The sequence below is a fragment of the Chaetodon trifascialis genome, chromosome 7 (assembly GCF_039877785.1).
Source record: "Chaetodon trifascialis isolate fChaTrf1 chromosome 7, fChaTrf1.hap1, whole genome shotgun sequence".
Taxonomy (NCBI): Eukaryota; Metazoa; Chordata; class Actinopteri; order Chaetodontiformes; family Chaetodontidae; genus Chaetodon; species Chaetodon trifascialis.
The window spans coordinates 20,110,350-20,380,000 of record NC_092062.1 but is presented as its reverse complement, the minus strand read 5'-3'; the positions used below and the strand labels follow the sequence as shown (position 1 = coordinate 20,380,000).

Genomic DNA, 269,651 nt, shown 5'->3' with positions numbered 1-269,651 from the left:
ATGGCCTATTTGAGAGTGAAATGTGACACTCCTCACGACTGTATTGTTGGTTGCAAACACATCACAAACTATGAAGAGTCTCATCTGCAAGTATAAAAGATCATTTTATCATCACAGGAATCAATATCAAACATAAAATTTGCATTTCTTGACATGTTTTGTTTATGCTTTTTATGGAGTTAAAGCAACACAAAGAACATCAGGTTATGTTTTATTTTCAAAACTAGGATGCAATGTTCTGAAAATAAATGTTCATCAGCTAAAATCTGTAAAATTAAAACTTATCTTCGATGTGTTTGCCCTCCATCAAATCCCTCTCACACTTTGACTGCCTGAGCACCATCAGTATGAACGTAAAACAGATCATAATATTGATGCAGAGGCCAGCACTAGACAAAACACGATACTCGTATCAGCAGACAACAGTGGGCGGTATATCAGGGAGATAATAGCAACAACAGTAAAATCTGACACTATGATTTATGGAGAATGACATAAAACAATGCAGTAAAGCATTTACAGAGCAGCACTGACAGAAAACAGAGAAGAAGAGAGATGAAGGGCAGATAGAGAGGAAGACAGGGAGGCAGAGAGGGAGATGGAAAGTTGATGAGATTTTAATGTGAAGGTCAACTTGTTATAACTGAGATCTCTATGGGGATATTAGTCCCATCATGATGCTGGAGGGGGGGAGGGAGGGAGCAGGGGTGGGCGGGGCTGAAGGGGGGAGGAGGAGGAGGAGGAAGAGAGAGAGTGAGGCTGCCTCAGAAGAAGAGGAGGAGGAGGAGGAGGACAGAGTGAAAGTGAGATGCCCGAGAGGTGGTTTTGCTGGTTCGACAACTACAGTACCTCAGTAAATAGAGGGGTCAGCATCTTCTTTCTGTGTGTGCGTGTGTGTGTGCGCACATGCTTGAGATTGCACTTTTGAGCGTGAGTATGTGTGAAAGCGAGCGAGAAGGAGTGAGCGTGACAGAGAGGCGTGTGGGGAGGACAAAGCGAGAGGCTGTGTGTGTTTGTTTCTCAGCAGCTTCACACAAAGTCAACAGAAAAACACTTCGCTGTTCTTGTTTCACGTTTTTTTTTTTTCCACTAAGTTTATTTCCATGTTCTTTTTCCAGCACATAAAAACACAAGTTAACTCAACTAACAGATACATAAACCACTTATTGTATTATCTATTATTGATTGTATCATCTATCGCATTGAAGTATTGTGTGTGGTGACATTTGACCTCCACTGAGCTGTAACCAGTTTAACTGCTCTGACCACTATCAAAGGGACACACACAAAGCAAATCTGTCCGACTTTGCTCCTGTGGATGAGAAATGGTTGTAATTGTCATAAAGAGAAAATCATAAAGATGCTTCAACGGGAATCCACCAGATTTCTGTGTGAAATGACCAGCTGTCTTGTGAGATAAGGGCACTGAAATGGGATTATTAAAGTGAATGTTTGCAGCCACCTGCTCTCCTCAGATAATGTTTAATGACAGCGCTGCTAATATTTTCCATGTATTGAACAGTCCCAGTGAGCCTCACTTTTAATTACACCTAATCAATGCTGTGGGTACGTCATTACACAGCAAAAAGCTTTATGGCATACGCCACAAAAATAATAAAGCACCTGTACAAGCTTCTTGTTTCAGCTGGAAGAACAGAAACATCATTAAGAGGCATATTTTCTAAGACTGCAGACACATATTTCAGTGCAGCTGCAGGACGTCATTAAGGAGCAAAGATGCTGTATGTTGCCACGTGGACAGGCCTAATTCCACCGTGTGCTCAAGAATATAAGAGAAAAGGAAAATAGAAAAATGCTGCAGCCCAAACAGTGGCAGTAATGTGAGGACTTCCTATCAGTGATAATACAGTCAGGCAGAGTGGTCATGGGGGGAGGAAGGGGGGAGCTGGGCACTGTAGCCTGCATTAACTGTCACATTAACTGTGCCCACTGCGTTGTTTCAGCATCTCAGTGGGTCATCTGAGGTCACTGGTGTGACGTTAAACGGAGAGGTTGGGCCGGGCCAGAGGAACCTGACCGAGCTCTCTCCACTCGCTCAGTCGAACACTCGCACACACAAACAGAGTGAGATGGACACTGAGAAAGACACGTTATAGTGCTTCTGAAGCTGAATTACTGTACCTTTTATAAACGCTCTGGAAAATACCTGCTAAGGAACATTTTCATCTGTGTGTTTGAGCTGCAAAATGATTAAAAGTGACTCGTTTTGCCTAGTGTGTGGCCTGTATAGCCGTGTGAGGAAAAACCTGACTTGAAAATGTTTTCTTCTCACAACACAAGACGATTCTAATCAAAGTAATGGAGAGAAGGTTTGAATAAACTGGTCGTAACGTTATACAGGTATATCTTCTTGGGTAGTCTAAGCTATAGAAAACTAGAGTGTCAAAGCAATTCATTCTAAAAACATTGCATGCAGAGAGATTCATTTATCAGGTTCATACTACAGCATTCTTATATCAAGTTATAGGATGTCCTACAAAAAACCCTAAGATGGACATCTACAGTAGAACACTGGCTTTGTTTGCACTGCTGCAACATATTCTGTGACTATCAAGATAAAATACATCAAAGAGAGTGCATGAATAGAAAGGTGTCTTGGCATTTTCATGTAAACGTTAGAATTTGGTTATGAGAGGCGTCTTTCATACTGCTAGCTCTCATGTTCAAATTCTGTTATAAAACTACTATTAAGGGGGTAAGAGGGTAGTTTGGAAACACTCGGAGGACTTGTTGGAGCAGGTCTGGGAGCCATTTTCAAACAGCGGTGAGAGGCGAGGGGGCAAAGTCTGGGTTTAGGAAGGAGAAGCCCTGGAAGTCTTCCTGGTTCATAGCTGCTAGTATATCCGGGTCAGAGGGGGTGAGCGCTGACGGAGCTGCTGTGAAGAACTTGTCGAAGTTTTCGCCTTTTTTCCCACCCTGAAGAAGAAGAAGAGGAGATTAAATGCGCATATCCTCAAACATTTGTGGCTAATACTGATTGTATACAGACCATCATTGTTCTGAAAAAAGACACAACCTAAGAAAAGACAGATTAGAAAAACACACCACCTCCGTACCTCTTTTTCTCACCCACACCCTCCTTTTCTCTCTACGGAGCTCTCTACCACACCTACTGTTGGAAGAAAGCTGCTCACGTCTCCTCTCCCGCTCCTGCATACGACAGCCGTTCTGCTGGATGATATGAATCTCATTTGGCTAATGGGCCTGGCCTCTAACCCCTGAGCATACTCAAGGCACACCTCACCATTAGCCAGTGGGGCCACAAACTAGCATGTGGAAGGCTAATGATGACATATATTTGCATATGGGAGGAGCAGCCAGGACCCCAAGGTCAGAGGGTCCCCGTCTATTATGACTGGACTGTCTGTTCCTGAGCGCTCAAAGCCCGTCTCTAGGAACCAGCGGGGGTGATAAAAGAGAGGGGAATGGAGGGAGAGGGAGGGAAGGACAGGGCCATTTGAACAGAGGGAAGGAAGAGGGGATGAAATGGCCAACACAATGTGGACAGCTGAGAGAGGAAGCATGCAGGGAAATGAGGGAGAGCGTGGGAGCTTGGGAGAGTGGAGACAGATGGAAGAAAGTGACAGCTTCAATTCCCTGAAAGTGTCCTCGGAGAGACAGAGAGAAAGAGAATGGAAGAGAGGGGGAGTAGAGAGGAGAGCGGCAAGGAAGAGAGAGAGATGAAAGAAAGGCCGACAGAAAGAAAACAAGTCTGTAGAGTCTGAAGTCCATCTGTTCAACTGACAGTTCTGGGCTTGAAGGGCGGCTGGATCTCCAGTCTCTCCAGACGGTCCCAGTCAATCCAGCGGAAGAACGGATGTTCCCTGATCTCTCTCTCTCCTTCCTCTCCCGCACCCAGACGCTTGGCCGGGTGCTTCGTCAGGAGCTGGGGCAAGAGTGAGGAAGAGGAGGGGAAAGGTAGAAAAAAGGAAAAGACAAATATTCTGGACACTGTTGAATGTTTTTCGGTTCATGTTCTGCTTTTGTTGCAGCTGTCAACAATGTGCATGGTAAGCTTTGCTGTAAGCAACATCATGTAATTACTTTTATTTTCCACAACTGACATATGCATCTATACCCAGTGTGTGTGAATTTTAAAGTTCAACATATTTGGAAAGAGGGCCCACACTTATTCTCTTTTTTGCTGAGAGTTAAATGAGAAGATCAACACGACTCTCATGCTTGAGCTATGGAGCTACAGCCAGCAGCCTGTTAGCTCAGCTTAGCATAAAGGTGCTAACGGGGAAACAGCTAGCCTAGCTCTGTCCAGTGATAACAAAAAACTTAATAAAGCTCACTAATCACCACGTTACATCTCGTTTGTTTATTCCTACAAAAACCAAGGTGTAAAAATGACTCTTTGTGGTTTTAAGGGGGTTTATGTGTACGCCATTACGCGTATTTCTTGGCAATAAGAAGTCAACTCAGTGCGCCTGGTCAAGAAGTAGTAGTTAAACAAATGAGATATAACTTTTTAATTAGTGAGCTTTAGAGGTGTCGGAAGGAGAATGAGGTTAGTTCCAGACAGAGCCTTGCTCGTTGTTTCCCCTGTTTCCAGTCTTTATGCTAAGCTAAGCCAATGGCTGCCGGCTCTAGCATCATATTCAACAGACAGATGTGCGAGTGGTATCAATATCCTCATACAAATTTCAGCAAGAAAGCAAATAAACGTATTTCCTAAAACGACAAACCATCTCTTTAACCCTAAAACTCAATGGTTTCCCTTCCAGGGACCAGCTTTTTGCCCTGAAATGGGACTTGAGTCCCTTGAGAGCAACAACAATGAATATGGATAGGCTTTGCTGTATTTCTGAATATTATTTAAATGTTTCAGAAATGTAATATGCTGTAATTTCCTTTAATTTTTCTGATTTACAATTATCTTAATTGTCTGTGTGGCAAATGTTACACGAGGCAGAGGAAAATGAAAGGTGGCTTACTCCCTTGCAGATAGCGACAGCTTCTCGAGAGAGACTTTTCGGGTATGAGACACACTGCTCCATGATGGACTGAAACAGCTCCTCCTCGTCAATACCATCAAATGGTGGCTGCAAGAGAAAGATAGAAGAGAGGAGAAGAAAAAAAGAGTAACCATGAGGCCCGTGAGCAAATTGAAAGCAAATGTATTGAAATTAAAGTTCCTTTGAAAGTCTTTTGAAGTGATTACAAAGACCAAGTACTGGAGGCTTAAGTGTCTGTGCGCATGGGAGTATTGTTAGGATTAAGCTGAGTGTTACCTGTCCTGCCAGCATTTCATACATCAGTACTCCATAAGACCACCAGTCCACGGCTTTATCGTAAGGCTGATATGCCACAATCTGAAAAGGATGGAGAGAAAAGGAGAGGAGATAAAGGAGAAGAATGGCAGTGCAGAGTGAAGAAGAAGAGAGAAGAAGAAGGGAGAGGGGGAGAAAGTGCAGTTGTGGCAGTTGGCCGCTCTCTCGGATGATGTGCGGCTATCAGAGACAGCCGGCATGAAAAGCAGAGGGAGGGACTAAACGGCAACGCATGGCATTAGGAAGGGTAAATGTATGAATGAGCTCAGAAATAATCAGCACATGACTTTGGACTTACGGGTTTGTTTGTCTCCCCAGAGTTAGTGTGTGTGTGTGTGTGTGTGTGTGTGTGTGTGTGTGTGTGTGTGTGTGTGTGTGTGTGTGTGTGTGTGTGTGTGTGTGTGTGTGTGTTTGTGTCGGGGGCACAAGGGAACAATTCCCAGCCCCTGGGGAAATATATTGTATCTCTACCAAAATGGCAGATGCGGGAGAATCAATGGGTGTTTACATAAGAGAGTCGATACCCAGGGGTTCCATGGCAAGGTTTACAATATCAAAGATGTGCACAACAGTCACATCTCCTCATTCTCTCCCCGTCTGCCTGCCGCACGTCCACGAACCGAACAAGCTGCACATCACCTTCACTCTTTCTCTGAATTTAATTTGTTTATGATGACTTCACACTGAAACGCTCACATACACATTTCAAACAATTTGTAAGGTAAACATTACACAGCATGCAGTTATATATTTATTTATAGATATTTTGCATTTCAAAAGGGAGTCAAAAAAAAAACCCACCTCAGCTCTTTTCGGGCTGAAATGCGCATCATCATCGATGAAATCCATTTGAGATTCTGCAGTTAGTTTGCACTAGTTTGTGTTACTCTCAGGGGAGTTAATCACCTTAAGTTACACTTGTCAATCACAACAGAAAGGCAAAACTGGTAGTACAAGGTTTCTGAAGGACAATCGCCATTCCTACGTTGCATAAGCACACACCAACGCTAATTGAATTATGTGAAGTTAATTATTCAAAAATGCTGACAAGGTCAGAGAGGACGGCGAAGATGAGAGCAGCTGCAGCGAAGCAACTGGCAGTCTCACAGCGCCGCAAAACAGGTCAAGCAAACGAAGAGGGGAAGACAGGGGTGAGATGAGGGGAAATGAGGGATCTGAGGAACAAATGAGGGAAGTTCAGGAGTTAGTCTGGACCATGAAGTGAGAGCAGGGGTCGGCGTACCTCAGGGGCGATGTAGTCAGGGGTGCCGCAGAAGGTGCGTGTCGTGTCGCCCGCGAACATGCCCTCCCTGCACATCCCGAAGTCAGCTATCTTTATGTGGCCCTCGCTGTCAAGCAGCACATTATCCAGCTTTAGATCCCTGAGAAAGGAGGAGATTGATCACACAGGTATGAATCATTTTGATAGATAACATCTTTACAACAGTCATTAGCTACAAAAGACATGATAAATCTGTGTCACGCCCGTGTGCTGCACTGCAGAGCAGCGACAACGCCAAACCAGGCCATGTTAGACGAGCAGCCCACTTCTCTACCTGTAGATGATGCCTTTGCTGTGGAGGAAGAAGAGGCCGGCCGCTATCTCTGCTGCGTAAAACCTGGAGGGAGAGAGGAGGCTCACTACTGGTTGCTTTATCTTTCAGAAAATTGGCCCAAGGTTTTCAGCGAGAAGTGAGGGAATGAAGCTCAAGAGGCTGATGAAAGGGAAGGTAACCAAACAGATGAAAGGCAGGAAGATGAAGAAAGAGAGCTGGAAATGAGCAACAGGATACGGATTAGTTTTAGATGATTGATCAAAGATTATTGATTAGATGAAGAGCCAGAGGGGAGGGAAAATGTAGATGAAAAGATGAGATTAGTGGGAGGAGAAAGATGGAGGAAAGAGAAGAGGGCCGGTGCTTGAGTTGATGACTTTTTATGAGTCACCAGGTGTAATGAACAAAGCTAAGAGATGAGTGTGTATGTAAAGGAACAGAGAATAAAAGAAAGGCAGGGAATGAGAGGCTGGAGATGAGATCTGAGATTAAAGGTAAAAGAAAGGAGCTTTCTGATGACGTACGCTGCGTGAGGCTCTTTGAACTTTCCAACTATCTGAATGTGAAACATCAGGTCTCCTCCGTTGACGTACTCCATCACATAATACAGACGGTCCTGCGGAAACAACACACAGAGACGCGCACACACATTTACACACTCTCCATACATAATCACCTCTTGTCCAAATTAAAAAGCAATCTGTTAAAACCTCTCCTCCAGGACCAAGGGCCTTGTTAAAGAGAGCAAGCTAATTATTTAATTTATTAATCAAAATTCTCAGCCGACCTGGACTGAAACAACTCCCGGGAGGAAAATGTAGCCAAAATGTCATGCGGGTTTATGGACAATTTAATGAAAGTTACGCGGTTCATTTAGGACGCAGAGCGCCGCCTACACACACCTCAGTCTGGAAGGCGCAGTAGAGTGATGTGAGGAAGTGAGGGCGAGAGGAAAGCGCCAGAACCCTCCTCTCCACCAGGGCGCTCTCCGTGTCCTCGTCCTGGAAGAGAACGTCTTTCTTCAACACCTTCACGGCGAACAGGCGCTCGCTGCCTCGCTCCTCTGCCAGCAGCACCTGTACAGACACAACAGAGAGAGGGGGGATCGTTACTGCAACAACAACAAAGTCCCGAGGAGCTGCTGCACGTCTGCATGAAGTCCACGTATAAACACAATGTTTATTTGCAGACAGCAGTACACCTACTGTCTGGCATGAAGAAAAAAAGATGACAAATACAGCTACTAAGAAAGCTTTTTGAAATTCTTTTTGAAAAATTCCTCACAATTAACAGAACAGCGCTCTCTTCTTTCCATTGCTTCAAGCTTCATTTCCAACTGTAGATAGAATTATACATGTACTGTAACGCTGCCAGTACTGAACATTTTTTAGGTCATTGTGTTATGAGTGACATGGTGCTCTAGTTGGGAGAAAACTAGTTCTTTTAATAACATGATGTGCTTTTGAGGCACATTTGCGATATTTTGCTGATTTTTGCGCATGAAATTGAAATACCACTGAAAACTGCATATAGCTGAAAGAAAGTTAAATAGTCCAGGAGAAAGAAAAGAAAAGTTACCACAATATATGGACAGATGCTGAGGAAAGTTCAGCACACTCCACATTTATGCCGACATGGTGAAATAACTGAAGCAATGTTTAATTAAAGCTGCTCTACGCCTGCAGATTTCAAGACACGTTAATGTCATAAATGAAAAAGCGAAGCGGCTCTCGTGTTTTTATCAGACATTAAAAACGCATTCAGCGGCTATTTTCGCACTCCTGTGAAATTGGCTGCTAGCGGCTTGCTCTAATGATGCAGTAATTTTCTACAATGAGAGCTGTGTGACCCAGGTTTTCACCGTGGTTCACGGGAAAGATATGGTCAAGAGCACAGGAAAGTGCTGACAACAACACTGTTTAAAAGCGTGTGGCCAAGCTGCAGCGCTGTGCTGTAATGGTCACTGACTGAGCTCATTTTACTTTCAAATAGTGGTGAATAGTAGAGAAAATCACACGGTTTCATTTTTCAGAAATCAATGTGACTACACAAAGCTGCTGTTTGTGAAGGAAGCTGTGTGTGTGTGTGTGTGTGTGTGTGTGTGTGTGTGTGTGTGTGTGTGTGTGTGTGCGTGTGTGTGTGTGTGTGTGTGTGTGCATTGATGAACTGCCAGTCACTGAGAGAAATCCTGCCGTCCTCTGTGATCATGTCTCCCGCTCTTCCCCTCGGTCTCAAACAAACTCATAAAAATGGGACTCATCACGCTTCAGAATATTACAGATCTTTCTAACGCAGTCACACACACAGTGGTTTTCCTGCTTTTCCGCCTCTTGTTATACACTTCCTCTCGGTCATTTTATCACTTTCTGTGGCACAATAATCCTTCCCTCTTTCTCTCCATCCTCGTCTGTCTCCTTCTCACTTCCCCTCACTCGGCAGCCCCGGGGTCTGTCTCTCCTTCCTTGGGTCGTGTTTTTTTTTTTTTTTTTTTCCTCACATCTTACGTAAGTCGAGTCTATTTCTCCCGTCCTCTGTAGACTCTCCTCTGACAGTTATGAAACAGCACAGGGGGATTTCAGAGGAGGAAGAAGGACTCAAAACTCTGTTCTCTTCATTATGCCTCATCTACTGGGGAATTAAACAGAAAATGGAGAGCAGAGGCTCCCTTGAAATGAACACCTCCAGGAGGATCGTCTGCCTGTGTTACGTAGGAAGCCAGCCAGCTGGAGCTCACGACTGCTGACAATACTCGAGAAGAAGCTAAGGGTTAAATGAGTCATTTGACAGTGGTGGGAGAGACAATGAGCATGTTAGTAAAAAAAGAGGATTTTTTTTTTACCCATTGAAATTCTCTCCTGCTCTGGCCAGGAGCTGCTGTATGAAATGCCACTTGAAGGTCAACTCCATCAGTAGAGGAGACAATTGAAAACCAGGAATAATCTTTGTTGTTTTAAGAATGAATGGCCTCTTTGATATCACTTACAGCTGTTGGATCAGAGGTGCTGATTGTGTGTAAAGAGGTGACATTTGGTCTCAGCAGCTGCTGTCTTTACCTTGCCAAAGCTGCCTTTGCCCAGCACCATGAGGAAGTTGAAGTCGTGGATGCCCACTTTGACTTTGGCAGGGCCAGGGGTGTGGATGGGAGGACAGGATGGCACAGGGGTCGGGGACAGGGCACCAGGGAACCCTTCAGACAGCGGGACAGGCATCGCTTGAGGCATGGAGGGTGTTGTGACGTCAGGCTGAGGCTCCTGGAGAACCGTAGTGGGAGGATTGAGAGATGAATGGCTGGATGCAGTCCAGCACACACACATACACACAAAACCTGAACACCAGATAAACCAAACTCCTTCCTACCCCTAGTTTTGTATTACAGTCAGGCAGAACAATCCTGCACTCTGGTGGAGAGAGAGTGTAACAGGGAAGGGAGGGGACTCTATGTAATTTATTATCTAATTATTTAGCTACAACACCAGGCATAAATCTTGTGTGCTTTTTCTCCTCAGATAGAATTGTAAGGCAAGAGACAGTTCAAGCTCCTGACCCAGTGTGAGCAGTGGCAGCTGTTGTTTATTAGGTGTAGGTAATTATAAGCTGATAAAGGCTGTGCCAAGGCCACAGGATAAATGGTCATTAGCATGGTAAAAAAACATAAAGGGCTCCACATGGGTGAAAACAGCTATAAATATCTCCACACTTGCTTTTTGTTCACCAGGAGGACCAGCTGATGGCTTTTTGTCCACGCTGGAGCAAATTTCCTACCTGCAGGTCCGGGTCTGGCACAGGGATGTTGTAGTACTCTCCCTCATCTTGAGCCAGCAGTTTGAACCAGCCGCTGATGGGACGCCTGAAGATCTCGCTCACACCGAATGACAGCGCTCCCATGAAGTCGTTCCTGGACGTGCGGTCCCAGTCCCACACCTCCACAGACAGCCGCCTGTCCCACTGGTGACCGCGCACTGAGCTGGAGAGACAAATACAAAAACTCCAAGTCACTGGGGAGAGTTAGCTCACTGTGTAAGCAACACGACAATGCACAGAGGCGCAGAGGGAAACTGTTGTTTTGCTTGTTTTTTTCAATTTCATGACATTTGCCAGGTTCCTGAGGCAATTTCCTAACAGCTCAGTTCTCCTCATTTTCAGAAATCATCAGAATAAATGCACACATAGAGGCAGTAAAAGGTGAGCGCTGCTGCATATATTCAAGGACCATCAACCTTATATTCTATTCTCTGTTCTCTGTCTTTCAGAGTCATTTTTATGGCTCTGCAATTTCTGGGATATTTTATTTTATCTAAAGCACATCTTGTCCCAGACACATTTAAATTTTTCAACCTTGGATTAAACTTCTTGAGGACTCACAAGGTGAAACTCTCATTCCAGACGGGATTGAGTGTTGAGCGGATGGTCTTGGTCTTCTGTTTGCTGTGGCTCTTGGGGTCTGGAATCAATTTCAGTTTAACGTAGGGGTCTGACAGGCCGTTTGGATCCATGGGCATCAGGTTACGGGCCTCCCGCACTGGAGGGAAAGGAGCATTATAGAAAGCACAAAGAGAGAAACACTTCATTACAAGGAAAATACGACTTCTTGTTTTAAAGCTACACTTCCTGTGATCCAGCACGTCCTCTCACCTGTGACAAAGACATCCTCTGACTCTCCTCTGATAGTCAGGTGGATCCTCCCTCTCTTCTCTGTGTGGTCTTGGCCACAGAGACTGGGAACACTGGTCTCACACCGTCGGTGGACGTTCATGTCGCAACCTCACAGCACAAAGATACGCATTCATAAGAATGAACAAACACGCGCTTAAATGCCAAAAAAGGAATAAGATCACGAAAGATTTTTAAAAAGTTTTTAAATAATTGCATGCCCAGGACCAAACCTAAACTTTAAAGGTCCAATGTGTAGGATTTAGTGCCATCTAGAGGTGCGGTTGCAGATTGCAACCAACTGAACACCGTTGACTCACCCTCCTCTACGCTGGCTCCTAAAAACCAGACTGTATAAAACATGGACCTACAGGTATCTGAGGAGCTGGTGTGAAACAGTAGCTCTGTTGCCATCTTGGCCGAGTCCGACTCCACCAAACTCCTGGCTAATCCAAAAATCCAACAATAGGTAAAGAGGTGAAGCGTGGGTGGAGCTGAGGTGGGCTGAATGATGGCTGGTTGCTGAAACCTAGCAGCTAGCAGCCCCTCATAGCGGCCATGCCCATAATTATGCATAATTACAAGCCTTGATGTAATTTAAATGAGGGAAATAGGCAAATTAGCTTTCCAGACTGTACATGTTTATTTTTGCTGTAAAGCTGTCAGCACCAGAGGTTGCTGCTTGCTAAAAATGTGAAAACAAAATGCTAAAGGCGCTGGTTAGGGCCAGTGTTAGGTTTGTCCATTCTGAGCTACTGTATAAACTTGGTGGTGCGACATGGCGGTCAACCTGGAAGAGGACCCATTTCCTGTCTCGATATAAAGGGCTCATTCTATTGTAACGAAAATAAGCAAGATAAGACGATTAATTCATCTGTTTTACCTGCGAGTAAACTATACGTCTCCAACCAGCAGCTGGTTAACTAAGCTTAGCATAAAGACTGGAAACAGGCTCAAACATGAATCCTGCCTCTGTCTGAAGGCAACAAAATTCACCTCTTAGGTTCACTAATTAGCACCTTCCATCTCATTTCCTCAGTGTGCACAAAAACTGAAGTGTACAAACAACAATTTGTGGCTTTAAGGGAGTTATGTACTGTACTGGACAATTTCTTAAGTATAACTAATTTTGTCAGGAACACGCAGCTTTTGTTCCCCAGCTGGGAGGCGAGTCCCATTAATGTGAAATGATTTTTATCCCCACAACATGACTAATGCAAGTGCAGAGATTCATCGCACTGTTGTACGCGGTGAGACTCACTGGAACATTTCATGCCCTGGTGTATGAGGCCGTACAGCAACGAGCCGCAGTGGTCGCAGAAGGTGGGACTGGAGTAAGTCTGGACCTTAAATGTGTGTCGACTCTTCAGGTCCTGAAATTCACAGACACAATCTGCGTTGACGACTAGCACACACACACACACACATGCACGCACACACAGTGACCATGGAATAAACTGTGAACGCACACACATTCACACACATTCATGCAGAGTATGATTAGTGGAGAGATGTTGAGTGGGGTATTCATGCACAAGCCAATTAGATTTCTCCACTGGGAGAAGACATATAAATGAGAGTGCATGCAGGCAAGGCTGTGTGTGAGTGTGTGTGTGTGTGTGTGTGTGTGTGTGTGTGTGTGTGTGTGTGTGTGTGTGTGTGTGTGTGTGTGTGTGTGTGTGTGTGTGTGTGTATACTGTGCAGAGAGGGATGAATCATTTTTATCTCTCCTCAGCTCATCAGACCCCAGCGCCACCACTCTCCACACGCCACCTCTCCCAAACTGTTTTCCCTCCCTCGTCCCTGTGAGTCCCGATTTTAAACCACCTCCTCTTTCTCTCCATGTGTGTTCCTTTCACGCTCTCATCCTTTTTCCACACACACAGATAGACACACACACACACACACACATACACGTTCCCCTTGACCTTATTTCTGAGGCAGTTTATTTGGTTGGCCCCAAAAAAAAAAGTGAGAAAAGACAAATCTCCCTGAAATCCTCAAAATGCCACAGAGAGGAAGACTGAGCAGTCTGTTGCTCTCTCCCCCCTCTAATTCTCCCTCTTATCAGTCCCTCCCACCCTCCACCTGTATCTCCCCCACTCTCTATCTCCAACTCAGCGCATCTCTGAGGCCTTGTAGGATGACATGACATGAGTGCAGACGTCACAGACGAGGATGTGAGGCGTTGTGATGCGAAGGATCTATGGATTGACGGATGAGTCATGCACACGTTACTGGCAATGAGCGGATGGCTAAATATGATGATGACGACGGGGGTAAACCGTGACAGAAATGGAAAACAAGAATGAAAGAGGGAGGTAAAAGTGAAAGCGCTGACACATCTGCTCACATCCGGTTTGGGGCCTGTCACAGAGCCAGGACAAGTGAAGGTCACAAACTCGTGACATCTTTTGTGGACCACAAAACTGCAAACTGGAGGAAACACAGAGAAAAACATCCTCAAAAATGGTTCGGTCACACTGACAAAATCATCTGAGAAGATTAAATACTGCAGAAAAAAGCAATAACACTGAGTTTATCTTTACCTTGACATTGGAATCCCTGTTTGCCGATGCCCCTGAGTAAAAACAGCACATGGATTAAGACACAAATACAATCTTCTCTACTCGTATTTAAGGTGAAATATTTTGCTTCTGAGACTGTTTCTCAGCCAGAAGAGCAAAGATAATGCTGCCAAGAGAGAGATAGGGCTGTTGCATTATTCCATCCTGAATTAAGACCAACAGACGTGGGGGCTCAAGTTGAGAACAAATTCTCACCACTGGCTGTGTTAGAGGCTGCCGACTTCAAAGTCATTATGTGTGAAGTTTGAAGTTTCCTTTCTAAGCTGCTGACCAGGTCAAGTAGAGCAGTGTCAATTATTGTCACACGCGCACACACACACACACACACACACACACACACACACACACACACACACACACACACACACACACACACACACACACACACACACACACACACACACACACACACACACACAATCACTATTCTCCTGTTTACAGAACTGCGGTGTTGGCTGGTTTCCAGCATCTCCTTAGAGCTTTAATTGAATAATTAAAGCCATTGATTGACTAAAGAGTCCACTCAGCGGCTTGCCTGCTGTGAATCAAGTTTTGATTAGGAGGTTTAGAAAGGCAAGAAGAACAAGACACCGCCGTAAGCTCCTCCACAATCACACTGGAGAGGCCCAGGGGTTCACAGGAAACTGACCATAATCACTGATCTAAAATCAGTTCACCATCTGGCTGAGTAATAATTAAAGATGGTGCTGCAGAGGGTAATCTGATCCTTGATCAGCATTCAACAGAAGTCTCTGTCTGGAGCACTGAATGCATGAGGCCAGTTCTGCTCTTGGACCAGCAGAGAGCATCAGAGAGCCAGGTTTGGATTTGGAGAGAATCGACAGTGTTGCTTGCTGGCCGGATATCTCAGGGAATTCACTGCATTTTAAATTTAATGATGCATGGAAACACCTTCGTAACACATGCTATTAAATAAAAAGGCACCATGATAAAAACATAAGCAAAGCTCTATAAAATGGACCATAGCACTCCAAAACATGAAAGTATTGATTCTATATTAAAGGCAGAGTGAGTAAGATCTGTCACTTGCAGTTTGTAAACCCAGCATTCAAAGCTGGCCCCTCCTCTCCGGCTCCTTGCTTCCTCTTGGATGGATGCTTACGATCTGGCACCTGGTCGCTACGTGTTTATGCCCTCACACCCCGCCCGCCCAAGGGTTTAGGCTGAGAAATGTCCCGGACCCTGCCAAATAATATCCTACGCATTCGGCCTTTAATGAAAATGAACATCAATGATGACTGAATTCCATCTAGCTGCCTCAGTTTCATGTCCTGGTGTTGCGAGTGCTGGCTCACGGTCACACTGTCACAGCTTTCTGGGACAGCTGAATAGAACAGAGCCATCTTCGGTGTTATTTGTAACACTTGTGCTTTTCCTACAATGACAAGCCAAAATGTCTGCTGTGAAAAGGCCCATCGGATCTGTCCTTGTGTCTGTTCGAGACATAGCATTGTACAGTTTTATTCAGGGATTTTAATCTTTAATGTATGACGCTGAAGATCAGCAGGTTTGTGACGAACGCACACGAGACTGAATTGAGACACCAGCGTCACTTAAGAGCTCGTTTCACTCCGCTGATAATTGAAGGAGCCACACAAGGTACAGCCCATTTCCTTTTAGAGCCTGACTTAATAAACAAGATATTTACATTTCAAAATTAGGACTATCTTTTCTTAGTCGTTAATTAATCTACTAATCCCCCAAGAGGCTTCAACACCCAGGTTGACATCCTGTGTGAAGGAAAGAGTTTTCACCCTGAGCTAAGTGCTGCTGCCGCTGCCAAGACAGCAGCCAGTTGGAGAAATGTCCTGAAAGCTACCCAGAGGCTGCTGGCACATGCACCGCCCTGCATCCGACATACACCCCCACCATATGTCCAAAGACACAACCACACAGCCACACAACCGCTTACACACACAACAGCTCACGCACACTGCCATGGCTTCGCTGGAAGGAGCATGCTCACCGCATGGTTGTCTGCGTGGAAGACATTTTTTACATGAGCTCCCGTGCGCCTGCGTGTCAGAGGCAGACATTAACAAAATGCACCGATACTTTGCTCCACCATCTCTTCTTCTTCTCTTGTTTTGTTTACACCGCAGTCACCTGTGAGTACTTTGTTCATAAAAAAAAAACATATCCCTGATCATCCCTCCTACGAAAACCATGTATCTCCAAAACATCAACTTCTCGTCAGCTAGAAAAACGGCGCCCACAATGATGCGTTTCTTGTTTTCCATTTTCGTCATGATTTGTCCCATCGTTACCAAGTGGAAGTAGAGTTCTCTAAACCCATAAAGGAACACAAAATCCTTCAGTTTATCCCAAAAATTCTAAATCCCCAGATTTGGAGATTCGTGGTTTTCACTGGACAGCGATGACTGTAAACTCCAGCAGTTTATAAAATACTTACTGAAGATCTAGAGCTCCCTGGGGCAACTACAACAATTAAATACGACTTACACGATGTGCATTCAAAATCTAACACTGCAAAACAGACAGCATTTTAGAATCAGTGCTGCTCCTTCCCGTATTTATTTGACTGCTTAGAGCGGAGAATCTGTAGTGCATTTGAATGCAGGACTTGCTAATACTTTCTGATGAAGCCTTTTTTAGGTGGTATTTGCACTAAGGCACACCACCGATTTTACGCATGAAGTTCTGTTTACTCATTACGAGGAGTACTACAAGTACTCAGCCTGTGAATAGTTCCATAATGTCTTTTGTGGCTCTGGAGGAGCCTCCAAAGTCTGAAAAATAACCCATCTGATGGCAGGGTGGCGGGACCTAATGAAAGTCCCTGCTGAGCTGCATCATGGGAATTGCAGGACACAGCAATTTTGGAGTTCAACACATACTACAGACTGAAAGTCAAACAATTTTGACCCTTCCTGTTTTAATCTGTCCCCTGTGAGCCCCCCAGCCGTATGGAAGTGACATACTAAATCGCTGGAGTTCCCCTTTAAGATCTGAATAATTCCTCCTACGCTGCTGCCTGTGTGTGTTTGTTGTGTGTTTGGTCTAACTCTGTGTGCAAGCATTCATACTGAAGAAAAAACGCTGCCCTAATTGTGTGTGTATCTGTTTATCTCTCTGTGTGTGTCTGCATGTGTGTGTGCACATGAAGTTCCTAAAGTAACTCCGGCATCGCGTAGGCTGCAGTGTGGAGGTGAGGTTATGTCATCGGATCAGGTCAGTGTGGTGGCTACACAGTGTAGGCTGTTTCTCCAGCAAGCAGATGGATCCGGTGGAAAAGAGAAAAAGTGCAAAGGAAGTCAGAGTCAGATGGAGTAGTGGGATGCCTGAGGAGGCGGCTTATGAACTGCCGGGTTGCTTTCTGTGTAAATGAGCAGCTGTGTGTGTGTGTGTGTGTGTTACCAGATGAAGTCGGTGCAGTGGCTGCAGAAGGTGGGCTGCTTGAAGAAGCGGGCTGTGAACTGATGGTCTTTCACCTCGACAATCCTCTTGTGTTTGAGCGCTCCCTTCCTCTGGAACACGGGCACCCTGGGTGGAGGGGAGAGGGGCGAGGGCAGAGGGGAGACACCGGGGGAGGTTGCTGATGTCGGGGAGGCCAGTGTCAATGGAGAGAGGGAGGGGGAAGGGGAGACCGGGGTGGACATGATGCCTGCAGGACACAGCAGGAATAGCAGAGAGGGAGGGAGAGGGGGAATGGAGTCAGTAACGACTCAGAGCGTATAGAGTTATACAGCCGAAAGACCTTGAACATAGGAGAGGTAGGACGCGAGGACATGGACGAGCAGGAGGGGGGAGTGATGGAAAGTGTAATGGGTCATGGTTGAGACAGGAGTTGTATTAATGGCGCATGGGATGTAGGGTGGGGAGCGGTGAAGGAGTGATGCGGTGGAGAGAAAGATCGAGAAAGGATGAATGGACCGGAAGTGCATGAAGAAGATGGAGGGAGCACAGGGAGAGCAGCAGGTACAAGAGTGAGAGAGAAAAGAGAGGGAGGGGGAGACGGGGAGGTTAATTCACACACGGAGACAGAACTCTCTTAAGAGACTCCAGACGCTAAACGATTGGTGCAACTCACTGTGTGTCCCACATACGGCCCGTCCATTCTACCTACATCTCCCTCTCTCTGTACCCCTTATATCTATCTTCTTGGCAGTGATGACTACCCCCCCCCCACCCCCACCCACCCCCTGGTCGTCATGTCAACTGTACCTCCTGTTGCCATGTCAACAACACCCCCACCACCTGCTCCAATATTAGAGCCTGTATCCTCTCTTGACTTCCTGCCTGCCCTTATTAGCAATTAGTCCCATTTCTGAAGTAAAGTTTGGACCAGAATAATATGTATATGTCTATAGGGAATGAGATGTGCTGGAAAAAGTGCAAAATGGCAAATATTAGCTGGAGAGATTGTGGTGCAAGAGTTGCGCGCTACTAAATGATAAATGAAACACCAACAGAGATTTAATGAATAAATAAATAAGCCCATAGCAAAACTCGATGTTTGAAAAAAAATGTGATGAAATGATGGTGTCTCAGCAAAGAAGCAGCAGCAAATCAATCAAGAAGGGCGAAAGAGGAGAATGGTGGGGAAAATGGCACAGTGCTAAAAAGAATTAGTAAAATAAGAAGAAAAATGGGATCTAAAAATGTGTGCAAGCGAGTGCGCCGGAGATAATACAGGCACAATACCTGAATTTGTGGAGATTTTGGAGGAAAGGCTCAACTTAAGGACAGCTTTCTTCTCTTCCTCTCCCCCGTCTCTTCGTTTGGCTCACTTCAAAAGAAAGGCTAAGGTGTCACACCTGTAGCTGGTCGCTTCAAAAAAAAAAAAAAAGAGAGAAAGACGAGAAGAAAAGGCAGAAAAAGCAAGAGAAGCAGTGCTGTGGCGGTGGTAGAAAAGAATCAGCCCCCCAAAAAAGAAAAAAAAAAAAAAAAAAACTATTACAACAAAGCGAGAAAGCAACAGACGTTTTGGAGATTCAAGCTTTCTAGGAACCAAAGATAGAAGAGTGAAGTGGTATGTATCCGTTAACCCAGAGGCAGGGTGAGGAGGAGGACGAGATAGAGAGGTGGTATTCTCTTTCCAAGATTGATTCTCTTTTTACTAAGAAGAGGACGAGAGATGGAGAGAGAGAGGAAGAGGTAGAGAGAGAGCGAGTGTGAGATAGAGAGAGAGAGAGAGAGAGAGAGAGAGAGAGAGAGAGAGAGAGAGAGAGAGAGAGAGAGAGAGAGAGAGAGGAGAAAGATTGAGGGGACTAGGCAGCGATTCATTTTGAAATCTGGGTTACTTCTCTCAGGAGAGGGTGAGGGAGGTAGAGGAAGGAGGACGGATGATACAGAAGCTGCCATTTTGCCACCACCAATACAGTATGGACAAGCAAGCGCCAACTGTCCCTCACTTCCTCTAACGCCAGACGGAGAGAGGAAAGGGAGAGGAGAGAGGAGGCGCAGGGTACCCAGTCTGGAAGAAAAGAGCAGAGAGCTTGAGACGTGGAGAGTTCAAGAAAAGGCTCGTTGAGCATTGCTAAAACTGGAGATGAACAGTTAAAAGTCACAGAGTTCTGCAGCAGATCCAGCTGACTGGAGGATCAACAGGCCTGTGAAATAAACAACTGTGTTAATCTTTTCTGCAACGGTGCAGTTAACAGTACGTTCACTGCTTTTGCAGTTTGCTCTGAGATCAGAGCAAGTGGTGGCATGATAACACTGTGCACTGAAACCAGGTCAGCTAAGCCTGATGGGAAGAGTAGTTTCCAAGAGAGAGGGGCTGTTTGTCCATTGATTGCCCATATACCATCAAGGGCACACACAAGTGCACATGCACACACATGCTCACACACTCTCTTTCTCTCTCTCTCTCTCTCTCTCACACACACACACACACACACACACACACACACACACACACACACACACACACACACACACACACACACACACACTTTTGTCACTTAGAAGGACACTATTGACTTACATTCATTCGTGGGACAAAAACCAAACCATAAAGGAATAGTTCGACATTTCTTGCACTTATTTGCTTTCTCGCCCAGAGTCAGATGAGAACATTGACACCACCCTCACGTCTGCAGCTGGTGTCTGGGGCTGGAGTCATCAGCTTAGCTTAGCACAAAGACTGCAAACGGAAGGAACCTGCTAGCCTGGCTCTGTCTGAAGGTGACAAAAAAAAACGCCAACATGCAGCTCTGAAGCTCACACATTAACACGTTATATTTTGTTTGTTTGGTCTGTTCGAAAATCAAAGTGTAAAAACAACAATTTGCTGTTTTTCAGGGGGGGTTATGTGCCAGAATATTTGGCCAGCCCTGGACCAGTTGCCAGGCAACCAGTAGAGACTTGGACTACCGTAACGTGTTAATTAGTGGACTTTTGGGGGAGCCAGTCGGCAGATTTTCTTACTTTACATTCGGACAGAGCCAGGCAAACAGGGGGAAGCAGCCCCTTGTTTGTAGTCTTTATGCTAAGCTTAGCTAGCCAGCTGCTGGCTGCAGCTTCATATTTACCACAGAGACCAGAGAATGAAGTTAACCTTCCCATCTATGTCTTGGCAAGAATGAAAATAACCGCATTTCCAAAAAATCTTAAACTATCACTTTCACCCCAAAACTCAACAGTTTCCCTTTTGGGGACCTGCTTTTTGACCCCAAATGGATGTTGAGTCCCCATCAAGTGACTGTGTGTCCTGCAATTTGAGTAATACAAGTACATGCACACACACACACACACACACACACACACACACACACACACACACACACACACACACACACACACACACACACACAGCCACCCACCCACAATTAATCACACTCCATGTGTGCACGTGGTGCATGGACAATCTTGGGAGAAGAGAGCAGCAGGCTGGAGCAGAGATGCAGGCAGGCAGGGGACGAAGGGGTGGATTGGAGTGGGACGGAGAGACTGAGAGAGGGAGCGAAGGGTTGAAGGTCTAATTAATGGAAATGTAGGTTATTAGTCTCCTGATGAGGACACTGGCAGAGAATTAATTAACAATTATAATTAGCAAGATTGTTAGAGAGCAAAATGGTGTCAGCCAGCAAGATAAGAGTGAGCTAGTGTGCACAAGCCTGAGTGTGTGTTAGACGCTGTCATTATTATGCATGTGTGTTTAAAAAAAAAAAAAAACAGCTGTGCGAACATGCCCTATCTGACAATGATATATGTCATTTCAGCATTAGTCATGCAGAACTAGCAGCTGATTGGAAATGATAGCGGGCTTTTCCTCCACACAAGCCACCACCAGACCTTTCTCTATAGAACTGCCATTACTGTCTTCATTTTCTGGCCCATAAGACACACACTCTTCATCGGTCTTATCTTGGATGAGTCATGTTCTTGTTCTATTGTCACAAATAAATGAGGAAGATGTCCTCGCATAGTGAGAGAGAGAGGGGTGGGGGGCAAATATCTGAGCTGTAGACCATGCACTCCTCCGTAATCAGGGCATTGAAAAACAAAGCACATAAAGGGCTCACAAAGCTTCCCCTTCCCCTCCATGCGGTGTGATGAGTAAGCACTTGTGGCTCTAAAGTGTCTGTATCAGTGTGCGTTTGCATGATTATCAGAGCATGCTTTACAGTGTTTGATCCCAGGCCATAAATGCCTGGTTGGTGTGCAGCCAGCCAATGATACAAGACGGCTGTAAAGACGTACACTGGATGCGTTTGTCATTCAGTCTGCGTGATTAAGAGCAGAGGGAAAGCGGCAGAAAACACAGAGAGAAGTGAAGATAACAGGAAATGCGTAGATAAAAACAGAAGAAAAGAAACACAAGATAGATCGGTGAAGAAGACACCCCCCCAAAAACCTCAATTTGTCTCTCCGTTACTAGCATCTTTACAATAATCACTACTATATGCCAGTTCTGGAAATTACTGCTGCCATTTCTGAACATGAGCCCCCCCCCCCCCCCCCCTTTTTCCTCTCTCAGTCCACAGATGGCTATCTTATTATTTCTGACCATGGCTTAATGAAACAGAAAATTCTTCTCCGATGGAATCTTTTTTGGGGGAGCAATCAGCACTTCACCAATTACACGCATCCATTATCGTCTAACGAGCGCTCACTTGCATCAAGCACCGGCTTCAACCTGGCTGGCTGGCTGGCTGGCTTTCTCCTCCAATGAAATTAAGGTAAATTGACTTGCCTAACTGTTGTTTGTGGAATCAGGGGAGAAGTGGTGTCTGAGGTAATCATATCTGCCTGTTAAATTCGTCTCTTCAGAACCAATTGGCTCTGTTTGCTTGTATTGGTTTTCTGTTGGGGTGCGCTTCTATTTGCTTTTTTTAATGAAGAGTGGTCCGCTGTGCTTTTGGAAGAGAGCAACAAACTGCCACGCCAGTCAGATGAGACATTTGGCAGGCGACTAGGGCCCATCAACATGGCCTACAAAGTCTCAGTGCTGAAGCAAATAAGCCTGCTCTCCATGTTTATTTTACCGCTGACCTGCCTCTCATTGCAATCATAAATGCTACTAAAATGGAAAACCAAGCAGACAAATGAGAGACAGCGTGAATTAAATCTAATCTATTGGGAAAAGTCATGGATTTTGGTCTGTGGAGGGACACCCAAACATCTAGGGGTGGTCTGAGGAAGGACATTAATTAATATTACATTGTTTTGTAAAGCCTTTCACTGGTTACGATGTCTTTATATCTCTTAACACAACACACCAGTCATGCCCCATGAATCAATAACCCATTGCATATTTTCCCATTTTCTTTAGTACCATTACCTTCTACAATGTTGTTCTGGTATATTGCTTGCCTCATGGTTTGAAACGGTATTTTTTTATGCACTGCACAGTGTGTGGAGGAAAGTCTGCTGTTTCCCTCTATAACCCAGCACAGGGAAAACTTTAAAATTACAGTTTTTGGGCACTTTCAAGCAGCAGAAAGGAGCCCAGAACACATCGCTGACACAGTCCCATGTTAGCGAACAGTTGCTTAATTACACATCCAACAGCAACAGAGGAACATTCATTTGGAGTCGTGCTTCAGTTCACCTGATGAATGTAAGTCTTATCGGATTTTGTCTCCACAAACTTCTTTGGCTCTTCAGCTGCTAAATGCTTCACTACGTTCTCCAGCTACTTGTTAATTGTGTCTGTTGTTTGGTGCCGTGCAGGTAGGACACTTAATACAGTTAGGTCTTTTTTACTGGAAACAGCTGGCTGCTGCAAACGAATCTCCACTTTAGAGCAGTGAGAATGAGTCAAAGCGTAAGTAAACCTACACTGATCTGAAAGACACTAAAAAGGCGACGTGGAAGTGATGGGATATGCAGAGTCAATAATTCTCTGTGGCTTCATCACCAAGAGTGGCCCTTTCACTTAAAAACATCGTCATGTGATCCATTATTAATATTAAAATATTGATTATAGCCGGTTTAAACAAGACATGAACCAGATCAATATTTCATGGCTTTGGGTATTTTTCTATTTAAATAACAGAATTTGGTGTTATTTATCCATTCGTTTTTTTTTCCTCTAGATAAATAAAATATTTGTGTTTTTCAGATCTTTTCCCCCACTGAGGTTGAGTTTCAGGCCTTAAGTGTAATTAGTTTGGGACCAAGCCAGCAGATCATCTATTAACATGAGGAAAACAGGCATGTGAGCAGAAACATATTACTATTCACAGTATGTGCAAAATACTAACAAGAACTCAAAGCCTCGGCTGTAGGCTGCAAAACCTTTCTTACTGCTGCAGGGAGGAAGAGAAGGTTGTGAACAAAATGTGCTCAAGGGGAAGGATGAAAGCGGGAGGGCAGGAGACTCAGGGTAAGAGGGGCGATTGGATAATGAGGCAAGGGGAGAACAAGGTAAAGTCTGACGATATCTTAATCTTCATCCCAGTTTTCTAGGATGAATTCCCTTTGGGTCGGTGACACACACACATACACACACACACGGAGGCACACAGAGAGACAAACAAGGATGTAGTGTGAATAATTATTGTGTCCTAGATGTGGTGCTAATGTTGCTTCAAACCTATTGGCTACAGCATACACCAAACCCCTGTTTCTGTTGATGTTACCGCTCTATCTTAAGCACTGTTTGCACCCAAAGCTATTCGTTCTTTCCACTTAAAGTTCTGACAATAGGTCGATAGAGACAGAGAAATCCTTAAGCGTCAAAATACCAAAATGACAAATAAATTACACAATAACAGGCACTACATTAGATCTGCACTGATAAGTCCATTAATTGTTTTATGTCAGTGAATTATGGACTTTTAAGAGATCCCCTGTGGCTCTGTGATATTATTCTCACTATTTTCTGACATTTATAGAACAAAAAATGAATAAAAATTAAGAGATAATGGCAATTATTGTTAGTAACACCCCTAGTTAACATCCTTTTTTGATCATTTAAAAAGCATTTGATGTCATTTCTCCTTTCCTGGCTGATAAGATATGGGCCAGTACAGCATGAGCATAACGGAGTACAACAGAAAATAGCTGCTTCAGTATGTAGAATAGCTTAAACAACCACAGAGATCCTGGTGAACCAAATTAAGGGGACACATTTGCATTAAAAATGGTATTTGCATTGTTGTGTAAATAAACCCCATGTTCATTATCATTACAACTGCTCAAATAGCCACAGATTGTCACAACTGCTGCTGCTTGGAATGATAAAAAGCACACAAACAGAGACACACATGCAACAGAAACAAAAGACACACGCTTGTGCACATATTCTCTGTCAGTCTCTCTCTCTCACACACACACACACACACACACACACACACACACACACACACACACACACACACACACACACACACACACACACACACACGAACACACAAACAGTGTGGTGAAAGCTGTGGGTCAGTTAGCTCGTTTGTCCCTGGCTGTGGCCCATTGTGGCTCATGTGAAAATGGAGGAAGCGAGAGATTGGCTGTGTATCTGAGGGAAAAAAGCATGAGATGAAAGGGTGCTCGGGTGTTTTTTCAACTTCAGAGATCAAGCTGATGAGTTGTAGAACCCTGCGGCATTGCACACATGATGAAAGAGAGACAGTGCTCTGCTTCCACATGTACTGTATGTGTGTGAGTGTAGTGTGTGTAGATGTTCATGGATACACATTTAGTCACTCAGGAGATATATAGATATTTCTTCAAACATTTGTAAGAAAGACAACAGTATCAGCAAAAGAGCAGTGAAAGAAACAATAGAGAAATTACAGTATCAATAAAAATGCAGCAGAAAGGGAAATCCACAGGGAGGACAGAATGATTTTAAGGATGGGATAACCAGAGATAGAGTAGAGCAGAGAATAAATGAAATGACAGAGTTAGTCAGAGGAAACAGAACTGAAAGAAAATCAAAACAGAAGGGGAACCTGTTATTGGTAGAACACTGAGAGAGATGGAGGGCGAGAGGTGGGGGAGCGTGAGGGCCACTGCACGGCATAGCGAGAGACGACGCTCCTGTCGCTGGAGAGAGAAGAATGAGAGAGAGAGAGAAAGAAAGAGAGAGAGACAAAGACAGAGCGAGAGTGAGAGAAAGTGTTAAGCCCTGCACCGCAGACATGCGTTACAAATCCCCAGGGACCCGGTGGCAGATCAGTACAGGATCAATCTGCTGCACCTCAGCAGGGACGCAGCACGCTCCTTCCATTCCCACACACCGCTCACGAGTGTGTGCGTCACTGTGCCCTATGTGTGTGAATGCCCGTGAACGTGTGTGACCGTGGAGTTGGAACAGAAGTGACTGAGGACTGGGAGGCGCTGCAGCAGGGAGGAGAAGGGAGATGGAGGGAAAATAATGGAGCAGGTGGGAGAAGGCAGGAGTTGATCAGATACAGCTGCGTTGGGTGCAGACATTTATCAACCGGCCAATCCAGATCATACATATTTTATTATTTCAAGATAAAAGCATAGTTGAGCAGAATTCACTCCGTATAATGTTTATTTAATCAAATAAAAATTGTGTCCCTGTATTTGGTATCCATAAAAACACACTACATCACCGCTGGCATCTAAGAGCACCCAGCCCTAAGATAAATGACAGAGCACAAAGCCAGTGATCGAATCCCACACGGGACATCAAGGATCAGTTTATCCCCTTCACTCGCCCATCATAGCCGTTTGAGAGAAAAGCATAACACTGACCTCAGATCAGTGTTTGGGGACACTATGATCCAACTGCCTGTAACTCAATCTTATTAGAGCGTTAAGTCATTACTGCATGTACACACAGAGGCCTCACAATGCAATTAGCCATTAGCCCATCACACTGACAAAGCATGGCTAATTAGCAGATCGCAGGCGCATAGGGAGCAGAACAAAACATATTTAATATCCCCATCAACACTCTTGCAGAATATCATGTGTCAGGTACTGTTTGGATGTTTTGCCATGCTTGGGTTGAGCAGCATTTTAAAGAAACAAATTTGGGAATAAATTTAAATCTAGAACCAGATAGGAGATTTTTCCACATAGGATGATGAAAGTTAAAACTATTTCAAATTCAGTATCGTAGATCTCTGTGTCTGCACCCTCTTTGACTCTAATGTATTCCTCATATAATGAATCTGGTTCATGAAGGCTAAAAAAACCCAAACACAACAAAGCAAAAAAACTGAATGCTATCAGTGCAAATATCATTCAACACAGGTCTATGGATGACGTCCCAGAAAGCTGCATCGGGGTCAGGTCTGTTTAAAATTCTGCTCTGATCAGCAAAAACACATGTGTTTGCTGTAGTAGAAACAGAGCTGGTCAGGCTCTGACTTGGCTGCTGTTGGCTGAGGTTGAGAGTTGAGGCCGAGTGTTAGGTGTGTTGCTCTCTTTGAGGGCCGAAAGAAGTGGATTATGTTAGGTCAGCTCAAGCCAGATCAAAGCAAAAAGTCTGACAAGAACCGAAAAACCTCTGAGAAATATATGCAAGCAAGCAAGCATGTGCACACGCACACACACACACAGACAAACATACACAAATAGGCACACACACTTTGGCAGAGGACTGCCTGTCAGAATGCCAAAGAAACTACTCTTTGAGCTCTCCATAAATTTACTTTGAAGGAGTTCTGACTGGGTAATAGCTTGTATGGAAAATACTGTCACAAGAGAAAATACACACTCAGACACACATACGCACAATGCACAAACACAATCTCAAAGCCCCTTATTTATAATCACATTCGTGTCAAAAGACTTGGAAGGAAACACAGCACCACTGGCATTAATTAAAGAGAATCATATTTTATGAAGCAATTCTCAGGAAGTAAGTGCAGCACTGACCCTCCAGCCCCACCCCAGACAGACAATGTCAAATAAACTAACACATTTAAATTAGGGCATAGACCAGACCAGTCTGGGCTAGGAGCAACATCACCCTACTAGCAACCCGCCTTAGCAACCCGTAAGTAGGCCTATGGTGCTGGCAAGGTTACTAGAGCAGAACTGCGCCTTGTACAATGCTGAGAAGACACACACACTGGTTTCTGTGGGTATATGTGCCCTGTCACTGCCGTAGGACGAGCTTTTCATGGTGCAACATGCAGACCCTAGACCTGGTGAGTACAACGTGTGGCACGCCTGTATTTCCTTGATATAATTCATGGCCGATTCAGCCGATGAAGACCCTGTTTGAATTCTGGAGCACCACACGTATTGCTTCCCAGGTAACGGGCCGGTAGAGAGACGGGATGAGCTTGAGGCTGCACCAGGATCTCTTATAAACTCAGGCACTAGACTAGCCTGGAGCACACTGCACTAGGCTGGACTGGGCTGTTCAATGCATACAATTTGACCAGACAGTAAATCTGATAAATCAAAGCAGATTAGGACAACAAGGTAAATCAAAAGAGGAGCAAGTCAGCAAAGTAAAGCAAATTGAACTCGACAACTCTAAACAGGAACTGATGGATCAGAACAGGCAGGACAGTGCAAAGCAGAGTGCAGGACTATACGGCAAACTCAAGTGACAGATGGCTCAAAAGAAGAAAAACAGTCACTGTGGATGTACTTAACTTCCTCTGGTAACCAAATCTCTAAACCAAATTTTTACACAAAAGATTTGCATTGTCAAGATATTAGAGTAGCCAGAGAGCGAGAGAAAGAGTGTGTGTGTGTGTGTGTGTGTGTGTGTGTGTGTGTGTGTGTGTGTGTGTGTGTGTGTGTGTGTGTGTGTGTGTGTGAGGGTTTGTGAAGCCACACATGTGCCTGTGTGGGATGATCAGACTACTTGAGGCAATGCTTTAGACTGCAGCTTAGTGAGGGCTAGAGGAAGATGAGGATCATTGGCTGAGTGATTTACGCATTGTGTGTTAAATATGCATGCACAGCAAAGTGTGTGTGTATGTGTTTTTCAGAAATAGCGGGAGAGGAAAAACAGAGGGAGAGCAAAGGAGAGCACTACAGAATCATGCTGTAGTGGATTTTTACACATGATTAGTGCGCATGCAAAAGGCGTACATGGCATGTAGCCTCGCAACGTAAAACAAACACACGTTCATTAGTAGAAACATATAGACACGCTACATTTACATGCACACTAATTTTCCACTATTATTCCGAATATGACAATATTCCACAGTTGATATGGGTCATTTAAACAGCATATTTAGCTTGGATATTCCAAATTAGGCCTTATTCCAAAAGTTCCATTTTCCGATTGAGACATGGGATTAAATGGCAATATTATTAGGGTTTTACGGGCATTCTTTGGACATGTATACAGTGCATTTGGAACACACGTCTCGGTTGGTTTTTAACCCACTTTGCGACACACAGCCTCTTTCCTTTTTACTGTCAGCTCTGCGCGTTGTAAATGAACCAACAAGCTGACAGTTTGCAAGGCTTTGGTAGAGATGCATGCACACAAGAGAAGCCCACATTTCTGGTCAGAAGGAGAAACACACCTACTTTTAAACAGTTGGAAAGACTCAGCAGGTTTTTGAAAATGCCCAAATATCAGACTGCCACCAGTGGAAAAGTTTGAAAAAAATCCTATTTGACGCAAAGAAGGAACATAAGGACAAGAGGACGTACATCATTACGTTAAACAGAGTATGCACGGCTGCGTGTAAACGGGAAAATTCATTTTCATTAACCACTTAATAGGAATATTGTCTTTTATGGAATAAGGGCAAAAACCTGAATAGTTTGTGCATGTAAACATAGTCACTGAAAAATACACTTCAGTCCTGACCGGTTTGAGGCTACCAATGATATGAAGCTTTTGGGATAACATGCAGGGCAGCGTAAACTGTTGATCTAAAGATCAGGTGATTGACACGATATCAACACTTTATCAAGGCCACTTGAGGCCAAACCAGTCCAGTCTAGATCAGCACAGACAGCAGACATGTCACCACCATGTTGCCCCTCAGCACTCTCCCAAAGTCAGCTTTTAAATATTTCACCTCCCACTGATTAAGGTCAGGACTGAGAGGACGCAGAGGGGAGCATAGCAGATCTTTGACCAGTGCTTTGGGGAAAGCGAAGGACATTATACTATATTACCCAGCAGGCACCAGGTGGTGGTGGTGCAGAGGACGCCATGGCAACGCCATGAAAATGCCATGGCAACACCATAGCAACTGTGGCCTCATTTGCTCGCTGGTGGTGTGGTACAGCCCAGACTTGCTACAGTGGCATGGTCGTCAGATACACACTTCAGTCACATCAGTAATAGTAACATTGTTCATTAATTATTTCATCAGTCAATTAATTGATCATCATCATCAACAATCAGTCAAAAGGAGCAAGAACACAGTATCTACTGGTCTCTGTTTTTTGCTAAGTGAGAGACAGACAGAGGAATGAGCTGATTGGAAAAGGAAGTGATCAAAGGAAAAAGCAAAGGTCGATGGATGGGTTAATTAACAAGGTGATGTGATCGCCATGTGACAGAACTTGGAAAGAGGAGAGGTGGAGAGCGTTCATAGCTCGTAATGAAAACCAGGAGAAAGAACTGCAGAGGAGAGCGGGAGAAAGAAAAAGAGACGGCAGACTGTGTGAGAGATGCGCAGAAGCAGCGAGCGTCAAAAAGTCATGTTAGGTAGTTCGAGAGGAGTGACAGACTGATAGCTATAGTAGATACAGATGAATAGAGAGTTTAGACTTTTACTTGTCTTTTTTGTCACAGGCACTAATGTCTTCACAGTCATATAGGAGGAATCGAAATTCAAAAATGATTTCAGTGTCTAGAATCGCTACAAAGCTAAAACATTTAAAACTATTTCATCTAACACTTCCTCCAAATATACCAAACTTAACTAATATATATATATACCTGTATGTATATATATGTATATATTTATTTGTACATATATATTTCTTTATAGATAAATGATAGAATTCAAATGATAATTGAATACAATAAAATATCTCAGTTAAATCACAGTATAACATGGTACATTCTCAAAAACATAGTATATTTTAATATATTCTTTTTTCTCAGCATAAAATAAAATAAATTAAACAAAATAAGCCAGAGGGTTTTTAAGAGTCAGTTCTGTTCATGCAGTCACAGACTTAAGTATTAGCGCCTCAATAGAAATCAATAATGCTCAATGACAGACCAGGTTTAAGCCCTGTTGATTGGTGGAAAATGACTGTGTTCTACTAAACAGGAAGCAGTCAAACTTGTCCTGTCAAACTGGCTTCCCTGGGTCCTAAGCATTTGCTACAATTGAACTACACAACCCTCCCATCACACATCTTTGAGATTTCATTCAGCTAAACATGCAATGACTCTGGGGATTTCCAAAGGATGGGGAAAGGCAAAAGCATTTCTCTAAAAACAAAGACAGATTGTTTTAAAAATTGCCCCGCACAGACCTAGAAAAAAAGCAATCCATGTGCAGATAGAAGGTACAGTCTGCTCTCATCGAAAGGCAAAGGAGTTAAAAGGGGAATTAAGAAGGTCGACTAACCCTTCGATCTGTGACGACATGCACAAACACAACACACAGTCCCTCATATCACTGATCAGCCCCCGCCCCTCCGTCTAGCCATTATCAAGAGCATCCAAAAAGCTACAAAGTCTAAAAGTAGGTGTTCTTTTGCTACATCATGTCAAAGCTACATTCAACTACAATACGAGAAAAGCTGGGCTGTGGCTGGTCTTAGTGTGAGAAATGAGGCGGATATGTTGGCCTTGTGAAAATGGAGTGTATGCATTGCAATGTTGGCAACATTGGCACAGTTTACACAGTAGATGGCTTTTGGCACAGCTCACAGAAGGTACAATGCTACCGTTCACGACTCTCTCTTGAACACATAGCATTTCGCATTCATATTGGTCAGCCAGAGCCAGGTGTTGTGGACTTGAACTCATTAATTACAATCACAATCTGACCAAATTAGATGAAACCAATCCCACCTATGAGAGAATCACTGAAGATGTGCAACATCTGACTCTGGCGGAAACAAATGATCTCATTTTAAACTAGAGGAAAAACAATTACAATGTCTCAGATGCAAACAGATGTGCCATTGCATCGCTGTCACATTGAAGGTGGGAATATTGCTCAAAGTCAAACAGTCATATGATAATCTCGATAACAGGAGTCATTACTGACTGCATTCAGTGAAGTCTCAGTTATTTTATATGCACCTCAAATTGGAACTCAGAGCATTCACAGTATATCGTTCTGTCTTATTTGCCAAAAGTACAAGATAACCTCCTCAGCACAAGTATCTGTGGTACTTCGTTATTTGAACCTTGGTTACAGTGAATTTTATTGTCCATAATAGCAACATGAGTTAACATCAAGTGAATAGTTTTCCACATGCCAGCAAAATGTTACCTGGAGATTGTGCAGTTACAACTGTGGCACGCATGTCCAAAATAATACAATGAAGAATTGTGCTTCATATAATCCATCATCTACAAACTCTGCCAAGGTACAGCATAGTAGTGAAATACAATAATATCCTAAGAGAGCTTTTACAATACACTGCACTTGGTTTCAATCCCCCTTACTTCCTCTGAATAAATCCTGACTAGCCACTTTCATAAAATTAATAAAGTTCATGGCTGCATGCCTCTTTCTCTGCATCATGTAGCTTCAATTATTAAACTCACCAGAAGCCTCTTGCACAATTGTCTCCAAAGCTTATTTGAATATTATGCAGCCATCTAGTGCCAATTACAGATATTGCACCAATCACCCCCTTGATCCACTTACATGATGGTGAATTATGCATTGTTCACATGTAGAAAGAAAAGATGGAGCTTTATCTATGAACACAAATTACTTGAAAACCAATCTTGCTTAAAAGCTCTTGAGTGGAAATTTGGCACTGCTATTGAATCATTCCCACTTCCAACACTAGCCACATCCAGCCTCCTCTTTATTAAAACACTAACACAGTGAGAGAAATATACTGATAGAATAAAAAAGAGGGTATGGGGAGAAAGTCTGAGTAAGAAAGAAAAAAAAGACAGACATAAAAGAAAATCTGCTACATGTCTTTTTTGTTCTTATTGTTATTTCTCTTTTCAAGTTCAGTTTGTTGTTCAAATACTTTGATACTCAACTGTGTTCGAGCTCTGGTTGGACCAGAGGTGACATGACAAGCTCCGACAGGGAGGAGGAGAAGTGGCTCCTGTTCAATCTGATTGGTTAAAAGTGTTTCTAGTAAAACATGACATCACGTAGATGGTCCTGGGGTAGAGCTAGATGGGTCTGATGGTGTCATGAGGTCACTGTGGGCAAATAAACAGCACTGTCCTCACTGTCCAGTGAAAGGTGATCAGGCAGACAGAGTGCATGACAGAGCTGACTGCATTGCTTTTCATATCAACCGATTTACAAAAGGGAAGAAGAGGGGACAGTCTCTCCAACACCAAGAAGCAGTCCACCAATTGAGCTCAAAAGCCAACGGTCAATGAGGACAGGGAGCCAGAGTCTTTTGACCAAACACTGGTCTTTTTTGGGAGAGGGTGGGTCTCTCCACATCCCAAAGAGGTGTGTTCACAAAGCCAGAGGGAGGGAGACGTTTTGAGCATATATCTGTGTGTGTGTTTGTGTGTGTCTGCTCGTGCATGTGTGTGTGTCTGTGTGTACAAATATGACATCATTACTCACAGGTTGGAGACTACTCTTATCCATAGTTGTGACTCGGGGAGGGGAGGACAACCGAAGATGACATCACAAAGCTCAATTCTGAGCGGAGAAGAAGTTCAGGAGCTGCAGTCCCCGGTGATGCAGTCTCGCCTTCACTCACGTCGTCATGGGAACCATCCAAACGGACGTAGCTCACCCTGGTGTGGCGTCTCACTGTCGCCCTCACTAGAACGCGTACAATGGAGCGGGAGGGGGTAGTGTTGCTCTCACACAGAGTAGTGTTGGCAGTAGAACTACTGTCCATATCAGTGCCTGCAGTGATGGTAGCTAATTGATTACCTATGGTCAACAAGGCAGCCATATCTCTGGTGTCATCCCTGGCTCCAGCTGCCATGGCACCGCGGTTCTCAATAGCAGTGGTGCTCGCTCCCACGTCTCCCTCTCTCCTCTCCCCCTGTCATACCTCACTCTCCAGGCTGGAGAAGTGGGCCGACCCTCGGCGTGAGCACAGACTCTTGGCTTTGAGTGGCAGGTGGGGGGAGTAAAACCTCCGTGGCTGTGGCACCGAGCGCAGTCTCTGATACTGGAGTTTGGCACTGGCCGAAGCCTGAGCCTGGCCCTGGCCGGCCATCCCGACCCCTGCTGGTGGTGAGACGGAGGATGAGGAGGGCGGAGGTGGGATGGGCATTGGGAGGGCGGTTGGAGACATGGACGGCTGCTGGGGTGGTGATGGTGAGGGCTGCGGTGGATGGTCTGTGGGCTGTGTGCTGAGGCTGAGGTTAGATTGGCTGCCTGATTTGGCCTGACTGGGATCTGGTTTGGGGGGCAGAGGCTTGGGGCGAGAACCCCCGCTGAAGCTGTGGCAGTGGGGGAGAAGCTCTTCCTGGCTATGGGAAAGCGCCGTGGCTCCTCTCTTTGAGTGGGAGGCATGCGAGCGGCTGTGGGGATGTGGGTAAGGATGGGGTTGGGGGTAAAGGCTGCAAGAACACATGGTGGCCCGTCCTGCTTCTTCCCCTCTGTCCCTAGCTCGCCCCTTGCTCTTCCCTCCTCCACTCTTCCATTTTTTGTCTCCCTTCACAGGGATCTTGTCCATAGACCAGTATCTCCTAGGAGGAGGGAAGGCTGCGGGTGGTGGAGGCCACTGTGTGCCAAGCCCTCCGCTCCCTCCTCCTGACCCCCAACCTACTCCTGGCCCTGAACCCCAGAAATCAGCACCGAACCATCCCTCTGCTCGAGTTCCTAGTAAGGAATCATCCCGACTGTTGATGCTGCCCCCTTTCTCTCTGGAGGGGTAGGTGCCAAAGAACCACCCTCCTCCACCTATGCCCCCTATTCCACTGCTGCTACCCCCTGCACCTCCTTCCCAATATCTTTCAAACCGTCCAAACTCCCCTGATGAGCCCTCATCTGAATAACTGTCCTCTGCCCTGACCCTGTCCCTCTCTGACTCGGACACTGCCCCCCTTCCTGCTCTCCTTCCTCTCTCCTCTACCCGTTCCCTCACTTCCTCTTCCTCATCGTCATCATCGTCGTCATCCTCAGAGTCCCACTCATGGAAGGATAGCCCTTCTCTTGTCTGTGCTTTCTCTTTTTCATAATGCATTAACAAAGGACGCCGCTCTCCAAGTCTACCACTGTCTTCTCTGTCCATCCCTCCACTTCTTCTCCGCTTGGAGGATGGAAGGAGCGGGTGCAGGGATGTTGGAGGAGTATTAGAATCGTCTCCTCTTCCATTCACCCAAAATTTGACTGATGCAGGGAGTTTGTTGAGGTTTGGGTAGCGCTTATTGGGGGTATGATGTCTGGAATGAGAGCGTGAGGATTTGGGACGCCTCTCCCTGTTCCTGTCCTCCTGTTCCCTATCATTGCCCTCATCTCCTCCTTCTCTCCTACCTCTCTCCCGGTCCCCTTCCCATGAATCCCGGCTCTTCTCCCCAAATGTGCTCCGATACTGGGCAGAGAAGGAAGAGTAGTCTTGTATTCCTCCTTCCCTCTCTCCTTCTGCCTCTCCTTCCCTGTCTGGCTCTACATCTCCCTCCTCTGGCTCAGATCGTCTTCCCCCAGTTGATTTCTTTCTTTTCTTTGTCTTAAGTGCCTTCTTCTTCTTCTTTTTCACCTTTCGCCGCTTCCTTTCTCTCTCTCTCTCTCTTTCCCTTTCTTCCCTCTTTTTCCTCTTTTTGTTCTTTTTCTTTTTCTTCTTCTCTTTCTCCTTCTCTTTTCTCCTCTTCTTTTCCCTTTTTTGCCTCTCAGCATCTCCACCTGCTCCACTCCTCTCTCGCTCACTCCAGCTTGCCCACCACTCTTGGAGCTGAGACAGTTGGCTTCCCCCTCTTTCCCTCTCTCGTTCCCTTTCTCTGTCACCCCAGGATGTGCGTGGTTTCCTGGGAGGTATGGGTGGAGGCAGGCGCCCGTGGCTGAGGGAACGAGGCCGGATGATTGAGCGTTCCCTCTCCCTCCCCCTGCCAAGGAGGAGGCTCGACTCTTCCGTCAGCTCCTCATCGTCATCATCATCCTCTCCATCTATTCCTCCAGTCCTGTCTCGTGTGCTCCTGGAGGAGCTGTAAGAGTAGGTGGGAGAGGTGGACCGAGAGGATGAGGCAGATGAAGACGTGGATGTAGATGAGGTGGTCGACGAAGAGGACGAGGACGTATAGTGCAAGGATGCTGAGGGAGAAGGAGGGGTGTAAGAGGGGCTGAGGGGTACTGGCACTGGAAGTGAGAGCGGGGGAGAGAGGGGGCGTGCCCTCCTCCCTCCACCCTCCCTCACTCCATCTCGTGCTCCTCCCCTCCGCCCCAGGGGCAGAATGTTCTCGTATAATGGCCCTCCAGGCTCTTTGGGCTTCTTGGGCCTGCGCTTCCTCCAGAAGGATGAGGGGAGAGGGGGAGAGGGGTGTGGCAGTGGGGGTGTAGGAGGCAGAGGGGCCTGACTCTTAGGAGGCAGTCTGGGAGTGCCCAGAGGTTTAACGGCCCCTTTCCCCTGACCTCCGCTGCCACCTCCCACCACCCTCTTCCCAACCCCGTGGTCCATGCCCTTCTCTGAGTAGAAGGCCACACTGGCTGGAGGGGGCTGGGGGTGGCCCCTGGGCATAGTCTTGGGGGTCTGGGACCCTGCCTGCTGCTCCATGCAGGGCCCCAGTCCCTCAGGGTCAATGGGACCATAGTATCTCTTATAACCATCAAGTCCCCCACCCCCTCCAGCAGTTGAAACCCAGTTTGGTGGGACTTTCTGAGCAAAGGGTCCCATGTCTGTGATGGCCCCCCTTACAGCCATTGGGTTAGTGGCTGTAGCAGATTTGGGCAGCCTCCAGCGATCCACCACAGCCAGTCTGCGGTCTGGCCGGGGCAGGAAGGTGGAGCAAGGGAGGGGTGCACCAGCAATGGGGGTGTTGGAGGGACCCAATGCTGTCCCAGAATGCACCACGGTGGGAGGAGAGCCCGGTAGAGGTGTTTTGTAGACGGGCTGCGGTTGCTGCTGTTGTGGTGGTTGCTGCTGTTGCGTCATGGCAATGGCTGGACTGGTCATAGACGTTGAGACAACATGTGGCTGGGATGGGACAGTAACCATTGCAGTATGATGATGAGTAGGCAAAGCTTTAGCTCCACCTGGTGCTGTTTCATCCTCAAAACTACAGCAGCTGTACATGCCCTAAGAAAAGAGAGCACAAGTCAGAAACATAGAGTCTGCATTTATTCACAAAGCGACATGAAATGGATATAAAATGAACAGCATTTAAATGTAATATAAAATGTAATACATGTAACATTATAGATGTGTACAAATGCAACAGACTGCAGATATAATGCTACACATGTACAAAAGACGTTGTATTATTGCATGTGCATGAGACACAGAGACAGAGAGCCAGAGAAAGGGGAGTGAATGAGAATGGAAATCATAAAACAGCAATCAAAATAAATCCTAGCTTCCAAAAGAAATGCAAGATTGCTGTTTTTCAGATAAACATCCATTCCTATTTATAGTGCAGTTGTGCATTGTTTGGCTAATGAAATTGCAAACACGCGTTAATGCATAAATTACAACCACAGCAGCGAAAAAGGACACATTATTATCAGTGTAGCTACAATAATCACATGCATATGGTGTGGGTTAGTTCTGTCAAGGTCACTGTCAAAGGAACAGGATATCCAGGGTGTGAGCGGAATTGAATTTCAATTAATCTCCCGAATTGACTGAGTGGAATTGAATTGACCCCAGACCTCACACTTTCTAACACTCAGTAACAGATAAGGGCATACACACAGGCAGGAGCACACATGCTTACTTTAGACATGTGTGCATATGGTTGCATGCACAGCATTTTGATTCCAATCATGTTATACTGTAGCATAGTTTTAGTGCGCTAAATTATGAGGGCGGTTAAAGAATTAGCAGTGGAAATGTGGATGAATATTTTTTGAGGCAATAAAATACATTCCAGAATTTCTGCAAAACTATACATTTAATGTGCCAGTGCTGAAAAGCACAACACGCACAGACAGACAGAAAGACTTACCCTGCTGATTGCCAGCAGAAAGTCCAATTTGCCAGAACTGGTGGCCATACAGTGGCGTAGCTTCCAGTAGACCAAGTGTTCCCAGGCAAATACCAGCAGACTGAGACCCATAGCTACCAGCAGCATGTAGAATACCCCGGCCATGTTGTCAATATCCAGTTTACTGCTCATCACCTCAATTTTGTCATTATGGCAGATACCGGACAGCCAGAGGCGCTCCAGCATCTCAATCTCATCTGGAAAGGGGACAGGTGGGGAGAAGGAAAAGGGAAGGGGATACGGTTAAAAGGAGGTAAAAGTAGAGGGGAGAAAAGAAAAAAAGAAAATGGAAGGATTATTTCTAGATAGATAGATAGATAGATAGATAGATAGATAGATAGATAGATAGATAGATAGATAGATAGATAGATAGATAGATAGATAGATAGATAGATAGATAGATAGATAGATAGATAGATAGAAGGCACGCACAGGGGGACAGCAAGGCTAATAATAAGCACTAAAGTTCAGGTCTAGAGTATTGCTTGCTGTTGGGCCATTATTGAAGGTGACTCGTCAAGGTCAAAGTTCAGTTATACAAAAAGCAGCACTGTGTCTGAAGTAACAAAGAGAACGGAGACTGAGACAGAGATAGAGAGAGTCCAAAACAATGAAGTAGCCTTGAGAGGTAAAATGGCACCGACAACCTAATCTCAACATTGTAACTGAGAGTAAATGAGAAGAGGAGGAGAAAGGGAGACCAGGAGCCACAGTGAGGAGGTCGGATAGGTTGAACAAGCATGGAAGAGAGGGAGAGAGGTAATGAGAGAGTTGGGAAGAAAATTTTACAAAGAGAGAGGAAGCGGCATTCTGTCTCTGTCCACGAACGCGTCAGGGGAAATGAGACAGACACAGAGACAGAGAGAGTTAGAGGGAGCTGGAACAAGGAATGAAGAGATGGAGGACGAGAGGCTGAGATTGTGTCATTATGACAAACAGCAGGAACACTCTTCAGTTGAAGAGGATGAGAGGAGAGGAAAAGAGGGAAAAACATGAAGAGAGAGAGAACCAATAGGAAGGGACAGAGACAGAGGAGAAGATCATAATCATTTAATTGTGCTGGAGGGATGGTTCGAATCTCCATCAAGGTGGTAAGCTCTGGAGGATTCAAGATTCTCATCTGTTAACCTACCACAAACCAGGCAAGACCACTTCACCCACTACCCTGCCTTTTCATTTCTGATCTCACTGGCCTAATGAGTCCAAGCTGCCCTGCCAAACCTGTGATTGGCTGCAGGGGTTGCTGGTGTAACCATAGTGATGGACAGCCAAAAGATGCAGCGTGTGATTCATGATGGAATTAAAGAGGTGAATTATCCAGCAGAACTCGTAATGAGGGCTTTCTGTTACACTAATAGCAACGACAGGGTGGGCAGCGCTGCAATAACCAGGTCTGAAGGTTGCATTTTACTGCATATTACAGTTTCTGAACTATCTCAACTCAAAAGACTACAGCAGGCTTTAAAAGCTGACAAGTCACGCATCCACTTGCAACACTACACTGCTCTGTGAAAACTCAAGCTGAAGCTTTTCATTTGTGCCATCATTAGCTGTGCTTGCATAGCTTAGATGAAGCCGACTCAGTCATCTGTGTGATCTGGCTAATGTGTCTCCTGTAGAACATCATTAACCAATCAGCCGTGGCCTCCAGCTACAGCAACAGATGGACACGGTGCTACTGCAACCCACTGGCAGACTCAGGTAACAACTCCCGGTCTCAGATTCACTCATCGCACATAGGTACATTCCAAGACACAAAGGTGAGTATAGCCCCACTGAAGAGGATTTAACGGTGTCATTGACCTTCAGTAGAAGCTGTGTGTCCAAACAGCTGCCTGATGTGAAAACAGCAAGTGTCTTAGTGAAGGGTACAGATAAACAGCTAGTCTCATGTCTGTCCTCTACTTCACAAGCCCCAGTCGAATCCTCTCTCTAAGCTCTAAGTCTCATCTCCTGGCTTTCCTGCCATTTGACTTCCAGTGATTCATCTTGTGCTGCTTCGTCTCCCTCCTTCACAATCTGACTCTTTCTCACTGCGCCTGTTTCTTCCCTCCCTTAGACCTTTGTGATGGCAGTTGTCTCTACCTCTCAGTCGCAGCCAGCTCAGGCCTGCCAAATCTGACAGGTGTGTCAAATCCACACTCCACCTCTGTCGTTCCTGGCAGGTCAGGTCAGGTAGAGCTGGCACACTGCAAACACGGAGCTGGCATGCACCACAAAGACATTATTTAATAAAGGAAACTGTATCTGTGTGTCTTTGTGTGTGTGTGTGTGTGTGTGTGTGTGTGTGTGTGTGTGTGTGTGTACGCGTGTTTGCATATGTCAGTTTGCAAGTGTCTGTGTGCATGTTATTGGATTTTGCAGTTGCCAGATGTGGCATGATGCCAGACATGTCCAGAGACGCTGAGCTCCACAGTTGTTGAGCAGTAAACCATGACCCGTGCAATCCTGTGCTTTTATCACAACATGACAAACCTCTCTGCATTCATTGTGAGATTTCTGAAAAGACACCCTGCCAGCCAAGAGCTCCAAATCCAGCTTCTCACATTTTTTTTAATATCTACTCACTGAATAATATATTCTTGGAATCAAAATCCTGATACTATGCGAAAAATAGAAGAGGACCTGATAAGAAGGAAAAAGGAAATCTTGCTACTCAGCAGTTTTTCCTTTATCGGGAAACAAGTTGTAGTGAAATCAGTGGACCATGTCTTCAAGCTGTGGTATGAATCACCAGAGGCAGCAACAAGGAGAACAATGGACTTTGGACAAAGCTATGGTGGACTTCTCTAGTGCCCCTCCATCGTCTAATGCAGTTGTAAAATGATATGACACAACACAGCAGGGGACAATAATGATATATTACTGTGACATGATTTAGCACAGCTGAAGGTGTGATGCCGAGTCCTTGAGCCGCAGGGCGATTGTTGCGATGCAGCCTTTGAGGGCACACTGAATGTGAGCCCCCCACTCCCTCCCACCACATCCAAACAAACTAATCCTCTTCCTTAGTAATCCACTCCAATAATGCCTGCCTACAACTAGAACCCTCAGCATTCAACACCACCCTGTAACTAGATCCATCCTGGGTACACCGCTGATGTTAAGGGCTTCTGGTACACAAAACAGGAGCAAGGACAAGGGCATATATCAAGTATTAAAAGAAACAACAGACATAGCATGTCAATGCTGTCTCTGTTATTCCTGCACACACGTACATCCTTTCCCAGGTCCAGCTATTCAGCTCCAGACGCCAGTCTTATTTAATAGATCTTGGCACCAAATTGCCATTATCAGTGTGTAAGCAGCTAAACTGTCTGCGTGCCAGAAACAGCTAAAGGGCTTTGTCCGCCACGCCATAAGCAAAGCTGATTTAAAACACGAGGAAAAGCCAAACAAGCAGTATTAGATTGAGACAATAAATGCGTGTGGCGGACTGTGTAAAATGACAATCAAGCATTAGTGTACTGACGACTACTGCTAAAAACAGATTCTCTCTGTCAAACAAGTAACCATCCTCCCATGGATTAATCTTAGACACAAGTGTGTGCAGCAGACAAACAGCATACTAATAATGTTCGTACAGCTATCTATTATTCAATTATCTGATCTGTTTTCTATACCTCTTTATGCTCCAGTGCACCCTTTCCACATCTCATATTCAGGGTATTTTCAGGTGTTTCTCTGTGGGCTTTTTTCTTCACACTTCCTCACTTTCTGTGTCAGTCTCAGCTAATCTGTAATGAGTGTAAATCTGTCACCGCACAAGTTGTGATGATCCTTTTTTACAACACTGACTCACACAAGTAAATCCTTTTTTCTTTTACCCACCCGAGCAGGAAAAAGGGAAAGAGAGTGAAAGAGATTGAGAGGAGTGAAAACAGCGGAGGGCCAGGTGCACTTTCACCAACAGAATCAAGTCATTTCTCCAGTTCTTGAAACGAACAATTGATATTCCTCTTGTTCCCACCTCCCCTTTTATTTCCCCTCTTCCCTTGTAGCCAACAAAAGGACCCAAAGACCTCTTTACTAGCACCATCAGCCCTCTCCTACACACCACTATTCCCTCTGTCACAATCAAAACACCTCACAGCCAACAGTCTCTTCACACCTTATATTCCCGCATCCGCTACTCAACATCCTCTCATTCATCTACCCCCTGTGTCCTCCATCCACCCCCCCACCCTCGTGTTTCTCTGTCGCTTGTTTCTCTGTCCTGTCATTTTACCCATAACCTTACCTTTGCCCCTCCATTGTCCTAATTATTTTCTTCTCTACCCTCCCCTCCCCGCAGTTCTTACCATCTCCCACCAGCTGCAGCAAGGCCAGGTCAAGAGGACGTTTCCAGCGTGAGTTTTTGTGCAGGGCGATACCGTAGCCTGTGGTGGCAAAAACCTTCCCCGAGCCTATGGTCATCACCTTGGAAAAGGACAATGTACACATATTGAAAAAATGACCAAGAAGCAAACATATATGTTGACTCTAGTGTGTGCCTGCACGAGTTAGTCCTCACCTTACAACCTTCGTCCTTCCTGGCCATATAGTTCAATACTGCAGCATCATAAATAAAAGCATCCAGTTTCCTGTAAAGGGATCAAGGGAGAATTCATTCATCATTAAATGGGAGAGAGGGAGCAGAGGGAAGGAGAGACTGGCTGAGGCAGGGGAGGGGAGGAGGTATAAAGGTGGATCTCTGCGACATACCTGAGAAGAGAGTTGGGGTGCAAAAATATACAGCAGACAGGCACGCAGAATGATAGAGAGGGCATGAAAAGTTAAATCGTAACAAGAAAAGGGAGGAAGGGTGGAATTGTAAAGCAGGCTTGGCGGAAAGAGTGAAAACACAAGGAGAATAAAATAAGGCAGAGATCAGGGAAAGATGTGTGAGTAAGAGGGAGCGGGAAGGTGGTGGAGGAGGCAGAGGGGAGGAGGAGGAAGGGGATTTATACGATGCGAAGAGCGCAGTGACAGGGAGAGAGAGAGGGGGGAAAGATTTACACACTTCAGGGGGAAAAGACATGGGATAGAGCCAGAGAGTGATGAGGATTATAAAGTTTAAATACAGACACACGGAGAAAGCACACTGGGAAGGAAGGAAAGAATGGACCAAAAAAGAGAAGGAGGAAAGAGACAAATGGAAAGATAAGAGGGCAGATGAGGAGTGACAGCAAGGGAAAGATCAGCACCAAGGATGAGAAAAAAGACAGCAGGAGAAAAGCAAAAGTTTCTCATTTTTGTGCACGTTTACACTGAGTTATAATTGTGGTGTCAAGGCAATGGGGAGGGAGAAACGATGACAGAGGCTTAGGATAAAGTAAACTGGGATTATCCAACACATGACGGGTGATAGAGATTCTACTAGAAAGTGAAGAGGGAAACGGTGCTTGCACTGTGTGGGTGGGTGAAGCGGTGAAGGTGGAGAGAGAGAGAGAGAGAGAGAGAGAGAGAGAGAGTAAAAGGTGAGAGAATCTGTGCAGGAAAGCAGGAAATGTGACAAAAGATGTGAAATGTTAGTCTGAGTTGAAAAGAATGTCAGTGCGTATGATGGACTGTGACTGCGAGGGTGAGAGTATCACAAAAATCACAAAAAAAAAGGCAGCAGGTATGATTCCATCCAAAACCAAAATAATATAACAACCATATATTTTTGGTGAACTTTCATTAGATTAGAGAGATTAGAGATTGTATTGTCAACTATTGTTTCCAAGGTAAACCCCTACTGTAGACCAGAAATCCCTCAAGTGCTAAGAGGAATGGCAATTTCAACATCTCCCACTCGATGACAACCGAACAACATTATCTTGCGGCTTGTGTGATACAATCGCTTCAAAATAGTCACAGAATGGGCTCTGTGGCGAGACTGTACTGCCAATCAATATGGAGATCTGATTGTAATGGGGCCAGTAGTCAGAGTTTTAGTTTCTTTTGACCATTTAGTGGCACCACATTTACTAGCAACTTATCTAAATGGCAGCAGATGGCGATTTTCTTGGAGACACATAGAACAGCAGCTAATTCCACTTTTTAATTATTTAAATCTAATCATACACACAAACCAATGTGATCATTTATTTGACAAATGTATTTTCATCACCACCTTCCATCGCCTTGTACAGTGACCTAGGAAGTGATTCGCTGTGGCTGTATGGTTGCTAAGATAGCAGATCTCGAATCCTTCAAAGGAGAGCAACTTTGTTATGTTAATTGGGTCTTTTGAAATATTTTCTTTTTAAATGTACGGATCTGTAATAAATAATTTGTCACATGTGTGTTGTTGTTGTACAGTGTCATGTAAGCCTATCCAGGCCAAAAAAATTTTGGTTGCAAGCAAACAACAATATAGTTTTATATTTGCCAGAGGAAAGTTTGAACAATTTGAACAACTTGCTTGATAAACGATAATCTGCAAAGCATGCTTGAATGGAATCACTGAAAAAATAAAGCAAGACAAGGAGGGAGACAAAGACCTAGCAGGATACATGTAAATGTGAACCAACTCATGTTGTAGCAGACAGACCCAGTCTTGAGGTTCAGAATGGCGTCCTCCACTCCTCTCTGGTTGTATTTTCCCATGTACTGGTGCATGTCTGGGTAGTTGGAGCGGATGTTTTTTTCTGTGCTCCCGTTGGGCACTGTGCCAAACTTCAGAGGTGGGTACTGCTCCTCGGGATGCTGAAACTAGCGGAGCAAAGGGAGGCGAGGGAGGGAGACGGAAGGGGCATGAGACACACCAGGCTGTGCACCAATCTGTCTGACCTATTTCTGTCCACTTCCCAGTCTAACTTACAACACTCCGTGCACAAATCAAATCTTTGAAAAGAGAGCAGCCTGTGGACTTAAAGTAGCATTTAGAACTGTCTTTTAAGTATTCAAGAACTGTGGTAATTGAGTTATGTTAAATGAGATTTTATTCATTTCTAAATTCCTGTGCTTTAATCAATTTAACATTCAAATGCACGGGATTTGGCTCACTGTAAGACTTTAATTCTCCTTCTGCTTTCCCTGCTTAATCAGTATTCAAGCAATAAGGTACCTTCTTGTCCGAGAGGCCTGACACTGTGTCAATGTACTCCTCCTGGATCATGAAGGCGGCCAGGTTAGCAGTGTAGGAAGCCAGAAAGATGACAGCAAAGAAGGCCCAGATCAGCACCATGATCTTGCTGGTGGTTCCTCTGGGGTTCTCCACCGGCACAGAGTTGTTGAAGACAATGGCCCACAAAAGCCATACAGACTTTCCTATCGTGAAAGTAGAGCCTCCAGCCTCTGGCAAAAATGATGACGAGGGCAAAAGAAGGAGAAAAAGAGTAGGACTTTAGAGTGTAATAAGTGGTTATGACATTGAACTTTTTTTTCTAGACAGCGGTCCAGCCAGTACACGGCACAAAGTGTATTCAGCAGCGTCTGACTGCAGATGAAGCAGACGATTCAAATTAAAGTTCCCTGAATGATCTGTAAAATGGGTTTACTATATATGAAAATACCTAGCAGGCTTTCTGACACTGAACCTCATAAGGCAGTGACTATACGTTTCAAGGATGGCAGCTTTCAGTTCAGCTGCTACGTGATCTTACAAATAATTAAACCACATGGTGCAAATCACCATTCAAAGGGCTCAAACATTCCTGCCTTTATACGACAGGAGTAAAGGAGGGAGGAAGGAGAGAGATGAGAGTGAATGAGAGGGATATATCTGAGGATGACAGAGAGGTAAAATTATGTAGAGCACAGCAATCATGCAGTAAAAGAGGCGAGTCGGGTTGGGTATTGGACCGAGGCATCAGGCATACTGAATATCACAGGGGTACAAACTATGCTGTTGAATAATAAATGGCTGCTTCAATATCGAGAATACTTGGATGCAGTTCAACATACTTTAGGTATAATTTCCTCTTCACTATACTCATAGTTAAGGATTCAGGGCAGCGCATTTTGAATATGACAGAATAGAAACCAAAAAGTTCATTATCACACTAGAAAATCATTTGGACTTTGGCCATTTTTAACCATATTCCATGAGTGTTTGTCCATTTGCTGCAACCGCGATGGACAGTACACAGACCCATCTATCAGGCTGGAAAAGACAGATAGCTTAGACCCATCACTCACTTTTGCCAGTCTGGAGACTGCGGTTGTAGCCCACAGGGCTGAAGAACTCAAAAATGAAGACGGTCACAGCCACCACGGTCAGGCACATGACGAACATCATCACCCACACCGCCGGACTGTAGGGCTCTTTGCAGGGAAACAAAAGACGATTTAAATAAACACATACAATAAGGGCCTATCAAACATCTTTGTAGTGCATTATTAAATCATTACTATTAGCAGTATAATTATTGTTATCAATAGAAGGGCAAGAAAGTTTTAAAAAGCTGGCATATTATGTACTATATACACAGATAGAGCCTTGTATGCAGTTAAAATAGAAACCTTCCGAGCATATTCTCCAGAAGTCCATAAACACTGTTTCCCTTTTTTACAATCATCTCAATGCAGTCTATAGGCCAATAACACTGCTCTCCCGCTGGAGCCTTGAGTTTGCTGACAGAGTGAAACTATAAGTTGGAAAGACACGAGCAGCTAAGAAGTAACGGCTAATCTAGATGTAAGGACCAGCAGCCAAAGAGGCTTTTTATGCAAACTCAACACTTTACAATTAGATTAGATTCTGTACATCAGCTAACCACCTCACATGAATAGAGTCTTTTACCTAAGAAAGCAGATGGAGATACAGTTCCGTTGCTACGAGAGACCATTACACTGATGCCCGTCTCCACAAAAGGGACAGAGAAATCCACGACCTCTGACCTCTCCTCATTGATAGTCAGCGAGCCAATGGCCATGTCCGCTCGCTTGTACACCACCTAAAGAGGACATGAATCAGCGGTGAGACAGAAATCTAATTAATAATTAATGCAGTGGTTGTAGATAGACAAAGCCAATCTTTTATGGTCCACAAACGCTGTTTCCAGGTGAGACAGTGACTTTCCTTCACCCTGACCCTTTGTATGTTCTCAAATGTGCTTGGCTGGGAAAGGCCAAAGATTCTGTCTGGTACAAATACTGAACACGTGTCTCCTGTGCATCTCTTTAGCATACAAAATGAGCTAAGGCCCGTCTCCTTCCTGCCACCACCTAGAAAAACCTGAAAACCGCTGTGTCTGCTGATTGTACAAGTGAAATGTTAATCTACATTAGACATGGCACATCCGCTCTTCAGAGCAAATCAGCAGAAAAATGAAGCGAAGCGGAAAGCAAAGTACCCTCCCCTCAACTCTGCCAAGTCTCTGGATTACCTGATCAAAGAATGGCAGGCTTTGGAACATCTGATCAAAAGACAGACATTAGTTTGAGAAAACAAAATTCGCTTGGCCTTTTGCATGTGAAAATAGATTCGACAGACAGCTCTGGCCTGGGCTCAAGTTATAAAATGATAGAGCACGGATGGAACAGCTTTGGAACCTGTGACAACTGGCGTTTGGCAAGTTGCATCTGGGACAAAGACAGAAACAGCGGGGTGCTTCAATGAAGCAGCAGCCCCCATATCGATCTAAGTAAGTGTGTGAGCATGTGTGCCTGCTCGTCTGTTTGTGTGTGTCTGTTTTTTGTTTTTGTTTTTTTTGCCAACATCTCTGTGTCTTTCTTGATGGGGGATCATGAACCTCAGTGAGTGTTGCCAAGAAAACATCAAGGACTAATCGCAGCTAGCCAGGGGGTGTCTGACAGTGCGCGTGGCTGTGCTCCTATGTGTTTTGTGTGTACAAGGATGTGTCTCTGCAGATAAACATACTGTAAGGAAGTGTTTGCAGGAGAGTGTGCTCACCGCATATCTTATCTATCATGCATGTCCATCTAATTTATGTAACTTAGCATTTTTTGCCCTCCAGTACAGTGTATTTGCTGCACATTTGTGTGCCTGCGTGTGTGTGAGAATGTCCGTGTGTGTGTGTGTGTGTGTGTGTGTGTGTGTAATAAATGGCAGCTGTCTGATTGCTCGCTGTAGTTAAGCGGCCATAACTCTCACAGCGATTAATGTACCACATAGCGTTTAACTGGTCACCCAGGATGCAGGAGCACAGGCTGAGGAATGCTACTGTGCGCCTTGTCAACTGAAAATGCAACACAAAATATGCGGGAACACAAATATAGACTCTGACACACACACACACACGCTTTTCATACATACACAAGTGACATGGGACCGACACTGAGAACACATTGCTCACAAAGGCAGACAGGCAGAACGACAGGCACTCACACGCACACGCACACACACACACACACACACACACACACACACACACACAAGCAAACAAAGACTTGCCTCTCCAATCATGCCGTTCCAAACCCCATCAATTTTCTTCCCATGTTTCCCATTGGTCACTAAGTAAAGGTCATAGGTGAAGCCGACAATCTTGGCTAATCTCTTGAGGATGTCGATGCAGAAGCCCTTGCAGCACTGCTTCATGGGGGCCACACCCTCATGGATGGCACTGTGAAAGAGTCACAGAGGAGAAATAAGAAGTAAAAAAAATCAATGTAAGGAAAGGAAAGGAAAGGGAAGGAAAGGAAATGGTCACAGAAGGAATACTGTGGCCAGTCCTTGGTGACAGGTTTGATCGACTAGTGTAGGATAGCTGCTGTCATCCCTTCAGAGGCTGATGAACCATAAAGCTCCACTGTGGTCATATCTGATTCCAGACCCCTGAGTCATTCCACTGATCCTCGGGAGAGCAGTCTGTTATTGATTATGGTCAGGAAGTGAAGAGACCACAGTTTTGATAGGTGATTGATGTCTCCTCAATTGGATAGCATCACAAGAGCTTTGAAACTCCATTCATAACAGAGCTACACTTCCTCTTTTTTCAACTGACTTTCATGTTTATCATTGTGGAAATTGTAGTTTTAGGTGAAACATTATTATATGGAATATACCAATAACATGAAATTCTACATAAAACATATCAATTTAAATGGGGGGGGGTCTTAAATCCAAAGTAATCAAACCTGGCATTAAGGGGTCGTCTGCAGGGCACTGAGTCACGGATGCAGGTCCCGGATGCAGGGTCTGCCAGCTCCACAATGACAAATGGCCTTTCCTCCAGTGTGACAACACGCAGGTGCTGGGCATCATCAGGTGGTTTGAGGAATGGCCCATAGCGGGACCAGGCTGGGTACCGAAGCCTCAGCACACCGTTCTCCCACCAGCCTACCTGGGGGAACAGACCAGAGAAACGTTGGAGAGAGGTGGAGCACACAATCCCACAAATTTCTACCGCAAGCAGAATTTCTTCGTTTTAATGGATGCCACCTTTGTTTAAAATGATTTAAAAAAACAAAAAAACAAAAAAACAGTTAACCTAAATAACCTCACAGAACAAAGCTATTGACAAGAAGACATAAGTCTACTCACACTTGCATTGTCTAAAGGTATTTCATCATTTCATTATTTGTATAAGGAGTAATACATGGAATAATCACATCTGCATGTTACAAGTTCCACTTCTGTCTGAAATTTAGCTGAGGCAGAAGTCCTTACACTGGCTTCCACTAAGCTATAGAATTGACTTTAAAGCACTGCTGCTTTACACTACATTATACATTACGATAATAACAATAATTAATTATTATTAATAATTAACACACGCCAGCATTTTTACAACATACAGAATTATCAAACACCCGACAACTTCTCATATCAACCAACTCCTGACCCATTCAAACCATCCTCCCATGTTAGCTAACTTACCTCATATTAGCCATATGCTGGCAAAATACCAAATAGCTAGCTAACGTTAGTCAACAGTTCAACAGCTAACAAAATTATTTACTTATTTGAGTTATGTGTGTTAAGGCCTTTAGTAGCACACCTCCTTTTGGACAAAGGACTGCGTGTGCCATGCACGTGCCGCGGCTTGCGCTGCTAATGTACAACTAAATGTCAAACCAGCGAAAGAAGAGAAAAATAGTAATTTACACATATAGGCTTAAATTGGAGTGTTTTGTATTATGGTAATCAATTTTCCTCCTAAAACTAAAGCTGTTGCAGGCAGGCTTAAATACTATATTGATCATATATTTTAGAATGACACAGGTATGGCATAAGGATATGACATCAGCCATAAAATCATTGTTTCCTGTTAAGGAGCCACTCTAAATTCAATTTAAATAAACAAATAATCAATTAAATAGAATAATAATTTACTTTGTCAGACAGACAGGGAGAACACAACAACATTAACACCTGTACAACATAATACATTTCGATATAATTGCCCTGCAATCATCATTGTATTAGACTGCTTCATTTTGTCCTTCCTCGCACATAAATCACAAAATACATTGTACAGTACTGTATCACAAACGCACATCTCCCCGACAGTCTCAATAAAAACTTAAAGGTTGTATTTACTGCAGGGCTATGGTAATGTTTAGTATTATGTTGTACAGGTATTATGCTAGTTATTGTGCCCACTCGCTCTTTTTCAGAACACCGGTCCCTGAATATTCATTATTATGTGGGTTGGGAGCAATTACCTGACACATTGGTGCATATGCAAAGGCTACACTGATTGATGGCTTTGCAGTGGTTAGCCAGATAAGTTTGTTTTTAGTGTCAAACCAGACATCAAACAAAATGATTATATTTTCCATATAATGGCTTTGAGTAGGACGAAAGCCAGAAACTCACAGGTTCATGCTTACACAAACAATGGGCTTTATTGGAGGAGCTATGGTGACAGAGGTGTTTCTGTGACAAGCAGAAATCCATATTTCTAACCTCTAGGCTGTTGAATATTCTGGAACCATAGTTACTGTTTGATTTGACTTGGTTTGATTGAATTATTTTTATCTGACAACCTCTGGTCAAAATGCATTTTCAGAAGCATTTACACAATGAAAAATCACATGTGCAGCAAGTGGACGGATGGCTACAGATGTCAATTCAGTATGACTTTTAAAATCTGTTCGCTGTGAGACCACATTGTTCTGTGTCCACTGCTGACCTGAAAATGTCTGTCAAGCATCCCTTTGGCTGTGTCATTGTTTCCCCCTTCTCTTTGCATTGTTCATATGTACTCTGGATGTGTCAAATGCTGGTGCCTGGAATATCCAGATTTATGAAAGTTAACAAGGCAGAGCCACACCCAAGAAGATTCAGTGCAGTATCTTTCTTGTTTGTGTGTGAACCTTCCTCTTGCAGCAACACTTGACACATGTTGGCATGATCACCTGATAAAAGTCTTGTCTAAGTGTCATGACAAGTGTAGCTGAGGTGTGCATTCATACTGTATGCTCATGCATACATAAATACATGAAGATATACAGTCAACATACACAGACATGTATATATATACATACACAGATGAGAATGTGAGTGCTTAAGCAGGCCAGTACAGTAAAGTTCGGCAGCTTTGTGCAGCCTGCATGCCTGTGTAATGCAAGTGCTGGCAGAGAGAAGAGGAGGAGGTGGCAACAATGACAGTATTTCGGCTGCACTTCGACCGCAGCTCCTCAACAGACATTCAATCAAAACACACTCAGGGAACACAGACAGGAAACAGACAGAGCTTACAGGAGAACACACTACTCTCTACCAGACAAACACCCAGAAAAACACACACACACACACACACACACACACACACACACACACACACGTCAGAAAAAGAACAACAAAGAAACACCACTTCAGACTTCTCAAATTGCTGAAATATTTTGTGGCAGAGAAAATATTCTGGTTTGGAGGAAAAGTTTGAGGACTGGGAACTACTTTAAACCAAAATGTTATCCTTTAGCAGCTGTGAGTGGCGTTAATAAATGTTCATTAAATACCAGTAATATCCTGGAACATCTTGGTCTGTGTGCTTGTCTGTAGCTGAAACAAGCCATGCTAATGCTGGACAACCTTCAGTACTAGTCTGCAGTGTTTCAGTAAGCTAAGCTCGGTGCTCCCGGGCTCTAGGTAATGGTGCAGTCATTGTAAAGAGAACATTAAATATTCAGGGAGAGCCAACAGCGTGGATGTGCATAATAGGCAGATACAGGCGTCTTATCCTCATTGTGGGATTGTGTGTGTGTATGCAATAGGGTTTATGCAAGAAGGGTGTAAGCATATGTGTGTAAGCATACAGTATGTGCCCTCATTTGTGTGCACACACATGTGGATGTCTGTGTGTAAGTTCTAAGCATGTGCGTGTGTATGTGGGCGGGTTTCGTACCCTGGGTTTGCACAGAGTCGAAGGACCAGCGCAGGAGCTTCTAATTGAAAGGGATTTGAGGGATATGGCAGGAGTCAGCATGTTACAACACGCTGAGACTGGACTCTGGTGGGCTGTTAAAACCAGCAGGAGGCTGAGAACCACCAATGTGTGTGTTTGTGCTTCTGTGTGTGGAGGCTTGTGTGGGTTCATCGGTATTTGTATTTGTGCGGTGTTTGTGATTATGTTCACTTGCAGAGTATATGTTCTGAGTGTGCTGTGTGTCTTTATGCATGTACAGTGCGGTGTTGAGGTGCCGGTGTGTGGTCGAGAAAATGAGCATCGCTCTCTCTTCTGACACTGACAAGGGTAAAATCCCGGCGTATTAAAGGGAAAACATCTCCAACAGGTGACAAGCCTTCGTATTAAGGATTTCTGAACAAACCACAGCTTTATAGAATATGCATGACATGCCAGGGGTACTGGTGCTTGGTAGACGAGCATGCAGTGTGTAGACAAGACACTCAAACACACAAAACAATGGGGAGTCTACAACCAGATGGTAATGACACCCAGAATTCAGCACTATTTAAATCTGCATTTCATTTTATATTTAAAGACCTGAAAACGCAGGCAGCAAGTAAGAACAAATCACCAACTATTGATCAGAGCAACATCAGAACATTGCTTTCAGCAAAATGGCGAAGCACGAAATGTATGAGTAGATGTGTACGACTGCAGGGCTGCAACAATTGATTATTTTCATTATCGATTCAAGGATAGGTTCACATTTTTTAAGTCTGTCTAAATGCAATTCTCTCAGACCCATTTGTACATTTAAAGACTAAAGAGATCCCTACTCTCCATACTGCCCTTGAAGTATCTCTTCTTAGCGCCACTCCAATGATGTAAAAGATGAGGGGCAAAATCCACAGCCCTCATTTTGTGTAGAGACGTCCTCCACAATTCAGGCAAAGCTATGTGAAGCTTCAACAGTCTGAGTTCGTTAAACTGAGTGGGAATGTTTGTGTCTTTTTGTTCAAAATTCCCTTTTGTGTTACTATCCCTCTGCTGCATCTCAGCAAGTTAACGCTGCTCAGGAAATTACAAAGGGGGAATTTTCTGCGAAAGAGACTGTTACTTCAAAGGATCACCCCTCTTAATTTGGATGACACCGACTGCTGAAGCCTCTGTTAGCTTGACCTTAACTTAAAAATGCATTTTTGCACAAAACTAGGGTTGTGGATTTTGTCCTCTGTCTCTTACTGTGAAATCACACTAGGAAGGAATTGCTTCACAAGTAAAAAGGAGAAGAGGGAAAATTACAGAAAGCAGCATTTCTGTAAAGATACGCACATCCGCATATTGTATTTAGGCAGACTTGAAAATATGTGACCCTATCCTTTAATTTTTTTTTAAACATCCATCACAGTTCCTCAGAGGCCATCGCAGACCAATGACCCAAAACCCAAAGACGTTCAATTTATAATGACATAAAGTCCAAAAACCTCACATTTTAGAAGCTGGAAACAGAGAATACTTTCATAGTTACCACACTTAATCAAAATTGTAATGATTGGATTTCTGTCACTTGACTGTTGTTTCAGCACACAGAAAGCCAGAAACTCAACAGGAAGATCACACAAAGCACTGTCAAATGGTCAGTTGTCAGCCAGCTGCCAGCCAACAGCCAGCTCCTCTGCCTGGGGCGCTGATAGCCAGAGTGAACTTTACATGAAAATGAACCCATGTGACCAAGCTATCCTCACAGTCACGTTTATGTTCTTATTTCAGATGTCAATGCAGCAAAGATCTGCTCCTCTAGCTCACATGAAGAGAATAGGACTCCAATGTGTTGCTCCAATCAGCACAAAACCTGGATTTCATGGCACTTTTGTCCTTGCAGTTGTTCTGAGAGGACAAAATTTCAGTTTCTCAAGAATCCCTTGATTGAAACAGTCTTTGGAGACAACAAAATAATATACAATCAAGTGTATCGTGTGGTTCAACAGAAAACATGCCATTTTCTCTTCTAGAGTGACACTCAGAGCACATGATTGGACATAAAGAACTGATGTCATGTCCTTACATCTTCCCATCCACGTCCAGGTGTCCAGGAAATTACATCCAGGAAGGGGTTGGCCAGGTAGCCATCACTATTGAAGGAATAGTCCCGACCACCAAGCGTGATGTTGCTGAAATACCTGCATGGCGATGGATAAAGACAAAGGAGGCAGACAGTAACTAAACGGCAAAAAACACATAATATTCATAAATTAACTAATGTTTTCTTGGAGGAGATGAGGAGAAAATAGAAATCATAAGGCTGCTTTTGATGCAACAGTAAGCCTGCCCTATTCTCTTCCTATTTGAAACTAAGTCACAGCACCTGTATGGTGACAGTGAGGGCTGTCTGTTAATCAAATCTACAGACAAATGATCAGACGCACAGAATTGTCAGGACCTTTGAAGTCAAACAACTGCTGCTTTCTGCATCGGCTGCAAGCTCTATAGTTTGTCTGATAATCACACAGGACAGCCGCTTTAATTGTCTCCTCGTGTCATCTTGCTGGCTTCAAAACACAAAACCTGAAAGCTTTTTCTCTTCACATGACAGAAAGCTTCATATGGAACAACAGCTTGTAGTTACAGACAGTGAACAGCAGGTAGCAGTGCAAAAAAAATGGAAATGAAAACATCTTCCCCCTCTGTTCATGGACATATAAAGAAGGAAGAATCCATTAATCATTTCCCCTTTAATTGCCACACTGTGCTGTGCTTCATTTACAAAAATTACTGCAAATAAACTCATTAATTACATGTTTGGCTCATTTACACACTGAACAAACTCGGAGTAGTCTCTCTATTCAATAATGTGTGTGTGGTGTGTGTATATGTGGATCAAGAATGACTGGCGTTAAAAATGAATCAAGATGATAACCAGAACCACTTGGGCTACCTGTTAGAGTGTGCCGCTGCCTGTTTGCACAGCCTACGAGGAATATATTAAAGCCGGCTTATTAATATACATGAGACATGGTCCGCTTGCTACAGATGCTGGGGTAATTTTGCCAACTCACAACTACACGCACCAACAACATCTATTTTGCATGGATGATAGCCAGCTCCAAATTCAGATATCCCCTCTGTGCCTGCTCTCTGACACTGAATCTACCAACTCCACCCATATACCTTCCAGCTCATTCTGCCACTGAACCAACTCATTTCATAGAATACATCTTATGCCTTTTCTTCTTTTTCTTTTCCTTTTTCACATATTTTGTCTGGAGCCTGCCAACTGCCTTGCACTTAGCCCAGACCTTACATTTCCCTCCTCACATTCTCCCTTTAGAGTGTTTCCTCTTTCCTCTCATCTCCCTCTCACCTCATCCTGCCCCGCAGTCTCTGGGTCTGATTGGCATCTGTCATGCAGTTGGTGACAAAGTTCGGCCCACCCGTGGTCCCGTAATCTTTGCGCGTTGCGACTGCCCCATGAGTCAGCACAGACACACCCCGAGCAATCCTCCGGCGAGGTTCGTCCCTCCAGCCCTGGGGCCGCACGGCAAACAGAGCCCGGGGCAGGCTCTCCATGCCCAAACCTGAGAGAGCTGGCCCCACAGCAAACCACATGTGCGAGGCTCCGGCCTGACCGGCGGCCCAGGCAGCTCGGAAGACCACCTCGGCCTCCTCCTGGGAGCAGTACAGCAAACGTACCTGGAGGACAGTAGGAAGGCAGGGAGGGAACAGGGACGAGGGGAGACACACACACACATACACGCTAGTGAGATAAGGAGGGGACAGGGGAGACGTGGAGAGAGACAGAGGGTGGGAGAGGTAAGGGGAGAAAGATAGAGCTGGAGCAGAGGTGCACCTGAACAGGAAGGGAGGAGGTTAGATAGAAAAGGCCATATCAAGAAAAAACATGGGTGCTGGGGGAGGTAAGAGGAGAGATAGCTGTAAGCTGATGTGATAAGGTTCATGGGAGTTGGGCGTACGTACGATTCTGAAGGAGAAGCAGACAAACCAGAAAGAGGGAAGACTGCATGACTAAATGTGATGTGTGCTAACCAGGAGGTGCAGGAGGCAATGGGGGTCAGCGCTTAATGAGCTTGGCCCTGATGAAACAAGTTACAGTTATGAATAATGAAAATGGGAATAAAACAAGGCGAAAATGAAACAACTGTAAGTGGTAGAGCAGAGGAATAGAGAGGAAGAGGCGGGGATGCTCAGGAAGGGGAGGGCGGTTAAAGACCAAACACACCTTAGGGAAAACCAGAGGGAAGAGGTTAAACTCTGACATGTGTTATTAAAAGCAGGGTGGAGAAAAGACCTGGAGATAACAGGAGATGGAGGGGGGCAAAACGAACGGATGGAGGGAAGGAATCAGATGTGGGAAAACAGAAAAGTCACTCCTTGGAGAACAGAAGGGGGGGGGGAGAAAAGCAAAGGATGACATGTTTTGGTGAAATCAGGGCCTGGAGAGATAAGAGATATTTTGCGAAAGACTGGGTGGGATGATGGAGTGAGGCTGGGGAGAAGGAGAGAAGAAAACATTAAAGAGAGAGAAATTCTACATCGAAAGACAGAGCAGTGACAAAGGATGGGCTCTCTGCTGCAAATGCTGAGGTAAGGAGGGGGAGGAGAGAGGGGAGGGGGGTTAGAAATTGACCAAAGAGGGTTTTAAGGGGTTAGAGGGGAAATGGAGAGAGAAGGAGGGGATCGACAAGAGGAAGCTAGAGCTGAGCTGAGCAGCAGGAGGGGGTGGGGGTTAAATGCTGACAAATACTACATAAAGAAAGAGTGAGAGCATTTAAAATTAAAGAAGTACATAAAAATAAGAGTGAAGACAAAAGACAAAGGGGAATCGAAGGACAAGAAAGAGAAAGACAACTGTTTCATGGAAGGGGGGTGGGGGAGTCAGGGAAACAGACTGAGAGCACATTTTGAGAATTGCGCCTTCATTGAATTTTGAACTGTAATGGCTTGGCAAAACAATCCTGCCTGTATGCCAATAAACCTCCAGTGAATTAGGCAGGGAATGAGAGTGACAGAGGGAGAGGAGGAAGGAGAGAGAAAGTGGGTGACAGACAGAGAGGGAGACTAAATTAAGGAGGGAAGGAAGAGAATCAGAGTTATAAACAGACACACACAATATCTAAAGACGGGAAATGGAGAAAGAGAGGAACATACAACAGAGAAAGAAAGAGAGCAGAAGAAATACTGACAAGGCAGAAGCTGAAAGAGGAATGGAACAAAAGACAGCCAGTGAGAGATCTGAGTAGAAATTGACCCAGAGACCTGCATCAGGCCATCTATAATGTAGACATAACCATATATGTGGCAAAGAGAGAGAGAAAGAAAGAAAGAGAGAGCATGTACTGCAAACATACACAGCATCACTAAGCAATCCAAAGCATTTATTAGCCCTGCAGTAGAGAAACGCTAAAAGAAGGGGGGCGTCGTTGTGGAAAAGCAAGAGGGTTAAAAAGCAAGCACTGCGTACATAGGCAACCCGCTGCAGGCAGTATGTTATATTAACAGTGACACTAGCAGAGTGGAGTCTAAGGAATCCAATACACATGCACGCCCTGCAGACACAAACACACACAGTCGCGCACACACGCAGAGCTGCAGTGACCATGCTGGGACATTAGCGATGACATTGAGACCCAGACTAAACCGAGCCAATGGAGAGCAGAGTCTGTGGCTGGAAAGACGTGCAGCGAGAGAGATGGACGAATGGACTGGAGGAATGAAAGATAGCCATACAGTGATGAACAGGAAAGCAGCAGAGGAGAGTGAGCTTGTCTCCAGGCAAAGAAATGCAGGAGGGGAGGCAGAGGGGGAAGGGGAGAGTGGAGTAAGAGCATGGAGATGAGTGGAAAACACTGAACAGGAGGATCATAGGGTCAAAGAAAGGGTTTGAGGGTAAAATAAATGGTAAAGGAAGTGTGGAGATAAAGAAGAGCAAGGGAAATGAGAATGGAAGTTTGAAAGAAGTGAGGAAAGGGAGGGAAGAATGAGCAAGGAAGTGAAGTAGGAGAGGTAGCAGGCATAGAGTATGAAGGAATGGAACACACCAGAGGTACAAGCCAAAACCACAAGTCATTCTGCTCATTAATGAGTCAATGTGAAGTTGAAATGTAGGGGGAGTGTTTATTATACTGTCAAAATACCAGAGAAAAGACTGATGCACTTACCAACTGTATGTACATGATTAGAGAGAAGGTGACTGGAATGACGTTAAAATAAAATTGAATAAAGATAGAGCGAAGGAACAGGAGAAATTAGGTTGGAATCATGAATTAGATAAGGTGATGTTCGGGTATAAAGTCTGTCATTACTACCTCAAATTGTGCAGCCAAACACTGTTCAAACCCACAGACTTTCATTTTTAATTCTAGGTGAGATCTCAGAGTGTCCAAAGACACCAACCAAGTCAAGCTACATTTTTTTAAATGTGCATGAAATCCATGACTATGTACCTCGGTGTAAACATAATTTACAGTGTCTTCAGTGAAGAGCTGACACAGCTGATACAGAATCTATACTACTGTACGCGTGACACCATCAGACAGTTTGAAACAAGATGTTTTTTCAGACTTGGTGAAAGGTGAAACAAGGGGAAAACTGTTACGACGTTAGCTTCTTTAGCACTTTGCACATAACTCTTCATATAGTGCCTCACGATTACCAGCCAGCAAATCAGACTGACTGGTGGTTTTTGTTGTACCGTTGAACTGTTTATGCCTTCACGTATGGGAAGAGAAGAACAGAGGGATAGAGGAGAGAGGGGGGAGAGAGATGTGGAGGGACAGAGGGAGAGACGAAGAAGGAAGGAAAAAGCTGGGAAGCCACCTGTCAGAAAGGGGGCCCCCAATGATACTCGCAGCACTTCCTCCCCTTTCCTCCCCCCTTTCCCCCCTCCCTCCCCCCTGTCTCACCTGCGCCTCGTTCTCCTTCAGCAGCCTGCGCGTGCGTGCCCCCCCAGGGTCGTCGGTCACGTTCAGGATCACCACACTCTTCTTCTCCCAGCCGATGAACGAGCCGTCCGTCAGGCCCTCCACCACAGACAGGAAGTCCTGGTAGCCATGGTGACGTGTGGACACCACAGAAAAGGCTGTCCAGTCATACTCCTCCAGCACCTCAAAGATGACCTCTAATTGGAGGGCAGTAGAGGAGCTGAACTGGAGAAAGATGGAACCTGATTCCTGATTTGGGGGAAGAGAGCAGCAGATGTGGTTTAAAATCTCACTGTAAAAATGGATCCTCTGTGGTTGTTCTGTGTCTAAAATGCAGCTACAATACAGTGAGCAAGTAACAGACAGCATTTCACTACAAAGAACTACAACTCTCTGGACTGCTCCATCTTTATGCACAACATCGAGGCATCGCGGGGCTTGAAGTTTTTATGGAGCAGCAGCGCTCGTGCAGCCGCAGGGCTAAAACAGCTAGGATTGTTGCACAAATTCTCCTATGACGTCCAGAAGGGAGTGTTTCTAAAAAGTCTGTTCAGGGGATGGGAGGGGATGAGGACTAGGCGAGGGTACATCTTCAAAGGAAGTTCATCAAAGTGCTACAATTTAATTCCTCAAGAGTAAATGGTTAAAACAGTTATTTGTAAGCACAAATGCAATGCTTTTTGTCCCCCCCCACCCCCCACCCCCCACCCCAGTTTGGTGGTAAAAGGAATGTGACACTAGTTTCTCTGGTGCGTACACACTCGCACGCAAATGTACAGTACGCACGCATACACTCTGTTATTCACTCATACACACACATGTCTGCTCATTGCCTCCCTCCCAGGAACATCAGAGGCAGAGCGACGGCCCCAGTTGGTGCCATTTACAGATCAAACACTGCAGAGTTTCTGCAGATCAGCGACCCTGACCTTCAACTTCCCCTCCGTCCCACCGGCACTTCCCTAAACCTATTCTTCGCAGAGAGGGTGCGCGACATTGTGACATTGTAAGCTGTTATAGCAATATAAGCAGCTCTCCCTTTATACTTCATTCATTGTGCTGTCAACCATACTGCTTCAGCATACGGCACGCACGTAACTAACATTGTTCCACTCGCCGGCCGTCACATTTGAAGCTATGCAATCACACGTCTGCCCTCTTGTGTTCCTCTGATTCTCTCCTCTCTGGCTCACACACACACAAACGCACACACAAACTGCAAACACTTCCTCTTCACTCTCCCACCCCAACCCCAACCTCCCTCCTCCTACCTGTGGCATCCTCCCCAGCCCCGCTCCCCCTCCTACAGCCACTATGGGCAGTCCTGTTTGTGCTGAGACAAACTCCAGCATGGGGGCCAAAGGACCCCAAGCCGTGCGAGGTGGCCTCTCCTCTTCATAAACCAGACCTTGCAAGGGCCGCGCCGCCAGCAGCTCACACAGCTGGGACAGCACTGTCTTAGGACTACTGTCATTCACCTGGGAAACGACAGAGAGGGATAAAGACAGAGGGACAAATAGAGTTGACCAACTAGGGCAGTGTGTCTTGACTTTGTGTTATTCATATGGAAAGTGTCTGTAGCACGCATGACATGTCTGGCTAACAATACAAGCTGTGGTCAAAGAGCAGAGCCAGACGCCCGCTCATTCAGCCGGGCCCACACAACGGCCGCAGTGTCCTGCCCATTCAGCTCAAATAATGGGAGTGAGTATGAATAATGGATGGTCATTGTTATTCCCTTCCTTCAAGTAAGGCTGAATGAGCAGTAGGTAGAAGAGACGATGTCCAACCTGTAGCCAGATGACGTTAGCAGAGCCCCACTGGGTGACCACGCTCTCCCCCAGGGAGCCGTATACCCGGCCGAAACCGGGGTAGAGCACCCTTCCCCCAGGCCCCGCCACCGCCGCCTCTGCCTGCACCGTAGCACCGGCGTGGATCACAGCGATGTTGAAGTTCATCATGGCCCCTGCATCACGCTCCCGCGGGCTGGGCCGGAGCAGGAGGTGGGGGGAGGCGTCCACCAGACCTGCCCACTCTGCCAGGACCAACAGGAGAGAGAGAGTAGGTATGGCGACCATGGCAACCTGCCGAGGGGGGGGCGGCAGATATATATCGCACTAAGAGAGGGTGCCTGAAAGAAAGAGAGACAGCAAGGAGTAGAAGAAGAAGGTGAAAAAGAAGAAGAAGCAAGAGAAGAAGAAATTAAGTTAGACTTGGGTGTTTTTTTTCTGTAATGTCCAGTACAGAGGACATCCAATCAAATCAGGAGAGAAAAGGGAGGAGAGGGGAAGAAAGAGGTGTAGACAGAGAGAGCGAGAGGGAGAAAGAGAGAGAGACAGAAACTGATCAGACATTGCATACAGGCAAGACAGGGTAATGAATTCTGAATCCAATCATGGGGTAATAAAAGTTAGCTTTGGCTGGAGAAAATACTGGACGAGGAGTCCGGAATGCAGAGGGGAAAAAAACAATAGAGGGAAGGAAAAGAAAGCAAGACAGAGAGGAGATGAAATGGGTGCTATTTAGGCTGCAGGCTGAGAAGGAACAATATGAGGAAAAATAGAAACTGGCCGTTAGGGGGGGAAGGAGGGTGAGAGGGAGAGAGAGTTAATAGAAGACAGACAAAGATGGGGGCGGAGGTGGTTATTGTGCGGCATGAATGATAACAACAATTAAGATCACTGTAAACACACTCGCCCTCACACGGCTGCATCCACGCACAGACACATGCATGCAGGCGTTTGAACACATACACACGCGCGCACGCCAGATAAATGCATGGCCACACTATGCCCGCAGAGAAGCTTAATGATAAAGAGATATGAGGGTTAATGCAGCACACACAAACATACACGCACACACTCGCGCAAACAACCGCACAGAAAGATAATGACTACCTGGGAGATAGCAGGGTTAATATGTGAGCGACACACACACACACACACACACACACACACACACACACACACACACACACACACACACACACACACACACACACACACACACACACACACACAGTGTGTGTACACACACACAAACACAGCACATCATTTTCAATTTACTTCTGGTGCCAACTGCCCTCCTCCCCCTTTCTCCATTTCCTTCTCACTTTCTCCCCGCTCCGTCTCGTGCTCTGTCTTTTCATATTCCCCATCTCTTCTCCCAATTTTCATGGCTTCAGGTACCAAACACAATTGCATTGATTAACAGGGACCGGCTGACACAGTATTCCCTCCTCAGTCACTCTCCCTTTCTGCGCCTGTGTTTCCCCCTTTTCCTCCTCTCTATGTTTTTCGCTCTGTCTTCATCCGACTCTCCTCTCTTTGTCACAGTCTGCCGATTCTTTGACCCTGATCAGTCTTTTGGATGGAAAAAGAAAGCGACAAAGAAAAGGAGAGAGAGTGGGTGGAGAAGAGAAAGTAACTGGAGGAAGGGGGCAAAGATGTGGAGGGGGGCTGTGAAATGAAATAGAATAGAAAGGTACTGTAAATATGACTTATGATGACTGATTGATTGAAGGAAGGAGGCCAGGTGGCAGAGTACAAGGGGAAAAGGAGAGGACGAAGTGGGATGGGATGGTGGGAGGTAGCATAAAATATGTGAGGAGAGGAGCAGGAAAAGAAATATTGATTACTGGGATGTGTATACGTGTTTGGCCTAAACAAATACACTGCCAAACCTCCTGTTTTGAGTGACAGGGCTGTGGGTATGTGTGTGTGTGTTGGGTGGGGGGGCTACAGAGAAAAAGCTAGGCAGAGAAAGGAGGAGAGAGCGGAGGAATGAGATGGAATGAGATGGCGAATGAGGGAGGTGGAGAGATACTGGTAAGAAAAAGAGATGGAGGTGTGGAGAGATAGGGAGAGACAGACCTGTTAGTAGGAGAGAGGGAACAGGAGAATGCAATAATGAAGGGGAGAGGGAGAAAAACTGGGCTTTGTTGTTTCTTGGTTGGCTTTCAAGGAGAGGAAGATGTGGCAGGAAAGAATGGGAAGGACGCAGAGACAGAGAAAATGAGAGAGCCAGAGACGAAGCAGCAGGAATACGGTGCATCATATGACTTGGTGGAGCTGTATTCTACGGTGCTGAGCTCGGAGCCATTAACTGTTAGGCCTGTCACTGTATTTCACTCTCATGAGGTGTTTACGTTGCACTCTCCAACCAGAGTGTGCCATTCCATCACAGTGTGAGGTGTGAACACAGTGTATTACTACATACAGTAGCTACTTTCCCAGCAGAGTGTACTCTGCCTGTTATCCAGCATCTGCAGCATCTCAGAGGCGCGCTACAGTAAAGCAAAGTACAAGTAATCATAATCAAATCCTCATCTAAATATATCTTACTATATAGTTCATTATGTGTTCCAATTCTGCAAACTGAATCATAAAAACCGTGCAGTGAGGGGGCTCACAGCGAACACACACACGCACACACGCACGCACACGCACACACACACACACACACACACACACACACACACACACACACACAGTGAAACATACGCACACATGCACAGGGAAGAGAAAAGAGAGTCAGAGAGAGAAAGAGACAGAGATTACTGTTTCATTTGATTTGCTACCGTAAATGAATCTTTTGTTAAAATGCAAATGTTCGCATTTTAGTATATTTTTTCCCCCTTCTACATTTAAAAACGATCCTCTCCCGTCGTCAGAGCCACTTCTAATTCAGCAGGGTGTATAATGCATGTATATTTGGAAAGGCACTGCCTACAACTCGGGGAATGGTTAAAATGGGATCAATTAGTCAAAAGGTGTATAAAAGTCTGTTTTCCCTGAACAGAATTCAAGGTAAGGAATCAGTTAGTCATTGAGATGTTTCTTAAATGTGAGTGCTGCATTAGGAGCATTGCCAGGATCTGACCGCTGCACGATAACTGTCATTTGGAAGATAATGACTTTATTTTGTTATTTGGTGTGTATCAGGACTGTGTTCATCACCAGTACGATAAATATTGTAATATATTCTTTTCTTGAATGTGACTGCACCAACTACAAAGGAAAAATGATTCAAAGCCTTTCAGATTTTATAAGAGTGCTGTCTTTGATGATTCTTTTAGACTCTGAAACTTTGAATTCGCCATGGTGCATGCACCTTCAATCATCATTTGCTGTCTTAACCATTATATCAGCACTTACTCTAAAGTATTTGTATTGTACATTGTTGATCTCTCAATTTGACAATCACCGTAATAAGCAGCTTACTGTATCTACAGTATAATTATTATTTTTTCGCTGAGCCTGTTTAGTTTGTCTTTTTAAACAAAGAAAGTGGCATTTACAGCACCTCAGAAGCTGGCGTACATGCCAGCGACTGTTAGAAGCAAACTAAAAACACCTTCAGGAATATTTACAGAGTGCTTAAGAGCGGGAATATTCTCAGGCTGACAGAGACAGCTAATCAAGAAGATGAGAGAGAAAACATTCAGGCAGGCAAGCCACTCTCTTCTTTTTCCTCCAAAATTGCCAGTACTCCACAATCAAAACACAGCATACAGTATCTCTGCCTAAACATTTCATTTACACTGCGCCGTGTGCTCACTGCCATTCCAAATGATTTCCTTCAGGAACTGATGCCGACTGTATGAACAGCTTTTCCCGCAACTTCCTCACTGAATTGCAAAATATCAAAACAGGTTAGCGGTTTTGTGCCGCTGAAGGCAAATCACTGTATATCCCTCTATAGAGGATTAAAGTGAAGCCTATACTATTCCCACAAACATCAAAGAGAGAAAAAAAACTTGTATAGCCTCGAAACACAAAATGAAAAATTGATTCTTGGTGTCAGTGTGATGGTAGGAAAACAATCACAATGTTTTCAGGTATCAGATCCCCTCCTTCCCCTTAACTGTACATGCTGCAGCTGCGGCGAGCGCCCGCGGTGACTCTGGAGGAGTTAGTCGCGCGAGAGGAAGGAGCAGCTCGGGGTAGAAGTCGGCTCCTGGCATCCACGCCTCTCTGAGCCCCTCTCCCACTGAACTCCAATGGAGGCAGCGTGCCAGACCTTGTGCTGCATCGGATCTGCTGGGGAAATGTGAATGGGGAAGGAGTCTGTGGAGTCTGGAGTGTGGAGTTGTGGAAGTGCAGTGTTCAGCGTTGTGTTTTGCCCACATTGGGCCCTGCTGCTTCATCCCAGTGTGTCATGCAGAGTAATGGACCTGCTCCCTGCCGCCTATGGCACAGGCTGCACTGAATCAGCCCAGGCAGTTTTCCACAGCCAACACAAAACATCTGAAATATATGCAGGCTAATATATAATCTACTGTACGCCATTAAAAGAAATTGCAGAGTCTCTGTGAGCTGCTGTAAGAAACCCCCCCCCGAACGTGAAGACTCAATTTTTTTTTCCAATGGTCCACATTTAAGACCGCAGTGTGCTCGAGAACACTGCGTATGTAGCCTCTATAATTTCCTTGGGTCCATAGCTGTATTATAGTAAAAGATAAGATAAAGTGGCAGCACAGTGTGGCGCCCACAGCGTGCATATATGTGAGTGTATCAATGGCTGTGTGTGTGTGTGTGTGTGCGTGTGTGTGTCGTGCGGGGTAATGTGGCAGTGTGGGGGAGCGGAGGAATGAAGAGAAGAGTGCAGCTGGAGCTCAATGCTCCTCGTGTTAATTGGCCCATACTTCAATCACAGCCACTGGAGTGTGTCCTCTCTGACGGAACATATCCTCTCTTTCTCCCTCTCCCAATCTCTCTCTCCCTCTCTCTGTCCTGCTGCACTTGTTCACCCACTCATCCACTCGCTCACACACTCTCACTTGACACACACACACACACACGGACATGAGCACGCTCGCAGACACACTCCCTCACTCAGTCTGTCTCACTCGCTCAGTCACTTGATTTGGTCACTTGTTCATTCGTTCTTTCATTCATTCACTCATTCAGTCGCTCTGTCCTCACTTTCACCAACTCCTCTTTCCTCTCTCGCTCTCCCTCTCCTCCCACATCTCGCCGCCTGTTCTCCCTCAGCCCTCCCCCATTCTTTCCTTCCACATGTCTTTGTCCTGTACTCCTTTCACTCTCTACTTCCTGCCCTTCCTCACTTCCTCTCTCTCTCTCTCTATCTCTCTCTTTCTCTCTCTTTGATCCCCGTCGAGCAGAAGAGCCACCAGGCAGGCGAGCGGCTCTTGTTCCCATTGTGCAAAGTGTGCAGAGTGATCGGCGAGTAGCGCAGCGTGCAGCAGCAGGGCGTACAGTACTGTGTGTTTTTACTGCATGGCTGTAAACATCAGTAGTAAAGCCTGCTGCTGCTGCTGCTGCTGCCGCCGCTGCCTCCCTCGGACTTGATAGCTGTGGCTATCATAAGCCATTGTGGTGACAAAGTCGGAGCCATCTATCAAACTCTCGCAACGCCCAGCTCCTTGCCGGGAAATGCAACACACAATGTTTTTAAATTACATATGCAACAAGGTGATAACCAACCATATCAGAGCTGGTCACTGTCAGTGTGATGCCATTATTTATGTGGAAGAGTTACAGTGGACGGGCTAGCTGATGTGGAATACGGAAAATGAATTGCGGCTAACAAATTTAAGACAAGAAGACGCACACAGACGGGGGCAACTTTCCAAAAGTGTGGGGGTTTTTTTGTCCAAGGAGATGATTAAAATTTCTGTTGCACTCTTCTTTCTCTTATTCTGTTAACAAATAAGAAGGTGTAAAATGAAAGATGCTGTGTTGTACCTCGAGGCCTTTACATTCTCTAACATATCTGCCTGCAAATGCAAGAAAAAAAAAAGTATTATCTTCTATAAACTGTACTGTTACAGGGGGAGAGGAAGTGAAATCTCCACCGGCTCTGCACGACACTCATTTAGAGCTGGTAGTCTCCATTTGTCCTTTCTGTATTTTGTAACCTTTTACAAGAGCAACACGAAACAGTCACCTTGACATCTCACTTTGATGTTTCTTCACAGCAGAAAATGCATTCCTTTTCTGACATTTCCATGTGGTCGTACGAAACGTGCCTCACTCCAAGGTTCAGAGTATCTTGCCTTCAATTCAGACGTTTTTTTCATGGGTTTGGATTAAACACTTGTGCCAAGAGACAGTGTCAATTAATTGGACTTCACTTCCGTACATTCAGGGGATAAATTTCATTACTTGAATGGGAGGACACTCCTTGTTTCTCTTCCCTCTATGGATTGATGGAAATGAGATGAAGCTGACCCTGGACCCTGCCACAGTGTAGCACTGACAATTCTCTGACCTCATTTTTTAACAGAAAAGAAAATGTCTCGGTCCTACTACCCACTGTGGTTTCTGGCACACCAGACACGAAAAGCGGTGACTGGAAATCACATCCACTACAGCTGATTATTACTGAAATATCTGACATTACCACATCTCATCTCTCTAACTCATAGCATTCAGCTCTGAGTATATAATTACCAAAGTGGAGAATGTGTTTAATTTTGCTTTAATATAACCTTGCACATGTCTAGTAATTGCTGGTAAGGCTCGGATGTGAACTCCTGTAACCCCGAGAGAAAGATCAGCTGATAAAAATAAAGGTCCTGTCGGTTGTTTCACTTCACTTTGTAACATAGCCTGGGCATCTTGAATTATTCACTCTGTGTGTGTGTGTGTGTGTGTGTGTGTGTGTGTGTGTGTGTGTGTGTGTGTGTGTGTGTGTGTGTGTGCATTATCTTTCAACCTCCTGTCATTCATTTAATCCTCAGGACATTGCATGCTCTCCCTCACACACACACACACACACACGATATTTTTATGGAGTTTTACAGACGGCACACACAACACCAATTTGTGTATGAATGATGCACAGAAACATTTCCATGCTGTCTCTATTTTATCTTCTCTCTCCTTCGCGCACACATACGCCTGCGCACGTACGCCTCCATTCAGAGAACATCAGCTACAAATGCTTTACTGCCCTCATGAGCGTTCAGACATAAATATCAGTAAGGTCACATGCCTTCATGTGGAAAGGCCAGTGTCTGGGGATCTTGTCTCAGGAATTCACATATCAGAATTCAATAAGCTTAACTGGCATATACTAACTCAACTTCAATGAATAAAAATGGTTTTGTGAGGAGACTACGTCGTTTGTATGCACACTGCCAATGCTTGTTTAATATAAGTGCGTACTTTGAGGTTGGCCAAGGAGCAAGAATATTTCATTTCGCTACCTGTACACCTGACATCTAATACAGCAAGGAGCAGAGGTCTGCAGCGCAGCTTCCTGGCCAGCCACCTCTGCTCCCAGGTTGACTATAATGCCACATAATTTACTGGGTTTAATGTACACTGAAATTGTTTTCTGTAGTTTCTTTTTTTCGCCAAATCCTCTGTCAAGATGTCCGCACAGCGCACGACCTGGGGGATTATCTTATTATGTTTGTTTTAAAAGGAATAATTTCTCACTGCTCAACCTTTTACAGGCATCCACAAACTCTGAGGGCTTTTGGGGAAAATAGCTTTAATATCACAGTGCTATCAATGCAGCGCAATCATCTCAGAATAAACAAGCATTCATGCTGTGCATTTACATAATGTACTGTACATTCATGAATGAAATGCTTGGCTGATTGTTGTTTTAAAAAAAAAAACAGCATTCAGATTGAAATCAGGAACAAATTGGATGAAACATTTTCAGCAGATGTGATGAGAGCCTGGGAATATTCAGAATTTAGTAGAATCATGCTAAGGCACAGAAAAAAACTACATTTTTCTCTCTTGTTCTTTCTTTCTTTCTTTTTTTTTTTTTTTAAATAACATTCAATGGATTATTTTCTCATTCCAATCTGGAGCCAGTCGTTGCAAAGCCACAGTGTTGCTCCACTCTGCTTGCACCAGCGCTTCCATTAATTCCCTCATTGATTGGCCAGACACTGGGATCACCTAGCCAGATCTAAATCAGTCACTAATTAAAAGAGCAAGATGAAAAGCAGCCGACACTGCAGCCCTTCAGGACCTGTAAGGTGAAACATTCTGTAACAGCTACAAACTCGGAAGCTGCTCGAGACTCTCAGCCGAAAAAAAGCGCCGAGCTCTGCATAGTAATGATTCATAATATTATTCTGAGGATAAACAGATTAAACTGGTGTGGGAAACCTTAACTGATAACTATCGCGCCTTTGGACAAGGTCAGATGCACACACACAATCACACAAGTAGATGTGCGTGTACACTTTATATGTATGGATGAATGTGTACTGATACTCTGTCACAGTACACATACGCACCCAATTATTGAACACAATTCTGAATAAGAGAGAAAGGGTAAGTTAGTCTCAGGTGCCACAAGCTGCTGAGGTCGAGATGGATTCAGTCTGCTTCAAATCTTATGCTGCAATGTCACAAAGTTGAGTACAGGTTTGAGCTGCGTTCACAGCACATCTGGCTCTGCCCCCGCTCATGACCAAAGGTGTTAGAAACACTTCTGTCAGCCTATCCTATAAACGTCTGTGGATCAGTTTGGCTCAGGAAATGCACTCCCATGCAGACAGATGCCCAACAGGGAAGAGGAATTTCAAGATTGAAACCGGTGAAAGGTTTTTTTTTAATAGCGTCTCCGATGATTCTCAAGAGTAAAAGGTGGTGAGAGGTTAGTGAGGCGAATGTCAGAACCCCACGGTGTTGTCTCCACACAGACACCTCTAATGCTGCGTTGTTTTTTCACCGCAACAAATATAAGATATCTGTCTTCTCCTGTTTTTTTTTTTTTCCAATTCTTGACACATGAAGCACCAGTATCTCATCAAAGAGGTGTTCAGTAGTCTGAGATGGCCACAGTTCTTTATGATGGTTTCACATCATATCGTACAGAACGTAATTACGAGCAGCCGGGAGGGAAAAACAGTTCATGTCATGAGATATCAGAAATTTCTGACAGCTGTGACTTTATACTACACAAAAAAGAACAACACAAGCGTAAAAAAAAAAAAAAAAAGTGGCAAAATGGCTGCGAGGCCACCATCACTGGCAGTTATATCTAAATAAAATTGTACGTTAACACTAATACAATCTGTTTGCTTGCCTCTAGTTTACCTGCAAATGAACCGCTTAATATATGTAGCCCAACACAGCTAATTTAGACTTGATTTTATTTATCTGTTGTGACTGACCATCTTGGAATAATGTGTGAATGCTTCCGAGTTGGAAAAACGAGAGGTTTTGCCATTTCACACTCTGCCAATATGGCATAAATGCAGCTTTAGTCAACAACGCCAAGTCTCCAAAATCTCACAAAAAAGTGCATCTTCACAAAGTGGCACTACCTCCAGACAAATGTGTGATAGGATGTGTAATCAGCAGTCTTAATATTTGGGTGCAGATGACACACAGTATACAGTGCCAGCAATTGATCTCCTTGCTCTTTCCCGTCAGTGCTCAGTGCAAAACGTGTGAATGAGAGTCTGCATTTCCCAAAGCTGAAGCCTTTACTGGAGAATATGCCACAGCTAACACTGAACAGATTACATAAAAATCAAGTTGATGAGCCCGATCAGCACCAGGCCAAGGTTGGGGTCATTTACTGGCTCATTGGAAAAAATTAGATTGAAATTGGTATGACATAATTGAAAATAGAGCATTCACTCCTAATCACCTTTCAGGAGATAGACTAAAGAAGGCTCCGACGTGAGAAAATGTCCAGTTTGGATAATGAAACCGCACAACCTGAATTGAGAACAAATTAATCCTGACCCTGAGTCACAACACCTGCATTCCAAGCGCGTCGTACCTTTCCCTCTTTTCAGTGTCAAAAACCAGGAGAGGCTCTGCAAGACTGTCTCGGATCACAAGGCCAGTTTTAGAAGCTAGAGCTATTTACATGCAGAGATGAAGCACATTAAAACAAGCCCAGGAACATCAAACTATTTTCATCAGAGGCTTTCTTCCATCTCTGCGCTGACGTTCCCTGTTCCTTCCTTGTCTTCCCCTCCTTGTTGTACTGTAGATAACACGCTGTGCAAATTCCATTCAGGTGCAAACGCACACATTTGCATTTGTAACAGCTGTATAGACGGCACCTGTTTATGAAGGAATTCCACATTCAAACTTGAAAGAAAAACGGAGCAAAGCTATTTTTATAAGAAGTGATAAGGCAATGAAACAGGTTCAACTTTGCACCTGGTGGTGGTACCTAGTAAATCCAGCACAGTCACTCCAGCACAAAGCCTGCTATGAATGCCAGCTGCTGGGTTCTCTGAGAGGAGAATGACAAAGGGTTTTAACAGAGCTGGCCCGACATGCAGCGCAGGGAAGTCTCACAGATCAGGAGGCATGACACAGCAGCCCAGGGTGACACGCAACATGGGCTGCAGACACAGGCTAACATAGTTTTTATAAATGCCCCATTTCCTCTTTTTTAATAACCACTTATGCTGTCATTTCCTGCCCCATCCATCATCATGAAGGACCGCACCACACCGCTGCAAAACGCTGCGTGCCGCAAAACATTCCTGCACATCACTTCATCCTGTTTCATTATTTCTCTTCATCCTCCTCTCCTCTGCTTTGTCTTTGTATTTGTGTGTGCGCTCAAATGTATATATACAGTACAGCGTCTGTAAGTGTGTGTGGATCCCATGGGCAAGGTCCCAGGGTCCTCTCTCATCCAAAGCTGTGGCTGGTGTGTGTGTGCGTGTTTGTGTGCAATCTGCTACTCATTGTGTGTGTATTTTTGGGTATGCTCTCGGTGCGTGTGTCTGACTGCATACCCATGGGTATCTGCCTGAACGTACTTTTCGAGAGTGTGTGTGACTGTGTATTGCATGCAGCCATGTGAAGCTGTGTGCCTGCAAGCTGCCTCCAGACTTGTATTCCCAAAACAAGCCGCAGGGCTTTGGCTCAGGTTTGTGTGTGCGTGCGTGTGTGCGCACCTGTTTGATAGCGACTATGTTGAAGAAGTGCACGCTAAATTCTCCCTCACTGCTGTGCGCGTTCATACCTGTCTGTGCGGTTTTGTTTATGAATGTTTCTGTCTGCCAGCCTGTCCATCTGTCTGCCTGTTCCCATCCCCACCTGTTTGTTAAACGACTTCCTGTCATTCCAGCGACAGTGTGTGTTTGAGTGTCTTTGCAAGTCCTCGTCCAGAGTTGGGCTGTAACTGTAACTGGGCTGGGGGCGGCACCTCAGGGCTGCCAAACCAAAGCAGCTGCCACCTTAGCGAAAAGCAACTCCCAGACATGGAATTCAGATGGTGGCTCGGGGATTTCTAAGTTTCTACAGCATAAGGATTTTGTTTTGATTACTAATCAAAAATTAATAATTGATTAATTATTGTCATACTGTGCTTCATGAAAAACTGCATTTTCATCAAACACAAAGCAGCACTTCTGCCTCCCCCAGCAGCTGGTTACTACTGTGGTTCAGTATGTGAACGCAGCTCTTCTCTCTCTCTGAGACACACGCCGCTTTCTGAAAACTTGCAGTGAACCGAGCTGCACACATGATGCCCCGTTTCCCATCATGTGACTGTCTCATTTTTGTCTTTTCTGCAGCTTGTCATAATCAGATGCATCATAATGTCACTACTACATCTAATTAGCGGCAGGTACTTTGAGTTGTCACTGATAGCTTGGCAGCTATGACAGCAGAGATGCACTGTACCTTCACTAATGTTGTCAGGAAAGGTTTTGGTTTTTTTTGCTAAGTTTGAACAGCAGATACTGTTAAATGTATTAAAACTATTTAATACAAATACTGCATCACCAAGTTCAATATTATTTCCTTAATTTTGTATGATTTCGACTTGAAATTTAAATACTTTCAATAAATGAAGGAGTTTTACAGAGTCTTCTCTGCTAACTATGTATGTAGGGCTGCAACATAATATTTTATTTATTGATGAATCTGCAGGCAGTTGTTAAGTCAATGAATGTCAAATCTAATCAAAACATGCCATCACAGCTCCTCAGAGTCCAAGGCAATGTCTTCGAATGTCTTGTTTTGTCTGAGTAACAGTCCAAAAACTGAAGATATTCAGCTTCTGATTAATAAAACAGAGAAAATCAGAAAATCCTCACACTGGACAAGCCGGAGCCAAGAAATATTTGGCCTGAAAAGATTAATCGAACCAAAAAATTGTTGCTAATTATCCTTCTGGCAATCGACCAATCAGCTGATCCACTAATAGATCCCAGACGCTTCCTAAATGTCTGATTCACTTGTCAAAGCAATCGAACGATGCCGACTTTATCGCTGAAGCAAACTTTACCCTTCTGAATGTTTACACTTTTAGAGAACTGAATTATTTCTTCAACATTTAAAACAGGCTGAATATACTGTCAGCTGTCTGACAGTTATTTGAAATTATCTTTTCAGCTGCGATGTGAGAAACAGCATTTTACCAGCTGAAAAAAGTTTGGTTTTAAGGCATCGCTGAACTGCAGTTTTTTTTTTACTTTTATTGATGTTTACTGTCATGTAATGTTTAAAGGTGCGTCACTGAAAAACAGTCAGTTCATGCATTAAATGAGACAATGGTGTACAATTCAGACTTACAGTAGACACGATTATTTCATTTTAGGAAAGAATAAATCTCACAAATTGGGTCCCCTGCTGATTTCAATGAGGCATTCTTTCCTGAAATGATGTGGACTTATTTAACAAGCCCCTGTCAGACATGTTGGAGCAAATATCGATTTGTACTAAATCAGTTTAATTTTTTCAAGAATTTTATATAACGTAATGCTACATTCAGATAACTGATCAAAACATCCCATCTGCAGACATCTGCCATGATGTATCCAGTTCTTGGCTCACTGCACCAGGCCAAAGTGAATATGCAACACGTTCATCAATACAACCTGGAGGAGAGTCCAGAGAAGAACATCGGGAGAGGGGAGTACTGTAATCGCTCCAAAACACCAGCCTGTGATCTTGTTAAAGACTAATTGATGTTCTATGTTAACGAGCTTTACCTTGATTAGTGGTATTAAAAAGAACACTGGGTGCGACGTGTGGAGAGAGAGTGGGAGTGGGGTTCGGGTGGGTGGCAGGATTGAGGAAACTATCCACTAATGTTGCATCAAACAACTGATGAAAGGGGAGGCGGGAGAAAGAGAGGGAAGAGAAGACTGTGCAGAGGAAGTCACAGGTTGCAGGGGTGAGAGAGGAGACGGAAGGGATTGAGGCAAGAAGAAACAGGGGGATTGGCAGAAGAAGAGAGAGACATGCGGGGGGGGGGCGTTGAGCTAAGCTTGAAGGTTTTCTGTGCAAAAGTCGATGAATCAATGAGGTGAAATTGATGAAGAGCAAGGGGTTGGAGAAAACAAGCACACAAATGTTGACTCTACTCCTCTCATCTCTTCTTCTGCGCCGTCCAACCATGTCCCCCTCTGATATTCAATTCCAACCACCCGTCTCTTCACTCTCCCCTTCGTTCTGCAGCCTTTCCAATCTCTCACCCCGGCTCTCCCCTCCTGCCTTCTCTCCACCTCCTCCTCCTCACACCTTCTCTCATCTCTCGCTCCCTCCACACCTTCTGTCTCTCTCATCACCTCTCCCCCTCCCTCACCCTCCCCTCCCGTCTACCCCTACTCACAGCTGGTACAGTACAGATCTCTCTGGGCAACTGTACGACGGATCGGCAGAGAAGGGGGCTCTGCTGACACTGAAGGCAACACTTTACGGGCAGCAGTGCATGCAGCACGCTGCTGCAGTACGCCTGCGTGTGCATTTCACAGGGCTTGCGAGGGAGAAGCGATAAAGTGAACACAGAGCACGTCACCTGTGGGTGAAAAGAGCTGATTGAAATGGATATCAGCTTGAGAACTCAGCTGAGAGGGGCGAGAGACACCGAGCATCCCACAGAAATGGAAAAACAAACAACACATTAATTCCATTTTCCGTCTGGATAAATGTATTCACTCAGTGGCCTCACAGCGCAGGCCAATACATTTGATCTTGCACTCCCAATCACTGCAGCAAATCTGTAAGAGAAGCAACACTGTGGCTCTTCTGAGCAAGTCAATAGCATGATCTTCTCCCCTGGTGGCCTCTATGGTCCAAGGCCTCCCTGTTTTTTTGTTGTTTTTTGCTTTTTTTTCCAGTGGCGGTGACGGCGGCGGTGTGTGTTTGTGCCTGTTATTCACTCACTGCTGTGTTAAACTACTGCAAGGCAAAAACAAAAGTTATTTGGGCGCCCAGAGGGGCTGCAAATTTAGAAATCTACCTACAAAGTGAAATCTCACACACACTCCTTCACCCAGCTGGAAGAAAAAATCCGCCTGTTCCAGCTGTCTGACTGTGTTTGAGGCAAGTCAGCCCGTTGGGGAAGATTCCTCGGTGGCAACAGAGGGATAACTGTGCGCTGCCATACGCCCAAATATTCAGCGTATCGGGATATAAATAGATCAAGAGGAAAAACTGATCGACAATCTTGCGGGCTTAGCGGTGGCTATATAAGACGAGCAGGCAGACGCGCACGCACGCACGCACGCACACGCACACACACACACACACACACACACACACACACACACACACACACACACACACACACACACACACACACACACACACACACACATGCACGAACATTGACCACGCAGCCTGAGAAAATGAGCATCAACAGATATGATCACCTCAATTAATACATCCGCAGCAGAGTGAGGAGGAAACAGCGGCCAGCGCCGGTGTTTAAAGACTTAAACGGAACCAAAACTCTGTCTTTATTAATAATGCATAGAAAATTCCTGGCAGACAAAACCAGAGCCTTAAGGTTTAGTCTATATGATTAATTGAACCGCCGGTAATCTCTGTGCGTGCATGCGTGCGTGCGTGTGTCTTCGGAACATCAGTGCCGGCTGCTGTTAGGAACCTATGCGTTAAGGAGCTGAGAGGCTTGTGAGTTTTCAGGCGCAGCAATGACAGAGGGGTCAAAGCCCCGGTGCGCTGGCCGTTTCCACCTCTCCATCCCCGGCCATCCATCTCTCCATCACAAGCGGCCGTACAGATGCCGACACCCGAGCCCCCTATTCCTGTCTCAATGACGCGTAGCACCCTCTCACTGCCCGAGCCGCAATTAATCTAAGCGGCACAGAGTCTGTGTGCGTGTGTGTGTGTATGTGTGTGTGTGAGAGAGAGAGAGAGTGTGTGCGGGCTGAAGCGGAGGAAAAAATGCCTCCGCACTGCAAATAGCATTAAAATAAAATGTACTTACTGTTTTCTCAGCAGCCTTTCCCCCCTCTTTTCCTGCGTCCCTCCATCCTTTTTCACATCCTTCCCTTTTGAGGTATCCGTTTTGCGGGTGTCCACCCCGCACCGCCGCCGCCACCACACACTCACGCACACATTCACACACACATTCACACACACACACACAGGCACACACGCTGGGAAAAATATATATCTAAATATATATGTTCTACATGTATTCAATTTCTCCGATCTCTCTCTTTACCTCTCTCCCTCCCTCTCTCCTCTCCTCTCTCACACACTCTCTCTCTCCCTCTCCCTCTTTCCCTGTTCTTTTGTTAAAATTCAGTATATGCGCCCCGTCACCTAGCAACCGTCAACCTCTCTCTCTCCCTCCCTCTCTCTCTCTCTCTCTCTCTCCCCCCCCCTCTCTCGTTTCCTCCCCCCTCCCTCCCTCTCTCCATCACTGGCGACACGTGTTGAATGCTAAACTTAGCGGTCCGGAATAAAATTAATAAAGGGATGGACGCTCTATATCTCCCTCTTTCTCTGCCTTTCCCCCTCTCTCTCTTTCACTCTCGCGCGTATCATACTGCAATATAAATATTTACTAGAACCACTCAGCCCTCTCATTGCCCCCCCCCACACCCTCCTCCTCCTCCTCCTCCTCCTCCTCCTTCTCCTCGTCGTCCCTCCGCATTTCCCCTCCCTCCCTCCTTCCTCCCCTCCATCCATCCATCCGTCCATCCGTCCATCCGTCCATCCATCCATCCATCTCTGGCTCCCTCCCTGCATCCCTCCCTCGCCGTCCTGCCTTTTTTTTCTCCTGCCTCCTATCGCCTCTTTCTGCTTCTCCAAGCAAAACGGAGGCGCCACACCAGCGTCAGTGGATCCACATGTGAGTGTCACTGCCCGGTGCGTTTTTTTGTTTTTTTTTTTTTTGTTTTGTTTTTTTTGCATGAAGAGCTGCAGAGAGCGCGTGCCAGTGTGTGCGTGCGTGCGTGCGTGTAAATGAGAAATCCATACTCGAGTACTGGAGTAACATGTCAGTGACCATGTGTGAGCAGCTTGCAGAGTGCAGGGACATGCAGCATCATAACACTGCAGCTCAGTCACTGAACTCTTCATGTTTTGGCTTCAGAGCTGAAATTAAATATTCATATTTAAGTAACTTTTTTGATAAAATTTGTTGAAGTGAAACTCTACAGTGGGCTGTGCGAGATTATGTTTTGTTAACAGTGCTGTTGTATCCAAAGGTGTGTCTCTGAAGGGATGCAGAAGGTGTAAAGTCGGTTAAATTCGGGAATGTGCTGTTATCTTCCTCTGTCATCCTCCCTTTTCTGTGTGAATCTGGGATCGGCGCTAATCAATGAAGGAATAGTTATCCTCAGATCATCAGCAGAATGTGCACCAGGCTACTCAGTAAATGATCTTATAATTAGGGATTGACCTTTTCAGCAGATCTCGGGCTGTCTTTCATGATCACACGCAGAGGAGTACACACTTACACACTACTGCACAGACACAGTGTGAACACGAACAGGGCGATGGGTCGAGTGCCTAAACGTAGCATCTGCTTAAGGACAAGCAGGGCAAAGGTCTCGCTGTATTGACAGAAATGTGTCTCGCCCCTGGAGGTTTGGTAAATGATGGACGCACACCTCTGTTCCATCTAATTGAACAATCATCAATATGAGACTGACTCCAAGGTGCACACACACACACACACACACACACACACACACACACACACACACGCTGGAGAGGCCACACATAAGTTGCACACTGTGTAGTGTGTGTGTGTGTGTGTGTGTGTGTGTGTGTGTGTGTGTGTGTGTGTGTGTGTGTGTGTGTGTGTGTGTGTGTGTGTGTGTGTGTGGTGTGATCAGTGCCTGGAGGCAGTGTCCCCTTTATCGGACTTTGAAAGATCTGTCCTGTGAAACCTTCATCACTCTCCCAAACACAGTTATCATTAAGCTCACCTTTACGCGGTACGCCAAATAGATTTAGTGTTTTTACATGCAAACGTTAGACGTACAGATAGTTTTGGCTTGATATGCCCCGGATTTGAGACGTCTGCCTCCATCCTACAATAGAGCTGAATGGAATAATGTTTTCATGGTGCTTAAAGCTTTGAAAAATTAGACTGAAAAATTCAACAGCAGCATCTCTTTCCAAAATCTGTGTCCTCGTTATCCACAAAACTCTTGACAGCGAGGCAGAAATCTCAGGTATGGATATATGGTATGGAAACTGGTAAACTGGCACATTAATCTACTGTTAAGTGGGATTTTAGGAGCACAGACTACAGCAGCAAAGGAGGATTTCATTATCAATTAATCAACTGATTGTTTTATCTTTTAGCAAATTCATTGTGAAAACAGTCAAAGGTGCATCGCGGTGTCCTAAATCCCAAGAAGGCGTCATGCTAGTTTTGTCCCATCAACAGTTCAGAACCCAAAGATTCTTAGTTTACAGTACAATGATGCAACACAGAGAAAAGCAGCAAATTTGAAAGGCGAGAATGTTTGGAAATTTTGCTTGAAAACAGACTCAAGAGATTAATCAATTATTAAAATAGCCCCACACACACACACACGCACGCACGCACGCACGCACGCACGCACGCACGCACGCACGCACGCACGCACACACACGCACACACACGCACACACACACACACACACAAAAAGCCAAACACAGTCATTTTACCGCACACACTAGTTTCCACCTGGTTGTTTCCACCCGGCGTGTTTTTTGATAGAATAATGCTCCATTAACAAACAATTAGGAACGCAAACTGCTGCTAGTTGCTCTGCATGTACGCTGATCTATGGTCAGTTTTAGGACTCAGTCCATATGGCAATAAAGGTTAGGATGTAGGGCGATTAAGCTGATGTGTGCCTCCTGGCCCAGTGATTAGGCTCCAGATGGTATTGAAAGACTGGTGACCACTGATTCTGGGCCATATGATTTGTGATAAGGGATCCATATCTGGTTCAGTGGTGCATTCAGTGTCGCTGCTGTGGTATTAATAGGCCAGATACACATCAGCTATTCATATTTTCTGCGAGGGGGAAAAGGTGAACGAGCAGCCGCACTGTTCATATTCCCGTTATCTGTATTTTCCATGTGCATTCATCTTCATTTGCATTCATCAATCAATTCAACATCACACCCCCACTTCCTTCCTGTTACTATGGCAGTCTCTGTTTTGCCTGGGGCCTATGGAGATATTGGAGTGGTAACATTAGGGTTTATGAGGCATGTGATGGTATGTGTCGTCACTGTATTTACTCCATGGTGTGTGTCGGCATGCTTCTGTAGCGCACAAAGACCTGCAGTCTCTGAGAACATTTACATGATAGTTACAGTGCAGGAGCGTGTTTTGCTGTTGCTGTTAATAAACATTGGACGTATGATTGAGGCGCATTGCTTCGCGGATGTCAGTTTGTTTTCTCAGTTCCACTTATTGTCTGTGAGAGGATGTGTGTGTTTGTGTGTGGGAGAGTGAGAGAGACAGTTTGAATTTTGTTGTTTGGTCTAATCTGATGTGACTGGGCTCCCCTATCTCTATTTACGCATCTGTTTAGCTCTGAGCTAACAATCAAACAATAAGGTTTTCTCTCTCTCTCTCTGTCTCTCCCTAACACACAAATACACATATATTGTACACACAGATGCACAGGGGTGCACAAGTGTTGGAATTCTGAACTTGATAACATTTCTGTACAGAAAATTTCCTTTGTTTTGTTGAAATAATAGTTTAAATAAGTTGCTCGATTATAAAGGCATAATTATCCTGCATACAACCAGTGGTAGAAGAAGCATTCAGACGCTTTACTTAAGTAAAAGTACTAAGTAATAAGTAAAAGTCCTGTATTGAAAATGTTGATTAAGCACAAGCATGTAAGAATAATGATTATAATAATAATGATAATTCAAACTAATCGATCAATCGACATCTCTCTTATAGCTGCTATGATACATTTCCTACATTTTGTTAATAATAATCAATTGTGCCTTTACAGTAGAGTATTACTAATATCACTTAAAGGATCTGAATTCGTCCTCCACCACTGACTTGTATTCATGTATTATTCGGATGGTCCACCATCTGGGACTTGCAAGATGGCTGCTTAACAGCTTTGTTTTCACTTTCTATTTTACTGAAAAATCCGACCCAGAAGACAAATGATAAACAAAAACGGATGGCCCTGCAGCTTAAACAGCTGACACTATAAAGTAAACAAATGCGACTCTGGCTACCCACAAACATGGTGATTAAGGTGCATGTCCATTCCTCACACATAGGTTTGTGAAGAGCCACTGTGAAGCCCAGTGACAGTGGCTCAGGTTGCAGCCATATTGGCAGTGCCTGACTTCTGGCTAATCCAAAAACATGCAAAGAGGTGGAGCACAGGTGGAGGTGAGGCGGGTGAATGAGAACTGGTCGCTGAACCTAGCAGCTAGCTGTCACTCAAAGTGGCCATTCTCTTCAATATGTATAAATTTAAGTCTAAATAGAATTTAAATGAGTGAGTTTACAAACTCGCTTTTGGAGCCAGCCTCAAGTGGCCATTCAAGGACCTGCAGTTTTTGCCACTTCCACATTGCCTTCATTTTAAGTCCCAGAGTTTGCTGCTTGATTAAGAAAGATAAAAGATCCTTGATGTTTATAAAGGATATATTTTTTCATCTCACTTGAATCCATCTACCTCTGTCAGGGTCCACTGAAACAGGAAAAGACAGGTATAGAGAAGCTGACCACAAGGAGTGAGAGACTGTGAGGTTGTGAGGAGGCTCAGTGTCTCAGAGGAGTGGTGTCAGACTGGCAGTTTATTGAATCTGGCATGTTCCCACTGGCCAAATGGTGGTTTTGAGTGCCACATCTGACTTTGATCGGAGCAGTGTTTGCAGGCTGGTCCGCTGAACTTGTTGAAATATGCACCCATCATGTGACGTTTTTATGTCAAATTTACGCTTCTGTTGCCTCCTCTCACTGTGACTGGCAAGTTCCTCCATCTGGCGTGGATGTCGTTAAACAAACAGACCTCGAGCCGCAGGGAAAACACTGAGACTTCCACACATGCTGCATTAAACAGCTGTTGAACTCACTGAATTTCATCCTCTTTTGGAGGAAAGTACCAACCTTAAATCTACTGGGATGACGCCCTGACCCTGAATGGACTTTGTGGTATTAACTTTAAAGACATGGAGCTTTGACATAGAGTAAGGCGGTGTGGTGGGGAGCTGGTGAGATGAGATGGAGACAGAGAGAGGGGAAGGGGTTCAGGGACGAAGAGTGAAGGGGCCACAGAGCGCGTTTTACAAAAAAGCTGGAGATGGCTTTTTTTCCACTTCCTCTAAATTCCCTCCACCTTGCATACTACACTATATGCGTGCTTTTACTTTGTATTCAGTCGCTGAATCCATCTCTCTTTCCCTTTTCCTCCCGCTCTCACACACCGGGCAGAAAGTGAGGGAAAGTGGCAATTGAATTTCCTTTCAGTGGCGGTGTGTGGAATAGGAAAAAGTTCAGGGCCACAGTGCTCGCCTCTATCTCACGCAGACACTAACGCAGACTTAATCCATTCCCCTGCCCTTCCCCTTCCCCTTCCCCACATACTTGTCTCCAAATCCCCTCCACTCCATTCCTGGAATAAATTATTTCATTTCTTTTCGGTCCGCAGCATTTTTATTCGTCTCTGTGGTGCGCCTCTACTTCTGTCCCTGTGGAGAGCCCTGATGAATGTATTGGGCTCACACCCTCTGATCATCCGTGCTCCGAACGCCTTTAGATACACACTAGCTTCTGGCTGCCTCCAATGCACATAAGGACACTCTCTCTCCTTCCCTCCTCCTCCTCTTCTCTCTCTCCCTCACACACACACACACACACACACACACACACACACACACACACACACACACACACACACACACACACACACACACACACACACACACACACACACACACACACACACACACACACACACACACACACACACACACACAAAGGAATAATGCAGCTATAGAATAGATCTGGATCCTTTATCTTTTTCTTTGCACACACAAACTCTGCAGAGACAAAAACACATTTCCACTCTCCTCTGAGGACATGAGCTGGCACTGTTGTTCCTTGTTCAGATTAATGATGACATTTAAGAGCACTGAACAATTTCAAATAACATCTATAATTCATCTGGGAACACACGTTCAACAATGTATGGAATTCAGTCTATGTTGCCGAGCTCATGAATATGGAGAAAAGCCGCAAATGAATTATTCTTTTTTATAATTCGAGTCTCAGGACTTGATTAGAGCAAAACGCCTGTGTGTGTGTGTGTGTGTGTGAGAGAGAGAGTGTGTGCGTAATGGCATGTGTTAATATGAGTGCACATGTGACGGGCATCTAGTGTGTGTGTAAGAATTAATGAAGGCAGTTGCACTTTCTCTTGCGCCAAGTTGTCATGTTGGGGTGCTGCACTGATTGCCGCGGTCTGGACCGCTGTCTGGAGCCCCTAACGATGTCGGATAAGACCTCATCTTCCTCACTGGCGTGCGCACATTTCCCAGTGGGACACAGTTTGACAACGCGAGATTGGGATTCGATAAGGATAAGTGAGCGCTCTGTTTCATCCAGGTCTCTGGGGGATTCACTTCTAACTTCTAACACACCAAAAAGCACACATACACACATAGAAACCACATTCCCCCTGGCAGGCGGTCCTCCAGTGGTATCAATTAAGGAGCTGGTCCAATCAATGTCTTAGCACCAGCCTGATACTCAACTACAAGGAGATTAAGACTAAGCTTACATCTTAACACAGAGGAGCCAGCCACACAAACATACAGTACATACAAAGACCCCCTACTCCCTAAAAACACATATGCCACATCATAACACACAGAGATGTTAGCAGAACAACCAGCCTCCTTTTTGTCTGCTGTGTCAGTTGCTTTGGCAGCGTTTGTGCTTTGAGACCCTCTATGAAAAGAGGACAATAATGGAATGTGTACTTTCTCTTTCTCTCAGTTATTTTTCTCTCCTCTTGTCTCTCCCTTTGCTAGGCTAAAGTCTGACCTAAATACTTCAGGTTTTTGATGATTGGACCAAAACAGAGATCAGAGGCGTCCGGCGGGCTTGTCGTGATAGTGGAGGGAAGGGGAGGGAGGCTGAGGATCTGGACACACTCACAGAGAGATGTGGGTACTTACCACACTTCATAACTGTACAACACGGAGCTCATAAACCAGTCAAACCTCATCCTCACAGACTGCTGAATTCATCATCTTAAATCTTACTCAAAGCCTTACCTTTCACCCCGCCGTGAGATGAAAAAGCTGCAGCATATCAGCTCTGTGCCCTCCAACCAAGCCACCGGTAATCCAGGCCCGGGCGGGAGGGGCCCATCATTCACACGCTTGGAGGGGACACCAGAGACCTTTGACCTTGGCTTGTGACCACACCTTGAGATTGAAGAGCCAGTAATGCAGCGATGGCAGCTGGCCCACCAGTTAATGATCCTCCTCTTCCTTTTTCCGGCTTAATACAGATCCATATAGCTCACCACCATCGCAGCATTGACACATAGCCACATGCGCGCGCACACACACACACACACACACACACATTGTCTTTCTACCAAATACACGCACGCACATGAACACAGCCGGGGCAGGAAACATAGAGGTCAAAGAACGCCTCACCAGTTTTCTAAGTGCACCCATTCATTTTTCATTTAATGATGTGAGGGGATGTGAAAGGTGTAAGCACCGTGATGAAGTCCCCTCCAATTCCATCACCGCCTGCTCCTCCGTCCTGCAGGACACGAAATAAGGACGGCAGCTCTGACCGGGACTCGAGATTCAAAATGTTCCAGTCAGGTTAAAGCACTGCACCGCTTCCTCAGCTGCATTTTACCTCTCAGTGTCGCAAGATTCATTTTGCAGTTTCAACACAAAAGCAATAAGCTGACACTGGAGTGGTGAGACGTCATTGTATAATCAATCATTGTTCTCTAACGTAAACATGTGGCCAGGATATTTTTTATTTTCATTTCATAGAGTAAATCGTCAAATGGCATGTTGTGAGTAGGAAAACTTCATGCAAATCATGCAGAAGAAAGTCTGAATTTCATTGTCAGCTTTAAGTTTATTGAAAGTTTGATATTTATCAGACTGAACTGACGCTGAGCTGCCATGCATGGGCTGCCACGTCCCCAGTTTGAGTTGGGCGAAAACCTTTTACCCCATTTACGCAAGGCCATTAACATGAATATCTTCTGGCTATCTGACCTAGCTTAAAAAAAAAAACACACTTTAGTCAAAAGCTGCAAATGACGCAGAGCGTACTGTGATCTGGATGAGATAAAATCGGCTAGTGTAGGTGGTGATTGGATCTCGCCAGCGTGTGCATGCAATCCATGCAGCATGACCACATTCTTCAGAAAAAACTCATCCACCAAGCTGAAAGGTCACTAAACTCTGCTTCCTCCTGCTAGCTCAAGCTATCTGGCAAAAGAGCTTAAAAATGAATGAATTCCTTTCCTTGACCTGGGATGTATTATCTTTTTTTTTTTTTTTTTTAACAAGTGAGCCTGCATCGCCTAACAAATTTGCATTTTGAGATCACAATCTACATCACAATGCTCGCAGATTCAAGATAATGAGAACGCTTATTAATACCAGGTCCCGTTGATCGGATGTGGAAATCCAGATAACATATCCAGACACAGATCTTATGTTAATACCAGGTGTAAGTGGGGTCCTTGTGGCATGTCTTTCCCCTCCTCTCTCCCCTTGTTTCCTGTCATCTCTCCACTCAAAATCTCCAATTAAGGTGTGAAAATGCACAAAAATACATAAAGGAAAGACAACATACATTTCAAATAGCATTTCGCTGAATTCTTAAGTAACTATAACTAGCACCACCTCTGACTTTGATTTTTTAAAAAAGGCACAGGATAAATCTTGGACTATAGTGAACATCTATTTCAACCTGAAATCAATCAGGAAACCAATCTTTTGATCAGCTCCATAATTTAAAGGATCAGTCATCTGACAGGGCTGCCATTCCTCCCCATGGTTACCATTAACCCAATTCCCAACCCACAAACCACAATTAAATAATCAATCAAAGTGATCAATGACTCGATCAGCTCCTGAATACACATGTAAGTCACAGCCAATCAAACTTTGAACTGTGGTGACACATGTGCCGTCAGAGCTGTGTGTGCGTTGAGTCCAGGGAGAATCAAGCTAGGGACGAGCAGAGCACACCTCGGCTCTCTTAAGTGGCTTCGCTTCTCTAAACACTGACCTGATGGGGTGAGAGCAAAGCCCACCAGGAATTTGTTTTCCCCGCTCTTTGGCTGCGGAGCGGATGATACCGAAGACACGTGGAGCAGAGAGCCATTTTGGCCGCTTCTCAAGGCGCACTGAAGCCCCGTTCACACACGCAGTCCGTCCCTGAAATGTTCGGGAACATTTCCTGCATGGGGTCGTGTGTGTGAACGGGAGCTCAGATCGATACTCCGGGACATCTGTAGACGGAAAACGTTTCCAAGTGAAGCGAGCAAAGCGTTCACAAGACGCCACTGATGACATATTTGAATCCACGACTTGTTTATGGTCAGTAGATCACAAAAAACATTGGACACAAACAGCTCCTGGCCTGCCATGTTCCCGCAATTAACGCCTTCCACTGTGCACTCACGCATCTGGCATCGCCTCATCTTCTTCTTCTGTTGAGTTTTATGGTGGTTGGCATCCATAAGTGTCACATTAGTGCCATCTGCTGGACCGTGACTTGCCCCCATCTGGCGTTGCCACAGGACGTGTGAAAAGGCACAAGACGGAAATGTTCCTGAGCGTAGCCGCGTGTGGTGCCTGAAAGGTTATCGCAGTAATTTACCGGAAACTACGTGTGTTTCACGATGAAAGAGGTTTCTGGAAGAGCGAGTGAATTCCACCTGAGAGGAAGAATCCAGAGCTGGTTATTGGTTTTGGCCCTCTGTCAGACTGACCCAGAGAAGCCAAACATCTGCTTCTCTTATTTGACGGGGGGGGGGGGGCAACAATATGTGCTTGGCAGTCGCCATCAGCTCTCACTCACACAAAAGGAGAGTGGTCCTGTGACTCAAGGACGGACACGGGCGAGAAATTCTGAATGCTTCAATCCCACTACTCATTGACTAAACACTGATTCAATTAAACCCAGCTGAAGGTCACGAGGTAATACAATGTAAGCGAGTCTGGCGCGGTGCTTAATGGACGTTCTCATGGCTCTGGTAATATTTAATCCAATGGCCCACCCTGACTACCCCTGTGCATACCCTGAGTGCTGTCATAACCTGAGCGTTGGGAAGGAGGTAAAAGGGGAGCGTGCTTCAAATTCACAGACTGATGTCAGCAAACTGCGTTACTTTATGTTCCCAGATATAGAAACATGATAGAGGGTTGTTGTTGAAAACAGTGGTGGTGACAGAGACAGTGAAAAAAGAACAGATAAAGATCAGAGAGAGGGAGGGAATGGGGGGGGGGGCACAGGTGAGGAGGTAGTAAAGTACAGTGGGCGGGGAGTGGATACTATGGGAGGGAGGGAGGGAGGGAGGGAGGGAGGGAGGGAGGGAGGGAGGGAGGGAGGGAGGGAGGGAGGGAGAAAGGGAGATAAGGAAGGAACAGGCAAAGGAATTTGTGAGGAACTGAAAGCAGCAGAGGGCGGTTGAGGGGAAAAGGGAGGAGCGCCGAGCAGACAGCAAGGTTACACATGAGAAGTCTGAGGAGGAATGAAACAAAGCACAGGGAGGCAGAGGAAGGGGAAAGAACAGGTAGAGTTGGTCAGGTTTCAATCTTACCTCACAGCTAATTACTGCTTTCTCACTGTGGCGAGAGAAAGCAAACAGAAACTGAGCAAGAACAGCAAACCGGAGGGGCAGCTGAAGGCAGGAGAGGAGAAAGCAGAAGTAACAAGAAAAGGAGGGAGAGACAGCGGTTAAAAAGTCTGGTCCAGGAGATTAATTGAGCAGGAGAAACAAAAGAAAAAGGAGGGGGGAGAGACGAGGCTGTGAGGAGTGAGCAAAGTAAGAAAACACTCATTGACAGAGAGGTCTGGACTTAACTCCATGGACTACTGACATCAGCAAAACAAAGGAAGAGGAGCGTCAGAAAAGAGGTCACTGCGGTCCAGCAGCAGTGTAGCTTGCCTGAGCGTGTCTACTATGCAACCAAGACAGCTGAGATAGACAGACTCAAGCACAGACACAGTCCACAAAGACAGTCCTCTCTGTAACTGCAGCACCATGTTGATGAAAGAGTACCGCATATGTATGCCACTGACTGTGGATGAGGTAAGTGTGTTTCCCACGCTCGCACACAGAAACACACACAGACGCACAAAGAAACACACACAACTCTCCTGCAACTTTAAAGTGACAGACAAAAGAGAGGGGGTTTACTTCAAATGTGAATGTGTTGTTTCCACTCGTAATCTTGAAAGTGTTAATGCGCTGATAAGAAAAGTGCCAACAGAACACACAGACCTCCGGCGGCTGCTCCGTGGGTGCTTTGGCACATCGGGTAGCGAGGTATGTTCTGCACCGACGGGCTCGGCCAATCTGACGGCGCCAATGCACAACACCTGGCCGGCAGCATCAGAGCGCTGCTGTTGTGTCTAAATTATCTTCCCATCTGTCAGCCTCTTGCATGCTCTAGCACTCCTAGTAGCGCTCAAAACTAGTTGGACTGGTTACGGCTTTGCAAGTCCTAAACTCAAACAAAGGAATTAGGCCTGTGGGGTAATAAACAAAGGAGATCCTACTAGAGAGAGAAAAGGCGGGCACACAAGGGAGCTATGAACCAAAGTGCCCTTCAAAAGCCCCCTCCACCCCCTCCTCATTTCTACCTGTTACCACAACAATGACAGTGACAAATAGCAGTCCAAAATAGGATTTACAGTATCAGTACAGAGCACACAGAAACTTGAGCTTGCAGCAAATCCTCTTTCGCTTGAATGTAATGTAAGTTTAAGTGCAGCTTATTTGAGGCAGTATCAAATCGTGACAGTTAGCTCAGTCCAAGCCATTTATAACTCCTAACCCTTGCTTTATTTTTAAGGGAACAGCATTGATTTTCAGGTGTGAACTGTTGGTAGTGGTTCTGTAACACAGTAGTTCGGTTGTAGTGTCCACTATTGCACTGCACTGTGGGAAAAGCTGGCGGGCGGAGTTCAGGTGGTACAGTGGGTTAGTGGGGTTCCTCATATGCTCATGCTGAACATGTCCTTGAGCAAGACACCCAGTGTTTGCGTTCAGTGCAGTGGGAGAAAAGCATCCTGTAACCTGCTTGTAAAAAGCAATCTCATGTTTTATTGCTTAAATAAAGTGAATCAAAGGGGATTTAATGTGGCTTCTTTGACAATGATCAACAGAAAAGATCTCTCCAAAATGATCTTAATCACTATACACTTACTTGCACAACAGGACTCACCTGTATCATCACTGGTGCACTGCTGGTCACATAATAAGTTAAATGGAGATCTTCTGTATGCAGCTGAGGGGTTTTGGTTGAGTTTAGTCATACACCAGTGTTTGGAAGGTCAAACTTTTGCTGTGTCAATATTGTGGCAATGCTGCACCATTAAGATATTCCCAGTCGGGGAAAAGATAAGAAGGAGACTTCCAGTTCTACAGATGAATCACTCATTAAGAAAAGGCAACAGAAAGGCACAGCTGTAAATCAGCCTAGAGCAGGCCGTCCTCAAAAGCTGAGACGTCTTCTTCTGTTGATCTGTGTCATAAAAAGCCACATTAAACCCACTTTGATTGAGTGCTGTAAGAAGATAAAACATGAATACTTTTTACAAGCACTGTACATTAGCACTTTAACGACACAAAACCCTGATCGGTGATGAGTCTTCTTCTGGGATGAGCGTAAATGTTATGCTTTGGAGCTGAGCACGCAATCAATTGCAAATATTTAGTTTTCATATGCTCATTGTCTCATTTCCATTGTCAGTGGACGGATCCACAGTTGCATAACAAATTCAAGTCTTTGCTCTTAGCATTTTCTCACTGGTGGAAAAAAAAAGTTGCTTCGAGCTGTACTTCTTTTTAATTGCAAACTCTTTCATTTTCAGTTGCCGTCAGACTGACACTATCAGCAGCGTCTCTACCCCAAACACGATGAGCTATATTTACACTTCTCTGGAATTTATGACAAACTCACTGCTTGTAAACCTATCAGCTGCTTTTTCTTTAAAAAAAGACTGTCGTCGGAAAATGCACGCCAAATCCTGCCAATGAATGAGTTTCTCAACGCATCACTCATCACAGCCATTCATCGCGCATAACAGTGATTTACTGAGAGGACAGATAAGGCTTCTCAACTTCCTGCTAAGATTAGTCTTCTAGAAAGCGAAAAAGATTCACAACCTGTGTGTGGGAGGAGCTCACCGCTGTGTAGACCGTTAAGTACCCATTGCTTTGATTAATTAAGTCCCATGAATACCCAATAAGTAAATATTGAATGTTGACATTCTACAGTAATTGGGACGAGGAGGAGTGTCACATTGATGTCAGCAGAGTACAGTGAAGGATGGCAAAGTGAAATCTGCCCTCCTCTTTCTCTCTTCCTCCCCATCTTTCTCTGCTTCTGCTTTAATTAAAACAATGCTTTAGTGGCACACCAATATAGGGCAACAAAACGGATTGCGTTATGTGGCCACAGCAGAACAGTTTGCAGTGTAATTTTATTGCTTTTTCACAACAAAGTTGGAGCGATTTGCAATTAAAGCGGACACAATAGAGCAGATAGAAACAATGTGGAGGAGGAAAAGATGGAGATAGCAGCATCAGTGCAGAGAATGGAGTATTATCATGTGAAGTGAGAAACAGTGATTCGGTCAGGCTGAGCTCATGGAGGCCACTCCAGATGCCCAAAGCCCCCGTCCTCTTCAGAATAGAAGCCCCTGCCTCATCAGCACCGAGCACAAACTGGGGCTGCAGCAGAGAGCTTCATCCACCCCTAATTTAGACACCATGCATCCACCCTCACTGACCAAATTCAACTCTGATGCCCGATATGGTCACTTGAGGGAAATCTTTATACACAGCAAGTGACTATTTAAAAAATGAAGAGCAAATACAAAGCCTGCGCCTAAGCAGCACTGAGTAACTGCCTGTCGAGACAAAGTCAGACTCAGCAACTATGGCTGTACCAGCTGCCAGGAGATTTTCTTTTTTTCTCCCTTACTCTCACCAGCAACTCCTTCCTAGTGGCTGATGGATATTATAATTTTCTCAATGGAGTGTGCAGTTCATTCATTAAATGTGACTGGATTTTTGGTTATTGAAGTCCTAATCTTAACCCCTTGTTAAATGTCGAGTAATTTTATCTACATAGCCTGAAACCACACATTAGATGCAAAGAGCTTTAATGTTTGTACAGTGCACATCATGCTCTATCCTCAGACTCTTTGATTGAATAAGGAAAAACTCCCAAAAAACATAATTTAGTGCCAAAATGTTTAGTAACAGCAGAACAAGTGGAAAAGAGTCAGCAAAATGCAATATCCGAACATTAGCTACCCATTACCCCATTTAACCAAGAAAAGGCTGACAGAACTGAATTCTCCAAAGGTGCATTTTATTGTTAAATAAAGTTCATCTTTGTCTGAATGATTTCAACTTTTTATTTGCAAGATGAAAAATGTGTGAGTTCTTTCAAAACTTGCATGCTGTACCATTTTAAGATAGCAGAGATGAACACTGGGGCAACCTGCTCAGCTTCCATCATCCTCAATGCGTGACCGCAGCCAACAAACACTTTGAATGAAACTAACACTGCACTCTTAATTTGTCGCTCTGGATTACAAAGATGCTTCACATTTTCTCACCATTTTCTCTCTCTCTCTCTCTCTCTCTCTCTCTCTCTCTCTCTCTCTCTCTCTCTCTCTCTCTCTCTCTCTCTCTCTCTCTCTCTCTCTCTCTCTCTCTCTCTCTCTCTCTCTCTCTCTCCCCACCTCACCCCAATCCTCGCCACCATAAAAATCATCCTAAACCTCTCGTCGGCCTCCAGTACAGGATTGGGCAGCTGTACATGATCAGTAAGCACAGCTGTGAGCAGAGCGGAGGGGGAGAAGGAGTGGAGGTGGTGAGGAATGAGTCAGAAATTCACCCCCAGTACGGCCAGGGACAGCTGACCGAGAAGCGAATCTACCTCAGCAGGTAGAGTGCATCTCAATTGTGTGCTGTACTAATGATGTACTTACACTACTAATTCTGGAGCCTCATCCTCCAGTTGGCAGCTCCGTCATTGTCATAGCTGAGTGTGTTCGATCTTTGATCTCTTACTTCACTGTAAAGCTTCACGCCCTGTAGATCCAAGCTGCAGGTACGACGATCATTTCAACACACACACTGCAGTGTAACCTGTCTTCATCCAAAGTCCAGGTACCCAAACGAGCTGAGACCTGTACTGCAGGGTTACTGTGAAAATGTTATTGTGCAATGAGCTCATCATCAACTAAACCCTTCAAGTGCTCTGATTGTGTAACTACAGACTTCCAGCTGAGAAAAACACATTCACGTCATCCTGATGACCGCAATTACAGGATATGTGGGAGTTTTAGACTCTGATATTTCCCCTGTAGTGTTGAAAATATATCTGTTTCCAGTTCAACACATGAGGGGCTACTCACACCATAACCATGTGTGCCATCACATGTTATTTGTTAATAGTTAATTCTACACAGTGGCTGTAAGCAGACATAGGGACATTTGTAAACGAAGGAATACCTCGACATTTTGAGAAACACCCTTATTCACTCTCTGGCTACGAGACAGATGAGAAGGTCAATACTACTCTCGTTCCTGTATGTTAAATACTGTAGCTGGAGCACAGTGTTATAAATAGCGGATGGAGCCACGGTGACTTCACTCATTGGTTTGTGGATTACTGTTTTGAAACCTTGAGTTTGGCATTATGACCATCTTGGTATTTAGGAGTCAGGATATTTGGACGAGCTTGGAAGGATACGCACTGCGATGCCTCTGTGCTGACTGGATCTGACTGAGGACCAGATGACACTCCATGGTAGCAACTTGTTAATCACAAGACAGCAAGACTAGCAATCAGACTTTTTTGCTTAACTTGCTTTGTTTTTGCAACCAATAGAGTCGCCCCCTGCTGGCAGTTAGAAAGAATGCAGGTTTAAGAAACTTCTGCATTGGCTTCAGTTTGCAGACCCAGAGGCTGTCAGGAGCTGGAGCCGGCAGCTGGTTAGCGTAGCTTAGCTTAGCTTAGCTTAGCAGACAGACTGGAAATAGGAGGAAACAGATAGCCTGGCTCTGTCACATGGTGACAAAATCTGCCTATCCCAGCAACACTAAAGCTCTCTAATTAAGATGTTTAATCTGTAGAAAAGGTGTTTGCTGTACTGTTAGTTGGCTGGGAGCAGGTTCCAGGCAACTCCAGAGTCCAGGACGTTACTGCTTGAACCTTGATACAGTCCAGCACATAACCCTCCATAAAGCAGTAACATGCAGGTGGATCTTGTTACCTTTGGACAGTCAGGCTAGCTGTTACTCCCTGCTTCCAGGCTTTATGCTAAGCTAACCAGCTCTTTGCTGTAGCTTCATATTTACTGTACACACATGAGTATCGATGACTTATCTTACTCTCCACCAGAAAGCAAGTAACTATTGCTAGTAAGTATTGCTTTAATGTATTTGTGAACAACTACGACTCCCCTTATGATATATAAACCAGGTGTCGATTATAACTATATTAATCGTTGAATTATTTATTCATTTCTAAATATTTCTCCACTCTCCATGACAAGTATACACCTCTATGTTCTCCTTAAGGCTGTGAGATGTGGCTAAAGCTGAAAGATACCTAGTAAGGTGACTTTTGCTAAAACAGTTTCCAAAGGTCAAGAGTGAACATCTGTGAATACATTAACAATCATTTCCAAATGTCCCTATGTCCAACACTACGCTTACATATTATTGCTTGAAGCTTAAGCGCAAGGGATTGTGTTTTTCCAAAATTATTTAAACACAGCAGAAGATCAACAGCCCTCAAAGTTAACAAGGAAGTGTGTGAGATATGTGGAGACTGAAATGTTGTAATGATTGTTCAATTTGAAGCTGGATGCATGACCGCAATCACCGTGTAATTGTGCTGACAGCATGTTTATTTGCTTTGTGCTCTGGGTGACAGTCCATTAATCAATGAATTGGGATTATGGTGAAAGCCCAGCATTAAAAACAACCCGAATTCTCTTTTAACTCCAAATTCATTTCCTAACCCTGAGCTAACCTCACTCATTACCCTAATGTAACCCTAACTCTTATTCTAATCACCACTATAAACCCAAGGCCTAATCCTAAAATAAACTCTTAAAGAAGTAAAGAAATGTTCTCACTGTGGAGGATTTTCCTAATCTTTCTGTGCTTGTGGGACACTTGGTCCTCATTAGAAAAGATATACTGGAACACACCCACACACATCCACATACCACACACACACACACACACACACACACACACACACACACACACACACACACACACACACACACACACACACACACACACACAGGTACAGTGAGTGAAAAATGTATTCTACCTCAATCATGTTCTGACATGTGACCTAGAAGCTAGAGTAACAATTCATCACCACAGGTGTAATTGGGAATGAGTCATACAAATGAACGCTGGTGAGAGTAGCCTACAGGTAATCTGGCTATAAATGGCACAAAAACCACTTAGGATCTCTCTGTCTCCCTCTGTAATCTCTCTCTCCTCCTCCCGCACTCTCTGACTGCGACTTCGACCTGTTTCGCTTTTCAGTAAACTGCCATCCTGGGTGAAAGCAATCGTCCCGCGATTCTTCTACGTGACAGAAAAGGCCTGGAACTTCTACCCGTACACCATCACAGGTGTGTGTTTGAGCACCTTTGTTTGTGTTAAACATCAGGTGCCTTTCACCTCAATGCATTATATAAAACTTATTTACTCTTAACAGCTGTTTTTTCCAGCTGCTTTTCAAATATTTATCATTCTGTATGCATGTATTCCCCTGCGGTAACACGTATGTGTGTGAGAGCAATTGCGTGCTCATGCATGTATGAGTAACTAACGTTGTTTCTCCCTATCCATATTGAATGTCCCTGGTGCTGCAGAGTACTCAGTAAGTATTCTCACACATCATTTACTGTACATGAATGCAACAGAGCTCATCTCTTTCCAGTATCGGTGCATCTAATCTGCAGCCTCCCTCCACTCTCCCTATCTCTGCCCTCAACCCTTTTTTCTCCATTTTTACCTCCTGTCACCCCCGTAGGTATCATTCCTCCCCAAGTTCAGCATCCGTATTGAGACGAGATTCGAGAACAACAACGGCGATAACGTCAATGTGAGTATGACGGAGAGGGAGCGAGAGGTGAGCGAGATGGAGTGATTAGGGAAGGAGGCGGGGGGGGGGGGGGAGTGGGGGCAAGGGGAAAGAGAGAAATTGCAATTTTCTATGCAGCACAAAGAAAATGTTCATCAGACTGATGTTCCCATTACAAGGAAAAACAAGCAAAGCACAAAGTGCAGTCTTGGCAGATCTATTAACCAGACACGCAACGGGCATGAGCACGGCTGCCACGCTGCATTGTGTCCAAGGCGAATATACATAAACACACACACAGAAACAAAAACAAAAACAGCTCTATCTGACCTTGTGTCTGCACTTTGTAATCAAGGAATCGAGTCAGGTAACCAGACCCAACATGTCAGAATATGAACACAGGCTTGCGGAGAGAAATGTGGTGAATCTTGTTCCACGTCATGTTACAGGTTAGTTTCAGGTTACACAACGTTGTTCAACGAACACACATTCACAGAGAACTGAACACGAGCCGCACACATCACCACGTGAGCCTCAGGGCTCGGTGCAGGAACGTACTGAGCAAGTAGTCAATGAAAATGAATTTTGAGCTATTTCGATCATCTTCAGAAATTTCACTGTCAAATGTGAGGATTTGCTCCTTTTTCTTGTTTAAGGTGCCACATTTTCACTGTTCAGTAACGTTTTATAAACCAAACAATCAATCAATTAATGGACGAAGTAGATCAATAAATAATTAAAGTAATCATGAGGTGCTGCCCTACAGAATATAGTTTTAAAAAGTAGCTCTACTTCAACCAAGTAAACAGTAAAACTCTGTGTTAGTAACAATAATCTAATGACATCGTTTATAATAGTAAAACAGTCACAGGGGCCGTTTTTCTGCATAATTAATCCTTTTACCTTTCATACTTTAACCTAATTTTCCTGATTTATGTATACTTTTGTTTCTTATATAAGTTAGAACACCATGTACACGTAAATGAAAGAGAAAGTGTCCCTGAGCTCATGTAGTAATATCCTTTATCCAATCATGTGTTCACAAAGTGGTGACCCTCGCTTGTGAATGACTGAGCCTTTCCAGGATGCCCCTTTCATACTCAATCATGATACGATCACCTGTTAATGAACCTGTTTACCTGTGGAATGATCCAAACAGGTGTTTTTGGAGCATTGCACATCTTTCCCAGTCTTTAGCTGCTCCTGTCCCAACTTGTTTGAAATGTGCTGCTGGCCTCAGGATAAGCACATATTTACAAAAAGCAATAAAGTTGGTGAGTAAGACATACAATATATTGTCTGTAATGTTTCAATTGAGTACATGTCAAAAAGGAAATGATCACATTCAGTTTCATTTCTGTTTCACCCAACTTCTTTTTGGAACCGGTGCTTCAAAAGTTCTGCACTGAAAATGTAAAAGTAAAACCAGGAAAGTATCAAAAGTACAAATAATAAATATGCAGAAAAATGGCCCCTGTGGCTGCACATTTACATAAGTAATGGCTTTGAGTGATACCACTGTCAAGGCTCTCCATGTCTGCATGAATATCTACACCACACAGAAAACTCAGAGAGGCAACAACAAGGAAACCATGAGAGCGTCGAGCCCTGAGCGAACTGTAAAAAGCAACACGACGCATGCAGCTAATGCAACACATTCCATAAGAGGGAGCGAGACCTTGGGTAGACACAGTCCAACACCAGCACCACAGGAGCGTAGCAGGCTATTATCTAACGGCAGGTTTTCCTTATTTGTTAGTTTTCAGCTGTGAAATGAACAACTTCAGCGGGCATTAGAACAAATTTTAGACAAGGTCAGATAAAAGTGCACTCTCCCAAGCTTCCCTCCACGCCAAGGAAAAGTGTATTCCACTCTCATAACTCTTCTTCTCTCTCTCTCTTTTAATATCCCCCATACGTCCTTGTTTTTTTCATCTTCCCCTCCTCTGCTCTCAGCCTGTTCTCTCTTAGCTCCAGTGTGATTTGCTCCAAGGGCCTCAGGGTGGGATATAGTGAGGGGTGTTATGGTGTGTGACCTCAGTTTCCTACACAGTTACTCATCTACTCTCGTCCCGCTCTCCACTGCGTGAGTGACTGTATGTGTGTGAGAGTATGTCTACCTGCTCTCATTATGCTGTATGACCTCCCCCATCTGTTTGGCTGCAGGTGTTTGGGGACACGCCGACCCCAGCAGAGAATGTGAGTTTCCTGGATATCCTGAGTGACCCCATCCCTGAAAAACACTACAAAGAGACAGAGGTACGTACTGTACTGTGACAGGCACACGAATGTGCTTAAGTGCAGCCGCATACAGGCATCAACAAATGACTGTGGATGGACAAACTTCATCAATAGCTCACTGAGGTTTTGCAAATGAAAAGCTGTGTGATTACGTTAAAGGAATAGTCCTGCGTTTTTGGAAACGGCACTTGATAAAGTGAGAAGATCAATACCACTCTTATGTCTGTTTTAAGTATTGAGCTAGAGCCAGGAGGCATAAAGACTGGACGTAGGGGGGAAGGGGCAGCCTGATTCTGATTCAAAGATTAAAGCAAAACAAAAAAAAAAAGCTCTTTAGAAAACACCTTGTATCCTGTTTAATTCACACACAACAAGAAATGTAAAGATGACAAGCTGTTGTTTCACAGGGAGTCAGAGGTGCCCAAATGTTCACCTCAGATTTATTATAATTTTGAAATTACTTTCGATTTTTTTGTTTGAAAGATCTGGTGGGCCCAAATTGAACCTTATGATAGCTTTAGCTTTGGCCACCTTTGGCCTGACTTCAAGCAGCCCTGCTCTCAGTATTTCTTGCAGAGCTGTGGCTGGTTACAGAACATAACTCCCCTTAAAACCTTTAATTTCTTGCACTGATTAATCAAACAAGATATAAAGTGTTAATTACTGAGGTGTTTGTAGCTATTTTTGCCCTTTTGAGCGAGCCCTTTTAACCCTGCTTAAAGTCTTTATGCTAAGTGAAGCTAAGCTAATCACCTGCTGGCCCTTGCTCCACACTCACAGATACAAGAGTGGTATGAAACTCCTCATCTTACTTCGCAAGAAAGCACATAAGCGCTTTCCCAAAATGTAAATCCTCTCTTCGGAGACAATGGCTTATAATGCATATATGTGGACACTGGCAAACAAGTGCAAAAACACACAGCTTTATCCTTATTTACTTTGCTTTACTTGCTTGTGTTTTTTCTCCTGAAAAACACATAAATCAGCCATATACCGACATGCCTCCTTTAAATCTGCCTATCTTCATTCCCGCTTCACCAAGGTTTTACGCTTCTTTACTCCCTTCAAGTTCTTGGAGGCAAAGGTCACTTCATAGCTCGGCATACACATGCAGACGAGCACACATCAACACAGATGCTTGCACACACATGCATGCACACACAAATGAAAAAAAAAAAGCAAACACACCAATCTCAAACACACCAATCTCATAGATGAAGTGACGCGGTGAGAACATAAAATCACACTCAAACACTCTCCAATCATCCTTCGGTCACAGATGCATAATGTGTGTTATCACACTTTCCTCTTCAGGGCTGTGTTGAGCAACATTCTGCTCACACCTCCGCAAACATATTGCCCCACATACACACACACAGTTGCAGTACACACATACACATCCATAGCTTCCCCTTGAAGACGCCTCACAGGGCCAAAGTTTCTGCAGACTCAGCAAATAGTGTATAGACCCACTGTTTGCTCTGTGCAGGACCTGAGTCGCTGGCAATCAAGTAAAACTGGTCGAGGCCCTCTGGAGATAGGCTGGAGAGAGGACCACCAGCCCATCATGTGCTCCTATAAGAGGGTGCAGTGCAGCTTCGAGGTGTATGGCTTCCAGACCAGGACAGAGGAGCTCATTCACAGAGTGAGACAGAGCTTTTTTTTCCCATCATGCCTTTACCTTATGTTAATATAAAGAGGGCTGGATCAAGATATGATCTGTTAATGTTACAAGCCCTTATAGGTGGAACTCAAGGTGGAAAAATCTGAATTTACGGCTAATTAGATTTAATAAGGTGCTCTGCTTCATTCAAGCATCGATTTCTGTGTTGGAGTCTTTCACTTTGTACTGTGCAGTACATTTACGGTAAAATGAGGATCCTCAACAATCCTGATTGCTGGTTTGTTATTTGAACGTGGCACGTGTTGAGTTTTGACACAAATAAATCATTACCACATTAATTTCCAGACATTAGTATAATTACCAAGACCATTGCCAAGAAGGCTGTTAGGCTCAAATTACCTCTGCACTGAGGTTTATGGAATCCACCATGAAGTCAGATTTATTAGGAAATGTGCTGTATTGTTTTACACCACAATCAGACAGAAGGCCTCTTTTCTTCTGCTACAAACACGGTAAAGGTTTTCGACATATTCCTAGCAACTGATGGAACAGCACATGAAAAGATCACTGTCAACACATTCATCCTCCACAATGTAGCAAAGCACTGACGCATGAAGAGAAAAACAAAGGAAGCAAAAGCAAAACTAGCAACACCCTTTTTCCAACACTGTTTATGTAAAGCACTGAGGGGAATATGGGCGCATTTATGAGAAACGCCTGGGCAAATAATTCTGCAGAGATAAGTCTCACACTTATCTCAACCATGACCTAATTTCTTTAAAGTAATTACGCAAAGGTATAGCTGTATTTGGACAGCGACGTACTGCAACATGACCCTAAATGCACCACTTCACACACACTTCAGAGTTCAAAGCACCATGTAGCATTTTTTCTTCACACTGTATGATTTGTTTCCTGATCTGTTGTTGTTTCTGTTACTACATCAGAACATCCGAGATATTCTACTGGTTGGCCACAGGCAAGCAGTGGCGTGGATAGATGAATGGCACGGTGGGTCCGAAATAATGCATTTCACATGTCACAGGTACAAAACATACCAGACAATGCGGTTGGACTTTGTTGTATTTTTAACTATGACTTTACCCTCAATATACGCCCTGTGAAATTAAATACATATTTCATACTCTGGTCTGACGCTGTGCATATATGTGTGTGTGCGTGTATGTCTGTGTGTGTGTGTGTGTGTGTGTGTGTATGTGTGCGCGTGCGTACTTTGCATTTCCCACAGGGCTGAGTCTGGAGGAGGTGAGAGAGTACGAGCGGGCGATGCAAGAGAAGACCAACAGCAAAGTCAAAGCCAACCAGAACAACACAGGTGAGGCTGCAGCTCCTGACCTGCACTGTGCTGAAATACCACAGAGGACAGGAGGGGAGACAGATGGGGGGGGGGGGGGGGAGAGAATACAGCTGGATGTGAGAGCGCTGAAGGTAGAGAGAGGTGAGAACAGGGAGAGTACATGAAAAGAGTAGTAAGTTCGAAATGTATATTTGTGCTCTAATTATTCTTGCATTTAATTTCAGCATAATAAACAGACAGGAGATGTACAGAGGAAGCACAGAGAGGCAAAAACACACTGATTCCACATCTTTAGATCACTGCGAGTTTACAATAAATCGGAACAGGTATTTCGTGTTTATTTTGTCACGTCATCCATCGCTGTCAACACACTGCAGAACGGCATAAATGAGTAACTCTGTAACGCTAACAGGCTTGAACAGAGGCTGGTTGCACCACTAATGCCTTAGCTGTGCCCTACAAGTACCCAGATGGCCGGTGTTCATCTGTGGGAGAAAAATGGAGAGGGAAGAGCAGTCAGGAGGCATTTCACAACACAAGGAGCAGCAAGGAGGGAGAGACAGAGGGTGCATGCCCAGAAAAGGACGACGGAAAGACAGATGTAAGGGGGGGAGAAGAGCGTAGGCTGGCTCATGAAGTGATAATGCCACTGCGTCGGTCTGATAAACAGTGTAATGCAGCCACCTGCTGAACCCTCTCCATCACCAGACCTCTCAACATAAATAACCAACCATTGCAGCACTTAGCTGCAAATGTCAGCCCTGTTGGGGTTCTGTGGCTGGGCATATGTGTTGTGTATGTGCAAGTGTGTTTTGTGTGTATGTGTGTGTGTGGTCACCCTGCCCCCTGCTGGTTCGTCTGGTGAACCTCGGCTGGATCTGAAAGCTATCAAAGGTACAATTCCCAGTATGGCTTGTAGCATCTCGCCACCTGTGCCCTCTCTCTCTATCACACACACACACACACACACACACACACAAGCAGTGAGTGTGTGTGTGATGATGAGAAGCGTCAAGCTGCAACAAATCTGCAGTCATTGCTCAACCTGCTGCAGCTCGCTGCACCGCTGTGACCCCCTACAGGCCGGATACTGCCACTGCATGCATTTCCGCACAGACCGAATAATGGTTTCATTTCATTCATCTGCTGCAATAAAAGTAAATGGATGTCATTTACTCCAGAGTCTAATAAAACACCAGGTGTGTGAGCTGAATACCAATAAGAGATTCAACTAATGTGAATCTTAAGTGTACAACACAGATCTTAAGTGTACTTAAATAAATTGAAAACCCAAACCCAGTTCTGTTTGTCCTTTTCCGTTCTGCCTCTTTCGCTTTTCTTCCTCTTTCATCTCTGTCTTGTTGTTTCTTTCATGTCATGTGTGTCTCATTCTTTCTCCATCTCATAGTCTCTCAACTTCAATATCAATTTGCTTTATTGGCATGACGCGAAATGCAATTGTGCTGTCAAAGCAAATAGAGGAGAATTGTGGATAAAGGAAAAAGGAACAATTAAAAAAACTCTCTCTCTCTCTCTCTCTCTCTCTCTCTCTCTCTCTCTCTCTCTGTATCCATCTATCTATCTCAGGCCCACCGGCTGCCTCTCGTCCTGCATTCTCTCGCTCCCTCTCAGTGACAGACGAGCGCTCCCTGAAGAAGATGGGAGTGACGACTGCGGCCATGTCTGACCCCGATGCCTCCTCTGTGCCACACAGTCCCATTCGCCTCAACTCTACCCCCGAATGATGCCTCAAGCACAGACACACACATATACTGTACAGCGCATACACGCAGAAACCAATGTCAAACAGTGACATTAGTGTCATCTTGAGTGGAATAGTTCAACATTTTTGGGGAAAATGTCTATTCACTTACAGGGGTGGTGCCAAATGGGAAGATCAATACTGTCTGCTAAATATAAATCTGCAGCCAGTAGCTAATTAGCTTAGCATAAAGACTGTCTACTCAACACTTTGTGGTTTTACATAAAATAGTGAATTGTTGTTTATGTGCTTTAATATTTGTATGGATTAAACAAGTGAGATATACCGCATCAAACCATTAGACAGATTCAGGCTAGCTGTTTCCCCCTGTTTCCAGTCTTTGTGCTAAGCTAAAATAACTGGCTGCTGGCTCCATATTTAGCACACATGTATGAGAAGCAGCATCGACTTTCTAATCTAACTCAACGCTAGACTGCAGAAACATTTATCTGCAGTCTCAGGCACATGCAGTTGCTCTTCGCTGCATGGTAAAACAGGACAAATTTCGCACAAACACATAAAAACAGAAAAACACTTGGTGCCTACTCAAAGACAATTTCTATTGTTGCCTTTGAGAATCCTTCCTGTGTATTTAACAGCCTATAAACTCAGAGCATTTCAGCACTTTCTCTCAGTTCCTCAGCCATGGTGGAGCTCACCGACCACCAGCAGGGCTTTCCGATTGTTTCCCAGCCCAGGGCCAGCAGCCTACAGACAGATGCATAAGGAGTTTAATAGAGTGGATCTAATGAGAGAGCAGAGGAGAACTGGGGAGGCTGTCAATGCTATGGATCTGCTCCCCTCTCCACCTCAGCCAATAGGTCAGACCAGGTGTATTGACAGAGGGCAGTGAGGCGTTGTATTGGTTCCTTGATCGCTTAGCTGAGAGCTGCAAATGGGTCAAGCCTGGGATGAACTTCAATTATGAGTCAATGATGTGAGCGTTTATAAGACTATTAGCTTAATTTTTTATGAACATTTAGAGGAGAATGTGTTCTCAGCATCAGGGATCAACGGTGAAATAATTCAGTTTGCTATGGCCTTATTTGTAAAACCATTCAACTTGAGTGAAGTATAAAGGAAATGTATGTGGACATTAAAGCACACTGTTCAGCCTTTTGTATGGATTTCATTAATAAATACAACTTCTTTCCAGTGAGAAAATTCACCAGAGTCCTGATATCTGCCTCGATAAGCGATAAAAACTGACTCACTGCGCACGTTATCAGCCGTGTTTGATCAGTATTGACCTGTAAAGATGGACCAGCTGCTGGCACATCACAGCACTCACATGTAATCTACTCACCAATTTCACACTTGTGTGCCATGTGGAACCAGCGGCAGTGGACATGAAGAGAAGCAGCCATGTGGTCCAGCCTGCTTTGGCTCTGCAGCCTCACGGCACTTTTCTCTCTGCAAGACAACGGAGGAGAATAATGAATGTTTAACAGATGCGGGGTTGTGGGTTGGGCGTGTGCATGTCTGTCATCGCTTTATCACTTTATTGTTCAAGACTTGAGGACAAAAGCCCAGGCTTGTCACGGAGAGACTTGGAGGTGACTGACAGACGTGGCAGCTTCCTTCAAATGATGTGCTAAATAGCTCGCATTATGGGACTCATTACGGCTTCTTTTATCCATACAAATCAAGAGCCAGCATGACAATTTGTTGTTGGCTTCCCGACAAAGGGCTTGCCGACGCACATTCGCATACAGACACACACACAAACACATAAATACATGCACGCAAAACTCTTTCTCTCAGTGTCTCTTTTTACAGTAGCAGCAGGAGGCTGATATAAAAGAGCAAGTGCTCAACACAGCCAGGAGTGTTCACAAGTGCTGCATAGGGAGCACAAACTGCCGGCTGCACTGCGTTAACATTACCTCTTTCTCTTTTACTTCTTTGTCTTGCCATTAAATTTTCTCCCTCATTATTGTCGTCTCCACTATTCTCCTCTGCTCCTTCTCCCTTCTCTCCATCCTCTTCCTTTATTCTCCCTCTCTCATTCTTGAAATCTCCCTTGATCTCCCTTTCTTTCACTCCTCTTTATCTGTGTGTCCTCATCTTCGTTCCTCAAGAGGGCCTCTAAAGAAGATGTACTGTGTTCATTATATGGAAATGTTCCCCATGGTACATTATCATAGATCCTGACCCTGTAGCGCTGAATCATCCTGCTATTCCCAGTTCACCCGTCAGACCCCACAAATAGCACAGCAGAGAAAAGACGGGACGCTCTCTAGAGCCGCAGCCCGCCAGCTGCACCGCTGTCGCCTGCACTGTACTCTGTACAGTCACTTTCATGTGAAACCTTGAGCTGGACACCTATGGGTACACAAGAGAGGGAGAGAGGACGGTGGAAAGACAATGGGGAAAAAGAAACTAGAGATGAAGGAAAGGAGCCAAAATGAGCAATAAAGCATACAATTTCGATAGCAAGACAGCTTTAACAAGCAGGAAGTTGAGCCAGAGTCAGTTTATTCTGCAAAAGAAAAGGACAAAAAGCGTGCGTCTGTACATAATTCCTCCTCCACCTTAATGGCATTTTGCCTAACCACACTGATGTACGAGCTTCTCCTCCAGATCAATACACGCTCTCCATTCACTAGACAGACAGTAATGCAACCACCTCATTTGTTTGATGATGTGTGCATATGTATGTGTGTGTGTGTGTGTGTGTGTGTGTGTGTGTCCGTCTTTCAGGCTGGTTCCTGTTTCCTTGCTCTGCAGTATCTTTAACTCAGCCGTTAAAGGAGAGTGACCATTAAGCCACATAGTTTAGCATGTCACTAACTTAATCGCTCAGTCCTCATGCCAACATTGATTTAAAAACAGGCTTAATGTGCGTGTGTGTGTGTCTGAGTGTGTGTGAGAGGGAGGGAGGGGAGCGCTTGTACAGATACACACTCTTACAGAATGAGTGTTAAGTGAATTAAACAGAGACTTAATGTTTATATCTGTGATAACATTGGAAGAATATTTACCTCCCATTCTGTAGGTCTGTGTGGCGTGTGTGCGTGAGAGAGTGTGTGTGTGTGCGCGTGCGCACGTGTGTGTGAATTCCCACGAGTGTAATTCTTGCATAAGACTAAACGGTGAGGCCAAGATGCTTGTGTTCCCTCATTACAGTGTCAGCAATACAGTTTTTAGCCCACTCAACCACATAAATGACTTCAAATCCTGCGTGTATTAAGCCTCACCACTGGGAACCCAATTTGTAACCTCTGCCCACTAATACGTTAACTGGACTTTATCTGGGGACAGGCAGAGTGTAAAATTCATACAGTATCTGAGAGAACTAATTGAACCAATTAAGAAAGTGAATATGGATTACTGTGGGACTGTGAACACACACATCCCCTCTGGAATAGAGCTGGAGACCACTGCTTTCATGCGATAATGATTGTCATTGCAAATGGATGGCGGCACGGGGTCTCAATGTGCCGCGCAACAACTCTCCCGGAGTCGGCCAGCTTTGCATTTACACTGACGTGTTTTCATTTCCTTAGCAGCTGATCCCAGGGCTGCTATTCTGGGCAGTAATTAATTGCGCGCGGGTAAAGGAAAAGTCAAGGATAAGTGTTAAAACTGTTCTTTGCCTCGTATGTACTCTCACGCCACACACTAACACAGAGGCAGCGCTCATTTTTCATGCAAAAACACACTTGCTAGAGGAAACAAAAAGCAAGTGAGTATAAACAAGGAGATACACAGAAACTTGTACAAAAATAAGAGCCTTGGGTACTTCATGCTTTAAATATCTTAATCAGCAAGCTCATAAAGCATCCTGATTTTAATTGCCCCACCATGACTATTAATTACACAACAGCCATTGCAGCCAGCATGCCCATATGTTTGCTAATAGGAGAGGATGGATTAGAATAGTGAGTGGAATACATTATAATACAATGGTTCTTATTGATCTACAAAGGTAGAATTACATTTCCCCTCCAGGATGTACATACAAACAACAACACTTTCTTGTGAACTCAAAAGAATGACATAAAGAAAATGGCAGGAGACACTTCATTAGCCGGGAGAACAATGCGCTGTATTATTGTGCAGAAGCTTCATGAGGCAAGATTATTGTAAAGCAAGAGATACTTCAGCCGTGAAGACAAAGAGAAAAATATTACTGTGAAACAAAGGATGTTTCATAGGCTGCCGGAACAATGCACCAAACTGTTTCTGGAGGGACAACGTATACAGTGCGGATAATACAGCGTTGATTGGCAGCCAGCTTTGCACACTTGAGTTGGGAAAACCTTCAGGGAATAATTGCATCTACTGCACGATTGACGTTATGTCAGTAAATAAGTGAAGACAAACCTATTCAAATAAGCCATTTCTGGGATCAGCCACTACAGAAACTAGCTGAGCTTGGCAGCTTTGGTAGCTCAGCAAGATACCTCAGCTGTCTTACCACGCAGACCTACAACTCTCCAGGTACGGATCAGCTGTTTTCATTTTAGAAACTTCAGGAGGACGTTATGCACCCCTGCCTCGGGCACGTGTGCAGCAAGTGTTATTTCTTTAATATTTACACGTGAGAAAAAAAAGATTTAATGCATTCTGTCATATACTAACATTAAAAAAATATTCAAGTGCGTCTCACTCACAGGCCATGTTGACAGGCTGCTTCCGACTGACTGCACAGTGGGACAGGGGCAGCTACATGTCAGCAGGTGATTGGTTCTTCAGTGCCTGCACAGGATGACAGTGAGGTGCCAGGTGACTCGCACATCGGAGCAGAACCCTTTCATTTCTCCTGGCTCACCTGTCACTTTTGTCCCTGCTGCAATTTGCACGTTTGGAGGCTGCTCGTCTTTGCTTTTTGCTGCTCGTTGAGCACCGGGCCTGTAAACAGAGGCTTTTTTTTCTTTTGTTGGGGAGCCGTGGGGGTGAGCCGCCCTCTCTTTTCACTTTGACTTTGGTCGAGGGTTAAAGTTTGTTTATTTTTCCTCAACAAAGTGGTTTTACACTCTGATTCCAAAAAAGTTGAGACTATAATAATGATAATTGTTTTTGATTTAATTCAATTAAAAAACAGTACAAAAACAATCTTTTACCTCACCAACCTCATTGGCTTTTGTAAATATATGAGATGGACTGACACAAAGTGTGATGAGTCTACACTCCAGTCTGCACGTCGTGTCCTTCAGGCTAAAGAGGAAAACGACCATCCAGATTTTTACCAGCGCGTTGCTCCAAAGCCAGCCCCTGTGATGGTATGAGGGTGTGTTAATGACTATGGCATGGGTAACTTGCACATCTGTGAAGGCAACATTGATGCTGAAAGGTACATACAGATTTTGGAGCAACATACGCTGCAAAACAGACGACGTATTCCCCGGGGACGTCGCTGCTTATTTCAACAAGACGGTGCCAAGACACACTGTGCACATGCTATAAAAGCGTGGCTTCTTAGTGAGACTGGCTGCCTGCAGTCCAGACCTGTCCCCCACTGAGCACATTATGAGGCACAAAATACAACAATGGACACCGCAAACTCTTGAATAACTGATGTTGTGCATCAAGCAAGAAAAGGAACGAATTTCACTCTGTGAACTTCAACAATTAGTGTTTCTCAGTGGCCAAACGCTGACTGAGTGTTGTTAAAAGAAAAGGTGATGTAACACTGTGGTAAACAGGCCCCTGACCAAACTTTTTTTGGAACGTGTTGCAACCATCAAATGCGTGTATATTTACGAAAAACAATGTTTATTAGTTTGAACATTAACCATGTTGTCTTTGCACTGTATTTGATTGAATATAGGTCAAAAAGATTTGCAGATCTTTGCAAAGTTTTCACTTTTTTGGAATTGGGGCTGCATGATTCCTGTTTACTGTTTGCAAATGAAAAGCTGATGGTGAGGTGACGCCCAATCAAGAGTGGTTTTATGAATCGGAATCTAAATGAAGAATATACAGCCTGTTACTCTTCACATCATCCGGTCTATGCTTTACCTGTTTTTGAGTGAAGGTAAGACTTTTTATCAGCCTGCTCGATAAGGTGTTCATACCGTTTTGAATGTGTGGAACTGTGCATCTGCGTCTATTATTTGAGACTGTAATCTGAGAAAAACCAATGCAATCCTCTGAAAATCGGAAAGGTCTTAGACAATATGGTAATGACTACCCAAGCCTTAATTCCATATAAACGCCCACATGCTTTTTACTCTCCTGCTGCTCACATAACATCTTTTACAACTTTCCATAGCTCTAGGCCAAGCTTTCCTCTCGTCTCCCTTTCTTCACCCTCTGTCTTCCTCTCATCTGCACTCACTTCCAACTTTGCCACTGCACTCTGTTTGATTTCCAAATCAAAGTAATGAAATGGATCTTCACTGAGGTGATTTCGTAGCGAGCAAAGAGGCGGCTGTCATTACCGCATCATGCAGAGGGGACAATGAGTGAAATGAAAAACAGGAGGAGGAAGTGAGCACAGACACAAATCAAAGAGGCCCAGCTGCTGGCTTATTTTAAGTTCCAGCTAGATCTATAGTTACTGCCTTCAGGAAAAAATCCACCCTTGAATACTCTTACACTGTTATAAGTCATCAATCTGTGGTGCTCAGTGGATTGCAGGAGTTTGTTTGTCATGGAGTGTTGACATTTTTACTCTACAATGGATTTCTCCCTGTGTGACTGTTGAACAGTGGTGCAAAATCGTACATCTAAAAAGAAGCTCCTGTTCTTTGATTCTGAGGTGTTGTCGCCAAAGCCTAACACTGATGCTTCAGAGAAAAGATTTTTTCCCCACTATTGAACGAGCTAGAAACATTTGTCAAAACGTCACATCATCTGTGTTTGGACAGTCATTCATGGGGGAACCAGACTAACAAGAAACAAGACTCCACAGAAGACTCGAAGCTCTGTGAGGCCGCATTAAAGCGCAGCTTTGCTTTGAGCTAAATGCTATCGCCAGCATGCTAACATGCTCACAATGAATGCTCACTTGTTGATGTTAGCAAGTTTAATGTTTACATCTACAGTTTTGTGTGACCATTTGTGGTGGGAATGTCAGTTGTTTAGCTGGTATTTGGTCATGAGCCAAAATATTGGACAAATAAAATGTTGATCTGACGGTGGCACTACGTCTAAGCGAACGTCTGCACCAACTTAATGGCAATCCATCCAGCAGTTGTTGACATTTCTCTCAAAACCAATAATGCCAAATCCGTGACGGTGCTAGAAGAAAAGTCAGAAGATCGCCAAAGTTTGCAGGATGTGGTCGACCAACTGACCGACCAACTCCACAGACTGATGCTGCCATCCCTCGAGCCATGCTGGGCTTTAAAAAAAAATAAAAAAATACTCCACTAAACAACAAAACTGGCTCAAAAATGCAGGTTACAGCTGCTAAAGCTGCCCTGAAGAGTTTGTTTTTTTTTTCCAGTGGATTTTTTTCTTTAAGCCACATTTGTAAGAAGAAAAAAAGTCATTGGAAATAACAAATGGTGCTATTTAATTCATTAAGTGAAATTTCTGTGAATTCCCCGCAGTTATCGGGGTGGAATGGAGCTTTAGCGCGCCTCTGAGCCTCTGTTACTGAGGGCCGCTGCTCTGTGCTGTCGTGTCTTCCTGCTTCACAGGCCTATTATAGAGACATCAGGGGAGTAACAGAGGCCGACAGAGACAAACAGGTCACCCTTACCTGGGCTGCAGGATAAACGATTTCCCCTCCACCACAGCTCTACCTCCCTTATTTTCTCTTTCTTTCTACCTTCATCCCTCCATTCCCACCACCAGGCCTCCTCTCCTCTTTTCTACCTGTCTGCCCTTTGACTGCTTCTTTCCATCTCCCGTCCCCTTCCCTCCAACCCCTTTCTCCCCATCCCAACCCATTTCTGTGCCCCACCCTTCCTCGCGCCACCCCACCCTGCCACACAACGGAATTAATATTAAAAAGGAGCTGCGTGTGCGTGCTTAGAGGGAGGGGGTGATGAGAGGAGGACAGCGTGTACAATGACCTTACTCGCAAATCGTTGCCTCATGTACAGCAAGCATGTCCTTGTTGCAACGCCATAACAGCTCTGAGCCCCTGACCACAGCGCAGCATAAACAAACACACCCTTGTGCACACACAAACATGTCCACTGACTGTTTCCTCTCGGTGCCTCTTTCCGCAGCAGCGTTGTACGCTCATTATCTACCCTTAAAAATTCACTCAGTTTGCTTGGTTGACATTTACCAGGAAGAACAACCGATATTCCATTCTTGTAGCGTAGTGTTGCAGCCGAGTATAACACAGCTTTTTTAGGTCTGACACCTCAGTCAGGTGGAATAAGGAGGAAGAATGTGCCCGCAGCCTGTTCCTCTTTAACTGTCATAGAAAGGGACAAATGATGTCAGACTCTGTTGCCACTGCTTCAAAGATGCACATGTCCTTTTAAAAAGCCCTGGAGCTCTGGCATTTAACATTAACACAAGACAGGTGCCGTCATGCATTCAGCTCCGTGTCACCGGCGAGTCCTTGCGTATTTATGCATGCAATCTCATCCGCTGATGTATGATCACATGCATACTGTATGCGTAAATGCATAGGTGCGCGCGCGCATGTGTGTGTGTGTGTGTGGGTCTGTGCTGCCGTGGCATAAATCATTGCAGCTGAGCAGGGGGCTGGTGCTGCTCTCTCCATCTGTCTCTGTCTGCAGGGGTGAGGTATTTTACACTGATGATAGGGCGAACGGAGGGAGGCGAGGGAAAAGTGAGCCACGCTCGAGTCGTGTGGGATGGACAGAAAAATAAATGCTGTGGTATTGAAGGGCAGCAGGCAGCGTGTGCATCATGTGAGCATGTGGAGGGAATGGATGCGTCGAAGCCTTTAGTTCACATAATCTGCATCTCTGCAGGGCCTGTTACTCACTACCTAAGATCTGCTTCTGTGAAATAGACTCTGTTATCCAGCGCTGAGAAATAATGCTGCCCATATAACGTCTCTGCATGCAGTCCTCCCTCTCCTGCACACTGCTTACTGGATACATATGAATGAATGCACCTGGAAGCTACAGATGTGTTTGGTTATTTTCAGTCAGTGATATGAACACATTAGGACCACTTATAGACTACAATTCTTGTTCCATCTACATGAAACACAATTCTTAAGTCTGAGCTTCATTTGTGGGAGAGCGACCGGCTGTCCACTGGTTACCTCCCTTCCATCAATCCTGCTCACCTCCTGTTAACAGGATAAAGCGAAGCAGAACAGCTCCTCGACAAATGTATCCAGTACTTCCTAATCAGGTTGTCACACTAACGAGGGTAAACACCCTTCAACCATAAAGCGGTGAGATTCAAGCCACTGCATAGAGCTTGTTCGGCTGAGGTGTCCTTGGGCGATGCAATGAATGCCTAAAACATCCAGAGGTGTACATGTAACATGTAACAAACTGCCTTGCAGCCAGTCAGCCCATCGCACAGCTTTGACAGCAGCACCACTGGACACCTTGCCTCGTTGAGCAGCTACACCCACAAGAAACTGAGAGAGCTTAGTGGAAAAACAATTCAAAAGCTGGAATAGGTTTTGAGCCCCTTTTTATGACTCGTGTTGCATCCCTCATCCCTCCTATCAATTTGGATTACACAGTTTCGAGACTGAATGACAACGACAGACATGAGGAGAGAGTGTTGGCATATATGAGTCTTGCATTGAAGGAGAGGGGGGTCATGCTTGGTTGGCTTGGTTGTTAAGGTAGAGGGAGCAGAATCTCTCCTGACAGACAACCAGTAGCTTGCCACAGAGCAAGATTTGGTTCTGGGTTCTGAGATTAGCTCAAGCATAGCAATCTCTCCTTGGAAGCATTCTGGAGGGCTTAAAGAGGCAGCCATAGAGCAGCAACACAACTGTGGAGCGGACACAGCCATGCCAGGTTTTCTTTTCTTTTTTTTTCTTGCACAAACTCAGAATCGCCAACTGAATGCTGCATAGTAACAGAGTCGCATGACTGTTGCTTGCATATAGCCTGGTGCTTAAAGGAATACTTCCATATTTTAGGAAATACATGAGGGAGATGACAGGATCGATACCGTTCTTACATCTGTACAGTTAATATGATGCTACCAGCAGCTGGTAGTTTAGCTAAGCATGAAAACTGGAAACAGGAGGAAACAGGCAGCCTGGCTCTGTAAATCCACCAAGCAGCAACTCTACACCTGTTGTCTCATTATATTATATTATTTGTTTAATGTTGAAAAAAAAGTTTAAGATGACAATATGCAGTTTGTCAGGACTTCACATTTTTAAACAGTTCTTCTGTCACTATTGGACAGAGCCAGGCTAGCTGTTTCCTCTGTTTTCAGTCTCTGTGCTAAGCTATGCTAACTGGCTGCTAACCTGTAGCCTTATGCTTGATGCACATACACGACAGGTATCACTCTTCTCATCTAACTGGCTAAGTGCTTGCTCATGGGGGAATGTTTGGGTCTCTGCTGATTAAAGAGTATGGTCCTGATCTGTTGTGATTTGGCACAATATAAATAAAACTGAATTGAAAAACTGGCACACCTTGAGCACACGTGAATTACACGTGAATATACATATTTTTACGCAGACAGAAAACCACAAATGTGACAACGTCAATCTAATCCCATGGTCGTATTCAGAGGATGCAGGGGGAAGTTAATCCCTACAGTACCTCTACAGTGTGTATGACCTTGGAGGGATGGGAACCCTTATATCCTCATTAACATGGATGAAGCATGGCCACAGGGTGAACACACCTACCAGCTCACCCCGGTTCCCAGCAAACCAATAGAGGAGGTAGCACTCGTATATGAACGTACATGTATATAGGCACACACACTCAAACGAACAGCCAGGCTTGCACACACCCCCGGCATCTATTTTTCATTATTGCAATACAATCAGCTGGAGGCAAGGTTGAGCTGTGTTACGCTGCAGCTGCAGAGCGTGAGGTGGGCTGTCATTGACACTCGGCCTCAAACACGAGTCGTCACTAAGAAGTACAGGACAGACCCAGCGGGGAGCAGAGGGGGAGCGGTGAGGGGGTGTAGTCTACTACACATCCTACACTGAAACTCAGCTGTGTGCTTTGCAGGCACAAATACACGCACACACATAGCTGCACACACTCAAATACACACAAGACTGCTTGTCGCACAGGCTTTGTTTTATCTGATTAGGCTCTAATCTTGCTTCTACAAGACAATAACTCCCAACAGGACCGATCTACACTTCAGGTGCAGGCAGTTTACAAAGTGCACAGCTGAGATCAGACCAGTTTGTGTCATGTCAAGTACAATGTCCTGTCCTGTACGGACAGGTCCATCTTTTACCACTTTGACTGATGTGACTTATCCAGTAATGTGTCCTTTATGGTCTGTTATATAAACACAAGAAAACTGTGTCTGATTTACAGCACATCAGACACCTTCAACGTTTAAAATATCAAGTACAAAAAGGTTTGCTTGTGCTAAACTGAGATGAGATGATGTCAGCACTGTCAGAACAATAGCTACAGCACCTGTTGGTGTTAACAGGACAACGTGATGGAGAGGACAGGACACAAAATGATCTGCTTCATCATCAAAATGCAGCAAGATGAGCTTTCTGAGGACTAAAACATCAAAAACATGCGGCAATAATACCATCACATAACATTCGCAACTTCAATTTTCATGAAAAATAGGATTAAGTACTGATGATTTACAAGTTTCACACCTTGTTAGATTTAATGTGGGACACACACACACACATGCACACGCACACCTCCAAGGGAAAATTGGCTCTGAACGCTCTTTAATGTGATTTCTGATGTGACTCTTTAGAGATTTCTGATGATTTCGTTGGATCTTTGCCCTTTATTATAAAGATAAAAAAAACGTATTATTAAATTTGGATTTCAATTTGGACCGAATTGACACTCATGACCAGGACTCTAAAATTAGCATCATTGTTATGCAGAGTAACTTGACAAGAAGAACCTCGGCGCTGAAATAAAGGCAGAATCACCTTTGAGGATGTACAGCACTTCAGTGGCAATTCTGTGCAGGAATGAATCACAATTCTGTCATCGTTCTTCCTGTCAGCTCGGCTAAAAGAAAATAAAAATGCCCCAACCTCTTTGTTTGTTTCTTTGGAAACAAAATTCACCTCCTGTTTGCTCCGGTTTGATGAAACTTGCTTTTTATCTGGTTGTGTAAGAAGGTCACTGACTTCAGCGCAGCCATGCTCTGCATTTGAGAACCGCTTTTTCCTCCCAAGGCGTCCATAAGTTGTTCAATTCAAAAATCACATTACTCATCTTCCTATCCTTCTGCTCATTGACCTATTTTCTCGTGGGTTTGAAGAGATTTCAGCCCTTTCACATGCTTTATTCTTTATTCTTTATTTGGATCCCCATCTGCTTCCTCAAAGTGTTTGGTCGTCTACCTGGAGTCCGTGCTAAACAAAAGCAATAAAAAAAGACAGCAATCCAAGTCACACGGTGTCAACAAAAAAAAGCACAATACAAACCAAATGCCACAACAGCGGTGGAAACAAAAATAAAATTATCACACACCCACAGCACCAAAAAATAAACAAAAGGCTTCCAAAAAAAGAAACAACAAAACAGACTCTAGGTGAGACCCATCAGCTCCTGCCTCTGTGACTGTCTGAGCGAGGATCTGTCTTTAATCTGTCTGATGTGGCGAGAGCTAATCTGGCAGCTTTGTTCTGCACAATTTGAAGGGTTTTTTTTAGATACTTGACCAGATAACTGGGCAGTACTCCAGGTATGACACAACAAGTCATCTAACTAGTCATGTGACCAACACATTCTTTAGTACAAAGTTTTCAGTAATTGTTTACCTTTATTACAGAGGGGCAAATGTATTTTTTGTAACATTCGTTCTTTTGTTCGTCATTTAACTTGACATCTTTTTTTCTAAACTTCATGAGCAGCTGCCTTGGCACTGCCCCTTTGGAGCATCAGAGATCTGAAAAGAAATGATCTGAAATTATTTGAAAGGCATTTTAAATTCTCATCACAAAACAATGCACGTTCTAGCAGGTTCACCTTGTTGGATGGCCGGTCATTTGACAAGACTTCGGTTGCTTAAGTGATAAAAACAACGTTCAAATATTTACAGGCCCCTCCCCAAACTGACCTGCCACTAGACTGACACAGTTCGCCCAACCCTGCCACCATTCAGCGGCTGTCTAATTGTAGCTTAGCAGCCGTAGCACGGATTCATCTAAAGACTCTGGAGGATGGTGTTTTTAATCACCTTTCTAAAACCAAAAGCACAAGAACAAAAGTATAAAGAAGAAATGACACCATGCCTCTCTGCTGTAGCTTAAGCTGCAAGCATTCGCATGCCCGGCAAACTAGCTTCAGTGGAAACCTAGCATTACTTCCAGAAGAAAGGGGCATTAGCTAACTATATTATTATGTGAGGTTACAGGTTAGAAAAATACCTGCTGGAACATCCACTGTGTGGGAGCTCAGGCGGCAGCGTATTTAATTGCAGTAGAGAACAACTGAAAGCAGAAAATACACCCAAATGCATATATTTTTATTAAATGAACAGATTCAGATATGCTGTACACCCCTACATCGATGTGTTGAGGCTCACTCCATGCACTATGTTAAACTATTGGTTTTGAATTGCATTGTTTCCACTATGCAGGTAGTTTCACTGCAGCAACGTCTCGAGGAGACCATTTTTTACAACAAAATATATTTTATATTAAAATATTCACATAATCCACGAAAGCTTCTCAGCCTTTTATATTGTAATGAATCACTATAATGGAAAATAATGTCTATATTTATCCCATGCTAAGCCTACAGCACGCTTGTAAGATTTTCAAGATAGCGATACTTACCAAAAACCCTCTGGCTTACTTTTTTGTTGGTAGAAGGCATTTAAACGCAGCACAGAGGAGCCGTTTGGGCTGATAGTATGAAGCACTGTAGTAGCAAATGATGAAAATGAGGCACTTCAGATGATCCTTAAAGTCCTCAGAGTTCAGCAAAACACAGACTGATTCCATGAATCATGTTAGAAATACACACACACTGCAGAGAGAAATAAGATGCGGTTCGTGGAATTGAAGGCATCACGTGGTGCATATGCCCGAACTCCACTTTGTGGGCTCTGTGATGGAGCCTTTATGAAGTCTGCATGAATCTTGGGATTACAGGTGCAAACTTCAAACATTTTTTAAGGTAACACTAAGCCCCCACCCCCCGACATGAAAAGTGTAAAGTTGGTGAAGCTTTCATCCCACAGGGTAGTGCGCCTCAACTACCGACTGTCAAGAAGCTCGGCTGGAGTTGTTGAAGCTCCTGCTATTGTGGCAAAGGTCAGTTTAAACAGCAGTACATCAGAAACACGTCTACCCGCCCACTTTGTGCCTGCGCGGCGGCTGTGAATGCCACTTTGGGTTAGCCTTGAAAACGAGGCTCTTTTCTTCCTGCGTCTTTTTTCAACTAAAAAGAGCCAAAACATCTATGGTACAGAAAGACTGTTCAGTCAAGCCTTGTTTTGGTGCTAATTAGTCCAATTAGCCTTCCCCATCTCACACAGTTTTAAACAAAGACAAGCAGCAGCTCTGCTCAGCTTTAACCAGCCCCGCAGTTTGATGTGCGGTAGCGCTGGAAAGCTGCAGAAGCCTGTAGTTACAGACACAGACGCAGGCTACTTTAAACAGTTTCAGGGCATCCTTGCTTCACAGGATAAAACTGCACCATGCCATGTCTTTTGAAATACTCTGTATATGTCCCTTTAGCAAGATTTTAGCACAGAAACACAGTTTTGTGCAGCCGGAGTCAGACTGCAGTGAAGAGGTAAAATTCCCACAGCTGTAATTTCATGATCAGAAAAGCTGAAGGGCACATTGCATATTGGTCGCGTGTGCTGTGTGATGACAGATTTCATGAGGAGGTGTAAATGAACTGGTTATATACAGCTGAACAGGGAACTACAAGGAAATTAGTTATTGTGAACATAAGAAGAATAATTAATCATTCCTCAACAACAGCCGCTTTACCGAAGCAGTTTATCATCATGAATCAAGCCGCATCTTCTCTCAATTATTTCTCTTTTATAAATACAAATTACACAAATTACTGCATGCAAATGATGTAATTGCATACAGTAAGACACTGCTGCTCTGTGACTGTTATCACAACATAATTTCTACCTACTCAAGGAAGAGAAAAAAAGAGAACAACACAAGAGAACAGCATTTGAATTTTTCAAATATTTCTTCCTTGGGGCAGAACAGCAGCAATAATTCAACAGTTTTTACAGCAGAAAACAAGATTTCTGTTGTGGCTCCATTCAATCCCCGTGTTTTATGTCCCAAGAGGAAATTATTCATTCAGATGTTTTTACAGACTTGTGGAAGCAGTCTGAGGGTCCAATTTGCAGAGATAAAGGTGTATATCAAAATCTATAACTGAGTATCTGTTGCAGCTTCTTCTTTCCTTCTTTGTGGTTTGATTACTGAAAAATGGAGTGTTTTTAAAGCTGCTACATGCAGACAGTTACTGAAATTATGTTCACATTTGTATAAATATGAGACAATCCCAATGACAACTGTATTGCATGTATTGCTGCAGGGAGCGCAGCGTGCCTGCCACACTGTCTCTTTTGATGCTACAGCTGGCATATTTTCCAATTCTACACAAAAAGTGTTTTTAAATATATAATTTTAGTTACTTATTTAAATAATAAATAAACAGATAAATAGTTCATGGTGTATATGTTCTGATATCACTGTATCACACTGAGTTTGAAAGATGCAGGTGGTGTTTTTATTATTCATGACAGGTGGAAACTGCTATAAGACTGTCGACTATAGATGTGTAAAAAGCTAAGTTTAGTTTGCACATTTGGGTTGAACCAGTCTTTTGACCATTAAGCACAAATAACCAACTGAACTCTGTGCTGGAAGTAAGGTTTTACAAAGTTACTGTAATTTCACGACTTTGACAGGTAAAACAAAGGTAACTAATTGCTTCCTCAAATCAAATTACACTTAGTGACATTTAAATAGTCACTTTTATCTTACCTGAAAATAGCTGCAGAGGACGGAAGACAAACGCCGCTTGTTTCCCGGATTTCCGGTTTATGATAACGTCACCTGACCTGACGGTGGCGCAGGAGAGTGCAGGCAGTGTGAGCCTGCTTTTCATCAATGCGTTTTGTAATCTTTCTTATATAAACCAAATAAACTTCAACAAATATAATTATTCATAATGTAGTGAAGCAGAGCTTAGTTAACATCCAGCGTCGTGTTGGTCTACCAAAATCTGTTGTCTAACTAAAACAATACAAGTGTAGCTCACAGGTGGGGACGTTGTTGCCCTCTGGTGGTCAGGAGTATTAATAACTCTTTTCACTGAACTAACGCGGGGTACAATGACAGATCAAATTTGGCAGTTGCCCCACTCTACCACAGCAACACTAAAATAATATAACTAATAACTAACAATCTAAAAATCTAACTAATAATATGGTGTGCATTAATAAGAGAATTGAAACAGACATTTAAAAGTAATGCAAATGTCACTTTCCCCAACAACTCATTACTTTATGTGCAGTAATCAGTAAATCAGTTTAATTTAATTAACTTGCATTCTGTTTTTATTTACGTTTCACATAGCGTCCCAACTATTTTGCAATTAGGGTTGTAAATGTTACATGATTTAAAACATGGACAACAATCCAAGAAGACTGAATTTAAGGTATGGTAAAATTGATCCTGTATTTAAGAGAACAGTTGAGACAGTGAAACACATAATGATTGAATAGCATGGCAGTGGGTCTTTATAAGTAAGCATTTCAAACACTATAAAATCAGACTTAACACTTCCTGCCCAGCACCAAACAGTTGATGGATAAAGTCAGTGAAGGAGTGAAAATTGTGCACCTTAAAGTAAATGTTGGACTTTCATTGATTGGGTGGCCAGAAATGCAAGATAACTGATAATGTGGCTTTGTATCTGCTAGTGTGTAAATATGCAACTGTTGGATAAATTAGCCAAATCAGCTTCAAAGGTCATCCTGTGTAAATGCTGCATTCACATTTGTTTCTGCTGCCTCCCAGTGGCTAAAAAAATAAATCAGGTATTGCAGGTTTAAGTGTATCTACAGTATATAGCCTATATGAGGCTGTGGATGGGAAGCCAGCAGAAATTCAGGGCCTCGCGCTCTTACAGCCCTTCACTGAGTCTCTTATGACCACACTGCTCACATAGTAAAGAGATTATTTAATGGATTTTACATCCCATGTATTGGTTGCTGTGGTACCAAATGCCTTTTTCTGCCTCGTACTGTAAATGGGATTCATGTTCGCTGTTGACTAACTGGCACACGCGCTACAGTAGCCGCTGAGAAATTAACATCCCTCAGCCTTCTCTCACATGGTTTATAATTGCAGAGCAAACCTCTCAGAGGAGCGCCACAGAAATCGAACCATAGCGACCTTCTGCCAGTGATCAAAGCCTACCTCAACCGGCTCCCCCAACACCCCACCCCAACCCCAACCCAGGAGACGAAACGAGAGAGAGAGAGAGAGAGAGGGAGAGAGAGAGAGGAAGAGATGGAGGCAGGGAGGGAATCCACACAAACCATCTCACGTCTCAGCAAGAGCTACCTGCTTTACATATGAAACACACCTTTCCCCCTTTAATTCCCATGAAATCGCGCAGGAAGCGGTTATTGCAAAGGGGGGACGAGGAGGAAGTGATGTGGAACGGCTAGAGGGGCCATTATAGAGAATCCCTCATTACACCCTGGTCACAGCTTTGGCGTATTACCCCTGTGAAAACACACTCTCACCCCTGGGTGGATAAGTCAAAGAGAGTAGATTGTCTCATCTTACTTCTCTTTGTGCCTGGTCTCTAGACAGGTACGATGGGGTTAAACTTATCAACATATGCAGCTTTAGCTTGCTGTAGTACCAACAGACAGGCTGGTTTAGAGCTCTCTGAACTATACATGAGTCTGAAAGAATTGCTTCTTGTATCTTTATGTTCCTGTCTTTGATTGGAATGGAGATGGATCCTTTCAATGCATCTAAGCCCCTGTGATCAATCAATCAATTAATCAACCCACCTGCTTTTATAGAAGTAGCTCATTTGTGGTAATTGTGTCTGAAGGAGTATGAAGTCTTCAAGCCCAATGAGAAAAAGGTTTTAGATGTTTTTATGTCGTCTCCTTGCATTGCAGAACAATATGAGTTGTTTGGTAAGACATCAGAGAGGAGAAACACCCTGAGTCATCCAGGATCCATTAAGCCAAATGTGTCTCCATTCACAGCAGAGGCACTTTGCAGGAATAATGACAAATGCTGAAAATCATGGATTATATAATACAGAATGCATCATTTATCACAGCAAGTTACAAAAACAGTTACCAAAGTTAATTAATTGCTTTTACCAACACTTTACTTTTCATCAAACCAAAATATTTCAGTATTTATTGTTTGAATAACCTTGCAGTTTTTACATGCATGATGCCCAGAGGAGGAATCCTGCTGACTTGGTGATCCCTTGACTTTTCCTCCAGTGCCACCATGAAGTTGACATTAATGGTTTTGGATAAAATGTCTCTACAAATGTTGGATGGATTGCAGTGAATTCTCAGTTAATCCAAAACCTGAGTTTATGGCCAAATACACGAGCCTCAGCTGTACTTTGTGTTAAACAAATGCTAAACTGAGATGGTGAACATGGTAAACATTAAACCTTCTTGGTATGTTATCGTTGTCATTGTGAGCGTGTTAGCATGCTTAGATTAGCATGTAGCTCTAAGCACAGCTGCTAGCACGGCTGTATAGCTACAAGTGAACAACATGTGGCAGTTCTGTCACAGGAGTGTATTTGACTTGCTGCAGGCGTTTTTATTTAGTGGAGGGTCAAAACAACTCACTCAATCCACCTTTTCATTCAAATGTAGTCTTTTTCATGCAAACTTGTATTTGAGGTCCAGATACCCCCTTTGATGGTACATCACAAGGCGCTTATTCTGATGCATAATGCAACTGGAACATCATCTGAGTACACAGTACAGCAGTAACAATATGGAAATTTTGATTCGATGAGGTATTTTCAGGAAAAACATGACGTGAGATGATTTTTATGAAAATAAACTATCCTTTCTGTTACATGTTGTGGTCCTTTGATGATCACTGACAGCCACATCACTGCTCCTCCACATCACAATGCTGCGTCTTTATGAAGATTAACCATCAAGCCATGCGGATGTTAGTGCTGTTTCATGGATATTTAAGCAGCATATTGGTACAAATGAATAATTTACTTTGTGATCATCAATATTTGAGAAGACACCATTTGAGACAATTTTTTTTTGTGAAATATGTAACTTGAGTTGTTCTTTCTTCATGAAGCAATTCACTTGTTAATCCTTTCAGTGTGCCGTATCACAGCAGCGAGCTGCTGGCTCACGTCGCATGGATAAAAAAAAAAAAAAACAATCAGAGGAACCACATTGAAAATCTATTAAGACTTTAATTTTCTCAGTGCTTTTAAACATATTTTGGACATTGGTTGATATCTTTTGCATGAATAAGTTACATAATAAATAAAAGCAAACACATTTTTATTTTCTCTCATGTTTTCACAATTCGGCATTTATAGCAGCAGAAGTGGCCAACAGAGTCAGCTACCTGAAGCACCCGAGTGTCCTAACCAGCTCCAAATCTGCCTCAGGTCAGTTTCAAACCCAGTTCAAAACAGAGGCATTAAACCTGGGCTTCAGTCAAACCCGTGAAACTGTCTCAGGGGTGTTCCAGGAAACTCTGCACCAGTGTTCGGAAATTAAATAAGAAAAGGGGAAAACACTGGTGTCGGCCCTAAAGCGTTGGAAGTCACAGGAGGTAGCATCTTACTCTCCCGCCTATCAATTTTCTTTTCTTCTTTTTTTATTTATGCAGCATGCAACGTTTATTGATCACTATGATTATCATAGCCATCCATCCACATTTAACTGCATTTTTCATGGTGTCTGTAGAGAAAGCTGTTCAAGGATAGCTTCAACATAAAGCTGTGTGTTGAAGGTTTGCCTATGCACAGATGTCTTCCTCCAACAATTCATCACGGCTGTCTTGTTTCGTAAGACGCCAGTGAATCATCAGAGTCAGAAACCGGCCGGCAGCAACACTGAAAAGTTTGCATACAAAATACATGGTATGAACATCCTATGACCTCAGATCTGTGAGTTAATGTGCCCTTTACACAAATCATATTGCACTTAGCACTTCATCTTTATTGTGACACAGTACCTTGGAGACTGAGGAAAGACAAAACTTTTTCAAAATAAAGTGGTCTTATGGAAGGACTTCCAGTTGGTTATCAAATCATAAGATGTTCCAGATATGAATGAGCCAATCTGGGCTCTCTAAAGTGATTGATGGGACTTCCAGCCAATTAAGGGCAGAATATAAGCTCACGTAGATGAGATCTTGTTATCTAAATTGCATGTATCTGTCACAGCAGAGGTTAATGGCAGCTAACCTCTGTTGCATTTGTTTTTCATTAATGTCATTATGTTAAGTGGGGTTGAGAATGGACATAACTCACTGAAAGTGTATTATGCAAACAAATAATGTACCCATTCCTGCCAGTAAATCATGCACAATATAAAAGCAACATCACTGTCACCGTTAAGAAAATGCGCGGCAATTACTGTATCAGCTTCAACTGACAAGCTCACCTCTGGTCATGTGACATGTTACATGTTCTCCACACGTCATATTCTGTGCTAATCTCTACAGTGCATTTTCTCTCAATATAAATGGTCGTTTTGTAAGGTACAGCAAAGATTTAACAATGTCAAATAAAACATTTGTGGAATTCATTTACACTAAGTGAGCAGGTGTGACCTTGGGGTCAGGCTATAAATTGTGCTAAATCTGGCTTTGCTACTAGCAGAGTAAGCACCGTGCAGCGGGCCAGACACTGTTGGGGGTTAATCAGGGTACAAAATGACCACCTGTTTTTGCAAAGCGATGAGGAAACTCTCACTTGTCTGATTGGAGCATTTGTATGGGGACTATTTTTGGGGTGGTTGCCTGATTGCTCTCCTGGAGAAGGGTGACTTGAACAAGGTAATGTGGTTGTTCTGATGATTACACTGGATAACTACACTGGAATTACTGCCTGCTGGCAATGAGGCTACACTGAAATGTCTGGTCTGCAATGTGGACACAGAAATCCACAGCTTCTTGTCTGTGTCTTCCACACACATCCTCTCACAGATCAATCACACCACACACAAACAGGCACAGTTAATTGTAAGCAAATAGCTACAAGTGCATTTGGCATTAATGCTTATAAATATACATGGACGCATTTGGCTGCTGACACATACAAAACAAAGCAGCCTTGTGTACTCAGTCACACAGTTACATACCGAACACACGCATACTTAACATACATACACACAAGCTTACGCACACACAAGCACGCACTCACACTGCTTGTTTGTAGCTTCTGCCAGCTTTCTCCCTCTGCATGCCGACTGTGTGTCTGGCACCGTTGTTAAGGTCTGGAGCCACACACAAGCTGTGTGCTCTGTCTGGCTTTTACACACTCTAAATGGGCTTTATGAATGGCTAGGACTCAATGACTGAGTCAACACCAGGGGCCACACTCAACCCAAACTGACAACAGGGTTTGGAGATAAGTCAGAAACAACATTCTCCCAGCGCAGCCAGGAAGCATGTTTAAATTAATATGCCACCAGGTTTTCTTTTGTTGTGCACTGCAAACATTGTGCTGTGGAGTGTGTCAATCCACAGATGTGATGCTTGTTTGCCATTCCTGGCTGAGCCCAAGTGCTTTTAAACATCGCTCTGCAGTGTCTATGCGTGCATGTGTTTGTGCTCTTGTCGCCCCATCAAAGCTAGCAATGAATCCAGCTCTCGACATTGCGTGGAGCCAGTGACTCTGACAGCCTCTCAGCGATGGATGGATGGATGGATGGATGGATGGAGGCCACTATTCACAATCTTGTGCCCTCAGTGCGATGAATACGGCTTGCCCCATTCACGACCATTAAAAAAATGCAAGGCTCATCTACTGTACAATACAAAGGAGCTACAAACAGATATGAGCACACGAGTCCTCACCATTGCTCTATCATCAGATCCAACACTCGACTGACATTCAGATCTGAATCCAGACTGAAGTCTGACTCAACAAAAGGAGCTGCCGGTGGAGAGAGAGGCCGGAGGCCAGATGTCAGCGTTTCAAGCCAGTCAGCGGCGTCAAACAGCGTCGGAGCCCGTCGTTTGCGTGACTTCCCAGTGGACGACAGAGGGGAGGTACAGATGGGAGGTGGTGGAGGAGCTGGGATTACCTGGCTGGGGTTTATTACAGCAGGAGATGGAGGGAGCTCCAGCAAGAGAGAGGAGCAAAGAGGTGAGGGCAGGAAGTTGTCATCCTTGTTGTGCTGCTGGGAGGCCTGGGACAGATCGGCTTGAGGAGGAAGAGGAGGAGGAGGAGTCGACGGGCCGAGAACTGAGTGGGCAGGGGATTTATGATCGGAGACATTGACAGAGCCTGGACGAGAGGTTGTAAAAAGGATTAGACACTAAAAGAAATACGAGCGTCATTTAGGATGCATTCTTTATTAATTACAGGACACTCACCGGCACAAGTCATAGGCTCATCCAGAATGTCGTCTATGGACTGCCGAGGGTCCATCTGTGGACAAAAGAAAGACAACTTTAAATCCAGCGGTACAAAAGGAACTCTTGGTGATCTTTTCCTGTTCATCTGCAGACTCTAACCTGTGCTTTCTGGATAGCCTCCTGCAGTTCTTCCTCAAGGCTGCGAACTCCAGTCTGAACAGGACTTGCTGTAATCTGCACTGGCAACTCAAAGTCCTGGCCAATCACATCACACGGCTGGCAGCAAAACACCTGATTAGAAAGCAGGGGTAAATTAGTTTACTTGCAGCGATGAGAGTATGCTCACATGTTTGACCAGATTTATAGACTGAAGGCTCTGTAGTGTACCCTTGAAAAGCGATTATTGAGATATGTGTGTATTGATTTGTGTGTTCACCTGTGTAAACAACACTTCTGTCTGCGCATCCGTTTCTGGTTTGCCTCTCGAGCATCCAGGATCCTGTTGCAGGAAGGGATGAAGAGATCCTCCACAAGACTGGAGGAATAATTTAAAAAAGTATTAATGACTTCAGTTCTGGGAAAACGAGCAATTCTCTAACACGTGTAGACCAATGGCCAGAGCCTTTCCTCGCTCACCTCGTTGCCCGCGTTAGTAGAGCGGTCCCTGGGTCTGCTCCTCAACCTCTCCCTCATCTCCAGCTCCACGCTCAGCTCCTGCTGCTGTTGCCGCTGCTGCTCGTTCTCGGTTCTCCAGGGAGTCCCGCACTGCAGGGGCGAGGAGGACGACATGGGTAGACTGGGACTTGGGGTTCCTGAGGCAGTGCTAGCAGGAGCCAGGAAGACAGTGTTGGTAAGACCACACTGTTCGCCTGCCAAACTGGCTGACACAGCGTTCGAGAAGCCATTCGGAATTCCTTTCGAAGCGTCGCTGAGAATCGCATTAGGCATTCCCCTGTCCGGGATGTACATCTGTTGGTTCGGGCTTCTGCCGGGCGAGTCTAGTCCAGAGCTGGAGCTTGAGCTGGGGCTCTGGCTGGGTGGCAGTGGGGGGCATGGGGTGAGGGGCTCCAGGCTGGTACCCAGCTGGCAGAGGGGAGCAGGGGCGAGGCAAGAGTGGGGAAGCTGGAAGGGTCGGAGACGCTGCAACAGAGCAGGTTTTGTGCCGGAGACAGGGAGGCCGCGCTTACGCAGCTGCTGCCGCAACTCCGACACCTGAGGAAAGACAAGAGGTGGGGGAGGGAGGGCAGAGGACACTTGTCTTCACCCTGACTTGTAAATGATAGTAAGCATTCTCAGGCATTCGCTGCAAAGCTTTCCTGCTTTTCTTACCGTTAGATCGACCAGATTTGCAGGGAGGAGCTCAGGCTTGGACGCAGGGTTTGCGTCCAGAGGGGTGTGGTTGGTTGTGGCGGGAACTGGTTGGGGATTCAGTGGCATGGCTCCAGAGGACTTTACAAGATCACTATGATCTCCACTGAAGGAATGACAGAAACATTTACTTTTGTCATTTAGATTTTATTCTAGATTTTCAATGACAAACACACAAGAAAGACAGTGTGACAATACAAAGACATGGCTATTATATTATAGACATATTGTGAGTCCAACAATGATCCTGTTACATTACAAAGAGAAGACAGACATAAGCATTAACTAACCCAACATCTGATGTCTCATTGATAAAGCACAGATAGCCGGCTCATTTTGGTTGATCTAATGCTGAATTGACATACCTGGCTACAACAGTGAGCTGTTGTTGTGACTGTAGCTGCTGCTGCTGCTGCTGCTGCTGCTGCTGCTGCTGCTGCTGCTGGTTCTGGAGGATCTGCAGCTGGAGGAAGACCTGCTGCTGATTCAGGAGTTGGGAATAGGCTGGGTCTAAAGGCTGGGCAGGGGTAGGGCTCTTCTGTTTGGCTCTTCCCCCTGAAAATAAACCCTTTTTAGGTTCAATTCAAACTTCTGGCAACAAGAGTAAGCCTTGATTGGACAAATGGAAAAAGAATTGGAATAAATGTAGAAAGGTCAAATAAATAGATGTAGGTACCTCCAGCCCCAGACCCTCCCCTCTGGTCTGGAGGAATGTACTGGTGATACTGGAGTTTCCTCATTTTGGGTTTGGTGTCCCGCGGTTTCCGTGGACGAGGGGGGTGGTTGAAGTTGAGGGAGGTGGGCAGGGAAGAGGAGCAGGCGGGGCTGGCCGGCCGAGCTGTCTGCAAAAACACACATTGCCCAAAAAACTATAGCTATTCTGTGGTTCTAGTGAGTAATTTTGAGAGTAGCGTGTAAAATATTAGAGAGAAAATGTCAAGTCGTTTCATGCTGTTTGACAGTATTTGCCCCATGTCAAGGTTAAGTTCTTGCATGATACGTACAAATGCTTCACAAATCTCCAGATGACAGCATGTGCTGGTTCTGACATACAGCCATGCTGCTTGTGTGTGAATGTGTTAACCTACAGGGCAAATACGCAGCTCCCCCAGAAGTGCAAATTGACAGTAATGAATGCAGAGCAGCTTGGAGACGAGCATTGTGTTTGACGAAACAGAGGAGTGACCGTCCTGTTGGGCTGAAGACCTCCACAATGCTCTTTTATCTCTTATGTTGTATACCTGCTGTGAATACCTGCCGCCGCAGCAAGCACATACACAATTTAAGTGCTGTTTCTCTGCATGAAAATGTCATATTACCACATTTATATGAGTGCGTTCTTAATATGATCATTTGATTTGAGGAGTCATGAAAAAGTTATAAAAATTCAATGAGCCAAAACATGAAAACTGAAAGCAGGGAGGCTTTTGTGTGCTGGCATTAGCATGCATTAACCCCACATTACCTTTGGCAGCAGGGGTGTGGTCTGAGAGGTCAGATAAATCCCATTTGGTCTCCCAGTTGTTGCCATGGAGTTTGAGTCACCCAGTGTTACACTCATCGGTGGTCTGATGCCCTCGGTTGCCGGGAGCAACGCCAAACCAGACTGAAGGCAGAATATCAGATTATCATAGCTGACATATGAGGCTATTTATAAATGCAGCAGTCTGTTAATATTCACTTTAATGTATTTATTGAAGGTTATTGGCGGGAATTAACTGATCAGGCTTCCTCCCCTCACCTGAGCGTGACTGGGGCTGTGGCTATTAAGGGGCGGGACCACAGCTGAGAAGTCACTCAGTAATTGGTCACCTGAGAGCCCTGGCAATGAAGAAAAGGCTGGTGATTGGTGAACGCCATTTTGCTCAGTGGGCGAGGAGGAGGAGGAGGAGATGTCATCTTCGAAGACATCAGCTGACAGAGGGAAAGAAGCAGGACCTGAGGCAAAGAAAAGTGAAAGGAGGTAAGGTCAAAAGAGGAACAGAAGACATCGGGTGGGAAATAATAAAGGAAAAAACTGAGTGTGATTCTGGATGTGTGTGCCCGTGCATGCGGATGTTGACTCACGATTCTCCAGGGGCAGCGTGTGTTCAGGCTGTTGATCCGCAGGTCCAGGCGGATGCTGGATCCTCTCAGTGAGGTCCTGCGCCTGGCGAGCCTTCTTCTGCCTCTGGGCCCCACACACAGTCCTCTCTGCGGGGGGGGGGGGTTGAATCGTGCAGATAAGTGGAGAGAGGGGGACAGATGGGAGATCAGCAGAGAGAGAGGAGACGAGATTGGAGAGAGAGAAACTACAGGATTTCTGAACATATGTGATGTGAGCGTGCACAACAGTGTTGCCACAGGCTATCAGTCCCAATTCAAACCAGCAGAGGCATCAAAAAATAGTAAACACTCCTGCCCACGGGGAGATGTATTCCCTTGGATATGCGCACACACATTCACGCAACGTTTTTAAAAGGGCAGAAAAGGATTGTTTGAAAAGTCAGATGTTATAACAGTCTTTTCAAATTAAAAGGTTGGAGGGTGAGGACAGGAGAGATAAAGACAGACGAGGGAGAGAGTAATGGCAGAAAGTGATGATCCCTGGATGGGTGAGTTTATCATGTGCTGTCAATCACTGATATGTTTGCAGGCTGCTTAAAATGCAGAGTTACAGCGTGCAACAAGGTCACATTTCTGTGTAACTGACAGCTGATGAAACATCGAGCCCATTGACAGATTTACACGCTTCTTTTCCACACAACTACTGTACAACAGGGAGCGGAGGGCGGCACAGATATGATCAAATGCATACAGGAAGAAGGACTGAGGCAGGGAAACATGCTACTGTGCTCTTTGCTCGGAGCACACAGAGTAAAGCAGGAAGGACACAGCAGTATTACTGTTGGCAGGGCATCACCTTGTGCAGTTTCGGTGTTCAGACCACTAGGGGGCAGCTTCTGAGCGGCACCATCGTCGGATAGACGCTGCATCAGGAAACAACAGGTCAAACCAGTCAGGGCCCAGAGATTTCAAGCAGTTCATTCAGCAGAAAGTGAAATAAAATTAAACGCCAATGCAGCCTAAAGAAATGCTCAGTTACAGCAGTGTTTTCCCCACAACATTTGCAAGGTTTTTGAAGGAAACTGCGCTACAAATTAATCATTTTTAAGTGAAATGGCTCCACACAAGAGACCACCTAACCCATTCAGTGGTGGGGGAAACAGTGATCTCTATACGAATCATTTCTCACAATTCATATTCATGTGTTTCTTATGATATTACAGGAAGTAACAGGTAAACAAAACTGGGGTCTCATTCTGTTCAATTAAATATAATGAACTATATAAATGAATAGAAATTACAAAACAACAACAACAAAAAAAACAACATGGCACATACAGGGAAAAATGTCTTTACATGGCAGCTCGACTGTAACTGCATCAATGCATCACGCTGTTTGGATATTATTGAGAAACTACTCACCAGAGCTTCACTCTGGTCTTTCTCTGTTTTTTGTGGGGAACAAGCAGATTTCAGCCCTATGGACACAAAAACATGCCTGGATAAGATTAAATGACATGCAGGGTTTTCATTTTTATTTTTTTTTATTTTATTTTTTTTGTCTTTTAGAGATTGCCAGCCTAGCAGAGGAGAAACCCAGGTGAACCAATGCATCAACAAAGCACTTTCAGCCCTCAACTCATCCTTCCAAGTTACAGCATGGAGCATCTCAGGCGCTCTTTTGTGTTGGCAGGCGTCAGATTGTGCGCTGCTTCTTATGCAACCTGCTTCAGCCTCAGACAACGAGGAGAGAAATGAAGCAAGGTGCCTCTCGACAAAGTACCTGACACTGTATTTCTGCAGTCTGGACTAGTCTGTGTCACATTTGCTGCACAAATCTGACTGAATATATCTGTATTTTATACATGCAGCACAATTTATTCACACATTTATCTCCACATAATCCCTGTTGATTAAGAACCTGTTTTTTCACACATATGTTGCCTCTATGCATTTACGTTTGTATCCAAATGAGCAAAATCCACATTTCAGAACAAAAGTCTTCATTTTTAACATCTCTGATACCTGCTGCATGTGTAGATGTATTAATGTGAATACAGTGCACAATTTGTATGCAGATTTGTGGTTATCCTCCTTATTATTCCCACTGATTCATAAAGAAAAAATTGCATCATGCTCTTGGCATAAATGTCTCTGTTATATTAATAGGGGCATTATTAAATTAAACTTTATATTCAACAAAGGAAGGCTGTTGCCCAAGCAGAAGTTTTAAATCATATCCACAGAAATTTAGACTCCGAAACTAAAATCAAAACAAAGTAAAATCTGGTCAGTATAGTAAATCCTACAAAGGCATTTACTAATCAATAAGCAATCATCTGTCAGAGCAAAGAGGTCACCTGAAGATCATTAATATGAAATCCAACCTGCAGTCATAGTGTAGATGGATCAATCACAATGTTAATGATACACATAGACTAACCAGGGTCTGCATTGATTTCACTCTGCCTTCGGTTCTGAATCCTCAACTGCAGGACTGAAACACAAGAAGAGAGATTGAGCTGGCTCCATTAAAAACAATGATGAAATATCACAAGTTACACCGATGGAGCAGTAAGTTCGTTTGATTCCTCACTGGAGAACTCGGCACTTATCTGAGAAAAGAAAAGATGCTGACGGAGAAAGGTTGAGCAATGCAAGACGATCACTGTCAAACGATACGGCCTTGCAACTTATATGACCCCATGACTTTGCAGTGCTTCTAGATTATATATCTACTTGCATTCTTGCACAGACCTACACACCACAAGTATGCACACACGCATTAACATTCAGCACACACACAAACAGGTGAAGCAGGGCAGGGCTGGGCCCGTTACACCGAGTGCTTCCCCCCGATGATACATGTCGGTGAGTTTTGAGACCTGAGAGACCTGACAAGGGGAAGGGGAGGACTGCGCGGGGGGCTGAGGGCAGCGACTATTTATCTCTCAGTATGTCTATTTCTGTTGGTCCCATCCCCCCTTCAGCTGTCCCACTCTCTCCACAAGTCTCTCATGCATCCCCACCTCCTCACGTCACCCTCATTTGTGCTAACTATATTCTTCCTGCTTTCCTGCCGCTGACAACTCAAAACAAAAGTTTAACGCTGTAAAAATATGGATTTAAAGCAGATTAACACGCTGTGCTCTGTTGCCACAACAAGCGGTGCTTATCACACCAGATTTCCTGCTAGATTTCCCTCTGTTTGTGTGCCTCTAACATTAGACTGTTTAGTATTTTAACTGGGGGCCCAATGCATGTCTTGAACTGCCCTTTAAATTGCATTACTGAACATTCATTACATAACTCAGTGTTCCCAGCCCGGGGGGTCAGTCCTAAGATAAATCTGAGGGGTGTCGTTAAAAGATTAACAGGATAAGACAAAATAAACATATTTCTAAAAAGGTATTTTTCTTGTAAAACACTGGCTATTTTAACCTCTTCAGACCTCTTAAAATCATTGAAATTAAACATTATTAAAGGGACATTTTGACTGAACCTGTGATGAGCGGCCGCAAGATGAGAATCTATTATTTAAGATAAGGATTAGCCCTCTTAACATCGACCTTACCATCTAGCATATGCCTACTTTTAAGACATGAAAATAAAATGCATGTCAAAGGTCAGCTAAACCAGATATGATTGTTAAACATTAAATAAGAACTCAAACTAACTGAATCATATCATCCACCGGCTGACACAGGCTCATGTTTATTTCACATCAGTCTGATGCACTGGCAGACCTCCTTAAGCTCTGCTATGTACGTTCATGATTCCAAGTGGGGCAGCTGCCCTAAAGAATCACGTTTTCCAGCAGGTGTTTGTACACCTAGGAGGCTGCCTCTACGTCGTTTCCTCGCCTTTCTATTTTACCAGCTGTTAACGACAGCTGCCTGTGAGCACAACAGCAGCCGCTACAAGTTGTAGGGGAACTTGCATTATAGGAAGGTTGTTAAATGTTGTTTGTCACAGGTTGTGTCCTGAAGGTTGTAATCATAGAGTAATATATTGCATTAGTAAAACTCTGGACGATCACTTCGGATTAATTTCAGCCATTCTTTAACTATTTTTGCCTTCAAGATCTTAGAAGACTTACAGACTGTGGTATGATATACATTCAACTACAGCGTTTACATTTTTATATCATATATAATGACTCAAGATCCTTTTTTCAAAACTATTTAAAGTACTCTACTTGAATATTTTCATTTTGTGCTACTTTATACTTCTACTCCACCGCAGTTTGGAGGTAAATATTGTACTTTATACTAGATTTCTTTCACAACTTTAGTTACAAGTTACTTAATAAAGAATAATAAATTCTGGCGCATTATTGTAGACTAAGCTACCCAGCAGTATATGAAGTCAGTTAGAATGAACCAAACCTTTAACAGCTACAACATTAAAATGATGCACACATTAATGTATCATTCATTACAATTATAATTTCTAATTAAAATGTAATGATATAATATATGAGGGAAAAAGTGGGTCATTCTGCACAAAGAATACTTTAAGTATATTTTCTTCTGACTACCTCTATACTTTTACTGAGATAAAATTTTGAATGCAGGATTTTTACTTTTACTACAGAGTATTATGACACTGTGGTATTGCTACATTTAGTTGAGTAAAAGAAAAAACAAAACAAAACTTAAAATCCACTGGAGTTTAAGTTTTTGTTAATCTCCTAAAGGTCCCTTAAAGGTCCACTGTTCAACAAACAAACTAACCCATGTTGTGATTAAAGTGTCACAGAGCAACATGCAAAGATCTCTATCTGTGGGTAGCAATCACTAAATCTATTCACCATGATCAATACTTCCATTCAATTGATCACATGGCAGACATTGTGACCGACCAGCCAATAACCTTCACAAACACTTCCCCTCTACATATTGATGCTAATGTTGCCAATCCTGCCGGAGATGTAAAGCCATTGTTGCGGGAAAATAAATCCCTCTCTCCTTTAATTGGCGTGAGCTGAGACTCCAGGATCCTCACCTGAGCGGAACTTGTTCCGGATGAGGAGCGACCTCTCAGAGGCCAGCAGCGTCATGGTGGAGGAGAGGGCGGAGGAGCCAGGGAGTGGAGCAGAGAGAGAGGAAGTTCCTGGTGTCACTCTACCAGGAGGAATGGACCCCTCTCCTTCTGTCTCTCGCTGCTGGGAGAGCAAGAGGAAGCAGGGGAGTGAGAGACACAGATGCTGGTTAATCCACTGACAGACACAAACCGATATTGATAGAGGCACACAAAGCACAGCGGAGATAGATTGAGGGGGAAATAGAGACGCAAAGCCGCTCAGACCTACGGGCAGACTGAACGCCGCGGTGAGCTGCTCTGGCAATGGCAGGCCTCCCCATAGGCAGCCTGTCATAATCACGCAGAGAGTCACAGAGGCCCACCCACAGAGACAGAGCCAACGACACAGAGAATTAAACAGACAAGGAGGCTTTTAGAGAGGAAGAGGAAGAGGAGGAAGAGGAGAGCGGAGCCCCAGCAGATACTCGGGACGCCAGGCTCGGAGGACGCTGATCGCGCCGGACACACATGAACTCACAACACCTGCAGCATCACACAGCACATTTACACCGTGACGGCAGGGCCACAAATGTGTCACACGCTAAAAGAAGAGCGAGCCGCCTCCAAAATAGAGAGAGCTGAGAAATCTACATAAGCTGCATTAGTGCACACACACACAGCCTATTAACAATATTGATTTGAACTGGCCAGCCACAGAGCACCCAGAGGAAGCCTGTTTGCAGGGAACGGACAAACACACACACACACACACACACACACACACACACACACACAGAAAAACCACCGCACACGTACTTTGGAATAGCTGAGGTTATGCATACTAAATCACTGCAGAGCTCTCTCTATTCCCAATCCCATACATGCACACACCTCACTTATTTACAATATGAGGAGTCCAAAAGAAGGCCACTCGCTCATGAGTGCAATCAAATAACAAGCAGCTGATTGAGATTTCTCGTCTGGCACGGGCATTATTTCAGAGTAGGGCACTGAGGCACAGGAAGGCGCTGAAAAAACACTGAGAGAATAAAAGCAAGAGAATGAAAGAGAATACTTACAGGAAAGGAGAGAATTGAGTCCCTCGGGGGAAATTGGAGTGGATTTAAGATTAAATTGAGAGAGGTGCGAGATGCAGGAAGAGAGGGAAAGAGAGAACTTCGTAGTGCGTTTAATGACGATTTCTTTCTTTCATGTTCTTTTCATATCCTTTTTTTTTCTTTCGCCCCCTTTTCCACACTTCTCACTTTCTCTGGGATTGTTTTTTTTCTTCCTGAAGGTGAAGTGCAAAGAGAAAAAGGATCTGTGGTTCCTTCGTCCCCTTACGATACAAACTCACCCTCTCTACCTCTGCCTCGCTCGCTCTGCCCCTCTCCCCATCCGCCCCAAAGCATCCTGGGTCCTTGGTGCCAACTGTGAGCGACTGTCAAACTTTACCCCTCCCCCCCAATGCCCCCCCCCCCCCCCCCCGTGGCCCTTCACTCCCCCCTGACATCTGCTGACTGATTGATTGAGAAGCACATTCAAAGACAATGAGCACTTCTGTGTTTGCTCGGACGTGTCTTTGACAAAAGTAGACCGGCTGGCCAAATTAGCGCAGCGCCTTCATGTTAGGAGCTGAACTGTCACGTAATGTGATGGGTAGAAAAGTGAAGGCAGGATAAAGAGACGGTTTATTACATGGCAGCGAGAAAAGCCCAGGAGTGTTTTGGACTCACATCAAATCATGTACTGCAGCAAGACTGCAGGCTCATATGCTCCTGTCAAGACACCTTTGGGTCACCCTCTTAAAGTGATTTAGTACTGTTTGCGTGCAAGTATATGAGTGTGTGTGTGTGTGTGTGTGTGTGTGTGTGTGTGTGAGAGAGAGAGAGAGAGAGAGAGAGAGAGAGAGAGAGAGTGTGTGTGAGTGTTTGACACCAGAGAGTCACAGGTCAGTAAGTCAGTGTCCGTCAGCATATAGTTTACAGCATGTATCAGCAGTGGTGCCAGGCAAAATCACCCGAGTTTCACCTCACTGTTCAGGCCTTCAAAGCAACTTGGGTGAACATGGAGGACGGTGTTTGCCTGTGTGTGCATGTGCGTTATGTGTGTGTGCATGTGCTTTGTGTGTGTGTGTGTGCCTTTGGGCTGCAGAGGGGGGAAAAGTGGGGGAAGTGAGGTCGTAGCTGGAGCACCTGTTCTGTTGATTTGACAGACAGGCCGGTGTGTGCTGGTTCAGCAGGTCATAGAGCGGGGGAGACAGAGAGGGAAGGTACAGAGGGTGAGGCAGAGCAGACTGCAAAAGTTGGAGTGGAAGGGAGGAGACGGGGGGAGGGAGTCTTTACGACGAGGACAGGAAGAGAGCTGCAGCCGACAGGGAAACGGAGAGACGCACACAAAAAAAAGGAGGCTGCTGCCATTTTATCTGATGTGGGAAGAAAGGCCCTGACGTTGAGATCCACTAATCAGAGAACACGGAGCACAGATAGCACCGCATGGGCCAATTACGGTTGCCATGGAACAAAATGGAACAACTAATGGAACACAAAATGAATGGGAACCTTAATTTAATGTGCAGTGATAGATGGACAGCTCTTTCAGGTGCCATTTGCACAGTCCGCCTGCGTTTTTTCATCATTGTAAAATCTCACCTTTGACAGCTTTTCCTCTCATGCCCTGTAAATGCATTTCACACACACACGCACACACGCACGCACACACACATATATATATATATAAACACAGAGTGCACTGACAGCATGGCACATTATTGAGGGAAAGGTGATGTAATTGGTTCCCCTCCAAAGCTACACCCTCGCCTCTACAGCCTGGACTCCCTTTCTGATTAACACCTGTTACCCTCCTTCTTTCTCACTCCCCCTCCCACTCACTCCTGCACACACACACATACAGAGAGAGAGAGACTCCACAGTCTGAATCCTGCAATGAGCAAAGAGGCTTGCACGCTGTTAACCTTCCCCTTGTGAACTATCACATTTCCCAGTGTAATTCTGTGGTCACATGCAGCACACATGCTACGAAGCGCCATATGCTGCAGCTTGGAATAAAAGTACCCTATATGAATATTCAGGGGCGATTTCATATTTATATCAAATATGCCTCATTTACTGCTGAAGCTGCAGAATTTGAATGTAGATCCAGCTCTCTGGGCTCTCCTGCCCTTCACCCTGGTAGTACCCCTCCACCATTTGAGAGAGCTGAGAGGCAGCACAGGGAATAAGCCAGCACATGCAGCACATCACAGGCGTAAGTGTGCCCTCACATGGCTGAGCTGTGCAATGACACACACACACACACACAAAAAAAAAAAAAAAGAACTGAATCCATCCATGGTTAGTTTAGCTTTCCATCATTTTGGCTCTCAGTGGCAATAACGGGACGTCTGTGATGCAACAGAGCGGATACAGAACAAACATATCAAAGTGGCGAGTGTATCAAAGACAATGAAAAGCTGAAACACACCAGTCTAACACACTTCATTACATCTGCTGCCTCTGCCTGCTCCTTCATCACTGCATCTATTGCCGTTCCTCCTCTACCTTTATCACTTCAATCACTTGGCCATGTGCCTTGTGCCACTCAGGGGCCCTGCTGCCCGTTCCACTTCACGCAGCACAAACACAGGAGCAAACACACACACACACACACACACACACACACACACACACACACACACACACACACACACACACACACACACACACACACACAGACGAGGGTAGATTTCGAACACACGCAGAGGCTCCACAGATTTCTGTCTTCTCTCTGTCTGTCTGTCTGTCATTCACTGCACTTTGAAGCTCTGTGCAGTCTGGAAAGCTGCCAGACCTGCACGCACACACACACACGCACACACATATATATACAGTACTGTACACACACATCTCCAGCTGGACTGCTGATCTCACCTACTCGGCCAGTTGAATATTCATCTTCATCACCATGCACTGAGGGCCTCGGAGGCTCAGCGATGCAGTGGTGTCAATGAGCACCAGAATCTGTTTCGTGTCAATTTCTTCTTCTTCTTCTTCTTCTTTTTTTAACTGGTAGAACAACATTAATGTAACGGCTGAACTCTCAGAGTGACCTCAACAATGTGCATAAAGCACTTCAGTGAGCGTCCACAATAAGGTCAGGAGCAATCGCTGGTTAAGGCGCCATCTTTTAACGTGTGAGCAACTTAAATAGAAACTTCTTGATTTATGTCATTTTAGAGCATGATATCAACATACTGTAAATATGAATGCAGTCCTTCATTGACAAAAAAAATGCAGTTGGAATGTTTGTTTTTGGCACCCTCTGGAGTTTGCCTTATTTTCTTTATAATTACATAACTTCATTTATTTATCATGGACAAACAAGCTGAGGGAACATGCAGAAAGTGCTGATGCGGGGATTTGACTCTCACATTCTTGCCTGTAGAAAATAAATATTTTATTAAAGGAACAAAGACAAAGATGAATACATTGAAAGTCTGCAAACATGAACCTAGACTCCTTAAAAATCAAGTAATTTTAACACATTAATGCAACTATTCTGTAATCTAATTTCATCAAAAAGGTCAAACAAAAGTAGAGACAGTCAAGAATATGCTCACATCTTTTCAAATCTATCTAAAGCCCACATGTACACTGAAAAACGCATTTGCTGCTGTAATCATTCCTCCTTTCCATCCTGGCCCTGAAGAGATCCCTTCATGTCTGTGGTGGAAGAGATGGGGAACAAAACAAAAGCAAAAATGACTTCTAAAGTTCAGCTGAAGCGAATATGAGGCTCGAACAGCCTGACTTAGTCTGAAAAGTACATTTTCCAAAGTTAGACTTTTTGTAGAAAATTCCCCCCTTTGGATCTCCAGAGTGTTCCCTTGTTGAGTGGCGGCAGTAACAAACAGAGAGGGAATCCTGTGCTGAAAAGACTTTGAAGGATATCCGCTTGTTCTGTTTGACTGTCGAAGATTCATACTCAGCTGAAGTGCAGGGAAAGTCAGTTTCCACTGGGCGGTGATTGCAGATTTTGTGCCCCGTCTTGTACACATGCTGCTGCCCATAAGTCAGACTCCCTCTGTGAGTTGCATGTTATATATTCAGGTAAAGGTAAAATATGCATTAAACATCTGCTCTTACCTCTCACTCCACTATCTCCACGAGCAGACGGTCTCTCAGCAGCACGGGCTGCTTGGTTAACCTCTGCTCTGCACCTCTTTCCTTCCTCTGACCTTCTATAAAAGTGAGTTCGCCAAACTTAACTACAACGGAGCTCAGAGAGGGCCTTTCAGCACAGCAAAGCATCTCTGCCTGCACAATGGCCGGCACAGAAATAAGGAATGGGACGGCCACGAGGACCCAGTCAGGTCATTTGAGCGATACAGTATTTAATAACTTATCTCCAGCTTAGCTCTGTTAGGCTCCATGGCTTAAATGGAGCAGAAAATTGAGAGAGTGCAAAAAACAGAAGACTGTCTTACAAACTCAATTACTCCCTGGAGGCAGTCCAGCAGATATATATCAAGTATCTTCCCCTTTTTTTTTTTCCTCTCACAAATATCCGTGTAAAGTCTGGTCTCGTCTTTGGTGATTAATGTAGAAAAGAGAATCGACTTCGAGCTTCAGCATACGCGATTGAACCTTTTCATGAAAGCCAGTTTGAATTATACCTCAGGTTTTTTCAACATCTGCATGCAACAGACACCAAAGTGGAAGCAGACTGAAAAAGAAGATGGGACAAAGATTCAGTTACAGTTGACAAAATTTAATTCAAATAAGTTAACATGATATTAAACAAAACAAAACTGAATATAGTGTTTATGTTGGAATAAATCAAAACATGTGGTCAAACTCGTCCGCGATACGAATTAAATACATAAAATCGACAGCTGCAACAAAACACGCAAGCGTTTTTCTTCACGATGTAAAAAAAAAAGTGAATATTGAGTTCAAAGAAAACAAGTGCAAATGACTCACAGTGTCTCTGACGGTACGAAAGATAGCGTTCATCTTTCACATGATATAGTGCAGAAGTGCAGCTCTTACAAATAGTTCTCTTTATATATACAATTAGAGCAGAGAATTGTCTCGAGTAAATAAGTTATCCTTCTTTTCTGAGCACTTGAGGGTTTTTATCGTGGATTGAATGGGAGCGCGTCTTCACGTTAGCTCGTCTCATTAATATTTTGAACTCGCGTAAAAAAAGCTCGAGCTTCCTCTTTCGTATTTCTCACGCAGGAAAGCTGATGTCCAAATCACGCACGATTCTGAAGGCTGTATTTTTGGACCATTTAATGGAATGGGAATAATATACATTCAAATAAATAAATTACCTTAAAAACATCATAAATATTGCAAGAGCTCCCTTTTGATGAATGTTAATTAATGTGGAAAGTTTCGAATCTGACCAGAATCTCCTGCTCCCTCCCTTCACTCTTTAAGTTTCCACCTCAGACTCTGAGTTATCCAGATTAGACACAGTGGAGCTGTACCATTCAGCGCTCTCCTCTTCCTCCTGCACTCTGGATGCGCCGCCGCCGCCTCCCGCGTCTCCTCGGCCGCCGCCTCTCCTCTCGTTCAGCATTTCCATGGCTACTTGGTGGTAAGGGTGTTTGCGTTTGGTGTGCCGGCGTAGCGTGTTGCGCTCGGCAAAGCGCGTGTGGCAGAGCTGGCACTGGTAGGGTTTCTCTCCGGTGTGGACCCGTTGGTGGCGCTGGAGCTCACCGGCCTCCCTGAAGCGTTTGGCGCAGATGGGGCACACGAAGTTCCTCTGGCCTGTGTGGATGTGCTTGTGTCTCTGTTGAGGAAAACAGTGAAGATATTTTCAAAAGATCTCTGAAAACATATTCATCAGTGTAGCTTCAATCAATATTTTGGTTGAAAAACTCTCTGGACCAGGTGCTCTCAGTTCATTTTTCTTTCCAAATATGGTGAACCCAAAGGATACCTGCCACCTGACCACGCCCACCTTACCTGCTGGGTAAGGGGGTGGAGACTATAAACTGTTTGCTCACCCTGCCATTCATCCTTTGCACTCCCTGCCAGCACTCCAGTATATCCACATATCCTGACGTGTGTGCGTCTTCAACGTTAACGTGAGTGGTTAATTCATTGTTTTGATTGTTTATTTGTATGCCTTTTGTTACAATTACAACGGATCACATGCCGCTCGTAGCTTCAAACCCACAAAGATACCCGACTAACACAGTTCACCTCAGCTCTGCGGGGCTTAGTGTCCTCTTTTAGCTCCACAACTCGACTGTTTTGGTTCACTCTCAGCGCTCTCGTAGCATCACGCTCAGCCACAGCTGAAACAAAAGCCTGACAAACCCAAAGTTACCCGACAGTTAGCAGCTAGCTGGTGAACACAGCGGAGAGTTTAGCAGCTACAGAGTCACATATTTCCCTCAGAAGTTGGTGAAATCAATGCCAGGACAAGAGCGAGAGAGGATGTTGAACTTCAGCAGGTGGCCACAAACATGACTCCAGATGAATGCTAACGTTGCTCCACATGTGTAAATAAGCAGCTACATCAACTAAAGGTGATAAATGTCAGGATTGTGTTCACAGCTGCACTAATCATTTTAAACATCTGTTCAGGTGACTTGTGTTATTACTCAATATTTCTCTGAAATGATCAAGTTATAATTAGCCTGCACCTACCTGCAGATGGCTGGAGCGTTTGAAGGCTTTGCCGCACTGCTGGCAAACGTGAGGCTTCTTCTGCGAGTGGGTGATGGCGTGGCGCTCAAGGTCGGAGAGGTAAAAGAAAACCCGTGGGCACAGCTGGCAGTACAGCACCCGGCGAGGGCCCATGGCGTTGGGCGACGTCACTGGAGAGAGAGGATCCAGCGGGTCGAGGGGCTCGAGTTTACCAGAGGAGAGAGCGGGAGGGGAGGGAGGAGCAGCAGCGTTGGAGAAGTAAAGATGGTCATCCAGAGGTAAATGTTGTGAGTGCAGGTCAGATGCGTCAAATCGAGGCTCTGAGGCTGGCGAGTGGGCCTCTGAGCTGGGCTGACCTAAGAGGTCATAGGTCAAACCAGCAGACTGTGGGTGCGGAGAGGATGCTGTAAAAGCTGATGGCTTGCTGTTTTCAGTTGAGACTTCCTCAGCAGATATGGCTTCACTTCCAGAGTTTGAATCAGAAGAGCTGATTTGAGATTGAAGGAGGGGAGTCGTGCTGCGGTGGTCGTTCTGAAGAGCGGGAGAGGACGAGCGCGCCGCCCGAACAGGGGTCGCGTTACTCACCGCTGACAGGATGACGGGAGGGTTATTGGGGCTCAGCCGGATGACGGGGTGAGACTGCGTGGTCAGAGGTGATCCCAGGGTGCTGACCTGACCAGAGGGCAGGGGGAGGGAGACCGGGGCTGAGGCGCCCGTGATCTGGGACAACTGACCAGTGGTGGGGTCGAGGACAGCGATAGGGGTGGAGGTAGAGGCAGAGTCGCCGGAGGAGGAGGGCACAGGTGAAAGGAGAAGGAACATGGGGGTGGAAGCACCAGGTGAGGTCTGAGCGACTGAGAGGGGAAGCGTGAGACCTATCGGGGCCGGGGAGAGCTGAGAAGAGGAAGAGGAGGATGACAGGAGCAGGATGGGAGCGTTAGTGGAAGGGTTTGTGAGGATCTGAATGGGGTGGGTGGGGACTGATATCCCAGAGGAGGGGGACAGAGCAGCATTAGCCTGGACAGATTTAACGCTTTGCTCTGCGGCCTTAGAGGGATCTGACTTTGAGATCAAACTCATGAAGACTTCTGGACTCTTCGTTTGATCAACACCTCGTGATGGGGAGTCAGCAGAGGGGGCTGGTGGGGGGTACGGATCACCAGAAGGTGCATTTAGTGCATTATCTAAACTTTGGCTAAGGCTGGGCTCTGCTGAAGAGGCCAATCGTGGTGAGGCCCCTCCTTCTACCTCTGCTGAGTTCGCCTGATCGGACTGAGGATCCTCTGGCCTGGAAGCATCGACCTGCGGCACTTTGAGCCCGTCTGGACTGAGAGTATACGGGATTCCCTGGTCGTCTATGAGGAGGAGGTTTTCAGCGTCACCGTCAATCGAGGAGAGGGAGGTGAAGACAGAGGAAGAAAAAAAAGAGGGAGACAGGAGAGAGTCTTCAAGCACGTCTGTGGCGGCCATACGCAGCACAGAGTCCCCTTCGTTGCCCTCGTCGTCCTCTTCCACGACGTCTCTGTCTCCTTCTCCCTCGTATTCATCCACCTCCATGATCAGCGAGCTCTCGCAGCCAGAATCATCCAGAAAGCGCGCGCACCTCCTCTCTCGACTCTCTCTTCTCTTGGGCAGACTCAGGTCCAGAGGTTCGGTCTGTTCCTCTGTGTCCACCACATCAAACGTCTCACAAGAGTTCAAGTCCATTTCCTGCACAGCTAGGGGAACATTTTCCTCTATTTCTCTCTCTGTGGTTTCCTCTTTAACGCCCTGCTTGCTCAGTGTTTTCATTGTATTAGCGCTAGAGATTAAAGGAGTTTCTGAGCCGTCAGGGTGGATTTTAGCACCCGAAACATGTCTCTCTTTACATATTTCTGCCTCTGTCTCATGGAATGACTCTGGTTTGGCGTCCTCTGGCTTTTGATACTTAACTTCCTTGATCTCTCTCTCATTCTTACCAGATGTTTGGGTTTTATTTCTGTGTTTTTCTGTGGACCCCGCTCCAGGTGAGACCAAAACAGGTCTTCTAAAATGTGAGCGAGCAAAGTCTTTGGTCAGGCTGATGGCAGAGTTTGGCCTCTTGCACCGCGGAGGAACAACAATTTTGAGTCTGATTGGTCGGCTGCGCAACACAGGCACTCCAGTCTTTACTGTAATTGGCTGTCTGAACCCACCAATCTTGCTTGTTTCCTGAGAGGCTGGCTTAGAAGTCCCGCCCACCTCTGGCTGTTTCCCATTGATTGACAGGGCAGCTCCCCTGATGGTCACCGCTGCTTTGACAGGGCAGCGCTGGAGGTTACCTGGTACAGTACTGGATGAGGTTTTTTCCTTTGGGTCCAAAAAAACCTCTGTCACTGGCCCTGATCCCTCTGCACACTGGCTGCCATTTTGGACATCCAGGCTGCCACTGGTCAGGACTGAAGCCAACTGAGAATCCATTTTGGGGCATACCCATTTATAGTTCTACAAAATAGGGATCAAATAGCAAATTAGAAAGTCAAAGTAGCAAAATCAGCATGAAAATGAAAACATCTCAAGGCAGTAAAGGAAGGGGGTGAAATACTGAGTGGGACGGTTGGAAGGACTCAGTGTCTCAGCTGAGATTATTGGGGTCAAGTTTAGTGCAAAAGCCAAAATTGATTGTTAGTGATATTACAAACAGTCTGTAGAGGAAGCAAGCTGCGCCCCCCCGACTCTTCAGCCCGACGTGATGGTCGACTCATTTGACCCCCCCCCCCCCCCCCCCCCCCTCCTCCCCCTCCTCTTCCACATCACACCGTCCTGGTAATTGTGTCGGTTACCTTGCGTGATCCTAAATTCTAGCTCAGCGTATTTCTTATCGAGGGGTCGACCGGAGCCGTCGATCATTGAGAGAAACGCGCCGGAGCACGGAAGGGTCCGAATGATGGGAGCGAAAACACATTTCCTCTCTCGCACTTCTATCAGCCACATGCACCATAAATAATGTAGCGTTTTATTTCACATCCTCCTCAGAGCAATATTCAGATTCCGTTTGCTTTGCAAACACGAGTGTGTTCTCAGAGACCGCGGTGCTCTGTCCGCGGAGGACGCCATTACGCACAGTCCTAGGTCCGAGATGCCAGCGTTATTCTGGTGCGTGTGCGCCCTGACAGCTCTCGGACCTGGGACAACGCCATCACGAACGCGTCGCTCGCAGTACAGAAACGTGTATATTTACAGACAGTCGCGGTGTGGAGCGGATCCTTCCCTTTTTGCACCGGAGCTTCCTCGGACCTACAGCCAGCCATTTTAGAGCCGAGGGTCCGAGACACCGAGAGCGCAACCCGGCAGCTTTAGCACAAACTTTCCCGGCGCGCTGTCATTTCCTGCAGCCCTGCTGTCAGAGCCGGCGCAGGACGCACCGGACACCCTTTCGATACATTTAAAACTGTATTTTAAACTATACTCCACCCATACACTCGCTGCATAGGGACTGGCTTACCCGTGCTGAGGATATTTCCGGAGGACCAAATATGACTGTGCAGTGTAAAGGGTGATGCTGCGAATGCCGAGGGAGGGAGGGGTCAAGGGGAGTTGCTATGGTGTCGCAGCCTACCGGGTCCGACCAGTAGCCATGTTCAGCCTATGAGTACGGTTGAACCTGCAGCCTGCGAAGAAAGGCTCTGTGTGCGCCTGAGAGTCAGAGAGACGGGAGGCAGAGCAAGAGGGAGCCGGGGAGGATGGAGAGAAATGAACTTGAACTCACGCAGCAGCACTCTGCGCGTGTCGTAAAGAGGAAACCAGAGCCAAACCGTTTTGACATCACTTTATTCCAAATTAACACTTACAAGCCTCAAGACTTGATGCGTCACGCTCAACAGAGAGGAGAGAAAGATCACACAGTGAGATATCACAGAGTCAGTATGAGTTGGGTATCATCACAGGCAGAACTGATTTAGCATGTATTAATACATCATATGTACATCGCCATGAAGGCCTATGGATTGCATTTACAGTATGCACTGGCTCAAGTTGGAGGAGATCAAAGTCACGCTTGAAGGGTTTGCAGATTATAATTAGGCCTGCAGTTTGATAGGATGCAGGAGTGAGCGGCGAAGGCCATGAGCGCAGGATAGACAGCTCAGCCTGCTGATCCACAAGAGCTGTGAAAAATATTTCAGCGTCTAACAGACCATAATCGTAGCCTAGGCAGTTGAAGCAAAGCTGCAGAGTGGGGACGGGCTGCTCTGGGTGATTGCTGCTGGGTCGGGGTCCGACCTCGAGGTCGTCACTCCACATCACCGGACTCGCACACTTCGATCTCCGAGACCAGCCGGTGAGGGAAGAGCTTATACTGCAACCATGTGGGCTCTGAAAAGGAAAGAGAAGGTGCATGAATATTGCAGAAGTCTCCAAGTGTCAATCAACACCCTCCCTCCTCATGTTCCTCTCAGTGCCACGCTGAAACGGATAAGAAAAGGAGGGCCTGTGCGGGTGGGCCATGTTTACCGAGGTAGCAGGCTGGTGGCTGCAGCTTTCCGTCGAAGCAGGCCTGGGTTGCAGGGAAGCTGCACTGCTTGTGAGGATGCTTGCAGTAGAACGTCACATGTTCCCTGTGAGGAACCATGGCATCTGTAACGTCAAACGGCCAGCGCTTCACTCCACCAATCACCACACGGCTTCGCTCGGCAGGGATGAGACAGCGAGCTGTGAAAATGATCAACAAGGTATGAAGTGAGATAGAAGCATCAGATACAAAATGCTGTGTTGATTCTTGTATGTATCTGCGCACGTGTAAGTATCTAGGAGTGCGTATTATATATGTTCTGTTAATGTAAACTAGCATAGTTGCATTTTGCATGCACCGAATGTGCAGCCCCATAAGAATTTGAATGCTTTTTGGGCTTATATACATCTTAATTTAAACTCATCAAATGCACATATTTTGCCTTGGGTGTAGCTGTTTGAAACATCCCTCACCTCTGCAGGATGGAGGAGACGCACTCCAGCTGCCATTCGACAGGCAGGTGACCTTCTGGGGTCCATCCAGCAGGAAGTTCTTTTTACAGAGGTAGTGGATGTCAAAATCAACTTCATATTCAGTCTTCTGGACAGCCACCACATAGCCCTGCTCCACCTCTGGAGGAGGCTTGCAGTACACTTCTAAGAGAGTGAGAGGAGCGGATTATTCAGGAGATCCCCTAATCTTTAAAACATGGATGAGTGGAGTTACTCCAAAAAAAGGACAAAGACCGAGGGCTTTAAACTGAAACAATGCTTCTGTCCCTTTGTTCTTGTCTTATCTTTACTTTGTTTTCACAAAAGCCACGGGCACTCATAGTTTCTTTAGCCAGGCTGATGCAGGAAACATCCCATATGTTCCTGCGTGTGGAACAGGCCATGCTATCCCAGGTTTTGCCACAAGGTGGCAGAAAAGCACTTTCAAACAGAGCAGTAGATCCTGAAAGACTTCATGTGCAGAGGTTTTGTCCGTCTCCTTTGATTCACTCTTTTTTTTCCATCTTTGCACACACACACACACACACACACACACACACACACACACACACACACACACACACACACACACACACACAACTAATAAATGTACATCCCTGCAAAGTAAACACGCCAGTGCAGTGACTCACACAACCGACCACCGTTCCTTCCTCTCCTGCCAACCTTGAGAGATGCGGGAGGACGAAGCAACACACATGCATGCTCACACACAGACACACATGGCCAGTGAAAGATGGAGTCTACCGCTGCACACTTACTTTTACAGATGGGGTGAGGATACTGCCAGGTCTGATTATCCTGGCAGAAATTTTCGCTGCTCCCCACCATATCCGCCCTGCAGGAGAGAAGGGAGAGAGTGATGGAGACAGATGGCGGTGTGACATGTACAGTATTAACAGCTAAGGAGCTTCATCTAAATAAAAGTGATGAAAAGGGTGTAAATGATTCCTTTTTCCACTCTGTCTCCCTTTCATGGTGTCTAAATGTTGTGTGCACAGTTCTGGCTGACACATCCACTCAGGCTCCTCTTATCCTGTGGATGAGTCAGTGTGTAAAGGGGAGTCAATACAAGATTAGACTGTAATGACCTAGTTAGCTCAATGGAGAGATCGTCAGCTGGGAGATCAAAATGAATTCCCTGCCATTCATTGCTCATCATCCGTCGTTCCCCAACACCTCTCCTGTAATCAAGCCTTCCCTCCACTCCCTCCCTCTTCTTCACACTCCATCCCCGTCTTCTCACTTCCTCCATTTCTACCTTCGCATCATTTCAGGTTTTCATAGCCTCTGCCTACGCACTCACAACCTTTACCTCCCATCTCCCCCCAACTCTCTCACCCAGACAGGCAGCTGTAGCGGATGGAAGTTCCCACTGTGGCGTCTCCCTGGATGCTGAAGGTGTTGATGACTTCCTCGGGCAGAGGGCAGGTTTGGGCAGCTGCAGGTTCGGGTGACTGAGCCTCTGAAGGTCAGAGGAGAACAGAAGATTAAAGACTTTATTGTCAGATTGTTTTATTTCAGTAAAAGTAGCAAAACTACACTGCAGAAATACTCCATCGCCTGTAAAAGTCCTGCATTGAAAGCAAAAATATGCCACCAGGAGAACAGTCCGACCAGCCTTCAGTTACTTTTATGCTTTTCATTTCCTCTGCAGAAAAGTGGCATCTCCTAATAGCAGTGGAAAAAAATATTGTGCTTTTTACTCCACATTCGTATTCATTTCTTTGCACACTCAAATTGCACATACAAAAACTATGATTTTTGAAATATTATGCATGTTATAGATTATTACCCAACAGTACAAAGTGATTGAAATGAGCTCCTTCTTTACCACCTGGTGCACTAAAATGCTGTTTACTCACTATTGCACTTGTAGTAATTATTAATATATATACACCAAAAAAACAAAACAAAAACACTATCTAATAATATAACACTGTCAAGGGTCATCATCTCCAAAATGAATGCTTTTATTTTTGGTTCCTTAAGTACATTCTGTGGTTAATACTTCTGCTATACATTGCAGTACCATTACTTTACTAAGTAAAGGATCTGAATGTTTCCTCCACCAGTGTCCTGTGGTGACAGTGAGCTCCTCAGAGAGACATGCAGCATCACTCAGGGTGCATCTAATGCAAACTGTAGTTCAAAGAAGTAAACACAACCCAATATACCCCCAAAGTTACCCACACAAACACAGAAAATACATTAGAATCAGTGTATAATTGATAGATGTGGACTTGATTTCATGGCTGTTAGCAAGTAAAGAAGGAGGAATTAAAGAAACAGTAGATAGGGAAGAAAAACGATGGATAGAGGAAGGGAGGTCCATCCCACTACCTCATTTGACTTGTATTAACCAAGGTTTCTATTTAGTTTGTGACCCACAGAGGCGTTTCACCCAATGTCTTGTTCTATTTAAGTTGAAACAACTCTTCTTAGGTAATATTTCAAAGTTCGACGAGCAGGTGAAACACCGCCCCACACCTCTCCGATCTCACAGCTATATCTGTGATTGTATAACACCTGGCACTGTTCATTCCTGGATGTTTGAGGGCCTCACGCTTGTGGAAATATAAATATCAAGAGTGGTGCTTAGAGAGAGGCTGGAGCGACCCGGGCTCCATCAAGCGCAGGGTTTTGGAGCTGAACGCTGCTTTGAGAGGCAGAGACAGCTCTTGCCTGAGGGCTGTCTTAGGTATCTGAAACTGAGAAACGTTAATATAAGAATGTAAAGGGACCTATGGGAGAGGGAGAGTTACGAGTCTGTTTGGCTGCGGATGAGAGCCCGAAGCCGAGTTCTGTTTTCACATATCGCCCCTTCTTCTGCCTCTTACTGCTGCCACCCACACAGGCTGCAGCACCAAACTGCAGGTATATCAAATTCATCTTTTAAAAAATGATAACACAGTGATTTTGAATGAGCCACAACGTTAAACACCCGGCAATCTGACAGACCAAAGATGCAAAGGTTGTGTTTTTTGTCTCTTTACTCTTTTTTTTTGTCTTCCACAAACATGCACACAGATGCATGCACACACCACAAACCAAACAGCCTAGAGCTGCATGCTTGTCCTTGGCTCCCATTGTACAGAGAGACCTTATCATAGGCCTCAGATGGAACAGGATGAGAGGAGAAAGAGATGAGAGGAAAAGAGGATGAGAGAAGAGAGCAGAGGAGAGGAGAACAGGGAACAGAAAGGCCTGGAGCAGCATGAGCAAGAGAGCTCTCTGACTCTCCTGACTGTGATCTGTCGCCCACACACACACACGCACACACGCACGCACGCACACACATACACATAAAAACTCTGTAACACATGTGCAATCTGCCCCCCCACACACACATACACATCTAATGTATACAGAAAAATCTACCTCTCTCCTATAAACACACATTCACACTCGCTCACACTCTCACTGCAGCTCTGTACCACTTTGACAGTGATCTGCCGCCCACTGCCTCTCAACAGGCTTGAAGAAGCTCACACTCATGCACACACATGCAAAGGACACACAATACTAACGCTCTCACACGCTCAAAACCCACCTACCTTCTGCCCGTCTGTCAGCAGGAGGATACTCTACAAGAGAGCTGATAATCGTATCCTTGTTTCACCTCTTAGAAAAGATACAAGGTCTGGAGGGTGAGACAGGGACCCAGCTGGGTTGAGGATTCCTAAGGAAGCATGCTGACTGCAGCTCCAGATGTGTGATTAATGCAGCAGGAAGCGGACCTCTAAAGCTGAAAAATGTATTGCTTTTATCAGAGCTGTCAGGTTGACACAAGCATTAAGGGAAGACTGTATTTCAGGGTGCCGTATGATGATGATATGTGTCGAGATACTAAGAAGTATTGATGGCTTTGCTTCATGTGCTGCTGTGCAGCCTTACGGCACAGTGGTAGAGGTAATAAACCTGCACAGCAGTCGAACATATCTTGCATTTTGTGAGCCACCTATTTAGATTCATCATTTTCTGTGCTTTTTTTAGACCGACAGAAAGCACAAATGTTTAACCACATGATTATCTTGGGGCAGAGCGGCACTTGGGTTGTAAATGGACTTCTAATTGCTGGAAAGTCCTTCATGTTTTTTTTTAAGGACTTAAAAAGGACTTTTTTTAAGGACTGACTCATGCCTTTGTTGAAATGTGTTTACAGCTCTGCTCTGGTCTCTTTGGCCAACATAAAATAGGTGTATCTCTAAAGCAAACCCAGTCACATGTCAGTTAGGTCAATAAAGTAATTCCAGAAGAGCATAACACAAGGTTAGACACAACATGAGTGAAGCTTGTAATGAATTTATAATCCTTTCTACAAGAATAATTGTAGGTTGTAATTTGGGTTTTCAAATATTGTATTGCTTAATGCAGAATTAGTAGATTATATTTACTATGGCTTGCTTCATCCACCCTCGATTAACAACACTGAATAACAAAAAAGAAGAATCCTACAGTCTAAGTTTGTCTATGAGTAGACGCCACAAAAACATGAATAAATATAATGTCATTTATAGAGCAACAGAAAGTACAGGTGTCTGTGCTGTGACGCTCATATAAACACGCATTCATATGATCTTCATGTACACACACGTGTTCGGCTCTCCTCTCCTCTTTAAACTCATCAGCAGCTCAACAGTGAAATCTTCAGACAGCCAACATGAACAACTAAAGCTCTGGTTGCTATGGTGATGAGGAGAATAGGTCCCAGTTGTGCAATGTCTCAGTCGACACAATCACAGAGGGGTTTCACTCCTGAAGCTCCCTCCCTCTCTGTCTGTCTCTCTGTCTGTCTCTGTCTGTCTGTCTGTCTTGCATAAACACAAAAACACAGTGAAAGCCATGTTGAATCCAGGGCCGCATCACGGGCCGGGTCACATGACCTGTGCACATGCAGCGAGCCTGCTGCGTCTCTAACCCACCTGTGCAGGTGGGCTCATCCCCGCTCCACTGCCGGTCACCTTGACAACGGCGAATAGTGACATCCAAGCCGCTGGGCAACGTGAATCCCGGCTTGCAGCGCACTTCGAGCAGGGCAGAGAAGGAGTGAGTGGGAGAGAGGAGGCGAGCCGCGGAGTTTTCACTGGCGGGTAGAGGCCAAGGACAAGTTCGACCTGAGGAGGAAAGAGACGATCCAGACGGAGGAGAGCGAGAGACGGTGAACAAAACAGCTCTCAGAATGTGCTGGACTGTTCTTCGTATAAGACAAATTAAACTGTTAGCACTAATGAGGTTGTATAACGAGACTGGATCCATCGACAGTGCCCCCCCCCCCTTTTTTTACAATGCATAGGTCACATAGGTCACAATTTGAGCCCAGATTTTGTGCATGAGCAAGGCTTTCATTTTATTTTCCAGGAAAAACACACACGCACGCACACATACACAGATGTATGTTGGCACAGCTGGGTACACACACACACACAAACACTTTTAATGGCTGAGCCCACAATGGTGTTCACAGTGGCAAGTGGGGGCACACATGCATACAAATAGTTACCTGGAGCCACGCAGCTGAGACCACACTGGCCGTCACACAGACACTGGCGTTTATTGGCACAGTCTCTGTCAGCTTTGCAGGGCCGAGGACACGTCCTCCTCCTCTCTTCTCCCAGAAGTCTCTTCGGACACAACTCTGTTGTGATAGCACACACACACACACACTATCACACCATCACAGTAACTGTCCCTTTGTTTGCCTCCACTCCGTTTGTGGCCGCTTGTAAAAAACATGCAAATGCTAAGGGCCGTAATTGAGATTTTGAGCGCCAATTCTGCTTTGTTTACTGTTTGAAGTAAAGTAAATTCAGTGTGGGTGGCCAGGCAAACATTTGCCACCCAGGTTGCCAGATGAGTAAGTATTTAGATGGCAGGCTTTATTACTCTTTGCCATTCAGCTATCAATCATGTTTTTTTGCTTTTTTTTTTTTTTTGATAGAAAAGTCAGTGTCCTCTTCTGAGTTTTTTGTATGTTTTTGCAGTGGAATGAAAGGGTAATTCATATTTGAACAGGATCAGTCTAGTATCTTTAACACCTCCCCATTTCCCTCACTTCTCCATATCACATCATCCTCCACTTCTATTAAATTGCACGCCAACGACACACCCTCAATGTCCAGAACAATGTCCAGAACATTTGGGGGGGGAGGAAAAGGGGGCGTCAGACATGGTTCCCCATTTTTCATTTCTCAGAATGAAAACATGTGTGCTACTGTAATCTGCCCACAGCACATGTGACCACACATGTGCAGCACGCATGCACTCATGACCATCTCAGAACAGCGTGGAGACATGATGTTCAGTACACACGCAGAGCACCTATGACACTGGAAATCAAAACAAACACAGCATATCATGAAGTGCAGACCAGAATTATGGAAGACCCAGAGTCATCTATGAATGTTGGAAATGCCAAAGATGATCCAAAACGGATATTTACATTCACCAAAATATATAAACCGTACACTATAACTATGTACAACACATGTACTGTATGACACCAGCAATCCAGACTAGTCATTTTGTAAAATTCAGCATAAACAGCACTGATTCATGGTCTTTTTCAATCAGTGCACTATGAACACCAACCATCCAAAATGCACACAAACGTCGCACAGTCACCGCCTTCATTAGTCCTTTGCATTTTAAAGTCCTGATGGTAATGAGTGCAGCTGTTGCCAGTCACAAGCTCTGGTGATTATCTTTATGCTGAAATACAATCTACAGAGCAACAAAGCATGCAGGGGAAAGTCCAGCTGTTCACTAACTGCACTGCTTAGGACACTCAATAAACAGCCATCCCTCATTTATTCCCAGCATTTAGTGAGCTGTGTTCGTTGTGCATGCAGGGTCCTGCGACATCCATCAGGTGTGAGTGATGAATGGAGTCAGGGGGCTTACCTGAAGCCTGCAGGGACACTGTTCCAGTCAGAGCCCACAGGGACAGCAGCAGCAGTGCACAGTCCATCCTTGAAGCCAGGCCTCAAACGATATGAGGGAGGGACGCACAGACACAGCATTTTTGAGGAAGGGGGAACAAAGGGTGGGAGCAGGGGGGGGCGGAAGGGAGGTGGGAGAGAGAGGTGGGGGCACAGCCTAGGAGCACACATCTGGTTCGCGTTGAGGAGGAGAGATTTGGGGAAAATTCCACTGTGAAGGACCTTTCACCCATTTCTGTTGAGACAGCAAAAAAAAGGGATGACATATAGCTGTCCCCCCACGCACAATAAACAAACAGGAGTAAACAAACAGGAAATGCAAACAACAGGAGGAAATAGACTTTAACTGATGTCACAAGTCCTCCTCCTATACATACAATTATGCCACCTACTCTGACTTATATCTTCCCCACTATTGTTTACTGATAGGCCGGTAGACATGCTTTTATTTTGCAATCATGGCCTCTTCACTAAACATTCTACCTCAGCAGCGTTGGAGAATTAATCCTATTTGTGAGTATTTTATCCCAATGTAGTGCATTTAATAAATGTCCAAGTGGATCAGCGTTGCCTCTGTTGGGCAAGAATGCATATCTGGACTGCTTTGTCGATTGAAGGAATGTACACAATGTGACCAAATGGGGAGGATGTCAAAACAATCAGTCTTGAGACATTTCCCTGCATATTCTAGTCTGGTTATCTGGCTTAAGTAAATACATGAAGGGGTCATCCTCCTGAAATTTGACCTCTGTTACCCATTCTTCCTGTCAAAACTGGGCTTTAATTCAAGATGCTGGCACACACGGCTGAAGAGAAGCATGCAGATTAAAAGAAATAAACACATGATGAAAACACCCGAAACAAGCGAAGCAGTAGTGAATGAGAACAATCTTTTATTGGTGTTTTTGGAAAAATCTCGACTACATCCAAATAGCCAGCACGGAGTGAGCTGGGCACCACGGACACCATTGATGCAGCAGGGCAGCTGTAGTTCAATTAGAGTCACTAAAAGATTTATCAACCACATCTGTGAGGCTATTAGAGACTAAATCCTGTCGGGAGAGCAAACAATCACTGATTGAGGTGATGAAGGCTGAAATGAACCAACTAGGAGCATATTGATAGTGTGCATAGTCCATACACTGCTGGGAACAGAAGAGGTCATGATGAAAGGTAAAGTAAGTCTGCATGAACATCGTGTTCAAGTTACTGTGCCACGCTTGCTAAATCCACGGTCCGAGAGACCAAGGTGGCAGTAGTGTCCGAGCAATGTCTGGAGGTTTGAAACAGGATGCAAATAACAGACAGGGAGGGTTGTTTCCTTTTGTGAATTGTCTTTCTGAGGAACACTGAAGATCAAAGATGTTTAAAGGTGCAACAGGTCATGTTCATCCAAAGAAAGAAAATCATTCAATAATATAGAACAGCAACAACAAGAGGGATAATCATCATAATCGTAACAATAATAATAGCAGAAATGGTAACTATTCATCATGGTCATTATGGGGATTAAAATCACACTCTATTACTAGTCATCCCTCTCCCGGGAACATAACATAGTGTACCATGCCCCTGTGTAGGTGTTGTGGGTACACAGAGAAGTTTATAGATACAGTAAAAAGTAATAGCAGGAGTAAACAGTAAGGAAGGAGCAGTACTGAAAAAAAGCACTAGGTAGCAACAAGCGTTGTGGATCAACACAGGAAATTTTGGCTTTTATTTCTCCCAGAAATCTGAGAAATTAACACAATTCCACTCAATGGTGTACTGAACCCATCTCCTGGAATACATCAAATACACAAAATAGTATAGGCCTATCCAATATACACAACATTTCTCCCCCCATAATAATGCTAATTAAAGTGTGTTCATAAAGTACAGTAAAGTAACGATGTGCGTTTTACCGGGAAGATCGATAAACCATTTCAGAGTACGTTTACAACACTGAGAGTTGAACTACTCTATGCACCGCGGAGGTACAAGAGAGACAGAGGGACAAAATGTGGATGGGAAGAGTTTGCGCATTAGTGTGAGGGGACTGGCTGCATGTGAGAGCACACAGAAATGGAGCCGCTGGATATAGAAACAGAGGAAGAGAAATGCCCCAACAATTCAAAAGAGAGGATTAAGAGGAGCAAAGTTACGCAGGGCGTCACAGCAGCAGGCTTTCACCAGCTCAGGTGAGGTACGAAACACCACGGCAGATTAAAAGCACTCGACTGGGATAGAGAGAAAAAGAGTCAAAGATACAAGAGTGGACTGGAGGAAGATGTACCAATCGCGTAAAGTTAAGCTCCGAGTACAAAGAACTAACTCGTTGGGAACTGAATGAGGAAGGATGAAGTTGTTCTATCGGAAAAGAACGCACAAGACAAGAGCTGAAGATAGTGTTGGACTGTTTACATGCTGTCTCCCCATGTCTCTCTCTCGCATGCCCATTCCCAGTGACAGAAACATAACAGGAAAGAAATTAAGTGCTTGAGTAAAATCCACAAAAATGTTGAACTATACGATTATAAGATAATTTTTGCTCTCTATATTACAATTGTTACACGCGTTCTCGCCCCTGCTGCTGCATTCTGACTATAATAAAGTCGGAAAATACCCATCAATGGCTGACCACCTGTTAAACATCTCCTGACTCATCTATAATAAAAAGATATTTACCATAGCTTTGCCCCGTCTCTATGTCCCCACCACGTAGAAAATATACAAAATTATTCTCCAAATTTGCTCTCCCTCTAATTTTTCTTAAGTATTATAAAAATATACAATTCTCCAATAACAAAACTCTTAAAAGTCACATCTTTCATCTGTTAAATTATTCTCTCCATCTTTCACTTTTAAGAGCTGACACCTCAACAAAAAGACACCTGAGCTTCATTACACAAACCCTCTCCTTTTCTTATACATTCATCATCATAATCATCAGCTTCCTCATCATTATCACCATTTTCGTGACTCCATTCTGTCCATCGTGCCACCACAAAAATCCAGAGTCTTAAATCGAAACCATCTTTAATTCCTCCTCCTCCTGATTTTGCTGCCCGCCTTCATCACTGGTCGGCAAGCCGGTTCTCGTATTTACTAAGGATGGTGCGACAGCGGCCCAGTTCCTTCCGGATCTCGGCCACTTCCTGTCGCAGGGCGGCGTTCTCTCTCTCCAGGTAGGCGGCACGCACGGATATTTGGTTCTCCTTAAGACGGCGAGCATCTCGGGAACGCTTTGCTGCCTCATTGTTTTTATACCTCCTGGTCCAGTACTTCTCATCCTAAGAGAGGAAAGACAGAAAAAGAAATTGATTATCCAATCAAATTATCTGCCTTGATCGATCAGGGAAGTAAGGTATTATTAGGAAGTGCTTCTATAAAATAATCAATGAACGGCAGGCTTGTTTCTTAAGAAGACTGTAGTACTCTTGTAAAGCCTCACTCCCATCCTCTTACTGGTAATGTGGGTGTTTGGCTATGAATGAGCGTGGGACATGTTCCTTTCAGAGGCTTCATCCTCAGAGTTCAGTCTGTCCTGAGTTAGTGTCTGAGAACAAATAAAGTATGCAAACAAGCTACATCCCACTGCTGGAGAAAAAGCACACACCGTAAAACACTGGGTGTCATTCACTGTGGAATCTTTTGGGCTCTTTCACATGTTAACAATGCCAGTCCACCATTTGTACTGCAGGTTTTATGTATATGTTGATATTATTTCTGTTTTGCATATTCTTTTATGGTGCTCTTTTGTTTGTTGCTATGCTGGTTCTTTGATATTTCATGCTTTTATTCTGAAACACTTTGACTTATTTTGAAAAGCAAATCTCCTTACTTATTAACAATATTCCAAGCAGTGAGTCCCATAAATGAGCCAATAGTCCCTAAAGGTAGTCATTTCTGTTCTTATAAACAGATTTGTGTATGGAGTGTGCACTTTCTGTTAATTTAGTAATATGTATCTCAGAATTAGAGCTATAAGAATTGGTCGAAAATTCATCTGAAACAAATATGATTCATCATTTAAATCACTTATCAAGCCAAAATGACAAACATTCTCCGTTTCCAGCTACTAAAGATTGGCAGCTTTGCTTGTTGTTATTATCATTGTAAACTAATCACATTCTAGGCTGTTGGTTGGAAAAAATCAGCAATTTGAAGACGTCCCAATGACGCAGAATTAATGAATTCATGATGCCTTCAAATGACCTCGTTATGGCCAAACATTACTTCCCTCCTGAGGTGCAAACTGACCACCATTGCAGTGAAGACTCACCTTCAAGCTGTCAGGCACCAGGATCTTGCGGGCCTTCTTGATCATTGGCTGTGGCTTGAGCTCCTCCTCGCTGAAGGAGTGCCTTATGGGGTCAAAGTTTTGCTGACCAGAGGAGCTGGACATGTTGTCTGGAGGATCCATGTCAAACATTCCAACCACATCTGGCCCGCTGCCCGTGGGCGTCAGCAGAGGTGGACAGGAGGACGAGGAGGAGGAACAGGGGGACTCACAGGAGTCGTTCATACTCGTCTGACTCCCTGAAAATAAAAAGGAAGAACAACATTAGAACTGCTTTTCAATGAACTGCATTCATTCTGTAACTGATGTGTCATGTCAAACTTGGATAGAGCAGTTGGTGACAGCAGTTCACCAAGACAATAAAAACACATGCAGCATTACATGACCATGACCACCAGAGGGAAGCAGAGAGCTTCTTTCTTGCTGCCATAAACAACAAACAACATTCCTTGGGTTGTCACTGCTCCAATGAGCTGAAGATGTTTGTCAATCAGCTTTCATAGACAGAAAGGTTGTCAGGGACAAGGCAATCTTTCAAGAATATTCTGTGAACGTACCCTGCAAATACATATGATTATATAGCATAATGCATCATTTTTAGATTAACACAAATAATGGAGCTACAGGTTGCTGCAGTTAAAAGTATCTGTCAATGCAAAGCTCTGGCTTTTCCAAAATCTATTTTTGTAACAGATTATCTCCATCTAAATTCTTCTATAAATACTGGATACAAGATCAGATGAAAGAATCAACGATATATATGTATCTATTACACACCTGCAAACTGTCAAAAATGGAAAACCATAATCAAAATAGACAAACCAGTGTTTTTACAACTCATGACCACATGAATTCAATCTGTGCATGATATTGGCTACTATTATTAAACAAAACCACAACCTCTGGCAGACCAAGGCCAACATCCAGAACTAAACACCCATAGAAAAATGTAAAAGTGGAAATGTTATGTAACTTTCTACCCCTCCCCTGAAAACTGCTTTCTTTAAGTGGGGCCAGTATAAGGCTATACCTCACCCCACCCCCTTTAAGGCCCAGTGCACCTCACTCGACTGATTTTCCTGCACTGTAAGAGCATGAAACTTCCCGTAACTGTTCCCACGTATCCATAAAAACAGCTCAATCAACACACTCGTTATAAATGGTCAGATTCAACAGAAAGGAAAAGAATTTAAACTCGTATATCACAATTACAGACTAATCATGGGAAGTGGTATGTGTTAAACTAAAACTCATCTTACAAATTCAACTTAAATAAACAAATATAATAATCTAATCTGCCAGAGGAACAGTCAAAATCACTAGATAGATAGATAGATAGATAGATAGATAGATAGATAGATAGATAGATAGATAGATAGATAGATAGATAGATAGATATTTCTACATATATATCTATAAATAGATTTGTGTGACAATAACTTAAGCCAGGGATAGAATGGCCATTTAACACAACACTGCAGCCTTACAAATGAGAGAATTGCATTACTACATCACCACCTAGACAAAACCTTTACGCCCAAGTTCCACAAAGCTGCTAATTAAGGCAGACTTACAATGTGGAAACACTATGTATTAAAGTACAGAACCTGGTGTAATAGGCAAAAAAAACCTCAACACTAAGCACTGGGAAGTCCAGCCAGGCTACTGGTTGGAGGAAAGCAAAGCCATCCCCTTAACCTCTGATATGTGTTGTTATATCTGTATTATATGAGTCATGGCTGTATAATGGGCAGGTAATATATGATTTCACACCAGGTACACCCTAAGATGCAAAGTGTTCACTTATGACGCCCCCATGTTCCTGTGACAATACCTCCATAACACAGCAAAACAAATGAAAGAGTGCTTTCACAGACACCCAGATGAAGTCAAGCATATTCCATAATACAACATCAGCGGGTGTAAACACGACTGAATCTCGGTGTGGATACTGTCGGCAACCAACTGCCACCGAGGCCAGAAAATCTGCACGTTTTCCTCCGCGTATATGACAAAACCAGGAGATTTCAAAGATTTCTGCTGCTTGAACCTGACAGCAGGAACAAGTCAGTGCAACCACTTGGTCTGCTGTTTACTTGGAATGAAAACCTGCAAGCCCTCAGCCCTCCTGTGGTACAAGGTCGCCTCTCCCTGCTCTTTGGGAAGCTGTGTAACGCCGACTTACTAAGTTGGTTTGGTGCGTTTCTGTCCATGTGTTTCAACCCTCAGGGAACAGGAGGCTTTCACTTGCGAAGAAACTGTCCAATTTGTGACTACACACATTTCAGGACTCGTGCAACAGCATTCCAAGAAGGCCTGTTGTGAAGGCCAACTGTAGCCCTACTCCTTCTTGGGTACATAATATAATCACATGTTGTTAGGCGTTGCTCCCTTCATTCAATATTTATGAAGCAGCTGTTAGTTGTGAACGTTCACGATGCTGCAGATTAGAACAGAACTTCTCTAGTTTCAAGCTTTGGGAGTTGATAAGAATTATTCACTCTTCAGCAGAGTCATCCCAGCCACATAATAAGATATATAAAGACTCAAAAATATTACATTTTAAACTAATGATGAGGCTTAATGTTCTATTTAATATATATTTTTTGCAATTGGAATCTCAAATTATTTTCATGTGGTGATAAGATTTCATGTAATCAACTGCAATCAAAACATAAATGCATTATCAGAGCTCGTAAACATGCACTTTGTCACTGACGGACTGAATTAAAGGTCCTGGGTCAACATCCCACACAGTATAAAATTCTCCTCTGGATAGTAGCGCACTTAACGTCATTCATGGTTGATCAAACGCTCTGTTTGAAGTCCAGCAGCACGGAGGAACTCTTCCTGTTGCTCTCCCCGTCCCTCCCCCCGTGGGCTCCTCCTCCATGTCCACTGGCCCTGCCTCTAGTTCTCTCACTCCAGTACTCCCAGCCTCGGCACGTGTACTGACGCGTACACATGGCTGTGGCGTGTGAAGTGGAGAGAGATTTAAAGACACGCAACCGCAAACACTCTACACACTTCTCTCCCTCTCTCTCTATCTCTCTGTGTACTGTTTTGACCCTGCTGCACATTAATAATTGGCTGGGGCTGAATGCTGATTGTGTTGTCCACTGCAGTGCATAGATCACATGCCAAACTGAACCAGACCCCCATGTCATTGCTATAAGGTTGACTCATCACATAGCTGAAGACTTCATCCTCCACCTCTCCTTGTCATCTTCCTCCCTGACTCTGGCACTTAAGTTTTAACCCTGCACCATTCAACAAAATGAAAAGTTAAGTTTGTTCACTGTTAAGCAGTCATTTCTAAACTCTGTGTTGTCTCTTTCAGGTCGACTTTGCTTTTCGAGCCATGTGACTGTGTCTGCTGCCTTCGCTCTGTCCCCAAGGGTCAGAAAAATGCTTGGTCACCATTGTATTTGTTATAAACTCAAAGGAAAGTAAAACGCTGAATCACGAGCCCATGGGAACACGCCACATAACCTTGATTACAAACCAACCATTATTGAATTGTAGGGTCTACTAGTCTCATATCAGGGGACAATTTGTCTCTTTGAGCTTGTCAACTCTGCAAAATTTTCAGAACCCTCTGCCATGACATTGCTGAGCTGATATGCACAAACCTTGAAGAATGAACTGTCTTTGTTTGTGTTTTTACTGTCTGGTTCAACTGTCCACCACTTCAGATGGGACCAAAAAGGTCCATGCAAGTGAACTCACCATGCAGGCAGTCACTCCCTCCTGCGAGGCTCTGCGGCTGAGCCACCTCCAAGCCAATGAGTGACGGGGAAGAAGAGGAAGAATGTGATGAAGATGAAGAGCCAGGTGGGGATGAGGGCGGTAGGCACTGGGAGCTCTGGTTGGGAACAGCTGACTGGGAGCTCTGTGAGGGGATCTGGGCTGAGCTGGAGCTGTTGTTGTTATGCATGCTGCCCATTCCATTTTCAGTCAGAAACTCCTCCAAGTCCATGTACTGAAGCTGGAAGAGCCCCCCATCCGCAGGCAGGGTGCGATCCCACAAAAGAGGCCCCAAGAACTGGTTGAAGCTTCCGCCTCCATTTCCACCACCTCCTCCTCCACAGCCATTACTGCTGTTACTGTGGCCTATTCCAATGCCATTCCTCATGGTGCACACTCCCAAGGAGTCCTCGTCAAGGTCCAGCCTCTCCTTGTCTGCAGGAGCAAGAAGAGCAGAATTATCATTAATACCGAGTGAAGATGATGAAGATTCATTGACTTTAACAGCGTTCAGTACACAAGAAAGTTCTTGAGTTTTCTTGAGATACTTAACTGTGTGGTAAAAGAAAACCAACATCAACTCTACATATTGATGGCAGGTGTATCCATAAGATGCACAAACTCTCCCAGTCGGTCCATGTCACACACACACAAACACACACTCGCAGATGGACCAGATGGTAGCTGAATTGCAGCATTAAACAAGAGCCGAAACCAATTTGTTGTCATAACATACACATAAGCTCCTCAACAAATCTCACAATAGCTGAAGGTACATTTTGGCACAGCGAGCAACCAGGACGGACGCCCGCGCAGCATTACAGCTAAACCAAAACACGTTATCACTCATTGTAATCTGGATCGCAATTTTGAAGTTGCAGCAGGGATTATAATCCAGGTGAATACTCATCAGGGTCATGGAGGAGTCATCATGAATATGTGATTATGCGTCAGACTTTTGTGTGTAAGTTTGTGCCATGAAATATGACAAATGCAGTGTTTGTTATATAATAATGTTGCATATTTGGATTACAATAAAAGCAGCAGTGGGTGGAACAGACTGGTATGATTTATTCATGCTCTGTCATTGCACATATTGAAGACCGACTGTCAGGTGATCCTGCTGCACATAAACAACACTGTGACATGGTACTAATCCATCAAATGGGAGTTTCTCACCTTTTACATCACATGGGGTTTTTAAACGTTGGTCTCCCTTCATGGGGTGCTGTAGGAGGGATTTGAGACCTGTCATAGAGTTGAGATGGCCCCCTGTGAGCGAGCCTGCAGGCTGAGTACAAGTTCCAAACTGTGGGCTTGCGCCAGCTGGGAGGTCGGGGGTCGGAAGCTGGGAGAGCTGCCTGGACATCCTGGACCAGACGGGGTTGCAGAAAGACACCTGGGGTACTTGAGGGGGCGTGTCAAACTGACCGGAGAACCTACCAATAGGACAAGTGTGTTGGATGACTGTGCGTGAGCGTGCAGGAGCGGCGGGGGTGGAGGGGAGAGAGAGGGAGAGAGAGAGTTTAGAGAAGTGTCCATGCAGGATAAGGCAACCATTGCAGCGTAATTACAAGTATTTACACATAATTAATGACGCATTTGAATCATACTTTGAAAACTGGAGTTAAAAAACGGATGGAACTTTTACCTTGAACTTGCAGTGGCGAAGAGTTCCTTACTTCATGGCAGAAAATTTTTCATCGAAATATTCCATTGCAGTTGGATGTTGTAAAAAGTGTTCAGCGGATCGAACTGTTATTCTCAGTGGACCCGTGTGGGAGGGACAGTCAGACCATCTGAGTAACAGTAGTGTCCATAATAAAAAATGCCAAGGCGTGAAAATGACAATGAAAGCCGCACACTGCACGGACACGGAGATGTTACAATTAAAACTTACAGGATAATAATCCCGAGTTAATCGTCCGAAAAAAGGAAAGAAGAACCCAAAATAGTTGCAACGCAAATCTCCGTCAAAACAAAACAACCGTGTGTATAGAAAGCACACACACCGCGACGAGGGCAGTGGCAGTGTTGGTCAGATGACAAGTTGTATTGGTGTTTCGCTCCTCTGCTGTCGCGCTCTGCTGTCCGTCGTGGGGGGGAGGGGGTCGTTTCCTCTTTCTCTGTCTGTACTTTTTTTTTGCATCCGGTGGATCCAGTCACGGGCGCACGGGCTTCGGTCTGTGTTTGGGCCGTGCGACGTCCACGTCCGACCGTTCTCTCTCTCTCTCTCTCGCTCTCAGATGGAACGGACACGGGCAGTTCACGTGACGTCACACCTCGCGGAACAAGCGAGCGAGGCGCGAGGGGGCGGGCCCGGGGTTTAACAGACCTCTCAATTCTCGCTTATTATTTATGAGACACACCTACCCTCGTGCCACACATGAAGGAAAACACGCCGTTTGTTTTGTCTGACAGGTACAAACAAAGTGAAATGTGTTTGGGCCGCAGCGATGAAGCATAAATACATCTTAGCTTCAGTGTAATAAAGGAAATAAAAAGTGCCCTTACACTAGTAACTAAAATAATAAATTACTCATTTAGACTTGATCAGGACCACTGGCTCAAAACTTTGCTCAGCTCTATTAGAGCAGAGTTCTGGCTGTCTGTAATAATCAGGTAGGGCAGCATGGCTTTTCCAGTTTCCTTGTAATCCACAGAAAACGTGAGAGTGCTGTTTTTTTCAGGCGAGGAACGCTTCAGCACGTTGCCTCCCGGCGTACAATAGTTGTTCCAGCTCACGTGTATCAGGCACGCGGAGACTAGGCCTGTCCGCTGGCGGCTCTGCCTCCGATTGGCTTTGGAAGTTCGTCGCTCCGCCTACAACAAGCGCCTATTGGATAGAAATAGGTCGAATCCGCCCGCTCGGATTCTCCCCGTGCATGCCACTGCCGCGTGAGACCAGTTCGAAACACAAGAAGCGCGAGGGCTGTCTAGTCTACTGTACAGTTGCATTGCACATGCAAAACACAGCGCGCCGCAGCGATCACTGTTTGTTTTCTTTACAGTTGGACATGAAAATGTCGGCATTTGAACAGTTGACAGGTTGAAGTCATCACACAGCTCAAAGCTTTCCTGTAAATTTAAGAAATGAAAATATTATGAACTAAATATGGATAATATTGAATGTAATGGTGCTGTCACCTAGAAGAAGGAGTTCTGGGCCCCTTTAGTTAGCACTGTCCTGAGATGCTCTTGTTTTTCTTTTACATAAAATCATCACACTGGAAGTTTTGTCCAGCTGTGGGGACCCACAGGTTACCACCTGTCACCCCACCTAAAACAGTAGTGAGAATGAATCATCATATTTTATGTTTGCAAAGCACAACAGATGGATGATATCATCCATTTGAATGCAAATGCACATATTGGAGCTTTAAAAATCACTTCAACATGTACTATATATGAACAGCATCACTTGCAGGACATTGTAGTTGGTACCACTCACAAGTATCAAATACTTTCATGTTTTTCGATCATGGCATTGTATATTTAACAATTATCTTATTTCAAATGCAGTGAATTTATAGATCACACACATGCAAAATAACATGCACTGAATTCCACTCTTCAACCTTGTTCATTTATAGACATTCGGTGAGATTACTGAGTGATTCTCAAGCATTTTGTTTACTCTGTGGCATTAATCTTATAGTAAACAGCAGACAGGCACATAATTCAGTCACACAACATTCAGGCTCTCCAGTCCACCCCTGTCAGAGCAAAATCCATGTGACTGCCACACTCATCCACACCAGGCCATGAATACAGTATAAATGAGTTGCTTACTGCCATCTTGTGGAGCTAAGAGTGAGAAGTTTTGCACAGCCATTTATTTCAGGTATGATGATAATATAAGTATTGAAAACAATTCAATACGCTGAAGTAATCTGGCCAATAACATTGGTAAGCTTAAGAACTTTAATTAAACGTACTGGTATATCAGCTACAACCTGAAATCCATTTAATCCACAGATATGTAATTCACGTAGGACATAATGCTAAAAATAATTGTAAAACTTCAATGCAGACTTTGGTTACAGTTAAAACTTACTTGTATTAAATTACTAGCAGTTTGTACCATCTTCTGGATATTGCAGTACGTGGCTGAACAAGAAATGAAAGGAAAACAAATGATTACACTTAAGGTTTATTCATTGCTGAAATATAATCAACTACTGACTTCTCAGTAAATAATGTGATAGAAATCTACTAAAACTATCATTTTTCTTTAGAAGAAAAAAAAACAAGGCTTGACAGGGGTATGAACATTTCACATGTGGATAAAGTGACAAGATGTACTTAAAACTTATTTTTCTTTAGAAGAAAGGAACAAGGCTTGACAGTAAGAATATGATTGCAACTCAGCAAAAAGTAAAAGGTAGAAGGGGTTAAGTATAAGATTGGCATGAAGATACATGGAATATTACATTTGCTTCTATTATGATAGGTCCTTGTCTTTAACACACCGTGAAGTACTGTAGAAATAATCACTGCTAAAAAGAGCATACAAATAACATGAGATAAACGTGTTACAGTCAACTTGTTTAACCTGTTTTCAATCTCTTGGTATAAAAGCTAGGAATATCTCAAATAAATGAAGTAAAGTGAACATACTAAGCAAGGCTTTTTGTAAGTTTCTTCATTTTGGCAGGAGAGGGATCCTTGTAATGCTAATTACCGGCGACTTTGACATTTTATCTATACGTGATTAAATCACTAGGGAATATAGAGCAACTTTCAAATCAAGTTTAACACTACAAACTTCTGGGGATATACTGAACAAACCATCACATACTGTAGGCGTGATTTCACAACCTCAGCAAAAAACTTGACCAGAGAACAAACATGCACTGACAAACTATCAACAAAGGTCTTTGTCCCCATGTCCCTACTCCTAATAAATGCACTTTACATTTTAAAAAAATCCTCAGAGCCTCTAAGTGAACAACAACAAGACAAAGTACACGGCAGAGACGTTTATCATACAGCAAGAGGTGTAGCAGGGAGTCTAGTTATGGGGAAGAGAGATACATTAGCAGGTCATTTCACCTAAACTTCTCTAGTAACTGCACAGTGTCAGCCAAGCATAGTGTCAATGCACTTAAGGGGTTAATGAACATATGGAAACAGTCACGTCTTTGAAAACACCTTCCAATATAATCTGGAAGAATTTCTGGTGATATTTTATAGGATGCTCTACAGTAGTTGTTAACACACTCATTCTAATAGTCAGCAGAGTAGATGTCAACAGAGACATGAGGCAATATCTCCTACAGGCAATAATATATGCCTTTTCAAGTCCCTTTTTTTTCCTCACCTTCCCACTTTATAACTGAAATATCCCTCTTGTGTGCCATGCTTTTCAGATACCAGGATGCTCAGTATCTGTATGGTCCCTGTAGGTATGGCATCTCCCCCTGACCCTCCTGGGTCTGTCTCTCTCCTGGTCTCTTTGAAAGCTTCAGCCTGTTAGCATCTCCTCGCTGCAGTCCTTTGGCCCTGCGGCGGCAGGACACCTTGTGCCTGTGGAGAAGTGTTGCATTCCAGAAGCGAGTGGAGCAGCGTCGGCAGGAGAAAGTCCCCCTGGCACGATGGGAGGCCCGATGGATGAAGGCTGCCAAAGGCCTGTGAGACTGCTTCCCACACACACTGCACCTTAGGCGCTCCTGAGTGGTCGAGGCTTTTTGTGGGTGTTTGACTGCCATGTGGACTAGCAGTCCCGCTTTACGGGAAAACACAGAATTGGGGCATATGGGACAGCCAAAACGTTTCACAGGTACTTTGAGAGACGACAGGATCTGCACCTTCACTCCCCCAGTGTTGACAAGCTTATACCCACCACCACCTGATCCTCCTCCTCGCCTAATTGTCAAACGAAGAGAGCCTTGTTTTTTATTCAGCTGCCCTCTTATTGTACAGCTTATCTTTTTCTTCCTTTTGCTTCCATCAAATCTGACTAAATCTTGAGATTCCCATTTATTTTCCCTCCAATCTCTCCTGTTGGACTTTTTTTTTTTCTTCTTGTGTCGCCTCATGTCATCGTGTGATAACTGGATGTTGCAGTCAAGGTGTTGGTGGGACTGGGTACCAGACTGATGATGAGGATGATGGTGGGAGTGATGATGATGATGATGCAGATGATGATGTTCAGTGGAGGGCAGTTCCGTGAGGGGCTGGAACGGGGCTGTGGTGTGAAGCGTGCGGCTACGGGATCCAGCCGGATATATGTGCTCTCCCTTCACCCCGGCTGGGGAATGCGGATGCTGGGGTGCCATGATTGTAGAGTTTGGAGGCAGAGGCTGCGAGTAAGATGGAGCACTAGAGGCTGAAGAATGGGCTGCATCATAAAAGAGGGGAGAGTAACCAGCTGGTGGCTGGGGGGGTGCCTGTTGGTGGCTATGAGTGACAACACTAAGACTCTGCCCTCCATGGCCTTCTGTGGAAGGAGCCATCTGTAGCAGAGCATTGGTAGCAGCCTCACTCTCTGATGCTGACTGATTAACATCACTCCCACCTCTGTTGTCTCCAGACCCACTGCTGCCTTCTTGTGGGTTAGATGACTCAGAACGGGTCATCCCATGCTGTGATTGCCTATGTCGAGTGAGGCTATTTGAGTATGCAAATGCTTTCCCACATACCTCACAGCAGAAGAGCTTTTCACCTCCACCTTCATGAACCGTCTGGTGATGGGCAGTCAGATGGAAGTGATGGCGGAACGACTTCCAACATATAGCACAGGTGTAGAGTCGAGGTGGAGCTGGGGGCTGTGGTTGGGGTGGGGGTGGGGGCTGTGGTTGGGGGTTGCTGTCTTGAGGCTTGACATCTTGAGAGTAGTAATAGGAGGAGGTGCTCGGTGCTTGGTTCTGGCTCCTGTCTTGGGCCACGCTACATTGAGGGTTTGGGTTAAAGCTGTTAAGGTTCTCCGTAGCTGGTGTTGTGGGCACCTCTTCCAGCTCCCCCTTTTGGTGGAGCTTGCTGTGCCTCCTGAGGCTCTGGGAGTAACCAAACTCTTTTCCACAAATGCTGCATTTGTAATTCTTTGCCCCAGAGTGGACTGTTTGATGCTTGCTGAGGTGAAAAGCCTCTCTGAAATACTTTCCACAGACAGTGCAGTGATGGGGCTTTTCTCCAGTATGGATGCGATCATGCCTGCGTAGGGTCTCGCGGCGTGCAAATCCCTTACCACAAACACTACAGAGGTGAGTGCGTGGGAGCCCACTGGAACCCATTCTTGGGGTGTATTGCCTACGTTTGGGGGGCTGTCCACCAGGTGCAGGATCTTTCTTTGCTCTGGGTTTGCGTGGACGTTTTGGTTTGGCAGTAGGATTCTGTGGGTTGCTGCTCATAGCCTCCTGGCTCCCAACACCTCTGAAATTCTTATCCATACCAGATGTTGTTGAGGGTGAGCCCAGAGGACCTAAACCAAGACCACCTAGCAGACCTCCTATGATGTCTCCCCTATCATCCCCTCTATTTCCACTGTTACTAGCTGCTGTTATAGCAGAGATTGCATTATTGACAGAGCTAGTGACATCATCCTCTGAGTCATCCAGTAGTGAAGAAAGGGGCAGGTGGGGCTGTTGCTGCGGATGGTGGTGCTGGCTGTGGCTCTGTGAGTGTGGATGCAGTGTTGGGGCCAGGGGTGCCTTTCTCAGAGCTGGGCCCGCCATCCCACTTCCACAGGGGGAGGCACCAGAGTAGCATGGAGATGGATTACCTTGAGAACGGTGGTCATCATGGTAGCCTGTGTAACGATTCCGAGAGTAGTCAGTGGGGTATTTACCATCTGTTCTGTCCCTGTCATTTGAATTCCCTCCCCTTCCAGACTGAAACAGACCATCACATCCTAAACCTGATTTTGGTTCTCCTTCCCCCACAATGATTACACCATCTTCTTCCTCAGTTTTCCCATAAATAACCCCTCTATTGCTCTGATAAGTTCCCCCTCCTCCATTACCTCCTCCACCCCCTCCCCCAACTCTGTCCTCACCATCAGTTCCTGTCTTGCTGCCCCTTTGTTTGGGTCCCCTACCTGGCTTGCCGCAGGTGCCTGAGGCAGCATGGTTGAGTAGAGAGGTGCTCTCACGGAAGGCACGACCACAGGCGGGACATCGGAATGGCTTTTCCTCATGTATCTTCTCATGGCGTGTCAGTGACTCTCTACGATTAAAAGCCCGAGAGCAGGTGGAGCAGCCATATGGGCGGGCTGAAGAGTGTATAACACCATGTTGCAGGAGGTGCCCTTTTTTCTTAAAGCCTTTGCCACAATCAGGGCAATGAAATACTTTGTCTGGGCTAGGACAAGAATTGGATGAGGGTTGGGGATTTTCTTGGGTCGAATGGGGAAGGCTTGGGTCAGACTGTGTCTTAATATGAACAGGGTTTGGGCCAGTAGTGCTAGAATTGCTAGTACCTGCTGTGGTTGGCTCATGCATGCGCATATGCCTGCGAAGGCTAGAAAGGTGAGGGAAGCTTTTGCCACAATCTCCACAGCTATAAATGGGCTCTGTATCAGACTCTGTGGGGTTGGGTTGCATTGAGCTCTGGTTATCAGATTTAGAAAGGTGAGAATCATTAGTAACCAGTACTGAGGCAGCAGTGGAAGAGGGAGCAGAGGAGGAGGAGGAAGAAACTACAGATGAGGATGAAGATGATGAGGCAAGAAGGGATGATGGGTCTCCACCCATATTTGACATACCAACCCCACTCCCGATTAAAGCTGGGGGCTGACCATGACTAAGCCCTCCACTATTACTAGTAGTGCTGGGATTACCACTATGGCTGCCGTGGCCATGGCTGGTACTGCTATTACTTGTGCTATCAGATTTTCTCTGTGGCAAATAGCCAGCCATCGCTTTCTTCCTCCTACTGCTACTATTACTGCTACTACTACTGCCACCTCCACTGCTTTCCCCTTTACCATCGTCCTTAGATAAAGATAAATGAAGTGGCAAGGGGAGGGGCAAACCTGCTTCCTGCTGCATCAGAGAAGCTATCTGATTTGATGAGAGTACAGGGATGCCCTGGAAGTCAAAGCCACCCAGTGATGAGGGCTGGGAGCCTGGGTGGAGCGGGTGGTGAGGATGAGAATGAGAGTGAGGATGAGAAAGGGTGTGAGCTGAAAGCTGTTGCTGCTGGGGAGGCTGCTGTGGACCCTGCTGTGGCTGGGGAGTGGAGTGGCCATGTGAGTGAGATGAATGCAAAGCAGGAGGCGAAGCAAGACTAGAACTAGGCTCCCCACCTGTCTGACTTAAACCAATCCCTAAGTGGTTATGGGTTCCCTGTTGAACGAGAAATTGCTCTAAACTAGCATTAGCAGGCACACCAGAAAGGAAATACTGATTAGCAGCTAACATGCAACTAAATTGTTGGTGAAGACTCCGTGCATCAGACTGGGCCCCAACCAACTGGTGTCCCAGTGAGCTGACTGCACTGCTGCTAGGAGGGTTATTAGAGGTGGCCACAGAGGTTGAAGGGGAAGGAGAAGAGGAGGAGGGACCAGATGATGCTTGGGGGACAGACAGGCCAGGATGCAGAGGAGGAGGGGGTGGAGGTGCTGATGTTACTAATCCTCCTAATCCCCCAGCACTCCCACTACTGCTACTTCCCCCAGCAAAGTGCTCAAAGCGACCTACACCTGGGTGTAACTGCTCCTGTGCTAGTGCTGCCTCAGACGGGTGGAAAGAGCGCAGGAACTGTGGGTAGCCTGAAGAATGGCTTGAGCTGCTGCTGCTGCTCATCTTGCTTGACTTTGAACGAGAGCTCTGAGATGAGGAAGGCTGTTGTTGTAAAGGTGGGGGAGGAGGGGCACTCATCTTGGCAAAAATGGAGGCAGAATCAGAAAAGGCGTTACCTCTAGACCCCTGCAGGGGGCCCAAGCCAAGTCCAGACAGAAGAGCTCCAGAAGACTCAGCCTGCTGCTGCTGCTGCTGCTGGAGTTGATGCTGATGAAGTTGCACTTGCTGTTGGTGTTGTAGTTGTCGATCTAAACCAAGGCCTTTAAACTGGTGGGCCTGGTGCCCACTTAACATCTCTATAATGTCCAGATTGTATTTTCCAAATTGGAACATTTCCCACTCACTGGCACATGGGGGTGCAGGGGCCAAACCTCCAGCGATAGGAGCGGCAACAATAATCCCACCAGTCACTGGTGAAAGACAAACTTTACCCTAAGGGTGAAGTTACAATACTACTTTTCCAGAACTATTGAAATGTCTTAAATCTAAAGATAGTCTCTCCAGATAGCTTACTTCTGGTGCTGCTACTCCCTGTTGATCATCCACTGCCCACACTCTACTTCCAAAATGAGTGGGGTAGCCAGGAACGTGAGTTTATGATCAAAGGGTAAAAGTGTCTTCCACCTAATTTCAAAATTGCTTGGAATAGTTTTTATTGAGAAGCAGTTCAAATGACTTCTTCTTGTTTCCTTTGACAGTTAATGTGTCGACATTTTCCTTCATCTAAGCAAGATTCCTCATCCGTGTTCAGCCAAGAAGTTCCTACAGCTGAAAAGAACAAAATTCAAAAGGAGATGAAAGTCATAGTTGGGAACTGGAGTAAAATCTTCAGTAAAATGCTACTTACTGTCTCTTGATCATTTAACCTCTAACAAAGCACCCCATCCATGAAGGTGAATCTACTTTGTAGGAAACTAGGTCTGTTCTGTGACATCACAAACAGAGAGATTTATATCCATGACCCACACGAGGGAAAATAATCATTTAAATCCATTCAGTATTGTAATTATAAACTCAGATTACTTACTGGAGAAAGCATGATGTAAGCGATTAGGTATGTTAAGTTTAGCAGATTACTACCCTTTGTCTACCACAAATATATTATATTTGATATCACAAATACGTTCTTGATATATTAAGTTTCAGCTCTCTCAGTTTCTTAATTATACTATAATTTACCTACCATCATTATTGATGTGAGCCAATTAGACCCTCAGTTTCAGTGAGAAATGTGCCCGGAGAACCTTGGTTATCAAATGGTTACAGGGTATGTCATGTGGCCACATGGTCGCCGGTTCGATTCCGGCTGGCGACGTTTGTGGGACGTCATACCTCTCTCTCTCTCTCTCTTTCACTCTCCCTATTTCCTGTCTGCCTCTTCATCTGTCACTATCTAATAAAGCATAAATGTAAAATGAAGCAAGAAATGTGACCAATATACAATTCAATCATTAGTTACACTAAAAATACTGAACATTTGGTGTAATACAAACAGGAAATATCTTGTATTATTTTCTAATAACTTACCTTGATGTGGCTCTGCTGGATTGCAGCACAACCAGATTTGTTGCAAGAATGACATGTCTTTTTTATCATAAAGTATGTTCATATTTACTAAGCCGGCAAAAGTTTTCTTCAACGTTCTTACTGTCTCCACATGTGGCTGTTCATAACAGGCCTTTGCAATAAAGGTCACTTAGTGGTGAAAGGAGGATGTTGCTTATTTAATAAAGCTACTTTGGAGAGAGTGACCCAATTTCTTACAATATTACACACTGGCTTACCAACCCTTTAACCCTTGCATGCTGTCGAAGTTCTGTGATGTATCTCACACTGGATTTTGTTGTCTCTGATGAGATGTACAGTGTGAATACAGCTCTTATGGCCATTTCTGCAAGTACCAAATGTTTATTGAGGAAGAGATACAGAGGGGTGTGGCAGAATGACAAACCACATTAAACAGCAGATGTGTTGCTTTTGGTTAGATGCAGGTGTCTGTACGTAACTGATTATTTGACACCGATGCAACATTTTACCACTTGTGCTGGCAATTTTCTGCTAATTATGACTTCAAATTATTACCATAAGGATTTCACAACCTTCCCATTAATAAAATGAGTTGATGATACACACTCATCAACTTCCATTCAGTTTATTTGTTATTCAGTCTTAAGAGCCTCTTTTAAGTCAGATTTCTGCGTACCTTAAATTGCTGTCCCTAATTCAGGTTTTCCTTTTCGACATGAAACTATTCACTGGTCATGTGTGTGTGAAACTGCACACACAGAGCAGTACTAAATGTTTTCAAATGCAGGTCAACCTGTCCTGCAAAAAAATGTCAATTATTTACATTCAATCCCCCTTTAGAACTTTGGTGAGCACATTTTCTAGCCCCACAGTTCACCATACTTGCACCATTGACTTTTTTTATTTCTGTTTTTGTTTATTACTAGATAGTCACAAAGGCAGACAAGTATTTAGTGCACTAAACAACTGTCAGATTCACCTGTAGCCTAAAAAATACTGTACATGGAAATGTGTTTTCTTTCTTAAATGTTCTAAAAGGAATAGGACTGGTGGGCCGCCACATGAGTAAAGAATAATGGGTGTAATTACACAGTAGCAGGTGCTGTGTAGCACCCTAAGGTAGGACATGAGGATGACCAACCTGCACATATCAGATTACATCCATTCATAATGCACATACTGCATGATTATTATAATTCATCCTGTACACTGAAACATTTTTATTTATATATAGAGCACTCTGTTACTGTTGGCACGATCTGCTCAGATACTGAACTGTTGTTTATTGTACTTGCACTCACTACGTGCAGTGTCAATAAAATTGAATTTTAACTAAGGCAAACTAGCAACAATAAAAGGATAAATCAATATAATTCACATAAATACACTTAAATACACTTCTTATATCTAAAAAAACGAAAAGGAAATGTAACTGCTGCGCTATGCATAACTCTTAACCTGTGTAAAGGTAAATTAAGTTTAAAAAAAAAAATCCCCCTTACTCGACTTTTGAAAAAGCTCAAAGTGCCCTGGCTCCGGCAGATTCACTCACTTTGAATCTGGTTTTGCTCACCTCTTAAATTCTTACCGTTTCCTCTAATCGATGCGATGAACGTAGCGGGGAGTGAGCTCCCCTGGTAGATGAGGGAAGATCATCTATCGCATATTTGACTGCCTCTCATTTTAATGTAAATCACCAATCCTGTGGAGAAGGGCAGAAATGCTCAAATTAACATCACCATCACACTCGCTGCACAAAGTAAACATTAGCAGAACCGTACAGGCGCAAGTAATAACGGATGCACTTGAGGTAGCATCCTGCAATAGTATTGGCTCGCATTAGGAGAAAAAAAGGAAAACATTGGACGCGCTTGCATGAAAAACTTCACGGTTCTCCTTAGCATCATATTTTACACGGGCTCGGCGTGCTTAGCCATTCGGTGCCACACGCAGTCTGGAAAACCATACAACCGCTGTTGCTAACGTTAGCCGTCGTCGCAAACCACAATATTAAAAGCACGCTGACTACCGTTAACATTATGATGCTAGCGTTAGCGTATATATCTGCGTAACCTATATTCGGCAAATGTTTACCTACGCATCCAGTCGCAGAGCACAGTTGCAGATGGATGAGGCCTGTCACGCCTTCTTCTAACTGCTTGGCTAGCTATCGTCCGCTTCCATTTCTGCGTGCTGTTTTCCAGTCGTTAGCCAGAGCCATTTTCACTGATGCTGAGCTGGGTGAAAGCCTACACCGTTCCCCACAGAAATCAACGCCGACGGATACCGCAGCCGCCTCCTTGCCATTTGATTACGACAGTTTGCGCCGAAAGACAGCTTTTGCCGAAGGTTTCGACGGCCGAGAAAAATTTGGGTGGTCGGTAGTAATATTTTTGGGTAAAAGTGAGTGACGTGTGCTCTCTTAACATTGGTCCTTTCCGGCCCTTGTAATATTTCCGGGTAGCACGAGCGGGGCTCACGGGCGGCTGTCTAGGGCTCACAGCGGATTCACCGTGTGGTTAAAGGGGGATTCTCTTCCACAAACGTTGCATATTCAGAGAATATGCCACTTTCACAGCCCTCTGTCCGCTTATATCAAAAGATGCACAGTCTCAGTGGGAGGCTGATAAGTTGTCCACAGGCTGCATAATGGCTGATGCCTTATAGGCCTATTATACCATAGGAATATTATATCTTCAGGCTTTATAATTTCTTGAAAACACACAGGACATTAAGTGGATAAATATCTTGTTCAAAATAAGTCTGTCTGTAAGCCTAGAAACAAAAATGCCTGCAAGTTATTCAAGATCTTATTCAAAATAGTTAAGTACAGGTCATATCTTACTTTTAATTATGCCACAAAAGTGTACATTAATGGATCATTATTATAAGAGCTTTCCATCAGATATATATATATTATCTCTAATATGCATGTTTACAGATGCATAATCTGTTGAGGTTAAGAAAACAGGTGTTAAGGGGGCATGAACCCCAATTTCAAATTTATGATGTTTCACAATATGTGTGCATTGAAAATACACATGTGATGCAAATGATAGACCATCAATAATTGTAATAAATACCAAAATACATTTTATTCATAGGAGATGACCTTGGACAATCTATGCCACATCCTGGTTACTTCCACTTATCTTTCTTCATGGTCCAATTTGTCTATATAATTTGTCTGGATATTTTCTAAACTATATAAAGTATATAATATAGACTAGTCTATGCAAAGAAGTGTGACTCATGGAACCAAGGTATTATAGTGCTATTCATCCCTGACCTTTCAGCTACAAGCACATCCATAATGCTTTAAAAACAAAAAAATAGTAAAAAGTAGTACACCTGTGGCAGATGGATGAAATGCATTTACGAACACAAGTCAAATACATTTACTCTCCTCCATCCCAACAACACACAATCGAGATCTACACAATCGAGTCTGTTTAAAAGGATCAGCCCCAAATCTACAAATTAAATTCCAGATCAATATGATGATTAACAAATATAGATATGAGATATGATTTGTGTTCTTCTAAAGCTGTGATTAATGTCATGGGTAACTCAAGAACTCAACCTCAGGCTATTCATCATTCGATTCATTCATTTTAATCACAGATATGTGAATAATTTCAGCTCTGAGCCTCCCTGATTTTTAAGGATGGTAATCATGGCAGGGTTAGGATGCTAATTGTGTGCACACAGCATGTAGGACACAGAATCTTTTACTCAAGACCATCAAAAGAACCGGGAAGCCTCAAACATATGCATTTTGAATATTAATTTGTCTTTTCAGGTGAATCTTACCTACAGTCAGTGGCATCAAATGGGCATAATTTGTAAATATAATAGGAAATATGGTTTAATTTACTTTGGAGATGTACAATGCATTCATATGAATGGTGATAGGTGTTGGACAGTGTGAACAGCTTATAGAATAAATAATGTGTAGAAGAGTCAGATATAATTCATTTGTTCTGCTTTCTTTAGTGTAGTCTACATATTAGTGTTCCTTGTGTAAGTTATAGTGATATGTTTAAGGGTTAAATGATAGGAAACGCTGAGTGAAGGCTTCATGTGGGTTTTGCCTCTGAGCTGAGCATCCACTGAACCTCCTGGTGGTGAAATGTGCAAATTACAATGATTGCAGTACATCAGTGGCAGCCAGCACCTAAATCAAACATAATAATTTCTGTGCCCTTTGTGTACCTCCTCTAAAAAAATATTTCTGTATCCGTACTGTGTCACAGTCTGCTCTTTTATTTAAGCCTTATTCAAGCCTTCATACATCTCAGTGCAATAAATGCATTCACAGGAGGTTTTAAATATGAGCTCCATCGCCCGTACCTCACTCTGAGGATCCAGCAGGTACAGTATGATATAACTCTGCACTCAGATGGTCTCGAGCTGTGAATTATATGAAGACAATTTCACCTTTTCATTTCATTTAAAAGCACAGTTGTCCACTCCCACTGGCACTGTATAGCCTGACTGTGGCTTATACAATATCTCACATCCTGGTGATGTGGGATTTTATCATGGACCCACTCTGTGTGCTCACTAGTCTATTGAAGACTAAAAGGTTTTTTGTTAATATCAAGCTTTTGGTTCTGGTTTGACTCCATATACAACACTAATTTGTCTTGTGATTATTTCTGGAATCTCAATTTCATAACATACTGCTTCTGTCCAAGCCAGAATTCTCAGAGCTGCGACTGGTTTCACAAACATGTGTTAGACATTTTAGCAAAAATCTGTTTCACTTGGTTCAACAGTCGTCATGGAAATTTGTGATAAAATGTCTTTGTAACCAGTGGTGGAATGTAACAAAGTAAATCTACTGTACTTATGCATAATGTTGAGGAAGTCTTAATTGTACTCTACCTGAGTATTTCCATTTCATGCTGCTTTATACTTGTACTCCAGGGAGAAAGAAGCCTATTGTACTTTTTGCTCCATTAGATCTACTTAACCATATAGTCGCAAGTTACTGTCTAGATCAAGATTTTACCCACAACAAATATGTGGAGTAATGCACAGTTATAGATTAAACTGCTCATCAGTATATATATATATTTTTTTTAAATAGCTCCACCTCAACCAGCAACTGTACATAAATGCATCTGTAATAATAATCCAATAACACACAATATTCTGAATGTAATACCATATTACTACTACACAATTACACTCACAGAGCTCATTTTCTGCTTTATGAGTACTTTTACTTTTGATACCTTAAGTACATTTTACCAATAATACTTAAAAGACTCTCACTTAAGTGAAAATGACTTCTACTCATAATTAAATGCAAGTCTGTCAACAGATTTTCTGCTGAAACAGAGACGTATCTCACTGGCTTGCCATGTGTTTTAGTTAAAAAAGAGTGTTAATTTAACTACATTTCATAGCAAATTAGTCCTATTTAAGAGAGTACAGAATTACCTTTGTGCAAGCAATGGACATAGAAATCTATGTGACTAACAAGGCAATCGCAACAGGGCACTTGAGAGGGTCTGTAGGTGCTATTCAGTCCTCCAAAATTAAGAGGAACAAATTTTCCCTCAGAATGTCAGAAGTCTAAGATGAAGCATAATTGCGTGCCATAGAGCTCAGTTTACATGAACATTGCTGCAAAGCAAGCTGCATGGTGCTTCAGTGTTTGCCTCTTTAAGAAAAGAGTGTGACAGGCCTAATGGCTGAGTTTAAAATATTCCTAAAATAAGAATATATATCAGTCACTGGATGACAGTGATGCCTGGGTTTGGTAACAGTGATAAGCAATGTGCCAGAGAAGTAGACATAATTGCAGAGGTTGTGGGTGACTCAAGCATTTATGTGTCTCAGGTAGAAAAAACAGAGATCACAGATAGATTGCAAGTAAGGTAAAATACGAAAATTCAAGAACATTTATGTAAGAAACCTCACACTCTGTAATGAATGATTTTTTTCCACCAACTTTATTATACAAATTCTGTCGTATCCAAGGGGATCAATGCATTGAACAATAACAAAAGGGTTACTTTGAAATTCATAGACATGAAAATAAATCCATGAATTTAATTACTGGACGTGGTCCCTGTCCGTACGATTAACTGTTGGTAATGCTTTACATTTCAGGTGGCCATTAAGCATCCTCTCTCTAAATGAATTCATAATGGTAAAAACACACACCATTTTCATTCATTTCTTTCTGATAACTAGCCTGTTTTTAGCTCACTTGCCCGTGTATTAGTTCTCAGTTGTGAAAAAGAAATAACCCCTGTAGTTTTGTCGGAGGCTATGACAATAGAAAGACAACAAAATGTTATGAGTTTGGCACTGTACAATTCATTAAATACTCACACAGAATTTGCTGAATCCTCAAATTAATGTCAAAGAGATCACTCAAAATATTCTGATTGTACTAGCTATACAAAATACAATACTTGCACAAATTAGATTAACCATTTATAAAATTGTGATAATGAGTTTCGATGGATATGGCTTGTGAGATATTACAGACTTTGCTACAGACCTTTTGTGGCTCTATTAAAAAAATCTAATACTACTGTATGTCATCTGTCCTATTTCCCTGAAAAAAGACACTGCACTCAAAGCATTCAGGTTTCCTTTAGACCTCCATTTCTCTCCAACCTGTGTAATAAACATTCATCCAAACACACATACATTATGGCATCATGGGTTTAGTGTGTACAACCCATAAGTAAGTTATTGGGTCAGGCTGCTGCAAGTGGAGACTGTCTCCAGTCTGGTGGTGTTTAAAACTTCTGGCCCATACCAAACACATCTATCCCTCGCTGGTTGTTAAAACACCATCATCTCCACATACATTTAGAAGGCTGCAGATTTTTTCAATAGACGTTTTTGTACCCGAGTGGAAACCTAAGTAATCACTTGAGATCAAGGAGTCATAAGGCCGATGTCTAGGCACAGTACATACAGCTGGAAAGTTGGCCATATAAGCATAGATGACCTTAAAATCCAGGCATACTGTAAATGCCTCTCAATGAAATGGAGCTGGCATGCATCAAGATTCAGAATGTTTTAAAAACTTGAATTTATGACCAGATGTATGAAAAACCAACTAGTCATGAGAATGCTAGTTATCTAAAAACAATAAACACTTAAATCCCACCAAGTAAAAGAACATCACATCATAAGATAATTGTTAATAATAACCATAACAGTTATAATAATTATTAATAATAACAATCCATCATATTCATAACAACTACATTTAGCACTGTGTATAGGAAGATTGTCCGAATGAAATCTGTGTTTCTGTTTAGCAGTATTTCATCTCTGTATCCTTTCACATGGCTGAACAAAGACCAAGCAGTAACAAGTTCCTTCTTTGATCTGCGTAATGATCTCTGATTTCTGTTGACTCCCAAAAATAAATAAATAAATAAATAAATAAAATCCTCGCTCAATACAATACCTTCCATTGATCAGTCACACTTACTTTCAGCCGTGCTCGAACAGAATGTAAACCTTGAGGATGTGATACAAAGTAAGTTTGTATCTGGTGCAAATATCAGGGGATAGATTTGTGCAAAGTTTTGTCTCTGTGTTTCTCTTTGAACTGTGCTTAAATTGCTCTTGTTTTTTGTACACATTAATACTTAATACATCATGACAATATCAACACAAAATCAAGAGAAAGAGATAGCATTTTATATGGACCACAGATATCACATACTACAGTATATAGGATAGGATAGCCCTTAGTATTGATAAGCGTTGTTATTGATGAAGATTTTTTTTCTCTTTTATGTTTCTTTTTTTTTTTTTTCTTACTCATACTGGCTGAAGTGCGTTATGATACAGCAAGGTCTTCGTCTTGAGGACGGGCAGGGCTTCCTAACCATCCGAGTCTCTTATGGCATGTGGAGCCACGCAGGAGAAGGCCTCAGGTCGCCCTCTCTCCTGGCTTGCTCTGAAGCCAATCCTTTGACTGTACAAAATATCACTGACTTGTATAATTTGTCACCTGGTGAGAATAATAAAATGGTGATTGTCAGACCAGCTTCCTCTGTGGTATTTTCTTTGTATCTCCATAAATGGCTTTGAAGGACAGTTGTGTAAGTGCAACCTCTGCGTCATGTTCCTATTCATTTGTGCTCTGTAGAAAAACCTTTGCTCTTTGTGCACAACCTACATTAAAGCAGGTTGCCTTTTTATTGGTAAACTGAACACATACATCTGTTCTGTTTCCTCTTGACTCGTCTACGTTCATGTCAAGATGTTTTTGTAATAACGTGACAGATGGCTCTATATTATTTGGTAGCCCATTGTTTTGATAGTTAGGTCCTGATCTATAGATGGGAACATGAGGGAAAACTCACCCATAACGTAATCTCACATCAGTTGACACTGCTGAAGTGTAACAGCGATCAGAGTGTGAGTTCCTCTGGGGATTTGATCTAAGGTCACATGGAAAACTAGGCAACCCAGGCATCAGATTGGTAATGTGGGTACGTCCGCAGTTTAAATCGGGCGCAGAGTCCTGCCAATAGTGTCAGGCTGCTGGGTCCTGGTCAGAAACAGCCCCCACCCGGTCCGCTCATTTACATAGGAAGCAATAAAAATCAGTTCTGTCTCCCTGTGTCAGGATGAGGATGGCTCAGCAGAGCGTCAGATCTCCAAAAACCCTCACCAGGCACACGGTCCATTCAGCCTCATCTGGTCCTTTCACCCATGAGATTCAGTTTAATAAATGATTGTGGGTGAGGGCTGAGTCCAGCAGGCAGTCGGCTATGAAATTCTGTGATACAATATTCCACACGGTCCTCCTCTTCATCGACCTCTTTTTTTTTTTTTAATATCGTCTTGTTCCCTATCTAATATGGCTCCTGAGTACTTTTTGAAAAACATGTATAAAAACAAAATTATGAACAACACTTCTGTTGGTTTTGTTTCACCCTTCCAGTCAGTCTTTCTACAAGTAATGGCACTGCTGTATATGGCAATATGGCAAATTTTGTTACAAAATATGGCTAATATAGGCTATCACATAATTGGAACAGATATTCCCCACTTAGATTTTTAATTAAGTAATCATATTTAAGCAATTTAATTACAAGATAACACTAATTTGAATAGCCTAAACACGTTATACTGTTATAATACTTTATATTTCTAATTTTATGTCTTGCAGTTGTATATCTAATAGTTAAATGCAGAAGGGTGATCTATTCCCATACCTCTGATGAGGGGTAAACTCTACATTAGGCACAGACCTCACACCGTCACCTCATTTTTACTCCCCGTCCTGATCCCCTGACTCCCTCCTCCACTTCCTGCTGACCCCCCACCGCCCCCTCCCGGTATGAAATGTAGCTGCTCAATGGTGTTCTGCCTTTTCGCTGCAAAAGCCATCCTCCTGGCACTGTGGCCCCCAAGCGTTCCTGTTCCCATGACTACTCCCGCCCCGGGCATCTCCCCTGCCCAGCCCATGCCCCCACTCATGTGCCCCGTCATGGTCGTGTTCCTGTCCTGCTCTCGTCCGGACGTGGGGTGAGAGTTCATCTTGATCATGTGGTGCCGGTCCAGGGAGGGTGTGGCGCAGACGTTCTGCTGGGACTGGGCCTTCTGCTGGCGAGGCAGCGTGGGAACAATGCCTCCCGTGTGGGCGTAAGGATCTACAACCCCCATCCCGCCGACGCCCATCCTCTCCTCCAAATGGTCCGGAGACATGAGCAGCCGTTCCTGCCTCTCCTCTCTCCTGTCCTGGGTCTTCCTGGTGAGGGTCTGCGTGTTGGAGTTCTTATTGGAGGCAGCCATGGCTTTGTAGTACTGGTGTTGCTGGTTCTTGGACAGCCTGGACAGGGTGCCTGTGTTGCCAGGGACATCACCCATGTTGAGCAGCTGGTCAGTGGACTTAACTTTCCTCGGGGGCTTGGAGAGAGTGTCGTAATTGGGGTTGTATTGTGGCTCTGGGGGATCCAGAGGATAAGGATTGGGGGTGGGTGAGGCAGGCATGCCAGAAGGCGGGGGCGGGATCCAGGGACGGACTGCATGCCTGGGGAGGGTTCCTCTCCCACTGAGGGTGTAGTCTCCACCCCAGTGGAGGTGGTGCTGAGAGGACTGGAGGGCCGGCTGGGCTGTGTGAGGCCGGCGCTTGGTGGTGCAGTAACCAGACGAGTACTCATCAAGACCTTTTTCTGGAAGCCAAACAAAATTTCTCTGAATTGTTTATCACCACAGAAAATAGCATCAGCACATAATGACACATCCTGCACTTTATGTCAGAGTGTGAATTGTGTCACCATGTTTCAGTACCGATAAATGAGATGAAGCAGCTGCAGAAGCAGCTCTGTTAGGGGAGCAAGGGGCAGACAGACTGATGCATTTGTCCTCATGTCTCGAAAATCAAGGTACTTACCGAGGCGTTTGAGTGAGGAGTATCTGTTGAGCTCAGGCTTGGTGGCGCTCTCATAGGAGGGCGGCAGCTGAGCCAGGTTGTGCAGGGAGTGGTGGAAAGAAGGCTGGGATTTGGTGTTGTTGTGTTTACTGGAAAGCAGGGTGCCTCCAGCTGCCAGCTGAGCATTGTTCATCCGAGGGGTGCGTTCTACAGAGACCACAGGGAGAAAACGGCTGTGTGTTAAATGAGATTTGCTCCTCTGGATATAGCGCACCGCATGTAGCAGTGTGCGAATCTGCTAACATTCACTGGAACAGACAGATTTTAACTCGCTTTCAACATCCACACACGCAACTGAAGCTATGATAATCATTATTATTGTGGGGATGAATGAGTCTACTTCTGAGCTTAAAACAAAACGGAACCAAGTAAATGACACATTGTGGTGATTACATGAAATTTACAAAGGAGAACGGCTTTCGCCAGCTGCCTTACCAATAGTCGCAGTGTGTTTGGGGCTGGAGCCTGATGAGTGGATGAAATTGTGTTGCAAATTGCCCACTGTAAGTAAAAAGAACACAAGGTAATCAGCCCAAAATGGATGTCAGGCAGTCTCCATCTATGGTGCTTTAGCATAGAAGATCAAGGGAACTATAGACATTTATGAATCTGCGTCAATTCATTATCACATCATCTCACATGCACAGAGCTTTTCAGCATCATCACATAAGGCATATGTATTTTAAAGCACTAATTTCCACAACCCTGTTCATTTAGCTACTTGAATCTTGAAGTGGAGGCCTGATATCACACAGAGAAGTCACAGATATATTTTCTCAGTAACCACAGCCAGTACAGACAAATCACTGATAGCAACATTTATGATTTTGCACACCACTGTGCAGGATTTTCCCCCTAATGGTTACAAAGACATCTTGGTGGTGGGACAAAGAAAAAACCTGCATTCACATGCAGATGTGACAAACACGCTGTGCCTTGACATACAGAGGACGCAGTTACAAAAGCTCTGATCGTGCTACTCATTAATGCTCTGAAAGCCCCTCACATCTGTTGTCCTTGCTGGGCAGTCCTGGGGCATAAAGATTTTTTGGAGGTCTCCCCAGTGTCCCTTGTCCATCTCCTACAGCCAGAGCCACGCTGTTGTTTCTCTCATCCTGCTGGACTGGGCTGGACTGGTGCCGCAACATGTCAACCAGGGCTCTAATGATATAATAAACAGAAGCACGAAGGAAACACAAGATAAAATTGACAGTTAACTATTGGCTGTATGGCTGACGATCTTATCACATCAAATTCACATTGATAAAACATGTCTACACAGTGAATATATGCTTATTAGTCTATATTTGAGGTTTGGGCCCTCTGTAATGTTTTAATATTTGTCATAAAAAATTGTCTTCACAAGGTATCTTATTTTGTACTGTGGACTGGTTCATACTTGATTCGCAAAAGATCATATTAATGTGAGGTTGAAGGCTCACTTAATGTGAGAGCAATTTACCGAACATCCATCTTATATTTGAAAATAAAATACTGCATTTGAATTGTGTAAGAATCAGCCACAGTCCTTTTTGCACAATCACCCACCTGCCAATGGTTTGGATCTAAATTTGTGCACAGTGATGAAAAACAATACGCTATTAATCATTTGTAGTCTTTAAGGGATCAACCAACGCTCACTATCAGACTACAAGCATCATCCTCCACTACTGGAGGCCAAGATAGAAAAATGTGACCTGTACAAAAATCCAAACGTGAACCTGTATTGCCAAGATTACGGGCCGCACATGAGATAAAAAGCTCAGACGAATCAAAACATCCATGAATTCTGCAGCAGCCACTTGATGAATATCAAATATGTTTCAGCCGATGACTAACAACATTATTCTGAGCCCAGAATGATGAATCTGGGCCATTTATGGAGTCCTGAAAACCTAATTTCATACATACAGCATTAAAAGGAAATAATGAATTCAGCCGTGAGAGGTGCTGAAAGGAAGCTTTTTTTCAATGTCTCACCTGGGCATGTTGAGGTCCCTTTGGTTGGCTTCCTGTTGCACCTTGTTGAAGACCACCTTGATGCCCACAGCGACAGCCACCATGAACACAACCACACCTCCGATGACGAAGCCTGTGTTGTGGCTCTGCTGCTTCAGTGGATCAAAGTCTGGGTCAGGACCTAATTCCTCTGGTAAAATCATGGAGTCTGTTTGTGGCTTGGCCCAGTCTGGAGAGTCATAGTTTTTACAGCTGTCCTGCTCCAGTTGCCGGCTTCGCTCTGGACAGCAGAAGCGGTAGTGGCAGGTTCCACAGCAAAAGACGAAGGTGTCCTTGGAGCAGTTGAAAGCGCTGTCAAAGTGCCCCATTACGTCATAATAACCCCGACATACATCCATCCATACATCCATCAGGCGGGGCGGAATGGGCGCTACCTGGGCTGCACCTAAGGGAGGTGCGAGGGCCTCCGCTGAAGTCACATTCTTGGGGAACATGACCTGGGGAAGGGGTTTCGGAGGTGCCTCAAGAACTCCCTCTGAGGTTTCTGGAAGTTTCTCGGGGCTTCGGGACCTGCCTTGGAGAGCGGCTGGAATGATATTGGCCTGCATGGCAAGAAGCAGGAGGGAGGGGCTGGGGCCAGTCTTGGGCTGCTCGGTGAACGGCCTCCCTGAGCGGTCTATGTGCTGAGGAGGGGGGGACGGAGAGGTCTCCACAACAGTGGTAAGTGGGGCAGTAAGGAGGGAGAGCAGGGAGACAGCGAGGACTCGGAGATTGGTGGTGGGCGTCATTTTTACATGACTAAGAGATCTATTTTCTGTTGTTGAGTCAATGCAGTTGCAACACTGTATCCGCTTTTGCAGTTTAACCCACTAAAGTGGCATGTGAAATATTCAAGTAGCATGTACAACTGACTGGATATTGATGATGTATCAGTAGTTTCATTCAGGAATGCTGGATGATGAAATCTGAAGCCTGTTTTGTGTTTTGTCAGACGCTGAGTATTTTATATGGTGTAAGAATGCAAAAGGTCAGGAACAATGAAAGTGAAAAGGACTTACACTATCAAAATCAGTCGGTGGGTTTCAATAATTGTTGATAATGGTGTTCAAATGGTTTTAATTTACCGGCAGAGAGGAACTCTGAATGCGTAATGACTTCATCTTTTGCCCTCCAAAACCACCTCTCAAGTCTAGAACGCTAAAATGGATGCATCTTTGCAGAAAGGACAAACTGAAAACAACAATCTTCATGCTTTTAGTCCTTAATGCCTTGTTCTACATGTCCCTCTGAAGAAAAGTACAAATATCTGATGTACTGCTAGATGGAATTACGTTTGGTAACCACAAAGGCCAGTAAAGATCAGCAACAAGTATTTTCAATAAAATATGGCAGTCCTATACATTCCTGTGCTGATTGTGGCACTTGAACAATAATCTATGGCCCGTGGTTTGTCAAATGTAAACAGTTTTATCTGTTTTGTTCATTCCTGGATGACTATTTTTAGTATGGCACTACATACATTCAGAATTGGCACTTAAATAAGCTGTAAGCAATTATTTTCTGGAAAAATGTATGAAATCTATAATTGTTTTCATATATTTGGTGTTGTTTGGCATTGTAAACACTTAAATGTAATTAACAGACTGCATGAAAACAGCCTATTAATGATGCCTAGTTTCTCTTGAGGGACTTGTGTCCATGTTAACTTGTTCTAGGCACTCGTCACATCTATAGATACACTGCGTACTTTATCTGTCTTTTCTATGGATGAATTAATGTGCATCAGTGCTCGCCTGGCACGGACTGTTACTGTGATTGGGCCGGGGGGTGATAATGAGGGAGGCTCGGCTTAAGTGTGAGAAGACTGTAACAGCTGAAAATTAGGAGTAAGCATAAACCCAGGAAACGACTCCCTGCCTGCAAAATACATTGCAAAAAGAGGCAAACGTCATGGATTTCAAATGTTCTGCATTCAGCTTTGAGGCACAAAAAGTCGCCCGTGTCATTCAACTGTACCACTAATTAGACATGAACTGAATGGCGCATTGCTTCTCCGTGTGACATGTCGCTCTAAGTAAAATTATTCCTGATTTGTCTCCGAGGTTCAAAGAATATCACTTTTGTTGAGAAATATGTAAATGTGTGAAGTTATTGTGTTGGAGGTGTTGGCAATAATAGACAGAAGCAGATCTGTCTCCCACAGAAATTATAATTATATGTAATTATCAAAACGTCCCTATCTGTAGCAGAGAATGTAGGCACAGATGGGGGAGACAGAATGCTGAAATCACTGAGGGCTCCACTTGTTTCAGTTACATGCCCCTCTGACCTTCTGAGGAGAGTTCAGCGGAGGAAAAACGAGAGACACAAAGCAGCAGTTCTCCCACTGACTAATGTTCCAAAAGAGCTCTCTCTCTCCCCGCCAGAATTTCTCTTCTGTCGTCTCTAAACGTTCTGCTTGATTTCCAGAATTGTCTTCAGGTTTGCACATCGACAATCAAACCTGGAGCGCGTTGGCCGAGCGTCCGCTGCAATGCAAACGAGAGACACGATTAGAAAGGAGCCCTGCAACCTCTTCTCCTCACTTACCGACACCCGGCGTGTGCATATTTTGGATGCACGCAACACAGTCATTTTTACTAATTGCATTATGTGCGTGTGCACTGCGAGAAGCCGAGTGTGTTAGTGTGCCTGCTCGGTTGCAGGAGGAATACGCTCCTGAAAAGCCAGTGATAGAGAAAGCGAGAAAGAGAGCAGAGGGATAAATGCAGGGTATGATTTAAATGAGCAAAGAGATTGTGGCGAGCGGGAAGAGCCAGAGGTATAGATGCAGAGACGACCATGAGTGGGAGGGCGGTGTGTGGGTGGCACAGAATCAAGTACATTTCTCCCAGCACTTACCAATACAACATAGCACATCACACAAACAGCACCACCAAACAGATCTGCAAATACAGTCAATGCCACAAACAAGAGGAGTGCTAATCAAGACTGTAAATCAGCTGCTGTTAGAGCACTTTAAGAGGTACAATCTGAAACTGTAAAGGGGCTTTGTGTGCATGAGAGAGACGATAGTAGGCATTCTGTAAACCTCCTTGTAGTCTTTATTCCTTTTGCTCCCTCCTTCTCCTCTTTCTCCCTCATTCTGCCTTTCTCTCTTTCTCAGATTCTGTGCGTGGGTTGAGGCAGCTAACTCTCTCAGAATAGCACTGCAGCTCTGTCTGTGTGTGAGTGAAAGAGGCAGTGAAAGAGAAGGGAGGCAGAATCCAATCTACACCCATTAGCCGAACCAGATTTCAAAGTCACATCTGCCCGTCTGTTGTTCGACAAGATGACACTGATGCCTCGCGCCATCATCTGCGAGGGCTGCTCAACTTCCATTACCACGTTTTCTGCTCATTCGCTTCATGAGAATACTCGGGCCAAATGTCCAAACCACTCCCCGCGACATGCAAAATTACAGTTCCCTGCCAATGCATGATATTAAAAAATTCGAATGATGTTCAGAATATGGAGAGTCAGCCCTGTTGCACCCAAAAGCTCGAAGCCCAATATTCATCTTTCCAGCAAAGTCACTCAATGTAGTAAAGAAGCAAATGTTCTCCTGTATGCATCTCTATACTGTGCAGCTGGAGCAATGCAGCAGAGATGGGAGAGGGAGCGAGGATGGGAACCAAGGGGTGAAGGGGCATACATCCAGCGCTGTGAAGATGCATCCCTGAGTTGCACGGCCACTGGAGGGAGAACAAACCGTTTCCACAGATTCCTGGCATTGCAAGCAACCCCATCAAAGCAAACGGCGCCCTTACTTTCATTGCAGGGTGCCGGCCATGCAACAATTTCAACAGGTGTTTGTCGGAAATGAAACAAAATGGCTTCTTTTTCTTTTGAAACGCTGTTGCAGAACGCGCTGTGGGGTGAATCAATGAGAGGGGGGAAATGCTTCAGAGAAGTCATGCTGATGCAAAAAAACAAAAAAAAAAAAAAAAACAACGATTTAATTACGCTGAAACCGTCGGATCAGCGTTTGCTTCAGTCTTATCAGTAAAATATATGCTGCGCAATGACTTCGCGCCCGCCGAGTGATTTGGACATCGACTCTCCAGACTCTAAACCATCCGTTATTAGGTTAATAAGTTGCAACTTGCAATGAACAAGCATGCGGGTTATGGACATGACTTGCATGTATCAGTAGGCTAAAAGTGCGTGGGTGTATCCGTGCCGGTGTGTGTGTTTGTGAGTGTGTGTAGTCCGGCTGGATGTGTGTGTTATCAGTGGTCTTAATATCAATATGTTCAGAATGTCGCAATGTGCTGGCAGTTGTCGATTAAAGTGCATTAAGTGAGGAAAAACATGCCTACCCAGCACAAAGCCTGTGTAGATGTTTCTGTGGCGCAGCTTTCATCCAAATGTTTTGTTTGACAGCCTCCAGCACAGCTGATGCGTCCAAACAAACGCCAAACTCATTTTTCACCCAGACACAAACACACGATGAAGGTATCAAACAGTTTTGCCTGTAATTCTGGAAGTGCTGTTGCGTTAATAAAAGGTGCATAATGTCGTGTCTTACCTGCGCGTTGCTCTGGGGTTTGATGCTGGAGAACAGCGCTGGAAGAGCCTGCGCACTGTATCTCAGCGTTTCTCAGATGGCAGCCTGTTATTGTAGCAGAGGATGATCAGGACAGCGTGAACTGTTGCCGGATCTGCCACCTGCTTTAAATGCCCGTGTTTTCTGCAAGTGCTGCAGATCTCGGTCGCTCTTGGTGCATCTCGGGCTGTTGTTAATCCATTATCACGGCAGAAAGAAAAAAAAAACGCGAGCAGGAAAGAAAGAGAGAGGAGGGGAGAGAGAGAGAGTCAGTGCCCGACGAGATGTTCTGAGATTTTCTGATACATGTGACAAGGCGATCCAACTATACACTAGATCGGAAAATTCCGGTTGTTGTGCGGCGCAAGTTCGAGTGCAACTGATCCTGGAGACCGCGCGGTGATTCAGGTGTGAGATGCTCAGAATGTCTAACGGCCGGTTATTTCTCCCAAATTTAACTTTTCTCCATCTAGAACTGACTGAGCCTGGCTGCCTTCATAATTTCCAAGCGAGATAGGTTACACGTCTAACTGCGACTGGCCTCACGGAGGTCCGCCAGTGGGGGGAGCGCTGTGATTGGTCGGTCAGACTGGTGCTGATGAGACTCTCAACTCCGCGCTGCTCGGCGCTGACGGTCATTAGGCCCATTCAACTGGTGGCGTTCATCTTTATTCCCCTCCATTTCACTGCCTTCTTTAACCGGATGACCTACGGCCTACATTTTACTGCCTGTGACAAAATATATATATATATATATATATATATATATATATATATATATATATCGGTCAGGGATTTTGCTATTCCAAAAAGTCAAAGGCAGGGATGAGACGAGGCAAAACGAGGGGAGGAAAAAAAACAAAAAAAACCTTACATTAAAGCAGCCGGTCAATTCAGCGAAAGACCTCCGAGATCCAAAGTGTGTGTTATGTGTGTGTATGTGTGTTTCTTTCTTTGTGTGTGCGTGAGAGAGAGAGAAAAAGAGAGACACGGTTGCCACAGCAACTGTGTCATTATGTTGGTGGCAATTATGAAAGCGATGAAAACGGGGAAGGGGAGAGGATTGGCGCAAAAGCTTTAACACTGGAGCGTGAACGAAACTGTCAATTAGACCCAGATCTGCATTGGCAATTCAGAGATTTCTGCAAGTTTAAGACGAGCGGGGACAGATAGACGTCCTCAAAACGTGGAGGAAGAGTGATGGAGAGGCAGTGTGAGGTTTGTGAGAGACGAAGTTGCCTCTTGTTTGGCTTCATTCCACCGTCACACACAGTTAACTGCCTCCTCACGATCCTCGGATCAACAGCACGTGAATGAAACCGGATTTAGGTTTGTGAGTCAATTTTAACCGAGGACTGTGGTACATGAATCAGAATTAGTGATCGCACATTTGACCTAAAGGATGAATCATAATGAACACCGTGGCACTGTATGTGACACAGGAAAAGCCCCCTTTACACCTGACCGACATCAGACCGGAATCATGTAATTTAACAAAAGAAATGTCCGCGTGTTTGCTCCAACAAGAGGAAATGCCATGGAGGGGGGATAGCAGGTAAGAGGTATGCACTTCCAAAATGGGTCTTGGGGAAGGTGTAAAGGGTTATGTGGAGCCCCAGGTGTCTGAGACGGGCCTGATAATTACCTGCATGGCAGGCTGCTATTTCTACACAGGTGGGTGGGCTGCTGCATGTCTGCAGCAGAGGCTGGTGGAGCCCTTCATTAGATGGTCCAAAGACGCTCTACCGGGTGCACTTTTCACTCACTGCTTTGCTGGGGTGGATGCAATTACTGATTTGCTCATAATGGTTATTCCATCACTGTAGAACAGGAGACCACTATAAACAAAATGAAGGACTATTACACGTCACTGAGCAGTAAAAGCTTCACCCTAACATCCATTCCCTGAGGCTTTAGGGATATACACACACCTATCATTGCACAACAGCTACATTTTTTGCATAATAAAAAGGTATGCATTCAAAACAAGATCAAATAAGAGGGAAAAAAATGACTCATTCCTCATTTCACTTCTCGTATTTCAATGTTTTATTAATTTAAATAATTTAAAATGAACACAAAATATCCAGCCAACAGTCTGCACAATGACAGGAGTTTCAGAGGCACCTTTTCCATCCAAATTAACACAGCGCTTCGGTGTGTTTCCTTGGGAAATGTAGGCCCCGCATGCATTTAGAACAGAGAGAAAACCTGCCCTGGAAACCCCGCCAGTGCTACGGGTCGGGTGACGAATTTTATCAAACGTGGAAGTTTTCCTACAGAGATGTCTTCTCAGGTACCCACATGGCTGGTCGGACAGCTGGGTATTTGAGAGCACATGCTGCTTTGTAGGGAAGCAGGGGTAGTTTCAATGAGTCACACCGCTGTATGCTTAATACAGAGAATAAATTATTCTTTCTTTTTTTATATAAAGTAGTCTGGCAGCCTACCCTGTTCCCTTAAAGCCACTGATCTAGGTCTTCACACACAACCACAAGACAGCTGAATATGAACAAGTCAATTATAAACAACTTTTGAAAATACTGAACAGTGAAACAATTTCAGAAAAAATGTAAAAAAAAAAAACTTTAAAAGGGGTTGAGTTTCCATGAAGAAAATAACAGACCTCTTATACTCTACTCTTTCCAAAGCTTTACTTCATTCAGATCACAATGTGAAACATACAATTGATGAACCAGTTGTTACTACTTTGTGTGATGTTAACATTTCTCTCCCAATAGTGACCCCGGCGACTTACTGCATAATTGTTTAGCAAATTCTGCCATTATTTCCTTTCAGCTCAATTTGAAAACCTCATTTGAATATAAGTAACATCCTGGTTTAAACCAAGCCTGGCTGCGCAGTACCCAGTACCATCACAGCAGAAACACATTAAAAAGAGCTGATGTCAAGTCCGAGACCATCAGTGGACAGACATTAGAGGCCATGTTTTGCACAGTGAAAGCCATTCCCTGTATCGTTCATTCACTCCAGGCTGTGGGCAAAATACAACAGATGGCATGATTTCCGCAGTGACGGTTTCCTTTCAAAGAGGAACACATATTTTTCATCGTGTCTTTAGGTATGGAAATAATTAACAAACCTGTAATGCCAACAGGACAGAGTGGTGGCAAGACAGAAGATAAGGTAAGAGGACTAAGTGGACAGTCTGGATAGGTGGTACAAAGAGTCAGAAAAAAGGGAACAAAAACATCATCAGCACACTTCGATATTTATATTTACACACTCTCACGCACATACACACAGAAAATTATGCTGAGGTATTAAAGTCGCCTCAATGCACGCTTTTTATCTGCTTTCTTTTTTCCTGCTACATTATTAGTGCTACTACTACTACTGTTGCTATTGCTGGTGGTGGTACTGGCGCCATTAGCTCCATTACCCAGAGCTGCTGGCACAGCTGCTGCACTGGGGCCCGCTCTCTTTGTGGGGTCACCTGCGTGCTTCTTCGGCTGTGGGCCGTCATTAGGGTCCTGAGGTGCCCCAGAGGTCCCGCCGGGCCCACCCATGGCGTGAATTTCTGTGAGAAGACGAGCTCGGGACTCGTATTCTGCATAGTCCTCTAACAGCAAACGCCCGGCCTCTTCGTTCAGCGCAGACTCTGGATTCGGATGGATGAGAAGACACTTGATCGTCTGTGGGGAAATAAAGGAGGTGGAAATGTAAAAGCAGTGGAGGCAACAGAGGCTGACACTCAGAGCGACAAACTGATAGTCCTTCTTACAAGTAAGACATGTCTGAGGCCAAGTTCTGCCTTCCAGTCCCTCTTCAGCACGTTGACACAGATCTCTCCCTTGTGACCCACGTTAGGGTGAAAAATCTTGGTCAGGAAATACCCCTTGGGTGGAACCGCAGGGAAGTCCTTCCCGAGGACCAGACGCATTCGGAAAACGCCACCAGCAAACGGAGTTCCCTCTGTCAAAGCATAAAGAATTCATTTGATGAACAGCACGTCCTGACTGTGCCAAACATAATAAGAAATAGGGTCGTGGAGCGGCAACTGAGTCAACTAACAAAAACAATGTTGCATCCAAGTCAGCCACAGATCAGTTAGTTCAAACTTGTGCCTTTATCATTATCCAACTGGAGCATGAAGAAAACTGTCATATCTCCTCTAATGAAAATCTTAACTTATGAAATACAATAACTATACTGCACCTTGAAAATATGTCAATTTTGGATGCAGTCTGTCTGCATATAACAAAGTGTAATACCATTCCTACTTTGTAAATCTAATGCATTAATGCTCATCTTAAGGAGCTGTTTGTCTCAGGCGTAAATGATTCATTGAGTAAAGGATATAATATAGGCAAAAAAAAGTTGTTCCATAGTGGCAGAGCTTAACATCTAAGCTCGGATAGTTAACCACCAACGACCTAAACATAGAGGAGCAGACAAGCCATCATAAGCGAGGCAGGTAGACAACCAAGAGGTGTTATTACCTTAGGATAATGATAAAAGGTTGGCCATCAAGTGAAATCACCCTTCACTGCCAAATAGTTATCAAGCTATTTTACTGAATGTCAGGTGGTGGTGCAGCTGACATACAGTAAGCTGCGAGTATGACACAGCTAAATTCAAAGTTGTAATTAGGAGTGCACAATAAGCCATGAGATGAAAGTTAGCTGTTGATGAAAAACTGGCATTATCACAACAAGGAGGTCATAGGACAGTTTTTAATTACTTAAGAGTGGACATGATCAAGCTAATAAAGAACGAATTCCAGTTCAACTTATTCTAGGCTTTTTTCGTAAGCTGACCTTTAAAATGAATGGGCTGTTTAATCAAGAATCATGTGATTGTTGCCTGACTGCATGCCCAATAATTAAAATGACAAAATACATGCTGTATATTGGCATTTCAGTAATTCAATTTGACCAGAATTTCAGATGATTTTATGGTCAAGTGAGACAGCTCAACACGAATACTGTCTCATGGACAGAAACAGATCCAAACTAATACTGAGCTGTGAAAAGACACTGCTGTGTGAGATTCTACAAAACTTAAATGAATAAAAGACGATATTGATGACGTATCAGTGCTGAATATACTGTTAAGTGTCTTGCGATGCAATCATTTCCTACTTCAGGAGTGCACACACAGCAAGGTGCAGACCGGTGGGAGCTTCAGGGCAAAAATCTAAATGAGCACTGTGATGTGTTTATATTCTAAGATGTCTTATCATGGCCAATGCCAGCTTGGCACGACACCACACTGCAATTCTTACCTGGTCCTTCGATGGCTGTATGCAGCTCGGTTATGTCTTCCTCACTGGGATAAATCTTGATACCCTCAGGAGGGTCTGCCGCTAAAGCTGAAACTTCTTTGTAGACCAAGCGAAGAACATGAGGGGGCAAATTCTCCACATTGGAGTTCTGTGAGAGAAACAGAAAGATGGTTTAGCCAACTACTGTCAGAGAAACCTTGAAGTAAAGGGTATTTTCACAATGTTGAGGGATGGTAATGCTGCTTTTTTGACACCGACATACTGACTCTGCCTACTACATTCATGATGGCCTACAACAGCTTATCATTATTATTATTATTATTATTATCATCATTATTATTAATTGTGTCCACACATGCATACTAAGTTACTAACAGTTTAAAACAACCGGCATTAGACACCATCATCAACATCAATTAAAACCCTTCCTATTTTTCTCTTGTTGACATGCACACGCGTGGTGCTCTACATTAGGGTCCTCTTCATCAACTGCTACTCATCATCATATGTTCATCATCATTCACCTCTTACAAATGAGAAACCTTGAACTGTTTTTGGTCGAGTTTACACTTGTAAAGTAAATGAGGTTACACCAGCAAGTGTCAGTATCCTTATAGAAGTCAAACATGTTTCAACTTCATTTTCTTAACGTTAACATTAGCTCATCTGGCATCGATATCATCACGAAAGCAGGTAACATTAATAAAACTGTAGGGTAATTTTTTACATCTGTTCACAACCATTCAGTCGATGGGTTACGTTCACGTTAACTTTAACGATAGCTTCCAATTACGTTAGCAGTCATGTTACTAGCCTAGCCTCAATCTGATAAGGTTCATATTAAAGCTACTCGGTGGTTTTAAAACGGGCGATGCAACATCCATTATCACCAGTTTATTTATCAAGCTATACAAATGTGGATGATGACTCTTAATTAATGTCAGGGTCTCCAGCAAGTAGACACAACCCAAATTAGAAGCTCGACGGCTGGCGGCAACGGCTAACCATCGGATCAAGCTAGCAGCTACTGCTATTAGCCTTTAGCAATAAGCTCAACCGTCCCACTTACCATCTTCAGAAAGAGTTCTGCTGAGGCGGTGAGTGTCTGGCTGGTGTCAGATATGAAGATATTTTTCTGTAATGATGTAAAAAAAACTATCTTTGATGAAAACTTAGCCGGGTCTCACTGGTTACTGTTCTTTCTTCTTTTCCTTGACACAGGAACAAAAATACAATCCAGAGTTTAACTTACCACAGACCAATGGGCACCTTAGTGACGTTAAACGTCAGAATCCTTAAACCAATCATGATACAGTGTTATCGAAGCGTCACAGTCTGAAGCCCAATCAGCCACACAGACTCGAAAATATGACCGACGCTCGTCAGCCATAGGTGCGTTTGAAAAACTCACATCCCCCATGAAAAAATACGGCTGTTCTATGAAATACGACTAAGATGCACAAGACTCAGAAGAGAAACGTTCACCGCAAAGAACTTCTTCCAGAAGCAGGGGAAGGGAGGACAGTCACGAAGAGAGGATATTTAACTAGTAGCAGCAGATACATAGAAAACAGCAAAAATAGGCACAGCTCACAATAGTAAAATGCTTAAGTAAAGTTTACTTAGTTAGGATTACTAAAAGTACATAAAATCACACATGCCTACACAAATGTCAAGGATTCCAAGACTCACTGAAGCCCACAACCCGGTTATGAGCAACAAATCATTGCTTAAATGTTTGCTTTGTTCTCACAGCTGCAGCACTGCCATGACTCAGTGAAATATCTTTTAAAATATCCAGACTTGATTGATCGTGACTTAAGACACTAACTTAAATAGCACACAGTGATGAGTATTTCTACACATTAATGTATGGGCTTTAAAGTCTTATATAATTAAAAAATAAATAATAAAAAAATGTGATATGACATAAAGCATAAAAATATAGATAGGTAAAAACTGTCGTTGCCAGATGAATATTAGTATAATGTATTAACTGTAAACAGCTTGTATGAGAGCGTCAATAACCAGGCTCACCACTAGAGGGCGCTTCAACATAACGTCCACAGTCACCAGACCTGACAGTCTTGGTGGAATGAGAAGGCTTGTATGCGTATCCAAGATAAGTTTCATTTTACTGTATTGTTGTTTGAACGAGTAAAATAGAATCACAGCAGATTAAAAGTGACCGATTTTCCAGTGCTGCTGTGAATACGTGAATGGGCGTGTCGGCCGCACAACAACAGCATCACAACAAAAACAACCGGTCTGCTTCCGGTTTCTGGATGTAGCTGTCAGACTCCAGCATCTTTTTAACTGGGAATCGCTTTATCAGCAGGTCAGTAGCTTCATTTGGCTATTGTTGATTAATAGTAGTTAACTTTGCCATTGCTTTGCAAACAGTCAGCAACCAAACTAGAGTATAATCTTTGGGCTGTCACACTTTAGCCTCTGTTAAGGTAAGCGCGAGCTAACGATTTTGAAGTTGTCGTTAGCCTGAATGGACTGAAATTTGTGCTAACGTTAGCTACCACGCACTCTGCTCCATGGTAGCTCATGTTTACTCCTCTAATGGTACCTCTCCTCTGTGCTTGTGTGTGGGAAGCATTATTATGAGCGAAGGAGAGGTGTTTCATGAGAAGCAACGGTTGGAGCTGTGCGCGATTCATGCACTCAACAACGTGCTCCAGGAGCGGGTGTTCACCAAGGAGACGGCCGACGACATCTGCAAACGGTAGGCGAACGTTTTGATCATGTGTCGGTGTGTTACAGGGAGTGGGAACAACAGATTTAACTGGTTTGCTTTGCCCAAAAAGCACATTCACATTATCCGAAAATCCGAGAAATATTAGGCAACAGTAGTCCCCTGACTTAATATTGCCCCCAGCCCCATTTGTGACCCCAGCACTGCGTGCATTCTCCATAATGTGGAAACATGCGTTGCTTTGTGACTGTTACGCACCTGCAGGTTATCACCTCGTCAGAGTTACTGTTTATGGGCTGCTTTCTGTCTAGAATGATAAAATGTTTGCCAGACATGAAACCAACGCTGAATTTCTCCTCGGGGATCAATAAAGTATTTCTGATCTGAAATCCAATATTTCCACACACTGTGCTGTCCACTGCCACAGCCTGCCATAGTTGGTGGACATCAGTGTGTCCACAAAAATACTTTTTAGCATCTAACCTGCTGCTGCATAACAGGTCACAAAGAAATGCATTTGGGTTTTTTCTCCAAAGGGTGGCACAGGGGACGCTGTGTGTCTGATTTATGGATGTTCAGGTTGTTGTCCACAGCCTGACGAAAAAGTCTTCCACCAACTCATGTTTAAACTGCAAGTGCAAACCAAAACTTAAAGTACTGCGTTGTGTCCCATTGTCTCTAACAGTAAAGTCAAATCGACACAACTAAAGTGTCTCTATATACTGTGGCTATTGTTCATGATGTCATTTAGAAACTTAATATACTATGAGACGAGTCCTGTTTTGTGTAACTCAGGACCTCAACTAAAGAATTTCCTGCTGGAAACCCTGTGACTTCATTGCCTAACAGAAACTTTGTCCTGGTTGTTCGAGACATATAGGTTTTATATGAATGAAAAGCGGTTCTGTCGCTGTATCTCAGTTAAATTGGAGCCCCTCGGCCTCGGAATGACCTGCCGGAGGAGATAAAGCTGCACAATCACTTCTTTTAAATAATGTCTTAAACCCATTTTTAGGCTTGTCATCTTTTCATTGCTTTCATTCTTTTTATTTGTATTTATTTATGTTAACATTTTTGCATTTTTACATATTTTGTCTTCTTGTTTTAACTTAATCTGACTTTTTCAAAGCACTTCGTACTATTATTTTTATTATTGTTATCATTAAATCGCCATGGATGTTGGGCTTTACAGTCAGGACCAGAGTCAAAGAGTGTGAAGAGATTCATACAAAAAGAGAGCAAACAAAACTTCAGAGCCGTGTCAGATTCCCAACACCCAAATTTCAAATTGAGCAGTAGCAAAGACGAGGTGGATGTTCCCTTTAAAATGTTGTGCCTGTGTCTCCCTGTCTGCAGGCTGGCTCCACAGTGCGTGGTGAACCCTCATCGCTCAGTGTTAGGCACGGGGAACTATGACGTCAACGTCATCATGGCGGCACTACAGAGCAGGGAACTGGCTGCGGTGTGGTGGGACAAACGCAGGTGAGTGAGACACACTCAAACTTGAGTTTTATTTAAGTGTGAAAAGTATCATTTTATGTTGAAGGGATAGTTCCTCTCAAAACACACATTGCTTTTCATTTCTATATCTCTAAAATCTATCTCTCAATATCTCTCCTGCAGGACGGTTCAGAGCCTTTGCATGTCAAAGGTCCAAGGTTTTATTCTCAATGTCCCATCAAGGGTATCACTGGGGATCGTGTCCCTCCCACTCCGACGGCGGCACTGGCTCGCGGTCCGGCAGGTCAATGGACAGTACTACAACCTCGACTCCAAACTGAAGAGTCCTGTCTGTATTGGGGGAGAAGCAGAACTACGGTGAGAATCTTCTCCATCTTTAAAATGTTTTCCAGACGTGTAATCTCTGTGTGTGGGGGTCCGCTCTGAGTTACATCAGGACTTGGCTTGTGTGTGCAGCTTGAACTGTGTCTCAGCGAGTGAGTCATCCCACATGAGTGGTCACATGGGGCTTACTTCACTGTTTGTTCGTGATAGAATGCTGCACTCTAATAATCTGCCCTCTGTCTGCGTCCGCAGTTATTCTAACCTTGTGTCTTCTGTCGTCTTTGTTTCTCTTTCAGCACATTTCTCAGCGAACAGCTTTCTCAGGACGTGGCAGAGATGCTCCTGGTTGTCCGGCGGGAGGTGGAGGAGGACGGTTCATGGCTGAACTCTGACAACCCCAAGAAGTGATGCCTTGGGACAGGACATACCTTCACATAGCATGAAAAAAACTCCTCTGGGATAATGACAGACTTTTGTTTTTTAAAACAAACACCTCATTACAGAAAACTCTTCAGGGAATGCACTAAAACTACATTTAATATCTACACACAGACACACACAGAGGAGATTCCAAAGAGAAGCAGAGGCGGGCATTTTACTCCTGAAATGAAGAACTGTTTTGATTGTAAAAGCTGTTGCTCTGATATGACCTGTGTATCTGCGTCATTGTGCTCTTGGTACCTTTGTTTTAACACTGGGAACGTGCATTGAAGCTAACAAAGTCCAAGGCAAACGTGGCCTAGCTAGCTTGATGATACTTTAAGTTGTGACATATGACGGAGCTTTCACTGTTTTGTGGTTGGATAAGTGCAGCGTTCATGCACGACAAACCATCCACAGTAGGATAAGTGGACTACTTCGATTACTAAAACATCGTCAAGATGGTTTAACTGAAGTTGCCACATTCGATGTCGTCAGACGTTTACACTCAAGTCACCAAAAGTAGATCAGTGTGTACACAAGGTCACAACTCATCAGTTATCAAGCAGCAGCTGAGTGCACCATCTCTTCCCAAGACCTTCTGTTGTAAACCTTCTATGCACTGCAGAGTTAGATTTGTTAGCACTGTTTGTCTTTGCGTGTGTTCATACAGACACAGGTACTGTGAAGGCATCACCTGGTGAGGCATTGAAGGACCACCAGTGTCTTTGCATGTTGTTGTCAACACTCTGCAAAAGAGGTCTTTTTGTCCTCCAGGCAGCCTTTTTTTCCTTTAGCTTTAGTATGAAAAAAAAAAAAAATCAACTTGCAGAGATTTGAAATGTGGTTGAGATCAATAATCCATCACAATGAACATCGTGTACCTCCTTTTGTTTTTGCCAAAGTTATGTTCTTGACGTGTGGTAATGTAGCTGGATCCGCACAGTATTGAAGCTTTGACAAAGTGAAAGCAGATGTAACTTTGATTGCGATCCATCTGAATCGGGTTCAAGTCTCCACAGGTTGAGTTTCACACAGCTCTGTCATGAATGAAAGCCAGTGGAGGTCCGGAAGGTCGGTTTATTTTAAATCTCAATGGAAAGCTCACAGGAACATTAAGTACACTGTGCTCCGTTAGCTGTAGATGACTCAAACATGCAAAAACACTGGTTCTGTGACTGTATGTTATCTTTATGTTTGTGTTTTGTCTCTCCTATTGATCTATGCATATCCAAACGAGTAGGAAGACTGTCTCTGGTACACACTAGTGACTAACTTACACATAAACCTAAGCTCAGAGGTTCAACTATTGAAGCTTATTTATATTAAACTTTGACCTCCTGTTTAAAGTACGGATCTATTGCAAAGCATGCCGCGTGTCATTTACTTTGCACTGACTTGTGGACACCATGAAGACCAGGTGAAGGTTATTGAAGTTATTTTTATTTATATTAGACTCTTGAGTGTAAAAGGATGCCATTCAAAAGGAGCATTGATAACCATACAAACTCAATTCAAGGGTTAACAAGGTCAGTTGGCAGGGACGGGGGATTCAATGAAATCTCCAACATACCGTACCATATATACACAAAACACCTCGGAGAGATCGCAGAAACCCAATGCTATACATAGATATTATTGCTAGTTACGGTAGGGCTACTGCAGCACCAGTAGCAAGAATCATATTGCTATGTACCTGCTGTCATTGCATGGGATTTGTAGTTCTCCACTCTCAGGACTCGAGTGGCAGTTGTAGTTCTCCATTCAGTCATTAAAACAGGGTCTTGGTAGCCCTCAAGTCATTTTTTAAGAGCAAAGGCTCATGATTATTCAGATATTATAGACAGTGAGATATACAGAATACCATAAGGTAATACAAGGAAAATACAGAATTGCCACCTATAAAAAGTAAAAAAAAAGAAAGAAAAAAGATACCAAGTGAGGGAACTGCATAACCATTCACAGAAAAAAATGTGTCTTGTTGCTACGTGCCAGTGCTTTTCTACAACAATATTTATATAAAAACTTAAAAATAAATCGGTGGTACTGATACATTTAAGAATATAAAACTACAACGTAGTAACGTCAATACCATTCTGACTTGCCTCACCACTGTTCACAGTTTACACAGAGTTTGGACAGACAAGGGGAAAGTAATTTGACCAAGTGGACTTGGTTCATAGCTTTGCACAGCCATCCTACCAGCATGACCACTGCCGGTTATATCAGCAGTCCATTTAGACCTGTTTCTTCTAGTGCTTCTATTAATAATAATATTCAGTGGTACTGACGTTACGCACTTTGAATTCACACCTAGCATTCATTGTATTTAGATTAGTTTCTTTTTCATTTCAGTAAAGTGTCCATTCATATGAAAACTAAACATTTTTTTTTCTATACATTTCCTAACAAAAAAATAATCAACGTGAATACAGGTTCCGCGAATGGGCAGGGTTGGGGTGTGATTGACTTCCCCCGTAACCAGTCAGCATGCTGGGAGAGTACTGCACGTCCAGAGCAGACGATGAGGTTCAACAGGAAAGAGGTTGAGATGGTCCGAAGGTGTGTTGAGGGAAAATGGAAGAGAAGAGAACAAAATTTATTGTTCACGCATCCGCTCGTCAAGAGTTTCTCACTATCTGACCAGCAGGCTTTAACATATTTCAACAGATTTTTTAACTAAAGTGACTGGAAACATTACTGCTTAACATGAATCCTGAAGGGGACTGCAGCTCCTAATATATTCATTATTTTCACTAAAAAAAAAAAAAAAGAAATTAACTCAAGGTCCACTTACTATCTTTTCCCAGATTTAAGCTGCATCTCATGGTCTTCCTCAGTGCATGCCGATTGTTGGCTTTTCATGGAGATCGCTAAACATCACGTGACTGAGAGTTAGCTCATGTGATAAACTGCGGTCATATATGAGGCAAAGGTGGGAGGGGAGAGGAAGACCATGAGATGTGACTGAAAGTCAAGCCAATAAGGGAACTTTTTTTGTTTGTTTGTCAAACTGACAGAAGAATGAATTGAGGAGAATAAATAAAGGCACTGAGTTTTAAGGAGCTTTTGATTTTACTGATTAATTATTGAAAAGTCTTTACAAGAGTTTACAAGATTATTTTGACAAACAGACAAAAAAAAATCAATGTCAAGGCTCTCTTACTAGCTTTTACTGAAGCTTTCAGCTGCATCTCACTTTCTTCTTCAGTGGATGGAGTTTGCAGAGCTATGTCACCATGAGCCTGAAAATGTGGTCACTTCATGACTGTAATCTCACAGTCATCTACTGAGATATGATAGAAAGCTGTGAGGAAAAAAAGCCAGTAAGGGAACCTTGAGTTGCGATTTTCTTTTTGTTCTTGTATCAAGCTGCTGTTTCCAAGGTCAAGAATGAACTCTCACACTGGATGTTCATTAACACTTATGGTCAAGGTTAAGGCGCTCTGTAAAATGGTCAGATGGTGACAATGAAACAGGACGAGCTCTCAGATTGGCTGTACGTTAGCAACAAAGAGCTACGTGCAAGTTAAGCGATGGTAATGAAAATATGCAAATTCTCTGGTTTTGCAGGGTTTGAAACACAAGGCCGGCCCACAGGGTCCTGCAAGGTCAAAGCCTCACCACCATCTTTAGTCCGTGTGCTGCCGATTATTAAAGCGAGCGTGTGCACTAACAGCATCGATAAAATGGCACAGATTGCGATGGTGTCACAAGTACAGAGGAACTCACAGAGGGGGGTGGGGACTGCCTGTCAGTCAAGGGGAGGCTCTCATAGCCAGGGTTGCCATTGGAGGAAACGTTTGGAGTCCTGTATAGAGATAGAAATAGACAAGGACAGAGGAGAGAGGGAGAGGAGGAATGGAAGGATGAAGAAGAGAGGGAAACAGGGGTGAGACACATTGAGAAAGACAGAGGGGACGGGGGGACCGCGGGGTGACGGGACCCAAGGACAGGTAACAGGAAAGAAGGAGAAAGAGCGGTTAGAAATATAGTGCGGAAAAACAGAGCACTCAGTATAACTAGTAGGTATTAGTACTACTGGCACTCAAGCGAGGCGCTGTGAGCACCAGCATCAGGCGTACAGACCACTTCTGACTGATGATGCACTGCAGGATTTATACAATAATCTGCAATTACATGCATTTAGAGCTGGGTGTGACTCACCAGTCCCATTTCAGCTGTAATGTTGTTTTCCTAATGAATCTGTTTATCTGCACGATAAACCCCAGAAAGCTTTTAAAGCAATCCCGAGCAGATTCCATTTAAGAGGAGTGGACTGTATTTTTAGCGCTAGCTGAGTTTCTGAGCCTTGACAGTTTACTTTAGTCTGTATCCTTGTTGTTGTTTTTGGTTTTTTTTTGCATTAATGTTAGATATGGGATCAATCCAGATAATCAGCTGGCATTAGAATAGGAGGTTTAATAGTCCAGGATTGGGTTTCTTAGGACACTAAGCTTGGAAACACCAGAAAGGGAAGAAACATAATAAGATGAGAAAACTGATAGTGAGAAAGAGCAAAAAAGAAGCAGGAGGTAGGATGAAGAGAAAAGCAGCGGGGACAGATTCAGAGACATAACTGGAGAGGTTTTGGCACCACAGTGAGGAGAGAGATGAGAGTGATGGTGTTTGGTGGGGGTGGGGTTACCTATAGTGAACCTGAGTCTCACATCGCCGGAGTTTTTACGAGCGCAGCCTCGTCAATGGCACCCTCCCCCCAGCACAGCAGTAGTCTACTGCTGTTTAGGAGACAGGACGCCATTTGAGACAAGATCTGTGAAATGACCGAGCGGCCTACATCGTCTGCCCTGAAACGCTCGACAGACTGATAGACAGACACACAGACAGACAGACCGACCTCTGGAGTTGTGTCTGTTTCTCTGCCTACACTGTAGTCCATATCCTGTCTGTGTGTCTGTCTGCAATGCATGTGCTTAACCTGTCAGCTCTGTGGATTTGGACTCATCCTACATGTCTATAGACAAGAGTTTGTGAACCTAGCTGACTATACTGCACTTGCACTTCTCTGTTGTAAAGATATGTGTCCAACATCTGTTATCTATGTCATGAATGCAATTACAGCTGTTTGAAGGGGGGAATCTGTGATTTTGAGGCTGGCTGTCTTCACCCAAAAGACTATGTGTCTGCTCAATCATCTCAGTCAGTCTCTATGTGTTGTTGGCTCTGTGCTGTCATACTACATCCTGGACTTTTCACGAACCCTGATCTGCAGGGTATCGGTGTAAAAGTTGCCCATAGGTACAGATCTCGACACAGAAACACAAGCTCGATGCCAAAGCTGTGTCTAAGAGCAACCTCCTCTTGCAACATCTGGGCCGTTCTGTCTGTCTGTCTGTCTGTCTTTGTGTCTGTGTGTCTGTGTTACTCACGGGAGGGGTGGCGCGCTAGAAAAGGGGGGTGTCCACCCGGCCCCCGGGTAATTATAGAAGGGGGCCATGGCCCCTCGCTGAGACCCCGAGGCCGTCTGTCTACGTGCCTGATGGGAGGTGAAGGGGTCCTCACTCTCGCTGTCCGAGTCTTCGTACTCCTCTGATTCGCTGTCATCGTCCATGAAAGAGAGAGAGGGACATGTGAGCAGAGAAATAACGAGGACCACCATGTCTTCATGAATCGTTCTGTTATGGTTCTATATTCAAGATCAATGAATATCTTTTCTAATTAAAGAATATCTTACAAGACATGAGTAGTTAGATGCTAATATTTCAAGAAAGGAAGGCACTGATGCACGCTTCAGAAGGTAAAAATTATTTATCTAACCACAGAAAACATCACATTACTGATCTACAGGACTTCTGTGCTAACTGTACCAGTCACAAACTACTGCTCCTGCTGTTAGCTGATGACACTTGTCAAGGGTTCTCGTGGATTTCAGCACACCTGGAACAAACTCCTGCTTCCTATCTGCTCTAAGGAGATCCAACAAACCTGTGCCACTGCCACCAAACACCTGAGAACTGAACTCTATCTGTTCACAAAACAGAAATTAAATTCACCCAGAGGAGTTTTGAGCAGAGCCAAATCTCCAGATATTATTGACCATTTTTATGTAATGCTGCAGTATTACTGCGTACCCCCGTTAGGCATGCTGGACCTTTTCATATGCCGGTTTTGATTTGAAATTTTCCAAGGCTAAAAAAGGCTTAAACTATCTTGCATGCAGTCCAATATTTTTCCACACTGTATGCCAAATAGCCTTGTATGACATGCAGAAACTCCCACATTTTGTAATCATTATCTGATAGTGGATGACTTGCACATCACTTTTTATGACTGGAGGAGCAGAGCAGGACTGTGCTGTATCTCCTCCCAGATACCGTGGGACAAGATGGATTTATTGCTTTTCAGGAACTTCAGTCCAAGATCAATCCACAGTAGCTCCCACCGTCCGGATCTGTTACTACTTTTGACAGTGTTTATGTTAGGGAATCCATAGTGCATGAAAGAGTGTAAGTGCATGACAGCAACAATGTGTAACTCGTCCTTATTTCTTTGATAAAAACAACTGATTACAGCAAAAATAACTGATTATACCTCTGCAGTACATACACATTCCCAGCCCCTCTCACCTGGGGAAGCTCCTCCAGGCGCCGGGCAGAGAGCAAAGGATGGCAGTGAAGGCCAGAGCAGAGAGGAAAGAGTAAAGAGAGAGGTAGAGCAATCCCTCCATGCCATCATAGCACAGGCCTTTCAAAGAGTCGATGTAGTCCTAAAAGAACATGGATAGATAAACATATATGAAAATAAAGAAGCAGTAATTTGGTACATGCCTGATTCCAAAACAGTTGGGACATTTAAAATATAACAGATTGCAGTCATGTGCAAACTAAACGTGTTGACTGACAACAGTTTAAGAAGTGTTCTTGAGCTCATGTAGTAATATCCTTCATACACTCATGTGTTCACAAAGTGATGAACCTCGCTCCATCGTCGTTTGTGAACGACTGAGCCTTTCCAGGATGCCCCTTTCATTACCAATCATGATACTATCACCTGTTACCAGTGAACCTGTTTACCTGTCGAATGTTCCAAACAGGTGTTTTTGGAACATTCCACAACTTTCCCAGTCTTAAGTTGATCCTGTCCCAACTAATTTGAAGCATGTTGCAGCATCAAATTCAGAATAAGCAGATATTTACAAAAATCTATGAAGCTGATGAGCTAAAACATTAAATATATTGTGTTTCTGCCGTTTTCAATTGACTAAATGTCAAAAAGAAATTGGCAAATGACCACATTCTGTTTTTTATGTTGCACACTGTGTCCCAACCTTTTTTGGAATCGGGATGACATGAGTCGTTTTTCAGGTCCTGTATTCATGCACTGCGCCTCAGGTTACCTTATTCAGACCTCGGCAGTTCAGTAATGCCACCAATTGATGGAAGTTGCCCTCTGTGGAGTTGAGTATCTGCTGAACCTCCCTGAGTGATTTCTGCAACGACGAAAAATTGCATCAAGCTACAGAAATCGCCTAAAATGTGGTTCACCTAAAATAGCTGAACATACTGACACATACCTCAGCTTTGGGGAACTGTGTGAGAGCATTTCTGTCCAGACTGGAGAGGTGTGTGTGAATGTTGGACAGTGCCCTCTGTGACTGGGTCAGCAGCTGAAGCCAACAAGTCAGAGGAGTTAAGAGCTTTTATTTTGCATTATTCCTCAAATGTACCATTAATATCCTTAGAGTGTAGCTTTTTAATTGGAGAGCAAATCATTTAAGGACAGGAGGCGCAGCTGTTGCTGTGCTGATTTGTCCTTAACCAACCTTGAACAATCTGACATACAATCTGTTCCCTTACTTTAAATCAGTGAGGGTCAGCTAAATGCCTGCAATGTTATATACATAAGACACGTGATTGACAGAGGTCACATTACCTGCTGGAACGGACTGTTCATGCGCCTGCTGCAGGTCAGGTAATAATCCAACACATCTGAATGGCCAACAAAACACCAGTGCACAGCAGATCAGTACACAATAGAAAAGATGTGGGAACATTTAACTGTCATTATATTAGATTGTGCTGACATAAGCACAGTTGGGAGGTAAATCAAGTGCATTGAAGAGATGGAAAACAACCAGCACTTTCACAAAGCGCTGCTTGTCTGTACAGGCAACGCTTTGTCAAAAGTGCTGGTTGTTTTCCAGGACGGATTAATACTACACCTGAGCTGGTGCCGGTGTTGAAGTGGGTGGAGTTGAGGACAAATGTGTTCGGATCTGAGCAGAAGTCACTGAGAGCCTGGCAATGCAGCGAGAGTGACAGGGAGAGAGAGAAGGGATGACAGGGGGAAAAAACAGCAGGAGAGAGGGACAGATGAGGCAAAAGAGGGAGGGCAAGAGAAAATGATCACAAGGGAAAAGTTAGTAGACCCACTGACCGACTGACATACTTACCTCCTCAGATATCTGACTGCAGCTCACAGTGTAGCAGCACATATCGATCTGCCTGCACCACATGCTGCTGGGATAAACATCACATCTAGATTTCTTTCCATCGCTCATAACCTCCCCTCTGTTAACCTCTTTTTCCACATCGTCTCCATACATTGCTGACCTATTTTCTGAAGAGGATGCACTCCGCTGAGAGACAGGCCATCCACAAGCTCGCTCAGCTTGAGATCGCCCCACCAGAAGAGGGAGCGAGAGCCACACAGAGAGCCCGGGCCGCTGACGGGAAAAGCGGCGACCCAGGACAGGATAGAGTGGGCTGGCCCACAGCTGGCCCTTTGTTTCCCTGTCAGTGACCAGAGACAGAGCGGCTCTGTGTGGACCCACAGGCCTTGGGACATCTCCCGCCAGCTCCACATGACACTGAGACTCTTAAAAGTCAGCAGCAGGGCAGAAAAACAGCCACCATTTACCCTCTTCACACACCCCCAGCCCAGACCAAAACAGTCTCCCCTTCAGAGAGTCCGACCAGACTTCACAGAGTCTGTTTGAGACATAAAAACTTTCTCTCTGCTTTGTTCTTGAGAAATGTCACTGCGTCAAACAGTGGCCGGATTCATGCCCGTGAGACACAGCACACTGCTGGTGTTGTCATGTTTAGGAAGGCACAGCTGAATGTTGTCCAGCAGCATGTTAGTGAATTTTACTGAGGCCTCAAGGGGTCGAGGTACAGGGACAGCTTCGAGCCTCGTACTGCTGAGGCCGAGCTGATGGTTTACCCACTCTCTCTCTCTCTCTCTCTCTCTCTCTCTCTCTCTCTCTCTCTCTCGCTCACTCACTTCAGCTCTCTCTCTCTCTTAAACTGATCTCGAGATGCACTCTCCCGCGCCTCCTCTCCCCTCCTCACTCTCGCTGAAAGCACTTCTCTTCATCTTCTATCTTTACTTCTCGACGCCAAACGCCCACACACTCGCAAACACACTTACATGAAAAAACACGCACTTTAATGCACAAACACACTTTGTTCACAAACACGCTTGTGCACACGCGCATTGAATCTTTAATCTCTGCCCCATTTTTCTGCCTTTTTGGTCCTCTGCCATGACTGCAGCGTTCCCTAGGAGGCAGGTCTTTTCACGGTTTAGCACAATGGGCACAGAAATCACACACACATACACACACACATACGCACGGCTTTGGCCTGCCATCGGGGTCGTCCTTCTGTGGCTCTCTTCCCTCAGCTGTGTCCAGCCAATCCCTCCCATGACAGTCCCATTCACTTCCTATTCCTCCAGCCCTTCATCCCTCCGCCTCCTCCCCCCCAGTCCTGGCCCCGCTCACCAGAACAGTTTTACTGGGTCTACTCACCACTACAGTGGCCGTCTCCAGGCCCAGGGAGCCCCAGCTTAGGAAGAGAGCCAGCCAGGCCAGCACGGTCATCCTGTGGGAGAACAGTACAAATCCTTCAGCCAAGAGGACACCCTGACCATCAATCCAGAGCTGTATGGTTTGTGTCTAAAGACACAAACGAGTGTGTGTGAGACATAAATCAAACTGTGGTGACTCACTGTCCTTAAGGGGACAGAATGCAAGTCCCCATAATGTAAATCATTCAATTTTAGGGTGAGGACTTGGGTTAAGGTTAGCGTGAGTCTCCAGAAATGAATAGAAGTTTGTGTAATGTCCCAAATGTGTGTTGCATGACTGTGTGTGTGTGTGTGTGTGTGTGTGTGTGTGTGTGTGTGTGTGTGTGTGTGTGTGTGTGTACTCACAGGATGAGCAGCCAGCGGGCTTGCTTGGCCAGTCCCAGCAGGATGAACAAACACACTATGAGGTCAAGCAGCAGCAACAGCACATACGACAGCCACCTATAACCAAGACAGATGCAGATGTTGAGTGTGTTACAATATTCTCAGAACAAGTAGACCCAAAAAAAAAATTTCCACAGCTTTCAGCTTCGTTCTACAGTTTAAGGTTTTCTTTTTTGTTTGTCATCATCAAACTATGAAACTATGTTAAGCATAAAGGGGATGAACTGAGAACAAAACACAAGACTCTTTGTCGTTAACATGAACAACTGCAATGATATGTTGTTTCATCCCAGTGCTCAGCTAGAAATTGGTCATTATAATCTGATTGCATGGTCAACAGTTTGTTGTTTTTATCTGTGGTTTTTGTATTTTTGTATTTATTTACTATGCAGTGTGTAGAGTTGGCTGAGAATGAGAGCACATTTAATTTTGATGCTTTCATGGATGAATAAATTGAACCTTGACCAAACTTCCAATTAGAGCGACTCAGTCAGAGTGACACACCAGCAGCTGCTGTTCAGTGATATTTCCACAACTTCCCCAGCTCGAATTTTCCCACCACAGTGGTTGGAGTAAATGTGCAAACACGCTCCAACCAGCGGGTAGCAAATTAGCAAAATAGTAAATCAAGGTTTTGGTTTCGAATTTTTTTTAGGCAGAGTCTAATGTCCCATTAAAGATCTCTGTTGTGCTGGAGGAGCTGATCCACACGGAGACTTTAAAGACCTCTTGGTAAGAAATGGGATGAGACCACCTGGATTGTTATTCTTTACAGCTTTGAACACCATGCGCTGTGAACTCGAGCTAAAATGTCGACTTTCTTTTCTCCTTCTTCCGGTGCACTTTTTAGCTTTCCTTTTTTGATTTTTCATCTTATCCGTTACGTTCTTGCAGGTGCGTTCCCTTCACGATCAGGGATTAAAACTTGCCGCTTTATTTCCCACTGTTCCCAGAATTAAAACTGCCGAGAAGTGTAATAAGATTGTCAGGATTCTGGAAACACTGCTGATCTGGGATATCTCTATTAAACCACAAAAATGAGACATTCACTCAGAGTGTATCTGTGGTCACCTTGAATAGCTTTAGCTTCATTTCCTATTCAAGATAAGGCAGACACAAGGCTCCACTGTAGGATGGAAAGTCAGGACGAGGCTGAATATTACTTAACCTCCAGCTGTTCAAGGCCGGGGATAAACCACATCTTCTGTGTTTGCTGCATGTGGTTTGTTCATGTAGCTATTACAATGGGAATAATTTATCAGTACTGAGCTACAGCTATAAACTTTTATTAATCAATTAAAGTGCGTTGGTTATGGAATATGGGAAATAAAAGCATCCCATTACGTGTAAGAACATTTTTCCATTGCGTTACCTCAATAAACGCAGCCATCTTCATAAACATGCAGCATTTATGAAAAGCTGGTTAGGACAGTCTGTTGGATCACAAAGAGCAGGGGTGTGGCAGCACTGATAAATGACCTGAATGTGTTGATATTTGTGAGACGGGAACTGGATCCTAGTAAAGTTTCCAGCCTCCAAGTCATAGAAAATGGTTGCTCAAATCGGTTACGCTTGGATGACGGATAAAGTAGCATTTAGAGTATATAGGGACTAATTAATCCAAACAAAACTCTAATTTTTACTCTAATTCCCATGAAGTCTGCTCAAGGGATGCTTCTGCTGAGCAAGTTTGAAAAAGCAAGACTAGTGTGTAAATAAATGTGTGTTTATGGCCACAGTGTTTAACTGCTGGTTGGTGACCTGACAGATTATTAGAAACAGTGACTTTTGTAAATGGGAAGAACAAGAATTCAGGTTGTTTTATTAGCAGTAATAATAAGAGTTATGCCATCTATTTCATTGGATTTTGCACAATTACCAACAGGGACAAATACATTCATGAGCAAATCTATCGGAGGTCAAACTGTAAGCAGAAAAAGAACATAAACAGCTTTAGTCTGATTTCCCAGAACGCTGAGGATCACTGCCAATGTTTACTGCTGTTGGTGTGTTAGTAGACATAACTTTCTGGGGCATTTCTGAAAGAGGATGCTTGTTTTTGAATGCAGTTACTGAAAAAAAAAAAAAGGGAAAAATACCAAATCTTGTTGAATCTGAGATTAATAGACATAATATTGGAGTAATTCTCCATTTTACTGGTCCATAATTGCATTGTTTGGTACTAATTATGAGGGAATTTGCTTAATAATGCCATATTCATGTTGGAAGGTTGATGATTTTGCATGTTCAGGTGACAAATGAAACACTGCCTCTGTTTATTTTTAGTTAATTCCATCCATCCATTATCTATACCGCCTATCCCTTTCGGGGTTGCGGGGGGCTGGAGCCTATCCCAGCTACAATGGGCGAGAGGCGGGGTACACCCTCAACCGGTCGCCAGCCGATTGCAGGGCCACATGTAAGGACAAACAAACATTCACACTCACACTCACACCTACGGACAATTTAGAGTCATCAATTAACCTAATGAGCATGTTTTTGGTCTGTGGGAGGAAGCCGGAGTACCCGGAGAGAACCCACGCATGCACGGGAAGAACATGCAAACTTCACACAGAAAGGCCCCGCCTGACCCGGGGGTCGAACCGGCAACCTTCTTGCTGTGAGGCACACGCACTACCTGCTGCGCCACCGTGCAGCCCACTTAGTTAATTCCAAATTATATTTTTCTTCACAGGAAACTACTTCTTTTTTATTATTTGGAAATCATAAACCCATAAAATCAAGTGTTGCGGCTGAAATAAATTATACTGAATCAGCTTTGTATTCAGTCTATTGTGTCATACAGAAATATCTGTACTGGATCGTGGGTCATGTATCTATAACCATTCAAAACATGAAGGTATTTTCAATGTGTATTTGACGCAAATTGAAACATCTCAACAATCCAAATGGCCACTCTGGACCGCAGCCTCACCTGTAGTCCTCGTTGACCATCAGCGTGTTGGCCGCCCAGCCAGGTGAGAAGGGGTTGGGCATTATGCTGCCGGTGGGCACCGCTGTCGGAGCCACAGAGGGAGGTACTGGGGTCAGAGGTATGATGGACGCCCCACTGATGCTGCTGTCATTCCCCAGGCCTGCGTCAAATCTGGACCGAGCCAGGGAGATGGAGGACAGGAGGTTGACCATGTTCTCAGATAACCTCCGGCAGTTCCGCGTCGACACCAGGAAGGGTTTACTGCCAGTAAAGAGCTCCTCCATTGAGGTCAGAGGGCCAGAGATAGACAGCTGCAGCCCAGTAATTGTGTCTGAAATCTGAAGAGGGAGGAAGGAAGAATGTGAGGGGAGTTAAGTGGGACGGAAACCACAAAGTAGAGACGATGATGCTCGTAAAATCATGGTGGGCTTAGAGTGGCTGTGCTCTGGCCATAGAGAGTACATGGTGGCCAGTCTGGTGCCTCAGTTTCCGAATGCATGTCCCTCATAATCTATGACACAAGCTAAAGCTCAGGCCCAGTACCTATCAAACTGCTGAAAGTGAAACTGTGGACTCCACTTTTACTCTTACTTGCTTAACTTAACAAACGCTGTTTATCTACTTTCCTCAGACAGGAAAATACTCTTAAATATACGCCATCTCGAGGTCTTTAAAGTTGGTTAAGAGACGATAATAGAGGGCTGCAGCACAGAGGCAGAAGTGAGAGACATGTTTTGGAATGAGTGCGATCATGATGAATAATTTGTGATCTGTAGAGCGGTTTTATTATTTACTGCTTTCTGCAAAACTTCTTTTTTTCCAACATCTTACCTGCGTATATGGCATGACAGGATGGACATTCCTGTATTTTGCATAAATGTACATAAATGCATAGATTCACTATATGCTTACTACCAATACTAATCTGTGCAATATCAGTTAAACACCTTGTTATATCTGTGCAACACAGGATAATGCTCCTGTTATTAAAGTTTTACACAAAAAATGTGAAAGAAATTACAATTATATATGTTTCTGCAGAATAACACACCACTGTGTAAAATATGGGGATCTCTGTAAAGATTGAACAGTGGGGCAGAGGAGGGGTAAACGAATAGTTCCCAGAGTGGCAGCCTGGGATGCCCTCAGGACAGGCAAAGGATGACGAAAGATCTGCTTTAAATGTTAATTTTGTACATTTCTGATGCTGTTTCATCACAATCACAAATCACTGTGTGTTTATTTTGCATAAGTTCAAACAGCAAAAATCATTACAGACAGAAAAGCTAAATGGAAAACTGAACCAATGCATGAAGTCGTGTGTTTATGGTCCTCTGTGTATGTTCACTAAAATGTTAGCGAACATTATTATGTTTGGTGTCTGTGTGTGCAGCAATTAGATCAGATTGAATAATAATAAAATGAAATCCTGCTCTAATTTTAGTGACTGATATATTGAGGTGGACTGTGTTTTCCCCACTCATTCTCAGGTGTTCAGGTGTGCATCACCGCCTATATTACTGTAGTTTTCCTGACCTGCATCCTCGACAGTAGAAGAGGACATTTAGCAGTGTGACACATAAACCACCGTCTGACCACAGGGAAATCGATAAAACAGAAGTTTGTATCTGATTTTCTTTCTCTCTCTGCAGACCACATGAAAGCATGAATACATCCTCTCTCTCACACACACACACACACACGCACACACACACAGCATCATCGGTTAGATATTCTGCATGACACTTTACTTGCAGAGCGCAGCACTCACCAGCAGATCGATGGAAGCTAGCGTATAATTGGCTGTGAGAAGAGACGAGGTCAACTGATACATCCCATCATTAGCCTCGCTGTTGCCATAGAAACCGATGCCTATGGCAACACTGCAAAGAGGGGGGGAGAAAAGGAGACATGAAAACATTGTGGGAGGGTGTGTGTACGTGTGTGTGTGAGCAGGGGATAGAAGAACAGATAGCAGAGGCATAACTGTAATGTTTAATTCAGTGTGTATGTACATTTTAAATGAATGTGACACAAGGAGATAGAGCTGGAGAGGATGGGATGTGTGCGCTCTGGATGAGCATACCAACAGTGAAGCGCAGGGGAAGGAATAAACAGATGATGGGGAAAAAATCTGACTCTTAGCACTCAACGGTTAAGCTTGAGCAAGAAAAATATTCGAAATGTTAAACATAGCGGCATGTTTACACATCTTTCCCTTATTCAAATATTCAGATTAAGGCTCGGGCCAGATGTTCATCAAATCCCCGCAAACCCGAGAGGAATGGTACGGCCCAATCTCCCACAAAGTATGTGACCCAGATTAGAAAGCAGGGGGAAAAGGAGGAATGTGTGTCTGCGTCTGTGTGTGCTTTGCATTTCAAGCTGCCAAATGTGAACGCTGTCTAATGCAGCTGCATTTCAAATGACTGTTTCTGTGACCAAAGGCCACCATGTGGAGGAAAGGGTGTCACATGAAATATTTTCAAGAGGTAAACCGCAGCATTATTTTTTCATCAGGTCTGGCACAGCAAGCCCCCATATCGAGCCTCAGCGAAGGAGACGACTGCATTACGTTACATCAGGGTCCATAAGGGGGAGACATGAACCACATCAACCTACAGTCTGCATATGATGACATCATTATGACAGCTGAAATCAGATGTCCAGTACATATCTCAGTGCATGCAAACGTGCAGGGAATGGACTGGAATATAATAAGAAGCACTGCTGAAGCATTAAATTGAGCTATAATTTTATTAAAGCACACAGCTGGGGCTGTAGCTTTCAATTTAAATGGCAGCTGAGCTTCCCTCCTGACTCCTGCTACACAAGAGCGTGCTGGACAGATGTCAAACAGCATTTCTGTACAACGTACAGCGGAGACAATGCGCCGCCTTGATGACTGCATGGTCTCCAGATCTGAGGGGAACACCAGTGGGTAAATGACTGTGCTGTAGGTGGGCGAGCTGAGATCATCCATGCACACATAATGTCGGGGAAATCCAACACATACTAATGCACAGTGCGGTCATAGGCCTGTGGGTTGATAAACAGCAATATAACATGACCATCAGCTGTCATCCAGGCCTTTTTTTCCTCTCAAGTGACATTGGTGACTGTATGAGAGACTAAAAAGCACATGACGATGGAGAGGGTGACAGCTTGTGATTCACAGCCTTGTTGCTGTTCCACCTAAAAGGCGGTGGTGTAAAATAACTACGCACATTTACTCAAGTACTGTGCTGCAAAGTCTGAGATACTTCTACTTGAATATTTTTAGCGTATGTTAGTGTCAAATCAAGATTGTGATTGCATTTTGAAGATTAAACCAGTGGTTCCTGAATTCCTTTGTTAGCAGTTTGAGCAAATAGTGGTTTCTTTCTTCTTTGCTTTCTTGCAGAGGCAGATACCGTCCCTTGTCCGGATGGCAAACATGGAGAAAGTAAATATACAGCAGCACAAATGATCTTAGTTTAGCAAAAAGACTATAAACAAGGGGAAACAGCTCGTCTGGCTCTGTCTAATAAGGTAACAAAATAGAAATACAATGTGTTAATTGGTGAGTAGGCTGATTTTATAACCTTCCAGTAGAGCCAGGCCAGCTGTTTCCCCCTGTTTCCAGCCTCTCTGCAGAGCTAAACTAACCGGCTGCTGGCTCCAGCTGCAGTACAGACATGAGTGGTATCCATCGTTTCATTTAAGTTATGCAAGAAAGTGAATAAGAATAGTTCCCAAAATGTTGAACAAATCCTTGAAGTAACACTTTCCATCTCAGTGACAGAAATTGAAGCATCAGTATTAACAAGCATCAAAAGTAAAAGTACTCCTGGGATATTGTTTCACATTAGATTGTTATTGACGGATAACTATTGCAGATGCATTAATGTATAAGGGCCATTTTAATGTTGTAGCTGGTTGAGGTGTAGCTAATTGATTGCTTTATATGCGACAGCACAGTGTCGTATTTTATAAGCTCATCATATGTTTTGTATGTAAAACCATAATCTGCAAAGTAACTGTGACTTAGTTAGCAGCACTGACTAATACTTGATGTTTATACAGTGTTGCAGATGTACTTTTACTTTAGTAAAGATCTGAATACTTCTTCCGCCCTCGCTAAAAGGCGACTTGTGTGTGTTGCCATAAAATTTGAGGTGATAATGACGTCCGAGTCCTCCGCCTCACCAGCACAGCGTGACAGCCGCCACCGCCACCCACGTGACACAGCAGATGCCCCGCCCCTTCTTCCCGCTGTAACCATGACCTGTGCTGGCATCCTCATCCTCCTCCTCCTCCTCTGATCCCTCGCTCCGGTCACCACGGTGACAGCAGCAGTAGTGTATGAGGAAGGAGAGAACCACCAAGAGGGAGATAACAAGAGCGATGGCTGATAAACTGGACAAAACCAGCAGAGTCTGAAAGAGGAGGGGAGAAAAAAAGCAGAGGATGAGTCAGTGAATGTGAGAAATGGCACTTTAATTCCATTTTTACAAGTGGAGAGGAGCAATTTGAGACCAACTAATCCTGTTCAATTTCATAGCTCGTCACACTGTCCCGCCCCCATTAGCAGCAGGAGATGGTGATTAAAAAGGTATGAGAATATGAATTTAGTTTTGCAAAAGGCAGGAAGAAGATCAAGGAAAGAGACATGCAAACACACATTAACAGAGAGATGAATTTAACAGAATGAATTTGATGTGACTCTGGACCATGTATACATATTTCAAAGGCTTTAACCCATCAATCCCTGATCTGCATGTGCGCCACGGTCAATATTAATGTCCCTAAGCCATATCAGACTTTGATCAGGCTCCATGTCATAAAGTCAACATTACTGAAATGCATTTCACTCCAACACATATCTACAGTATTATCCGTCATCCATCTGCCCGTCTGTCACTCCCCATTCCTCCACCTTCTCTCTATCTCACCTCCTGTTCTCTGAAGCCCCTCCCCATCGCCCCACTCCACCCATCCCTCTTTCCCCACGCTCTCGCTCTTTCTCTCCCCCACTCTCCCCTCTCTTTCTTTCTATCCACACCACTGAATCTCTATTAATAATCTGTGACCTACTTAAATACATTCACTGCCACTCTCTCTCACTCCCACTCTCATCTCTCTCTCTCTCTCTCTCTCTCTGCCCGGTCTTCTGTTCAGCAACCTCCTCGCATTACTCATTCCCTCTCTCATTCTCTCTCTCGGAGCACTTTCAGTCTCTTTTGTCTTTCTGTTCTGCAGGATAATTTGTGTCCCCCCCCCCCCCCCTTCTCCCTGTACTGCAGAGAAGTCACAAACACGCACAGCTAGCTTGAGCATTTCGTATGAGGGAGCCTGTTGGAGGAGAAGGATGAAACCTTCGTATGTTGCAGCAGAAAATGTACAGTTCACGATCATGCAGCTGTGGAAACCTGCAAGAGCACTTGCACCGTGCCGAATATCTCCACTTTGTACGCACGGAGGCAGAGGTGTAAGTGACAGTTAAAGATGGCATTAAAGCATCTACAGCCAGGTAGAAATATGAGCAAAGATTAGATATGAGCTAAGAGGCTCTTGGAGGGCTCTGGTGTGATCTTACCACCAATAATCAGGTCGATAAATTGGCATGAAAATGTGTTTTAAAGGACTGTAAAGATCGCTCTGCAGATTGCTGCCACATTCAGAGGGTTACGGAGCAATTTATAGAGTATATAGGTGTGAACAGGCTGTAATTATGATGCAATGTGGCCCCTCAGATTGGACAGTTACAGTACAGCATGTGGTTACAGTTTGCTATGAGCCGCTGCAGCAGGTGTCTGTTACCTGCTGGTACTCCCAGCTGTCGGGGACAAAGATGTTGTCCTTCATCTGCATGGTGAGGTCCAGCCGGGGGAGGGCGTGACACACTCTCACCCACAGCGAAGGGGTATAGCTGGGTACCGTTGTCATGGCAGCCATTTTCTTCTGCCACTGGTCTCCTCCTCCACCCTGCAGGAGGGAGGAAACAGGGGTCAGAGCAGCCAGGATGTGAAGTAAGAGCAGAGGGGAGGTAAAGAGGGGAAAGAGGGGTGACGGGCTTCCTAAGAGAGGTCACGGCGAGTTCTGCAGGCTCTGTGTCCCTCGTCCATCCGGGCGCAGTGGAGACGATTTATGACCAGTGATCACCTGAGCGATGTCAGGGTCACAATGTCGGCCATAGTTACTTGAAATGAGCTCTTGGGAGCGTAAATCAGAGCACACACATCACTCAGAGAGGAGGCTGAAGTGTGTCTCTACCTGTTAACATTTCAGAGTGTGGCTTCATTGATCTTACATCAGCTCCTCACGGCAACATTAATTAATTATTAATTTTAAGGAGAAAGATTGAAACATTTACTGCTTGAAGCATTTTAAAGATTTTATGCGTTTTCTGTCATCTTAAGTTGAATCTCTTTGGGTTTTGCATTGTTGGTTGGAGGAGAACAAAATGTAACTCTGGGCTCTTTAACATTTGACAGCGTAGACAATCAATTCATGGATTAAAAAATACATCAACAGATTGGACAATAGTAAAAAAAAAAATCATTAGCTGCAACCACAGGGGTTTTGCCGTGAAGGGAGGGAGATTACATGACTATGTATAAGAAATGATTGTTATTCACAGACCTCTCTCTTAGCCTTATAAAAAGGGTCGATTCTATAGGAGCAGCATGGATTATATAGGGGGTATATGTGGTCTTTGAAGGAGTATGCCAGGCACAGCAGAAGAACACTGTATAAGGCAGCAAGAAGACCATTACATACAGACTGATGTATATTTGGATGCATCTTAAACCACTCAGCATCTCCTATTAAAGCCGGCCAAGAGGGAGAAAGTAGGGTAAATACAAAGGGCAAATCCGGTTAGCCAAAACATACACTGGAATCCTCATTACAGTGACGGAGCAGAGGGGGAACAGAGGGTGAAGCAAGAACCTGCAGCCCTCTGATACCGGCTGCCCAGATTAAGAGACCGTCAGAGCTTTTCTGTTTAAGAAAGAAGCATTTTAAGACAGCTCAGAGACAGAAAGAACCATTCACAACAGCTCTGATGCTTAAATACAAAGAGTTATACAGCTCTGCTCACTGCTGATATTACAGACAGATACAATTCTGCATTTGAGTCAAACGGGATCCAATAATGTCACAGAGGCTCTGAATTATAGGCTTGTGCTGGATTTTATTATCGCTTAATGCAGCTGTTATTTATTCAGTACAACTTTCAATCAGCACAGCATTGTACACTGCTGAGGGATTTTACTATCCCTATTGATTCACGCTTACAATCCATTGCACAGACTTGTGTTACATACTGTGATAATGTGACTAATGATACAAGTTTAGATTCAGCCACATGTCACATTCAATGCCAGACAATATCCCAGTCAGATTTGAGGCGGTTATGGTCCAGAACAAGTTCACAGCTCGCCCACAGGCCAGACAGGGCTGCTCTAAGCCCATTACAATAAGCCTGTTCACCTTAATGGTTCCAGCAGCCCAACTGTCACAAATCGAATCAACGCCAACACTCCATTTCCCTTATTAAAACTGTGCTGAACATGATGGGTCACATGCTGTGAGAGCTGCATCCGTCCATCAAACATCAGCAGTGTAAACAGACTGTGTACTGTACTCTGGTGTTATATTCATGAACTCCTTCGCGCTCATTTATCTTGAGTGAAATTCATCGATCAGATGTATTACTAGGAGGTCTATGAGGTACGTTCATCACACTTCAGAGAGGTTAAAAGCATTTTTGAGAGGCCTAATAATCAAGAGCGGGAATAATTCCACAATCAAAGGAGAATCAAGTCTACCTGTTGTGATCACCATCAATAAAGTGGGTCGATATAGAAAAGCATGTCTTTTGATGGATGACAATACTGCGCTAATGATGTTTGTCATCGTGAGGCAAATAGGAAGTGACACAAGCAGAAAAACACCATATAAACCTCATTATCAAACAACTAGATAAAGAAATATGAATCAGCTGCATGGCAGCAGGTTATCCGTCTCACCGCAGTGTCAGGCAGTGATGACAGACATCAGGCCAAAGTTCAGGATTCTCCTGCAACCCAGAAAGTTATTGAGGCAACCCTAATGAGGTGCTGATGGAAGTGAAGGGGGTTCAGGAGCAGCAGTTACTCAGCAGTTGTCACAGATAGGAAGCTTCAAGTTGACATGACGTCTCCTGCCAGCTTGTTATCAAGCCTCTTACCATTGCATAACTGGAGCCAAATAAATGTGATTTTTGAGCTCATTCGGCAGAGAGAGGAGAAGAAATGAGAGAGACGAGGAGAGAGACGGCACCGACTCTCACCCAGCCGTGAGCTCTTAAGGACAAAACAAAAAACAAAAAAAAACAAAGCGGGAATATTGTGTTGCGTTGAGTCTGCGTGGAGCTCAGACGACACCGAGAATGAAATCAGTTGCATGATGAGACTCCATGATGTCTGAATGTAAAGAAAAGGGCCATTTTGTGAGGCAGCTAATGAGAGCAAGGCTGAAGCATCTCTGTCAGCTGGATTTAGGATCATCTTTAGCACAGGAAACTCATCTCCACCTTCATCTTTCCACCTTCATCTTTTTTTTCCTTTTTTTTTTAACGACAGTACAACTCTGGTGATCAGAGGATTGTAGTCATTTCCTGCTGAAATGATGCACATTTCCAATTTGCCTCATAAAATCTGTTATAATTCACATTACAGCCTGAGCAGTTGTCCAACACCCTCTTAACAACAACCTTAATGACTGTAATTTATGGTAAAGCATTACAGCCTCATGACCTGCTACATCACCCAGGAGAAATTAATTAACAGCTTTGTGAAGTTACCTTCGCCTACAGCGTGAAGCCACAGGAAACCAATATTCTCAATTAAAATTCAATTTTCACTCTACATTCAACCACAAAATGAATGTCCAGCTCCAACAATGAGCCTTCAAAGTGAGTGCAGCTGACCGAAGGTAAGTGAGTGCAGCTCATAGTCAGTAAGTCAGAGCGAATCAGTGCTCTGATCTGTGCAAGAGTCCAGCATGACAAGTTGATGGTGACAAAATGCTTCCACGCTGCCGGCCGAATTGACAAACCCCTACAGAGCAAAATATCAAATGATCCTGCAAGATTAAACTAATTGTCCAAAAGCATTTATTGAAAACCTGACAGGTGAAAACTATAACTGAGTGGAAAATAATTGGATGCAATTAAACCACAACAGCAACGTCTGATAATTCACTTCTTCTACAAACGTCCATGAGAGAGGATTCATGCATTAGGTGTGACAGTAGAAAACATAAGCATGAATCCATTTTGGCAAAGTGGTGTAATGGTTTCATAAACATCCATTAAGCATGTTTGAAAAGATGCCTCCAAATTAGCAATGCACTGTGATGTAGTGTAATGTGCATTTAAACCAAATTGCACTTGATTGGTGATTAATCTCCACAACATCATCATTTCAGTCATCATCGAGAGCAGAGATATCAGTCTCTTACCTCTGTCGGTTGCGTTGGGAGGTTTCTCTCTCCTTCTGTGTCTTCTCTTCGCCGGGGTCCGTGAAATATTTACCCACTCAAAGAGGTATACTGCCAGCCATCAGCGCTTGATGCTCTTGAAAAAACATCATCCTGAAAAAATGGCTTGGAGACATGCCAAAACTATGTCAAAAATGGGGGAGGGGGGGGAAGGAGGGGGAAAAAATAAGACAATAAGTCTTGCACTTATTGAAATATTAAATAGCCAATAATTGTATGGTTGTCTGGTGACAGTAGAGAGGTGCTTGTGTTGATGGATGGGAGAGGAGCTCTCAGTGAGAGCGAGTGAGTGAGAGAGACAGAGCGCGAGAGAGAGAGGGAGAGAGAGAGAGAGAGAGAGAGAGAGAGAGAGAGAGAGAGAGAGAGAGAGAGAAAGGGATTAAGATTGAGGAGACACCCCTAAGGGACCCTTTATCGTTCCATTGTAGCCCATCGTAGCTTAACGCCCAAGCGGCTTCACAACACGGCAGCAACACGATATTGCCCAAAGATAATTAATCTGTTAGCGCGGATTAGCGGGGGTCCAAGCCCTCACTCACTTCATACTCAGATACCAGAGGCGCACTTCTAATGCCGACCCCCACCTACATCCACGCATACTCCCATCAACCTGACCAATCTCTGCCCAGACTACCTCGCTGAACCCTGACCAGATTACTGAGAGAAAGAGCAGAGATGCTGCCAGCCGACTGTGTGCACTGAATAACAGTGAAAAGAGATTTAAAAAAAAAAAAAAATCCACTCACACGTTGGATGCAAAATAGTGAACTCTGAAGCTCTGTTAGGCTGTGATGTGTCCAGGGCTAATGTAAGGGAGACGTGCACGTAAAATAGGAGTAAGAGAAGCATGTAAGCACACATAGATGAATGAGGGGAGGGGGAGATGCAGGGAAAGGCAACATAAAATACTGAGGAGGGGGAAAAAAGTGGGTTCCCTGGGAGTGATGCTGAGAGAGAGAGGAGGGAGGGAGAGAGATGGAGTGAACAATGAATGGGGGGGGGTGGCATGCACTGGGTTTTTAGGCAAAGCCAGTTTTCAGTGGAGGCTGCAGGGCAGCATCAACACTGATCCAGTGACACGGAGGGTGGAGGAGTAAATGCAACAACACGACAGAAGTGAGGAGAGGGTCCTGATGGAGACGATGCTCTGTGGGAGCTTCGGCTGAGGAATGCAAATTGGAGATAGACTGGTGAAACACAGCGAGAACGAGTAAAAAGAGTATGGTGTTTGTCTGCCATTGGTGAAAGGGGGGCAGAAGAGAGTGAGCAAAGAGGGAGGGGGCGGCGTTAGTTTTTCTGTGTCACTGAAAAGAGAGTGGGGGAAGGGAGGCAGGGAGATAATGCCAGCGAGGGAGCAAACGGTGGAGAGCCACAGAGCACAGTCACTGACTCATATAGCCTATGTATAGAGTGTGTGTGTGTGTGTGTGTGTGTGTGTGTGTGTGTGTGTGTGTGTGTGTGTGTGTGTGTGTGTGTGTGTGTGTGTGCATCTGGGAGGAAGAGGGGGAAGAAGACAGAAAATTATGTTATGTATGCAAGAGTTGTTCAGGGAGTGTTTACACAGCCTTCACATGTCTATATGTTAAAGCACGGCAACAGTAGCACATCCAGGCCATCCATCACTACACTGAGGAAATACCACCACTCACAGGGTTTAAAATAACCAATTCAATATTTAATGTGCTGCACAATCTCGTGGTTATAATTCATTGTAAAAGGACAAAAAGCCATCATTCTTGTGCAATACAGTGTGTGCAATATTAAACAGACTGTATAAAAAGTGGGATTATTAGCTGCAGAATACGACCACTTTGGTTGATTCATGGTTGGAAAGAAAACAATCTCTTTTTTCCCCTCGTAGGAAAGAGAATCAAAGTAAGGTCTGTGCAGATAAGTTGGCCCCAAACACCTCGTTTGGCCCATCAAGACAACAAATAGATCAACAAAATTTTAGGAGAAAAGAAAGACAAAGTAAAGCAGCATGTCCTTCAATGGAGAAGCTAGAAAAAGGAAATTTTTGCTTGATTTCAATTCATAAAATAACAGCTGCCACTGAATTTTCAGTTAGCTGACTACTTGATCGATGTCGTTCTAACTTTAAAAGATGTTGTATTGTGCTTTTCATTTCAATCCACTAAAACCAACAAACAGACAGAGGACATTTTAGATTACATTATAACACGAAAAATCGACTTCACAAGCAAAATGAATGTAATTCTTTCTGTAAATCTGATTTTAGTGTTTGTATTCTTCAGTCCAGTCAGGCAAAGTAAACATCTGTGCTGTCAGTTCTGGATGCACTGCATCAGCTCGCATTATAAATCCCGTCTCACTGTTCTGTGTTGACCACATTCATTCTCTTAACGGATGTGAGTGCATTCATTAAGGAAAATACATATATCTTTAATCATGTTATCATTTAAGTGTACTTCAGTTCAGTATAACTGAACATTGTGTTTGTGATTGTGCCGCAGCCCTGCATCAAGTTACATTTCACCATCCCACAAAAAGCAGCGACAAGAAGTTTTTAACAGGTTATGACAGTCTCAGGTTAATACTGATGCCTCTACATGACCTACGTAAGCAAACGAGAAAATCAGAAAGAAGACTGCGCGTATAGTTATTCTTTATGTCAGTCCCTGTAACTAACCATCTTCACTGAGGTTGAAGTGAATGAATGAAAATAAAAGAAGACTTTTCTTGTGCCTGCTGCTGTTAGTTTGCACTTTAGCATATAATGCAAATGTCTGTGTACAGTCCCTGGAGGTATAGGTCACAGTGGACATTACTGTAATACAACTGGCTTGTAATATAATATTACATATTGGCTGCCGAGCTGTATCTTGCAGTTGTCTTATTATTATGAAGACATAACAATACCAGGGAATATTGACAAGATTGGCTTTCTCACCAAAATTACTACTGATGAGCAACTGAATGTGTTAGTTGCTGGCTTACATCTAAACCTGGTGTATCAACGGTAATAAAACAAAGCCTACTTTGTTTCACTATCGCCTTGTTGCACTTACTAATCTTAAAAAGGCACAAACAGATACATTATCGCATCACTATGCATCCTGCATACAGCTGTTATGCTTTCTTTCACTCACTTCCAAAACAAACTAGTAGAAAGATCACGATCTTTACGACAAGAGGCGGTGGTGCCGTCAAAATCAGCACAAAATCAAGTTCCCTGTAGTTGTTTTAAAAATGCATCTTATCTGAATTAAGCATAACACACAGACATCAGGTTTGGTGGATGAGGCCACAGGGCTAGTGCAAATATCAGAGGTACGGCGCCCGGTCGTACCTCTCTCTGGTCATACATGCATGTACTCTTCTATCAGCGAAGCGTAACTGTGCACACGGTCTCATAAAAATCACCTACATTGGAGCCTCCTATGGCACAAAGGCGTAAGGTGTTAATTGGCAGACGGCCAAAATTCAAACCCTTCCCCACCTTCAGGTACTCCACCCCTCCAAAAATCCTGTCTTCGTCCCTGTCCACTACCTTGGCCAGTGTGAGGTGGTAGCGTGGGTTGTAGGAGTCCCTGTGGAGCAAGCCCTTCTTCCTGTAGGCCTCCTGCAGGCCGCTGTTAAGCTGCTGGAGGGGAAGCTGAGGCTGGGGGCTCAGGTACAGCACCCTCCCATTGAAATGCTTCAGCTTCACGGGGAAGGTCAGAGTCACCGGGGGGTTGCGATCCAAATGGGCGAACTGTCGGAGGATCTCCTCGGCAGCGGCTACCTCAGCTGGGCCGGGCAGCACCAGGAGGCACAGGGTGACATGAAGCCTGGAGGAGGACTGCCAGTGAGGTGCAGAGGACGGTATTCGGGAGGTGAGCTCCTCCTGCAGCTGCTGGAAACAGGACAGAATAGCGGGAGTGTTGGCCCTGAACGTGATGAAGTGTGTGGGCCTTCTCTTTGGAGGGCGACCACCTCGCTTCTCCTCTCTCTGCCCCAGAGGTGAAGGACTCTGGCTGAAGTTCAGGGCTGCGAGGTAACTCTGCGCAACAGAAAAGTAACATAAAGGCCATCACTGTTAAACATGAGCTGCAATAGAAGAACAAGAACGCATTTCACGGTGACATGAACTGTACCCACCGAAGCCTCTTCATTGCCTTCCCAGCTTTCTTGCCATTCTGACAAAGGCTCCTCCTCAGCCTCCTGTTTTACACTTGCTCCTTCTTTTGGGGATAAGGACATTTGGTCTGTTGAAGCCTTCGGCCTAAAATCAAAACAGGCGGGTAAAATGACTCGAGAGGCAGCAGAGTCTCTTGCAAAATTTAAGTCACACAACATACAATTTCCTAAATGTAAAATCTCTTCGGGATAAAGCGAAATAGAAAAAAAGCATTTTCCAAATTCTGATGTTGTGCGGTGATTTGAGGGATGCGCACATTTATCCGGTCAAACTGGGGTGATGAGCTAATCCGCAGACCAGATAAAACTGCCCTTCACTGGTAGCTTGTGGGTTGTAGCAGCTAGGAAAGCATCTGTGAGTTTTGATGTCTGTGAAAACTTTATTGGTGCATCTTAAAGAGCGTGGTGGAGGATGAAGCTATTCATTTCTCCCTCAAGTCCTACTAAACTCAGTATTGCAACTTCATATTCGCTAAGCTACGCACAATCGAATCAAATGCGAAGAATCTGACTGAAATCAGAATTTGAATTTGACGAAGAATTTGATGAAGCTCAAGGTGACGTCTTCAAACATCTTGTTTTGTTTGACCGACAGTTTAAAACCCAAAGCTCTTCAGTTCACTATCATCTACGACATCTACGGCGCTTCACTGTGACTTTAAGTTGGCATGTTGTATTGAACAAACAGGCTGAGCAGAGAGCGTGCAGACACCATTTTGTTCTGTTCTGCTCTCAGCTGACTCTGAAGGATCAACATGAATATCAGACCTAATTGCAGCCTCCTCCGTAACACATGCTCCTTGTGAATCCTGAAAAGTGTTTTCTCCACACTTTGGCACCGGTTGTGTTGAGTCACTCGGCTTCTCTTCCTCCAGATGTGTGCTCTCGGTATGACTACACTCCTCTGTTTCAGCCTCTTCCTGCCCACAGACAGCAGGTGGCTGCCCCTCTGTTGTTTTAAGGTCTTGTTGCCGCTCTTGGTCCTCTATGTTGATTCCTAGTGAAAGAAACGATTATATTTGGAGAGTGCAAACTCAGCTTTTAGAACTTTTGTGTATGTAAGGTGGGGTAGCAACAGAGGGTCCTCTCTCTCACCCTTTACTTCCTTCTCCCCTCCAAAGGGGGGAGCCAGAGATTGACCGGTGGAGCCAAACACCCTGTCAGTCCTGCTGTGGCGGTCCCAGACGCGGTGCCCTCTGTAGACGAAGTACTGGATCCTGTGCCTGGGCAGGGCCAGCTCAGCAGAGTAATCACAGTCGCAGGGGTTGGTGTCCCAGTTGAAGTCACTGAACGGACGCTCCAGCACACCAAGGAAGCGATCCACATAACCCACCACAAATTCTGAAGCATCCACTGATGAGTCCCACAGGATCCGAGAGATGACATCATCTGCTGTGCGCATGCGAGGCTTTTTATTCACCTCTGCAACAGAGCGGGACATAAAAAAGTATTAACGCTGAGCAATGTAGAGCCACTGGCCTACTAAGGGTATGGTGTCATTATCAGATAACACTGGAAACTGGCTAAATATGGAGTGACCTTTTGCCTCGTATTTCGGCTTTGTTGCTTTGTTCACTTTCTTCGCGTGTTTTTCTATGTTCTCTCCATCCTGTTTGTCTTCCTGGTCAGGAGATGCAGCCCCTGAATCATCCACCAATGGGTCGCTAAGAAAAGTGAACAACAAGAGTGGAAAGAATGTTAAAATATGAAAGTGAAACATGCCGAAAAAATGCCAAGTCATAATTCCATTTGACACAGATTCATGCAGCATGTCTGAACTTCGTGTAACAGCAAGATTTAGTCATGGCTGCAAATCACACTCACACTCACAATCACACTGTCTGACGTGTAATCTGAGGAGTAACTGATGACAAGAGAAACAAAAATTACACACATTATACTTCTCAATGTCCAAAAAGACACCTCTGAAGAATTCCCTGTTTCCAAGTGGAGATTAGCAATATGTAGTTAAAGGATAAGCTCACGTTTGTTCAAGCCTGTCTTAAAACAATGCTCACATGTCCTTACGTACAATGAAAGACTTAGCAGTGGCTGAAATTGTGACAGAATGAGGCCTTTGGATTTTGCTCACCATCACTTATATCGAAGCTGCTTCAAAACCAAAATCATGAGGATTTTCATTTAAATAAGAGGTCTGTTAAGTCACTTTCTATTGCTGAATGAGGTAACACAATGGTGACTGAGCTGCAGCCCACTGATGAAAATATTGTAATATTTATATATTTGCAGTATTATGAACCCCACGTCAGAGTTGACATTCCTGGAAAGTTAAGTTTCTGTTAATGCAAACCAAACGTTTCCGACTGCTGCAGCTTCACATTAAAAGCCTTTAACTCCTGAAACATGAGTTGACTTTTATTATGTCGATGTGTTTGCACCGATTGCTGTCATTCATCAAAAATACATTAGACAGCAAGTCTTTTTCAGCATTTTTTTGACAGCGGATCAGTTAGAAATATTAAATATTGGAGGGGCAGCCACAGTGAGCTGTTTGATGAAGAGCTCCAGGCGACAGGCACACCTCCATCTTCTCAGCGAGGTAACAAGCTCCATTCACTGTGCCCCGCTGTCTGCAGGCAGTGTGCAGCATAAAAATCAGATCATGATTGCTCACAGAATGATCGAAGAAGGTCAGTTATTGTCTGACTTCTTTATTATTATGAAAATTGTTTTGTTTTTGTTTTTTGCTGCCCTCAGAATTGCGTGACCAGCAGCATTAAAACTGCATTTGCTGTTACCACCAGTTACCACAGGTGTCACCAGGACTGAAATCTTCGAGGTTGCCACTTGAGGAGGGGATCTCTTGGCCACCAGTGAGGACAGACGCAAAAGTTACAGCAACTAATAACAGTTTCAGAGTACATAGAGGCATAATAGTATATATACCTTTAACATTCAGACAGCCCTCTATTCAATGCAAGCCTTTGTGCTGGCATAACTTGCAGCCAACATTTAGTGTTGCAGTTACTGAAAATAAATCATGTATATGTCAAGAATTTAACTAGGAAATTAAAAGCCACGCTTTCTCCTGCTGGTGGGTTTGCTGATGGAAATAAAATGAGCAGACCTGTGAGACAAACGACATCTGTGGCCAAAATGACACTTTCCCATCAGAAAAAACTGGCACACGTTGACGCCGTCCTCCTCCCGTTCTGCAGACTCTGTCAATGATAGAGACAGACAGAGGGTGAGAGGGACAGACTTGGGATTAAACTGTAATTAAAGCCTGTGATGAAAGTGAGCAGACTCTCAGTGTGAGCTCTGCATTATAATGAAATGAAAGAAACACACAATGGCTGTTTACATGGTCACTCAACAGGTGATTAAACACTCTGGAATGCCTGTCCCATAATTCTGCTCCAATATGTTGATGGTCTCTTCCAGGTAAAAGACTACAGAGTTCATGAAGTAAAACATCCACAAATATGATCACACAACAGCCTCACTGCCCAGACTGAACTAAGGGAGAGGATACATGTACAACCAGCCAGTTCATTGCAGTTTTACACTGAAAATACCATCGACAGTGAGGCAGGATGTTCTCAGATTAGAGGGTCGACTGCTTACTTAAGTGCAAGCTGGAGGAATAAAAATATTACTATACAGTATTACGTGAGATAGGTACATAGAGCATGTGTTTTCAATACATGATTGAGTCGTGTCTCCTATATAAACACTGATGTCAGTGAATTTTGTTTTTGTGTCAGATCAGATGGATGATGACAGGAAATATGTATGCCTGTCGTCAGAGGCCTGGAAAACAAATCAGACTTTAAACCCTTTCACTAGATTCCGTCTGATCCTTATCTTAAGCAGGACTGATTGAAATTAATAATTAAAATGTTTCTATTCTAGAAGGATTTAGTGAAATTATGAAGGATAATTATGTAATGGAGGAATCTTTAAAGCTGCAAGTGAGCAGATTTCAGTGATACTGGGTTAAGTGGATGCAGTACTTTAGTGCCACTGAACCCAGATGTTATAATTTATACTTTTTTAGGGTGTAAATAATGGGCTAAAAACGTTGCTACCATCGTCATCAAGTTGTCTTTATTCCACTCTCTTCACCTGCTGTTTTTCCGCTTTTCTTTTGGATTGTTTACTTGTTTGTGCTCATGTATAGTTGCAAAAATATGTAAGAGTAATGATGAGAAAGGTCTATGATGTAAAAATCGGACAGTGACAAAAAAAAACAGAAACAGCTCAAATCAGAAATAAACAAGTGATTAATCCCAGAGAGGAAACAGGCAATGGAAAAAATGCATTACACTATACTTCCTCTCCAATGCACTTCCAAAGAGTATAAATCATGTAACAGGTGGCAATGACTCGACCCAGAGGACTCAAATGTCAGCCAAGTAGTTGGGATGCGGTTGCCTGTAAACTCCAACACATACCACACACCCCACAATGCTATTTCCAGATAGGAGCACTGGATGTGACTCACGGCCCAAATCCTTTAATTATTAGCTGTCTTCCTTCCCACTGAGATAGCCGGCTGTCACGGGTTGCCCAAATCATGGGAGAGCATGAGGAGACTTTTAGTGTTTCAACTGCTTACAGACATAAGACTTCAGTGACTGGAAGTAACTGGCTAAAATAATAATTACGAAGCTCTTCATTCCTTGGAAAGCTTGGATTGAGCCCCGTGAGACAAATGGGAGTGGATGTAGACAGTAAATCTCCCTCTCATACTGGAGCTCAGAGTCAGCACTTGCGGCCCCTGACTCCTGACACATTTCCAGTAGATCAGTCCGGCAGTTAGTGGGAATGTTGGCAGTCATTCCAGTGGTACACTTTTCATTCAGCTCCCTCTTTCCAGGTAACAGGCTTCAGACATATGATAACGTAACCAAGACCTTACCGAAACTCAAACTGCTCACAGTAACTCAGAAGAGAATGATGATATGAATACAGAGTTTATCACATGAGTTGAGTTACCAGCACGTCTATATTGTAGATCAGTGGTTTTCAAAGTGGGGGCCGCAGGTGTCACTAAGGGGGCCTCAGAAAATTGGAGGGAAGATAAGAAAAAAAAGCATAAAATAATAATAATAATAATAATAAATTGCTAATTACTAATCATTTTATAGATCATTATTATAAAATATAATCTAATTATTTCTTAAATCATGATTATACAATATAACTTACCACCAAACCCACACACACACACACACACACACACACACACACACACACACACACACACACACACACACACACACACACACACACTTAAGAGGTTCGATTTCTTTTGTTCTGTTCTTGTCTGTCAACAGTTTGTTGAAAAGTTCATTATTCAGTGGGAATATAATAGTGTGGAAAACATGTTTGTTAATAATATTCTTGTGCTAAACAAATGTAATAATTATTGAATAGTGAATAAAAGTAAGAAAATCATTCTAAATGTTGAATTTAAAGATGTTTCTTTACAGTGCATAGTTTGTAGCATTGTCGGTGGTTCGGCCAGAAGCTAATGCTGTTTGGGGGGCCATGGCATTGAAAAGTTTGGGAACCCCTACTGTACAGTAGATAACAGTCCCCTCAATATGAGACATTCAATGGACTTCCGTAACAGTAGTTATGTATTGTGTCAAATAAAGTTAGCAGCCTTTGGAGACTAATTTTACAAACAATTATTGTGTATCAGTATGTATAAAACTAAACAGGGTGATTTTACCTGATGTGGCTTTTGGAGTTTCGTTGCCACTGTTAGGTTCAGCGGGGACCCCTGCTTCTGGGGTGGGTGTGTCTGTCATGGGGGTGCCATCATCCCCCTGGTCCTCTGGCAGAACTAAGGGCACTTCCAATCCGTCTGATGCCATGCTCAAATCTGTGATTTAAAATGTTATGTTACTTCAGAAAGTCCGCTGTGTCGCTGTGGTGTTTGCTGCTAACTACACCTATAATTTTGCTCGCGCTAGCTTAAATAAAACTGTACACTCTTAAAACTGGAAAATTCAGTTCTCACCAACTTAGTTAACGCGGAAGAGGTTGGTTAACGCTGTACGATATAACACCTTTCAAAATTCAGGAATTCTGAGAAAAAATAATACTGGTCGTATTTAGACAATACACGTCTTTAAAAGTCACCCGGGGATTTTGTTTTTTTTTTTATCTAATATTTGACATACTAACCGAAGGAGAAAACGAGTCTCGCTCCCAGCGCCCTTTAACCCCGACTTTGTTGACTTACAATGAATCATGGGTAATGAAGTCTTTACATGTCTATAGTCGAAAAATCCCTTTGTGACACATTAAACAAAGCCTGATACTGGCAAATAAAGCAGTTGTTTGCTGGCTTTCTTATCGCTTCAAAAATACATGTGGAATTTTCGACTGAATGGCTAAAACTGAGAAAAGTAGCGCGGCTAACTGCCATGCGTCGTTTACGCGAGAGCGCGTGACTCTGCGTCACATGACTATCTATTATTGCCAGTTAGCCGCAGCACAGAAGAAAAACAAAGCAAGGAAAGTGTTGAAAACCTAAATCTGAGACTCCGAGAATCATGGATTTTTGAAAGCGGAGCAGATCAAGAATTGAGTTTGGTTTATAGCCCTTTTTTAATATGCTGCTTTTTGAACGTTGCGGGCAATGAATGTCCTCTTGTGAAGTAGCATTGAGCACCAGTCATTTGTTGAACTTGGCTCTGTGCTAAAGGTAAGACTCTCAGATACTATCAGCTGTAATAACCCTGGTGTAACCTAATAATGGCAGTGACTGACCAGAAACAGATGTTAGGTTATGAACGGCTTGTTACTGCTCGGACCAATCTCAAACATTTTCATCACAGTAGACATTTGCAACCTTGATTTCTCCCTTTCAGATGAATGCTCTGGTGGCTCTCTGTCACTTCTGTGAGCTCCATGGCCCTCGGACGTTGTTTTGCACTGAGGCGCTGCACCCTCCGTCCCCGTCCCCTTCATCCCAGGCAGGTGTCCCTGTCCCTGGGGACAGGGACCGCGATGGCGACCGGGAAGGTGAAGGGCTGACCATGAGGGCCAACAGCTCGGCCACACAGAGAGGAGAAATGTGTGATGTGAGTGAAGGACAGCCGAGGACACAATGTCAATCCACCATGAGCTTATCAGACACTTTCCTCCATTTGAACTGAACCACCCTTCTCTCTGCCTGTCTTACACATTTTAACACTCTAGCTGTGGCTTACTATGACTTTTTTGTGTGTGCATTTGAGTTTATAGTCCTGCCATCTATCTCAAAGTATTCATTTTCCTTTTCTCCTTGCCTCATAGGGATGTAGATCTCTTCCTGCATCCCACCCGGGCTTTGTGAGCATTGATGATGAAACAGGCATACGCTTCCTGAGCCACCAGCATCCCAGACAGCCACAGCTCTTCAGCGTGGTCCGCCAGGCCTGTGTACGCAGCCTCAGCTGTGAGGTAAACAGTGACGTACGTCAGCATGTATGTGTGTGTGAGTCACACATCTCATGCACTAAATATATGTAAGAAACTTTCTTATTCCTCTGTTGCCACCCGTAATCCTTCTGTCTGTTTTGTCAGGTGTGTCCCGGCCGTGAAGGGCCAATTTTCTTCGGAGATGAGCAGCACGGTTTTGTGTTTTCACACACGTTCTTTATCAAAGACAGCCTGGCCAGGGGCTTCCAGCGCTGGTACAGTATCGTCATGGTAGCAATGGACAGGATCTACCTCATTAATTCCTGGCCTTTCCTTTTACGCCACCTTAGACTCACAATACAAAGCCTGCAAAGCACAGCCCTCAAGGTAGGCTGTGCACATGACCTCCACATGCCTTATTCAGTTTACTCTAGTAGAAATGTGAAGTTGTATTTGACAGGCATCTATTTGCTCGCCTAATATCTTGGTGCTCTACTCTCCATCAGGTGTTTGACAATGAACAAGGAGTTTGTCCCCAGCGAGCAGTGAGGATGAACAGTGTCTTCTCACCTGCAGTTTTCCCACACCAAAGGAGTGGCAACGCAGCCCGATCGCTCACTTCTCTGACCCAGCATCCCAACCTCTGGGCCAGCCTGCACTCCTCCTTTAGCTGGTGAGTCCATATGCTCTCAGTTCCAGTATGGCACAAGCAGTTGTCTTGTTCTGTGTCATGATCATCACCTTGACATGTGGATGTCTCCAGGTTGCTGAAGGCCTGTGGGAGTCGTCTGACAGAGAAACTGCTGGAGGGAGCTCCCACTGAGGACACGCTGGTGCTCATAGAGAGACAGACAGGTAGACACATTGTCCTTAATTAAACAGGATGAGGTTTTGTAATTGGGCGAGATGAAGACGACACATTTTCCAGTGACACAAAATTTAGCAGAAAATGGAAAATTATTTACGTGGGCGATGCTTTAACATGCCTCACCCTCCAGACGAGGTTTGGCTTCTTGATGGCGGATGATATCAGCAGATGTCATGCCTTTGCACAATGTGCCACGATGTTATCACCTCAATCGTCTCCTGTTAGAGTCTGATTCACTGGGTCAGTCAGCGCGGACACACGTTCTGGCCAAAAAAACAAAGTGAGTCACTTAACCACTTTACTCAGATGCACTTCCTTGCCAGAAAGGATTAACTCAATTTTTAGTCAAGATTTAGAAAGTGATTAAAAGATTTAGATATTGCTCTAAGGTTGTGGAATTTTAATACCCTGTTCCCGTATATGAATACTGTTAGCAAATACACTTTTTGTCTGTTGTCCTTTTCAAAATCACTGTTACCAAGTGATCAACAAATACACAGGAATTACAAGACAAGAAAATAAAACAATTAAAATAATCTGTGATAAGTGATATTAAAGGAGTACAAATAAAAATTCTAATTTGTGCGAACAGGTTTTTAAAAGATGTTTTTAATGTATGCAGACTACAGGTGAAGCTGTGTCATTATGTGCCGGCTTGTATTAGCGCAGTCTTATGAGTACTGCGATTGAAATTAGTCATACGTGAGAGGTGAGCTTGTAAACTTCATATTTTGTTTTGGAAATAGAGACTGAGTAGCACTGTGCACATCACACACAGTGTGTGATTAACAGTCGGCCCTTTTTGCAATACTTTCCACTGGAATTTCCCTGGAGCTATTATGACCCTCTGCATGAAAACATCACTTGGTCATCGCTGTTTCTGCTCTTATGTCATTCTCTTGTTTCCAAAAGAGCAAGAGGAGGAAATGAGCTGCTGGGAGGGAGCAGAAGGAGGCGCTTCTAAGTCACAGCGGCACCAGTCAGAGAGCGAGCAGGGCCATGACTTCCTGTGTGATGATGCAAAATTGGATGACTTACCTGGTCCCAAATTTAGGTCACTTAGGCATTTGAGACAGGTAAGCTTTTGAGCTTGTCATGTTGTTGTGTATGAAAATATTAAATTAACTGTGTAAGTTGACAGAAAACTGGCATTAATCCGATGCATTTTAGTTAATGACTTCAGGAAGTTAGTTCACATGTTTGCATTAGCTCACATGCAATATCTGGGAGCTGCTGTACGTTACAGTCTGATTTGTTCTGCAGGTCCTCGGGGCTGCCGAGTTTCGTCAGCTCGTGTGGCACGTGCTCATGGGAAATCAGGTCATATGGAGAGGCGCAGACCCCGGGCTCATCCAGTCAGCTTTTACAGTGCTCAAGGTACTCTACTACTGTGTCCCTTTCTGCCTCGGTAGGAGAGATAGCGCCATTATAATGTGGTTAAATATGAATTAGGACAAGGGACAACATCTGTGAGGGTCCTTAGTTAAATCATGGTACGAGTAATGTGTCAGTGGTATAAAACAATTAAAACATCATCTAACACTAAACTCTTACAGTGCATTTCTTGTTGTCATGGTTGAAAAGCAGTTATGAAATATGATTAATTAAAAGTGACTAATACCTTCATACATCATTTTGATGTGATATTAACTGATATATTTGCTTCAGTTATTTCTCCATAAAGATCCAATCCTCGCCTGAAGACAGACTGTATTATTGTTTATGCTAAAAATCACACGCCTTGAAATCATCTTTGCCTGTACATGCTTCCCTGAACTTTCAGAGAACGAGACAGAGCATGTAAACTGTTTCTTGTTATGCATTGCTTTGGACTGTTGAAAGATATCTGAGTGTCTTTTATCATCATTTTGTAATTGTTTTGAACATTTTTGTTGCAATTGTAATTAATTACAGTTACGTTGTTGCATGTTTTCTCATGCGTCCCAGGCCTTTTTCACAGCAGAGTTTGGCTGGATCTCGTGGAAAACTTTCACAGGTGTTACTAGTAATATTAATGATGGCTCTGTTTCATTCAAGTGTTCCAGTGAGTCATGACCATGTGACAGTGAGCCAGCATGAAATGCAACAGGACCCTGAAGTAGCTAAATGGAATTCAGACGTGGCTAAAGTTATTATTTACACCTGTGTTTTTTGTGGTGTGATGTGTCTAAATGTCATCCATTGAAAAAGGTTTGAAAAACCATTAACAGACTCACAGTCAGATATGTTTATAATCCCAATCTCTGCCCCTTTTCCCATCAGTCCCTGCTCCCGGTAGGCTGTGTGCGTTTGGTGCCATACAGTGCTCAGTATGAGGAGGCCTATAAATGCAACTTCCTGGGTCTCAGCCCGGATGTGCCCATTCCAACCCACGTCAGCTCCTCAGGTACAAGACTCTGTATGCTCACACTGATAGATGGCTGTGTGTGAAACAGTCGAATACAGCTGCTGTTGCAAACTGTAGGCTTGTACATGCAGGTCATAATGTGTTGATTTTACCTTTCTTTTGTTTGTCCTGCAGAGTTTTCAGTGCTGGTGGATGTCAGTTCAGAGAGAAGCTGTCAGATCTCAGCCATGTCTGAAGATGACGTGTCCTCGCTTTATCAGTTCACCCTCAGCAGTGCCAGCACACAGCCCACAGACAGGGGTGAGTGTGCATACCTGAATTTATAAATAGGCACCACAGGCCTCTTCCAGTGCCGAAAATATATAGTGAATTGCCATTCTGGTCTTGGTTAAAACCTCGAAAGTAAAGAGTGCATGTCTCTGAATTAATTCATTTTAATTAGAGAAAGTGTTTTTACACTTTTTATCACAATCTGCATCAAATCACATACAGTGATGGCTTTTGTGGGCCAGAATTCCTCACGCTTTTGTATGTAAGAACAGAAATGAATGTGAAAATATCGAAAATGTTCAGACATGTCCTATCTCACAATGCTGAGGAATCCGTGAAGGACTCCCAGGATATGGACCCACGTGAAAAGCGGATTTGTTTCTTGGCCCACGGCCTATCTTTCCGCCAACTTTCATTCAAAGCTGTTCTTCTGGACAAACTGGAGCAAAAACAACCTCCCAGTTGGAGGGACTAATGTTAGCAGGAAACATGTGAGGCCAACTATAAAAACTCCCACTCATGCTCTTACTTATGTGATTTTTATCTTCTTTTTCCAGGTCCGACATTATTGAACAAGCTTGAGGTAGCCCTGTCTAATGAGAACTTGTCTGTGGACGTCGTATCTCACTGCCTGTTGTGTCTGAAGGAAGAGTGGATGAAGTGAGTAAAACCCATTCATCCTTAACGAGGACCCCCTGGGTTTAAGCAAGATCTCACCACTTTTCCCATGAAAGCCTTCTCATAGCCGATTCTCTCTCTTTCAGTAAGGTCAAAGTGCTGTTCAAGTTCTCCAAAGTGGACTTACGAGGGAAGGAGGACACCCAGAAGGTTCTGGCCCTCCTCGGCGCCACAGGGCCGGGCGAGGAGGACAACGTCAGGCTGCTCAAGTTCTGGATGACTGGACTCAGCAAAACCTATAAGAGTCATTTAATGACAGCTGTGCGAGGAGGCGAGAGGAGCCCCAGCCAGTGAAAAAGAGAGGAGGAGGAGGAGGTAGCAGGCTAAAGAAAAGGGGGCTGATAAGGTGGTGGTGGGGGGGAATACTAAAGAAAGGAAAGCGAAAGCAAGAATCTCTCTATAGACCCTTTTGTGAATTAGTTAGGGACTTTTTGTGGAAGGAATGTGAATGGATGACAGAAATGCTTTGGTTCATCCATTACTGTCTTTTTAAGTAATGAGAAATCTACTGTCCCTAACCCTGATGATTATCCTGCACAGATTAGATTAACACATTCAGTCCGTTTGGGTAATGAATGAGGCTTTTTGTTTGTCAAAGGGAATTATTGCACAAGGCCTCGTCATACTAACGTGAAGTTTAACTTATTACGACAAGACTTTGCACTTTGTTTACTGTTTTGCTTATGTTTGAAAGTGAAATAAATGAACATGAACGGTCACGACATCCTTTTTTTTTTTCCGGCTCCATCTTGTGGCGAACAGGAAGAATGAAGAGGGAGTGAGCGGGAGAGCAGCGTTTCTCTGCCTGCTCCCTCTCACTTGTTTGAGTGGCCGACAGCCAACAAGTCTCAAGCGGTGTAAGACAACACTTTTAAGGTTTTTCTTGTGTCCTGAAATGAACAAAACGGTTGCATAACAGAGCCTCGCACCAGCACAGGCCGACCACATCAGCAGGATTTTGGCTTCTTAATGAGCGAGTCACACACTGATCCACTAAAAAGCCGAGGTCTTTTTTTCATACCACAGTTATTTGAGCCTGTTGCTTTGCTGAAGCTTGCAGACTTGAGTCAATAAAATTCAGCAACATACGGCTTTGTTTAAATTGGGAGGGCTGCTTTTTTTTCCATACTTATGTGTTAAAAAAAGGTCATTGCAACTCATTTTGCAATCCAAATTGAAAGGTGTGCTTGTAAATATTAGGATTGACTCCAGCTTTCCGCGTAAAAATGAATCTACCTCTCAGAATTGCTACAGTGTCCTAATAGAGTTGTACTTGTTGGATTGTTACGCTTTTCTCTGACGAGCTCAAATCTGGATTTCATTTTGCAAGTTTCCCTAATAGAAGCACAAACATGATTTGCTGCAGCTCAGCAGATTAGTTACATATTGCAAGCAACTGCATATGCAAGCATGTATGCAACAAGAAGACTGGATATTTATACCCATCGTCAAAACACATAGGTGAGGAGATTTTGAATTAATGATGCCTCTGGGAGTATTATAATGTGTTGCATGCAGTGAGGCTCCTGCTCTCTAGTTTCCTTTTCCCCTCAACAGCGATGCGACTTTGGAAAGCTGTCTTGCTTCGTTTGGCTTGTGTTCAAAAAAAAAGGACACATGGAAGAACAATCGCTCTTTGACACGAAGAAACTTGTACTTTCGTCCTTTCGCTCCTAATTAACTCCCCTTCTGACGTCTTAACCAAAATAGCAATGCTTCACATAACCTCAGGGTACAGGACAACACATTGCAGACAGGATGATGACAGCTGTGCACAACATTAGACGTTGCAATCACACCATCCGCTTCTGTGGAACCCATTTTAACAATAATGACCAAAGAAAGCTGTCACACATGGAATGACTTGCAAGTTCTGGCAACGCAGTGTTGCAATCCTTTTTGTCGTTTTTTTTTTTGAGGAATGTGATTTGTGATTTATTTAAAAAAAACGCAGATCATGTGATGATTAAACGGGATAATATTGCGCACTGACTCTGGAGGGATAAAGAGCAGGGGATCCACAGGCACAGAGGTGTGGGGGAGAGTCCAAATGAAAAACATACGCTCCAACTGCATGACTAAGCCTCCTTGGGCCTGGTTTGGAGGGGGGAGGATAGGGGCAAGAGGGTGGGTGCCAGGGAATGTGGGGAGCAGGGGGGAGGGGGCCGGGTCAGTCAATAGTGAGGTAAAACGTGTGGCGGTGGGAGGGGCCGAGACTTAAAGGGAGCAGACAAGCAATCCAGCATAGCACTTTCACTTTGAGCAGAGTGAGGATTCACAGAGTGGCCAGAGGGAGAGATAGAGAAGAGGAGGCCAGTGTCTCTCCCGCTTTATCCATTAACCAGTTTCGAGGGAGAGAGGAGTGACTCAAATTAGGTTGTTCAGGAAGATTCTAGGTCAGTAGTGAGTGGGAGAAAGGGAAAGAGATATAGTACAAAAAAAAAACAAAAACAAACAAAAGCTCTCATAGAAAAAGGCTGCAGCCACTCAGGCTTAAGTGGGAAAATCCAAAGTGAGAGAGCAGGATGGCGTGAGAGGATACATGAGGCATTTTTTGGAAAGTACCAAAGGAACTCAAAAGGAAGGAATGTATGAGGGATGTCCACAAGAGGACTAAATATCAGGCCGTGAAGGAGAAGACACAGCAGCGTCCTCTGTGTCAAAGACCTCAAGAAACCACAGAGGAGGAAACTTTGCCTTTCACAGACTGACACTGAAACCCATCTGCAGAGTGATTGCCGTCAACAAGAGAAATGGAGAAGTGTCCATTCTTAGAAAGATAAAAAGGATGTCACTGCCAGGTGAGAAGCAAGAATTACGAGCATGTAAATGCTTTTTTTTGTTAAGTTTCTTTTTAAAGTCTGGAGGAAAATGATGGGAGATTCGAACGGATTATGTTACAGTCAAGATTAATCTGTGAATTCAGTCTGATTTGTTGTGTCATTCTGTGGCGTTACAATAGCATTTCCGGTGTGTATGAATTCAATCAGGACTGTTGCAACAACAGAACATGTTTCATGTTGTTTTCTGCAGAAACAGCTAATTGAAGCAGGAAATGATGTAATGTGTCTTCAGAGGTATGCAGTTTGAAAAAGCTACAAACCACAGAAAGTTTCCAACAATTAGCTGAATGTGTTTTGTCTCTTTCCTTCTTACTCATGCCTCAAACAGTTTTGCTGTTGCTATCACTCTTGACTGTCCAATGTGGTGGATGTGACTTTGACCTGGAAGGTGTGAAAAACATTAAAACAACTATCGACTCCAATCCAACTGGATTTGTAAGTTAAAAACTTAACATTTTTGTAGTCCTTCTGTTGCTTGAAAAGTGAAAAGCTCTGTAATAATGAGATTTTTCTTATCAAATGTATTTGTTGTGCTTTCAAGAAAACAGTCTCTTATTACCAAGTGGTTCTTTAAAGCACAGTTAGCTGGTATAAAGAGGTGTTCAAAGGTGAAGATCTCGCTCAATGAATGACAATGATCAGCTCTAATTTATGAGATGACAAGCAGTTAACAACTGGCATGCATAGCTCGGTAAATCAAGGGGATCAAACATTGCGCAGCTCCACCTTTGTGGTTAGTTGGATAATCAGTCATACATTGTTCTTGTCAAACCCAGTTGTGACTGTAATTCAGTGTAGTATTATTGCAGTATAAATGCAAACTTATTTCGTTATCTGTGGGTTCATACTCATTTTTTTTTTCTTTTGCTTTGTCTTCCAGCGGACAGTATTTCCTAAAGATTACTATGTAGTGCACCACTACACAAAAAGCATGCTCTGTGACACTGATCCGGTGAGTTCCTTATCAGACGAAAAGGGGAAGTGAGGTTTGCTGTGCAATAAATAGTTGTCCATCTTAAAGTCTAAGCAAGTTTGTCCTGAAAGACACTTTAGTTTCTCTAACAGGTTAATCGTTAACTTTTACATAATCTCCAGCTACTGTCACAAGCCTTGTGAATGCCCTTTTTGAAAAGATTGTTGTTCAATGTCTCGTTGATTCTTGTGTGTAATTGAGCAACTGATGTGGTTGTTGGGGTGATTTGTCACATGTGTTTTGCCCACTGCAACTTAACTTTACAACTGCTGTGTTGTTCTGCCTTTCCCCTGCAGTGTTGTGTGTTCCCTGCCGCGGTGGTCCTCCTGGATTCTTGGCATGTGCTCCTCAGAAACCTCTGGGATGAGCACCTAAATCACTCCTTAATCCTTGATCTAAAGCAGACACTGGATAAAATTGTAAAGAAGAATAGAAATACAGAGGTGGGCTTTTCTTTTCAAATACATCTAATCATAATACCTCATTGTATGGATTGCTTTCCTCACCTAAAGAGACATTCCTTAAATGCAATAAAAAAAAGCCTCTGGTTACCTATCTATGCTGTGTGACAGCTTATTGCATGAATACCAATGTCTACAATTTTTTTTTTTTTTTTTCGAACATTCAGTTATGTGCAAGCACATTAATATGAGTTGTGCTTCTGGAGGTTCTTCTTCTTTTGTAAATCTTTATTTCTTCCTTGTTTCTAGATGTTCCAGGAGGAGACAGACCTGGCCCAGTTCCCCCTGTTATCTTCCTCTCCTGAAGAACTCCTCAACCTAACGTCAGAACTTTTCACTCGGTGGCTCAAGGTTGGGTGCTTATCTTCCATCAAAACCTGCGCCCTGCCCACTTTGCCCCCCCCTGTTGAGAGGAAGGACTACGGTCCCTCCAGGGCCAGACTCTTGACCACCCGAGCTATCAGCAGTGAGGAGGAAGGGCAGCCTGACAAGATGATAGACATTACACAGCTGCCGTCCAACAGCGGTCCTCCGTCCTTAACGTTTCATGCTTCTGTCTGGAGCCCCTTGCTATTCAGACTCTACTGGTGGTTGTTGCCATAGTAACTAAAAAAGGGTCTTTTTGATGATGCACACAAAATGCAAGACATTTCCTGGCACTGAATGTTTGTTTTCTTATATTTGTGTTTATGTGTTTTAATGCCGTATGCTTTGTTAATTTGAAGTGACAAGCACAGGTTGCATTTAATGTCCAAAGTTAGCTCACATAGCTGAGTTCACTGTGCAGCAGTGACTCTGTAACAACTGATATCACACATATAAACATATAGCCATCCTCTCTAGAGCAAGCCATGTGCTCCAGCTAGCTATGCTCTTTATGCTAACAATGCTGAGAAAGCCAATGCACATAAGCCATTGTCTATTGATGTGGAATTCATCACTGTTTACAATGAATGTCGTATAAATGTAAGATATTGCAGTCTATGGGCGTTTACTTTTGTACATAATTGTAAATTAAAGACATTTAGATATATACATTGTTAGTTTTTGGTTTAACTTACCAGGATATAATATCCCAAAAGTTGTAAGCTATATTTATTGTGCTGTTTGTCATCAGAGATGGAAAAGTACATGTAGTCAAATCCTGTGCTTAAGCACAATTTTGAGATACTTGTACATACTTTACTGGAGTATTTCCATTTTATTCTACTTCATAATTCTAGTCCACTAGGTTTCACAGTAAAATGTTATACTTTTTACACAGCTACATAAATCTGACAGCTGGAGTTATTGGTTACTTTACAGATGTGTTGTATTGTTATAAATTAAACTACACAACAGTTCATTAAAGGACCAGTGTGTAGGATCTAGTGACATCTAGTGGTGAGGTTGCAGACTGCAACCAACTGAATTCCCTTTGCATCGCATTCCCCTTCCAAATGTCAAAGAACCGCAAGGCCACGAGACTTGTGATCGACGTGGAAGGTGCTTTGTAGTCAGTGTTTAGTTTGTCCATTCTGGGCTGTTGTAGTAACATGGTGATGCAACATGGTGGATGATGCATGAAAGACAACCTTATGCAAGGGCTTACCCTGATATTCGGTCCTTAACCCCAACCAATCATCACTCTTAATGCCTAAACCTGTCCAACCCAACCACGAAGGCAAAGAGTAGCAGCCAATCAGAGGCAGAGAAAGCATGAATTTTATATTCCATTTCTGGCACTAGATGTGCTAAAACTTATACAGTGGTCCTTTAAGTTTGTTCAGATTAGCTCTTTGGCATTAATGCACCAACAATATTAATCTAATAGAACTATAATGCATTAAGTACTTATGATACTTCAATAAGTTTTGCTAACAATACTCACATACTTTTACTTAAGTACAACTTTGGATGCAGAACTTTTATTTCTATTTTTACATGGCATTGCTGTTTTTGCTTCAGTAAAAGATCTGAGTATTTCCTCCACTGCTGTTTGTCACTAAGACCACTTACATACTTTTATTTCTGTCTATTCTGCAAAGAGAGATTAAATTTTGTTTATGATTTTGCATTCCAGCAACAGGACGCAGAGTTTGTGTTGGAGTCCACGTTCATGTGAGCCCAGCCGTCACTGCCGGTTCCTTTGAAGAGTCCCACTCAGTGTAGAAATCCTTTACAACTGTTTTGTAACTCTGATATAAACTGAAAGACGAGTTGCAGATGAGAGAGGAATGCACTCTGGATGGAAAAAGACTCCAGAGATGTTCTAACTTCTGTCAAGAGCTGCATGCGAAACAAAAGTGCACCATTTGTTGCTCACACTTGCCCCTGCTTGTACACACCCACGCATGTAATGTGCACCATTGTCCTTACTTGAGCCTCCTTGAAATTTCATAATGCTTGAAGTAGATTGCTATTTTGCCATGGCCACTATGGGAACAATTCTTTGGCTTCATCGATCCATTTTTCCACTGCCTAGTCATAATTTGGAAGTATGGGACAAATGTAATACAGCATGAGTTAGATAATCATAGTGCTCGAAGACAAAAAAAAATTGGACAAATTAGGAAAACAAAAAATGCAACAAAAGGCTCAAGTGTTGTTCTTCTGGACTGGGGACAGTACTTTTTTTTTTGCACAGTGCACATCTTCAAATACCTGTTACTGGCAGTTACTTAAATACTGTCTGTCAGTGTCTGGCTGCCAAATCCATAGTTTCCCATCAGCAGTCCAGGAGGGGCTACGACCCCAGCGCCAGTGATGCTGCATGAAACAAATGCAATACTCTGACTCACTCGGAGCATGTGTGAGATCCTGTCTCTGGTCGGTACATGACTCCAAAATGTGGAAATGATCCATCTGATTTCTGAAACAAATGTCCTCCCGGGAGAGGAAGACGACCCTGAAAATCCACTTAACTCTCCTTGTATTGGGCCGAATTGACATTCATGTTAAAGCATTGTAGTTTGGGCAATTTCCGAGACAAATATTTGCAAGTCTGATTTTTCCTGGCAGAGGGGAGCAAAGCGTCAAAGGAGCCAGCTGAATTCCCGTAAATGGGGGGAGAGAGAGGGGAGAGAGAGCGAGAGTGAGGCAGCGGGGGAGGAGGGGTGACAGCGCGGGGTGTTTAAACCACGTGGTCGACCAGCATACCGGAAGTAAGCAAACTCTGCTTCTGGCAAGATGTCTGCGCCCGATGAGGACACGTTTTGCGAGGAGGGAGGCGAGATGGAGGAGATGGACGAAGTTGGCAGCGACGATGACCAAGGAGTGGAAATGGAGGAGGAAGGAGCGGACGGAGAGGGGGAGAGAAAAGTGTACGTCCCCGGTATCCAGCCGCTTCAGCCCGGAGAGGAGCTGGAGATGGACCGGTCCGCGTACCGCATGTACCACGAGTGCCAAACAGGCAGGTTGAAGCAGCCGTGCGGCTAAAGTTAGCAGACACGTCTTTAAAAGACCACGCAGGAGTTTGAATTGAGCAGCGTTGTTTTGTCGCTTGTGTTCAGGTGCTCCGTGTCTGAGCTTCGACATCCTGACAGACGGAGATGGAGATGGCAGGGAGCAGTTTCCTCTGTCCATGCTGCTCTGCGCGGGCACGCAGGCGGACAGAGCTCTGAGCAACAGGTACCGACCAACACTGAAACTGCAGAAGTACTCTGCGCTCAGGGTTGTTGCTGCTCTTGCCTCAAATTAATTGAACTTGGACCACAGCAGGGAGGCTTTTGGGATCATGATTACAGTGTTGCTTCAAAAGGATAGTGGTAAAGATAGACTGTGAGAATAATATACAGCCAACAGGGTGTAAAGCTACAAAGTACATTTACTCAAGTGCAATTTGGAGTTGCTTGTACTTGTAAGTATTTCCATTTTCTAGTACTACATGCTTCTTCTTCACTATATTTCAGAGGTAAATATCTAACTCTTCAGTCCACAACACTGCACAGATCAATAATACAAAATATAATCCACTAGATGCCCTCTTGCGACAGGCCAGTCAACATGTTGATGTTCCCACCCACAAGTACTCAGTAGTCATTACTACATTATTTCATGAGTATTCAGTACTCGTGGGTCGGACCACCCGTCTTCCAACTCAGCCTTCATTATGATCTCAAAAACACACCTGTGATGTTTTGTGACTGCGTTTCCGATGGTTGTGATGCTGTGCGTTGTTTGTATCAAACGAGGGAGTAATTCAACCAAACACACTAACGTAGGTTAGAAGTTGGCCATGTGAGCAGGGTCACACACAGAATCTGTCCTCACTCGTGTGTTCTGCTACCAGGAGACACAGCGATCTGATTGTTGTTTGTCTCTACATTCAAAAATGAGACTAATGGGACCAAAACATTAGAACTGTACCAGATTAAAAAGACAATCTGTGTCCAAACATTAACTACTTATGCAGAAGTGTCTGTCAAATTTTAATAGGAATTTCTTGAGGTTTATTGGAGACAGAAAAAAATTCTTTGATTGCTCAGTGGGTCGTGTGAGGATTCAGATACTGCGCGCTGACGATATAACACCACATGCATAAAAACTGGATTTATATACACTGATAGTATTTGGCTGATGAGAGGCCTTGGATATATTGAAGCCTTCAGAAAAATCAGCCATATAAACTGAATGCACCCATGTGGGATTGCAAGATCCTCCATCACAAACAAAAGTCCTGCACACAAAATGCAGTGAAATAGATGTACAAAGTAAAAATAAATTGAATTCGAGAACAGCACTTGAATAAACGCAGGTCTGCCAGGTCTTTGTCAGTTATTCTACTTTCTAGGTGACATAATTAGAGGCACTGTGTTCAATTACTCTCGTTAATTTCTCTTTAATTATTAATTAACTGGTCGTTAATTACTCTGTCGCTCCTCAGGGTGAACGGATCGGTTTGATTTCTCTGTCATGAGCTTCCATCTATCTCAGACTGCTAATACCTACATTTGTATTTAAGAACTCATTAATTGGAAATCTTTAACCTCGTGATGGACCCTGTTTTGTTAAAAGTAGATGAACTGAAAAGGCCAAACAGTTAAGCCCACATGTAGAACGACTCTATCTCGAAAGATAGCACATATATCTATCCTTTTACATTCTAATTCTCAGATATTAACAATACTAATGAATAATAAATGTTTTCCTTTTGGGTTTAAGTGCTCACATGCACCACAAGTGTGTTCTCTTGTGTTGACACTGAGATATTTCACAGTACAGTAGAGGTTAAGGGTTTTTTTTCTTTTCCAAGTGGTTTCACTTCTGTTTTGACGTCCTCCAAACGGCTTTGAAAGAGTTGGTAATTTTCCTTTGGAAGAGAGCTTGAAAGGTCAGTTAGGTCAGTGGGAAACTTTAAAATTGTTCAGATTCATGCTAAAACTCAGCCCTTCAGCAGAGATATCAGACTAGATAAGAGACATACAGTTTGCTTTCTTCTGCGTACTCTGAAATGAAAACTGTGCACCGCTCCGAAATCATTTGAGTGCCTCGCCTTTTTGTCATCTGCATCCTCTTACACGCATCACTTTACTTTCCCGCAGACTTCTCGTCATGCGCATGCACAACCTTCATGGAACAGAGAAAGAAAAAGAGGGCGAAGAAAGCAGCGATGAAGAAAGTGATGAGGAGGAGGAGGAGGAAGAAGGCAAGAAGCCACAGATGGAACTGGCCATGATGCCTCACTACGGAGGGATTAACAGACTCAGAGTACGTTGACTTTCATTTTCTAGGCAGACATGTTTGTTAACTAAGCCATGAAGCCTCAGTTTACACGTCTAAAGTTTCTAATTACCGATTTTTGCTTCTTAATTTCCAGGTGACTCAACGTGGAGAGCAGTCATTGGCTGCTGTCTGGTCAGAGAAGGGGCAGGTAGAAATATTTGACCTCCGACCTCAGCTGGAAGCCGTCCACAGTTCTGCTGCTATGGCATCTTTTGTCAAACAGGAGAAGGAAGCCACGGCTCTCTTCAGCTTCTCAGGACACATGAGTGAAGGCTTTGCCATCGATTGGTCGCCTATAGTACCTGGTAGGTGAGGCCTTTACCTGCAGTGCAGTTTACAGATGGAGAAAAGACGAAATGCTCGCACACATTCTGGACTTGTTGACTTTAAAATTAACCTCGAGTGACGTAATTCGTCATGGACTGCAAGTGTAAACGTGTTCCTGACTGCACCTACTTTATAATGTGTGAGTAACATGGGAAAAACTGTATGCAGCGTAAAGTATCATTTTCTCTCTCACTCTTAACTGCCTCACCCTGTGTGAGATATCAGAGATTTCCAAGCTGCAACTTTATTGATGCCAGAAACAACCAAATCGCATTGTCTTTGTCACAGCATCCCTGTTTGCTCGTTCTCTTAGCTTATAAATGAGATGCTGTCCAAACATCTTTAAACATTTTGATCCAGATCCATCCATATCAAAAAAAAAAAATCCTTTGCTCGGCTCAGCTTTCTACCCAATTTAATTGAAACCTGGGTTATTCTGCTCAATATGAAACAGGCCAACAAATAAACAAGCAGGACCTAGAACATAGCCTCTGTCAGAGAGGTGAAAGAAAACATCATAGTGTGCTTTGGAAAAATGGTCTGCAATAATGTAATGGATAGCAGCATTGTAATTATAGAGGCTGAAATGTGCACAGCCACAAAGAAGAAACGTGGAACAAACTGGGTGTGCCAATTCAGAGAGGGACCCTCTATCAGGAGTGCGCAGAAGGTGTCGGGACAGAGCAGTAAAATGGAAAAACGAGCACACAAAGACAACTGGAATCGGACTGGATTCACATATTTTAGCCTTAAATTTATCAGACTTCATCTTCATCGGTGTGTGTCAGCGAAAAGCTAAAGTGTGTGTGTTTGCACTTCATTAACAGGCCGGCTTGTCAGTGGAGACTGCAAAAAGAACATCCACGTATGGGAGCCACACGAGGGAGGGACGTCGTGGCAGATTGATCAACGGCCCTTCAGCTCGCACAGCAAGTCTGTGGAGGATCTGCAGTGGTCGCCCACTGAAGCCACAGTATGTTTGTAGGAAAATAGTGACGTAGTGGGTTGGACTGAGGCGCTGTAGACCGTACTAAGTGGTTAGGATCCATCTGCCGGTTTCCTCCCAAACCAAAAATACATACGTGTGAAGTATTAGACATGTCTGAGCTGGAGTCGCCTCACTCATCCTAAATAGTCAGGATGATTCAAACGAGGAGGAGGAAGTTCTCCACAGGGGTTGATTCTGACAAACTGAGCTCAGCCGTGCTTTACAGGTGTTCGGGTGGAAGAACAGGGTGTGTTCACGGAAATGAATGATTGGAATGAATGAAACTCTGCTGACATTAAAAACACCACCTGTGAACACTATATTTATATCCTGTCACGGTGTTGTACCTAAGAAACACAGGCTGAAATATGTGAGTTATATGATAATCCCGCAGCTAACAAGTCGCCAAACTAGTTGGAGGTATGCGGATGGTACAGGCTGATGTTACCTCATTGCTTCTGCAGTATGATTGTGCTCTGTTTGCCCGTTGCCTGGCTCTTGGGACTCTAGTGTGCAATCTAACTGATGGCGACTGTCATTTCTAAGTGCAGCAAGGATTGCAAAAAGTGCTTGCGAACACAGAAAGCTCAGCTCTCACACACTGATAAGGACCAATTCGGTCTTGTTTTTTGCAGATATTAGAGGTTCAATCTCAGAATCTGTGCTCTCTTGTTTGCCACAGGTTTTTGCATCCTGTTCGGTGGATCAGTCTATTCGTATCTGGGATATCCGTGCCCCGCCCAATTCAATGCTTTCAGCCAATGAAGCTCACTCATCAGACGTCAACGTGATCAGCTGGAACAGGAGCGAACCGTTTCTCCTGTCAGGAGGGGACGATGGGGTCCTGAAAGTATGGGACCTGCGACAGTTTAAGGTAAAGAAAACAAAGAGCCAGCGGTTTGATTTGCATGTCTGAAGTCAGTCACTTCATGAGCAAGAAAGATAATTCAGTCTGCGCAGCAATGAGGGGTTACCTGCTAATGCTTGACAAGGAGTGAAGGTCTTGCTGTTGTGTGTGTCACAATAAAGAGTGACAAAACAAACAGTGTTAAGCACTTGCATTATTACACCATCAGACAATCAAACACCTTCATAGTTCAGCAGCCCCACCCAACCAATAACATGTGTTCCATCTTGTGCCTGTTGCACAGTCCTGTGTTGTTACCGCCTTCCGAATCCATTTTTTATTCGCCACTTAAACACTCGCCCCGCGTTTTTCTTGTTACGACTTGTGGGGGAAAAAAAGCACAAATTACAGATTTCCACATGCGTGTTTGTGTTCGGATTGATGCTTTCGTAGCCTGATACCGCACTTCGCCTGCTGTCACGCTGACGTTCTCCTCCACCTGCAGAGCGGGCGGGCCACGGCCAACTTCAAGCAGCACAGCGCTCCCGTCACGTCCGTGGAGTGGAGCCCCGTGGACTCGAGTGTGTTCGCCGCCTCGGGAGCAGACGATGTCATCAGCCAGTGGGATCTGTCTGTGGAGTCGTGTGATGTGGGTGCTCGGGTGGAGGCGGTGAAGGATTTGCCCCCTCAGCTCCTCTTCCTGCACCAGGGTCAGTCAGAGATCAAGGAGCTCCACTGGCACCCACAGATGCCTGGTGTGATGATCTCCACGGCGCTGTCAGGATTCAACGTGTTCAGGACAATATCTGTGTAGTGAGTGTGTGTGCGTGTGTGTGTACAAGAGTGTTTTAGAAACAAATGCTTATTGCATTTACATGAGTACACATTGAATGTGTAATGAGCAGCAAACCCCAATATGTTTAATAATGTACATAACTCAGTATTGTAGGTAACAGCTCTGTGGACGTTTAATGGCCGACACAGGCGCCATATGGTCTTTGAATCTTTACTCTTGATCTTCCAGTATATTTTACAGCTGTGAGTGTGAACTATTTTAGGCATTCCCCATTGCAATGTTAAAATAAATTGTTTAAAACTGTCTGTTTTCTGCAGTTAATGTTTTCAAAGAGAGAGTGGTCTGCTCTCTTTGTGTTTCTTTTTTTTATAATGGAAGAAAGCGCAGAATGACTTTATTTCAGGAAGTGGTCATACATAAACGTCTGGGCCAAAGGATCTTCACATTCACACTGAATACTTTTCCGTTTTGCCCTGGAGTCATGTCCAAAGAAAATAAGAGTCATAGCCAAGGCTGGTGATATTTCAGAATCCCAATAATTGTTTTATTGTTTTCACTGTAATCCTTATTAAACCACAGGAATACACATGTGTTAAACCAGCATTTTCAACAGATGAAGACAATGGTCTCTCCCTTTTACAGCATTATGAAATAAAATACTTCTTCAATAGCAAGCATTATACAAGCAAAAAAAAAAAAAAACATGTACAAAAATACACTGCTGGTCCTGATTTACAATTGACCTTTAAAATCCCATGATTGTCTTAGCATTTTAGTATCAGTCCAGCCCCACAGCCCAAAGAAAAGCTTTGGCAACTTAAAAACATGCTGAATAACTGCACCATGGAGCAGATCTGACATGGTCTGAACCAGAGAAACTCACACTTTCAGGTTTGGAATGTGGAAAAGTCACAGTAATTGATTACACACAGGATAACTCTAGTTTCTGACGAGGTCTCTGAGAACCATTTGTAAAGCTTCAACACCAAGAGAAGACATGGAGATTGTAATAAACATGCAATATGAGAAATAAGTATTAAGACACTGGTATGGCACAGGGTACATTAACATAAGCATACAGCTCCCTTTAAGGCACTATAACATAAAGCTCCATAAACACAGCGCCTGTTGTGCGTGTGTTTCACATGGCAAATATAAAGCTCAAACTTTCCACTGAGCATCAGTTTCAGAGCGAAGCTTCCAGGTGAAGGAAATAAATCAAAGTGCTACGAACCTTTCACTGTAATAACCCAATTGACACATTGATTACTCTGATCAAAATGACAGTCTCCTGCGAATCTGTTACCCTCGTAGATAAGACATTTAATGTATTTTCCAGCTGAGCAACATCGTCGAACTGTATATATTTCACTGAGTTTAGAAAAATCCAGTTTGCATCCTGTTAAAGCTTCCCATTCAGTTGATACTGGAATGATGAGTTTAAGAAAATACAGTATTCTTGATTTTCTTGACAGCAAAGATCTGTTTTCAAGGAGAAACCGTACTGATCCCCTATAGACCGATTTCATCATCAAACTCATCTTCAAATGTGTAGCCTCGTCCGACTTCCTCCTCCTCCTCCTCCTCCGAATCAGTCTCTGAGTGGCAGTTGTCGACCCTCCTCCTGTCCAATGAGGTGACTCCTTCATACTCTGAGCTATGTGACGAGGCTGGACTAGGTGGTAAATCTACCTTGTGATTGGTGAACTCGGGTTCACTCCCACCTTCTATGCTCTCGCCCCTCGTTGGACTGTGGCACGCCAGCTGATCCTCATCCTGGAAGTCAAACCCTTGACCCTCTTCCTCTTCAGACGCTTGGCGAATGATCTCCTCTCGTTTGTCACTGAATCGCACTTTTGGTCGTAACCCCTTTGGCTTGATCCCATTTCCATCTGGTATCCTGCTGTCTCCCACCTGGTTTCCATCCAGCCCAACCAAGTTCTTCCCGTTCAGCTCGTTCTGCAGGTCCACAGACATCTCCGTGGCTCCTTTTCCCTGCTTTGTGCCCACCGAGGAAGTGCTACTTTTGTGACTGAACACATCCTCCTCATTGGAGTCGAGCCCCAATCCGTCCATCACCCCCAGTACATCCCCCAGCATAGACGGGCCTAAATCCAGGTCCAGGTCCAAGGTGAATGAAGACACTGACTCAGAGTGCTGAAGCTCATTGTTCTGTGGGCTTCCTGGTTCATCTGTATAAAGATCACTGTGGCTGACTGCTACCTGAGGATCAGCAGCTGACATGGTCTCCGGACTCCCCTGGTCAGGGCTGGCCTGGCTCGGGCCAAGAGTGGACAGGAAGGAGGTGTCCCCAAAGGCATCGCCTCCCCTCCCAATGTGCATGGTGTGGCGAAAGTCACCCAGCGGGGCCGAGATCATGGTAGGGTCCAGGCGAGGGGCCCGGGATGATTTGTGCAGCGGCATGACTGCAGATCGGGGAAGAGGAGAAGATGAGGGTGAGTTCATATTCCCACATGAGAGCACGGAGTGAGATCAAAATAGTGTAAGACAAAAACTGTGTAGAAAGAAGCTGAAATACCGGAGCCCCAGTCCAGTGTACTGATAAGACTGAGCAGCGTCAACACTTCGGCGTGTTGTGCAACATTGCAGGAAACCAACGAGTATTTTGGCACTGGAGCGGCTGTGAAGGCCATGCTGAGACTTGTACTTGAAGCACACTCATGCAACGCTAGCACATACTTTTCTCTACCCTCAGGGGTGTGTGTATGTGGACAAAAACAAGACAGTGACTTTCTCTATTAAAAAAATGAGTTTTGCTGCTTTGGTGGGCATTGAGTTAGATTTCAGCATGAAAAAACTATTCTAAGTGCCACATTTTAAGTTTCTAATTAGTACACTTATATTAGGCGGAAGCCAATATTACCCCACTCATCTGATCACGTCTGACAGGCTCAGTCACCTTAATAACAAAAACTTTATCAGCATCATTCACTGTAAAGCACAACAAACATCTGAGAAATCTTTCTTTTTAGTGAATGTGTGTGTGTGGGACTTAAGAGTCTGGGAGGGGAGGGGAGGGGAGGGGAGGGGGCTAACAGGCCTACCCCATCTTCAAGACTTTCCAATCATAATTAAAGTAAATGGTGCACTCTAATAGTTAAATATCTGATTTATAACTCGTGAGAAGAGCACGCGAGGGCCACGCTTATTGGCAAAGCAGAGAGAGGGACGTTTGGATCAATGTTAAAAGTGATCCACTGACCTGAGCGAGCGTCACCAAAACATTCAACAAGTATGGAAAACTCACCTTAAAGAGTGTATTCTGGTCTTTGGTGGGCTCCCTCTTCGCTTTCCAGCACTTTCATCTGGCTTTTTTTGCTTTCGCTTCCCTCTCGGCTTTTCCCTCGCTCTTTTTCTCGCCGTCGTTTGTCTGTGTGAATTTTCTTTTTCCTTCCAAAGGGATGGGCATGGGGCGAGGAAGTGACGCGCCGGAGCGGGATCAGAGCAGCTGTGGACTTTACCAGACACGGTTCAGCATAACCGAGGACAACAGTCGCCTTTCCACTGACTGAGCGCGTTTCATTGTGTTATCGTTGTGAGAATTTAAAGTAATTAAGCTTCAGGGGAATATCGACGCCTGGAGGTTGATGTGAATAAAGCTTATGTGTGTGTTCATTTAAAAACTGCTTTAATGCCAAGTTATGCCAACTTTTTTGTATTATTGTTATTGTTTTTTTATTTTTATTATTACGAAAAATAGGGCAGTAGCTGTGGTTTAGACACAGACTATGAATGATAATAATAATAATAATAATAATAATAATAATATAATAATAATAATAATAAGAAGAAGAAGAATATAACAATAATAATAATAATAAAAGCACTTGTCACTATTACCAATAAGTTTCTAAAAAAAAAAAAAAAAATTTCCTCCCACATTTCATTCAATCATTTTGAAAGGGTAAGACTTGCGATTTGTAGGCATATATATTTGTATTATTGCTAGTAAGTCACATCAAAATAAAAACTCTGGCTCAGCTGGTCATACTACTACTGACTTCCACCATGTCTGAACCGCTCAGCTCCAGGACCACAGTTCTTCATGAAGACATGAACCTTTAAAAAACAATTTTCAATTTTAAACGCTGTGTTTTGGACAGCAATGGAGGTGAGGGCCTCAGGCTTTGGCTAAAAAGGCAAGGCTCATTGCTAAGATTGATTGTTGGTTTTGGTCTTCTTGTGGGATTTGTTAAAAATATGAAAAATATATTCCAAAATTGAATGCCTGAATGAACTGCCTCAGAGCTTTTTCTCTATTTTGTATGTGTTTACGGTTATTTCTATGAAGTGAAAGGAAGTCAATCAATCTGAATCATACCATAAAGTTCTAATCCAAATACTGTTTCACAACTCAGCACATTGATTTAAAAATACTGCAATCAGCCCTAAATACATGTGAGTTTGTAGCTATTGAACATAAAATCCCCAAATTCCTTCAAGAAAAAAAAATAAAAATTGACTCCACAACCTCAGTGCCCTCAGAGGCCGCCTTACTTGGGCAAAACTCACACATTAAAGACTTTTTTTCAGGCTATGTTTATACTTAATGCTACACCAGTATACCAAAAATATTTCATTTCACACTGAAATTATTATGAAGGGTTTGACTAACAGTTGACTGCTGCAATTATGATGGAATGCAGTCAGTGAAGTTAACCTTCCTGCACTGCACCACTTAGCTGACAACACAATATTCTGTCCGCCTGGTGCATAATTAACTCACACCACTAGACCCACATTCATTCACTCATACGACCAAAAAGTGGGAAATCCTCTTAGAAAAAGATCAGGAGCAGAAGTGGAGTACAGGTGCTTTTAAAGCGTTTGTATTATGCAGCTTCCTCCCGTATGTTAACGGTAGCATTACCAAACCCCAGGTATTCATACAATGGTGCTGGCTGGTGACTCATTGTTTGTGAGTTCTTGTCACAAATGCGCAACATATTTGTGTGATGATGTAGACGGCAAGACAACAATGGGAGCAAATTATTCATTCAGCAGGCACATGATATCATTCATTGTGAGAAATGGGCCGGAAATTACACTAAATACGGTATCCTATTTATTTTGAAGCTGTATATCCTGATAGCAAATAGGATAATGCTCACAAAAGTATGTAGATTTCAAAAAAGGCATTGTCATATTTGTTGTATTCTTTGTCAGTATTGAAAGACAATGTAAGACACGGGGGATGGGAGATTGGGATGAAGTGTGGGGGAGACTGTTTGACAGGAAATGACTCTCCCCTCTGTAGTACACTCACACAAGGGCACACATCCTGCAGCTGTATGTGTCTCGTGTGACGATAAGAGGGAAAAAATGTATGTTCTCCAATGAGTGAGTATGTCAAGATCTACGAATTTTGGACACACACACACACACACACACACACACACACACACACACACACACACACACACACACACACACACACACACACACACACACACACACTATATCCTTGATTGGGTAATAATAACCAGCCCAGCCTTCCAAATATGGTCATAGTGAAGACTTGCTCAAATAGTGTAATGGACAAACAAAATGAGCTGATGTTAAGATGAGTACAATGAATTGGTGATTATCTATCCATCCATGGTTCTATAAATATCACTGGGGTTCAGTAAAGTTTTAATTTTCTTTTCACTGCCCATAACTGGAACACAGAGAGGAAAATGGAAAAAGTACGACCTGGATTTAGTCTCTCAGGCATTACAAATCCGTGCCCCTCTATATTATTGACACGCTAGGAGGTAAACACGACTTTGACTTAAACCCAAAACAGACATTTGATTGGTGGAGCTTGTAGGGACGATACAGAAGGTGGGACAAACAAGGCCGTAAACTCTGCCTGAGAAGACACACTCAGGGCAGTAAAAACACGGAGCCAACTACGTCACTTGACTTGGCCAATTTTACTTAACTGCCATTTTGTATCTCCGCAGCCTAGTCAGGCGTATGATGTTGGTCGTTTACGAAGGAGGAAGCTATTATGCTAAAGTTTATTTCATGTTTTAATCTACTCCTGTATTGAAGTATGTTAAAGTTTGATTTACTTGGATAGGTAGTGTTATTGCCGGTCGGCTGACTGCTCTTCTAAGCAGAGTTGAACATCGTGGCATTTTTCATCTTGTTTACCTTTTTCTGTAGCAGGAAAGCTAACGCTAACGACGTGAGACGAGTGTCTCTGTAGCCCGCTAGCTTAGCTAGCAAAATCTGTCCTAGCGTTAGCTTTCTAACGGTCACTGTAGTGTGTGGCGAAATGGCGGCCAACACGACCCAAGCAACCCCTACCACTAACTGGTAAGTCACTCTTTGTAGCTACAAAAGACTCACAACATATGGTGAATGACATAAATGTAACTTCATATAATGTAAGACTGTATCGTTAATATGTGGTATGGTATAGCACCGATTGGTAGCTATAATCCTGAGTAAATGCTAATTATGTTAACTCATCTGAGGGTGTTGACAAGTGTTAGCACACCTAGCTACATACAGGCCATTGGTTTGGTTAACAGAATGCTAACCTATTAGCTAGCTGCTTACCGTTGGTATTTCCTTCCATTTAAATTGTATGTCGTTTTCGACGATAGAAAATGACTTGGTGCTGGGTAACCATGATGTCAGTAAACCAGCACTAGCATGGCATTTGTATAAATTAGCAGTTAATCCAGTGTTAGATCTGTTGCTAGTTTGACTGATAATCGGGCCAGACTGTGCATGGACAGGCTAATGTCAACACGAATAACGTAAACTGCTTTGCGTTACCTAAGATGATTAGCGATTGAATGCAAGTTACATTGATGCTAAGTAGCTGATGTTAGTTAGCTTAAAGGTGAACTTAATGTGAACACTTCAACATAAGTTTGATACATTGGCTGGAGCTGTAGAGCAAACGTTAACGTAGTTAAGGTTTGGCAAACCGGTTTTGAAATAAACCGCTAACGTTGTATACGTGTATTTACAGTTACCATCTATCAATTATCAAATTTGTGTTGACCAACCTCATGTCTGTTAAGTTTATCTGTACACTATTGATCAAAGTAAAGCATACAAATTCCAGCAACACCATTGACTTATGTTCTTCTTGTTGTCAGGTCCTACGGTGCTCCTGGAGATGCCCAGGTTCATGAAAACCCAGAGTGGGAAAAGGCAAGACGAGCACTGGCGTCCATTAGTAAGAGTCAGAGCTCTGCAAAGACTACACAAGCCAACCGGACCACAGCAGAGGTGTGCCTCTGTTTCTTAATGTGTCTCTATCTTTTTTTAGACCTGTCATTCAAATCCATGATGACTGATCTGATCTGAAATATACTTTACAGATGTGGGCACAGAACATCAAAGGTTAAATTGCAGGGACCTAACCCCTTATACTATACAAGACATCATATATTATGCTTCAGATGAGTAGTGCAGATTCTCAGTACATTTGTATCTTCATACATGCACTATGATTAACATTAAATTCATATTGATCATACAGTATAAATCTGTAAAATGTTTTTGTCTTCTTATTAGTTATTTACACAAACGTCGAAAGCAGCATTTAGTTTAAAAACTGGTATGCAAAGATTCGGGTCATTGACCACAGCTTGGATCTATGGGCAGATATTACATTCATTTCCTCCTTGCGGCCTCATTTGGAGTTTTGGTTGATAAATTGAAAGTACCACTTTTCTCATGTCATCTATCTCAACTCACTCTTAAGCTGATATAGTAGACAACACATCCAGATTAGATGTGTCTCTGCTGCCACTGTATTTGTGGCAGGTTCTGACCCATTCAGATAGTAGAAATGCCAGACTTTTGTGAGTCTGTGAATCTTCTAATGAAAGAAAAGCTAAACCAGTCAACAGGGAGTAATTCACAGGTGCAAAGTTATTTTACTGTTATAAATGTGTTGAATTTTGGTATGAAAGCACATACTTTTAATTTAATCAAGTAATCTGTATCCTAAATACATGTTTGCCATTTGTTACAAACCAACTGTTTGAAAATATAGCGAGTTGTGATTATTTTTAATTGTGGATAGACCTCCTGTCTATGCAGCCAGGGACATGATTTTAAGTGCACGATAGACTGCAACTACCAAGTAGAGTAATGATGCCATCAGTTCACTTCACACACAAACCCTCACTTCACACAAACAAGCAGCTGTGGTTACATATTTTCATTTTGAAATGGTGTTTTAGAGCGGAAATGATTTCCATCCACACAAGCACCATTTCAGACACATGCATCACCGAGCTGTATCACACAGGGGCTTCTCTGGTAGTTTCATTCATTGCACGGTTTTGTTTTCCTAGCACATGCAGATTATACACCCCTGCTAAAACTGACTAGACCTCTGTTACATATTTTTGTATTGTGTGCATATATTATTGCAAGTGTTTCCAGCAACGTTCAAACTCAGAAATCCATCATTTTTTTTCAAAGGTAATGGTAAATTTCATTTTGTTGCTGGTCAATAGCATCAAATCCCTTTTGTCTCCTCTAGTTGCTATAACTTCCACGGAAACACCAGAAGATGGTGAGGAAGGAAATCTGTGAAATAGCTAGGTAGCCACTGCTTTGTATTGCTTAGTCATGATGGAGTGTGATTATTCATTTTCATTGTCAATGGTTGTTTAACAGTGAAGACAGTAACTGTTATGGTCCTACACTACTTCACAGCACCATCAAACTCTGTCTTTTGGTATTGTTTTGACTGATTTTAATAGTCACAGCAGCAGTGGATACCAACCAATTGCTGTGAAATGGCAAATAAGTATTTGCATGTGTATGTATAAGTTGGGGAAATTGTTTATCAATGGTTGATTTGTGATTAGTTTCAAAAATATTTGTTTTTGTATGTTCTTCTTTGCCATTTCTGTTCCTGGTAGATGATTTCCTCTCTGTTCTGGTTTTAAAAAAGAAGGCTGTTTGTGCATGTTTCTCATTTCAGGCCGGTCAGTTTCAGCCTGCAGTGACTGACTCTGCTGCCATTCAGCAACAGCAGCAGCAACAGCAGCAGCAGTACTATCCGTGGTACCAGCAAACTCAGCAGCATTATCCTGGATACACATACCCCTACAACTACTACTACCCCATGGGTCCAGTAAGTTGCAAGAATATTTCTTTTTGTATGTTAACTCAATGACATTAAATGCAAATGCAAGGCATCTACTGCATTCAGCACTGTTGGCTGCAAGACTTGTACAGTTGTCCATCTCAAAATAACATCTGATGCTGAGGGATTGGGTGAGGGTTGTACAATGACAGTGTGGGTTTCTCTAAATTTCCAGTATGGAGCTGCATACCCACCAAATCAGTATGGTGTACCCCCAGGGCCTTACCCCGGAGCTCCAACCTCTAATGGACAGGTACGAAACAGGAATTATGTACCTAGTATCTAGTTATTCATAGACCCCTTAATTTCACTGCAGGAATAATTACAGACCAGAAATACAGAATTGACCAGTTTTTGTCACTGAGCCTTTTAGTTTCAGAAAGATAAAACTGAGCACCAACTATTGCCTGAGTCACTGGATGTGACCAGTGACACATTTTGTAATAGTGTGACAGAGCATTTGGTAAAATTAATGTCTGGTGTAATGCCTGCTAGGCATTTCTGTAGGCTCTGGCACAGGTTTATTCTTCAAGAAGTTAGTTTTTGGTTTGCTGTTAAAATAACTTTTTTCCTCTTCTTCTTCTTCTTTGTCTTGTTTTGTGCTCATAGCCTCCTCCAGTGCCTGGAATGGAAGACCAGTCCCCCAGCTACCCCTCTCAGCCACAGCCTCCTCCACCTGCCACTCCCCAGCCACCCCAAAGTCCAACCACCTCAGAGAAACCCCCTCCTCCTCCGCCCCCACCCATTCCTCCCCCACCCAATTCCCAATACCCCCCTCCCCCATCCCCAAATGCTTACAGTGCCAGTAACTCCATGCCATACCCACCTGGTGACCCCAACCAAATGCAAGTTTACAGCCATTCCCAGGGAAGGCCTAGCTATGGACAAGGCTTCCAGACTCAGAACACCTATCAGCCCTCTCAGAATACCTCCCAGCAGCAACAGCAGCCAGGCCAGTATGTGGCAGGACTTGGCAGAGGAGATGCCAACAAAAACAAAAACCAAAAACAAGGACAGCAATTGTGGCACCGCATGAAACGTAAGAATTACAGTTTTGTGAGGTAGCTGACATGCACAACATTTTCTCAGCTGAACTGATGCAGAGAGTTTGATGTAGGTTTCACTGTTTTTTTTCTACTGCTGTTATCCCTATGCTGTTTCTGTATTTGATTTCAGTTCTGGTTATACAAAAAACTCCCCTGTTAATTTTTATTTCTAAACTGTATTCTTTTTTTTTTTTTTTTGTTCTCACAGAGGCACCTGGGACAGCTTCTGTGAAGTTCAATATTCCCAAGAGGCCGTATCAGGTTCAGTGTTCTCCAATTTCCAATCAGACTTTCCCTCCAGGCGAGCAGCCCTCAGGATTGAATCCAACTCCTTCTTCCCCAGCTAGTGCCAGTGCTGCACCTGGTGGCGCTCAGACACGGTGGGAACTGGTCTGTTTCCACTAATTCTGTCTTTTCTTTTAATCTGTGAATAATATGTTAACATAAAATGCTTTGTGTCTAGGCCTCAGGATTGGCCGCAAGCCATGAAGGAATACGTGCAGCGCTGTTTTACAGCCTGTGAGACAGAGGAGGACAAAGATCGTACAGAGAAAGTGCTGAAGGAAGTCCTGCAGGACCGGTTAAAGGATGGCTCTGCTTACACCATTGATTGGACTCGTGAACCATTGCCAGAGTGAGTTTAGTAGCAGATTGTTGTTTGCCAGGTGTATCTTAACTTTTATCTAAGATTTCTTTAGACTGCTGCACATGAGCTTTGCAGATTAAGCAAACATCAATGACAGTATTTTGATGTGGTTTCATTTGAGTGCAGAGATGAATTCTGGCTTTGTTTTCAGTAAGTTCTACTGAAACAAATTCAGCTGATGTTTTTTTTGGCTCTGAATTGTTGTGCATTCATGTGAATTGTTGATAGTGTTGCCTGCAGGTTGGGCACACAGGCACATGTTAAGATTTGTTTCTTTTTTTTCTCTCTAGACTAAAAGTCAAGCAGTCTCGTTGGGAAGCTGTTCCACCACAGAGGACGTCAGATGGCTCAATTAGCCGTGGTGGCAGCACAGCAGCTACAGCATCAAGAGGCAGGGGTGGCGGACACAGACTGGGCCACTATAGGAATATATTTTCTCAAAGGAGCCCATCTTCCAGTTCCTCCCGGTCCTCCTCCCGATCCCCCTCCCCCTCCCATGGCCGGCACAGAGACCGCAGCAACCAAAGGCATAGACGCAGGTAAGACACTATTTCCTCCTCATTTTTTGTGGACACCCTGTGTGTTTCCTTTTTCAAATATCTTGTGTCCTTATGCTCCCAGTGATTCTGGCTCCCAGTCAGACAGCAGCATCTCAAGTGACCTCCGACCTCAGCTGTCCCGACGAAGTCAGAGAGGAGCACGTGGTCGTGGTAATGACAGGGATAGAGGACGTGGAGGTGGTGAGAGAGGACGTGGAAGAGGAGGAAAAGCTAACAGAGGAAGGAGGTAAATGAATCAATATTGGAAGAAAAGTTAGTGCTTCAAAGATAGTGTTCTTGGTGGAGGGCTAAACCCAGAGGTAGCACATCCAAAGTTATCAAGTCAAGGAGGACAAAATACTCTAATAAACGAGTTAAATATGAGTATTCTGTCTTCCTTGACATGATAATATGGGATGTGCTACCTTTTTACATTTTTTCAAATTAGTTTTATCACAGAAATTGCACTGAACAACTTTCATTGATCACTGCTCTTGAGGAAGCCTCAAATGGAAGATAAATGTTTATGTCTTTGACTGGCTCATAAATAATATCTAACTTCCTCTCCCAGAAACATGGAAGATTCCAATTCAGCTGTTGGAAAGAAGAGGAAAGGCGGCAGTGCTGGTCTGGACTTCCATGACCCCAACAGAGAAGCCAAGAAGCAGAGCCGAGCAGCTCGTTTTCACAAGCAGCTTCGCTCAGAGCCCCTGGTTCTGTCCATCAATGCCCTGGACTTGCCTGATGGAACACAGGAGGGCCTCAGCTGGGAGGACTGCCCCATCGTGGGAACATGCCAGGACATCACAAAGTCCTACCTGAGGCTCACCTGTGCCCCAGACCCCTCCACTGTGCGCCCCGTCCCTGTAAGTTGTGCTCTTCTGTCAGCCTCTTTAATGTATTCTGATACTAGTTTTGCAGTCGTGAGATTTATCTGGAAAATACTTAATAACTATTAAATGTTTTCATAAATGTTGCGTTTCAGCATTTTGTACACTGTGCAAATAAGAATAAGAGACAAGAGCAAGGATGATTTAATGAAAATATTAGTTGTATTTATGTCTCAGCCTACATCACAGAAGATCAAGATTCAGATTTTGATCCATTTCTGAACTTGTTTTCACTCAGGTCCTTAGAAAATCACTGCAGGCTGTGAAAGCCCACTGGAAAACCCACCAGGACTACGTCTATGCCTGCGAACAGATGAAGTCCATACGGCAGGACCTCACGGTTAGTTAGCCAGTTAGTCATATAAGTTTCATTTGTCCTTCTGTCTTTGTCTTTTTACATTAAGTTCTGTCTGCATTTTTTTTTTCTTTCTTTAAATGTGGTTATTTTTCCCCGTCATTGTCCAGGTCCAGGGAGTTCGTACTGAATTCACAGTAGAGGTGTATGAGTGTCATGCACGTATTGCTCTGGAAAAGGTGAGTCTGGTTTTGGTTTATGTGTTGCATTACCTAAAAGCAATAACAGTACATTTTTATTCATTTTAGCTGAATTTCTATCGTTTTCAGGGAGATCATGAAGAGTTCAACCAGTGCCAGACCCAGCTGAAGGCCCTGTATAAGGACAATCCCTCAGAGAACATTGGAGAGTTTACAGCATATAGATTGCTGTATTATATCTTCACTAAAAACTCTGGAGGTATGTTCACATTGTTTTCTTTTGAGTCACTATTTGACATCACTTACATGTTCTCCCCCTTCCTGTATTTCTTTCCACATATTAACCTTGTCCATTCGTCCTCCCCTCCAGATCTGACCACGGAGTTGGTGTACTTGACGCCGGCGCTGAGGGCAGATGTGTGTGTGGCTCATGCACTTGCTCTCCGCGCTGTGTGGGCATTAGGAAACTATCATCGTTTCTTCAAGCTGTACCAGGAAGCCCCGCGCATGGCTTCTTACCTCATTGACAAGTTTGTAGAGAGGGAAAGAAAGGTTGCACTTAGGGCCATGGTCAAAACGTAAGTCCAGTTCCAGTAAGGTCTGTTTTCACATTTTATTTGCAGAGAGCGCTCATGCTGATCTCCATTTTTTCTGTTTCCTCTGTCCGCAGGTTCAGGCCTGACTTGCCGGTGCAGTATGTGCAGTCCAATCTGGGCTTCTCTTGTTTAGACTCCTGTATGGCCTTTCTTACTGGTCTAGGTGTTACATTTACACCCTCTGACCCCCAAAAGATAGACTGCAAAACCAGCACAGCCTCTTTGGCTGCCTCCTGAGAAGGTGGAGGGGTGGGGTAGCAACACGAAGGGAGACGCTAGGGGACCATCACGGGTCCTTACATATACAATGCACTGCACTTCAGACACCTCAGACAGTTCAGATAGAGTAGTTGGCAGACTAACAGCTGTATGAGACTCCAATAGGCAGACACATGGCAGAGTACTTTGCTTTAAGTTTCAGAAGGCAGGTGTAATATTCTGGTTTCTCTGATAAGAACTGATTTAACAGCTTAATGCCCAACATATCTCACTACATTTATAATGCCAGAAAAGTGTGTGAACAGTTTAGATTTGGGATTATCTAGTCAATTCAGAACTTAGAGGCCAAGAAGTTGCAGAGCCAGATCAGGGAGGCACTCACCCTCATGGTTCCTGTTCCTTTACCACCATCAGATGTCAAAGCTAACAGTGTTCTGTCATGTTTTTTCCTTCCTCAAGTCAGCAGCTCCAAGACCTGAAGTCTCGAGCCTTGTCAACCAAGAGGGAAAGTTAAAGAACCACGTTTTTCAAGTCATTCATCCAGCTGTCTCTCGCTCGAAGTCAAGCCTACAGAACCAGATCAACTTCACATTTTCCCCTTAGAGACTGTGAGACAACGAGGTGAGAAGTTGCCAGCAGTTAGTCTGAAAGAAGACGAGGTGGTTTGTATGTCCTGCCCTGCACCTGGTTTCTTCAAGGTATCTACAGTTGGCTGTTTGTCCCCAGTTGTATGGCCAGGAAAAGCAACGGACTGAAGTCTTGAGCCTTGTCCCCGATTTAATTAAGTAGTATTCATTCACTGGTCACAGTCACAAAATGGTTGGCCAGTCTTGGCGGAAGAAATCTCAATCTGTTGAGCATTGACTTTGTGAATGATAAAGGCTACAGGCAAGTGTTCATCAAGGTGACCTCCTCATTCCTCGAAGCTGAGCTCAATCTCCAGGATCAAAGCATCCAGAGGCAGAGAGGGAATCTGCTTCCACCATCCTCAGGTAGATGTTCTGCCAGCACCTGGAATCAGCACAACCTGATCGACACGGCAGCGACAAGGCCCGTCTGTGATCCACGTCTTAACCTCACCAGCTGTTTTTCAGAAGAAACAGGGCCAGCCAAGCCACCATCCTCAAATACAGCTGAGGGTGAATGCTGCATGCCGGAGCATCCGGGGGAAAGCAGCTGCTTCAAGAAGGAGTATCGAGTGGTTTGTATGCTACATCTTGCTGTGGTGTTTGCAAGGCTGGTAAGCGAAGGGGACTTCTCTGGAACGAGGTGGATGACGTCACAACAGAGATGTTGCCTCACATTTCTTCTGTGTTAAATATATGGGCTTGTGTTTTTTTGGACAGCAGTATTGGCCACTAAAAAGAAATTGTTCCGAAAACGTCCAGGTTGATACTGAGCAGATTAAGTTCCAAAACAAATTTGACCTCCTGAAATGCCAAAAATGGAGTCTGTATGATCCCAAACGTTTAAGTGCACAGATACACGCTGCTGTCTAAATGTCACTTTGTAAAGTATTTAAAACACAATTTTTAAACCAGCATTGAACTGAAGGGGCCAGTCGAGTGAAGGCTCGTGCTTTTATGTCAAATTCTCCCCTAGTTATGATGCAGCTCTCTTAAAAACAACAAAAAAAAGCTGCTTCACTCTATTAAGACTGTTCACCCCAAAAGAGACACAGAAGAGTTTCTTTAGGTGGAATTTTAGCGCTCTGATGTGATTTTGGTCCATTTATCTTCAGGTTTGTGCTTTTCAGGACCTAGAATGATATTGGTGGTGCACTCTGTCTTAGGTGATAATTGGGAAATTGATGTCTTACAGCACTTAAAATAAGACAGCTTGAAAAATGTCCGGAAAGGAACCCTAACCCACAGAACCTTCAGTACAGACTTTTCCACCACATCCCATCCTTCCTCATGTAGAGTGATTGTGCTGAAATTGAAACCAGGTTGACTTTTTCTTTTCTTTCTTTTTAAACAGTATTAACTGCCACTGTAGAAACATTGAGCCTGAGGTATTTAAGACTGGTGTAACTGAGCAGAACATGAGTGGATGCAGTCTTGCTGTACAGTCGGCGTGTTTACTGATCTACACAGTATATGTTTGTAAATATTGTATGATATTGGTGTGATTTCTTTTCAACTCGAGCGTAGCGTAGGGGTTTTTTTTGTTCACACACGGGTAAGTGTGATTTTAGTTTTCTTTTCCTTGGGTTTTGCAAAACTCTGTGAATATGTAAACCGAAATGCAGACAGGTCTGGATGGGGTTGTGTGTCGTGTCTTCGTCGTCACAGTGGACGTCGCGGCGGAGTTGATTGCCAGTTTCCAGTGCTCGTTAATCCCAGACTGGGAGAAACGAGCACTGGAAACATGCAGTCCGAAAACATTAGCGCAGTTTGGCAAGATTCCAGCGACGTGAAAAATTTGGTCTCGAAAATTGTCCCTTCAGGCAAAAACCCGTGACCACATTTTTGTCACTTGCCTGTTTTGTGGCAGTTTTGTGTTGGCAGACAAAGCTGGTGTGTTCTCTATGAGAAACGGGACCACCGCTGCCAAACACGTGCTGTGAACGTCTCCCACAAAAGGACAAGGACAAAACACTCTTGTTAACTTTGTTTTCCGAACTTGCTCATTATTTCTGCAAACCTCGTGTAATGACGGTGATCTCAACATGTTTTCTTTCTTCCCCCTTCATTTACCTGACCCCCCCCCGTCCTCTTCGCTATTCCCTCCCCTCACTCCCTAAACCTTTCTCTCACACACCACCAGACTTCTCATTCTGCAGCTCGTAGTACTGCTGCATTGCAGGAGCACACGGAGTGATGTTAAGTGGGCGAACCACCTCCAGACGCCAGCCGGAGAGGGTGAATTGTGAGCAATCCAAGTCTCTTGGTTTGACCCACTGAAGTTGAAGCCATACAGCTGATAAAATACATGGGAGCCTCATATAATGAAATGTGGAAAGTGCTGATCTGCTGCTAACCCAAATATTTAAAAAGTCTTTCTGTGCAACATGATACCTGTGTAGTTTTTTAAAACAATGTTTGATGATCGATAAAATCAATGTACTGCGGTTTCTGTTTGTCCAGATGCATTTCCGTTTTTTTAAACACGCCTACAGTTCTTTGCTGATACGTAGGGTTTTTCTTTCACTCTTATTTATTTGTAGTTGTGAATCATTTGGCTTGCGTTTGCTAGATCGAGTTGCTTAGAGTTTAATCCTGCATCTGAAAATGCGTCTGGACATACGGAACATGCTCTTATCCTCAGAACTCATCTCATTTAGAAACCTTTCTTTTAGTTTGCAGTCTCCTTTAGGCAAAGTTAATTGTTTGACGAATGCTGCTTCGTGCTCCCATGTTAAGAATTAACTTTTTGGTTTTTTTTGTCACGCGATGAGCTTCACTGATGATTGTTTGTTGCCTTTGGTTTGTCTAAATGTAAGATTCTTCCACATGGTTTAAGTGCGTAATCTGATGTCTCAGGTTTTCAGCATTGAAACAGTCCAGGATGTTTGCTTTGTTTTTTTGTTTTCTTTTTTCTTTTTCTGTTCTTGTTTTAGTAGAAAGTTTCACCCCAGACAACTAACAATACACATTTTGATTTTGGATGCTTTTTTTAGTTCTCTCCGATGCCTGAGTCATGTTTTCAGTATTTTTTGCTCCCATGTTACTGTTATACCTCCATCAGTCCTTGTAACTCCTTCCTTGATATTGACACTGGAACAGCTCCCACCTTCCTCACTTCAGCTGTTTTCATTTCCTGCCATTTCCTATTAACTCGTCTTCATTTGAACTTGTCTGTTCTCACTTTCTCTCATTTCCTCTCCCTGCATGCTCTTCTCTCCTCCTCCTCCTCCAAATCTCTAACTACTTGTTCTCTCCTCATTCTTATCTTTTTCCTTTTATGTTGAGTATGTTTGTGACCGTTTGCCGTGTGCAAGTAGTCACTCTCACTAGTAAGTATTGTATTGCGTCTGCAATGCTTTAATAGTTTATGTTGCAGCTCACTAACAGCTGATGCTGAAGGTTTATCTGCAATGCTTCCTCCGTCTCCCCCATGCCTCTACAGATCTGACATGATGAACTGCCATTTTGTAAATATTGTGTACATATTTTGAAAAGTCTAATAAAATTCAAGTATAAAGGGCATCCGCTGTTGTTTTTTTTAATTAAGGATGAATTGTTTCAGAGATGAATGGATGAAAGCACAACAGTTTGACTACTGGTCACAGAACTGAAGAGGCAGATTTTGCATGGACAGAGTTTTATTGTGAAATGTCTTAAATATCGAGTGAGAGGCACCTGTGACACCCTCGACACAATGAAGGCATTTCCTTCCAGATTTTCCCTTATGCAGCCACATTTTGACATTTTTATTTCAGCCAGCACATTTGAGGTGTAAGACATCGAAGTAAATTCAGTGAGCTGTTGGAACAGTGAAGAGTTTCATGATATAGGTGGAAAAACATTTAGTTAACATTGCTGGGAAAGGGATAGAAAATACAGCGGTAAATATTAAAATAGAAGAAAATAATATGTAAAACTACATGCAATCAGTGAAACAGGAGGAAAGAATAGCAAAGGATGAGTTCATGCAGTGAAGTTTAAAAGGGAAACAGCAGGAAAAATAGTTTGAAGGTGGAAAGCTTTGTACAGAAAGTGCAATGAGAGTGAAAAAGGATCAAACTAAGATGATTCAACAAAAACCTCTGATCAAAGTCTCACAATAAAATGTGAAGTATTTTACTCAATGTACCTCTAGATTCTATCCATTAAGCCCCAAAACCTGTCATGGAAGTTTGAAAAGGTATGTGTCACTTTCACAAGGTAATGGTGGAAAGTCCTGCAAAAGACCACCACATCGTGTTTCTCAACAGTTTCATCATTATCATCTCATGTGTACACTTTGCGAATTTAAGATCCAGCACAGTCTGGAAGTCCAGTTTGAAAAAGAAAGTATAAAGAGCAAAAGAACAACTAGTGATGAAAGAGAAAGCAGCAAAAACTCGAGCTGAGAACTACAGAAATGCAGAGGACAGAGAGAAAACTGAGCACTAACAGGCAGGAAAGCAAAAAGCTAATTAAAGAAAATGAAACTAGACCTATGTAGTATACAGGAGCAGAAGAGGGAAAGTGAGAAGAACTATGCAAAAAGAGAGAAAGTCAAAAGGTTACAGTCACTCAGAGAAAAGAAGTAAGTTAAAAAGCAGAAAGATTACAACTACACCTACTGCTACTGAAGAAAAGGAGGAAAAAACTAAGTGACTTCACAAAGAAGTCTGCACTGAAATGAGAGAATAAGCACAAGTAGGAAATGATAAAGCAAGAAATAGAAGAAAATAGACTGCCTCAGTTTCTCTTTACGGCCTGATGGAAATTAAACGTTCACATTAATTTCCATGGTCAATGAATCACAAGTCGAGGCCTCTTAGGCGACAGAGCTGAAACAGAAAAACAACCCAAAGAGTAATGAGACGTGATTAAAAGGAGATTGGAAAAATGTTACAAGCCAATAAAAGACAGAAGAGGAGAAGAGAGGGAAAGTTTTATTTAGAGGTAAACATCAAACACAGCAGAAAAGAGCGCAACAGAAACAAAAAGTGGGCTGAGAAGGAGTGATCAATACGAGTCAGGAAGGAGAGAGATGACAGGAAAGAGAGGCATGAGGCAACAATAGACAAGAGTTTGAATAGAATCAAATACCTGAACTCTTACACAGCGGGCAGCTGCACATACGAGCTCGGATGAGAGAAGCGAGCCTTTGAGCAAAGGCCTTTAATCCTCTGTTTGTGCTGCGAAACCAGCAGCAGAAGGCTGCCTCTCGCTGCAGCTCCCAGCTGTGAATCTGTGTGACTGTGCGAATGTGAAACGGGGCTTTGAAGCAGCTCACAAAAAAATGAAACTTGTCTGGAGAAATAACAGAAGGCACACTGTGTTAGTTGGGATTTAATAGACGGAGGAGTGGAGGGAAAGGAGAGCTCACAGAAAGCGACAGAGGATTTAAAATGACAGCTGTTTTAAAAGCTACAGATGTATGAGAGGTAGATTGTTAGAAAGGCAAAAAACTAACATGGTAGCACATTATATAAAGGTACAAATATTAACTGATTATTACTAGTTAGCTCATTAGCCTGCATACTAGTAGCATATTGGCACTTTATTGGCATTATCCTGCAACTACGAGGACATTAACTAAAGGTTTTCCCTCAATAATCTGCAAATTACTGCTTATTGATAGTAAGTAAGGAAGAATGAATTACAATCTTAATACCACAACCCTAACCCTTAATAACCCTTACCCCTGAACAAGGCATTAATAAGAGCCAATATGTTGCTAA

At 44.0% G+C, this 269,651-nt stretch overlaps 18 protein-coding genes across 29 annotated transcripts; 6 read left to right on the top strand and 12 right to left on the bottom strand.

Moving 5' to 3' along the window:
• Window positions 1–1,086: 1,086 nt before the first annotated feature.
• On the bottom strand, window positions 1,087–19,247 carry prkcg (protein kinase C, gamma). 2 transcript variants are annotated; one of them, XM_070965937.1, is made up of 17 exons: window positions 18,778–19,247; window positions 17,491–17,737; window positions 14,053–14,084; window positions 13,857–13,939; window positions 12,765–12,876; window positions 11,486–11,614; window positions 11,216–11,372; window positions 10,616–10,817; window positions 9,907–10,104; window positions 7,756–7,929; window positions 7,378–7,469; window positions 6,854–6,916; window positions 6,541–6,679; window positions 5,259–5,339; window positions 4,962–5,069; window positions 3,767–3,907; window positions 1,087–2,937 (listed from the first exon to the last, which is right to left on the bottom strand). In XM_070965937.1, the coding sequence occupies exons 2-17, from the start codon at window positions 17,730–17,732 to the stop codon at window positions 2,776–2,778; spliced, it is 2,115 nt and encodes a 704-aa protein (XP_070822038.1). In that variant the 5' UTR covers window positions 17,733–17,737; window positions 18,778–19,247; the 3' UTR covers window positions 1,087–2,775. The 2 variants fall into 2 exon arrangements, with proteins under 2 accessions (XP_070822038.1, XP_070822039.1); XM_070965938.1 differs by having other exon boundaries at window positions 17,491–17,830; window positions 18,778–18,903.
• A 14,229-nt stretch (window positions 19,248–33,476) lies between these two features.
• Window positions 33,477–76,419, bottom strand: LOC139333477 (glutamate receptor ionotropic, NMDA 2D). Its single transcript, XM_070965921.1, has 16 exons — window positions 76,035–76,419; window positions 60,668–61,008; window positions 60,149–60,355; window positions 58,860–59,126; window positions 55,301–55,629; window positions 54,005–54,119; window positions 48,722–48,927; window positions 48,039–48,207; window positions 46,425–46,578; window positions 45,821–45,946; window positions 44,748–44,977; window positions 44,232–44,392; window positions 42,228–42,297; window positions 42,016–42,133; window positions 37,676–37,911; window positions 33,477–36,807 (listed from the first exon to the last, which is right to left on the bottom strand). The coding sequence occupies exons 2-16, from the start codon at window positions 60,953–60,955 to the stop codon at window positions 33,619–33,621; spliced, it is 5,865 nt and encodes a 1,954-aa protein (XP_070822022.1). The 5' UTR covers window positions 60,956–61,008; window positions 76,035–76,419; the 3' UTR covers window positions 33,477–33,618.
• A 10,338-nt stretch (window positions 76,420–86,757) lies between these two features.
• Window positions 86,758–102,508, top strand: pitpnc1b (phosphatidylinositol transfer protein cytoplasmic 1b). The gene is made up of 10 exons (XM_070966428.1): window positions 86,758–87,366; window positions 91,094–91,242; window positions 93,874–93,962; window positions 94,206–94,213; window positions 94,367–94,438; window positions 96,584–96,676; window positions 98,148–98,303; window positions 99,230–99,293; window positions 99,532–99,618; window positions 101,188–102,508. Exons 1-10 carry the CDS (start codon window positions 87,319–87,321, stop codon window positions 101,343–101,345), a joined length of 924 nt encoding a protein of 307 aa, XP_070822529.1. The 5' UTR covers window positions 86,758–87,318; the 3' UTR covers window positions 101,346–102,508.
• A 20,533-nt stretch (window positions 102,509–123,041) lies between these two features.
• On the bottom strand, window positions 123,042–132,486 carry LOC139334174 (myocardin). Its single transcript, XM_070966935.1, has 14 exons — window positions 132,399–132,486; window positions 129,835–129,888; window positions 128,814–128,869; window positions 128,176–128,314; window positions 127,413–127,538; window positions 127,087–127,283; window positions 126,811–126,951; window positions 126,022–126,187; window positions 125,711–125,900; window positions 125,307–125,451; window positions 124,614–125,189; window positions 124,137–124,268; window positions 123,996–124,050; window positions 123,042–123,906 (listed from the first exon to the last, which is right to left on the bottom strand). The coding sequence occupies exons 1-14, from the start codon at window positions 132,451–132,453 to the stop codon at window positions 123,470–123,472; spliced, it is 2,469 nt and encodes an 822-aa protein (XP_070823036.1). The 5' UTR covers window positions 132,454–132,486; the 3' UTR covers window positions 123,042–123,469.
• A 5,680-nt stretch (window positions 132,487–138,166) lies between these two features.
• On the bottom strand, window positions 138,167–143,656 carry LOC139334497 (uncharacterized). Its single transcript, XM_070967411.1, has 3 exons — window positions 143,547–143,656; window positions 140,084–142,546; window positions 138,167–139,217 (listed from the first exon to the last, which is right to left on the bottom strand). Exons 2-3 carry the CDS (start codon window positions 142,520–142,522, stop codon window positions 138,858–138,860), a joined length of 2,799 nt encoding a protein of 932 aa, XP_070823512.1. The 5' UTR covers window positions 142,523–142,546; window positions 143,547–143,656; the 3' UTR covers window positions 138,167–138,857.
• Window positions 143,657–143,855: 199 nt separating this feature from the next.
• On the bottom strand, window positions 143,856–152,056 carry ntd5 (ntl-dependent gene 5). The gene is made up of 8 exons (XM_070966499.1): window positions 151,964–152,056; window positions 150,564–150,698; window positions 149,986–150,177; window positions 146,402–146,525; window positions 145,822–145,898; window positions 145,025–145,207; window positions 144,554–144,751; window positions 143,856–144,415 (listed from the first exon to the last, which is right to left on the bottom strand). Exons 1-8 carry the CDS (start codon window positions 152,028–152,030, stop codon window positions 144,333–144,335), a joined length of 1,059 nt encoding a protein of 352 aa, XP_070822600.1. The 5' UTR covers window positions 152,031–152,056; the 3' UTR covers window positions 143,856–144,332.
• An 818-nt stretch (window positions 152,057–152,874) lies between these two features.
• dbpb (D site albumin promoter binding protein b) lies at window positions 152,875–162,278 on the bottom strand. Its single transcript, XM_070966994.1, has 5 exons — window positions 161,682–162,278; window positions 161,210–161,497; window positions 160,013–160,465; window positions 156,266–156,522; window positions 152,875–155,273 (listed from the first exon to the last, which is right to left on the bottom strand). The coding sequence occupies exons 2-5, from the start codon at window positions 161,397–161,399 to the stop codon at window positions 155,058–155,060; spliced, it is 1,116 nt and encodes a 371-aa protein (XP_070823095.1). The 5' UTR covers window positions 161,400–161,497; window positions 161,682–162,278; the 3' UTR covers window positions 152,875–155,057.
• Window positions 162,279–163,940: 1,662 nt separating this feature from the next.
• On the bottom strand, window positions 163,941–173,813 carry LOC139333541 (uncharacterized). Of its 6 annotated transcripts, none has more exons than XM_070966004.1 (4): window positions 173,395–173,788; window positions 172,889–173,002; window positions 168,069–170,541; window positions 163,941–167,780 (listed from the first exon to the last, which is right to left on the bottom strand). In XM_070966004.1, the coding sequence occupies exons 3-4, from the start codon at window positions 170,104–170,106 to the stop codon at window positions 165,415–165,417; spliced, it is 4,404 nt and encodes a 1,467-aa protein (XP_070822105.1). In that variant the 5' UTR covers window positions 170,107–170,541; window positions 172,889–173,002; window positions 173,395–173,788; the 3' UTR covers window positions 163,941–165,414. The 6 variants fall into 6 exon arrangements, with proteins under 6 accessions (XP_070822105.1, XP_070822106.1, XP_070822107.1 ...); XM_070966005.1 differs by having other exon boundaries at window positions 169,890–170,541; XM_070966006.1 differs by having other exon boundaries at window positions 169,890–170,541; window positions 173,399–173,736.
• A 3,450-nt stretch (window positions 173,814–177,263) lies between these two features.
• LOC139333619 (protein shisa-7) lies at window positions 177,264–188,976 on the bottom strand. Its single transcript, XM_070966169.1, has 6 exons — window positions 188,265–188,976; window positions 183,716–186,222; window positions 182,742–182,896; window positions 182,171–182,236; window positions 181,697–181,882; window positions 177,264–181,475 (listed from the first exon to the last, which is right to left on the bottom strand). The coding sequence occupies exons 2-6, from the start codon at window positions 184,480–184,482 to the stop codon at window positions 180,553–180,555; spliced, it is 2,097 nt and encodes a 698-aa protein (XP_070822270.1). The 5' UTR covers window positions 184,483–186,222; window positions 188,265–188,976; the 3' UTR covers window positions 177,264–180,552.
• A 1,334-nt stretch (window positions 188,977–190,310) lies between these two features.
• On the bottom strand, window positions 190,311–194,785 carry ube2s (ubiquitin-conjugating enzyme E2S). Its single transcript, XM_070965524.1, has 4 exons — window positions 194,600–194,785; window positions 193,531–193,678; window positions 192,028–192,218; window positions 190,311–191,938 (listed from the first exon to the last, which is right to left on the bottom strand). Exons 1-4 carry the CDS (start codon window positions 194,600–194,602, stop codon window positions 191,567–191,569), a joined length of 714 nt encoding a protein of 237 aa, XP_070821625.1. The 5' UTR covers window positions 194,603–194,785; the 3' UTR covers window positions 190,311–191,566.
• Window positions 194,786–195,565: 780 nt separating this feature from the next.
• josd2 (Josephin domain containing 2) lies at window positions 195,566–198,498 on the top strand. Of its 2 annotated transcripts, none has more exons than XM_070965764.1 (5): window positions 195,566–195,868; window positions 196,136–196,264; window positions 197,591–197,716; window positions 197,858–198,052; window positions 198,316–198,498. In XM_070965764.1, the coding sequence occupies exons 2-5, from the start codon at window positions 196,143–196,145 to the stop codon at window positions 198,425–198,427; spliced, it is 555 nt and encodes a 184-aa protein (XP_070821865.1). In that variant the 5' UTR covers window positions 195,566–195,868; window positions 196,136–196,142; the 3' UTR covers window positions 198,428–198,498. The 2 variants fall into 2 exon arrangements, with proteins under 2 accessions (XP_070821865.1, XP_070821866.1); XM_070965765.1 differs by having other exon boundaries at window positions 195,806–195,989.
• Window positions 198,499–199,860: 1,362 nt separating this feature from the next.
• ttyh1 (tweety family member 1) lies at window positions 199,861–221,752 on the bottom strand. Of its 3 annotated transcripts, none has more exons than XR_011602332.1 (15): window positions 221,082–221,411; window positions 217,395–217,559; window positions 215,781–216,010; window positions 213,364–213,475; window positions 211,593–211,930; window positions 208,619–208,714; window positions 208,215–208,287; window positions 206,622–206,697; window positions 206,333–206,388; window positions 205,974–206,066; window positions 205,797–205,889; window positions 205,027–205,166; window positions 203,937–203,997; window positions 201,237–202,250; window positions 199,861–200,943 (listed from the first exon to the last, which is right to left on the bottom strand). XR_011602332.1 is itself a non-coding variant. In XM_070965763.1 (15 exons), exons 2-14 carry the CDS (start codon window positions 217,527–217,529, stop codon window positions 202,212–202,214), a joined length of 1,542 nt encoding a protein of 513 aa, XP_070821864.1. In that variant the 5' UTR covers window positions 217,530–217,559; window positions 221,082–221,752; the 3' UTR covers window positions 199,861–200,943; window positions 202,172–202,211. The 3 variants fall into 3 exon arrangements, 2 of the variants coding, with proteins under 2 accessions (XP_070821864.1, XP_070821863.1); XM_070965763.1 differs by having other exon boundaries at window positions 202,172–202,250; window positions 221,082–221,752; XM_070965762.1 differs by having other exon boundaries at window positions 202,172–202,250; window positions 203,830–203,997; window positions 221,082–221,407.
• A 1,024-nt stretch (window positions 221,753–222,776) lies between these two features.
• On the bottom strand, window positions 222,777–231,470 carry leng9 (leukocyte receptor cluster (LRC) member 9). Of its 2 annotated transcripts, none has more exons than XM_070965510.1 (8): window positions 231,423–231,470; window positions 230,965–231,117; window positions 228,349–228,442; window positions 226,800–226,924; window positions 226,356–226,682; window positions 226,029–226,257; window positions 225,222–225,345; window positions 222,777–225,123 (listed from the first exon to the last, which is right to left on the bottom strand). In XM_070965510.1, exons 2-8 carry the CDS (start codon window positions 231,107–231,109, stop codon window positions 224,464–224,466), a joined length of 1,704 nt encoding a protein of 567 aa, XP_070821611.1. In that variant the 5' UTR covers window positions 231,110–231,117; window positions 231,423–231,470; the 3' UTR covers window positions 222,777–224,463. The 2 variants fall into 2 exon arrangements, with proteins under 2 accessions (XP_070821611.1, XP_070821612.1); XM_070965511.1 differs by lacking the exon at window positions 231,423–231,470 and adding an exon at window positions 231,256–231,353.
• Window positions 231,471–231,689: 219 nt separating this feature from the next.
• Window positions 231,690–237,529, top strand: flcn (folliculin). 2 transcript variants are annotated; one of them, XM_070967240.1, is made up of 12 exons: window positions 231,690–231,945; window positions 232,112–232,324; window positions 232,539–232,685; window positions 232,809–233,030; window positions 233,150–233,316; window positions 233,407–233,498; window positions 234,424–234,587; window positions 234,775–234,888; window positions 235,774–235,897; window positions 236,033–236,158; window positions 236,686–236,788; window positions 236,893–237,529. In XM_070967240.1, the coding sequence occupies exons 2-12, from the start codon at window positions 232,112–232,114 to the stop codon at window positions 237,098–237,100; spliced, it is 1,680 nt and encodes a 559-aa protein (XP_070823341.1). In that variant the 5' UTR covers window positions 231,690–231,945; the 3' UTR covers window positions 237,101–237,529. The 2 variants fall into 2 exon arrangements, with proteins under 2 accessions (XP_070823341.1, XP_070823339.1); XM_070967238.1 differs by having other exon boundaries at window positions 232,539–232,697.
• A 1,523-nt stretch (window positions 237,530–239,052) lies between these two features.
• Window positions 239,053–243,054, top strand: LOC139333320 (uncharacterized). Its single transcript, XM_070965600.1, has 5 exons — window positions 239,053–239,607; window positions 239,978–240,084; window positions 240,530–240,601; window positions 240,919–241,065; window positions 241,333–243,054. Exons 1-5 carry the CDS (start codon window positions 239,595–239,597, stop codon window positions 241,684–241,686), a joined length of 693 nt encoding a protein of 230 aa, XP_070821701.1. The 5' UTR covers window positions 239,053–239,594; the 3' UTR covers window positions 241,687–243,054.
• A 1,155-nt stretch (window positions 243,055–244,209) lies between these two features.
• grwd1 (glutamate-rich WD repeat containing 1) lies at window positions 244,210–250,047 on the top strand. The gene is made up of 7 exons (XM_070966528.1): window positions 244,210–244,474; window positions 244,575–244,692; window positions 246,606–246,771; window positions 246,881–247,091; window positions 247,941–248,086; window positions 248,784–248,975; window positions 249,454–250,047. Exons 1-7 carry the CDS (start codon window positions 244,252–244,254, stop codon window positions 249,760–249,762), a joined length of 1,365 nt encoding a protein of 454 aa, XP_070822629.1. The 5' UTR covers window positions 244,210–244,251; the 3' UTR covers window positions 249,763–250,047.
• Window positions 250,048–250,261: 214 nt separating this feature from the next.
• On the bottom strand, window positions 250,262–253,149 carry cdc42ep5 (CDC42 effector protein (Rho GTPase binding) 5). Its single transcript, XM_070966534.1, has 2 exons — window positions 253,013–253,149; window positions 250,262–252,170 (listed from the first exon to the last, which is right to left on the bottom strand). Exon 2 carries the CDS (start codon window positions 252,166–252,168, stop codon window positions 251,257–251,259), a length of 912 nt encoding a protein of 303 aa, XP_070822635.1. The 5' UTR covers window positions 252,169–252,170; window positions 253,013–253,149; the 3' UTR covers window positions 250,262–251,256.
• A 2,560-nt stretch (window positions 253,150–255,709) lies between these two features.
• leng8 (leukocyte receptor cluster (LRC) member 8) lies at window positions 255,710–267,462 on the top strand. The gene is made up of 15 exons (XM_070967162.1): window positions 255,710–256,071; window positions 256,869–257,001; window positions 258,716–258,868; window positions 259,056–259,133; window positions 259,490–259,919; window positions 260,135–260,306; window positions 260,390–260,560; window positions 260,863–261,111; window positions 261,194–261,358; window positions 261,683–261,977; window positions 262,240–262,341; window positions 262,467–262,535; window positions 262,626–262,755; window positions 262,867–263,074; window positions 263,167–267,462. Exons 1-15 carry the CDS (start codon window positions 256,031–256,033, stop codon window positions 263,327–263,329), a joined length of 2,559 nt encoding a protein of 852 aa, XP_070823263.1. The 5' UTR covers window positions 255,710–256,030; the 3' UTR covers window positions 263,330–267,462.
• The last annotated feature ends 2,189 nt before the right edge of the window (window positions 267,463–269,651 follow it).

Bases quoted from the DNA above. Each gene is read 5' to 3' on its own strand.
- prkcg (XM_070965937.1), bottom strand. From the start codon at position 17,732: ATGTCCACCCCGGTCTCCCCTTCCCCCTCCCTCTCTCCATTGACACTG. The intron at 13,940-14,052 runs GTAAAGATAAAC...TGTTTCCTCCAG, and splicing joins ACAGGGATTCCAATGTCAAG to TTTGCAGTTTTGTGGTCCAC. The intron at 10,818-11,215 runs GTGAGTCCTCAA...TTGTCTCTCCAG, and splicing joins TGGAATGAGAGTTTCACCTT to CTCAGTGCGCGGTCACCAGT.
- LOC139333477 (XM_070965921.1), bottom strand. From the start codon at position 60,955: ATGGTCGCCATACCTACTCTCTCTCTCCTGTTGGTCCTGGCAGAGTGG. The intron at 44,393-44,747 runs GTACCTTATTGC...TTGCTCCGCTAG, and splicing joins CAGGCCTCTCGGACAAGAAG to TTTCAGCATCCCGAGGAGCA. The intron at 42,134-42,227 runs GTGAGGACTAAC...TCCTTTTCCAAG, and splicing joins GGAAGGACGAAGGTTGTAAG to GTGATGACCATAGGCTCGGG.
- pitpnc1b (XM_070966428.1), top strand. From the start codon at position 87,319: ATGTTGATGAAAGAGTACCGCATATGTATGCCACTGACTGTGGATGAG. The intron at 87,367-91,093 runs GTAAGTGTGTTT...GTCGGCCTCCAG, and splicing joins TGCCACTGACTGTGGATGAG to TACAGGATTGGGCAGCTGTA. The intron at 96,677-98,147 runs GTACGTACTGTA...TGCTCTGTGCAG, and splicing joins AACACTACAAAGAGACAGAG to GACCTGAGTCGCTGGCAATC.
- LOC139334174 (XM_070966935.1), bottom strand. From the start codon at position 132,453: ATGACGCTGCTGGCCTCTGAGAGGTCGCTCCTCATCCGGAACAAGTTC. The intron at 128,315-128,813 runs GTGAGTAGTTTC...TTCCTGATGCAG, and splicing joins AAGACCAGAGTGAAGCTCTG to CGTCTATCCGACGATGGTGC. The intron at 124,051-124,136 runs GTTAGAGTCTGC...TTTTGTCCACAG, and splicing joins AGGCTATCCAGAAAGCACAG to ATGGACCCTCGGCAGTCCAT.
- LOC139334497 (XM_070967411.1), bottom strand. From the start codon at position 142,522: ATGGATTCTCAGTTGGCTTCAGTCCTGACCAGTGGCAGCCTGGATGTC. The intron at 139,218-140,083 runs GTAGGTGCAGGC...TTTCCTCAACAG, and splicing joins AACGCTCCAGCCATCTGCAG to AGACACAAGCACATCCACAC.
- ntd5 (XM_070966499.1), bottom strand. From the start codon at position 152,030: ATGGACTGTGCACTGCTGCTGCTGTCCCTGTGGGCTCTGACTGGAACA. The intron at 145,208-145,821 runs GTAAGTGTGCAG...TCACTCTCTTAG, and splicing joins TCCTCACCCCATCTGTAAAA to AAGTGTACTGCAAGCCTCCT. The intron at 144,416-144,553 runs GTAAACATGGCC...TTTCCTTTTCAG, and splicing joins GCCACCAGCCTGCTACCTCG to AGCCCACATGGTTGCAGTAT.
- dbpb (XM_070966994.1), bottom strand. From the start codon at position 161,399: ATGTCCAGGCAGCTCTCCCAGCTTCCGACCCCCGACCTCCCAGCTGGC. The intron at 160,466-161,209 runs GTGAGAAACTCC...TTGCTCCTGCAG, and splicing joins AACCCCATGTGATGTAAAAG to ACAAGGAGAGGCTGGACCTT. The intron at 155,274-156,265 runs GTGAGTCTTCAC...TTCCTCTCTTAG, and splicing joins TGGTGCCTGACAGCTTGAAG to GATGAGAAGTACTGGACCAG.
- LOC139333541 (XM_070966001.1), bottom strand. From the start codon at position 170,106: ATGTTCCAATTTGGAAAATACAATCTGGACATTATAGAGATGTTAAGT.
- LOC139333619 (XM_070966169.1), bottom strand. From the start codon at position 184,482: ATGACGCCCACCACCAATCTCCGAGTCCTCGCTGTCTCCCTGCTCTCC. The intron at 182,237-182,741 runs GTGAGGGGCTTT...TTTTACTTACAG, and splicing joins GCCCAGCAAGGACAACAGAT to TGGGCAATTTGCAACACAAT. The intron at 181,476-181,696 runs GTAAGTACCTTG...TTTGGCTTCCAG, and splicing joins CTCCTCACTCAAACGCCTCG to AAAAAGGTCTTGATGAGTAC.
- ube2s (XM_070965524.1), bottom strand. The intron at 192,219-193,530 runs GTAAGAATTGCA...ATGCTTTGACAG, and splicing joins TACAGCCATCGAAGGACCAG to AGGGAACTCCGTTTGCTGGT. The intron at 191,939-192,027 runs GTAAGAAGGACT...ATTTCCCCACAG, and splicing joins GCCTCAGACATGTCTTACTT to ACGATCAAGTGTCTTCTCAT.
- josd2 (XM_070965764.1), top strand. From the start codon at position 196,143: ATGAGCGAAGGAGAGGTGTTTCATGAGAAGCAACGGTTGGAGCTGTGC. The intron at 197,717-197,857 runs GTGAGTGAGACA...TCTCTCCTGCAG, and splicing joins GTGTGGTGGGACAAACGCAG to GACGGTTCAGAGCCTTTGCA. The intron at 198,053-198,315 runs GTGAGAATCTTC...TTTCTCTTTCAG, and splicing joins GGGGGAGAAGCAGAACTACG to CACATTTCTCAGCGAACAGC.
- ttyh1 (XM_070965762.1), bottom strand. From the start codon at position 217,529: ATGGCTGCCATGACAACGGTACCCAGCTATACCCCTTCGCTGTGGGTG. The intron at 206,067-206,332 runs GTAATGTGACCT...TGTTGGCTTCAG, and splicing joins TGAACAGTCCGTTCCAGCAG to CTGCTGACCCAGTCACAGAG. The intron at 200,944-202,171 runs GTGAGTTCCTCT...CTGGACGTGCAG, and splicing joins GGCAGTCCCCACCCCCCTCT to TACTCTCCCAGCATGCTGAC.
- leng9 (XM_070965510.1), bottom strand. From the start codon at position 231,109: ATGGCATCAGACGGATTGGAAGTGCCCTTAGTTCTGCCAGAGGACCAG. The intron at 228,443-230,964 runs GTAAAATCACCC...TATCATTGACAG, and splicing joins AACTCCAAAAGCCACATCAG to AGTCTGCAGAACGGGAGGAG. The intron at 226,683-226,799 runs GTCACTCCATAT...GCTCTGTTGCAG, and splicing joins GCCGAAATACGAGGCAAAAG to AGGTGAATAAAAAGCCTCGC.
- flcn (XM_070967238.1), top strand. From the start codon at position 232,112: ATGAATGCTCTGGTGGCTCTCTGTCACTTCTGTGAGCTCCATGGCCCT. The intron at 232,325-232,538 runs GTGAGTGAAGGA...CTTGCCTCATAG, and splicing joins AGAGAGGAGAAATGTGTGAT to GGATGTAGATCTCTTCCTGC. The intron at 233,031-233,149 runs GTAGGCTGTGCA...ACTCTCCATCAG, and splicing joins TGCAAAGCACAGCCCTCAAG to GTGTTTGACAATGAACAAGG.
- LOC139333320 (XM_070965600.1), top strand. The intron at 240,602-240,918 runs GTGAGTTCCTTA...TTTCCCCTGCAG, and splicing joins TGCTCTGTGACACTGATCCG to TGTTGTGTGTTCCCTGCCGC. The intron at 241,066-241,332 runs GTGGGCTTTTCT...CCTTGTTTCTAG, and splicing joins AGAAGAATAGAAATACAGAG to ATGTTCCAGGAGGAGACAGA.
- grwd1 (XM_070966528.1), top strand. From the start codon at position 244,252: ATGTCTGCGCCCGATGAGGACACGTTTTGCGAGGAGGGAGGCGAGATG. The intron at 244,475-244,574 runs GCAGGTTGAAGC...GCTTGTGTTCAG, and splicing joins GTACCACGAGTGCCAAACAG to GTGCTCCGTGTCTGAGCTTC. The intron at 248,976-249,453 runs GTAAAGAAAACA...CTCCACCTGCAG, and splicing joins GGGACCTGCGACAGTTTAAG to AGCGGGCGGGCCACGGCCAA.
- cdc42ep5 (XM_070966534.1), bottom strand. From the start codon at position 252,168: ATGCCGCTGCACAAATCATCCCGGGCCCCTCGCCTGGACCCTACCATG.
- leng8 (XM_070967162.1), top strand. From the start codon at position 256,031: ATGGCGGCCAACACGACCCAAGCAACCCCTACCACTAACTG. The intron at 259,920-260,134 runs GTAAGAATTACA...TTGTTCTCACAG, and splicing joins ATTGTGGCACCGCATGAAAC to AGGCACCTGGGACAGCTTCT. The intron at 261,359-261,682 runs GTAAATGAATCA...TTCCTCTCCCAG, and splicing joins AAAGCTAACAGAGGAAGGAG to AAACATGGAAGATTCCAATT.